The sequence below is a fragment of the Scomber scombrus genome, chromosome 13, assembly GCF_963691925.1.
Source record: "Scomber scombrus chromosome 13, fScoSco1.1, whole genome shotgun sequence".
Lineage (NCBI taxonomy): Eukaryota > Metazoa > Chordata > Actinopteri > Scombriformes > Scombridae > Scomber > Scomber scombrus.
The window spans coordinates 18470048-18758405 of record NC_084982.1 but is presented as its reverse complement, the minus strand read 5'-3'; the positions used below and the strand labels follow the sequence as shown (position 1 = coordinate 18758405).

At 39.3% G+C, this 288358-nt stretch overlaps 7 protein-coding genes across 8 annotated transcripts; 5 read left to right on the top strand and 2 right to left on the bottom strand.

Moving 5' to 3' along the window:
* Positions 1–20010: 20010 nt before the first annotated feature.
* Positions 20011–34769, top strand: LOC133993293 (coiled-coil domain-containing protein 138-like). The gene is made up of 15 exons (XM_062432206.1): positions 20011–20088; positions 20723–20762; positions 21490–21604; positions 21698–21810; positions 22154–22311; positions 22439–22576; positions 23074–23193; positions 23614–23691; positions 24163–24273; positions 25362–25511; positions 25616–25732; positions 27896–28109; positions 29899–30072; positions 33998–34136; positions 34643–34769. Exons 1-15 carry the CDS (start codon positions 20011–20013, stop codon positions 34767–34769), a joined length of 1872 nt encoding a protein of 623 aa, XP_062288190.1.
* A 13121-nt stretch (positions 34770–47890) lies between these two features.
* Positions 47891–72947, bottom strand: edar (ectodysplasin A receptor). Its single transcript, XM_062432014.1, has 11 exons — positions 72897–72947; positions 68716–68835; positions 64268–64449; positions 61301–61386; positions 56597–56674; positions 56315–56440; positions 56139–56213; positions 52843–52915; positions 49031–49346; positions 48851–48914; positions 47891–48273 (listed from the first exon to the last, which is right to left on the bottom strand). The coding sequence occupies exons 1-11, from the start codon at positions 72945–72947 to the stop codon at positions 47891–47893; spliced, it is 1554 nt and encodes a 517-aa protein (XP_062287998.1).
* A 20300-nt stretch (positions 72948–93247) lies between these two features.
* Positions 93248–196978, top strand: LOC133992868 (E3 ubiquitin-protein ligase SH3RF3-like). Its single transcript, XM_062431646.1, has 10 exons — positions 93248–93700; positions 163839–164114; positions 168233–168328; positions 174611–174919; positions 176293–176408; positions 180372–180542; positions 184512–184801; positions 189474–189799; positions 196081–196454; positions 196709–196978. Exons 1-10 carry the CDS (start codon positions 93296–93298, stop codon positions 196875–196877), a joined length of 2532 nt encoding a protein of 843 aa, XP_062287630.1. The 5' UTR covers positions 93248–93295; the 3' UTR covers positions 196878–196978.
* A 5694-nt stretch (positions 196979–202672) lies between these two features.
* septin10 (septin 10) lies at positions 202673–214799 on the bottom strand. Its single transcript, XM_062431648.1, has 10 exons — positions 214674–214799; positions 213197–213311; positions 211513–211708; positions 211218–211404; positions 208171–208332; positions 207627–207723; positions 206293–206461; positions 206054–206186; positions 205133–205311; positions 202673–204585 (listed from the first exon to the last, which is right to left on the bottom strand). Exons 1-10 carry the CDS (start codon positions 214701–214703, stop codon positions 204570–204572), a joined length of 1284 nt encoding a protein of 427 aa, XP_062287632.1. The 5' UTR covers positions 214704–214799; the 3' UTR covers positions 202673–204569.
* Positions 214800–216996: 2197 nt separating this feature from the next.
* Positions 216997–220880, top strand: sowahca (sosondowah ankyrin repeat domain family Ca). The gene is made up of 4 exons (XM_062432288.1): positions 216997–217339; positions 218520–218911; positions 219068–219457; positions 220416–220880. Exons 1-4 carry the CDS (start codon positions 216997–216999, stop codon positions 220878–220880), a joined length of 1590 nt encoding a protein of 529 aa, XP_062288272.1.
* Positions 220881–225294: 4414 nt separating this feature from the next.
* Positions 225295–236047, top strand: akap17a (A kinase (PRKA) anchor protein 17A). Of its 2 annotated transcripts, none has more exons than XM_062432159.1 (7): positions 225295–225407; positions 226901–227247; positions 227687–227905; positions 228393–228605; positions 231119–231267; positions 232571–232811; positions 233813–236047. In XM_062432159.1, the coding sequence occupies exons 1-7, from the start codon at positions 225401–225403 to the stop codon at positions 234704–234706; spliced, it is 2070 nt and encodes a 689-aa protein (XP_062288143.1). In that variant the 5' UTR covers positions 225295–225400; the 3' UTR covers positions 234707–236047. The 2 variants fall into 2 exon arrangements, with proteins under 2 accessions (XP_062288143.1, XP_062288144.1); XM_062432160.1 differs by having other exon boundaries at positions 225310–225407; positions 226904–227247.
* A 1774-nt stretch (positions 236048–237821) lies between these two features.
* On the top strand, positions 237822–258307 carry asmt (acetylserotonin O-methyltransferase). The gene is made up of 8 exons (XM_062432157.1): positions 237822–237881; positions 238770–238944; positions 239296–239425; positions 240593–240661; positions 247014–247132; positions 253678–253818; positions 256191–256313; positions 258090–258307. Exons 1-8 carry the CDS (start codon positions 237858–237860, stop codon positions 258305–258307), a joined length of 999 nt encoding a protein of 332 aa, XP_062288141.1. The 5' UTR covers positions 237822–237857.
* Positions 258308–288358: the final 30051 nt, after the last annotated feature.

The following is a 288358-nucleotide window of genomic DNA, read 5'->3' as shown; positions in this document are numbered from 1 at the left end:
AGAGTTAATTTGCCCTCCTCGTGTGAGTATTAAGGGTATTAGGGGTATTAGTGAAGGGCTCAGCTTTCACCACCCTGTTTGTGTCAACAGGGCAGCCTAATGAAGCATGCTGGGAGTGTCACAGAACACTTGCTGATTACACTTAATTCACCAAGTCCTCTTTGTTTTAAATTATACCTGACTCCTTGTTAATGAGCAATGAGGAACACCCAAGAGTGAGAAGCAAGTGAAACACTGGATTCACCTGACGTCAGCTTCTGAAGACAAGTATTATTATTAGCTGTATTACATACATAGTTCTGGATAAATTGGATTAATAGCAGTCTTGCATCAACATTTTTGCTTCCTATTCTAACTACCAATTATGTTAAACCAAATGCTGCAGCTCCAATGAACAAATCACGTAATGGGGGTTCAGAATGGGACTGACATTAAATCTCTATAAACTTTCTAATCAAGTTTAAATTAGATCATTATTGTTTCATCTAATTTAATCTGTAGTTGATGAAGCTGTAATGATACCACAAAGAATTTAAAGGGTCACAGCACCAGAGAGCAAACAATTAAAAAAAAGGCAGAAGGAGAGAAAACAAGAAATAATAATAAATAATGTTAACTGCTTTGTGCAAATGTGCAACATTTGCTATTCATGAGATCAGAAATCATAGATGGAGCTAAATGTTAACATGTGCAAATGCATTGCAAGATTTTTACATTATTACTTTTATTGGAGCTCTACATCAACGCTCAAGGAGCACAGGCTACTAAATTGGTTGCATCTTTTAAATTGCTTGTTAAACATGCAAGAGATGTTTTTGCCCACTTGAGGGTAGTAAGCCATACAACAAGCTGCAAATGTATTATCATATAAAGTAGAAATGTATTAAAACTGGAACTTATGGATTCTGTTCCAGAGGAAAGAAAACCTGTCTTAAAATCTCAATTACGTTTATAGCAATTTATGCAACTAAAAATCCAGCCTTGCAACTGAGCCTTTGTGAACAGTATGTCATGTTGTTCACCTCATATGTTTAAATAAGGACGATAAAAAAAAAGACTTCTTGTATCACTGTTTATTCAGCATTTCTCTTTACTCACAGCCTTTGGCGATCAGCATTTCCCACAAGCCGAGTTTTTTGGTAATTTTTATGGAGATGGATGATGGATTAAGTACCTGCATCAGCAAATGGAAGTTTTCATAAATAGTAGTTTAATTGTTAAAATCATGAAGGTTGTATCTACTAAAAGCAATCACTGTAAGTTAATGATGATTTGTCTTAAAACATGAAAAGTAAACTACAGGAACATGCTTTATTTTTTCTTCATGACAGATGAAAGAAATGCTAAATGAAAAACAGTCCAGACAATATGTCATGACTTTAGCTGTCTTTGGCAAATGTATTCTCATTCATGGCTTACATATATCAAGCAGCTGTACAGTGCAACATTAGCATTCATTTGGAGGTGTGTATGTATCCACATGAAGAATGTATGTCTTATATTCACTTTCCTTTTAGCTCCATTTTTAGTCTACACCAACTCATGAAACAAACAATGTTTTCATTAGCTTCTAAATGTTGCATTACATACACCAGGTAGTTGCTAACTTGTCTAACTGGGCAGGTAACTATTGATTTAGAGGGGGTTTTGTTTGTTTTTCCCTGAAAACAGCTGTCTGCTGCTGCTGAAAATGACACCGTTGAGAATCAGAACAGTAAAGTTGCACTCAATAAAACCAAAACAATGAGACACTGAAACACTGATTGAGGGGAACTGCTTCATGAACTGGGTGATAATTGTCTGTGGGTTAGTGAAACCTTTCACATATACGTAGTCACTAACATGCTTCTTGACTTTATTTCTTAACTTTTCTTCATTGCATTTGCTTTGAATTGTTTTTCTTACCAGTTATGTCTGTAGTACTAAGAACAGTTTGATGAGATTATAGACAGTATTGGTTGGATCAGACAGCGAACCAAGATGGTTGACTACATCTGGAACTTCTGCACTGCTCACTGAGTGGCTTTCTCACAGAAAAAAAGAAATGCACTGAACAATTCCTTGAGTGTGCCTTCAGTTTTATCACTTCATGATGTTTAATTAGGACCCACATAGGCATTTGTAACCGTTTCAATACGGTTGGTGTTTATATGTGTACTGTAGTCCCATATGGCACGAGGGAGGGAGTGTTTGCACAGGTCCATGATCCTGAGTGGGGCATGCATGAGGTCTGCTGGAGCTCCAACAGCCAAAGGCAGGCTGTTAAATCAAAATTCAATACACAGTTACACCACAGGAAAAGATCAACATTTACGCCTGTTTACAATGTACACCAAGAACATCCACCCATAACACAGACCGGCCACATTCCTCTGCCTGCCCACACACAGAGCGTGAGGAAACATAATGATGTTTTGCCTCCAGATTTCCAAAGATTAATGTTTGAATTTTTACTTCATACATTTCTTCCGAAAGAAGAGGTGGAAAACAAATTCCACCGTAAAAAACATCCCCACTGTTAGCTGCTAAAAAAAAAGACCATGGGGCTCAGTTTGTTTGGCAAATAAAGATGAATACAGACATAATACAATAACGTCCTGCTTTTTCATTCTGTTATTGTCTGTTTCCATGTCCATTTACTAAACCAAAGTCCTGTCTCCATCAGAGGGTTAGGCCCTCCATTCATAAAGGCCCGAGTAGCTGCAGCAGCAGCAGCAGTAGGTTGTTTCTGTCAGCTCCACTCTGGGTAATATGCCAGTAACCACAGAGGCCAGTACATAGCTGTCATTCCTCTGCTCACTGAAAGCACATTTAGCAGCCAACACCTGTTTCCCCTGCTCAGTGCTCTACTACAGCTCCGTCTGCATCTAGAGGAGCAGAGATTCAACTCTTATGACGTTTTATGAGCCAATAGGCTACTGCTATTTCTGGAATGTAGCTAAAAGACTATTTTTAATGCTAACACTTACAGCAGTAAGGAGGACACTTATTAACAGTGGAGCTTAAATATTGATCACCTGGTTGAAGGGGATTTATTTTACCAGGAGCACTTCACTTACTCATCCTGTCTTATTTTCATTATCAATAAAACTAGTGTCACGTCACTGTCTCTCTCTCTTTCTGTTGTTTCTCCATTTGATTTCCCAAGCATTTGACAAAGACCTGTAGAATTCAATCCCCCTAAACCCATACACTTTCTCTCCAACACACACACAAACACACACACACACACACACACACACACACACACACACACACACACACACACACACACACACACACACATACACAGACACTTCCTCTCCCACCCAAGCTTTGTTATGTAATTAGGCTAAAGCAGTGCTGAAAGTTTATAGGAACAAAGATCTATCACTTTCATGTCCTGTCTTTTTTGCTAATTGGTACCAGCTTACAGTTAATAGGAACAATTGTTATCTGTTAATTAAACTGTCATGAGGTAATCATATTTCACAAATGCCATTTAAAGACCATTTTATCAAGAATGGAAGGCAATTAGAGTGATTGTGCTGTTTGTGGTGTGATTAGTGTGTTAAATGTTATCCCAAAACATTCAACAATCATAATACAATACATTTTGTAATTGAAATCTGCTAATTGTTCGTAATTCCCTGTAAAACACTATATTTTGATTTTTTTAAAGTGCCTGATTAGTTGAAAAGGCACTGAAAACACACACACAGCAGTGGGGAATCCCTTGCTCCACCACCTGCCCGTCAATCATCCCGGCCAGTGTTACATTACATGACCCTACTTACTGTTACTGTCCCATGCTGGCCATAATGACCATACCACACATACCAGAGCCACAGAGGGACATTCCTGGACAATTGACCCACATCCTTGTTTTGTTTTTTATCACTTTCAAGCAGTAACTGAAGCCAGGTTTCCATTGAGGATCACAACAACTAAAGAGATTTTGCATTACAAGCAGTGCATTACAAAATGCTGTTCAGACCATCCTGGCTGAGAGAGAATAAGGTGTTAGTGTGTAAACAAGGGCTGGAGTGACATGGTGATGGAAGTCTGTATTTTTGCCAGTAGTTAAATATTTCAGTGGATCATCATCATGTCAATGAAATGATACATGAATATATCTAAAAGGTTATCAGGATTTCCAGTTTAAGTAATCATTCACAACTACTGTCCCACTTTTTAACAAACTGTATGCATTGCTGTTAACATTCTTGGTCCTTCATTAGACCCTGTAGCTTAACTTAAACAGCATTTGTTTACAATGAAAAAGTATGGAAAACATGGGTAAAATTGAGGTATATGAAATTCTTCAGCTTTCAGTGAAAACATGTTTGCTATGCTCCTTTCCACTTGCCAAACATTACAAGCTGACTCTCATTGAATATGGTATGCAGGAAGCGTTTGTCTCCCACGATATGAGTTTGTGTGTAAATGATTTCTGACTTTTAAAGTTACGTAATCTCTGAACAGCTTTCACTGAGGTAAAACTCTTTGTCTAAACAGTGGTACTCAGCCCTTTAACCATTTTCAATGATAAAACAAGACCAGAATATTGGCCTAAGCTTAAAATATGATCTTTCCCTAACTTTAACCATACCATAGTTTATATTGTAGAAGTTCTTGTCATTACACATAATCCAGGGCAGAATCATCCAATATTGACATTCTTGCCTGGCAATAGGGTTGTATCATCTGTATAGCAACAGAGAAAATTACACCAACTCAACAAGAATCTTCATATTGTTATTTAACTTCAACTAAAGTAATTTAATCCAATAACAAAGCTACATTTTTGGTCAAAAACAGAAACAAGTTTAGATTAAATTGATTTTTTAAATAATAACGTAAATGAAATGCAACTTTAGCATTGTAATTTATGGGTGCACAATCTCAAACAAACCCCAACCTAGAAACCTGCCAGTTTGTTTGCACTGCATGTGTGTGTTGTGTGTGTGTGTGCATGAATGTGTCAGTAGAGAGTGTAATCTGAAGGATAACATGGTGCTTATCCAGCTGATCCCCCCACCTCCCCGGGTTCTGACAGGTTGACACCCATCATTCTGCACATTAACTTTGCCTAATTGGCAGGTAATTCCCTGCTCCCCTACCGACCCTCTACTGTCTCTCTATTGTCCTTGTACTCAGCTCCTACTGTCTGAGGCTTTATGCACCAAAATAACCAGGCACCCTGCAGCCACTGAACCCCCCCACCCAGCAGGACTTCTTGTCCAGGCCCAGAGGCCCAGTGGGTTCTGTCACTGTAACCTGGGGAAGTGAAGTTGGGAGCTTCCTCTGTGATGATGACCCCCATGCTGGGTGGTTCTCTACAAGGCTGACAGGAGAGCCGGCCCCAAATAGTCTTAACCTGTCAGCATCAGCTGCCCACCCATCCTTTTCTACACTCACATCTCCCAAACTATATGGGGATTTCATGATTATGTTCAGGTCAATTCAATGGACTCCTGAGATCTTTTAATTAGATATACTTGTTTTTTTGCCCTGGCGTAAGGAGCAATCTAAGGAGCCAAATAAAATAATGTCATAATGACTTTCAGACAGTTAGTGGGGTTTTTTTTGATGATGAAACTAGAAATAAAAGTTGATACAAACTTTGATAATATATGACAATGGCATAAATGCTCTTCTCTCTTTGATGTTAAAACACACATAGCCTTTTTTTTTTTACCTCACTACCATGTCACATGCTTACTCCAAATCTTCAGCATTGCTCGCATTCTTTTTTTCAATTTCTCTATTGAAAACATACAATCACACACATTCCAACTGTACTGTAGCTCTCGTCCTGCCCTGACAGTGATTGACAGGTGTTTGCAGAGCCACTCTGCAAAGTCAGACATGAGACATATGGGAGTCCCGCCCTCCTGTCATGTCCGCCTTCCCATGAGTCCTTTGTGGCTGAAGTGGAGGTGGCAGGACCAGTCAGGAGCTTGTCAGAGCAACAGGAAGAGGAGAACACACTCGCTCACAGATAGAGATTCCCTCTCTCTTAAACTCTCGCTGTCAACCCCCCTGTGAGTGTGTCTGCTGTCATTAGCTTCCCAGACATCCAGTGAGCAGGGGTGCTTCCCCTCACTCCCACCCCTTCACAGGTGACTCTCACTGGGGCTCCATGCTGGGAATGCCAGGCTCTCTGCTGGAAGTCTCCATCCTGTCATCATAGCCATCCAGAAGCCAGAGAAATAAAAGTGAAAGAATGGGTTTTTTGTATAAGTACTGTATGTTTATGAATGACTTTAACATTATTCTGTGTAAACACACATATGTGAACATACATATATGTGTTTGTATGCATGCCCATGATGTATTTGTGTCTGTTTTTCATGTTTGTGAGTGTTCACATTTCATTTTTATGCTTATGTGTGAATTCTTGTACAAGTTTTGTTAATATTGTGAGTTTTCAGTGTTTGTATCTCTATTCGTATGTGAGTTTGTATTATTAGGAGTTTTTATTTGCATGTGTGTGTGTGTGTGTCTGTGGATGTGCGTGCGTGCATGTGTGTGCGTGGTGCGGGCGGAACATTTGTGGAATGTGTGTGCGGTATAAAGGCTCTCTCCTCGCGCCACAATGGTGTCTTTGACAGGCGGGAGAAGGGAAAGCTTTGTTTGGTGACACCACACTGTGTTGTGAATGCCCGACATAGCTGTCATTCCTCCCTCTATGCCCTCCGCCAGGCTACCGGCTTATCAGGGATTCCTCTCCTTTCTATCTGCCCACGCACACCCCTCACTGTGTGTGTCTGTATGTGTAAGTGAGGGAAAGAGTTTGTGGAGCAGTGTTGCTAACACCAAGGAAAATGCAAATGAGCTTGCCAGGAGAATAGGCCCACTGTTAGGTTACATATTTCCACACAACTGGACCAATTTGACATCCACATTTTCAAATGATTTTAAGTGACTGGTTAGCCTGGATTTGATTGATTTCATTCTATTGTAACATAGAATACACAATCAAACAAACGTAATACTGTTAATGCAACCATAGTGATGCTGATGATAATGACAATATTGAATATAGCAATGATGATATGCTAACTTTTTTCCCTGTCAACCTTTTCAGAATTCTAGATTCCTACAATATCTTTGGAAACTATGATGTACTAAATGGAAATATTGTATTATTATGGCCATTAAATGGCTGCATTAATGTACTGCTTTTGTCCACAGCACTTTACAATCTGCCTTTCATTTATCAATTCACACACCAGTGCAAAGTACTGGCCTGACTATCAGAAGGTATTTTTTTGTTCAGTGTTTTGCCCGAAGACACTTTCACATGTGGACAGGATGGGCAGAGGATTGAATCGCCAGTCCTGTGATAAGTTGACATCTACTCTACTTCCTAAGCCACAGTTGCCCAATTAAAGGACATGCAATTTTCTGTATAATCCTTATTGTCAATAATGTTTGTGTGCAGCGCCAAACCAATAATGCATCCATCCTACTGTACTTACAAGTGTGTATGTATCCAAAGACTGATATAACTTATTTCTCCATACAGGTTTAGACCTGCTCTATGTAACTTCTGTTGTGATTTGGCGTTATCTAGATAAACTTGACTTTACTTGACATAACTACAAATGACACCTCTGACAATACACAGTCATTGAAACAATGTTATTATAAAAAATATTGATTATTGCTGCTTTACATTTGAGAATAATCTTTTCACTCAGAGAACCACGGTTACACAAGTACCCTTCTTTTTCAGGAACACAATGACCTCTTGGGCTGCTGATCAGCTGTGGCAGTTGATGTTTTTTTTTTTCAAAACCAATAACTGAGTAAAATACATGAAAGCAAGTCTATGAAACTTCATTTTGAGAAGTGATTGCCGAAACAGAGTGGATTGTGCTAGCCTAAACTCCTCATGCAGGTTTTTCTAGAGTTCATACTTTGTTCCCTTATTTTCCATCCTCTAATCCTCCTCTCTCATCATTTTGTTTATCTCTCTCTGCTCACAGTAATCATACAGGTCCCTCTAGGTCTCACGCTCTGAGCATTGTAGTTGCCAAGAGGTCTGATACCCAACTTAAAGTAAGTATGGTAAACACATGTGAGCAAATTAGGAATTGGACACATACATGCATACAAACACACACACACACATGCACAGCTGTTTTTCAATGCCATGGTGCTGTTATGTGTTTGATGTGTTTATACGAGCTTTGATGGGCTTTGCAGAGGCTTGGCAGCGACAACTCATTGTAACTTGTAAGCAGGACTAGGCTGAAACAACAGTTTGACTGATAATAACAGTATATTTAACCATATTAATTACAGAAACACACAGTTTATTATACAGAGAAACAGAAACACCTTAAAACCGTACAGTAAGTTATAGAAACTTAGCTTGAGTGATGGTCTCCCATTACCTTGCTGAGATTGGCAATAACTGGGATATGTGGAGGGTGAGAAATTAACTCATTGATCTTATTTCTGATATTATGGATTATTTCACTTTGTGTCTGCCGTAAACTGTCCATAAACACATCCTGTGCTACTTTTCTCTCATTAAACCAGGAGACCATTTTCTTATGGACCCACGAGTGAAGAGTGGGGGCTTGTATGTCGTCGTATCTCCATCTGGTGGTGAGGCACATCAGACTGAGGGGGAGGCTTCTTCACAGGCCTGGTACACCGAAACGTGTGTCGGGGGGTTGCTGGAAACAGCTGTGGGGGGCTGTGTTATGGTTTCAACTATTGCCTTTGAGCAACTTTTCTTTCATATGGACAGAACTTAAGGACATGAGTGTTGGCAAGGTGGAGGCTGGTGGAGCCTGTCAAGCTGTCAGAGGGTATATTGAACACAGTAAGGAAGGTAAAATCACATGCTTCATGCACAGGAAGCAAAGAGGAGGATGGATAATTCAAGGTAGCTGGTTTCCATCATCTTCACATTGAAAAGTGGCACCACTTTAAAATTGGCAAGGATCTGTGTTTGTGTTGCTACCAGTGAAAAGATGCAATGCGATATACAGGAAGTCCAGTTGGAGTAAGAGATACACAGGTTTGAAGGCTTGTCAGATGCCAGAAGACTGCAGTGGTATAAAACTATGAGACAGGGTTTAATGGTGAAGATCCAGTGGAAGCAAACAAATATGCAACGTCACCTCCACCACTTCTCTCTCAGGTTGTATATATGTGGAGTTTCTAAACAAAGACAATTATTTTCTCTTCCACAGACATCTTCCCATAGTTTCCTGGTCCACCATCAAACAACCTTTAATTTCACTGCATCATTTCCAGACAAATTGCATTTAGATAAAGCTGAAAATTTAACTAGCTTTAATAACATATATCTAATAACTTCTATCTAATAAATATATGCCAGGAATTTCTCCCACTTCCTACCTGACTCTGAAATCACCAGGAGCTGGCCAAAGTTATTGGTCATACAATGTTTACTTCAGATGTTGCAGTTCAAAAACTGTGATATTTAGGCTCATATTTTGGAGAAATGTCTCTTCCAAACATCCTCTACCTCAGGCCATTTTTCTGCATTCTTGTTGTTTTATTGAACATTTAAAAAAACCTAGTAATCTTCCATCTCGAGCCATTCTAAACGCTTGCCAACATTTCTGCTGTGATGCGGGAGGTTTGAGTTATTCTTGTCTTGTCTAACACTGTGGCTCCAGGGAACAATTAGGTTGCTTTTATGTTGTTGTAGCTTATTTCATCACATTCCACCTACAGTCTTCCTTCAGACTTAGAAATACACACCCTCGCATATGCACAGTTGATAATATGAACACACATGCTCCATTAACTCTACCAGTCTCCCAGGAGTCTTCTGCAGTTGAATCGCGGCCATTCCATCAGACTCATCAGCACTGCGATGGGAATAATATTAACAAAAAAGAATTTGCCTTTCAATTGGCCTCTCTCTCTTTCTGTCTTTGTACAGTATATGTTTTTTTTAGTGTTATTCAAAATGTTTCATCTTTATTTGTGTGTGTGAAAATAGGCTGCATGCACATGTAATAGAGTGTAAAACAAATCAGAGTGCAGCAAATATGGAGAGTTATTTTGTAAGATGTGTTTGGGAGCGTGCCCGTCCATGTTTGTGAGTGCATGTGTGGTGTGTATTCTCAGACTTACTGCTCCCACGTCCCTGAGAATGAGGCCAATCAGATCGGACTGACAGTTTATTTCCAAACACTAGCGTCTGGCCTGCTGCCTCACACACATTCCAATACTTCCAGACGGACTTTCAGAAGCGGGAATTAAAAGGCATTGGAGTTGTTAAAACATGACATTCCCAAAAAAGGGCTGCTGGGCCCGAGACTACGCAGAAACATCCCACATGACTCAACCATGCAGGAATTACAGTACCGCCAGGGTCGCTTATGAAGGTCCTCTCATAGATATAGTCTCTCTATTACCATCTTCCCCTCTCTCTCTTTCTGTTCTTCTGCCTCACTGTCATCATTCTCTCTCAAAAATGAGATAATCCTGAACTGACATGTCTGTCTATGTTATTGTTTTGTGCAGTTAGATTCAAGGGCCTCTGTCAAGGGAGGCTCAGTGGTGGTAATGAGGGGTAGACAAATGTTGCTTGTTTATTATTATTCTAGAAGTCCAAGAAGCAAATATGATGAACTATTTGTCACAATCTTTTCTAACCTTTAGGCTACTGTTGGCCCATGCAAGTAAACTGTACATTTGGCACTTACACAAAATGTTCACTGGCCATGTATGGGATGACCTTATTCTGAACTGACTGTTATGAGACATTCTTATCAGATTTTGCATAAATATGCACAAAACAATTTAGGTTCAAGTTGAAGTTCAAGTTTATTGTCTCTTACATTTCAAGTACTATTGTGCATTCAGATACAATGGAATGGATCTGCATTTAAAAATATAAGTAAGAAATAATTTTTTTTTAAATAAGAAAATAACAAATCCCACAAATAATAAATCATTATGAGTTGTGTAAATGTTTACTGTTCATTAATCTAAAAGCCTGGAGGTAAAAACTGTCTTTGAAGCAGCTGGTCTGAGCTCTGATGCTCAGTAAGGAAGGAATGAAAACATGTGCTTCGTGGCTGCTGTCCTCCATAATGGCCAATCTTCTGCAGTGGGAGGTGCAAACGTCCTGAATGTATGGCAATGATATTCCTGTAATTTTTGAAGCCATTTTTACTGTCCTCCTCAGTTGTTTGTGGTATTGTTCTGTCAGGCTGCCAAACCACAACAGTATGTCTCCAGTAAGGAAGCTCTCTGTGGAAGCCCGGTAGGAATTCACCAGGGTTTTTGTGGACATTTTATATTATTTAAGGCATGACAGAAAGTTCGGTCTCTGTTGTGCCTTCTTAACAACACAACTGGTGTTTAGAGACCAGGAGACAGAGTGTGAGACCTGAAGAAGAAAATGAAGTTAATCACAGTTCTAACAGGGATATGACTGATGTAACCTTATGGCTGAACAGTTTTGGACACTTTTCTCCTTTGATTTCTCAACATTTAAGAAGAGGTTGTTGTCTTGACGCCACATGAATAGGTCCATCACCTCCTTCCTTCCTCCTTCCTACGCATCCTCTTTGTTATTTATCAGTCCAATCACTGAGGTGTTATCTGTGAATCTCATAATGCTGTTATTATGATATCTGGCAACACAGTCAGTCTGAATAGACTGCAGAGTAAGGGACTTGGCAGCAACACTGTGGTGCTTCTGTGTTGAGAACTATGGTAGATTAGTAGCTGGGGTCTATTCTCACTGTCTCAGGTCTGCCTGTCAGACAGTCATACAACCACTTACAGATTAAATTACAAAGACCAAGGTAAACTTTAACACTAATTTAAATAGTATAATTCTATTAAATGCAGAGATATAGTCAAAAAACATTCTGACAGAGGCATTTAAGAACAGTAAGACAGTATGCAGATCATTGAACAGTCACAATCAAAGTATAACATGTTCTATGCAAGGTTCGAGGTCAAGTAGTTTATTGAAGAGTCTTATGAAGAACTAGATGTTACTTAAAATTCAGTGTATTAATGAACAAGCTTAGATCAATATTCTGAAATGAAAATGGCCTGTATTGGTCTTCAAATACCCCATTGCTCACACACACACACACACACACACACACACACACACACACACACACACACACACACACACACACACACACACACACACACACAGGAATGTTGTGTGTATTGTGAGTGGGAGTTGAGGTCAAAATTCACTATCAGGGACTGTGTTAATGTATTCAGCTCAGTGGCTGCCTCAAGCAGCTATCTGTTTAACAGTGGGTCAATTCATCCTGCTAGCAAAGAGGACTTCGACTCAATTGAAGGGACCATTTTAATGTTTTAAAAGGGTTGACCAACTCCAGTGATGTCCGGTGATTCAGTGAGGGATGCACATACATCACCTTGGGGTTTGGTTCAATAAAAGTACATTATGATATATCCCTGGTTTTTATTTTTTGAAAACCATAATGGAAGCAGATCCACAGGTGATAAATGTTCTTGGAACATCCAAACTGGAAAATGCACATCTGTTGACCATAAAATAGGCTTTGCGATTGGATAGTGCTTGACAACATAAAAGTACAGTACAGTAAGTAAAAGTACATGCACAACTGTTCCAAACCAGCAAGCGACCATTAGTCAGTTAGCGAGCTAAGCTACTAGCAAGAAAGCATTAAGAAAGCTATGGATAATCAAGATGAGACCAAGTGTCCTGCTTCTTTTTCACTTCAAAAAGCAAGCAGCACAATTTCATGAAAGGCTACCATCTTTTTTGTGTGCTTTTTTGGACATGTGGTTGTTGCAGTTGGACGAACTGATCAGATCGTATTCGATATCTCAACGTGGACACTGGAGATACATATTACTACAAGGTGTAATTGTAGTCAGGTTAAATTGTATCGAGATACAATCTGGATATGAGACACATTTTAATGCATGTTTTAAAATGGCAAAATGAGCCTCTACACACTCTTAAGTAAAAAACAGGTTTCCACAGAAAAAAACATCAAATGAAAAATGATGTTATCTCAAAAGAAGTTTTCACTATTTAGAGTGAGCATCAGTAAAGTATTAAACATGACTATGATGTATGAAGCTTATCCCAATATACAGAAATTGTACTGTGTTTCTTCAATGTCTGCCTTTTCTCAGAACTCATTTTGACATGTCACAGTAGGAAGAGCACAGATATAACATTAATGATGGCCACGCTGCAGTACTCATGCATGTTCAGTGTCACATGGCTCAGTGGGACACATGAATAGAACACAAGCTTTGTTAATGTTATCACTAACACTTGTTCTTTTCATACTACAAGTCAAACTGTGTGACATAGGACAGAAACCTGCTGCATCCCTCATGTGTGTTGACAGTTTCAAGCATGTTGAACTTTTGTCCGAGTCCTTATAAGTGATGTCACAGCAGGTGTCTCCCATCAGCTGTCACAGGCAAAACACCTGCTGTGATTTTACTGCTTGGAATGACTGGTAACTTGTCGGGAAATTTCAGCCTATAGAGAAAAGTGCTATAGCTTTTCTGCTCCCACTTTGGTTCAGTATTGATTTGCCAAGTGATTGTAGGTAAAAAAAAATAGAAATAAACTAATTATTTTGTAAACACCAAAATTAATATATAACAGTATGTTCATGTTCTTGATATTCAGTTGCCTGCTTTTACATTTAGAAGAGTGTAACCTACCTGCTCCCTTCTATCTACACCACACCTTCTTTATGAGTAATCTAGGTATAATGAGGGGAAATCTGGCCTGACCTCTTTGGCAGTAATAAAGAAAAACTGTGCCTAATATTTTGTAGATTTTTCATTATATTGATATTTATATTGTATTGTGAGTTCGGAATCAGTTATAACTGTTTTGTTTTTTGTTTCTCCTTTTGTAGGTGGCCCAGATACAGTAGTGCATTACAGTAGTCCAGCCTGTTCGATATAATAATGTGTAATAGTCTCTGTGTGTCACACAACATTCAGTTTTGACCACACCACAGTGTATTTCTTGTTGGCTAAGGGTAAATCAAAGGTAATTTAATTTTGTGACCAGATTATTTCTCTGAGCCTTAGAACCTGAGAATGACTACAATTTCGGTTTTATCCTGATTGACCTGTAAATCAGCAGGACCAACTGATAACATGTTGCGTCTCCTGATAACTGATCACTGATGGGTAGCATATATAGTTAAAAAGAAGTGGCCCTAAAATTGATCCTCAGGGAACGCCAACTATAACTTATTATGTTAGAATGTGAAACTCATATTTTGTATCAGGCAGAGGTGGACTCCCTGTGATATATTCCTACACTGTCTCCATATACCACAGTGTCATGAAACAGTCCACTGCTGGTGTTTTGGGAGGAGCACACATCATGCCTTGTAAATGATGTGATTTTTTTCCTTCAGCTAAATAGAAGTTAGGCTTCTGTTGTTAAAAAATGCTGCAGCCATCTCATCCTACCATGAAGATCTGTCTATGTGCACTCTATGGTTAAGTGCTTTTTAAAAGGAGTCAAAAGACCACAACCTGTGTGCTCCTTGGTGTATGTGTTAGTGCTTGTGGACTGTGGATTCCTCCAACACCAGATCAATGAATGACGCTACCTTCAGAGGGTGGGACTCATTCATCCTTCTGTATACAGCAGGGTGAAGGAGTCCCACCCTCTGTATGCAGTCCCCATGCATTTAAAAATCCTTCTCAGTGTAAGCATACTTATCACAATGTCATCCACTGTGCTCAATAACATTCTCCACACACCGTTTCCTCTTCAAATATGAGTTTCACGTTATAACGTGAAAAGTTTCACGTTATAACGTGATACTGAAACTTCACGTTATAACGTAAAACTCATTATGTTATAATGTGAAAGTTATTACGTTATAATGTGATAAGTTTCACGTTATGACGGGATACTGATATTTTTTTCTTTTTCTGGCGTAGCAGCAATATGTTTCCGTAGAAGACAAACAAGAGAGACAATGATAATAAAAATGTAAAGAAGGAGATACCCGAAAAAGAAAGTGATAGTCCAAGGCAATTAGATTGCAAGAGAGAGATAAAAATTACCTTTCTTTTTCTATTAAATTAAATACATGACTGATGCTTATCTATAGACCAGCATGTAACTTTTAGTACATCATCAGGAACATAATGCAAGGTAATAAAAAACAAAACACTTACTCACACATCTCACCTACTTTGCTATAATCAGTAAATGTAATTTATATTTCAGCACCAGAATAATTAGACTAATCTAAAATTCTAAAAATCTGATTAAACTATGAACTGATTGAATAATTAAAACCTTTTCATACATTTCTATTACAAAAAAGGGGATTTCGAAGGGCTCCCCATGAAGGGGATTTACTTTACTTCTCTTCCTCCCATGTTCCTGAGACCCCAAAGGCCTTGTACAGTATGTAAGGGGTAAACATTAAAATATTCATGTATCAATTAAATCTGCAGAAATTAATCTAATAAATATAACCTGACAAAGCTATTACAGGCTCTTAAAAACTAGAAGTTATTATGAGGATAAATTCTGCAGGGCTGACTGCATGACTTCTTCTGACTAATACAAATACATAGAGCTGGGAAACTAGCAATGATATCTCTTTCTATAAAGTGCTTACACACTTACTTACTTTACAGGTGTACAATGAAGTCTCTGTATCATGTTTTGATTACAACAATTATCTCACAATGCTCTTTTAATGCACCTACAATACCTGAGAACCAATGGAAAAGCCTCTTAAATTGTCTGTGATGCCATCGCAAAATTCAATCAAAAAATCATCTACACACTCATGGTGAACCCACACATTGATTTCAATTATTTTGTTGAATTAGACTTTTCAGGACATCCAGATGTATCTTGCTGACTGTCCTGTTGGTGCAGGACAAATTAAACCTCTGTCTTTCTTATTCATACATGGAATCTGGTGACTTATATACTTCTCAGCATTGCTCTGCCCATGTCAAACTGAGCAGTGCACTAATCAATAAATCTACTAAAAAATGTAGTTTCAATGAACAGTTGACAGTGAGGATTGAGGATTATCTTTCGTGACATTGCTTGTCAGTCCTCTGATTACCACAAAATAATTCACATTCACCTACGTTGTGTTAGATATGCAAGTTAGATATACACGAAAACCGAACTACCTGCATGGCTACCTACTACTTTTACTGATGTGGATGAAATTACCCTTTAATTGGTAGTGGCGCTACACTTTATAACATTTCTTTAACATTTCGTTCACAGGCTGTGAAAATATTTGTTACAAAGTGCCTCACAATAGGAAGACAAGAAAATGTATATGTCAGAATATCAGCTTAAATGATACATCAGTCTATCAGTCTTAGATAATATGACCAGGATTCATTTGCTAAAGTGCCTGTGTGTAAAACACTGCTGTCCTCCTTCCATCCTTCAAGTCTGATTCTCGTAAGTGTAAGTGATGCCTGACTTCTGTGAAAATATGAACATTGTGAGGATAACTGGAGCTGTAGTTTTAATTTATTCAATTTTACTTTATTGCCCCCCACACTGTCTTGGTGGTACTTACTGACCAAGGTACTGGGCTTCACATTTCCACATTCTAATCCCTATGATGTTTCAAAAAATATATCTTTAATATGGAAAAGCCTGTAAAAAGCACTTTGCATGCCCTGGGACGCTGCGTCTGCTCCAGGCTCTGAGGCAGGGTAATTGCTCCAGGCCACCCCCCGAACCCTAGATCTGTCTTTACAGCTTACATTAGCATACATAATACCGCTCTGTGGACTTAAAGAGTCATGCCAATTGAAAAGCAATCATTTTCACAGCAGAGCACTGCCATCACTACTTTAATTGAGTGTGCACGAGTGTTTGCATGTGTATGTGGATGTCTTTGTATCATGAGACAGGAGATAATTGCTTTTGCAATACAACATAGCAGTATGTTGTTAATTCAATGATGGGACATGATTGCTTTTGTCTTGTTGTATCCCATGGGCTGGTTTAGAAGGCTTGTATGTGTTTGTCGTGTTTGTCATAAAACAGACGGTGCAGACGATAAATGTTGGCCACATCCCTTTAGACTGTATCTGTATCAGTTTTTACACACATACAGTACACAGACAAACACACACACACACACACAAAACAAAAATAATTTGAACGGCATGCTTAAAACAGAGGCCTCAGGGATCTATAAACCCCACTACAATAAAGAGGAGAATTGCACTTCATATCCCCATGTTCATTGACAATCAAACACATTTATTTTATCATTGTCTGTGGATTGCTTTTGTCAAATTATAAAGAGGGGAAAAAAGAGGCATGGTTGAATTGTGGATTCAAGAATTTCATGGCCTCTCTTTATACCTCTGACGTCCTTCTCTGTTTCTGAATAATGCTTTAGTAACTGCATGTCATTAAAGAGGAATAGGATAGACATCACATACAGACCCACAGTGAACACACTACATGGCGTTTACCTTAATCTTGACTTAACCCTTACCATAACCTCTGACTGGATCATAATTCTTACCTTAAACCTACCAAAAACTATACACCTAACACTGTCTCCTTTTGGCACTAATGGACAGCGCAGCTCTGAATGAGGCGTTTATATGACTAATTAACATAAATAAATGGCCATTTCCATACAAAGTGGACAAAGCAAATAGCTCTCTAATGAAGATCAGTGTAAGTATGTTTCCCGGCTAATTTCTTCAGTGAAACCCTGCAGGGACAAAGTGATGGATTCATTCATGAGAATGTGTATTAATGGCTGTGGTGGCTAATTAGCCAAACAGAGAAAAAGGGCATTCATCTTTGGGTCTAGTTGTAGACCATTCAACATTTATATTTCATCCCTATAGCCCACCTTTTCTATGTTACTAAGTGATGAGTTTAAAGTTATTTTGTTAAATTTTCACAGTGTCATTACAGCAGCACAATTTTACTAGTAAGGAATTACCTCAAATAATGATTATTATAATATTCTTACAGATATAGTTTTTACTATTTACAAGGACCATGTTGTACTTTATAGTGTTCACAACATATAATGATTCACAATACAGTAATAATATGCCTATTTGATTATTTAAACTAGGACTACAATTAGAAAACAAAAACTTGTGGATCATTCTCGTATGTGTAAATGAGAAATTTAGTGAACTGACTACAGTAGTTGGTGATGTATAAACTGAACAGGACACTGGTGGTACAATCAGCTACAAGCCTGCAAGAAGACAAATTGATGAAGCCTGGTGCTGTTATCTCTGATGAGGCACTGACACCTACGGGCTTATTGGTGTAACTACACCTTGGCTGAATGGGAAAGGTACCCCATCCATCAGGACTGAGAAAAAGTACTTTGCCCCAGGACATAAAAAACTGAAATTAGCTGAAATGTGTCCATTTATAAAACTCAGCCCAAAGCAAGTTTTAGTCCAATTTAAAACCCTGATTGCCTCTACGTGTGATAAATGCAGGATTCAGTACTTTCTTGAGGTCAATCAGATCACTTTTTTGTTACGTAGAAATCATATTCATTTTCTAAATGTATAACCCACTCATTTTGTGGAGGACACAAATATCACAGCAGAACTAACATATTCTTGAGAGTAAAGGGGTTTTATAGCCAGAACATGATGGGAAATAAATTCAACTCTGTTAATTCATTGGAATGTTCATAATTTTGCTAAAGCACTGTATGATTATAACTCTTACAGGAGGAAAGGACAAAAAGTAGCCTAATGCATTCATGCATAATGTAATAATTTATAAGAGAATTAAAGAGAACGGATGAAAGTGAATTTAAAAGACTTGAAACTTAACTTCAACTTTTTTGTTTTATTAGACCTGCACATTTAATTACCATGGACAGTCAAAAATAATTAAGACAGGCACCGATTTTTTCATAATTTCCCAGCCGTGTGCTTCAGTTGTTCTTGAGGCTAAATAGTTTGCTGTCATATTTGCTTAGGCAATGTTTTGACCAGCAGTTAACAGTTAATAATGAAGAAAACACTTTAAATTTTAATTTTATTCTTTATCTTTGCACTAAATGTTACCTGATTTATATTGTTTGATGTACTGTTGTTCTGTTTTATGTTCCTTGTAAGGTGTCCTTGAGTGCTTTGAAAGGCACCTTTAAATAAAATGCATTATTATTATTATTATTATTATTATTAATAAATGATATGTTCACATTTTTTAAAAGTCCACCTGAAAACAACAGTCAGGTGTCCATATGAACAGTAAAATAAGTTTTCGTCAGCTAAAAAAATACTTATTACACTTGATGTCAGTTTTCATTGGAAACACTATTCCAAAGTGGCTGCAGTACCAGTATGAGCCCCCAGATAAACTAGATAATATGTTACAACAAATATTAAGGTTTAATAGTAATCTGTTGGACTTTGGCACAAAACAGACATTGAAACATTAGAAGATATCTACTCAATTTGACTAATTAGGATGGCTGAAATTTCAAATTGGCTTCGGATAAACTTTGAAATACTTTTTTTTTTTAACACAGAAAGAGGCTTGTGTCCCCAATCACTCACATTGTTAGTGCATTAAGAAGGGATATTTTAATAGTCAGTATGAACAGAAGGAATAATTACAGCAAGAAAAAAAAACCTGTGTAAACGTTCATTTGGGCACCTTTCAGACAGCCTTAAAAATAGTGAACCTGTTATATCATGTGATCAGTGATGTCATTTATGCGCCAAGTTTGGATTGTGTTTTGTTACCACGGCCGACAAACAGGCTAATTGGACGCTGCGTTAAGTTACCACAGATCGAGTAGAGAGATACCGGAAGTCTGACGATTAGAATTTCAAAATAATGCTACTCAGACAGCCAAAAAGCAACTCGTGTTTCTCATGACCGATTTTAATTTGGCAGTTTAAACCGGAACTGTGTTTTACTTTGCTTTAACTTGAAAACAAGCGTCGACTGAGCTAAAATAAACTTTAGCTTTGGCATTACAGTAACATTAAATAGCTATGAACAAACAGTTTAAGATGGACAGGGCTGATACAGTGGAGAAACTTATGCAGAAATACTTGGAGAGGAGAAAACAGGTTTGATTTTAACGCCAAGTTAAATTGTAACATATTTTAACTTGTTTAGTGATAACAGTGCTAGCATTAACCTGTTAAAACAATGCGTAACGCTATGTGTCCATTTCTCTGTCAGTGGTCCAATCGTTACTAATGTCATCTAGTAAAGTTAAACTGGATTATATGCGAAATCGAGCTATAGTTGTGTGGTTTGTTTAACTTAAGCTAATGCAGGGTAACTAAAAATTAAGTTAACGCTAACTGAAGAACTTCACGTCAGTATTCACTAAAATATAAACCTCTTTTGTCTGTATTTACGCAGTAGCTTAACCAAGGTGTCATTTTTTAGCTCTGTGTAGTAGCACTTCATGTCAAGTAAAGACACACCCCACCTCGCTAACGTCAAACTGTCATATTTGCAAATAGGTTGCTCTGCTGTTGCCATAGTTACTAACCTAATTGAATAATGAGCTATAAGCAATCAAGTTGAATTTTTATTCTACCAGATATACTTATTGGTCGGGCATAAACGCCATCATTAATTGAAAAATGATTGGACACATACAGTATGTGAAGTTTCTCGCCCATAAGAGGATGTATCACAGCAGATGCAACGTCAACACACTGCTAACTCTTCGTTGTCCTGTGTTTACAGTTGACCCTATCAGAGGAAGAGGCCTCACAACGCAGTAAAGGTAAGTGTACCTCAAGGGGGCCTCCACATGGTCCTCCAGAGGTACGTGATTGGGTACCAGTATGTCTCCAACGCCAAAACACAATCATTTAGTTAATATTGCATTTATGCCACTCACTGGAGACATAAAGACAGCATGTGAAGGGTTGACTTTATTGATTTGCCTTCAGATTGCATCACCGAATACACAGAATTATCAGGTTTACTAATCTCCACAAACTCATTTTATGTGATGTTTTAACCCTTCATATCCTGACTCATAATTAGTCTCTACTACACCAATTCACATTCATAAATTCCCCATCAGTCATTAATAAATGTTTGATTAATCCTTGTGGGGAAAAAAAGTCATTCACAATCACTATTTTATGGTCCAGCAGAACATTTGAACACGTCTGAATGCTGATTTTTGAAGTTTTTGTATCAAACACAGTTTAAAATTGTACATTTGCATATATACAAATGTTAATCAGCTGTATAAAAATAAAAAAAGATGCATTTTATTTCCAGTTTTGTCTAGTGTGGGTCACATTAGGAATAGTCTGATTAAAACATTGTGTATAGGGTGTTTTTACAGCTCTCAAATGTAAAAACACTGAACAGTATGTAAGGGTTAACTGAGTGTTAATCAATCCAAACTCATTGGTCTTAATCCATGTCTAACTAATGATCCTTGCCAAAAAATAAATGTCTAATATACTAACATTGCTTTATGTTTACTGTTTTAGAAGCAGTACAAAGGCTCATTCAGACCCACAGATCCAAACAGCCAAGTAAAGAGTTGAAATGCTACCACACAACTTTGCATGAGCTGTTTAAAGCCATTTCCAACTATCCTGACCAGTAAGTCACATGCAATGACTTTCAGATATAATCTAATACATGTTTATGATGAATATTGTGCAATGAGTGAAACGTGATGTTGTCTTGTTTCAGGTTTGGCAGTGATAGTAGTTTGCGTAGCAGTGATGAGGACCTGAGTGAGGACCTGAGTGGGGACTGCACAGCAACTACCCTTCAGGGCTCCCAGGTGCTGTGTACAGAAACAGGTGTGTGTGTCAGAGGATAACTACTCATCAGTGTTTGTGCTTAATAAGGCAATACTAACTTACAGCTGACCACCTCATAGGAAAGTAGCAGCTGCTTGAAATCATTTCAAGGTTTCTACATTCTGAGGAAAATCCCTTCAAGAATAGTCAAGATTGATATGATTGCAGATTGTGAAATGAATCCCACTGATGACTTGACAATATCATGAATGATAAATTAGGCTTTACTGATTAATCCCAGAGTCTCATAGACAAATTCTTGATTTCCTGTTATTGCTGAATTCTTGAGTTTTCTTACTGCTCTCTCTTATAAATAGATAATAACTTACGTCTATTTGTCCAGATGTGACTTTGCCTTCTTGTCTGGATGGTAGCCCTGGGTTCCAGCAAACTGAGCCCCAGTTACAGAGAGCTTGCCGATCATCCGACTCGTGCTTCTCCACTTCCTCATTATTAGCAAAGGTTTACCAGGAGATGATGACCATCTATGAACAACTAAAGGTGAAAGAGTGACAATTAATCAGTAAAACCAGATGGGAGGAAATATAGATCAACAGTTGCATTTGCATTATTGCTTCTTCCTCTCATGTTTTTGTATACATGTGTTTTTGGGTTTGTGTGTGCCCAGGCAGAGCGACAGAGCCAGCAGCAGTGGGAGAGGAAGCTACAGGAGCGAGAGAGGAGGCTGAAACAACAGGAGGAGTCCCTGGGCAGCCTGGCTGGGCTGGAGGAGTTGCTCCACACTCGGATAGTGGCTGTAAAGGAGGTCAGATATATAAACTTCATCCAGTTACAACACTAATGATGCATTCTGTGTGTTTGAGCTTCACCTTGTTTCCTCCCCTTCAGAACTACCACTTCCAGACAAAATTGTATCATGTCTTTACATTAAAAGTGAAGTGGCATCCCATTTTATTGTGTTATTGACAAGATTTTATTAGGCAAGTTTCCACCTCTAAACCTATGCTAAAACTGCACTTCATAAAAAGGATCACAGGTTTCAACTAATCTATGCGTATGGACATTTTAGGTGGCTTAAATGAACCATAACGTTTTCAGGAAATACACTTTCAATCAAATTTACCGACTAATTGCATTTCTGTCGTGATCAGTAATGACCTTCTGTCAAGGATGGCTTGGGGTGGATATAATACAATTACAATAGCAAACTCAGTTCAGTGTAATGTATCACTGAAGCATTCAAGCATTGTCGGTATGGTTGCATTGCTCATTATGTGTAAATGTGTATTTATGTCTAACCAGAAACACCAGCAAGAGCTGGGCCAGCTGCAGGATCTCCTTCGAGAGCGCAGCAAGGAGAACAGGAGGCTCAAGTCCAGCTTTGACACCATTAAGGAGCTGAATGATAACATGAAGAAACAGGTTAAAAGGCAGCTGTATTTTTTGTTTTCATGTTGTTGTGTGTTTAAAATCCTAAGTAAGAGGTCAAAAAGCTATGAAAGTAATCTTAAATGTGAGCCTCCTGTTATCTATCGACTGTCCACAGATCCAACCCATAATGCGCTCTTTTTTCATACAGAGCAGGTAAAACCTTGGACCACAGGAGGGCGCTCTGACATAGGCCTTTTGTATAACAGTCTTCACATGTTTTATCACTTTTTTAGTGCCCTAAGGGCAGTTTTAAGTGTTTTTCTAATCTTTCAAAAAAACAAAACCCCTGACTCTCACCACTTTTTTTGTTTTTGTAGGTTTGTATATATTACTGTAAAACAAATTAATGAGTGATTTTGCAGATATCAGTCTTGCATATGAAATTGATATCCACTGTTTTTACATCAACAGTTAAATGAGATCAGTGAACAGAATAAAAAGTTGGAAAGCCAATCCAAGAGGGTTCAGGCTCGACTTGAAAACCTACAGGTAACAAGCTATGAAACTCTTCTCAAATCATCATTGATTAGTGTTTTTCATCAAGAGTCAAGGACCGGCAATCAGTGCATTCTATGGTACTCTCACAAAATATTTGAAAAAGTTATATTTTGTTTCCTATTTTTGTGAGCAACATTTTGAAACTGCTGTGTGCACAATTATTTTGTCTCGGCCTTTAATGTAAAAAAACAATCATACATAACCAGTCAGTGATGTCTGTTTGTTTTATGATGGCTATGGCACACTTTGCTTAGTTCATTATTTGATCATTATTCAGTATTACCATGAATGTCTGAATGTTGTTTGAAGCCTTGCTGTTCTCCTTTTCTTGTTGCATTAAAATAGTTGATACTAAATATCTGCTGTTGAAAGCTTTCAGCCTGCACTTCTCTATTTGTTGGACATTCATTCTTTCAGTGACGTATTTATTGTTCTTTTTTTTCTTTTTTTTGTATCCCCCAGAGGAAATACGAGCACAGCGTGGCATCGAGAGGCTGCCTCAAAGTGAGCACAGAGTGTGTTAAAGCATCCAAAAAGGAGAAAGCTGCTGCTTCTGGAAAACCCAGCAACAAGGTACTTTAAAACCCTGTGTGTGTGTGTGTGTGTGTGTGTGTGTGTGTGTGTGTGTGTGTGTGTGTGTGTGTGTGTGTGTGTGTGTGTGTGTGTGTGTGTGTGTGTGTGTGTGTTTTACAGATGACTGTACTACCAACCATTGGGATTTGCTCTAATTACAAAAAAAAAAATTACAAAACTCATTCTCCACAAACCACACTCACCCTGCCAGCTGCCATGATAAATCATAGTTTGTGATACTATGTTATCATCACTGTTGTGTATAAAGATGAATATACTGTGCTCAGTGGAGTACAGTTTTACTCATCATGTCAACATTTATTTTTTTTTATTTTTTTTACTGCTTTCTTCAAAGATCACTGACAGAGCCAAAATACATCATTTAAACTTTTATTTGCTTAAATGTCCTTTTTCTTTGGACATATTATAGAAAACCGCTAAAATAACTGCAATAAAAGTATAATCAAAACAACAACATTAAAGCTGGGGTACATAGTGTTCTGTAAAAGGCAAAAAAGGCTGAGTTCATTTCCATTGAAAGTCTCTCATTCGGGTGTTGCCGATAGGGATTATGCTCTGTTCAGTTTCTCCCTCAGTACAGGAAATAGTCTGATGATCACAAGTTGCTTCTCATTATGCTTTTCATTGACATCATTATCACCATCTTCTCTCCTTCTCCTATCTGTTCATACAGTTCCTATCTGTCTGCTCTTCTGGCCTCCAGACTCAGTGTCATGTGCAATTAGTGCACATACATAGTGCGTGCAGATAAGTACGTGGATAGGTAAACCGGTAGACCGCCTGTCCAATAATTTCATAAGAACCGAATGAAACGACTGGATGGAGTTATGATAGGCCTGCGTCAGCCACAGATACTGGATTATTTTTCCTTTTATTGTCAGAGCATTTGATTTATTGATTGCTGTTGAGATGTAAAGAAAATTTCAACAAATAGCACCGAAAATGCTTTTAAAATAGATTAGCTACACTGGCCTTAACTAGAGTAACTATCTTGTGGCATTGTCAGTTGCAGATGATGTTTCTGTAATTGTATGTAACTTTTTATTATGTCACCTTCTTTCCCTCAGGTCAGCTCCAGTCACAGCCCACTGAAGCTCCTGGCCTTTCTATTGGACTGGGTACTTGATGGACAGATCTCATCAATAGCAGGAAATGAGGGGAAAGATGGAGGCCAGTTTCTGCCTCCAGAGGTCATATTCAATGAGAGATGCCTCAAGGTGCATTTCATTTCATTACACCTGTATTATAAGTGAAAAAGAACAATATTGGATTGGATTAGTTTTATTGAGATCAAAATCATGAGTTATCATTGGTTCCTTAGGTGCTGCCGGTATTAGCGGATCAGCTTTCTTACATTCAGTTGTTGGAACCCGGCCTCGTCCTCAGTATTCTTCGCCTTATCCACTGGGCTTTGAGACACATCGAAAACAGCACACAGGTAAAGATAAGATGAGATAGGATGATACAACATGAAGAACATGGAATTAACCTAATTGTTTTCAGTTGTTTTCAGTTTTTTACTGAAACATCTCGATTAAAGGATCCACGCTAATAGTTTAAATTCTCACAGTTTAAAAGAGCGATATTTTTGATAATAAATGTGTTTGTGTGCCAAAAAGTTGTTTCTGCGCTAGATGGTGTCACATGACCTGCAGCTGTGCCGGTGTACATAACATAAGAATCAACCATCACTGTTCCTGAGGATTTGACAGAAGCATGAAGCCATTTTATGAAATCTTTAAGCATGTAACCACTAGGAGGGAGCCACATCACTGTTGCTACAATACTAATGAGATATGTAATCAAGACAGTGATCCAAGGCTTGATAATCAGTCCTTTCATAACACAGAAACAGGAAGATTAACTATGTTATACTGTAGCCAGAGAATGCCAAAAAAGACAAAAGCCTGTTTACACACTCTTTAGGTGGCTGACTTTAAACATGTCATCTGCTTTTCTTGTCCAAAAATGTATGAGCTCCCACATGGCCACCAAAGGGAGTATAAATCAAAAAGAGACTGTTTATCCTTGAAAATGTTTTTCTTGGACATATTTGCTTTTCTGCAGCATCCACTCTCTTTTGATTGAATTTAATTGATTATCTGACCTGTAAAAGAAGTAACAACACAGAGGTGTGTGATTACATTATATTACACAGCGCTGTTGATTCTTTAGTTATTGGTATTCGGCCTTGCGAGAGATGATTGATATTTTCCAAGCGGAGAGCTGCTGGGACACTTTCACAACTTCATGCTGCAGAAAGCAAACACGACACCAAGTTTTCCCTCTACACACAGCTACACATCAGAGAAGTACACATCCACTTCAAGCTGGGGAATCCACTTTATCGCTCCATCTCTCCTCACAGCAAGACTGGCTTTAATGTGCGGAGGTCCTGTCAAGTCCCATCTTGTGCTCAGATGAAAAACGTGGTTAACTGAAGTCCCCTGCCTGTTTCTGTGTGTTGAACAGAATCTAGACATTAGAACAGACTGTTATGGCTATGACAAGGATGCATGTCCCCCTCCATAACTGAGCTACTAGTGTTATTTAAATGACTAAAATCTCTTAGAAACCATATATTACATACATAAGGCATCCCTCAACAGCTGTTCACTTGCATGTGAACTTGTCAATTTAGGAATCTTGAATCTGCCACTTTTGGCAGCTGCCAACTAAAGCCAGGTTTATCACATCACCCGCCTATGAAGCACGTTCAGGCGATAAGAAGTAGTTGAAGTGGTTTAAAGGATAATAAGTTACTGGAAAGCTTATCTCTAATGTCTCACTCTAGTTTGAGTGTTAACAGCTAGCTGATATTCTCATCATTTTGTGAAGGCCAAATACCAGCCTGAAATACTTACATCTTCAACCCAAAATGTGGAAATATGAACATGATAATATGCTTGAGCCTGCAGCATGCTCCTCTTGCCCCCCTAAACCCTAATTCTCTATCCACAGCCTACAACTTCCAATCTTAAGTCCTCCTCTCTAGTCTTGCTGCAGGGAGCTTGGCCCCTCCATGTTTGTTTGTCAGGTCATGTCATTTCTGCTCAGTGACATGCTTGATGTTCAACTGGAATCACATGCTCCCTTATTGCTGCAACATGTGCTCACTTTTAAGACTAAAACCAGCCAGTATCAGGCCAGAATTCATAAGTGGAGGAAGGGAGATGACTTCAAATCTGGGGTCCCCATGGAGCCAGCGGAGTCCTTGGGGAGAGGGAATAGAAACTGAGAGATTGATGTCGTGAGTTTGAAAACCACCAGCTCCTCATTGCTTTGGAAATACATAAATCTTGGATACTTGCTGTAGTTTATTGCACTGATTTATTGCTTTCATCAATTATTTGGAGAAGGAGCCTACTGACTCACTGTCAGGCTTAGCTTGTATTTTCTACAGTTGCACTTGATAAAGATTATTGTAGGCATATCATTCCTATTTTTGACAGTTATATAACAAAAGTAACTCACCGCAGACACAGTTATGAATTTTGTGTAATTGTGTGTGTGTGTGTGTGTGTGTGTGTGTGTGTGTGTGTGTGTGTGTGTGTGTGTGTGTGTGTGTGTGTGTGTGTGTGTGTGTGTGTATTTTGCACAGCATGTAGCTCCATTTGCCACTCTGCGGCGGATAGGAGAGACGCTATCAAAGCCCCCAGCCCAGCCAACAGTGCCCCAGTCTGAAGATCCAGACCTACCCAAGTCCTGCAGTGGGGTTGGTGGTGGACCTTCCAGGAATTGGCCCCTTTACCGAAGCCCCTGTCCTCACACACGCATCCTCTCCACCCTCATCATCCTCCGCACTGTCACACAAGGTACGTGGAAACTGCAAACGGATGGTAAATTAATAAATTGGTGTCAGTAATGAGTCAGCTACTTATAAGTCAGAAAGTAGTGAAAATGCCTATCTTTAAATTGCTTGTTTTCAGACCGATATTTAAAAATCCCCCTCCAACCCCCTCTCTCTACTCAGATGCACAGATGGAAGATATCCAATTTCAGGGCTGATTTAAGTTTAACTGGTAATCATCTATTTGTTGTGGTTAATACTGATATGATAAGTGATTATAATATCTTTCAATGGCTAAAATTTGAAGAGGACAATTCACACATTTTTAGATTGACAAGTGTATTTGTCTAACACAACACCAACGTTTAAAGAGCCCCCATCATATCTAGAATAAAAAATACTTTTATTTACTGTGAACAACACCGGATCATATCTCATTATTGACAATAAGAATCATTTCACACAATGTTGGGCTGATTAACGGTTACCTAAAAACCCTTAATGTCACTGTTCAGAAAGGGTGCAGGTCTTTCACTATAAATAGTCCTGTGGTATCATTCACTGTTAGTTACAAATTCTACAAGAGCTAAACTATTTTTAAGATACGTGGCTCAGTGTAACATACAATTGGTGTTTGTTGTTACTTTATTCATAACAATTATTTACAAGCATAAAGAGCTCCATATGGCTGTAAAACATGCCGACTCTGGATGAAGAGGCTACAGCTGCAGGCAGAGTGTTAAACATTTCTTAAGGTTACCATCAGTATCAGTCATTGTGATGGTAGCATGCCGATGTTAGCACATAGCTCGAAGCACTTCTGTGCTTAAGTACAGCCTCACAAAGCAGTTAGCATGGCAGTAGCATAGCAATATCTCATGAGATTATATAAAGACAATCATTGTTCCCAGACGATGTATTGTAATAATTTATGTGACCTACAGTGTTTTTCTCTTTCACCACCATGAGGTTGAAGTTTTTGTTTGAATGTAGTAAAAAGTGTTGAGAACGGTTGGAATCCAGTTATATGAAAAGAGTCAGGAGCTTTTAGATATATCCAAACTTTAGTCCCTGGCCTTTATCTTCTTGTTTTAGTGAACTAATTGGGTACAGCTTACATGTCCTAATATTTTTCTTCTTCTACTTTTCTGAAATGACCTTCTATCTAAACTTAAATCTCAAGGGCTTTTTCAGTATGTGTCTATATAGACTATTTTTCTGCGAATCTGCACACCAGGTTTGCTTTTTCTCTGCACTAGATTGACATGAAACCAGATTGAGCGTAATGGGTAAATGTTTTTTCCCCTTAATTTTTGCTGGGATTCTGCACATAATGGGTACCATTCTGAGATGGAGCTCATTTCAAAATCATAAAAGAAAGCTTTTATCCCCTGTCAAGTTGTATAAATCCAGTACTTTTGGACATATGAAGAGCATTTTTGTAGAACTTCAAAATTCTCACAGCTATTTAACGTGATCACAGATCATTTGGCAGAATGAGTTTTGTACTTAAAAAAAGTGAACTGCAAAAGAACGACTATTGCCAAAGTACATTAGTGGAGTGTGAGAAAGAAAGGATAGACAGCTTGGATAGTGAAAAACACTTCTCCATGATGGAAGACGAGACTTGAACCCTGGAAAGAAGATCAGATTTTTCTATAGATTGGTTTATAATGTAAAAATACCTAGTCTAGCTCAGTTTCTTTTCCTAGTGCTTCATGCTCTAACTAATGCATGCAACAGTTTTAGCTGAAAGACTAAAATCCAAATGTAACACTTGAACAACTTAAATAATTCTGCATGTGTGTGTGCAGCTGACGTGCTGGCCCAGGCTCTGGACAGCCTCCATACTGAGCTGATGAGTGAAGAGAGTCGAGGCCTGTTCATTCACTACGGAGGAGTGTGTGTGTTGCTGTCGACGCTGCGGGCCGGCCGCGGAGGGCTGCACCCACACATAGATATTCTGATGCAGCTCACAGGGCAGTCACGTAAGTAATTGTGTGGTTTTTTTTGGATACACACCTTCAGACAAACCGTAGTGTGGAACTCATCAAGCTCGTGTGATTATGAGACGTCACCGAGGCTGACAAACTGCAGGTTTTTTGACATAAAAGAAACTAATTTCACCAATTTAAAACTGAGATAATTATTCCTCACGAAAAGGATCCGTATAATGTACCTCAATTTGATATTCAACCTCAGTTTGAACAAAAATGAGTGTGACATTTCAATCCCATTTTTTTTTGTTTGCTTGGATTTTTCTCATCATTTGGCATTCTCTCATACAACATTAGACTTTAATGGTCAGAATTGGCAAATAAGCTATATACTGTTGACATTCAAAATGCTTATGCTGTAGTTTACTTTTTGCAATATTTGATAGACTGTTGTTGACTTGGGCATGCTGGTCCTTGCACATGTATCTGGTAAAAGACAACAGGCAACACCAAAGCACATTGATACATCACCACCACACTGTGTGCAGTTTTCACAGTCAATATAATATGTTTTGATAGTGTGAAGCTCTTATTTCAGTATATTCAGATAATATTGTTTATTGTGACCATTTTGGATAAGATAACCATACTAAGAAGTTTAAATGAAGTTTAAATAAAGTCAAACTGTGACAGATTTTAGAGGTAAAAAGTCACTGCACTGAGAGTCCAAACCATGTCACATCATGTATTTAAAAGTTGAAAACATGCAACATATTCTTTGGTTTAGGAACTCTACAGTACTATAGCAAGTTGTAAACATTTTTAAAATTCAAATTAGGAGATGAGACAACTAGTGCTGGTGCAAGCTGCCACAGCAGCTCTCCAGTGACCCCTAACAGAAGAGAAAAAAAAACCTTGAAAGCTGCTGCTGTGATCACTTTGAGCTGAGATTTATAGACTGTCTTTACTATCACTATTTACTTTGATTTATACCAGTTCCTCCAACAGTATCACTCATTTCATCCCAGTATAAAAAACACATGTGAGAAGTAATGGTTAGTCTGAGCTCACATCAGTCATAAACAGTGGTCAGGCGATGGATTTGGAAGTTGAGGTCGTAAAAGTCTTGGAACTCCACCACCTCTCTGCCTTTTTTTTTTTTTAAGAGGAAGACAAAAGACTTGATTGAGTCGGACGAGGAGGAGACAGCAGCTGCAGCACGTTTCCTTGGAAGTGTGAGTTCGGCAGGGTTATGAGCCGTATCATTTAAGACTGCTGTATGCTAATAGACAGCAGAGCCATATGCCAGAGGTGACTGGGGCCAGTTGTGTGTTTCAAGGGGACTGTAAGTCTAGTAAGACTTGCTAATTATGGTGTTTTACAAGCGGTAATGAGGGGAGACAGGAGAGGGGCGAGGAGGAGGGAGAGAGAGGCTTACACCTGAAGGTTGCCAGTAAAACAAAACAAAACAAAAAAGGTCTAATTGTACACAACACACACATACACACACACACACACACAGGGTCCTGGTCATACCACGACAGAAAGACTTTAATGTGTAAAGTACAGTCACATGCTGTACCTGTTACACAACACATCTTGTAAAAAGCACCTTCATAGTTCACACAAAAGCACTCACATATACACAAACACACTTACTAGAAATGTTTTACTGGCTTTGACTGATGTCTAGTAAATAGTGGGTAGTACATTAACCACCAAATTGCTTCATACAGTGTATCCAGCTTCCATGGTCACATATGGACCCACTTGCTGTGTGTGTGTGTGTGTGTTTGGTTTGCATTCTTTCCATGCTCACCACTGTGGAGAAGTGTGTGTCGTTATGTGTTTTGGTGGTGTTGCAGTAAAGAAAAGCTCTTGATGACCTGCTTGAATCACTTTAGACAGGGACTTTTTACCCCTGCTGCTCACTGTGTGATGTTTCCACTGCACCTACAGTACAGTATGTATTCAACCTTCAAACCCACAAAGAATGCGTCTGTATTTCTGTGTGTGGTGTGTGTGTGTGTCTGTTTCCATCTTTATCTCGAGGAGCCACATGTAAAACACATCAAATCAGTGGGCAGTGGTGCTGCACATGTTTGTTATGCTCCTGGTTTAATTTCGACCTGAAGACAGACACAGGCCAGTTGCAAACATCTTTGTGACAATTACATGATCGTTTCAATAAACTATGAACCCTGTACTCATCAGTCTTTCAATGATTCTCACTCTGGTCTGAAAATATTTGGGGTGTAAAATGAGGAAGTTTGTCTTAATAAATAAGTTTTAATAGCAGCATTTGTATCTTTAGTCTTTAGTGCTGAATTTGTTAGTCTTGATAGAAACAGTTTGAATGAGTTGAATTCACTCATTTAAAAAACAAATCTCTATTTTCTCAAATGTGAGGATTTGTTTCTTCTCTGTATGACTGAAAATTGAACATCTCCTGGTTTTACACTGTTTTAGTGGAATCACCTTCAATGTTACCTTGCGTTTACTATTTTCTGACATTTTGTCGACTTAAGTAGGACTTGCATATTATACATTTATCTACCAATAATCTTCTCAATTCATCGTTCTGTCCATAGAATTTCAGATAATAGTGAAAAAGGCATACACAAAAACACACTCTTGTCTTATGACACAATAATTCCTTCAGATATTCATATTCAGTATTATTCAGATATTCAGTGTACAATAATATAAAATGGAGAAAAGCAGCACATTTTTAAACCTGGAGATGCTGGAACCAGAAAATGTAAAAAAAAAAACTAAAAAAAAACAATTAACTATCAAAGTAGTTTTTGATGGTTTGAAAGTATTTTTTGTTGATCAGCTAATCAATTAACTAACAATTTTAGCTGTTGTCTTAACAGATGAATCCGTTAATAGAAAGATAATCAGATAGAATTATCGATAGTCAACATAATCCACACCTCACACATTTGTTGTACTGATGTTAAGCTTCAGATATGTGGCCTAGCTCACAGCCACGTTGTCTGTCATTAAGTAGTACAATAGTTTGGATGATAGTGGACTTTAAAATATACCAAATGTGCAAGAAAAAATATAAAATATTGAAGTTGTTCAAGGTCTTGACATAACATCACATTTTCAAGCTTTTTAACTTTGAGATGAGGTGCTGTTTTTGCTGGAACAGACTGACCAAACTATTTTATCCCTTTTTATCCTTCTCATATAATTGGATTCTACCCTTCCTTATCCTTTCTCATCTGAACCTGATCCCATTCCTCCCCGTCCAATCCTCTGCTGTGATTTGATGCCAGCAGGGCCGTTGTACCAGCCAAAAAAGTCCCTCTGTTGCTCAGATTGTATTCCCTCACCCTGGTGCGTGGTTTAAGACAGTGGGGAGTAAGTTTTTGAAGGAGCAGGAATGTAAGTTTAGCAGAAACAAATGTTTGTTTACCAGGAACCGACTAATTTTAGGACTTCATAAGGTCCACATTAGCTTTTATTAATGTTAAAAATGTGCAACTGACATCTGTGTGGATCAAGGCTGTAGTCCTTCCACTGTTTCATCTGTGTGTGTGTGTGTGTGTGTGTGTGTGTGTGTGTGTGTGTGTGTGTGTGTGTGTGTGTGTGTGTGTGTGTGTGTGTGTGTGTGTGTGTGTGTGTGTGTGTGTGTGTGTGTGTGTGTGTGTGTGTGTGTGTGTGTGTGTGGGATTATGGTTTAATGTAATGGAGGTCAGAGTTAACAAGGACAAATACAGTCATCACAGAGTCACTCTAACCTGCATCTGTGTCTCCTTCTCACTCAGTTTGATCATTAAAGTGTTTTCATGGTTTGTTTGTGGATTCATGTAGTTTTCATTCTTACGCAAATCCGGAAAGTATGGCAAGACTAAGTTGATCATTTCCACCTCTTCAGAAGTTTTAACGCTGAGCACAAATATGCGTGTTGTTTTGATATGAGCCGCTTTTCTTTGCTCTGCTTGTGTTTTTGTGTTTGTAGGCTACATAAATGCCTTCCTGCAGGCGTGTAGCTGTGAGGATTTTTTCCGAACAGCCTCCCAGCTTCTTAAAACCCCTCATCTGGAGATGCCGTCGCTGGAAAAGCTCTCCATCCTTCTACAGAAGCTCTCCGGCATCAGGTAATTACAGTGGTATCACATATTGAATTCTTATTTTTCTTGCTTATTAGTTGTTTATTCTTTCAGATGCTCGTCTAATCTTTGCTTTGTTGTTTTTTTTTGTGAATGACTAAATAATTTCACCTCCTCAGAGCTGTAAAAATATTAAAATTCAACAGTAATTAATACAATTCTGTGTGAATGTTTATTCTGCTGCTCTGTTAATCATCTCATGCATTTTTATCTTTTGTGTCAGATCAAGTCTTCACCATTGGGTTAGGGTTAGGGTTTTTCGTTTATCTCTTGGACACATAGTTTATTCTCTGGACTCAGAAACACACTTGTGGTTTTCAAATACATCAAACGATGGAATAAAATGGAAAATTTCAAGTCTAATGTTTAACTTTTAGACCTGTTCAGGCAGGTGGTTTGACTGGTGACTGGCTCTTTTACACGTTTCATTGATTGTCTTCATACTGACAGGTGCTTGTGTTATATTTCTTTGATCCTTACTTATTTTTGTCCAGGTCGAACCGACGTCTCTTTGAGCTGTCCTCCCTCCGCCTTCAGATACAAGAGCTTCATCACAAAACCAACCCCACACACACCTTCCTCTGCCTCAACCTCAGGTCCATACTCCAGAACCTCAAGTAACACAACATGTGTTGCTATGCCTCGTGCTGGATTCAAGGTCCGACTCCCCAGTTGGGGCAAAGATGACTTGCCTCCATGACTAGAGCACGTCCGCTTAGTCTTTCATGTGCACTCAAACTGTAATTACCATATTTCCAACTGCGCTTCATGACAGCAGCTCTGTCCTGCTGTACCTCAAATAACATATGCAGACGCACACTCGCGACTTATACAATGATATGTTTTTGAAGTTCTTTTGTTTGTCAGAAATTCTTTTTTTTTTAAAGTTGTGTGTGTTTGCACTTTGTGACCTGTTTTTGTGTTTCTCAATGCTAATCTGATGTCTTGTCTCTTTCTGCGATGAAAAATGCTTGGTCTTAATGGGTGTCTCATGTGCTCAGAGGAAGCCAGGCTGTGACTGTGAAGCTTTTTAATGGTAGTAAACAAAAAGAACCAAAGGACATTAAGATTGGACAGCATGTGTAATGTTGAAATCCATATGTTTTGAATAAACTTGTCTTATTTGTTTGTTACAGATCATGAGTGGGATTGATGGGAGTAATGTTCTCAGTATGGGACACGCTGGTGGTGTTAGTTGATGGAGGAGATTGGAGGGACTGGAACAATTACGGCTCATATTTAAAACTTACTTGTTCAGAGCCACCCGGAAGTGCTCAGCTGGTCTGGATTTGAAAGTTGTGCATCCGCTTTTTTAAGAGCATTACAGCATCTGAAAGTAACTATGCAGGAGTTTATTTTCAGTTCATGTTTCGTCGAAAGTTGGTTTGATGAAAAATGTGTTGGATGTACCCCACCTCTCGCCCCTATGTCAGCAGAGATTGCCTCCTGCTCCCCAGTGACCCTCCAGAGAATTCCAAACTGAGAAAGTGGTAAAGAAGATGGATGGGGAGGGAGCACCTTGGTAGTCAAGTGGTAACCACGCATGCCACGTAATGGCAGTGTCCCTGGTTCGATTCCAGCAAGGGGCCTTTGTTGAAGTCATTCCCCTCTCTCTCTCTCCCTGTTTCCTGTTCCTGTTCCTGCCTCTACGCCAAGTACTTTCAAATAAAGGCAAAAAATGCCCTAAAAGGAATCTTTAAAAAGAAAATGGATGGATAGATACATCTGATCAGTTAATCAGTTTTTCATTGTTATGTCTGGTCTGAGGCTGCGTATACAGTAATGATTATACTTAGGATCAGTTTAACTTTGTAATTAAACATCTAATTGACTGGATTTAATTTAATCAATGTTGAACAGGTACAATCAAGATCTTAACTTTCTATGTAAGAACAGAGGTGAAAACTCTTCACCTTTTGGCTAAATTCGCAGTTTTGAGGTCAAAACAGGTCACTTGTGAAGATTTGTGTTGATCCGAGGAGAATTGGTTTAATTTTAACTTAAGCGATACAAATCCTCGGTTTGGAGCACAGAATTCCAATTATGTGGTTTGGAGCCTTCAACTCATGTAAACCCCGAGAACCTCTGATGTGCGTCTTGAAGGGCGACCATGACAACAGCAAAACAACAAACAACATCTAAATGACAAATGGTTGGATATCTACGAGCGCTAAGTCAGTGGTTTTCATGGCTGCTTGTTTACGTGGCAACAACGGACGTCTTAGTTTATTTGATATGCGTTTTTAACGGTAATGCTCTGTTTCTTCTTTGGAAATAGCATTATTATTTTCATAGTTTTATTAAAGTAAAAAAAGATTCACATTTATGTAATTATGCATATAGACTAGATGTAAACTTTTTTATTAATTTTACTATTTACATACCTGATAGTGAAAGAAATTAAGTAGCTACTTTGAGCAGATTTCCAACATACTTTTTCATCTTGTCTTCTTGCTTTTGTCTTGTTTATGTATTCAGCTCCCACTTCTATTGATACATTTTGTGTTTTATGTAAGATTGTTTTACCCCATAATGCTTGTTATAATTTGTTTTCAGGAAGATTTAAATATACTTAAAAAAAACTAGAAATGAGAATGTATAGCAAATATGTTTTAACATTTTCCCCCGGATCCCATGAAGGGACAGGTTTTCTCTGTCTATGCAGTGTTCTCACCATTTTTACCTCTTACCTGTTTGCAGGTTAAAATTGAGAAGAAGAAAAAGAAGCTTGGTTTCACTCAAGGAAACAGTGTGTGACAGTTCATATTTAACAGAAACCACCCGCTGGAGAAAACATTCAAGAACAAAGATGTTTAAAAATGTTCTGCCAAACTAATTCAACGTATTTCAGACATTTAAATCAAAGTAAATTCTTTGAAGGATTGCAGACCCTTGGAAACTGTTTGCATCTGCACGAGGCATTACAGTTGCAGTATATTATTTCCACTGGTAGAAAGACACGTGGGGGTATTGTTAAATGTAAAAAAAAAAAAAAAAAAGTCAAATGACAAAGCAAATATGGAAATCAAGTTAATTCACAGCATTGAACCTGCCTAAGACAAACTGAACCACTGAGGTCGCTGCATTTACAATACTACTGGGCATTTAAAAAAATGTTCTCTACTGTTTTCCCCCCCTCTTTGATCTGTTTCAGATCTTCTGAATCATAGTTGTGATAAACACAAGGCTGTAGATGATAGTTTATCCCATTTAATGATTCGTTATCCTAAATTACTTTGGTTTTTTAACTGCTTAATTTATTACCTGGCTGGCACCAGAACACGTGCTACAACAACATTTCCCTTTTATATACAAAATGAATTTAAAACAATTTATTTTTAAAGCACTTTGAAAAATGATTGTGGTCGATGTAAGTGAGTGGCATAGCTAGAGACCAAAAGGGGAATTCCCCCAGCATCCTCCTGAGCAAATCACACTGATTAAGTCTTTATTTGCTTACTTTTTTCACTATTTTACTATCAGTAAAGAGACATAGATAGAAGAGATTATTTCAAAGATAAGAGAGGGGAGCAGATTTTTCTGACAGTATTACAGAGGAGGAGAATATATGGCATTCCCATGGGGTGGGATGTGAGATTTTTGTTGCATCTGGATGGTATCAAATGGAAAAGTCTAGCTTTATGATCAACAGTGGAACACACTGTGCACAGCAGCAGAGTAACCATTCAGTGCTATGTTGAGTGGTTTTCAACAAGCCACCCATGTGAGGCTACAAGTGTGCATTGAACCCTGACACGTTTTAACTTGAAAACTGGTCCTGAGCTTGGCCAAGTTGTGGTGTTAGAAAACACGCAAAAGTCATTAGAGTTATTAGGATTCATCCCCTGGGCACCAGAATGATCTCTGCCAAATTTCAAGGCAATCAGTCCAATATAATTCCTGTAAATGTTAAGCTCTCTGCTGGAGGAAAAGTTAGGAGACCATCACAGTCAGAGGGCTTCATCCTCTGGGAAACATTAACGCCTGCACAAAATTTCATGGCAATCCTTTCAATGGTTTTCAAGATATTTCAGTCGGGACCAAAGCGGTTGACCAACAGACCGGCATTTCCATCCATACACTTTGCTAACGTGGCTGAAAATCCTTTTCATATGTCTTTCATCATTTCAAGGCAGTTGTTGTGTGGTTAATAAAATCACTGTCAGGGTCATAGTTATCAACCATCATCAACTATGATTATCATCAACGCGGATTGTCTATCTCTTCTGCCTCTGAGCATATCAGCTCTCTGACTGAAATCTAGAGCTCAATTTGAAGCCACTTGTCACTTTCTGACTACATCAACTTATTTGCTTTGGCAATGAGAAGCGGGGACACACCGGTACAGTTGAAACAATCTCTGGTAAACGGACCACAGATCTGGAAACTGAGATCAATTATGGCCGTTATGAATCAAACTGTCCTGTGAACGGCTCCCAGCCCGGCCGTCGTCAATGTAGAAGGAGCTGTGCTCAGTTTGAAATTATTTCAGTAACAAATAAATAAGTGTCCAAAAGGGTCAAACCACCCCTGCACGATAATTTACTTGTGCTGTTGATAAGTATGTCCACAAAGTCACATTTTCACCCAGAATACAAGTAACACAAACTTGTCAATGTGATGCAGAAGATTTAGGCAAAAACATGACTGAAACATGCTGAGACATTGAGGGGACAGCGAAGATGAAGATTACAGTTTTTCTGAAGTTTTTAGAACTTTTTCGTGAGGAATCTATAATCCAAAAGGGGGGAAGCGTTTTTGACACTCAAACAGATTTTGGGTGGAGTATCACTTTAATAGACCCTGAGTGCCTGTGTGCCTACTCCTGAAACTATGTACTGCTGATTTATTTACTTTCATGAATTCACTTAAGTCTGGTCTGCACTGCAGTCGGCACACTGGTGTCTGCTCCATGTTCCCTAACACGTTTAACTCCGCCAGTCTACTCTGCACTGCATCATCCACACAAGTGTATACACTGGCTTTGATTTATGTTTGGGTCTTTTCAATGGACCAAATATTCTCAGAATTACCATAGAGTCCCCCAGCTCCAGTCTGGCTTGTAAACCTCATTAAACTGTTATTTGGTTGGTGGGGGGGGGCTGGCAGGGCGAAACATTAGCGGTTCCACTTCAGCAGAACCATAAAGCCAAGTCAATCAGCGATTTGACATGGCAGACCACCAAATGTATATTATTTCCACCAGCCGCAATATGCTGCTTGAGTAACACAATAAGCACTCGTATGTTCTGGTAAATATACCTGACTGTAAATGAGGTAGCTATTGTGTTAAGGAGCTGTGAGTGGAAGCAGCTGTCAGAAGTGATTCATGGTCGACGGGCCGGGATCACGCTGGTTTCCAACTTCCAGTTTGTTTTCACTTCTTTTATTCTGCTTTTCTGTCATTAAGGAGGTTTGCATTTAATGCTGGTTGTATAAAGCAGAAAAATATTATTTCAAAACTGTTAGCTGGTGATGTTTGTACATGATTATAAAATGTTTCCAACCACTTTTTTTATTTATGGAAATGAATTACTTAGGAAATAGTGTTAACTGATTTTATTACTCAACATAATACTATGTTTGGCAGTGAAAGGCTAAATTAGCACACCATCATTTCTTATGTTTATTGTACATTTAACAGTAGACTCAGATTTGTGACCCCTTGGCTCACCAGAAGTCCAAACAAGAAGTCCTACTTTTTTATGGTGAATTGCGGGTGCAGTATTTCTCAGCACAGGCCAGCTGTTTTCTCCTGCTTCCAATCCTTATACTAAACTAACTAACTAAACTGCTTTCTGTCTCTAGCTCTGACCGTAAAGAGGACATACTATACACTTTCCAGGTCGATACTTTTTAATCTGGGGCTCTACCAGAATATCTTTGCATGATGTGCAGTTAAAAAAACTCCTTATTTCACTCATACTGCCCCTTTATGCAGCCCCTCAGTTCAGCCTCTGTCTGCAACAGGCTTCAGTTCCAGTCTCTTTAGGCCCCCCTCCCAATGACCTTACCTTGTTCTGATTAGCCAGCTCTTGGTTTCCCCTCAGAAGATGTTCAGTGTTTCAAGAGGACACGTCAACAAGCTATGAAACAAACTGTAGTAGCAGGATTTCTCTGTCTTTACTTAAAATATCAACTTCTCAAATATATCTGTACATGTTATTGCCAAAATAAGTGTATCTCTCAAAATGGAAAGAGTCAAAAGTTTTCTGACTGTTTGTCTTTTACTGCTGGCAGTTACAAAAGAGTTTGCGACAGGTTTTCACAGCGATACAGAGCCACTAAATTCCCAAATCTCAGCTGAGCAAGTAATAATCTAGTGTGCACAAAATATTGATCTTGTACAAACAAGACACTTTAATATAAATACATATGTGTGAAACTTTTCACCTCATAATCATAAATTAAACTTATAATTATTCATAACTGTAGGCCTCAGTGACTGTGTATGTTAAGCAATTATTTACTATTTGCAACACCTAGCAATTTATCTTTAGAAGACAAAAAGGCAAAATAGCACTTTGAATGTTTCAGTAAAATAACATTAAACAAATGTAATAGTACCTGTCTAGTTTTACCACAACAGCAATTATACTGAGTCTTTTTTAAACAGGCTGCAAGCTGCTGAGACTACATTCACACTGGACAGGCTTTGTGTAAGTCCCCGAACGATCAGGATGTTTACAGCTGAGCTAGGCTGATCATTCCAAAGCATTAATGATATGAATTATTAACAAAGGTTTAAACGTTTCATGCTTTCAGTCATCAGATCTGCAGTTATAAATTGTTAGAAGTCAAAGGGTTAGTGTTTCACATGTTACAAGTCATCAGGTCTGCAGTTATATTTAATGAGTCACTAATGAAAATAATTAAAGTCTTCAGTTATACATGTCAATAAACTGTTAATAGATCGGTCTTTGTCTGGATGCCCTGCAGGCCTTTCTTTCTTTCTGTCTGTCTCTCTTTCTTTCTTCCTTTATGTGGAAGAGCAGCAAGAATTTCATTGTATCCAAGGTGAACATAAAACTTGATGAGATGAGCTCTCTCCATTATATGATGGCTCTTTGCATCAAATTGGCAGGCTCATGCATTGAATTTTTAGTAAATGATCTTGTGCACAAGATCCATCTCTTGTGCACCTAAAGTGATACCTTGTTCAAATAAGAATCAAAATATTTATAGAAACGTCTTAAACCACTCCTGCAGTATCATTTTATTTCTTTTCTGACAATCAGTATGTTCCAAACACTAAACACACAAAATGGGGCTTCAAAACACTGCTTCTGTGCCTCATGCATGATCTTTCACGCTCACAGCCGGGCCTGTGCAATGTTTTGCGCACACTACAATGTCTGCTTCTTGCTCTAATTTTCAGCAGGCCCACTTTACATATACAAAGGCATTCTCTTATTATGATTTCTGAAAGTCTGTCCAACACGGCAGCTTTAGAAAGTAGCTGTTGCTGATTGTTTTACAGGGCTGGCAATCTATTTTGACAGTTTTTGAAGAATACACCACAAGAATATTGCCTTAAAATCTTCCCCTAAAATTCATTTAGCTTTGTTTTTATGTTAATGTTTTGCATTTACAGTCCAAGGAGGGGCCCCTTTGAAAATGAGCAAATATGAACATATGTAAAGTCAAATCATGTAAATAAGTAAAGTGCATTGTGTGCAGATGTTTTTGCAAATGTGTTTCAGTGGAATTTTTCTTTAAAGGGCAGTTTCAACATTTTATTGGAGTTGATTAATTGCTGTTGAAAGCATTGTACTGATTGCAAACACTGTTTATCCTGTCCTGCACTCCAGAAAGACACCACATTATGATCCAAATGAATCAAATAAATTACACCTGACTGAGGGGACATTGAGGGGGCATTACTGGTGCTCCGGCTGTTTGATGTGTCTGCAGGTGACTGACAGGGATGAGTGTGTGCATGTAGTGGCTGTGTTAAAGGGGAAGAGGTTGCTGACTGGCAGACGTTTAATGATCCTTCTGGTTGGCACTCCTTCCCCTTGGAGACTTCTTGCTCTTCATTTAAAAGCAAGCCAAGCACTAAAGATGCAAAAAAAACCTGAAGACACACAGACTTATGCATACATGTGTGTGCCTACTGCATGTAGGTGCGTTAACAGATTTAAAGGCTCTCCAAGTGGAAATGATTATTTTGGCAATTTTGAGTGTTTGAAACCTGATGAGAGAGAAAGACCTCTGTCTTGCCCGATGCCCCAGAGCAGCATCAGCGTTTCCACTGCCAGACAGATCTTTTCTTAAACCATCTTAAGATCCCCAGCCAACACATGCACACCTAATCATTTAGCTAAGGCCATGGGAATCCTGCCACAAATACACACCCAGGCACAGTGAAATGATAATAGAGATGTGAGCTGAGGTGACAGCTGATTCTGTTGATGTCATGTTGGTAGAGAGAAGGTCTTTAAAAAGATACGTGTTTGCAGTAGGATTTACTCAAGTGTTGTCCATAATAACATTTCCTCCAGCTTGTGAGAATGGTTTGTTGAAAATGTGTCAGTTTGCATCGTTTACTAATCCACAGTGGTGGAAAGTAACTTAGTGCATTTACTTTGTGGCAGAAAGGGGATAAGGAAAAGAGCAGCATTGCCCTTTATCACTTAGAAGGAAAGGAAGGAGAGGAGATAAATGAGGCACACCTGTGAGTGGGGGAAGGGAGAAACTAACAAAAGCAACATGGAGGAGAACAGAGAGGAGTGAGAGTGACATAAAGAGGATAAACTAAACTAAAACATTTAATCCAGTTTGTGGGCAACCTACCTAACCTCTTCATAGAAAAGTATTGATTTACATAAAAGAAAAATAGTGGCAGCGGTGCAAAAGAACCAGCTGGATATTCCTTGATTACCTTCAACAGCCATGGACTGAGGAAGTGTGCTGATCCCTGGAGCTGGTTTGAGATGAAAGTTGGTCTGTCTTCCCTCTGATCTGCTCGGAAGCTGTTCCTTGCCTGGGTTGGTTCTCCAGAAAGTGAAGATAAGTGCTAAATCTCCCTGCCTGTAACTCTCAAAGCATCTCCTACTATCTCCTTTTCAAACCTCACCCCCCTTAAGCAAATTCAACATACTCCTCTGCCCCCTCCAAACCACACACACACACACAGAGTCATGTTTCTATCACGTCAGAGAACATTACATTGACTTATATTTATATCCTGGAGACTTATCCCAAACTTAACAAGAACCACTGCTTGCCAAACCTAACCTTTACCCTACCCATAATATATATAGACTTACCTTAACTTTAAACCAAGTCTTCACACTAAAATTAATTATTTGTGTTAAGGGCACTTGCTGTTTGTCTCTATAGGGGAGACAAGTCCCCACAACATGACAGATTTATGATCCCACAACATGAGGGATTACCTGGGCTGGTCCACACACACACACATAGATAGCAGAACATTGTAGTTTGTGGAAGTTTTCAGTAATTGTTAATCTCTTTGTGATGGCTAGTTTTGATTTTCAAGTTTAAAACTCAGTACTTTGAGCTTGAAGTGTTCCACAACTCACAACCGTGCATGTAACTATTATACATATTATACATCCATGCCCACACTGCCAAATGCTAACAATCAACATGGCTGAGGGGAAATGACTGTATATATTATATTATATATTATATGTATGATTCACCTCCATGTTCACTTCTCTGCTTTTCATTGACATCAGTGTGCATGAAATTGGCCTGGGTTTCCAAGTTGAAGCAATAGTGAGACACACAAAAATAACAATAACAAGATCTTATTTACAAAGTAACCTTCATACAAATAATGCTTTATCGTAAGGAGAAACAAGTGGTTCTGATTCCCAAGTCTCTCTTGCAGTAGCAAGCCAGTGAGAGACATGAAAAGTGCATTTACTTCAATGAAGCATTAGTCTTTTTCCAATGAAATTATCTCTAATTAGATGAACCATCTAGTTAATATGTCACATGTAATGACCCATAATTAAATGATGGAGGTTTGAATGAACTGGAAAATGTTGTGTTTAGCAATTTTCCATTCAGTGTCTTTAAGCCATTTACTTACCCCATCAGCATCTGCTGTAATGGCTGACAAATAACGGTCTGTGGCGCACCACTGCAGTATATGAGATCATGCGCCATTCTTTATCAGTTTTGCTCACCTTTGACGTGATGCACATCATGTAATCTGATTACATTTTTATTTATATGTAGCCTATTATACAGGTTGTGGTATGGGAGGAGCTTAAAGAGTGTTTTTTTATTTTTTAAAAGAAGCATTTTTAGTTTTAATCCTGTCTCCTTTGTTTATAGTTACATTATTTCACTCTCAAGTGAGATAAAAATAAATGTATGTCCAAAAGTTACTTTTTTCATATATTTATATCAAAATACCTCTGTATTATCCTCTTGTAAAACATTACAACATTTTAACTACTCATCCTGCACCCAGGAATGTATACATAGATTTGTCCAATCAAATATGAGTTTTGAATTTATTTAAATTCAAATGGTTTTATCCCTTTTTGGGGGTGTTTCATTTATTTGACACCTTTTGAATCAGTGTTGCATTTTATTTATTTGCATAACTGGAACTTTCTAGCCAGCAGCATTGCTCTCAGGATGATGTCAGTCTGTGTGTTGGTTAATCAGTCCACCAGACTGAAATATCTCTGTGATTGAAAGGCCGTAACAATTTCTTCTATTATTGATACATTTCTTGACTAATGATTTAATTGTCTGGTCTACAAAATGTCCAAAGATGGTGAAAAATGTCAATTTACCACAAATCCAAGGTAACGTCCTCAGATTTCTTTTATCCAGAGCAATAGTCCACAACTCAAAGATATTCAGTCAACAATCATAGACGGATAAAGAAACCAGAAAATCAACATATTAAAGAAGCTGGAACCACAGAACGTTCATATTATTTTCTTAAAAAATGATTAATCAATTATCAGAATAGTTCAATTCATTTTTGTGTTGATGGACAGTCTTGGTCTTCAGAGAATTCATTCTTCAGACTCTGACTTTTCCTTTAGTGCCACCATGAGGTTGACATTTATGACTTTCTGCCCTCTGTGTTTGCATTTTAAATGAAAGATCTTACATCACTACTTTTGCTATCCTTAGTCCCCTCGGGCAGTTTGTACCACATGCTACGGACTTCTGATGGGTCAATACAGACTTAATAGTATATTATAACTTCTCACTCTTCTCAAACATCAAGCCATGGTTTGCCATACATCTTTATTAAAGTATACATTATGTACAATAATAAGTTATATATACAGTTACACTTTGGTTTTGTGATGAGACTGTGTCTGTTTCTACATGTTCTACTATACTGTATGTGCTACTGAGGTAAGTAATTCATGTTTGGCTTCTGTATATCATCCTATCAGCACAGCATATGTCAGACAAGATTCTGCCTGTCTGAAAACAGGGCTGGGGTCCATTTCATTTCAATTCAATCCAACAATTAGATTATTTACAAAAGTCCAACAGCATTAAAAGATCATAAAATATAACTAGTTCAACCTGTTTTGAATTGAATTGGATTTGATGAAGACAACCCTGCTCTAAGAAGGCACAATATTTCAAATGTGAGCGTTTTATTTGCCTTGACACAAGATTTTAAGTAATACAAATATGAATACATGCCTGATAAACATGCACGTTTATTAATTTAAAGTACCAGAGTCCAGCCCCGGAGTTTGCAATGCAAGATGTGAATAAGAAAGCTTTAGAAAAGGGAATTTGGCAGCAGATGGTGTGTTTGATTCTCTGCAGAGTGGTCATGGGACATTATGCTGACAACATCAGGCATCAGATAAAGATCATTCCTATTCCCAAAAAACTTGATCAAAGCCGTTCTTGGCATTGCTTGATAAAGTTGAACTTTAGAGCTTACTGCTGAGTTTCGGGGTTAACTGCTTGAGAAACCAGGATCTTGACCTATAGCATTAATCTGTTAACCATGGTTATGGATTTAAAATTAGCATAATCTTGACACTCACAAAGTTGAACTTAATTCGGAGCTACTGTCTACCTCGGTACATACAACTGGCGTCTGCTGCTTTACGGAAGTGGACAACTGCGGCTACATATTGTTCTCATTTGCCATATTGGTCCCATAGGGGAGAGGGGAGCTCAAATCCTGTCTGAGCATGAGTGAGCCAACCACAAAACGTTGAGCAAGATCAGACATTATAGTATCACCGCAGCGCTGCTTCCACCGCAACCGACTGCATTCTTGCTCCGTTCACAGTGCAGCAACCCCGGGGGCAGTTAGTCATGCTCCTGCCGTGGCATCTCTCCTTTTAATTCAGGGTTTTACAGCTTTTCCACTGGGCTTTCAGTGGTTAAGTGGCCCTAAATGCTTAATTGGGTGCTGGAAATCACAGGCACTTTGCACCCGCTCTGTAAACCACAACACTTCAGCCTATTAGAGGCCCGGGGAGCCACACGCCAAATAATTAGGGCTGGCGGCAGCACTAGACCACAGCACTGGGGTAAAAGGGGAAGAAGAGGGGGAGAGGAAGAGTTGTGAGGGGGTCACAGACTGGGTCACTACTGTGGAAGTAGTTGCAGTAAGAGAGTGTGCTGGTCTGTGTGTGTGTGTGTATAAGCTATGGAAGTGGATTTACACGTGTGTTTAGGCATGCTGTGTTCACGTGTGTACGGTTGGTTGAACTTTTCTATAAACCTCATCTGTTTGTGATGAGTGTTTCCACACTTCACACACACACCTGTGTTAATCAAGAGACACGTCTGAGTTGGGGTCACACGATGTAAAAAAAAAAAAAAAAAAAAGATGTTGCAGACAATTTGGTCACAAAGGTGTTGATAAAAACGTGCACAATGTCTTAATTTAAAGAAATTATAATACTGTTCCCTGGTTGTGTGTTTGCTGGTAAACATCATAATTCAGCAAGAGACACTGAGGCGTCACTAAACACTCACAGTTAACAAGCAGTGTTTACCAGAGGTAAGCTTAGATGAATGATGTTTTAGCATTTCCAGCTGAGCATAATGACTGCATTTTTAGAAGGGAGCTCATGTCTGCTGTCTCTCCTGTATGATGACAACACAGCCAAAGGTGCAGTTATGAATGTTAACTGATGTTGTGGTCAAATCGGGTTCTTTTTCATTTCATAAACACAAACATCTGGCTTTGTTTGCTGATCAGAAGATTCAGCGAGAGTGATCTTCAGTTCAGCAAACTGTTGAAATGTCCTTATCTACTCACCACTTTAAAAAGAAAATTTAAGCAACGCATGAGGCATTTTGTATCAAGCCTCTTGAAAACAGACAGAAAAGCTGTTGCGTCCAGCGCACACTTCATCCACCTTTTTTTTTGTGTTAAAATTCTTAAACATTTGAGAAAGACAAAAGTCTAATAGAAAGAAATTCTGCTTATTATATTCCTGCGCAGGAAAAATGTAACTGAACAAGCCAACTACAGATGAAATGAATCTGAGGTATTGGATTTCTGTCTTTCTCAAACTCTAATTTGGTACTTTAGAGACAAAAATTTTAAATCAAACAAAATATTTTGGATTAGCTTCTTGACGGGGAAAACCCATGATAGAAAAACAAGTCTGTGTCCAGAGAGGTCCACTGACATTCTTCATGTGATGGTGGTGATGTGTATACTGTATTATGTGCTGTCCTCCTTGTCAGAGCAGTATCTGTCCCAACATACATGTATACTCAGAAGTCTCTGCTCCACCACATATTTAGACACTGGCACAGCGTTGGGAGGGGGACGGGAAAGGGGACGTGCAAACCAACTGGCTGTGAAAACTGCTGATCTGCCGTCCGCCTGCTGCCGCCATCTCATTGCTGCCCAGCACGTCTGAGCAGAGCGACTCGACAGCATCCAGCCTCTCGATCTGTACCAGGCGGGTCAGGAGGTCGGGGATGCTGTAGCCCGCTGTGCTCACCCTCTCAAAGAGCTGCAGGCCGTCGCTCATGCCACCGATCTCATCGCGTTTCAGGCCGAAGCTCTCGGCCAGGTGTCTCCACGTCTTCACCACGGCCGCCTCGCTGCTGTAGGAGGAGCTCAGCATGCGGCTGGCCTTCTCCAGGCAGTCGAAGGGAAGCTCTGTGGGGCTCAGGCCTGGAGAGGGACGAGAGGATCACACATTAACAGGATTTAAATCAAAGTTAATTTCTTGTCCTTTGGTCACCCTAATATGCATTACAATTCATACTGATTCACACTTTCATTTAAGGACTTTTGCTAAAACTGTCAGATTTATCATTTTATACCTATCTAGTTCCTGTATGCTTATTTATAATTTGTCTTTGTTCTATCTTAATCTGCTTTGCTGCTGCGATGACCCAGTTCTCTTTCAGTAATGTTTGGTTGTATCTTAAAAAAGAAAAAAAATGCATCTGTGGGTATTGGAAGTTATTTATCAAACAACACACATGCATGCACACACCTTCACTTCCTAAGTCACTTAGTCATGGATTAAGTCTGAATCTTGTTTACTTGAAAAACAAGACCGTGGAGTAAGGTAATGACTTCTTTTCAATGCTGTTTCATTTCCTCAAGCAATTCTATTCAACACAGTTCATAAAAAGGGAAAGAAGTGAAATGCGCCCACAGTACGGGCATAAATCAATTCTTTATTCTATATTTGTAAAGACCCTTGGTGTGTTGGATATTTTCTCCTGTTTGAGAGACTTACCCTCTGTCACATTGCACGCTCTGGCATACAGATCCAGGATCTTTTTCCTTCGACTCTGTAGCATCTGTGTGGAGAAAAAAAGTACAGTTCTATTTCCAGATGATACTGAACTGAAGATCTGTTCATAATCATATTTTTTTTTAACTGCAGTTAACATCTTTAAAGGTCCAATCTTCCTACCCCTGGGGTTTTATTGTTGTTGTTGATTGCGGTCACACTGCTGGCAATGTGGTTGACATTGCCAATGTGGTTGGGGCTCTGGACGTTATTGGTCGGGCTGGCAGTAATGTTGGGGGTCCCGTTGCAGGCACGTTCGCGGTCCAAGAGGCCCAGAGAGAGCAGGCAGAGGTCAGGCTTGTTGCCCAGATTGACGAGGCACAGGTTGGGGTTGGGGTTAGTGGTTTCGGCTGATCCTTGCTTCTCCAACGCTGCCTCCTCATCGCTGTCCATGCTACGGCTCAGCAGCTGCTCGTTCTCTGACGATGCGTCATTTTCACTGCACACACACATATTTTGATGATATTCACATGTGCACATATTCACTGGCGCCAAGAAGAGCTTATGCTGAACAGATAAAACGTTTGGTCGAGCTATCAGACAGACCTGAGCTCGATCCACCTGTGGGCTTACTGGTGGGTCATGGTTTTTTTTGCATACTGTTTTTCATTACAATGTTTGTTAGAACTCAACATTTCAGTGTCCAAGGGCTTCAAATACTGCACTCAATAATGTTAATGTTAAACATACACTGTATACTCAATATATTTTATTTAATTTGTTTTTTGTTAAAGGAATAGTTTAAAATTTTGGAAAATGTGCTTATTAGATTTCATGCCAAGCGTTAGATGAAAAGTTTGGTATGACTACAGCCACACCTAACACCCTTTTAGCCTACCAGCACCTCTAAAGCTAACTTATTAAGAGGGTATACTGCATACTTGTTTGGTTTAATCAACAAAAACAGAAGTGTTTGACACACGGTTATGTGCAGGACTCTTTCTTGGCTGGGTACAGTTCTGTGAGCTTTAGAGTTTCTGGTAGGCAGATTTTGCAAGGCTAGCTGTTTCTCCTTGTTTATATGTGAAGTAAAGCTGCTGGCTGTAGCCTTACATTGAATGGACAGATTTGAAAGTGGTACCTCAAACTCTCATCAGAAAAGTCAATGTGCACATATCCCAAAATGTTGAATGTTGTTAAACTCCTTTAAACAGAGAGAAACCTTTTATGCAGTCACAAGAATCGCTGTATGCTTAGAAGAATGTTACTGGCACTTGATTCGCACTTTCTTTTTTAAAGTGCAGTGTTTCAGTTTATTCTCAGTACAAAGATGACAATCTTTGAGGTGCAACATGTCCATAACTGCACAGATAAAGGCAAAGCAAAACAAAGCAACTACAACCTATGATGTAAATCTTATCTCTTACTGTTCTCAATTTACTCTGCTTTACACCCAGACACATACATGTTCATATGTTGATCAGAATCCCACCACAGTGTTTATTGTGCACTGCATGATGTTATACTACACAATTAAAGGCATTAATTACAGCTAATGCAAACATGTCTGTCCAAACTTAACAGGACATGTGACAAATGAAAACTGGAGAAGTATACTGTTGCTGCTGTTGTTGTTGTTGTTGCCACAGCTGCTGATGTTTCTAAGCAGTTCCTGTGATTGACTGAAATAGCCCCGCGTTTTACAACATGATACCATGTAATATCACATTATTACCCGTCCTCTCCCTCTCTGTGCCTGCACTGGATTTTCTCGCAAAAAGCACCTTGTTGACAGAGATGCTCACAGAATGCCATTGTTTCACAGTCCCATGCTCTTATCCTGAACACACACACAAATCGGCATTGTTTCCCAGACATCTAACACCCACTCTGGCAGCTTAAAGCAGTGAGTTAGCACATCTTTTGGCATGCTGCTATACCACACTATTTATTGCTATTGATGCTGAAGAGTGTGTGCGTGCATGTTTATCTAATCTATTCTTAAATTTACACCCCCTCCATATATTGGAACAGTGTATCAATCTAAACATGTGCGCTACAGCCACTGAAACATTTGCACACAATGGCTCTTGGTAGGTTTGCGCTGTATCCTTTCACTACACATTAGTGTCTATAAAGCAGCATTGTCTGTTCATAGAGGATGAGATGTATGCAGATAGATGAAGGTGAGCAAACTATCGTCCTTTTGTTGTCTGCCAGGATGTGCTTTCACCTGGTGGTGGTTTTAGGTGAAGCCTGGAATAAATACCCCTATCCACCCTGACAGCTACCCCCTCCCTCCCCCACATCCATCTCTGTGTTTGCTAGGCTTCAGGGCTCATCTGTGCTACCTCAGCCTCCATTCCCCCTCAAAAAAAAAAAAAAACCCTCACCCCTCTTTCTTTTCCAAAGCCACATAATGACTTTCTGCTTCATTAAACAGAAAAAAAACTCAAGCGAGCTCGGGTTTTTTTGTTTTGTTTCTTTTTTCATACCTCGCACACACACACACACACACACACACACACACACACACACACACACTCACACGCACACACACACACACACACACACACACATACACACAAACACACACACACACACACACACACACACACACACACACACACACACACACACACACACACACACACACAGGAACATCAAAAAAAGGCCAGCAGCATAGATACTACTACTGCAGTGACTTGTTCTGTGGTGGCTTAATTACATGCAGATGCTGAAAAAATTACAAAAGGCTCTTTTTGTTGTGTAGAGTCTCTGTGACGCCACATACAAATGCACACACACACACACACACACACACACACACACACACACACACACACTAAAAGATAAAGACGATAAATATTCTACTCATCACTATGAACAATAGTGTATGTGAAAAAAGTACGCTGTTCCTCGCTAGCAACAATAAGATAACTATATTCTATCATCACCAGCCCACCAGACCAGATCTCAGGACTGAAATATTGAATTTGGTAAGGCCGCCATCCTCCACTTTGCATCTTTATAAATGAATAAACTTTTAACCTCAAATGCATATGTATGTGTGTACTTTTGTTTATCTGACTGTTTGTTTTCTTTCCACCTGCTGGATTCAGGTCTGTCTTGCAAACAAAATGTTGATCTCAGTGAGATTACCTGATTAAATAAAGGTTATATAAAGATCAGGATACAGGAGGTTTGGATCCACCTTCCAATTCACTTGAATGAGAAAGTATGTCTTAACTTTTGACTGGCACTGTTAACAGTATAATTGTTACCCAAAGATTCATTACATGCAGTTAGTCACCATAACACACACATACACTGAAACATAAGAACAACATTTTGTGAGTGTATGCAATAATTTCAACACATAACCCAAGGTCATATAGTTCACAAAACACTGAATAATATCAATTTTAGGTGTTGAAATGCTCGTGGATGAAATTGATACTGTGGTAAAAATGTGGTGCAATCTGGAAAATTGTTAGGAAAACAAACTTAGAATACGCCTTTGTGCAGCAGCAGTGTTATGGAAAAGTTATTCTGCATTGATGGGAAAAAAGGGAAATTATAAAAAATCAAGTTAAACTGCTTTGTCAATGCACAAAAGTTTAAAAAGCCTTTACTACAGTGGCTACATGGTACAAACTAGACTATGTATTCTGAATTAACCTTTTTGTGATCTCTACAGTCTCAAGACCCTGACTCTTCAAACCTCACCCCTCACCTTTAACAACAAGCTTCTGTTGTAATCAATAAAGGTTTATAGCCTCTATGTCAATATCTTGTTTTGAGTGCCTCTGGTTTTGTATAGTCAATGAGGCATTAGTGCTTGATGTCACTTGTTTCCCAATGATGCATTGTATTTCTCTAAGCTATCTATATGTAACCATAAACCACTGAGAATCTGTCTGTCAGCTGTGATTTGCTCAGCTGAGGAGCAGTGGTGCGGTGCAGTTGATCAGTCAATCAGAAGTGTCTCTCACCTTTTCACCGTCTTCTGAGGAGGAGCTTTCAGTTTGTCAAACTCATCTTTCTCTGAGTAGATCACAACGTTGTCTGAGGGAGAAAAAGACAGGACCATATAACTTAGATCTTTTTTTTAATCACAAACACAGAATACAGCAAACAGAGAGAAAGGTCAATCATGATTTAAAGTGAGACTGTCACTTTTGGATAAACAGCACCCACTGTGGTTGCAAATTGCAATTACATGATCATAAGACAATGAATTCCCCCTTTTTCTCTTGACTCTTGTGTATGATTTCTTCTTTTTAAAAGTTGCATACTCTCATTTTAATTATCAGAAGATGTATACGTCCTGCAACACTCTTCTTCCAAAACACATTTTGTGCATCATGCAAAAAGCCACTATTCTAAATGTTATACATAGAAATGTGGACACTCATGGTGGGTTAAAGTACAGTGAGGCAAAATTAAAGACTTAAATTCAGAAAATATCTTAAAATCAATGTTGTAGGCTCTTGTGTGATCTTTTGTGATGAAGCAAGTCTGCATTAGGTCTATGTTATATAATTGAAGTTGGCATTAGAGTGAGTATGAGTATACAAAATGGAACCGATTCCTGAGGCTCAAAGGACCTGTAACGCAAATGGAGGGACGATGTATAAAATGATTACAGTGACTTATGTTGAATTACACTTACATCATGGACACCGATAGGGATAGACAGCGTAATGAGAGAATACCTAAGTGGAACAAATTCCGCTTGTGTGTGTGTGTGTTTTTGAATTTAAACGTCTGTATCTTTCATCTCGTAGTCTTATTAAGTCAGTGTCTACATGAGTGACAGCTAGCTCCGGTAGAGCTCCGAGCAATGTGCTGCTCTCCTACATAAACACACCATTCATCAAAAATACCTTCTTGCACACACACACACATACACATGTACACACACATTTACAGTGACCCGACATTAAGTAACAATGCAGAAATGTATTTTCTCATTATACTCTAAGTACTTAATTTTGTTTTTTTAGTTATTATATTATTAAGTTAGCAACCTTGTTGTGACACATAATGTGTCTGAAACCACAGATACTCTGTGTGTGTGTGTGTGTGTGTGTGTGTGTGTGTGTGTGTGTGTGTGTGTGTGTGTGTGTGTGTGTGTGTGTGTGTGTGTGTGTGTGTGTGTGTGTGTGTGTGTGTGTGTGTGTGTGTGTGTTCGTGTCCACACCACATGTAAGTTGTTAGTCAGTCAGTCTGGAAGTGAAATTGAACAGAGCATCATTGTCAGAAGAAATGGCGCCTAAAGCAACGTATGGCTTTAGCTTTGGAAGCTTCACATTCCACCATGATATACTCATCATACTGCAGGTCTGTCAGCTTACACACGAACACACACACACACACACAACTAAAGTGCACAAGCACACTCTTGCATTTGCACATATTATGCCACAAAGCATAAATATGCACATACATACTCGACTGAGCCAAAGCTGTATTAACATTAGACGCGGCCACACTTTATGATATGATACGATTTTATTTAATTACATATTCAATATAGACTTTTACCCTTTACTGCTTTGGTTGTCATGTTGCTGTCTTAACGTAACCAGAGTTCAAGTGTCATATAATTCATGTAAAGATGCTGTTCCTGGAAATCTTCTACCCTGATTCTCAAGGAAACTCTTTTTTGGGGGGGTACGAAATATCAGCACAAAATGTTCAGCAATTTGCCACTGTATCAAAAAATCATTATCAGCTGAGCCATGAGCTCTACAGGAAAGTGTTAGATAATGCTTTTGGAGATGTAGGCTTGTTCACAGATGGCCCACAAGTTTTGAGTTTAGAAAATAAACTAATCATGCAGTTACCGGAACAAAGATTACAAAAGATTTTGCTGCAGGATTGTGTTCCTCTTATAGCTGCTGGGTGGTATCTGTTCATTTTACTACTGGCTGTAGAGCGTTGACACTGTGTCGCAGTGATAATTCTGGAGTTGTTTTACAGCCGTTAAAGCTAAAGGTAGTATAACTAATTATAGTTTGAATTGTCACTATAATTATACAGCTTTGTTTGTGTGTATTTCTAAGTTTGATTTGACTTCAGCTACAGTTTAAACTGCATCTGTTGCATATTTTGGAGGCTATCCTTTAGAAACTGCAATGCGTGAGTGAAGTTTATGGAAACATGGTAATGATCAGTTAGCTGTTTATTTTTACAGATATGAAAACACTGAGGAGAAAAAGAAGAAAAAACAGATGGCCTACATAGAAACAAATAATAATGTCGCTAAATTATTGTTTGTTCATGCTTACTTTGTTTCTGCATATCACATTGTGTTCCGAGATAGAAGAAACTATTCAATTACAACTGTTTAATTACAAAATAATCTTGCAATATGATCTAAATAAAGTAACACAGTAATTACAGCTTTATTTACTCTCAAGTACTGTTGACTTCTATCGTCCAAGTTTGCTTCAGGGTGAAAATCCAACAATTTCATGTGTGGTCTTCTTGAAGATCAAAATCTTTAAAATGTTTTTTTTGCTTCCTTTAGTCTGGAGCTCAAAATATGACCTTTTGTAGTATCACATTCATGTGTTTTTTATTCAATATCATAACTAACCTTTCATAAACATCATATCATAACTAGCCTGTTTTTAAAAATCTGGATACAAGCACATACCCCAGTTTTGAGAAAGAATTAAAAATAGAGTAGAAACTGAAATTTTGGCATGTAAACACCTTCTCGCAGGTGTATCGTTGAATAGTCAGAAACAACTAAGGGAATTATAATAAATGATGTACACTCATGCCATTTAATGCAAAGGTCTGACAATGTTAAGAGAACAAATTAGATAAATTAATTTGCAACAATTGTCTTCCATTAATTAGAAAACCCAGAAACAATCAAAAAGCCAAATGTGCTCATCCTCAACTGCTGAGGTAAATAAGATGGATTAAGAGTGACGGAGAGGCAGGATGTGGAGGACTCTAACACATGTCTGCACACATGTGATGAGGATCATGGATGAAATTAGAATCATGTATGCAAAGATATGACTCACAAATAACTGTTTCATGTAAACAAATCACAATCAGAATATAATCAAAGCCAGAATACAAATCTGTGTGTAGACACATAGACACACTGTTTGCTGTTAAAGAATCCAAATTACGAAGCCAGATTTTAAAGCAGTTCAGTGAAACACACAACAGGAAGCCATTAACGGGCGTGAATGCTCTGTAGACTTATTAATTATTCGGTGTGTGTGTGTGTGTGTGTGTGTGTGTGTGTGTGCTGTCTCACCAGGGACATCTTTCTTGTCTTCCTGTTTGTTGGATTGAGCTTCAACTGCCTTCGCCACCTGTCCAGAGCAACATGCTGCAGACAGACACACACATAAAATGTCAACACAAATGAAAACACAAATGAAAATCTTTAAGATAAAATTGTGTGTGTATGTATGTGTCTGTGTCTCTCACCCTGGCCACTTGGTTTGGCCTTCAGGATATAAAACATAATGATGAGGACGATGGCGATGGCCATAATGAAGATGGTTGACATGGCGATAATGAGAGCTGTTGCTAGGTGACCCTGTCCTGTGGAATCTGGAACATGGAGGACTTTGGTGAAGTAAAGTAGTATTAATGATGTCTGTGTGTGTTTGTGTGAATGAACAAAAACAACAGATAGAAACTGATGGGAATTAGGACACAGATGAAGCTGGTTTGTATGTTTTTGCTTGTGTGTGTATGTGTGTGTACCTTTATGTGGATTAGGGAACACAGTTGTGCTGCCGGGATCAATCTGAGGTTTTTCTATTTGCCCGCTGGTTGGCATGCCTGTGAAACACACACATACATGCAGACATGAACTTTCAGTCCTAATTGTCTCAGCAAACCAACATCTACTGCATTAAAGGAAAAAGGAGTACTACTACTATTGCACATTAGTACCTAGTTTCCATTTCACTGCACCTGAATGTCTTTAGACTGAATTTATAGACTTTCACACATAATCTGTAAAATTGAAACAGCCAGCTGGGATTAAAGGGTAGGTTCACAATTTTGTGAAATGATCTTCAATTACAGCAGTGTTTCCTAAAATGTATCACCCTCAGCTGCCCTCTGCAATAAACAAATTGTTTTTTTGGGAAGCGTGGATACAGGGAAGCTGTCCCAATTTTTCTTTTTCTTTTTTTGTCAGCTCACTTTCCATCACTTCACATCACCCCACTCCTCCCTCCTCCCCTCCTCTGTGTCTCTATTCTGGATTATTCATTCAACTGTTTTTCCTCTTTCCTAATGGAGCTGTAAACTCCTGGCAGCTCATAAATCAGCCCTTTTAATCAGTCTTTTATTTCAACCAGTTGATATACTGTAAACTTATTTGGCATGTGCCTTGCCGCTGCTTCCCGTGGTCTCAGAGCTTCATGTCACCAGACACACACACACACACACACACACACACACACACACACACACACACACACACACACACACACACACACACACACACACACACACACACACACACACACACACACACACACACATATCTAAGTGCCCTGTGGCTGCAGACATTAACTCAGAGTATGTGTTTACACTCACTGGATAAGGATATAAGCCTGAACTGGAATTCTGTTTAACGTCTTGCGGTTTCATCTCTTAATAATGTCTCCCTGCCTCAACACAAACTGCAAAATGATAATTCTGCAGGGCATACTGGGTAATCAGGTCCAAACAAACTTAGAGGAGCAGAACTACAGAGCAGTGCTATTATAGAAGCATAACTTACTTACTATGTGAAATTGTGATATCATATGTGTCTGTTTTTATGGGTGTGAAAAGAAAAAAACAGGGTCTTACAGTCAGTATAGCAAGTCTATGTTGATGGTGACATGAAAAATGGCAGCAAAAGTTAAGAATAATCAAAAATGAGCGATGTCTACAGACTCATAGTGTCTGTCGACCAAAGAGTAGCACCAGCACAAGCACTAACACGCTAATCATCTTTCTTTCTCATACCCACTGAAGTTTTAATTATCACACACACAGAGCTAGGCAGGAGCCAGGGTAATTTACAGATTACATGGCGAGTGTCAGCCTGTCTTCACCCTGAGCACATAGAACTCCCAGCTTTCAGCTCCTTTTCCATTTTTTTGTTTTTTTGTTCTACTACTGTGGGTGCATTAAGTTCTCGTGTGGAGGGGGTTTAATTAAAATGTGGCCTACTTCACAGATATGAAGAAAAAGAGAATCATTGTTTAATCTGTTATCTTTTATCCAAACTTATTTCAGAATATGATACGGAGCTGGCAGCTTGTTTTGGCAAATTCTACAATACAAGTCATTGGCATTATCTGTTTTGTACCTCTGTTACTGATTAATACAATATGGCAGGGATTCAACTAAATTTCTATTGATTTAAGGAATAATTTGACATTTTGGTAAATAGAGCCAACACTTATTTGCTTGAAGACGAAGACTTGCCATCCACCGAGATTCCAGCTGGATTAAGCAAACCAGATACATGTGTGGGCTTTAGAGAGGATTTTAATGATTTTGTTACCTTCAGACAGAGCCAGGCTGGCTGGTTCCACCGTTTCCAGGCTTTATGATAAGCTAAGCTAACGGGCTACTGGCTGTAGCTTCATATTTAGCATGCATTAAGAGTGGCATCAATCTTCTCATCCTTAAATATTGTGCTATTCCTTTAAAACAAGAAACTCGATTGTCAAAATCTGTCAGCGCATAACAAATGCCAATTCCCATATGAGATTATTGGCCACACTTGCCATTTTTTGTGGCATTACATCATTAGTGGCATTACATCTGCTCCCCATCCGTCCTTCTCAGAAACAGCAGTGTAATATGCCGTTTTCATAAACCGTTACAAATCACTGTTTAAAAAATAATGATGTTTTATGGTGTGACAGCGCTGTGGTTAAGGTCTGGTTAGGTTTAGGCACAAAACACACTTTGTTAGGGTTAGTGAACGATCATGGTTTGGGTTAAAATGACCACTTGAAATGTGGTTTCTACTGCCTTAAAGTTACACAACTTTCGTCATCATTGCAACAGTAAACACCACGACAGTCGTCGTTATGGTTTCCTCGACTCACGGTTAGAAAATGACCCTCGTGGTTGGAAACGGGAAGCGATTAGCGGTCTCAGCAAAGGCCACTATTTGCCATCTAACTACGTGTTTTAACTATTATTTCTATATATATTTTACGATATAACTAACTTACTATCTAGCCATCCACCTAACCCGCCTCCTCCTAATAAGGAAGTCATCCCATATTGATCATCTGAACTGTCACTTCCCCAGGTCATAATTACTGCACCCGCTAGATGGTGTAAACGTAACTATAGGTCGTTTTTGCCGGCCTGAATTTTAGGCCAAAACTTTGTTTTTTCTTGAGAGAACAGGCTGTAAATCTCTTATTTGCACTTCTTCCCAGCACCATTCAATCACTCATTTCCATGCCTGGGAGAAACAATTAGGGCGCTGTTGAAAACCAAGTGTTTATTCATACACACACACATTGACTCGTGCTCCTACTTCACACCCTCTTCTCTGCAGGCCCAGGCTGCTTTGAGGGCTTTTCATCTTTCAAAACACGCTCATTAAATTTGACACAATAACAATACCATTCATTTCCGGGCTCTTCAATTACACTCAAAGGGGGTTTTGAGCAATTATGGGCCCATAAATATCATTCCCAGGGCGGTATGTATCAGTGTGGGTCAAAGACACTGTTCACATTCGGCTGACGTTCCCTCATTCTTGGATCAACGTGATCTATTTGTCACATCTGGCCAAACCCACAGAGGGCACAGCAGGACTGAGCAAATATCTGTTCCAGCTCTGCAATAAATATTCAACTGTATTCTTCTCATTTTTCCTTTCTCCTTTCAACATATAAAGGAGATGGGGAAACTGCACTCTCATTATTGCAATGCATTTATTTCAACAAATGAAGATTCATCAAAGCTTTCCTTTCAAGATATTGATTTATGATGATTGATGATGCTGGAAAATGTAAAATTGCGTTGGCTTTCTGTTTATCTCGTTACCACTGGCAGATGACTTTTGCATATGGAGAGGAAGGTCAGGTTTTGAGACTCATTTCCAAACTAAACTATTTGATTTAGGGCCATGATTAGTTGTCTATCTAATCCATCAATCAAATTCTAATTAACTGGACTCTAATGTTCCTCTCATTTTCATGGTGTGTTTAATTGACAGGAGGCTGACACAGATAAATGTAACTTATTATAGCTGTACATGGTGAACACATTGTGAAAGAGGTGGATCATTTTCATTTTAAAACTGATGAATGATGAAAACTGTGCTTTTGTTACACAGCAAAAAAAATGTTCAAGGACTATTTGTAATCAAGTTTACTCAAGTTAAACTAAGCCCTGGGGGATTGGAAATTAATTAAAATTACACATATTGTAACCCTCTTGCTATCAGCAGCTTTATGAGGCACAGCGTAACAGAACTTGCTTACATGTCATATGGTAGCAATATCCCTGTGTGTATTAATGCATGTATAAAACCTGCAAAATATGAGAAACTTATTTTTTGCTGTACTGGAGTTTTGAAAAGCACCTGCAAACCGAATAACAAATGCCTCAACTCAATGGGGACGTACGTGAGAAAAAGATACAGCAAAAGAACAACGGGAGCCGTCACCCGACAACAGTCACGTTCTTCATGTTGCGAGTGCACGTGGAGAAACGTTTATGTACTGCTGAGCCGATACTGAGTGGGAAACGGAAGAGTGGAGACACCCTCGGGTAAATATTATCGTCCAGAGATGTGGTCGCGGCAACAGTTGGCGCCATGCATGTAAGCGCACACACACACACACACACACACACACACACACACACACACACACACACACACACACACACACACACACACACACACACACACACACACACACACACACACACACACACACACACAGATGCATGTACACACAGTGTCAGGTATGCAGAGTAATCAGTAAGTCAGTGAGGTTATAGATGAGCTGCCAAACACCCCTCTGGAGCCAGTAAAGCAGAGAGGAGGGGGTGCATGACTCCTTCGATGAGGCCCGCTGACAGGGAGGACAGTGACTAGAGGGTCTGCGAGAACTCAGCACAACCTCTGACCTTTGATTGCTCCCTCAAACTAACTCCAGGTTTCAATATACAGTACATCTGCTTCTGCGCAGCCTGTCCCTTTTTATTTCCTTTCATTTTAGAGAGTTTTATCATCTTTGGTAGCTTTGAATCTAGCGGAAACCAGGTTTATGTTTGAACAGAGAAAGCTGTGAAGGTACATGTTGAAAAAGAAAAAAAGGGGATTTTAGAGTTGAAAAAAAAAAAAACGTAATAGGGGATGTTGGAGGAAGCAAGCAGCAAGAAAGGTAGGGAGAAAGTAAACCGTGAAGAAGTTGTTCTTACATTCTTTGGTGTTGGGTGGTGCATTTTGACAGGAGTGGCAAACCATCCCATAGAGGTTTCTGGGTCTGTTCTCCAGCATGTAGTACCTGGGGGGCATAAAACACACAATCAGTAACTTGTTAGGCTACATGATTACACTACTCTAAACAAGGTTATACTTCCTGGTAATTTAACAGATACACTGTAGATCATCCATTCCCCAAAAAAGCCTTCTCCTATAGCTTTGCTTTCACCATGTAAACCAGGGCCTCCATCAGGATCTTTCCCTGCACCAGCCAGAAACCCTCATGTACCCTATTCTGTTCCTTACACAGCCATAGGAAAGGTTAAAAAAAGGAGATAAATCAGCTTGAAGAGAGAGAGAAAATTTTCCAATAAATACAGTTTTTAATATTTGAAATGAAGCATGGCAGGTGTGTGAAGGTATTTGGCCTCACTACCTTCTAGACATGCTGCACCTACAGTACACGATGCATAAATACGGAGAGGCAGCTGAGGTGAAAAGTTTGACACAGTGAAGAAATGTACATAATTGACGCCCTGAAGGCGCCAAACATTGCTTGGTACAGACATTGCCCTGAGTCATAGAGCACCTATGGGAGGAAAAGGGAGAATGGGAAGCACTATGGAGCCAAGTTTCTCCGAGTAAGCAGAGTTTGTTTTAAATCGTTGAGGCTTGAGAGCGTGAGCAGAATTTATGAGTATGTACACAAAATGCAGCGTGCAGATAATTACCTGACGCTCTCATATATCTGGTTAAACACAGGGCGGCTGGTTCAATCATGCTCTCAGAGACTCTTCAGCATCACAAGACCACAAGAATTTATTCATGGATTTCTGAGGATTTTGGTGGACGGACATCTGATTTGACTTTTGCTGGTGATGAATTTTGAATTTCCACCATTAGACATTAGTCACTGCATTTTAACTACAAATAATGCAATAGTACAAATGTTTAACATATTTTAACAGTTCACATTAAAGAGCAGCACACAATATATGATTATTTCATGATGATTTTATTCAACACTTCCTTTAAATTATACTCCTTTACTTTAAATTACTAATCTTCATCCTAAACCAATTTTAGAGACTCTGTACTCTTTTTACTTTAGTATAACGTTGTATAAAACCCTAAAAATAGTTGAATATTTGAAAGATGTACAGACAAAATATACACTTTCTGCACCAGCTGCTGGCAGTACTGGATTTTTTTTTTTATAGCAAAATTGAATACAATTAAGTGTACATTCAGATAAAGAGCACACATTTATTTGTTAATAAATTATACAAATTACTTCATGAGTTATTCATGTTATATGCAAAATAATGTAATATTACATCATTAAATTAAATAATGTGTTAAAACCATTTTAGTTTTTAAATATTTGATCTATTCATAAAAATATTTCATTATCAACTATGCTTGTGTATGAGATAACTGATATCACAGATAATAATGTCTACATGAACTCACTGCCTACTGATGACTTAAACAATAAAGATTATAAAGTGCTACTGTTTAAAGTGCAGCAGAGTCATTCTCGTTTTCCTTCAGGTCTTTTCCTCTACTGAGACACAGACTTTAAATGAACTTCATAGCAACTGTTCAGGCCTGTTCTGTTCTGCGTCAAACGTGTGTGGACTCTGCTAACTGTAGCGTACGACACCCACACAAACATCACAGCCTATACAGTACAGATACGGAAACAAACATGACTGAACTCAGTATTCGCACGCTCATTCCTGTAGCAATCACCCTAATCAAAAGCAAAAACATCCTCTAAAAATGAGACTGAAAGCCAAGAAAACTACAAAGCAGTCCGACAGCATCCAGATTGATAGGAAGAGGCAAATATTTCAACATTTAACGATCTCTTTTTGAAGTGGAAGGATTATCCAACATCTAAATCATAAATCCCTCATATTTAAGACATTTCCTTTAAGAGATACTTAGAAATACAGTACTGTATATCGCTTACATATATTGTATGAAATCCATTTTCCTTTAGCAACAATGTCAAATAATCATCTCACAACAGGAGATCCTAAGCAGCAATTTAACATTCTGTGAGAAGGAAACAGTTTGGTGTTGACACAGTGAGTTAATTTCTACTTAGAGGCAAAGGGAGGAGGGGTTGATAGATGATGGGAGGTAGAGTGAAGATGGATAGCAAAAATGCTAAATTGCCACCACAAACTTATCACAGGAGAGAAGTGACTGTGACTGTAAAGTGAGCAGATCACACAATAATTGTTTAAATACAGAAATTGCACACATGAAAAGTCACTGACCTACTTGCGTATTGAAATTAAAAAGAGGGCCTAAGGGTGTTAAGAAATGTGCACCCTTGCTTACTGTCTCACCTGTGCACAGCTGGCCAATTACTCTGCAAAGTGGGTGTCAAGGTCTGACAGACAGTTTCATAAAGACACAGAAATTGTCGGATGCAGTCTCCTCAATACCCATGTCAGAAAGGTTAAAAAAAATTGCTTTCCGTTTAAAACTACTGTTGCTCGGCCACTTGAATTGAGTCAAAAACACAATTTTGACTAAAATTATTTGTCATTTACAAATGTGTTCTTCCACTTCTAACATTCATGTGAAGAAAGTTTCCAGATTCCGGATCAAGTTGAGTTATATATATACGTATATACAGTACAAGCTATATTTATTTCAGTATTTTCTCATACTGTACAATGTTGTTAGTGTTCATGTCAGAATATGTCAGATTACTTTCTATAAATTGTGGTCACCTCATGTGGTCATCACATGTAGTGCTCATATGGCTTTGTTTTATGTAACCACAGCTTCAGTGGCAGCTCTTGATGTGAACACTTCCTGAACTTAAAGTAATAATATTTAAGTGTACAGTACAGTATTGTATAGTAAGTGTATGCGCTCTTTTTGTTCTTTAGCTGTGCTGTAGACAATCATTTTGAGTCTTGTATTTGTGAGACATTTACCCTGGTAAACAGGGTCCACACTCTGCATCGCTGTCTGGAGTTCCCGCTACACGCACTGTGGCTTTGTAGAGGGCATCACAGTCTTTATGTCGTCTGCAGATCTCATATTTGCCTTTGGAGTACTTCCCCTGTGGGCACGGCACACAGGCAAAGTCCTCATCCTTCACACCGTAGCCACAGGTCTGCAAAACATACAAACACAAACGCACATAATGATGTATAGTTGTGTTAACATTTCTCCCCCTTGTCATTTCATGTCAATAGAGTATATTTTAATATAATGTTGTTTAAATGAACTCAGCGCTGCTCATGATTAATGACATGATTCAGAACTGTGGAGCCAACACACACGTTAAAAAAGACCACTTGCAAACACACATCTGTTTCTCTGCAGAATCCTTAGTAAATCTGGCATTAAATTTTTGAGAAGACAAAAGAGGAATCTGATTGGTCACAGAGGTCCCTGTTTGTTTTGTGTGTGTGTGTGTGTGTGTGTGTGTGTGTGTGTGTGTGTGTGTGTGTGTGTGTGTGTGTGTGTGTGTGTGTGTGTGTGTGTGTGTGTGTGTGTGTGGCGTCCCATGCCTGGTAGTGTTTAAGATGACCAACTCATCATTCTGTCATCTAGCAATGAACTAGATGACAGAATGATGAGTTGGTCCATCCTTAATCACTACCAGGCCATGGGACGCACACACACACACACACACACACACACACACACACACACACACACACACACACACACACACACACACACACACACACACACACTGTCTGTCTGTCTCTCTTGCTCCCTTTCATCTTTCATTTCCCCTCTTACTTTCATCTGTCTTTTAAAACAAGCCTATGTCTCTTCGCTTTGGGCTACAGTAGACCAACCTCTTTTGGAGACATCTAATACTGCTTCTCTTGTGTTTGACATTCTGAATTCACAGTGTGATTGTTTGATATAAAATTGCACCGGGCTATCAGCAGGGTGTTGTCACTTTGGGTTTAAGCTCACTTTGTAGACAGGATGTCTTTTGTAGACAGGATCATAGACCTGTGGCTTCTGTTCATTCAGTCAAAGCATTTCCAAAACAATTGAAACATGACAACAAACAGGGCAGATTATTTTTAGGGGCATTTTTGTGTTTTAGTTTGATGATTGACAGTGAAGAATGGAAAGAAACATGGAGAAGAGAAAGGGGAAGAGAAAAGGTCAGAATCAAAACAGGAAATTGCGGTTATACATCTTAAACCAACCAGGCCACAAGGTTGCCCCCAGGGAACATATTTTTTATTTTGGGCAATTTTGCCACATTATGCAAGCTGGCTTGAAACTTAAATACCCTTTTTTTGGCTTAACTGCAACAGTGGGGCCAGCCCTTAAACACTGACTGACTGATAGACTGACCCTCTAGTGTTTCATACACAGTCCAACCATATAAAAGGTTTCACTTCATCTTGTTTAATGTTTCCGTCACTTTCGTCAATCAATAAAACTTCAGAAACGATAAAAATATAAGTCTGACTTCGGTGTCCATGTTCATGTTCAACTAGCATGAAAATCTAATCCAGCTCTGTCAACCACAATCTGGATACAAGATGCACACGCAAGGGGGTCCTCGAACCTCTTCATCGTTCTGTGATGTGCCATGTAGCCGTGTCTCTATGTGTGTGGGGGGCACATACTTTCTGAAGTCTGTTGTGCGGAGGAACCATATGGTTATCCTATGATTAAAAGGGTGTTGCACACTTGCAGGGAAAGCTCAGGCGAATAGACTAACACATGAATTACAGGCTTTGGCACCCAGTGGATTACACAGACAGGAGAAAGTGCAAAGAAGCCTCTCATCTCACTGATCAAACTCCTCTCCCCTCTCATGTCTCTATCGCTCACAAATGGTTAAATTGCTCTTTATGACAGAGCTGTGTGCTTATCAGTCTGAGCTTCTTGTCGCTGTCTTTGTCAGAGAAAAAAGACACGTGGACCGCTTGGTTTTTGAGTTCAAACACATTGTGTTGCTGTGGTTGCTTAGCAAAAGCATATGGTACATTAGTGAACTCAAGGACGGAAGGAGAGAAGCTGGAAAGGAAGCAGAAAAAAACAAACAAACGGTGGCACCAATCATGGGATTTTTATGTATGCTGGTTTATTGAGCTAAAAGAGGAAGGAAGGAAGGAAGTTGTTATTATGATGAGATAAAAGGATAGTCCAGTTTATGTTTTTGTTTTATTGAGCTTTCATTCAATTATATTTAATGGGGATATGCACCAAAAAACCCAAAAAGAGACTAGGGGCTCAGGATGGCATAAAAATATACATAAAACATGTTGGTGTTATCTATATTCTGATGCCAAACAATGTTAGAAACTCACTCACAGTTGAGACATCCAAGTTATATCTTGATATAAAGATTTTATTTCTTACTTCAACTTCTGAATTTCATGATGATCTCAGCCTTGAAACCAAATAGGTCACTTCATAAACAAGCCTTGATAGTATTGGATAGGAAAGCACAACAGTATCATCAATATGATATATTTTACAATTAAGATGATCTTTGCTAATTGAATTGAGGTTTGTGTTTAACTTGCAATACTTCACTTCCACCACTGAAAAGCTTTGTTCAACTTTTCTCAGAGCTTAATGGATGCTTCAAGGTCAGCTTTTATGGGAAAAAGTGAAAAGTCCTTGAAAGAGACACTTCTCTGCCTTTTTCATTTAAGGCCATTAAGGAGTGGAATAAACTGCCTGACCCTTTGAAAACTTGTATTAGCGTCTATATCTGAGCTTGTATTTGGATTTTGAGAGATTAATTGTATTGTTAGAAGGTGTGTTTGTGTCTGCCTCACTGCAAATAGGAATTCCCCGATAGCTAAACCTCTCATAAAGCATATCTTCTCTTCATTTGAGATGGTTATTTTTGTACAGTGTCCCTTACAAAAAAGCATAACAAATTAAATAAAATAGGCACACTGGAATTTTTATTGTAATAATTTCTCTGTCAGTGCAGGTTGATGCAGCTGTAATTTACCTCAGCCAGTTTATGGTGCAATACATATAGAGAGTCAAAAAAAATGTGTTCCCTAATGTGAAAGTAGGAATAAAACTCCTGAAATCAAGAGAACTATTTAGGATATAAAAAGGATGCATGAACGGGCTTTCCAGTAGCCACTCCTGGTTTAAATTTGAACCAGGGACTTTTCTTGCACGTCAATGTCAAATAAACGGAAAACACCCAACAAAATCTTTAAAGAAAAGATGCACATACTGAATAAATTGAGAGTGACTATAATTCTGTTTGTTCACCGCTGGGTGCATTTGTCTCTCTTAGGAGGGCATGGCACCCTGAGGTGCCTGATGAAGCATTTACCTCCGTTGTGTTTGCTTTGGCTGTCTGCAGGCTGACTGACAGAGGCTAAATCACTACGTGACTACTGCAAGTCATTCACCATAATGCATGCCTTCACATCGACGTCAGTGAGAGCGATAAACCATAAAGAAATTGTGCATTTGAATTTAAGCACTCTTCACTGTGCAACAATGTGTGCACTTACGTGTGTGTGTATGTGTACTTATTGTGGGTGGTCTGAACAAAACAAGGTTAGGGTTTTCATGCTAATAATCAGTTTGACATGGTTACATATTGATGTTGAATTGGCAGCTATGTCCAAGCCCCCCCCCCAAACAATGTCAGTATAATACTAAATATCCTTAAAACCGGGATCAGACTATAGGACTTTTGGGGCAATGTATACCCAATTCACCCCTCCCGACAGTCAGAGGAGAAATCTGGTCTGGGACCTTTGTTGGTACCAATGTTTGGCCCTGATTATCTGGTAATGTGGACGTTTACAGATCCAAATTCCAACCTCCAAGACTGCGCGCTTGATTCATTGGGCCGGTCCAATCATTTCAAACATGTTTAGTATTTAGGGGTTCAAATCTGGATGATTGCATCACTACTTTTCGAGAGGGGCCCACAATAGCCAATAAGACAGAGCTGACCTTGATGCCAAGCAATAGTAAACACTGTAGCCCCTTGAGCCTAACGTTAACGTTAGCTAACATGCCACTGTTGACCGATATAAAAAACGTGTCTCCTTAGTCATTTTTTCATCCAGATTCCTTCAGTCTTCTGCTTTTATTTTTCTCACTGCAAAGCATGTTGTTTACACCTGCTTTCCCATGAAACCACGAGACCCCGGGAGATCATATGAGGTGGTGCACCATAATCTTAATAATATCTTGTAGTATTATTTTTCAAGTCTTGTACTGTGTGCATGTTTGAGATTAGAGAGAAGAACATCTGTGAAGTTTCTCCTAATGTGTGTGATGCAACACAATTTCATATTTAGTTAGGATTTTAAAACACGTGTAGTCTGATCCAGGCTTAAGTGAAAGTGCAACTTTGGACTGTACTCAAAAACCTTTATTACATGTGCATGCAAATGTGTCTCACCATGTGTGGCTCCTGCCCTGGTTGGCACTGAGGGCAGGCCTGGCAGCTGTTACTGGTCTGGTTTAAAAACTCGTACTCTCCACAGCTGGAATACTCCGCACTCGCAAACATACAACACACCTGGAAGAACAAAGACAGACAGAAATAAACAGAGAAAGTAAGAGCAACATATTGATAACGTGGTCAATGTGTGAAAACAAAAAAATGCAAATTCACACAGTGCAGTGTCTTTAATATTGAGGGTTAAAATCCTTTGCTCTTGGGCACATGATACATGATTAAAATAACACTAAATCAATTTCAGTAAGGCAAATGATTATTATGCAAGCACAGAATATGTGTAAAGTCTATTTGTTTGTATTAAGACACATTCACTGAGCTCGACACATTTTATTATTGTAGATATGTATTCATTCTTGCATGTGTAGAATTTTACATTTTGTATAATTCAGGATGACATTTATTAAGTGTTCTCTAGATTTCCGTATTCATTTATTTAATTATAATCACTTTAATTTATGTTTAGTTTTAGCAAATCTGGAGCTCTGATATGTTTTTTTTATAATATTTTCATACTGAGCTATTATTTCACATTCTTTGCTGTCAAGTTTAATATTGCAGACCTTGGAAAAAAAATGTCACCCTGTTTTATTTACAGAGGTTTACTAAGACTGCACTTATGATTATGTGTTTAGTCTTTAAAATGCCCAAGACAAGTTCTCAGCAGAATCTTAAATAATAAATAATTTTAACTTTCTCTTCAACTCAAATCTAGACACAAAGTTTTTATTACTGAATTTTGTGCACCAAGAACTGACATCAATAAATACCTCAATTATGCTTTTCTGCATATACAGTCAACTAGTCCCTCCACAGTTATATTAGTGTCTCTGGAGAAAACTCTGCAACATGATTTAAATACCAAGGAAACTGATGTTGATTTGCATTTGTGTAATGTTGGTGTTGCATCAAATGTCTCTTGATAAATAATTTATAGTCAATGTAATAATAATTTCAATAGTCAGTGTATGGCAATTCATTAAAATCAACATCTGCAACAACAGCAGAGAAAAATGACTGCACTGGATGCAAACAATAAAGAAAACAAACATCATATCCTGATACTCAGTTTATTGGAGGTCACTGTTTGCTGTGTGCGTGTGTGTGTGTGTGTGTGGTGGTGGTAGTGGTGGTGGTGGTGGGGGTTGTGTCATTGTGGCTAACTGTAATAAGTAGCAGCTGGTATTTATGGCTTGACTAGCACACTTTGTGCTTTTCAAAACAAACTAACTGACTTTAAAAAAAAATCATCTGCAGTCCAGAAAAAGGTGGAGGCAAAGTAAACAAGTGTATGACCAATGACTAACTCTCCCCATCTTTTCTTTATTGTCTTAATAACATCTCCATCCATCTCTGTTCCCCGTCATAACTGTCTTACGACAACAAGCACAACACTGTTTGAAATAAATATACAAATGTGCACTGAATGTGTGTATATGTATGTGTTTGGAAGGATATTTGTTTGTCATCTCAGGCCAAATAATCAGTTTGTAATTTAGACTGGATCTGCACCTGATGTAACCTGACACGCCAGATGGTTGGTTACACAGAACCATCTGAGAAGTCCACCATGGAAACTGTTTGGGTATGGCAGGCGCTTTCAGAAAAATACTTGGCATGTGATTGTTTCAACCATCTGTCCATCACTGTCTTAATTTGAACTTGTTTTCATTTAGTCATAAAGATGACTCAAAAACTGCCTAAAAGTCATTTAAAAGCTGCATAAAATGACGAAATGTTTAGAAAATCGCAACACGGTGCAGTCTCTGGTTGGTCAGAGTCTAAGAGATAAGAATGTTAAAAAAAAAAAAAAACACTAGATCATACAATTCCCTTGATACAATTTAACAGGGTCTTTCATGAGACCCCCTCTGCCTCTTAAATGTCCAATTCTTCCAAACCTCACCCCTGCAGCTAAGCAGAAAACTTTGAAAGCTCCCTTCACAGCCTAAGAGATTATTATACAACTGCTTTCACAGGCTGAGCTCATTACGAGTAAACACAACTTCATGTGTAAAACCTGCACCGCTTTAACACCTTCAACCACTTAGTTTGGGACTAATAAGACAAGCCTCCTATCTCTATAGATCTATTACATGCTGGACAAAATGACAACCCACTGGAAGCAATGAAAATGTTTTACAACACATCTCGGCATGAACAGGCTTTCTCTGAAAATGTTTTAAACTTTTCATATAGCAGCACAAATTTTTTTGTCATTCATGGATCCCTGACACTGCAACAATGATCTCCTCCTCCACATTTTTCCACAGCTGGAGAAAACAGCTGTTATACCAATGCACCGCCACTTCTTCACAGGCCCACACAGCTTTGCACATCAAAACCTGGCCTCGTGTCCCTATAATGTTTTTTCTATAACACATGGAGCATAATATCAGTGACTGTTCAACAAGGATGGACTGTCCATTGGGAGTACCAGGATTTTTCCAGGTTGCCTGGTGCACAAATTGGCTACAATGAAAGAAAAGAAAACCCCAGAGAGAGATGGATCGAGCTGTAGTGATGAGCCCAATTGAATGAGCTAACCAGCCTTCCTGTGGTTGCGGGCGGCTGTCATCACCCTTGCGTCTGACTCCCACCACACTAGCCAATCACGTTTGGTTACCTGGCCCCTTTTCTGTATCTTTGAACATCATATAAATTAACTCACAAAACTGTGGACTGCTGCTGACTCGCTTCACATGAATAACAAACCTAAAAACGCAAAAGCAATAGTGAAAAGATCAGAGAAAAGAAGTGGAAATCCCCCCAAATAAGCACAAAAAGCTGTTATTTCTAGCTAATCTGTGCTTTCTCAGCATAATGTCATTTATTAAAAAATGTTTTGCTCTGGTTTCAAAACAAGGGGTTTAAATAGGGAAGAAAAGCCTCTTAAATTAACTTGTTTGATGCTGTAATTGCTGCTGATCAGTTTGAATTCTAATCTTGCACTAATACTGCTAATTAGCAAAGAGTGGAATATGAAAAATATGAATGTCTGTACAATAATTATGATAAAGTAATGCAAAGAGAACTGCTATAAATACCAGATACCTTCCTTTTAATGTTAAGCTTTTGCTGATGCTACTTTAGCTGTTTGTATCATCCACCTCTCAACTTCGCAAACTACAAACCACCATGGAATTATTATAACATTACACAGGGATATATAACTATATCATTATCATTAAAAAACACCACACAAGGGTTTTTATTTCATGTACTGATCTAGTTTATTTAGGAAATAAAATCTCTGTTTATTACTCTTATTACTTAGCTTTTTTGGCTGGACTAGGTTCAAAGGTCATGGTCCAGTACAATGAAATGTTGTTTAGATGCCGATTTATGACAAAAAAAAAACAAAACACGTTGCAGTACGTTGCTTCCAGAAATGGCGTCTAGATATAAGTGGTTTTAGAATTTGTGGAAATTTATAATCCAACCACTTCAGGGTTTGGCGATTTGACACCGCTGACTTAATCCAAACATTTCTTCCTTTTTGGCTAAGCGCTCCAGTGTCGGCCCGCATGTACGCATCATGACTGACGAAAAGAAAACAGAAGAGGGAGGGAGTAAAAAGGTGGAGGAGTCTGTTTGGAACACTGCCAGTGGGTTTCAACATCAAAACATGCAGAGAATGTATAGTTTATGGTTGAGATTAAAAAAGATATCTGCTCTCTTAAAAAAAACTCTTTAGATTGACTAATTGGTGCAAGTGCTGCAGAGTTATGCAAGCTGTTGGCACCTAACGCCTCAAGTCTGGATGACACTGTGCCAAGTGTGGAGTCGATTGTGGCTGCGATCCATACTGCTGGAGCAATAGGGGTTTTGGAGGGCTGATACAAGAAACATGATGATGATTTTGGATTAAAGCTACTACTTTGTAATATTTCATAATACATAAGGAAGTGAAGCAGAAGAGAACAAGAAAAAACAAAGAGTGAAGTGACAATGGAAAGGGAGGACTAAGGACAGGAAAGAGGAGAATAGATTATAGATTAGGCTGGTATGAAAATGAAATGAAAAATGAAAAGCTTGTTAAGGGATGAAAAAGAGAATTTAAGATGGATGACAGAGGGAATTAATGAGGAACAGTGAAAACAGAAAGAGTAAAAACTTACCAATAACGAGGACAGAAAGATGGACTTCGTCTGACCTCTCCTCTCTGACATTTTTGCGTCTTCTTCCTGGGGGGGACACAGAAATGGAGATAAAAAACAGTCACTCATTCATTGTAAAATATATCAAGGTAAACATTTACTGCTTCCGTACCCAACTGTATTTACAAAACATCAAAGTCATGCATGTAAGCATTATCACTTACAATAGTGCTGTCAGTAGGCGCGTTGTGAATGAGTGTGTATGTGTGTGGCCCAGAGGAGTTCAGTGTCCCGTTACCATCACGTCATCGCCAATAAACATGTAATAATAGCAGCAGAACCGCCCATGGCATTCCTCTGGCTCATAACTGCAAGCACACATCACCTTGCTTGAAAAAAGGTTGGTGATACCACGTAATAACATTTAATTACCTGCTTCTTTCTTTCTTATATCTCTTTGGCAGTCAGGTGAAATTTTTGTCAAAACCCTGTAACTACTCGAAATGCCAGTGAAAACAGCTCTTGAGTTGAGTTTCACACCTGTGGGTGCTGGTAAACAAATACGTTGTTGTATTCATGTAAAAAAAATAAGGCAACTTCTACCAAAAAAAAAAGACATTCCTCATTCACTTAACAGCTGCACCAAAAAAAGGTTCAAGGGTACATTTATAGTCTTAAGCGGCTAGGATACCATTTCTCTGCTTTTTACCTTCTCTCTCTCTCTCTCTCTCTCTCTCTCTCTCTCTCTCTCTCTCTCTCTCTCTCTCTCTCTCTCTCTCTCTCTCTCTCTCTCTCACACACACACACACACACACAGACACATATACAGTGGCTGTGTTCCTCAGGTGGACTTGGGTTAGCAGTTATTAGAGGATGCTGTGTTTGTTTTAGCAACCACGATGAAATATTTTCTCTCCCATTGCTGAAAACTGTCTTAACGACTTTGGCAAGACAACTACGAGGTTGTAAAAGTATGAAAGCCTGGAAAATCAGACAGGAATGTGTCATAATGTAATTTTTCCTCACTCTTATACAATTGTGATATGATCACTCGTTTGGCTGTACTTGATAGCAACACTTCAGAAAGGTTCTCTCATTAAAGTGTAAATTCATGTATATTTGTGTGACTCCATATGTGGTAATGTGGAACTTTCTTATTTCTTCATATGTGTCCACAGGATCATGTTTATGATTGCATTCAATGTGTGTTTGTCCATTCTTGGTCCGCACAGAGCTTGCAGCGTGTGTCTCTCAGTGTAAGAGTGTGTAAATAATGTCGTCATTGTAATTGAAAGGAGATGCGCTGGCTGGGTTTACTCTGTAAAGAATCACCTTATAAGCTGAGTTTGTACCTCTAACTGTAGGAATCAGTATGTGTGTGTGTGTGTGGTGTGTGTGTGTGTGTGTGTGTGTGTGTGTGTGTGTGTGTGTGTGTGTGTGTGTGTGTGTGTAGCTGAGTAGGTGTGTGTGGTCCCTGACAGGGCAGCGGTATAAGATAAAAGAGAGTTGAATGAAAGCTGCTTCTGAAAAACGAAGACTTCAATAAATGCTGCGGAGCTTTTGGATGTTAAATTTCTCTTTGCAATTATTATTTGCCTTTAATCTACAAGTAATTACGAGGTCAATATTTTGTACCAACAAATGCCAGCAAGTCATTGTCAGAAAGGCCCGCAGGGAATCAAATACAGAATTAGATTAATTTTCTGGCCATTGAGATTAAATAAAAAATGTTAATACTTATGATGAATATGAATCATAACAATCTGAATAGGAGATTAACAGCCACACTGAAAACATATCCATATTTACTGCTTTTCCCCTCTTAGATTTTTAGTAGTATTTATGTACATTGCTTAAATAAATAAGTTGAAACCCAAAAACTATCAGTGGCAGACTTCAAGTAACAATCCCTAAAACACATATACTGTAGATATACACAAACACAGCTAATTACTGTTATTATGTGCATTTCTCATGGAGTCTCTTTGAGTGTTAATTGCTGGATATGAATGAAAGAAAAACAGAGACCCACAACAAAAGTCCCAGTGGTTAAAACAGACAACCTTTTACCATAAACGTGAGGTTTTTATCATTATTATATTTTTAGATTTTAGATATTTTTACATGATATTGAACAGCCAAAAACAATACAGTATGTATGCTGTACTTACACAACTGATATGTCAAACAAAGTGTATTTACAGGATTTATAGATTAAATATAGACATAGGTTTACACCTCGTCTACCTCTGCACCAGCCATTAGTTATTATTAGCCATGAAGGTGATCATTCCCTTTAAAAAGGTAGTTTTAGCTGCCCAAATCTAACCAGACCCTCAGCTGAGGGGCAGATCAGAAAACAAATGTCCTCACATTACAGTTTAGAATTTTGTTTTGATTGATGCACCTTGAGGTCATATTAGTTCGATTCAACACATTTACAGATGAACTTTGAATCCACCTGAACTTGTCGGGAGAATCAAAGTATGTTTGTGTGCGAGAGAGGAAAAAGGCGCCATTATCTGCTATCTGATGTCAAAATCTTCCTGTCTGGCTCCAAACCTCTGATTTCACTCTTCCATGTCACAGACATAAGTGAAAAACCTTCTGATCTTCAATAATGGCTAATTCCTCAACCCCCAGGGTTTGATCTAGCTTAATTACAACCTTCACACACACACACACAAACACACACACGCGTGCGCACATATATAGTCTATAAATACACAGAGAGCCGGCTTCTGAGAGCACAATAAGCTTAATTACGCAAGTCCTTGAGGTAAGACCACAACCGATGTGTGTATGCATGTACATGTGTGTGCATGCATGTGCATGTGTGTGTGTATGTGTGTTAGTGCTGAAAAGATAAAAAGCTAGATAGCAACTTTTTTTTTTTGACGAGGAAATGACGAACTGCCAAATGGCTCTGGACTGCCTCAAGGCGACTCATTATGGGGTTAAAGTCAGTTATGCTCTCAAATACTCTCTCTCTCTCTCTCTCACACACACTCACACACACACACCACACACATGCATATACTGCTGTGTTTGAAGACTCTCTGTGTCTTCTTACACTCTTTTCTGCCTCTTTCAACCCTCTCTCTGTCTCTCTATCCTGAGCTCCCTTTGTCAGGGCAGGTCTGAGATGAAAGTCAGCCCAAATCTTTTACCCCCCAAGGGTATTAATCTTCTAACAACCACATAATCTCAGATAAATAACCCTTCTGTCTTTAGCTGTATCATTACCCAGGTAGACAGGTACACAGCTTGCATAGAGCAGTGTGGCACAGCAGCCATACTGGGCAGTTCCCAGTATGAATGTGTCAATATAAAGCAGGGTGTTGCTGAGGGAAAGCATGACGTTCAGCTTCACTTTATAAAAGTTTTAAAGGCCTTATTATATTGCAATGTTTGCTAGACTGAACAACTTGTCAAAATGTTTGCAGCCTCTCTCCCTCCCTCCCTTCATTAGCTCCGTCTTCCTCTCTGTTTTTCATTTGGCTGCATTATTTTGATTGCTCTTTTCGTCAGCAAAGAAAACCAAATATGGAACTCCACGTGACTATGGGAGGACTATTTACTTTGCTTCATTAAAAAAATGCACAATAACAAACCCATTGACCTAAAAAATCCATACAATGCATATGAACAAGACCTTAATTGTGCAGTGTGTAGAATTTAGTCTCATCTAGAGCAACAGACTTGGCAGAAATGGAATATAATATTAAAAAGCGCATTTTAATTAGTGCATAATCCCATGAAACCATTTGAACCTTAGAATAAGCCCTTTATATCAACATTGGTCCCCTTATATGGGGGCCGCCCTGTTGGATCGACATGTTTCTAAAGTAGGGAGGGAGCAGGGTGGGTATTCGTTTGGTTGCAATCCTCAACCTCACTGCTAGATGGCACTAAATCTTACGCACTGGTCCTTTAAGAAAGACGTCAAAGTTTCCTGGCCTACAGGGACAAGTATAATACTTTAATGTCGCTATTAATCCAGCGCAGAACTTCAAAGCAGAATTAAATCTGTATTAATATGGACTGCAGCAAAAAATGACAGGCAAATCTGATAGACTGAGCTAAAAGTCATTATGGGGATGGTAAGACCCGGTAGGTATAAAGGAGGGGTTGCCATATGGAAATTCCCATAGATCAGCTCACACAAACACACATTAGGTAGACATTTTTTACTCAATTTTTTGGCAGTAACTGACATAACTGTCAGTCAATCTCGTTATTCATCCTCCTGCTGTCATTCTTTGCCCTTGTGTTTGTCTTCCTTGTGGTAACACTTTAGACATTACAACACTGTGCACTAATCAGTTGTGAGGGGTCTTGGTCGACTGATTTTAGTTGAATGCCAAATTTCCCCTGCAGCGTAGTCTTTGCCACTGCTAGCTCTACTGTTGGCCTTGCAAGGGCTTTGCAGACAGACATGTTCTGCCTCCTTAATAAACAAGATGTCACCAACCATTTGACCATCCAGCAATGATCTTCACTTGCCGTACTGCATGGAATATTCAGACAACAAAAAACACAATCATAAGATAAAGATGGGATGATTTCAATTTCTAAAACCTTTCATTGGATCTGTATGTCAGTGTGGCCACAATGTAAATAAACCTAATTTACTTTCTTAAACCTCACATCCTCTAAAAAACAAATTTAAGTCTAGTTCAGATATTCATATGTTCTACATCTGTTTGTTGAAAATAAGTCAGAAACAATATTGCAGGAAAATAAGGCAGATCAAATAATTTCTTCTCTAGAAATGTACACTAAACCTGTTTTAATGGTTTTCATATGTTTTGGTTTGCATGGATCATATAATGTTAACTTAAACACTGATGTCTTTCATGTCTGTCTTCCTGTTTCACTGATTTAATTAATTTCATTCATTTTATTGGCATTCTTCTATTTAAAAAAGATCCCCCTTTCTCGATTGTGTGGGAAATGGCTTTTCACCATCAGTGTTTAACCCCATAAAGGATTTTCATTACGGTGGTTGATAATGACATCCTGCCCGATTAAGTAATAGGCCAATCAGTGGCCAGGGAGCCCAGCCAAAAACCAAACCAATGAAGATGAAGGATGGGGTTAGAGGAGGGTTTGTGGGCTCCTCTTTTAATTTCTGATGACAATTAAACCAGCAATAAAAGGATCAAGGAGTTTCTGTTATCCTGGCTTTGGTAATCATACAAGGAAAATCTGTTATATATTTAAAACTTTCTCTTTCTTCTCTTATTTTTCCTTTTCTGTCATCCTGCTCTGCTACCCTTTGCCTAAACATCTAACTGCTTGTTATACAAGTACAATTGCACATTCAGTGCACTGTTCATGCTCATATTGTCTGATTGAAGCTACTGGTTGCTGGAGATTTTTACCAATATTAGATATTTTTGGTCTTTTTCATCCCACAAAACAGAAACTATGAAGATTACAAGGCTTAAGTGTACAGTTGTCTGCCAAAACCAGGCTAATAAATACCATGATTATAACAATCAACATATTCCAGCATGTAGTAATTTGAGTGGAAAATGATTGAAATGTTATCTACAGTTTAATAAATCTGGGTTAAGGTCTCACATAAATTTGCATCCATCATCTATTATATCCATCAAGCCTACAATCTGTCAATAATTTTGGCCCCAGACATCGGCCATAAGCCTAACCCTAAACCCCTAAACCATAAAAACTTTCACACATGTAATCCCTCTGATTCCAGGTCATAAACAGGTGCCAAACATAATCAATGCAGCACTCCTGAGCTCTAGCTCAATATGCCAAATCCAAGCAAGATCTCAAACACATGCTGCACACAAACCCTCCATGTTTGTGTTTGTGTCAAATCCTGCTCTTTCCACAAACAATAATTGTCATTTCATCATTTCTGACACACAGTGTAGATCATTTCCTGTGGCTTTTTTTTTTTTTGCAAACTAAAGCACAGTGTATACTTTTAACAACTTTCCTCTTTAATAGGCCTGCCTGCATGTCCATACAATGTATCTGACTTCACATTGACCAATCCAAACAACTTGTTTAATAGCTGCAAATATAAATTTAATGAGCGAACAACAATAGCAAAGAAGGGGGAAAACAGAAAATACCACAATGGAAAGAAAAGTCTTCCTCCGCTCAAAAATGTGTGTTTCTTCTTTGTCCAACTGTTAAATGTTTGAGCTTTACTGTGCAGCGGAATGAAGTATGTGCAGATTGACACATGAAGACTGTTGTGGGAAAACCATATTAAACAAAAATTATATTCAAAGTAGGGTTTTTTACTTACTTATTAACTTAAAACATATTAGGAGGGGATCTTTAAATAATATGCTTTAACATATTATGAAAGTCTTAGAAGTAATAAAACCTTAATCTTGTGGATTTGTAGATAAAACATTAAGACGCAAACTAAACATTATCTCACCTTTTCTCAAGTTTGTAGTCTTTCATTAAAACCTGCTTCAGTTCTGGTAAACAACACTCTAACAAAGAATCACTTTACATATATTTTTACTTTTAACACCTGATAATTATTCCTCTGCATTCAACTACTTTGTTATGTTTCTCACCGGGTTTTCCACCAGGTTTATGATGAAGGCCTCCAGCAGCCACTACATGAATAAAGTGAATTCTAAGCCTATAATTGTGAAGTATGAATTATGAGAATATCATAAGCACAGAAACCCTTATAACAATAATCTATAATCATTAAAGGGAAAAAAATCAATAGCATATCATTAACTGCAAAGCAGTTGTAATCATCTACCAGTGTGTTTAATATGTTTACTATCTGCTCGAAAAGCATTAAGACGCACCTCTATTTAAGTGCTCCCGCGCTCTGACTTTCAATAATAATTTTTGTGTGTGTTTAAGGAATCCACTGTCAATCCATGTTTAAGTGATCAAAAGTGCCCTGATTGTCTATTTTTCTGAAGTGTATTATTAAGGAGTAATGTGCTCCTGGAATTTTGTCTCCTTTCTATCATTTGGAGGCAGCTGGAGAGCAAATAGAGGAGTGGTGGCGGGGCTGTCAGTCAAATTAGACCAACTGCTTTCACCTTCAGTTGAATCAGAACTTCTTAGACTGCACTATATTTATGCAATGTACATTAATTATTTTAATTTGATTTCTGCAAATCAGACTGCACTTTTTTGCAATTGTTCATTCCCATTCTCCTTGCACTTTTCTAAGTTTATAAGTCCTCCTCGGTGCTAGAGGAAGTCAAAGTCAATGAACAGAGTAGCCATCAAGGCTCAGTTATCAGGAACTAAATGAGCCAGAAATAAATAAGTCTAATTTACAACATGATTACCGTCTAAGTTTGATGTGAAAATAAACCCATGATTAAAGCTCTGGAGACAGACTCAAACCTCAAACAACAGCTGGCCCTCGTCTCCTGACTAAATATCCATTTACTCCAATCCCATCCAACTGCAGCATCACGGTTTATCAGTGTGAACTGTATTTTCACGAGAATGTCAAAACATGCTGTGAAGCAGTGGAAAATGACTTGACTTGAATTTCAGCCGACAACTCAGGCTGACTGGGACACACAAAGAGTTCTTGGCTCTACTATCATCCACAGTAGGAAACTTGAAAAATTGTCCACTGACGTGTTTGAACTTCACTTCATTTCAAAACTATAGATTTTTAAGGAGTAGACGACAACTCAAATTATATTAATACTGCGTTACGCCAATGGCCAGAACACTAATGATGTGTGTTTGTGTATGTGCATGTCTGTCTGTGTGTGTGTGAGATGTTTCTTCCTTTCTCTTCATCTTTTGATTGCTTTAATTACAGACTTAGTGTCAGCTTCCCACTCAGTGCGCAGGAAAAACAAACTCTAAGGGCACATGAAAAGAAGCAGACACACACACACACACACACACTCTAGTAACACACACCTATCCCGGCTCTAGACAGTCAGTACGCTCTTTGATTCCCTGCCTGCCGGTGATCTGTCTTTCATCGTCTCGTCTCCCTGATACCTTGTTCTCCTCTTTGGCTCTGCTGGGGCAGAACATCTCTCTCGTCTCTGTGTCTCTGTTTATTTTGCAGCGGCTGTAGGTGGAAAGCCTAATCTGCAGCCTGGAATTCATCTGTATGGTTTCCCTTTAACACCCATAATGAAAGTTAAGAAGACGTATATACATATATATTAATATAAAAATGTTGTTTGGGATTCTGCAAGTTAGAAAAGGTTCTCTTGAGAAGCACACTTGCAGATATTTAGACAATACAGTGCAGCAAAAAAATTAAAGCATATACGAAATATGTCTTTTGGGAGCTACGAATGATATATTGTGAGTAGCACACAAGAGTACAGCATCACTTCTGATAAAAATGACCTTACTTAAAGAGAGTAACTCTTACAACACTGTTTTTGAGTGTTTATACTATAGGTGAGCATTTTCATCATCTGTGGAGAATTTCTTCAAATAAATCTCAGGGCTCTTGGGAGTGCTTGTGGGTGGATAAATCTAGTTGTCTCAGCAGTAGTTAGTTATGATGGATGTGTGGTTGGAGGGATCTTCAAAGCACAAATCCTAGTCGATCCATTAAAAAAGTAAAGAGTTAAGAATTCAAGCACTTCGAGGGTTTGCAAATGTTCTGCCTGTGTGGAGTGTGACTACATTTTAGGGAGTTCAAAACGGCTTACTTTCACCTGCCACCAAAAGCAACATGGAGACCAAACGAGTGCAACAATTACATTATTCCCCACTGACTTCCCACCCACATATCCTTCAACAGATCACCCACCTTAGCCGCAAACAATGCAGCATGCTAAACTGTTCCTCTAAGTGCCACCCAGCACCTGACAATCCAGTTTCTGTGTGTCTTATATAAACTATGGTTTGTTTTACTATTATAAGCTATGAACCACACTACTCAAGACACACTCGATAGTTTGTTTTTTACACAAAGTAACACGTGTAATGAGCACTCATACTAATAAATGTTTTCTTTTTGTCACATACATTAAGACATTTTCTTGGGCTTACTTTCTCTTAGGTACGAAAGAAATTCACAAGTGGTCCACACTGGACATATGAGTCATGTACGGATAATGTGCCTTTCTCCCGGAGTTTAAATATGTTACTTTCAACAATTATAATTTTTTTTTTTTAAATCACTAAAATTAACATTGATAGTCATAAAATCACTTTATTGAAATATTTTAGCAACTACTACAATGTCCTTATGCTGGTCTTTGTCCAGGGTAATCCTCTGTTGTTACACCTAACAGTGTCACATCACCTTCTGTTGATATTCCTTTACCTATCTCTGTCATGTCACATGCCCTCAACTGTCTCTTATTACGTCATGGGCCACTTTGCTTTAGCAAGACATTTTTAGTATCTACCTTCATAGTTTGGTTCCACTCAAATGACACATAGTTGGCAGCCGTAATAATCTTTTCCAAATGTTTTGGTCTTCTATTGCAACTACTGATCATGTTAAATTAGTTATGTATTGACCTGATGATTTCTGACAGCAGGATGTGAAGCTCTGCACTGTGAAATCCATCTTTTAACTCTTAGGTGACAGTGAATGAAACTTGCCATCAAAAGGAGTAGAACCGGAACTTATGTGTAGCATTTTGGGGGCTCATGACCAAATCTCATTAACACCCACCTAACCCATGGTCAGGTGGTATTCATCAGTTAAAGCAGGCCATTCAAGAAATATTTGGTAAATCTGACTTAAAATCCTCGTACAAACAATCGTCATTGGAAAAAGGGCAAGAGGTTTAGGAGAAGAATATGTTAACCTTCTTGCATGAGGCCCCTTAGGTGCCAGATCTCCGTCCACAGACTGAACAGAAGAAATTGATGATTAACTGAAGTAGGTTCACTATACAGAGAACTTTTAAGCAAACCCAAATTAGACCACAAACCCCAATTTGATTACACTTAGTCCCTGGGGCCGACATGGAGCGATTTCAACAGTTGATTTAGTATTGCTTTGTTGAACTGTCTGTGCATGGGGAAATAATAGTGGTAAGAGTGAAATCTATGATTAGATCCTTTTTATGTTGCTTTGGTGGGATTATTGCATGTAAATTAAAATATAATGAAATGCAGCTACTTCTCATTTTGCTAGGGACCTCCTGGAAGCCCCTTGGGAGGTTCTGCAGATCCACTGCCTTGTTCTCAGCTGGTACCTTGTCTGTCTCGGTGACTTTATGTTGTAAAACAGTGATTAGTGACGGAGCCGCAGAAGGAAACAACCACTTCTTTCTTAATTTCAGAACAATGTGCACTGTACACACGGTCAGTGTTGAGCATGTGTTATGCAGATGCTCAGCATAATGAGAATACAACTACAAAATATAGATTGCGACCCTCAATTTTAGCAGGTATTTCATCAGAGAACATCACTTTGTTCATTTCAGGGTAGTCAGGGTCAAATTATATCATACTGATACTTAGAGATACTTCAATAAATACATTAAAATTACAATTACAATAACATATATTTAAATATACAGTGCTTAAAGAGGACATAACATGAAAGCTCCTATCCCCCCTCCCAATGAGCCCACTCTGTACTGATTGGTTAACTCCCCGGAGATGCCCCTTTCTCCAGACTTCTGCCAGCTCCGGGGGCCACGTAAACAAACAGCAGTAGTCAGATTTGTTACTTCTCTCATTCTTCACTCGAAATATTAACTTCTCCAAAATATGTGAGTGGACAACATGACCAACGTGAACATGACCAACCAGCAAAGGCTACAGAAGAGACCGCCATTTGTGAGAATATGCCAACAATCTGATGTCATCACAAGCAATCAGTTGATCCTCTTTTGACTTGAGGGTGACATTTTTACATTATGTGCAACTTAAATGTATCATACATAATAATACACATTTTCTGAGCTGCTCCTGTTGTATAAGAAGTCGTTTGATACTTTTTCCAGATTTAGCAAAAAGCCCTAAAAATAAATATTCCTGTAGAGATAAACATGTTGGCACTTATATTCAATCCCTCCTATGTATCTAAAAGTCTGAGATTCAGGATTACTGCAGTACTTGCACATGGTTCTGGTGTTGGTAAAGCAAACGTGCCATAAATAAATGTAGTAACCTAATGAGCTGAAATAACTTCACTTCCATAAGTAAACACTGAATGACGTGTTTAGTAGAATTTCTCCTTAGATGTGTGAAGGATTATGAAACATTCAACTGTAACAGGCCTCCTGAGCTCTATAAATTTCTCTACGGGTGGAAATGGATATGCTCTGTGGATTGGAATCAGCTGTGACATCTAACATAAATCATAACTTTCACAAGAACACACAAGACTCCTTTTCCTTTCCGTCACTCCAAAATACATAAGGCTATTTTCTAGTACTGAGTAGAATAAAGCAGAACAGAGAGGTGAGTAAGTAAACAAATTATCTATTCAGTTCAGTATAGTATAGGGTGATCAAGACTACAGGCACTGGCTTTGTTTGGTTTTTTTCTTGCCTTCATCCCTTTAATCCTCAAAAACCATATTAACTTCTTTTGAAGATGAGTTACATCTCCCTCCACCCCTCCTTACTCCGTTTCTTCTCTGTGTCTCCTTAGCCTTTCTACCTGTGAACATGAAAGATTCAATGGCAATGGAGGCGGACTGTGCTTGGGGGCTGCGAGGGGAGAGACAGATAGAGACAGAAAGGGTGAGAGAGAGAGAGAGAGGAGGGGGGATAGAGACGGATTGATTTCCACCTCCAGCAGCTGCAGTTCAAAGCCAGCCAGCAGACTTCAGAGGCTCGGCAGGACCCGGCATGTCCCCAGCCGGGCCAAGCTGCCTGTCTGCGGGCAGGACTTCCCCCGGGGGCCCCGGGGCCCGGGACAGTCAGGCGGCACCAAGAAAACAATTATGCAGACAGAGGAGTAAGGTGTGCAAGGTCACAAACGCACATGCTCAAACATACGCCAAGAATAAACTTCCTCACACATGATAGGGATGGTATGAAAGATTTAGCAGCATTAAAATGATCAGCTAATGAATTGCCCAAACTTCCTGTTTATTAGAATGAAATTCACACTAACCAAAGTCATCACAAGAGAATGAAGCCAGTGCTTACATCTGCAGGGACTCAAAAATCAGCCTTGTCACAAAACATTTCATGCCAGACTCTTGGTTCAGTGATGTGAAAACAATCTAATTTTTGGGCTAAAACTTTGCAACAACCTGTCACACAGACTTCAGCATGGATTTAGGAATATGCTTGTTACACACAGCATATTCCTCAAACTCATTACTCAAAAATGCACATTGCATGTAGATGGCAATAATAAAACTGGAAACGTATTCTTCCAATCTTATGCACTTGATAACAAACTGCATCTGCCTCAGACATGATTTGACTTGTCAACATCAACTAGTCAAATATAAAAGAGTCATCTAAATGTAGAAAAGTTGAGTTTGATGTCGCTTTAGCTTATGTTAATTCAAAGCTGTCATCATAAACTACGGTAAATATGAAATATAAAACAAATATGTATCTCTTTTGAGATGCATTAACAATATTTCTCTCCAAAAACAACATTTCCCGATATTGATTGCGCTACTGATACCAAAAAGAACAACACTGCATGCTTGTGTATTTTAGATGAAATCACAGCTAAGTACATGTTTGTTTGGCATAATAAGTGTTGCTCAGGAATTTCCCTGAAGTCTTGCAGCAATCCGTCCTTGCATTCCTGAGAACGGAGCTGCTCAGTCGTCTTACCTGGAGCTCAGAGAGTGGGGCACGCTGGTCTGGATTCTCCGTGGACGCTGCACTGCGGGATCAACTGGCGATCAGTTCTGGTGATCTGTGATCAATCTCTAACGAGGGTGTCGGATAAGCATCGCCAAAGGGACTACCGAGTTTTCCACTCCTCACAGTCCAACTTGTGCCTCAGCCTCCACTTTTGGTTCATGTCGGTGTGTCTTCTGGCTCCTCCTTGATGAGAGAAAAAAGTGAGAAGTTTCTCCGCCCTGAATCAGATTGAAGTGTCCCAGGTAGACTTTCTGCGGGTACATTATCCAGCTGCAGGCTATAACTCAACTGCGCCACCTGGTGTCCACAGGCAGGTAGTTGCAAATATGAAAGGTGACTGAAGTTTGAGCATCAGGGAAGCGATCATCACTAGGGAAACGACCACCGAGATTAACAGAAATCAATACTATTTTGAATTTATTTCGTAGCTTATCACTAAGGTATGCAAAACTACTTTTTATTGACCATTTGGACAATAATCTAGATCATAAATAAATACGTTTTAAAGGTTTGTTCACAAAACAGGTGTAAACATGTCTAAGACATATTCTACAGATTTGATATAGATAGCTACTATGTGTTCATAGTTTAACATTGTATAATTTTATTTATTGTGTGTAATGTGCATTTATATAGGCTAGTACTGTGCAAACGTTGTGGGGACTTTAAATGTTCAGATTGTTATCCATCACAGAATACCATGGCAGAGGCGTCTGATGGGTCCCAAATTCATTCTGCAGCATGACAGCAACCTCAAACATACAGCCAGAACCAATACTAGTATATTTCCTTCTATTTCCACTACTACCTTATCTGCTATTGGTAATATCACTACCTTACTTCACTTTAGTGGCCGCACAACCAGAGTCGATGGTATTTATACAGCATGGTAGAAATGCTTAGTGTCATCAGCACAACATATAAGACTTACAGTATAATATACCATGCAGTAAATAATAATCACAATATTTTAGGTTGATAGGGAGAAGCTGCATGTCACTAGCACTAAATTATAGTATTACCATTTAAGTACATTAAAGTACAAACACACACACACACACACACCTTCGGATGATAAAATCTAAAGTCTTTTGAAACAGAGGCCATAAATTAGTTTGAGTATGTCTGTGTTTGTGTGTGATGTGGAAGACTGGTGCCTGTTGTCTGTGTTGGACTAAAGCTTGGACTTTAGTCTTCCTTTTCTCCTCCCCCTCCCCCTCCTCCTCTCCCTTTCCGCTGCTTCTTCTTTTCTCAGCCACAGGAAGGGTGAGATAAAAGAGGGTCTTTGAAAACTCTAGGAGTCCTGTAATTACATACACTCTATCTCTGTCTCTCTCTCTCTCTCTCTCTCTCTCTCCCCCCCCCCCCCCCCCCCCCCGTGTCCATATTATTCTTTTTCTCCTCTTTTTCTTACTCTTTCTTGGTCACACTCTCTTTTTTATTTCACTTTCTCGCTCTGTTTTTCAATGTGTATCTTTCCCTCTTTTTCCAACCTTGTCTCGCTTCTCTCTTCACTCACTGTCACTCTGTCGCTCTGTCTGTCTCCCTCCTTCTTTTGGAGGCTCATTGATGTCGATCCAGGGGCTTCCTGACTGAAAAAGAGGATGAGAGGAGAAGAGATTAGATGAGAAGAGAGGATAAAGAGGGGATGAGGAGAGGATAACCAGATGAGTGATGAGCTCTGCTGATAGAATGATGGCTGCTCTGTCACAGACCGGACAAAAACACATATTAAGCAAAACCTGTATTTACTATCATGGATGGTGTCACACAAAAACACAAACAACAGACTCTGCATGAGGTGAAATGGTTGTATAACGAGATAGGATATGTTCAGATAAAAGGACGTATTGATATATAGCACAATGCAAGGGAGACACATGAGGCATAATGCGATAAGATTAAACAAGATTAGATATGATGAGATCAGGGATTGTTTCATAAGGCAATATAACATAAGATGGTACCGGATTACTACTGCATGATCCCTGCGGGTAAATAAGGTTTTTGTAGAGTTAAATAGTAGAATACAAAAACAAAGAAACTAATAATTTAAATAACAAACTTAAAGAATGCAATGCATTTTGCGCAATGTGAAGAACAACATTTATGCACCAAACATAATTTTTGCAGATTATTTTTTATCATGAATCATCTGTTAAGGATTCTCTTGAGGCCTGCAGACTGTTTCGGCATATGTCAGCATGTAGCTACATTTGTTTAACTATTCTGTCAATACTGAAAAAAGCATGCCTTAAATTGACCATTACTTATATTTCCACCCTACCCATACAGTATATATATTACTACCATATTACTTGTCCTTACATGAACACCTTCCTGTTTTCTTTCTCTTTAATTTACTTTTTAAGTCTGCATTTAATTATTTGTTCGAAACAAATAAGGTTGGGTGTTTTTATCTTTTGGTTCACATCATTTCTGTCTTAAGGTCAACATCCATTAATGTTGGAGAACAAACTTTTAAAGATTTAGGACAGCACAGCAGCTGTCACAGATTGGCTATCCTGTTTAAATCCCCTCTCCACCACCACATCAAAGTACTGTAAGTTCAGAGAAGACAGCAGTCAGTAGAGGCCTAATTTGCTGCTTGGTGTAATATAGTTGGGGTAACTTCGTTTTGCAGCATGGTCATTAAAAACAAATTTCCTCAGGTTTTTTGCACCCAAAGGATGCTTGAACTCTGGAAAGAGAAAATATGGTTCAACATTTATTCACTTTTCAAAGATGAAACCAATGCAAATGGTCTGTTTTTCGCCCAAAAAACAAATGTAGTTAGCCAAATTATCTTCCATGGAAAAATGTGATAAAACGTTTATCATTTAAGCATCTATATATGTGTAAATAACTGTGCAACTTATTCAACATATTGTCATATTGAACCAATATAGTGTAACTGATGTACAAATCTTAAACTCTCTTAAAGTTGCTAATATTTTTTTACTTTAAAAAAAAAGAAACTTCACGTGTTCTTTCATGTCACACATGCTGTACAAGTGAACCTCATTATGACTTTGTTAGTAGCACTGTAAGTCTCCCCCATACACACAACTTTGCAACAAGAGCTGGTTGCCATGGTAACTGCCTTGTCAGCTAACCTACTTTTGCATGAAAGAAGGACATTGGTCGATGAGAGAAGTGTATGGTATAGGTATATAGAAAGAAACATGCACACACACACAAACGCACACACACTCTACATATTCATTATATTTGATTGACTATGGCAAACGAGATTGAATATTTCTCCACAGCAGCTCATGGGAGAACTATTGTGTTTGCTGAGAGATGATGGGATGAATGAGAATTATTATTGATACAGATTACAGTAATATAGGAGTGTATGAAACATAATTGATCCCTGTAGGTAAAGGCTGATAAAGAAGAAAACGCGATTATATAGAACAAAGGAAAAAAAGAGTGTGAATGCAAATCAAGCTAAAGTCAGGTCAAGTTTATTTTTATAGCTCATCACCACAAAGTCAAAATTAATTACAAAGTAATTCCACTGCAGTAGTAATAACAATTAAGTTTATTTATTGCAACAATATAACATAATGCAGCACAGTATGCAACACGGTGAATTACAATGGATGCAACACTAACAGCCCACTGGAAACACTTGAAAGGTCTGACTGACTTACCTCGCCAAGCCTTTAGCAGTTTTGGCAGGGGACTGCTCACCATGCAGTAATGTGCCAAAAATGAAGAAAAAAAAGATTGAGAAGTTAATGAGAATGAGAGTGAAGAACCCCCAAAACAAAAAAACAAAAAACAGGTTAGACCATGATATACAAAATGTGGCACGAAGACAGGACTTTAGCCAGCTAAGTCAACGCTGGCATCCGCAAAAGCTGCAACTTGCAAACCAAAACATAAATGACAATTCCAACCGTATATTTCATTATATAAGTATGAATTATGCTTTATATTAATGAAATGCAAAAATAAAATTAAAAAAGGAATTAATAAAATAACATTGTGCTAGTAATTAATTATGTATGTGTGTATCATTATTGGACTAATTAGTCTCAATGAGCTGTTTAACCCATGTATCTCCAAAATGCTAGCTACCATCCCCAACTTAGATGTCTGCTCTTGAACCAGCATCCACCTTCTGTCAGCAATGTGTCCCACAGGGAGTTATGACTATGCTGCTTCAATGCTTTGAGGGAATTTCGTCCAAAATCATTTTTTTGTCTGCTTCTCCCTATAGTTTCCCTCTAATTCTGAATCATTGGCTGTGGAGAATTGTATTAAGCAGATGAAACACACTGGGCATAAGACATGAGCGGGTATGATAAAGAGAGAGAGGGAGAGACACACTATGAGTTTGGGCTTGTTGCCAGCACTTGTGGGCCGCTGCGTGACTGAGGCATTCAAAATCAGGGCTTGACAACAACAACACACACATATTTTTGGTGGCTGAATGACTGTAGCATTGAAATGTTCTGCGGCTATGGGGCTACAAATAGACCTATCAGAAATGGCAGACCTCTGTAGATGAAATGTGAGGGGAGCTTCTCTTCACAACTGAGCTCAAAAATGGCAAAAAGTCTTGCAGTTACCACATTGTTGGTGCAATAAACTTGACCTTCACCTGATTTTAGATTTTTTTCCTGCAGTCATAAGCAGGAGCTCCTCATACATCTGATTTTCTATGCTATAGCATTTCTATAGCTAATATAAAACATTACCTACTAATATTTGCAAGTTTGATTTGTGTGGCTGTATATTACATATGAACACCAGCAAGAAGTAAATTAGTTAGCACTTAAATCTCATTTCAGTTTAATCACTAGGGCACATTTCATTTTTTAATGTGTATTTAAACTACCTGGTCTGAACATTTATTCAGTCTCTCTGTTGAAGTAGATGTGTGAGTTAATAGCATTGCCAAAACCTTTGCGATACTATGACTTTTAGGTCAATGTAATATGAGTCAGTGTCTAATCAATGTGAATGTTGTGATTGCACACACACACACACACTCACACACACACACACCCCGACAGTCTTTGTTATACTTTGTCTAAGCAGTCCACCCTCTGCTTTTCGTTGTGGGTGGTAAATAGTGGGCCCACCTCTCATCCAAGAAGGCGTCTCTTAAGTCGCTCACACACACACACACACACACACACACACACACACACACACACACACACACACACACACGCACACACGCACACACACACACACACACACACACACACACACACACACACACACAGGGACAAGCATATACACCGCCTATCCCTCTCGGGGCTGAGTGTGAGAGCAGAGCAGGTCTGAACAGGTGGACAGGCAAAGCAAATCTGCAGAAATAACACACACACACACACACACACACACACACACACACACACACACACACACACACACACACACACACACACACACAAACACACGCAAAATAGCGTGTCCTTTATCTCTGCTGTGTCCATCAAATTGCACATTATGGTGTTCATCCCCTAGGACCAGCTCAGTGGAAATGCTGCAAAAAAGTGCTGCATGCCATCTGTATGTACATAATCTATGGCTTGCACTATTGTATCTGTAAACATAATGTGTACCTGATGATACCTTATAATGGCATGTTGTGTTTTCTGTGGTTACACATTAATCCTATATTATCCCTTTAGGTACTACAATAATGATTGTTTTCAGCTTTTGTGATCAACAATATTTTTTCTCTTTCCTTCCTATCACCAAATCTGTTGATCTGGGTGGCGAGCAGCTGCACAATTGCCTTTATAGGGATAACACAGTTGAATAATGGTAAATGGTAAATGGACTGTACTTATATAGCGCCTTTCTAGTCTTTTCGACCACTCAAAGCGCTTTACACTACAACTCATTCACCGCATTCACACACACACATAATACATTTTATGTAAAAACCATCTCACATTGTTTATCATTTGCATCACTGATGTTTCTAGGATTGCCAATTGTGTGCCTTTCCTCTTTAAATGGGAAATTGTAGAGAGCGCTCAGTCAAAGCTGGAGAAACAAAAAAAGAGTCAACTTATGACCACCAGGTGTCGCCAGAAACCAACATTTCCTAAAGCATAGCCGCAGTTACTGAGGTGAAAAGGATGTCTGCCCCCGTCTATTGGTTATCACAAGGTGAGATTTTGTTGTTTTAACTATGATGCTGTGCTCTGTAGATGTACACAATAACTCAAAGAAAATCAAATAAAACCAGCTGAAATCTAGTTGGATTGAAATCTAGTATAACATATTGTAATCAGTCTTTAAAGACATTTGCATCTGCTTGTCTTGGTGAGCAAGGGTGATGGCAGGGATAAATCTCTCAACCTCTCAGGTTGTTTGAAAGGTGTGATACCAGCCCTCAGTTTATTTTCTTCATCCAGTCTGTATGAAGGTGTGAGAAGAGAGTAAAAAAACCTGGCTGGTAATAATTGAGTGACTGTCTGTCTGTAGTGGTTGATGAAGCCACAGCCTGTCTTCTTTTGGCTGCCTGGTTCTACTGCATCTGCCTGTCTCGTTTTCTTCAGCTGTCTTATCAGCCATAGTTGTGGGATAATTTGCATGACTTGGAGCTAGTACCTTTGGTTACCTAGAAGACCCCCCCCCCCCCAAAAAAAAAAAAAAAAAAAAAAAACTTTGATTAACATAATAATTTTACAGGATTATTGCTCGGCTATGATGACCTTTTGACAGAGTTGATGTTAAACTTCATGACAGCAAATGACTGTACGTTTAACTTTAAATGTGTTGTTCCAAATAGTCTGATGATAATTTCGACTGATTGGCAATAACATGTATGTTGTTAGCCGACGTCAACCCACCAGTAACCCCAGCACTGCCTAGATTAACAAAAAAATGACATGATGCTACAATGATTGATCCTCAAATTTCAAAGTTAACAATCATTATTTATGGTCTTGTTTTTCCTTGTTTTTGAGCTGCACTCCGAATTTGTTTAGGCTTTTCATTTTCTTTAAATCTTATCCTCTGCTGGTTAAATACACTCCTCTCTGTCATACCCATGAATACTCTTTCGTGTTCTGACTATGATGATCTTTTTGAGGGGATTGGGTTGATTTCTGTGGTATCAATTAGATGTCCCCCTCAGTGTTTGTAGCCTGTTTTCAGATGGTGTTGAATCACTGAGTCTCGGTACTTGTCTCTCTCTCTCTCTCTCTCTCTCTCTCTCTCTCTCTCTCTCTCTCTCTCTCTCTCTCTCTCTCTCTCTCTCTCTCTCTCTCTCTCTCTTCTCTCTCTCTCTCCTCTCTCTCTCCCTCAGTCTTTATCAATCTGTCTCTGGGGCGTGCGCGCGCGCCGCAATTCTGCTCTGCGCGCGGATGATGATGATGAGAGCGTGACCTCACCGCTTTCTGCACAGCTGCTGGAGAGAGAGGGGGAGACACACACACACACAAACACACACGCGCGCGCAGAGAAACGGAAACACGTTGAGGGAGACAGAAGTACAGAACAGCGGAGAATATTGAGGAGAGGTGACTGTTCGGTGCTCGGGGCTCCGTTGTGGGGCGTCCGCTTGGCTGCTTCCCGCCGGCTTGCCTCCCAGAATGATCTGTGCTCCCGGTTCATTTCTACGGTACAAGAACCAGTCGCCGCGGCGTCCCCACGGACACTGAAGCCCAGATGCTCACCCTCTCCGCCGACATGGACGAGTCTTCGTCGCTGCTGGATCTGCTGGAGTGCTCGGTGTGCCTGGAGCGCCTGGACACCACGGCCAAGGTACTGCCGTGCCAGCACACCTTCTGCCGCCGCTGCCTGGAGAACATCCTCAGCTCTCGGAACGAGCTCCGCTGTCCGGAGTGTCGCATCCTGGTGGACTGCGGGGTGGACGACCTCCCGGCTAACATCCTCCTGGTCCGCCTCCTGGACGGTATCAAGCAGCGGCCCCAGCGAGGGAACGGTGGAGGAGGAGGCAGGCAGTCCCTAGCCGGGGGCTCGCTGCAGGGGTACGCAGCCGGGATATCCGCTTCTCCCCCGGGCAGTGCAATCAGAGAGCTGCCTGTAGCCACCAGGAGCTCCCCTGTAAAGGTTGGTTACTTTTTTTTCCCTTTTTTTTTTTTTTTACCATCCACAAGTCTCTAAGCTCTGCAGAACACCAAACATCAACACAACTATGTGTAGATGTCCGCTCATTTTTTTAATTAACCCATGTTTATCCACAAAAACACACACTTATTACAAATGGGTTGGAGCCCCTTTTCTGTTCAACACACTGTTATTTCAGCATAATGGCAACTTTAAGATCGCTTCTCTGTACGATGCTGCCCAGTATAGCAGCAGTCTTTTGGTGGAAGAGGATTTTGGGGACAATTAAATTGTACAGCTGAATTCCCCACTCTTTATCTCTCTCTTTATGTTCAGCCGAACAGTGTGTTCAGCATGCCATCTGCACAGACACCCAACTGCTGTATGGTTATGGTTTCATAGATGAAAATTGATATGCTCTAAATGTTCACGCAGTGAGACTGATTGCAGCATAGATTGCTGGATAACTGAGATGAATAAAAAACTTGGTAACTGAGTCCGAGTTATGGAGCATGGAGACAGAGAAAGAGAGAATAAAAAAGCATTGCTTCACTGTAAGATTCAACTGAATGGAACAGCAGAATTGCATTGCGTTGGTTTTTATCATATTGTTGTTGCTGATGTTGTTGTCTATGGACTGTTCAATCGAATTATTACCAGTCTTGTGTACAATTCCCCACTGATTTGGCAGCATAATTAGGTTTTTTCCTGTGATGCCACATTAAACTCAAGCAAGTGAGTGAGAGGATGAGAGATACAGAGACAGACTGAGAGGGTCACCTGTCTGTGTTAATGTTGTGCCATTGTCCTGGTGAAGTCCAGTTGACCGCAGGCTGCAGCAGTGTGAGGTTTCATAAGCCAAATGGATAAGGAATCAAGAGCCTTGTTTACTTGCTATACAGTGCATCCAATGCATTGTCTTGAAGCTGTAATGTGGCAGTGAGACGGAGAATGTGAAAACAGTACTGTGCTGCAAAAAATACTGTTGATCCACTGTAAAATAAAATCTTGCGCAAAAAAACTTGTGGTGAAATATAAAACACCCAGTTTATTGCAGTTGATATCAGATGTTTCCAAGACGCTGCAGGAATTAAAAAAAAAGTCTGACCAGCATTAAGTTCTGTATGAGAAATGCAAGCAGCTCCCTCCATCAGGAAATACTGGATTCATTCTCATTTGCATGAGACACAATAGTTGTGATGACTTCACTCAGTTGACAGAGTTTTTTCTTACTTCTTTTGTTTAAAGAAAGCCAGGATTGCCAGAGTCAATACTACTCGGTGTAACTTGTTAAGGTGGATGTACTGTATTTGTCTAAGCTGATCTTGTCAGGCAAGCTAGCCATTGATTGAAGCAGTGGAGCGCTTTGGTGTGATGAAGTGCAGCAGCAGCGAGCAGTCACTCATTCATGGCGATGAACAGCAATTCAAACCCTCAGTGACATTTCCACTAACACTTAACACTCCATTTCAATTCACCCAATAAACATTACTTGTCCCTACAGAGCAGTTCTGAGGCCTGGTGCATAAAGAAAAATAGTGCACACACAAAAGAGATAAGCTGCAATACAGGGTTTTAAAATCAGAATCAGATTAATTGCCAAGTAGGTGATCAGATTACATACAAGGAGTTTGCGTGTTGTTGTGGTGTGTAGCAGTCAGAAATATACACAAAGTTAAGAAATCTGAATATATTAAAAAGCTGTACATGGAAGAAAAATATAAAATGTATTCTGGTGAGGGGAGCAACTACTGATTAGATTTTAAATATGAAATAGAAGAGAATAAGATGAATGTACAGGATACATTATTCATAATAATATTAAAGCATTTTACATTCATGTACAGTATATGATCAAAGATCACTGATGTTCAAATGGGAGGTTGTGGAGTGTTATGTTAATATAATGTGTGATGTTGGTGGGGGGCTGATGCAGAACTGTTTTTGTGGCGGGAGGTTTGGGTCTTGACAGAGCTCAGTTTCTTGCCGGAGGGGAGTGTTGCAAAAAGTTTATGTACGGGGTGGGAGGGGATGGTCATGATCTTTCCTGCTCGCCTCAGTGTCCTGGAGGCATGCAGGTCCTGGAGGGACAGCAGATTGCATCCGATCACCTTTTCAGCACAGATGATACGCTGCAGGACACTTTTGTCCTTGATAGTTGCAGCAGCATACCTGATAGTGATGGAGGATGTTAGGATGGACTCAATGATGGCTGTGTAGAAGTGCACCATCATTGGCTTTGGTAGGTTGAACTTTTTCAGCTGTTGCAGGAAGTACATCCTCTGCTGAGTGTGCTTGCTGCGGCTGCTGATGTTTAGTTCCCACTTGAGGTCCTGGCTGATGATGATGGTTCTCAGGAAGTGGTTGGACTCCTCAGTGTCGACTGGGGAGTCACACAGGATGATGGGGGCGAGTTAACATTAATGATGTTTAGATTGAAACTGCATTTATCATGCAACTATTTATGTTTTAAACAAATGTTTGTCAGAAGGTCCCAGATCCCAAAGTGATGTTAATTTACAATTTCACATTTCAAACATAAAATGAGTTTAGGACCATTCATAGGATGAAAGTTTTGAGAAATGTCAGAAGTATTAATATGTCTGAAGAAGCCTTAAGCCTTATAGAGGGAGAATGCAGGCATGAGTGCATTAGAGCTGCAACACTTAATCAATAAATTGATTGATTTATTTTCTGGTTCCAGCTTCTCATATGTGATGATTTGCAGTTTTTTCTTTATCATGTATGCAGTAAATTGAATATCTTAAAGATCTGAAATCTTAGTTAGACAAAACTGGCAAATTCAATCCGAGATCACAATGACAATAAAGAAACTGTGAATGCATTTTTTCACCGCTTTAAAAAAACATTTGGTTTTTAGTTGATTAATCTTGAAATTTCGGCAGATGAATCAATAATGAAAATGATTGTTAGTTGCAGCTGTAGATTGCATATAAACACATACACATTTACAGAGTGCAGACTTTAGTCGTGGTCAGTCTGTGTTTGTTTTAGGGCCCCATGGAGAGAGCACTTCACTGTGGGTGTCTTCTTTATTGCCACTAAACACGCACATACACACACCCATTACCCCCTGCAATCCCCTGCAGCCACTTTGCCCCAGTCTCCTCCGAGCTCCTTTGGGACCGAGGCTTGGTGATGAAAGTGTGAATTAATCTCCTCTAACAGTGGGATATGGTGTGTGAGTCTGTGTGTGTGTGTGTGTTCACGCGCATTACGACGTGCATCCCCCTTGCACACAAAGAAAGAGAGGGTCTTGCAGAGGGAGTTAAATCTGACACACTCATGCAGTACCGCCGCATACACACTTACTGAAGGAGTCAAATGGGTCAAACAGAACACCACGTCAGGTATTAAGGGTTGTAGATGAATGTGTTGCTATGGAAATAGAAGAAGAGGCAGACTTGCTGAGTCAGCAGCAAGGGCAGCTTTTCCCTTCACTGTTTGTGTTATTTGGGCTTCTGATCATTTTTGTAGCACTCTAAACTACGTGCCCAGAAAAAACATCTTAAATTATTAGCAGACATACCTCATAGGAATATTTCACATTACCTGATGTGCGCGTTTTCAGCCAGGCACTGAAGGGAAGTTTTCTGTGGGATTGTATTGTTTTTTTTTTGGGGTTGTTGTTGGGACTTTTTCTCTTTTCTTTAACAGGAAATGTAGCCTGTTAGCAGTTGATGACTTTGACAACCTGTTATAGTCCCTTGGTTGTCATGTCATACATTTAGCTGTTGCAGAGATGACTTGCCTCTTGTTCTCCTGTTCAAAGACAGCAGTGCGGAGACACATATGGTCCGCAAACAGAGGAGGTGTTCTAACAATGCAACAATGTTGTGTAAACAGAATATTGTGACTGGAATACATTTGTGTGAAAATTTGTGGGGGCTTTTCCGAGTAATACAAGATGTTCATTAGGAACCTCAGTCGGTCTGTCTTTCAATGGAGCTGTCTGTCCTCATATGATGCTTATGTGATGTTTCAGTCATGGTATAATAACATTTTATCCGTGTCTTTGCATTGGCGTCTAAAAATTTGCTTCGCCCCCTGTCTGAACACACTGTTACAGTTGGGAATGTTTAAAGCTATTTGATCTGATTTAGAGCTGCAACAATTAGCCAATGTATTTATTTGTCAATCAAAAGAAAATTAACTGCCAACTATGTTGATAATTAATTAATCCGATTTTTTAAGCAGAAATGCCAAACATTTGATGGTTTCAGCTTCTCAAATGTCAAGATTTTCTGGTCTTCTTTGTCATGTAAAACCGTAAATTGAATATTTTAAGGTTCTGGACTCTTAGACAAAAGAAGACATTGTAGACTTTGATAAATTGTGAATGCCATTTTAAAAATATTTTCCTCTTTTAAACATTCAATTGATTAATCAGAACAATCTGGTTTAGATTTCTATTCAGATCCTGCTGATCAATTCTGTTTTTTAAATACTATATATTTTGATTCTTGGTCTATTATTTAAGCCAGAAAATGAACCAAAACATATAATATTGAAAGCCACGTTTATTGTTGGCAGATTTAAGCTGCCATTTTGTCATAAATGACAACATATTGTATTTTGTGCTTCTTTTTTTGTTAAGAGATAAAACAGAGTAGAGTGGATCTGCTGTTTCCTGACATTAAACTGATATGATTACAATGATGTAATTACCTGCTGCATTATTCCAGGTCTTCAGTAACGTCACAATAGCTGATACTGTACACATACTGTAGTCTTCTTACTGTTGCTACGAAGATTGGCTGGATATCCTCAAAACGTTAAATGTGAGGCCATGATCCAAAGATAAAGTTATTAGTTGTTAAGTATTTCTTAACATTAAGAGACCATCAGGCTGTTGTAGACAGACTGTCGTAAGTTGTAAGACAGACTGTCTCACGATGCAATGATTCTCATACATCACTATCTGTATATTCTTCTGCAGATCGATCTACAGTTTTAATATTGTTATTTTTTATTACCATATTTAGAGGACTGTGTAGCATTGGTGGAATTGTTCACTCTCTAAGTACTTTCTAATTTTATGTATCTGTTTTCGCACTTTAAGTTCAACAGTTCAAAGTGAGCCCTCTTCCTGTTTTAGTTGCGGCTCTGTCTTTGTGCCATATGTCATTCCTGCACATTTCCTGCTAATCTTGGCCTAAGACAAGATGCATAGAACACATACAGAGCAATACATATGTAGAAACAATTAACACTGTGAGGGTCTCATTTCTGCACAATGCAGCTTGCTGTCAAAACCCATTTAAGAATGATGTATGAAGGCAAACGTCAGAGAAACACAAGTGCAGATTGGACTTCTTTAGATGAGCACAACAGGCAATCTGATACAAAGTTTTCAATTGTCAGAAAAGTTTTCAAACAGGCTTATATTCAAGACTTTAAAATATAATTAAATCAATACTTCACAATAAATGAGGCATATGACTTACTGATCCATGATTGTTTCCTGGCCTTGGCTGGCCGGCTTTGGCAGGTTCTGTATGTCCTCCTGCTATGTACTGTACTGTTGGTCTCATAGGTCATTACAATGACTAATAGAGGTATTCATCCATCAGCCATTGATTGGTTTTTAAAAGTGTCTGTGTGAAGATTCAATTGCTGCATGGTGCATATATCTTGATTTTTTTTCTCATCATTTTAATGATCAAACAAGAACAAGAATCCAATAAATTCTGCACATTAAGTTCTTGTCAGAGACGGACCACCATAAAAGGACTCTGTGGAGCTCTGCCAGTCAAAACATTGGTATGTCATCATCAAAAATCCATTTTAAAAGCCCCTGTTAGACACTAGGTCTATAATGATCAAATAAGTATTCAAGCAAACTGAAGCATCCATCATTTAATTGGGTAACTTGATATTATCAGCTCTCACACTCTGAACACACAGTTTTATCATCAGATCATCATCAGATACTGCTTATTATGCTTCCACATGTTACAGGATTACCTGATCAGTCGCGAGAAATCTATAGAATTTAGTTGTTTACTCTCAACCTTCCCATCAAAGCAGTGTGCTCTAATCACCTCAACCCTTCATCTCCTCCCCTACCTGTATTTAACCTGAGGTTGCTGCGGTGACGTCTGGGGTTACCATGGTAACAAACTGCAGCAATGATGCCACCTGCTTTTATCTCTGGAGTGAGACATCGCTTTGCCCTGTCATTCCCACGTGTCTGTGTGTGTGTGTGTGTGTGTGTGTGTGTGTGTGTGTGTGTGTGTGTGTGTGTGTGTGTGTGTGTGTGTGTGTGTGTGTGTGTGTGTGTGTGTGTGTGTGTGTGTGTAAGGATTAGGTTGGGAGTTCCAAAAAGGAAATGGCCCATTACCAATCCCTGTAATGAGACTTTGTGAGTCTTTTGTGTTACAGCGCCAGAGCACACAGAAGACCTAACTTTAACCTAACCTTAAAGAAAACATGTCATGCTTTTTGTCATTTTATTTTTTTTATACTGAACCAGCAGCCCTTTGAAGAAATAGGACTGACCAAAGTGTCATCATCTTCCAAAAAGCATTACTGTTAAGGTGTAAAACTCACATTGGTCCTGACTAATATAGTTAATACAAAACCACATGCACACATACTCACATGGTCACACTTCCTGCTCTACAGCTCCATTCACAGTTAATTTTCATATCTTTCACACCTTTAACACAGTGTTAGAAAGGCTCATTTTTCTTTGTTTCTTCCTTCTCTCTCTCTCTCTCTCTCTCTCTCTCTCTCTCTCTCTCTCTCTCTCTCTCTCTCTCTCTCTCTCTCTCTTTACACACATGCACACGAACACACAGACGCGCGTGCACATTCATTCACATTCATTAGTGTTATAAACTGCCCATCTCCAGCAGTAAACAACAAGCTCTCAGTCATTACCTCTAGATTACCCCCCAACACCACCACCACCACCACCACTTCATGAATACTGAACGAATGACTGACACATGCTGTACATGCACATGCACACAGACACACACACACACACACTCAGATACATATGAAGAATTCATCCTCTCAAGTCTGAGAATATCTCTCTGGACACATTTCTCCTTCTAAGCATGTATGTGTATATGAACCAAGATCTCTGTGCTAATGTACACACATTGCCGTTTTTTACTCATCCTTTCTCATCTTCCTCTTGCTTTTTCTCTGAGGTTCATGTGAAGGGAACTTAATTAATTTTAGTGATACCACATAATGAAGCCTCTCTCCACACACACACACACACACACACTCTCTCTCTCTCTCGCTCTCGCTCTCTCTCTCACACACACACACAGGCACACACACACACACACACACACACACACACACACACACACACACACACACACACACACAAATGTGTGTATTGCCACTGTAGGGGTAGTTAAAACTAGATGACTGCTCTGTGCCTCCTGGGATGTTTTGGCAATTATGCTTGTGTGTGTGTGTGTGTGTGTTTATGTGCACCCACAACTTTGCACAAGTGTGTGTGTATGCGAGCACATCGTATGCATTCATCTGTTTCCACGCCTGTTTGTTTGTTTACTGGTTATATTTTTCTCAACACCAGGCACAATTGGATTTTGAATGGTTTGCAATGAGGCAGCCCACAGCCCGTATTCAGTGTCTAGTAGTTTAAAGGGAACATATAATGCTTTTTGTGATTCTCTGTTATTTTTATACAGTTTTTTTCTGTTATTTTTGAACTTGAGGTAAATGGTAGGGGGTTGTTTCAGCCTTCATTTGCAATGTTACCTCTGCTTCCTCTTTGTGATAACAGTCTTTGTTAGACTGTTTATGCCTGCCCGCAAATGGCTGTCCATTACATAGCCTTTATTGTTAAAGTTGTTTCATGTGTTGTTTGTGTTGTTCACTCATATTTTGGATCGGATTTGGGTTCCATGTACGGATTGTTTACGTAGCTGTATGGGATGTTGCCAGATACGCCGTTTCTGAAAGCTAACCAATCAGAACAGAGTGGGCTCATCGGGAGGGGGGCCTTAAATAGACACGAGCTAAAACGGCCTGTTTAAGACAGGCTGAACTGAGGAGCTGCATAAAGGAGCAGTATAAAATAGACAGGGAGCTTCTTGAACTGTAAATCATGCAAAGATATTCTAGTATAGACCTGTAAATGTGCATAATACGTCTCCTTTAATCCATTTTCATGCCATAATATATAAAATGTTATTCTTGTCAGCATAGAAACAAATCTATTTTTACTGTCCTTTGAAATACAGGGTGGTACGAAAATACCTATGGCGAATGGCAACAGTGCATTATTATGCAGTAAACATCACGCCTATCATCTGAGAAAATGATGAAAGCAACTGGATAAAATATCATTTTTAGCAAGATTGGCATTATTTGTTTTGTTATACTGATATAAACACCTGATAATATGAGGAAAGTTGTGTTAAAACTGTAGTAGAACTTCCAGCTGTGTAGTGCTTGTGGTGGAATATTGGCGAGGATGTATCAACTTAATATAAATGAATGATGAATCAACTAATAATAATTTAAAATGACTTGCTTTCTAGCCATGTTTGTTTTGATTCAGAACCATAAGACGGCTTTGGCGATGATGTTGATGATATACTTCACAATGCTTAACGAGTGAGACTTCTCCTCAGTGTCCCCTGTATTTACTTTCTTTACATAACGAGTTGCCCTAATTCCTTGTGTACATGTTGCCCTGAATCTGGGTGATGTCATCTTATATAAGTCGCTATCCTTGGCCCTGCCATCATGCTGCCCATACAGATATGGAGGTGGGTCAGATGATGGATTGATGGATGGAGGCAGGGTGGTGGTGGTCAAGGGCAGCTTAAAGCTTGGGAGATGATGTAATTAGTTAGTGTGTGTATGTGTATGTGTGTGTGTGTTATTTAGTTTGGGGGGGTTGATGCATAATGGGTGTTAAAGCCTAAACAAGCTTTGGAGTTTGACTGCTATTCCCACGGGTGTATGCGTAGAATCCCATCAATCCCATCCCCCAGCCGCACAAATACACACATCAGGGTTAAGGGTTAACCCCCTCGCCACTGTTCCTATTGTTACTATGGAGATGAGGGTGAGAAGTCACTGGTCACTGGTTAGCGGTCAGGCCAGCACATTTTAAACAGTGGAACAGCGGCATATTTTAAGGTTGAAATTAAAACGTGGTGCCATGAAGATGCAATGAACAGACTAACATGTAAAATGTCCAACACGTCAAAGTCAAACAATTAAAATTCATTTTTGCTGAGAAATTATTATCTATATTATCAGTGTCCTGTGAGAGTACCACCTGGGGGTGTAAATTCCTTGTTCACACTGACAATGTTGCGTAGGCACAACATTGTCAGCTTTGGGCTGTCTGCTGCTGCTCCCTGTTGTGATCAAATCATGGGGTAACATACAGATTGTTGTATTAGAGGACTTCTCCCTGCTGTCATTTGACAATTGGGTCATTTGCCATCACCACAAGGAGACTCATGACAGAGAGACAGCTAGTTAGACACTCCTTTTTTATAATATGGCACGAGCGCAACACTCAGCTGACTAACTCTGAGTGGAATATAAACTTAACAGCATGACGTGTTGTTCCAAATATTAAACGTTGTAATGGGACAAATATTGAAAATTGTTAATAGTTAAAAATCAAGACTATGTGGGCTGATTGAAAAGGGGAAAAACATGTCTTGTATCGACATTTTATGAGTTTTACATAGTTTTATGCAGTTTTCACACATGTTGCATAGGTTTACGCTCCTTCATGTAAAGCAGAGCAGGTGGAGACCGACGGCAGGGCTGCAGGGAAAGGTTTTTATTCTTTGAACGTGTAACAAAAACCTAAAGAGCATAGCGCTGACCAGAACAGAACCAACAAAAAAACTGACAAAGACTGATGATAACTAGACAAACCGAGACAAAGGATCAGACAAAGACTGAAAAGAAAACTGAACTTAAATACACATGGACTAATTACAAATGGGACACAGGTGAGTGAAACGGGACACAGGTGAAACACAAGAAGAAAATATTTCAGAATAAAACAGGAAGTAAAACACAAACAGAAAGTCCAGGCAGGATGTGACATGCAGTAATAATACAGTTTGTATTTCATTCTACAAAAAGTGAGGAGGCTTAAAATAACATTAAGCTTTAAGTGAATGAATGCTGAAAGTAATAACAATTTTACCTCCTTGTTGAGTGGGACTGGAAGAAGCACAAAAGAATGACTTTATAGATCACCAGTTTTAATAGAAGTAAATAGACGACAGAAAGCGTTGATGCATGCCACGTGGTGTTGTGTAAAGCAAAAACTTCATAATTAGTTAACTATCTGGAATCCTGTCGGATGGGTGGGCATTCATGTGCTACTTCCTGGTGGGAAAGTCACAGCTTCTGGCATTGTGCTCCATGTTTTCTGGCCAATTAAACCGGCAACATTCAGACCAAACCAGAGTTCACTGCTGCTGCCATCTGGAACGCTCAACGTGCAAGCAGCTTATAACAGTTTTCTACTGTGTGGGAAAGGTGTGAGCAGTCATCGTTTGTGAGTCTAGGTAGTTTTCATTTTGTATGTAGATTCTGCTAACTCATCCATCAGCATGCAATGTAATGTGTGTGTCTGTTGTAAGAACGGATGAGGTTCCACTGGTGATGTGTTTGAAGATGTGTGAAACGGTTCTCTTGGGGGGGGGGATTTGTGGAAACACTGTGGTTTCTCCAGGTGTCAGACAGTGCAGGTGTGTATGTGTGTGTGTGTGTGTGTGTGTGTGTCAATGTCTTTCACTTCCTTCCTGTCTTATAGCAAATATGCCTCCTCCATCCTCCACCTCCACCTCCTCCTCATCTTTCTCTGTAATGGAGAGATGTTGAAATGCACCCACCGCCCACTTTAGACTTGGCAGGAAACAGATTCTTGGCTATGCTAGAGAAGAGAGATCGGTGTACACACTCACACACAGACACATGCGCGCAGTAACACACACACATCTGAAGAGAATTTGGAAACATGGCAGCGAACGCAGGTCTTCCTCTCCATCGACCTGCTGTTCATTCTCACAGCTCTCAACTTCAATTCATCACCAGCTGTGTTTATGGACCTTTTGTGAAATCATTCTTTTCTCCTCTTTTTTATTATGCCTGAAGGACTGATTGAACTTTCAGAGGTAGTTCAGTCCCTCCTAAAGGATTCTCTTTTTGTAAACGTCACAATAATTTGCGCTCTGAAATGTGTTGTTTGGACTTTTCGGCAGTTTGAAGTTAGAATATAGAAGAAGAAGAACTATGGAAGAAAAGCTCACTTTGGCAGAGCTTTTGTCCCTTCTGCCATAGCCGCACTGAACAAACTGCCTCGCTGGCACAGTGTACAGATGGAGAAATATCTGTGGGTGTGGGTGCGGATACATGTATATGTGTTTGCATACAGATGGAGGAATAAATGTTATGTATAAGTATATGGTGTACTTATCTGTATGTTTCTCTGTGAAATATGTAGAGGCTGTGAAAACAAATGTTCTGCGGGACAATAAGGACTATATCTATCCATTCTTCCACCCTTCCTTCCTTGTTTCATTCCTTCCTTCCATCCTTCCTTCCTTTCTATCCATCTAATGTATAGACACACAAAAAGTATTTTTTAGTAGTTTAAAGTCAAACATATGCTTAATATGGTATTAACACAACAATACCAAGCATATATAACATCTATAATAGAACCAGTAGAGTGATATCATGAGCTCAAAATACATTTGGGGTTAAATTGGTCCCTATAAATTCATCATTAAGTACAACTGATCCCTACACACACATTATAGGATTATTATCACAGTATGAGTGGATGTGTGAAAGGCGCCATATGGCCACCATAAACTTACTAATGAGTATTACACATAACTCATTTGTGAGTATATAAATATTGTTTTGATATTATAGTTACAACAGGTTTTTTTTCATTATGGATACGTGTGATATTCTTCTTAAATGTGTGCTGCGCATGGTGCATATTAATTTTTGGGGGTCAGATAAGAACATTTCAGGTTATTTCGGGACACACTCTGATCCACAGTGTTCATGGCTGCAGTACAACTGTGATCAGCTTTCCACTCTGACGTCCATGTCCAAACATCCATTCCTGGCTCTCTGTGTGTGTGTGGGTGTGTAAATACTATGTGTGCAAATTCAAATCGGTATCCATGTGTGTGTGGTGTTTGATGGTGGTTTGTGTGTGTATTTAGAAATAAATGCCCTGTGTGTGTATGTACAGTGTGCCTATAAATAATCATGTGCATGTGTGTGTGTGTGTGTGTGTGTGTGTGTGTGTGTGTGTGTGTGTGTGTGTGTGTGTGTGTGTGTTTTTTTGGCTACTTTATGTTAAGCTAAGGCTCTCAACCTGTTGGAGTGCTGTAGTGTTGCACTTGTTCAGGATGATGTGTTTCAAAGTTATTGTCATTCAGGACCAAACACAGGGGAACTGCACTGCATAACGATATGTGCAAAATAGTAACACACAGAAAAACATACATAAGATCATAGGCTATAAAACAGATGGTGATTATTGCACAAGTGTACAAGTAGCAGTGTGTGTGTGTGTGTGTGTGTGTGTGTGTGTGTGTGTGTGTGTGTGTGTGTGTGTGTGTGTGTGTGTGTGTGTGTGTGTGTGTGTGTGTGTGTGTGTGTGTGTGTGTGTGTGTGTGTTGTAGGGGTGTGTGCAACAGTTGTTCATGGTAGTATGTTAGAAAGGAAGGGAGTGTTCGGAGAAAAGTTGGAAGAAAAATGCAAACGCCTAGTGGTAGTTATGTAGTGAATTTTTCACTTTGGTTCTGGTGTGTGTGTGTGTGTCTGTGTGTGTGTGTCTGTGTCTGTGTCTGTGTCTCTGTAAGAGGGATCTGGCAGTTTTCATCCTCCAGGACAGGGATTATGTAAGCAGAGAGAAGCGAGGTCAAATACCATCCTCCCTACCGGCTGCATTCTGTTTAGACTGGGAACAATGGGAACACTGGTACAGTTCAACTCTTCTGCTCTTAGATGTAAAAACGCTCTGAACTGAAAGCTGTTTTTACAGGTGCTGGATATTGTGCAGCCACTGAAGCCCTGACTAATGTTTGCACTGTTTAATCTCACTATTAAGTGTCACTTTAAGAAACCTAGAGAGGAGATGGGACATATCAACAGAGACTGGTCGCCATGGCAACACACACAGCTCGAATTAACATCCCTGTTTTATAAATCCACTTTTTATCGTCCACTGTTGCACAATGTTTGGGTTGTGGCGAAGAGTTGTTCCAAACATCCTGTATTCTAAACCACAGGTCACAAGTTTTGAATAAAGTTATTCGAATTTCATGGAAAATGTACAAATGAGTTGAAAATTTGATTACATGTCTATGTTTCTGTCCACATACAGTAAACACATTTACACACAGACCTGCTGTGACAAGTGTCCAGCCTTCTGTGGATAAATTGCAGTAGCCTCTGTGAATTTTTACCTTTTTAAAGATGATTTCACACCAGTCAAACACATAATTTGTACTCTTTTTTTTTTACCTATAAAGTCCAGTGACATAATGATATAATCGTAATTCATGTTCAAAGGCAGCTTGACGTTCAAATTCTCTGGAAGGCTGAACGGCAAGTCCATAAATGTGGCAGTATGCATTTATGTGAGAGGTACACAGTAAAAACTCAAGCAGTCTGGCTGTGACTGTGAAGCGCTTATCACATCCACCTTCTAATAACAATTAACAACATATTGTGTACAAGTAGGTTAACAGAACAATTCAACCATCTAAACTCAGTGCTGCACTGCAAATATTGGCATCAGGAGTAAAGGGGAACATTTATAGTAACACAGCTGGCTGCTGGTGACTCTTCATCAACCCGAACCTCCACCTCTCGATTATTGGGTGTTTTAACAATCGATTGTTCCCAAGTAGATTGCAGATAAACATCAACAAAATGGTTATTAAATTATTTGTAATATACAAGTGAACGTCTGTTGTTGTAGATATTCATACTTTATTATAGTAACTACTACTCAATTAGATTTTTTTAAATGTAACCTAGCATTGATATTGTTAATCAGATAATAAACAGAACATCTGCAGGTATTTTGGACATTACAAGCATGCTAACACATGAGTAAAATGTGAGGATTTGAAGCTCTTATGTGTCATGCATGATAGTAAACTTTATATCTTTAGGTTTTGGACAGTTGATCAGACAAAACATGACATTTGAAGACATACTGTAACAGTGGGCTCTAAGACATTAGAAGGGGCATTTTAAATTATTTTCTGACATTTTATGGACAAACAGTGAATGATTAATCGAGGAAAGGTTAGCTGCAGCCCTAGACTGACAAAAACAGTGTGTTCCTTCAGGTTCTTTTGGTGACTTTCTGTGGGTGGAGAAATGTCTAATCCTGACCACAGTCTTTAAAAGGATAAACAGAGTGAATTTCAGTCAGGAGTGGGATGCTTTGCGGTCCAATTTAGTCATTTAACCCGAGTCAACACTGTTCTCATTGCATTACTCGTCAGTGAAGTAACTTAAAGTTAACAAAAAGGAAACGCACAAAGCTTTATAAACTTCTTCCAGAGCTTCAGTCTGACACTATTTGTTTCAAAGGGGCTTTTTTTGCATCAGACTAAATGTTGAGTCACATTCAGCTTTTAGCAGCCTCGACTGAAATGACCAAACAGAAAAATCACTGCTGTAGCTCTGCTGTGTGGGTTTATCTGTTTATGTGTCCGTGTGTGTAAGTGGCTCTATCTTTAATCCTGTGTGAGTCATACGTAGTGTGTGTGTGTGTGTGTGTGTGTGTGTGTGTGTGTGTGTGTGTGTGCGTGTGTGGCGTGTGTGTGATGAAACTTTAGGTCCATCATCTCCACTCCACACCTCATTTCCAGAGAGACAAATAGAGATGTCGCAGTTATTATTATGTTGTAAATCCCAGCAGGAATCAATCTCAAGCACTTTTTCCCCCTTTTGTTTCACAACCTGGCAACTAACTGATACACTACACAAAATGATGCCCTCATCAATATTATCAGTATACTTTGATATTATATATATAAAGAGGATGTCATATACAGCAAAGTATACAAGTCAAAAGTTTAAACACACCTACTCATTGACTTGAATGAGAAAGTGTGTCCAAACTCGACTGTATAAAGGATATTTTGCTCATGATAATGCCACCATAGATCATACTGGTAATATTGCAACATAATTGTCTATGATGCATCATGAGAGAGGAAAAACATGCAAAATCATATTCACAGCACTGTGAAATGTGTTATTATTTAAATGTCAGTTTATCCCAAACTAGCAAAAGGCCAAGCTGCCAGAAAGCAGAACTGTTGAACAAAGGAAGGAAGCAAAAAAATAACTCACACTTTCTACTTTTCTGAAATTACCAAAAAGAACCCCCAAAAAACAGAAAAAAACAACAACAACGCAAATTACATCGTTAAATAATCCTACACATCATTCAAAAACAGCCAAACATCTAACAAGAGAACATGTTGGAATATTGCTGCCAGTGTATCCATAATGTGTGATTTTATTTAACTGGCACAAACACTGACAATCTTAGAATTAGTATTCTCTCCGAATCCTAAACCCCTCAGCATGCCGCTGTGCCGCTGTGCATCACTGTCATCTCTTTCATGTTTCACTTTCTCCTTTCTCTACTCCCTCTCTTTCATTACTCTCATCTCTGTCTTTGAATGATGTTTGTCCACTCGCGGAGGGACTTCTAGCAAATGATTGCAGCCACTTCTCCACTCAGCTCTCCATTCATTCTCTTCATCCGCCCTCAGACAAGTTGGCTGAGGTCCCAACTCATCTCGGGCCTCGTTCACCGAGTCCTGCCAGCTCTATTAAAACTCCATAGGTCATCACGCTGTTCTCTGGCACAATCTGCATATCGCGGCCATCAGGAGATCTTATACTATGTCCACTGTTCAATATTAGTCTTTTAGAAACAAGGAAAAAAGGTTTTGATGTCTAACACAGAGAAGATGTAACCCTTAAATTAATCTTAAAAATATGAGCGACAGCTTTTGTGGTCTCGACCCTTTTATTGTAGGTTGCTGGTATGACCCTGAGGCTCTACACTCAACTATAATTGTTTTTTTGGTCGTCGTCATCCTCTTTGAATCTGAAACTGCCAGACAGTTCTTTCAGATGCCATTTCCTGATTTGATTTCCCCCTTGTCACCACCACCATGTATAACTCCTGACTCATTGTGTTCTCATTTTTGTAGTTCTCGTCCAGCTTTGTCTTTTCCCATCACCGCCTTCTCTTTCTCTCTTTCTTTCTTTCTCTCTCTCTTCTCACTTCTGTCTAGCACATGTAACATTTGTTTTTGTTTTCTCCCTCTGCCTGTGAACAATTTGTCATGCACTTTTCCCATTTCTTGGATATATCTTTGATAGGCCACTATTGGCTGATAATATTGGCTGACCGATATATCAGTTGGGGCTTTACTGGGAATTATAGACAAACCTACCCACTCCAGCCTCATACAGTAACACTGTTGGGAGGAATCCTTGGTTGTGCACTTTTCAAATAGGGTCAGATAGTGTATCATTTCTGTGGCATTTCTTAGTAATGTGCACATTTTACAGTTTAGAAAGACTACCCGAATCATCCAAAATCTTTATCAGTTTGTCAGACGAAGAGACTTGTACTGATTTTAATAAGAATTTTAGGGATTTAAAATAAAAGTCAAACAAGAAATTGCTGCTTGTGCCAAGTAATCTATAAGGATGTCATCAATTGTCTCCTTTCAAATGATTTTAATAATAATAATTTGATATAATAATGTGTTTTACAGATTGCAGTCCCTGAAACTGCCTTTTTCACAGCTTTCTTTCAGGGGTTTGAGACGAGCCAAACTTTTGTGTGTTGGGATAGATTGGTTCTTATTATGGTTGAATTGATCCTGCCAGTATGGGCTGCTAAAGATTTTTAACAGCCAAAGTGGCATCTAAATGCCTCACAGAGGGCTGCAACAGAGAAAATTGTCCCATCTGCATAAAGAAAACCTTTCAGATTTCGAATGAAAAACACCTTTGATACCATAAAACTGTAACTTTTAAAGATATTATTGAAATAAAAAGTAGTGACTTCAACTATCAGAAAGTCATTTTGTTGAAACTGCATCACCTGCTATGAATTTAATTTACTCCACACCATCCTGAGCTACTGTGGTGTGCAGTCATGGCCTAGTTCCACCATCATGCCATCACGTCCCAGAACTGTTTTTCTCAGGCTATCAAGACTAAAACTAGGCTAAAACTGAGTGCAGTGCTGAACAGAAATTTTATGTGGATCATCATAGTTTCTTTTTTTTTCTTCCAGTCTTCAAAGAAGCTGGCGATGGTTGCGATGGCAGCATTAATCAATGCTGGTGGAAATGTACTGGGGAGCCACAGGAGATACTGGCACAGTAGTAAAACTGGGACATTGTCAGGCCCTGCAGCCATGGCTTTCCCTTTTCCTCTCTGAAAACACATTCTTTCATACATTAACCCTATTTCTCTCTTCATCAACACTCTCCGCCTCCCTATCTCACCCTCCTTCCTCATTTTTTCTCTCTTTCGCCTCACTCAGTATCCCAGCTTTATGCAAATCCATTGTGCTTCTTGTGAGTGACTAGAAAGAAAACATTCTTGTTAAAGTGATTTAGAAATTACCGGTAATATTAACAGATACATATAAAAAGAATGTGAGTGCTGTAACCATACAATGGAAAACTGCTTTGAAACCAACCATGGTGAATTCCTAAAATCTACCAACCATGATTTTATCAGCATTTCGACTTGATGAAAAAAAATGCAATCTCCTATAAAAATATGCAATGTTTGTGAAAACCCACACAAACTGCATTTGCGAGCTGCATTTTTCTGGCTTTCCGAACATGTTCAAAGAATAAACTTTTGAGAGTGCATACTAGGATAAAAAAGAATATTTTGGATACTTTAACAATGGTACACTATCAATCTTAGATTTGTGCTACTTTCACTGTGTTTTTATCCCTGTAAAGCTGGCAAGTTTGAGTTTCTCACACTCAAAGGAAGCTGTCATTGTCAAGACTTTTATACTGTATATATTTTATATTTTAAGTACAGGATGTTTTCCTGTGGTGATCTAAATTTAAGTTTTGATGCACCTCCACAGCAGAGTTTAAAAAATGTACGGAACATATTCTTACTGCCCACAGTGGCCACAACAGGTTTGAGTGCCTCACTACCACTCCCTCAGAATTTGCCAGCAAGTAGCCAGTGACCCACCCTGACCAGAAACTCTTAATTGGCCCTCCTGTGAGTGTGGAGTGCATTTGTTCAGTGCACGTCAGGACAGGCTCCAGCCCTGCATCTCCCTCAGGCTGCGTGGAGCACTTGTGGCTGCATCCCAATCAGTGATGCTTCAACAGGTGTTTTGCCTTTGACAGCTGATCGACAAAAGCCTGCTGTGACCTCGCTGCTTGGGGTGCGGTCAGAAGTGCAACATGCTTGAAAATGTCACCCTGCAGAGAGGAGTCCAGCAGCCGTTTTCATTCCTTTTATAAGTCAATGCAATGATGCCTATGTTGAGGTGCTCGAAGAGGCATGACTGGCAGGAGAGGGCGAATTAGACTATATCTTGTAAGTTATATATGTTGCCTTCCTCTGACTAATGTCCACTCTGCAATTCTGCTATCGCCTCCTTTGTTTTACTTCCTCTTTGTTCTGTGCACTGTTTCTCTTTATTTTCTCTCCCTCTGGTTTTGAGTGACACTACAGTGCTCCTTTATATCTGCTGAATTCAGCTGCTGCAGCTTTTTACACACACACACACACATACACACATTCTCACACGCCTTTAAAGACATAAAACAATGTCAGCAGGAAGGCTTTTCCTAGCAGCCGTTTCTACTGTGTATTCTATGATCGCGGCTGTGTTAAAGGAAAACCTCTGCAGTCACACCTATTCAGTCACACTCTTGCTCTCTCCTCTATCGCCACCAGAAAATTGAATTTCTACCGCAGTTGTTCTCTGTGATGTCCCTGTCCCATATAAGTCACTCATGTCACTTGGTGCATGCATATAAACATACACACACACACACACATGCAAACACATAAACACGGTAGCACTCAGCTGACGAGGGCTTTTTGAGGCCAACGTTATTGTTTTGTTGACAATTGTTTATAGCTGATATTTGTGCCGATATTTAATGTTTTCCCAGTTTGACTGTTCTTGGGCCAAAAGCTGGAAGTATTAAGTGTTCTCCCCAGATTTGTGCTATTATCAGGGTTGAAAAGCATCTGAATTAGATTTAGGACACAGTGTGAGGCACTGAAACTGAAACCTACTACAACTTCTACAGCTACTAATACGTGTTTAATAGTTAATATCTAAGTATCTAAAAACATATATAGTCAGAGATTTTTGGAGAGATATGGGAAGTGAAAACCAAAGGTCCTCTGCTAGATTCAGACCAGGCCGATCACGCAGTCAGCAACATAAACTCATTGTTCAGTAGGAAACCCCGAATTAACACATACATTGAAACTAATTCAAGTTAAGGACTTCCTATAGACAGAGCTGGCCGCGTTCTCAATTGCCGCTGCAGTTACTGTGGTGGCAGATTGGATGTGTACACGTTTGCACTTTTAGTGAAAGCAGAGATGTTTGGGTTGATCACGGTCAGCAGTCGCCCCCCTCTAACGTAGGAAACATGAGGATTTAATGGTGATTTATGAAAGTAAAATTGATTTCATGGAGCAGAGGCTTGTGACTTTTGTTTTCTATTTTTCTTTTTTTCCCCAAAGTGTCATTTCCTTTGTACAGCAGTTGATTATAACAGTGCAGCTCAAAGAAAGACAACATGGGGAAGAAGTCTCTGAAAAAATTGGACTTAATTTCACTGAAAAGTAACCTTTAGTAGATTATAACCTGTATTTTGATGGAATTTGATATACATAAAAACTGATTATACTGGATCTCTTTAATTTTTTGGCAAATGCATCCAAAAAGTGGGATCTTTTATGCAGGTTTACAAATGAAGCGCCACTGCAGAAATGGCGACTTGGTTATTTCTGCCTGCAACCAAGTCATTTATCAAACAAAATGCCAACATTTGCTGGTTCCAGCTTTATAAAAGAAATTTTTTTCTGTTTTGAATCACTGTACATTGAATATTTTTGGGTTAAGGACAAACAACAAGATATGTGAAATAATCTCTTTGGAATTTTGATGAGCATTTTTCAGTATTTTATAGCACTAACTGAATGACTACTGAATCAATAATGATCATTAGTTGCAGTCTCAGTTCTATTGTGTGCAAATGAACAATCTGCGTCACATCCATCATATTGGAGCAGAACACCCTGCTTCAACCAGCTAAATTGTGAATGGTGTCTCAGCAAACTGTGGTATAGTGTGATGTTGTGCCTCCGGCTTTGAAGATTTACTGTACAGCACAAGTTATTATATAATTTTGACTCACAGACAATATGTCACTGGTAATTTCCTTCAGCAACAGAATACAGATAATAATGACCGTGTGTGGCAGTGTAACACCATGAGGATAGAGTGAGATTACTGAGATTTGCCGAGTTAGGCTTAAATTGCATATCAAAAGAATACTGAAGACACACATTTACTGTATATATGTATTGATTGGCTGTAGCTCCTTTTGTTGGGGATGGTAATGTATTGCTCCTGTAATATCTCCGAATGCAGGGATGAGGACACAAGATTCAATGAGGCAGAAGTAAAAGACAAAAGTTCTTTACTCAGTAAGCAGGCAAAGGTCAGCAACAGGCAATCAGTCAGCAAGGGCAAACAGAACAGGCAAGGCGGGGCAGGCAGACAGGAACAGAAACACGCAGGGGTCAGTAACACGCTGGCAGATAACAGGAGCGAATGCTGGAACGCTATGAGCAGGCAGTACATAAGAAAATCTGGTAAAGTGCTGAGGGAGAGGGCTGGTGTATATGCTGAAGCAGTAATGAGGGAATGGGAAGCAGGTGTGTAAGTACGAAGGGCCAACAGGTGATTGGACTGGTGGGAGAACAGGGGTCACCGCAGGACAGGAGGGAGTGGCAGGATCTGAAATGACATCAAAGTAATACCAGGTTCAGACTACACGACCTGACAGACGTAGGCCATCGGGACTGAAAATGAGCATCAATGGGCGACAACTGATTGTTTGATCATAGTAGACGACAAGCGATGCTGCATCTGGGACGCCTCATGACATTCCAACCAAAAGAGTTTTTTTGCTTCTCTAGCTGCGACAACTTCCACAAAAGGGATGGAAGTCACAGACAAACACACAATAAGATACTATCATGATATTCTTCCAACGATAATAATTTATCATAACAGAGGTGATTCTGCGATACATGATATATCACAAAGAAATGATCTGCGATATATTACGATGTCTGTAACAGAAGAAAAAATATTTCAGAGAGCAGGAAATAGTCAGATAACATACAGTGTTTACAAAAAGTACATCAGTTTCACAGTGAAGAAATGCCGCCAAGTATAAATATCACAATATTTATAACTGTAGCCTCAGTTTGTGCCTCTCACAGAGATGCTGGCAGCGTTAGGAAGCCTGATAATAGACAACGGAGATGCGACGTTGTGCTAATAACCTAAATATTTGTTCCTTTTCTGTGGCAGTAAACACAACACGCAACCCGCGGATAACTAACTGTTCTATATTCAGAGCTTTCAAGATATTCAGGGCTGACGATTGATGACAATAGGCCAAACATTAAAATGATAAACAGAAACGGCTGCCTACTGCCACACACACACACAGACACACACACACACTTGCTCTGTGTTTCCAGCGCAGACACGGAAAGTCTGACAGCAGCTGCTCTGCTGGTTATTAGGGCCCGAGCACTGACAAGTCAGTGAGGGACCTATTGCTTTTGCCAGGATTCTTATTAGGGCCCGAGCACTGACAAGTCAGTGAGGGACCTATTGTAATTGCTGGAATTATTATTATTATTATTATTATTATTATTATTATTCAAGTGCCGCGTAATGAATCGCATTTTTGGCGGCTTGAACATAAATGAAAACTCATGAAATTCTGCACACACGTCGCAGCTGGTGTAAATGTATTTAATTCAACGTGATTGGACGCAAGCTTGGTAAGGGGACTCGCTAGCGCCCCCTAACGTCTGGTCATGTGACCACAAATGTTCTCGGATCGGCATGAAATTTAATTATGTTACAGCTCTCATCGGATCATGCGGAAATTAATTTTGTGGAATTTTTTTACCAAACAGGAAGTTGTGCACGCGGCGTGGCGTGCACCGATTTTAATTTTTCGAACACCGCTTTGAGGACTTTATGATGTTCACAGAATCATGAAACCTGCCACGTAGGTTTCAAATCATGAGATCTTTCATCTGATACCACATTTGCCCAATATTTTGCCCCAACAGCTCAGTAGCGCCCCCTAATGCCTTTTCCCACTTAGCATGTACTGACAAGCTCTAAAACTCACCAAATTGGACACACTCATCAAGACTCACGATTATTATTTTTTGGTATGACCGCAACTTTTTAAGTGCCAAAATGACTCTACAGCGCCCCCTAGAACATTAAAAGTTGAAGCCCCGCCTTCTACATGCACGTACATGCACTAAATTTAGGATTCATATATATCATGACCAGACGCACAAAAAAGCCTCTTGGACCCATACCCTAAGTCCAACAGGAAGTCGGCCATCTTGGATCACAGGTGCATTTTTTCTGCCACAGGTGCATTTTTTCAGCCCTCGTACTTTAACGCACTCCTCCTGCAGTTTAGACTCCAGAGACTTCAGATTGGAACTGTATCATCCTCAGACCTTGATGATGTAAACTTGATGACAGATTTTACCTACGTTATACCAGGTGGGCGTGGCAGTCGTTTGTTTGTATAAACAAACAACTCCTTATAACTCCTCAATACTTTGTCGGATGTTTATACATGCAGCGCGTAAAATGTCACACCTGTTCAAGCCGTTTCAATTTCAACATCATTGGGGGTGGATGTGGTTAGGGGTCTCCATAGCGCCCCCTAACAGCAGGTCATGTGACCACAAACTTTGTCTGATCTTCATGAAATTTACAGGACTCATAGCACTCCTGGGTAAACCCCCAAATTATTTTTTTCAAAATTTTCGCTCTTACAGGAAGTGAGTTATTGTGCATTTCCTGCGTCAATTTTCCATTTTTCCCTCTGCCTTTAGAGGACTTTCCCGTCTTCACAGAATCACCAAATTGTACACAAACGTCAACAGTCACACATATTGCCTACTGACAAATTTTGGGATTTTTAAGTGAGAAAATGACTCCACAGCGCCCCCTGGAAGATTTCAAAGTTTAACCATTATATGAATACCTTATCCCCTTTCATTTGTGGTCTTAGACTGCCATCTAGTGGAGACATTAACCCCCCTTCACACAATGTTCCATTGAAGCAGCAGGAGCAAAGACCTTTACATGGCTGCTGTCAATGCCCTGCGACTGCGACAAGCACTGACGTTCCTGCGTAAGAAGACCTCTACCTGCGCGCCCTCCGACTGCGCCACAGTCCGACGTGCGTGGATATGCGAGGGCCCTTCGACACTGCTTGCAGTTTTAATTATTCCTATTTTTCACGTTCTTATGCCGTGTAATGAATCGCATTTTTGGTGGCCTGAACATGCATGAAAACTCATGAAATTCTGCACAAACGTCGCAGCTGGTGAAAATTTATTTAATTTAACGTGATTGGACGCAAGCGTGGTAAGGGGACTCGCTAGCGCCCCCACACGTCGGGTCATGTGACCACAAATCTTCTCGGATCTGCATGAAATTTACATATGTCATAGGTCTCATTGGATCATTGGAAAATTAATTTTGTGGAATTTTTTTACCTAACAGGAAGTCGCCCACGCGGCGTGGCGTTCACCGATTTTCATTTTTCGAACTGCGCTTTGAGGACTTTATGATGTTCACAGAATCATGAAACCTGCCACGTAGGTTTCAAATCATGAGCTCTTTCATCTGATACCACATTTGCCCAATATTTTGCCCCAACAGCTCAGTAGCGCCCCCTAATGCCTTTTCCCACTTAGCATGTACTGACAAGCTCTAAAACTCACCAAATTGGACACACTCATCAGGACTCACAAATATTATTTTTTGGTATAACCGCAGCCTTTTAAGTGGCAATATGACTCTACAGCGCCCCCTAGAGCATTAAAAGTTGAAGCCCCGCCTTCTACATGCACGTACATGAACGAAATTTAGGATTCATATATATCATGACCAGACGCACAAAAAAGCCTCTTGGACACATACCCTAAGTCCAACAGGAAGTCGGCCATCTTGGATCACAGGTGCATTTTTGCCGCCATTTTCCCCATTTCCAGCCCTCGTACTTTAACGCACTCCTCCTGCAGTTTTGACTCCACAGACTTCAGATTGGAACTGTATCATCCTCAGACCTTGATGATGTAAACTTGACGACAGATTTTTCCTACGTTATACCAGGTGGGCGTGGCAGTCGTTTGTTTGTATAAACAAACAACTCCTTATAACTCCTCCATACATTGTCGGATGTTTATACATGCACTGCGTAAAATGTCACACCTGGTGACGCCGTTTCAATTTCAACATCATTGGGGGTGGATGTGGCAAGGGGTCTCCATAGCGCCCCCTAACAGCAGGTCATGTGACCACAAACTTTGTCTGATCTTCATGAAATTTACAGGTCTCATAGCACTCATGGGTAAACCCTCAAATTATTTTTTTCAAATTTTTCGCTCTAACAGGAAGTGAGTTATTGTGCATTTCCTGCGTCAATTTTCCGTTTTTCCCTCTGCGTTTAGAGGACTTTCCCATCTTCACAGAATCACCAAATTGCCCACATAGGTTCACACTCAGGCGCACTTTAATTTGAGACCATAACTGCCTCTGGGCGTGGCACAACAGCTCAATAGCGCCCCCTAATGCCTTTATCCATTTTGTACATTTTTCCAAACTCCTACACTCACCAAATTGTACACATACGTCAACAGTCACACATATTGACTACTGACAAAGTTTGGGATTTTTAAGTGAGAAGATGACTCCACAGCGCCCCCTGGAAGATTTCAAAGTTTAAGCCCCGCCTTCCACATTGACATAGAAAAATGAAATCGACAAGGCCTATGTATTATGTCCAGACGCACAAAAAAGCCTCTTGGACCCATACCCTAAGTCCAACAGGAAGTCGGCCATCCAGGCTAAAATGTTCAATCTGGATCATTTTTATTATTATTATAGTTGTACGCCTTTTTGACAGCCTAAACATGCCCCAAAACTCACCAAAACTTGCAATCATGTCCGATCCGGAGAAAACTTTGATATTTTAAGGAGCGCGGAAATGGCCGACGCAAAAATTGATTAATAGCGCCCCCTAGAAAATTTAAAAATTCAAGCCCCTCCACTCAGATTGACGTAGACAAACCAAATTCGGGAAACACATGTATCGTGTTAAGACGCACAAAAAAGCCTCTTGGACCCATAGCCTAAGTCCAACAGGAAGTCGGCCATCCAGGCAAAATGCTCAATCTTGATGCTTTTTTGACCCTTCACCCACATTCCTTTGTGCTGAGAAGTCACCCAGACTCATTTGTGGTCTTAGTTTGCCATCTAGTGGAGACATTAACCCCATCACACAATGTTCACTTAAAGGCACAGGAGCAAAGACATCTACATGCCAGTTTTGACAGCCCTGCGACTGCCGCACGCACCGACGTGCATGTACGGCGTTACAGTTGGGGGGAAACCGGGGGGGTGCGAGGGCCCTTCGACACTGCTTGCAGTTTTAATTTCGCTTGCATTTCTTCTTCATTGTCACCCACAACTGGCGTCCATGTGACCATCACCGGTGTGTTCAGCATCTCCATTAGGACATGGAGGATAGTGGCGCACTGCTAGTGGTGAGCCTAAGTAGCTGAATCAATTCTGAGTGATCCTGTGTTTTCAACAAAAAAGAAAAGAAAAGCGTATCGATTCTTGGTACCGGTATATTGATCATTTATTGCAAATGCAAATATTGTGATATGTTGCGATATTGATTTTTTGTGTCTCTCCGTTGTTCCGTGACGTTGACAAATAGGTTCACATAGAGCTCTTCCACGTAGAACTGTAAACATAGCCAAGTGAAAGAGGAATGACGTTGTTGGTGTAGCTCATGCTCAACTATGAAACAGAGAAAAGGTTTGTGGCGCTATGGCAACCAGAAAGCTAGTATCATACACACTGCCTCGGACGCCATTGTTCGTTTTTGTCTGCTGGTAGTCGGTCACTGGTATCTCCTTCTGATGACATCATTCTGGTCATGAAAGAGGAAAGATTTCTCAGCCTGGATTTGAGACTCTCAACAGGGCTCGCCTCCCTAATGTGCAGTGGAAGTTTATACCACAGATGGGGAACTTGGTGGGCAAAGGTTGTACCACCAGTTAAGTGACCAGTATTAAAAGTTAACGTTAAGGATGACAGAGTAAACTCAGTAATAAGGCTGGCGAGACAATAACAGTCACTGTCATATTTTCATGCTTTTTTTCGTCATCTGGTGGAGACAGTAATCATTTTGATTGTGTAAGTATAGTTCTTTTTAAAGCTGACTGACATTCCTGTTCCTAACCACAAGCTGTACATATTCTCAGAAACCACTCTCACACACCTACACACATTCAGACAATGGTTTATGTCTAACTGGTATGATATGTGGCATTCAGACGCATTCAGCACACACCGGGCTGATTGAGCAGTCTGTAACAACAGATGGCTCTGAACCCTGCAGATGTTTGTGTGTGTTGCTGTTGTCAGTCGTGAATAAAGATCTCTTGTTTTTCATAATTGAATCTTATGACTGGCGTGTGGCTCATGAGGCAGAACGACACATACACACACACGCGCCCGATATAAAAATTAGCTTTTGTTTTGAGTGGTTGTCCTTGGTGTCTTCTTTTGCTTGGGCACGCAGTGACTGACACTGATTCATTAGCCGCTGGTGGTCCACAAATGGACAGGTGGGGCAGCCTGGTGTCCCACTGGTGGTCTACAGACATCTGTGTGTAAGTGTATGAGTGTGTGTCTGTGTGTGTGTGTGTGTAACATTTGGAACCAGTCTGGTCTGTGCTCGCGGGGCTGCGGCTTCTCTCTATGTGGTATCTGAGCTGCCTCTGTGAGTGTGTGTGTGTGTGTGTGTGTCCTCAGCTTTCTCTGTGAGCCAGTATTTGACCTGCCATCTGAATGAGGTATTTCACAGCGGAGTCCCAGAAAGAGCACAGTGAAATAATGAGCTGAACCAATTTAATGTCAAATAACGATAATAAGCTGCTCTGTCGTTCCCTGTGAGGACGTTTTTACTTTTTCGGAGGTCGGAGATTGAAAAGCACCCAGATTCAGAGTCCTGCGCGAGCACACAGGACAACAGCAGTCGGCATAATTGATTAATGAAATAGCTGGCAATTACTTTCTGGAAACTGGATTGATAAATTAATCGACTGAATTGGCTCAGCATTAGTCTGGACTAAACAAAACCCTGCACTGCATATGAGTTAATGACACTAACATTAAATTACTTCACTTTCTTCACTACAGTTGACCACTCTGAAGGCGCCTTTAGACTGTGTGGTAACAACGATTATCACGCTGTGCGAGACGGCTCAAACAAAATCTTGGTTGCAATCTGAGTCAGACTGTACAATATCAATTCGAGGCATGTCAGATTCTCAATGAATGTGTGGTGAATCGCAGTGCTACGATAGAAAAAAGCATATGACAGCAGAGGCGTGTCATCCATCTGTGCTGCTCATATGTTTTGAAAATGCAGCAATGCTTTTGGTTTGTGGAGGAGAACGAGTGTTTTTTTTTTTTATACCAAACTTTATTCAAAATTAGGAGGAAATCATGTGTCATTACATATCGTTTTCTGTTTGGTTGGTTTGTTTGTTGGGTCATAGCAGCAGCACATTGTGAGAGTTTGCTCCTAAATTTGTGGCACCATTGGAATTTCGCTGCCGGCTGTCTTTGTTCAGCCGTCCGTGGGATACAGGACCATCGTTCAGGATTTACGACCAATGATTTCACCATGTTTCTCTATGCCTCAAATGAACTAAAGTAATCCACTTCAACCTATTAGAATTTTATTACCATAATGCCAGTGAAATTCCGCCCTGTGCAATAAAATTTGGTTAAATTCAATGTAATCTGATTCAGTCTACTTTAATTCACTGCTTTCGTTTCCTTCTCACTCAATATAGTCCCGATTTGTCCAATATAACCCAGTAATTCAGTATAATCAGTTTAAAACCCACATGATCCAGTTAAATTCAATATAATCCCATTTCAGTCCAGAATAATCTGGTTCAGACCAGTTCAGTTCACATGGTGAGGATGTGAATGTGTTCTTGGTCCCAGTAGGAGACAAAATCTGTCTCTCTCGCTGTCTCTCTGTGTGAATGAGGTTACGATTGACCTGCTAAGGAGACAGATGGAGGAAGGTGTGTGTGTATCTGCATGTGTCCGTCTGCAGATAACAGCTTCCCCTTGGCTTTGTGGTTTTGGCCAGACTACTCGTGCGAGCACACACACACACACACACACACACACACACACACACACACACACACACACACACACACACACACACACACACACACACACACAGACAAGATTTCTTATTCTACCTCGGTTTCAACTGTGGCTGGCCACAATCTCTGGTAACATAAAGAAAATATAGTGTGTGTGTGTGTGTGTGTGTGTGTGTGTGTGTGTGTGTGTGTGTGTGTGTGTGTGTGTGTGTGTGTGTGTGTGTGTGTGTGTGTGAGTGTGAGAAGGAGAGAGAGAATGAGGGGAAATAAGCCGTAATCCATGTTGGTGGAGTTCACCTCAGACTGACTGAACCACAATTATGGCTACAATCGACTCCCCAAGCTGTATTTTTGGCAGCATGTATGTGAGGCCCCGAGGTTGAACTCCATAAAGTTTGTGTTTCAGTCAGTTTATTCCGGAGAAGTTTGCGGTTGTTGCAGAGACGCACAGGGGCAAAAAAAAGAAAGAAAAAAGGTGGAGAGAGTTACAGTCGAGGTTTGGTCCGATGACCTAAACTCCCCCCTCTTGCTCTCTCTCTCTCTCTCTCTCTCTCTCTCTTGGGCCTCGCAGCTGCTCTCAGCTGTCCTTTAGTAATGATGTCAACAAGCAGCTGCAGCCTAGTGATGACATCGACAACCCCCTGTACCCCACCCAACCAAAACTCACATGCACTGAGTTTTACTTTGAGTAAAATCGCCTAAAATGACACACCCTAATTAAAATGGCTGTACCTCTTAAACCCCATTGAATATACTGTATGCATACACAAGGTCCTGTCAGAAACATTTAAACAGAATACATTAAAAAAAAAAAAAGTATTTATAAAGATGAAGGCTTCCTGATTACAGCAATACAACACTTGTCCAGGTTTTACAAAAGGGGTGTGATGTAGTGAGGCAAGGAGAGGGAGAGTGGGCCAACTAGCTGACGCAGGCCTCCTAGTAGAATTAATGAGGTTAAATTTGTTTTTTTAAAAATTGTGACAAAGATATATTGTGACATTTTGCAGTAGAAACATGAACCTGCCAGTGTTCTCTGGTAATTTTGTAATGGCTATTTATTGGCAACACCACTTGAATATGTATTTTTTCCTGACCTTTAATGGCTAACAGCAGGTCTTATTTAATACTATATGACTGAAGCAACCAATTAAATACTTATGTCTGCCTGTAAGATTTCTTTTTAATAGCAACAGTCTAGACTAAGATGTGTAAGTTTTACCAAAACCTTACACATTGTTTCTGAAATGTAACTAATATTCCCTCACATAAAACCTTCCTTGTGCCCACTATTTTAAGTGTGATCTTATTTAGCAGCTTTTTATGCAAATCACATGAGCTGCAGCTTTACTCATTTACATATTTAGATTATAGATGCTAAACTGAAAAAAAATTGTGGTGTCTCTGGTGGTAATTGGCAACAAACTTAGTAAATACTCCCCCCTCAACCTGCTCCCCCTTCTGTGTCTTGAGGGCAAGTTAACTGAAGCTGAAAATGTTGTTTATGTTTTGACCTCCAGTGACTTAACTTCTCACCTCGCTGCAGTGATGTAGACGTGAACTCCAGTACACCCTGATGCATTACAGATGCACTTCTCACCACAACCAGTATCACTTATAAGTGCAGTGTATCAGACATAACGCATTCAACCAGAGAGGGCAGTGAAACGTTGCTCCTCATTAATATTAAACATGTTTATTTTTATTAGATCCTGAAAAGTTGGCTTTAAATCTTAGGGATTTATTAATCATATTAAATATTGATGACTAAATAGGGAAAAATCAAAGTTCAGATTAGTTGCAAAATATACAGTTTATGTCAATCAAACCAAAAAAAACACTCATAAGAAGCTGATTGAGAATAATTCTAATCAGTTAAATAGTTAAAGTCCTCCTCCACTCAAATCTGTATTTTTCCCATTTTCATATTTTGTTGAGCTTCATGAGCTTCACTGTGCAGAATGTTGCATGTGCAGAGTTTGACACTTAAAGGCTGTTTTCACGCTGAAGATCTGTCTGTGCTTACCTTAAATCTGATACCTACGAACAAGATTTGTGACATCAGAATTCGTTTTGGAGCCAATCCTGGTCTAGTATGCAACTTACACAAGTGTGATGTGGAAACTTGAGGCCTGAACTGCACATACAGTAACAACGGACTTTTCAGTGAAGTACAAGACAACCCGCGTCCAGCAGTTAAACTACTGACTACTACTACATTAGTATACACATGAAACAGCATTTCAAAAGTATCTAATTTCCATATTATTTCTGAGTGAAATAAGTGATTGACAAGAATTTTTAGAGGAATTTGCTTTGAATGTTGAGAAGTGGCTGCGTCGTAATGAATTTTAGCTGTGTGCTGCTAAAACTTGAAGATTGATTGATTGGGTGGATTGGTTGAAATGGTTGGTTTAAGCCTGCATAAACAAATGTCATGTTTTTACAGGGAGAAAACCTGATTGTATTTTCATATAAGAACACACAAAAAACTGACTTTTTAAATTCTTCTGGTATATATTGTTAAATAGGTGCACAAGAGGATGTGATCTAAAAGCATTGAAAAGGTATTTTTCATTTCATCTTGACTTTAAAAATAACGATAACATGTAAAAACAGAAAAATACTGACAAAATTCAGATTATATGAACAAAAGCAAAACATTCAAGCCTCAATCTAAATAACTATCAGTAATTCAACTCGTGCTTTTACCCGCTGTCCTAAAATAAATGAGTAGAAAGGAAGCCCTTTGTACTCAGGAGTTATAAGTGGGAATTAAAGAGATGGTGTTTGGTGAGAGGGGGGTTTGTACTGTAACCTTTACACTGGCCTGAAGCTAGTGAGTGTTTTGATAGTAAGGATTTCTTTGGATTTAGCGTTTAGGGACCCTGTCACCAGGCTGATTGGAAACGCATCCTCCAACCATCTGCCTGCTCCATCTGACAGCACAGCCTGCTTCTTCCCTTCACTTTCTTTTCCTTTTTATACACTTTACTCCTCACATGTATGTTCCCATCACCACCCCCCACCCCCACTCTCTCACCATGAAATGTTCCTCCTATGTGTTCTCTATATGATGTCTGCACTCTGCACATTATCCCACGCCTGAAATACAGTATATTACGGTGTAATTTACATTCCACTCGAAATGAACCGATGCTTGGCTTCCCACAGAACATTTTCTCATTAGCACATTTTTGACCATTACTGGGGCAATGAGGAATGAACGAGGTCCTAAACCTCAGTGTACTTTCCCTCATGTGAAATGGTTCAATAGATGAATTCCATCTACACTAACCTCTGTTGCAGTTGCTGTTAAATGCAGCCTTTTTATCGGGTAATACTGCAAGTTTTTCAGTCAATTAGGACTTTTTCTCTGACGTATGCAGCATCTGAATGACCTTCCAAGTAGATTTTATCGCTGTTCAATGTCAGCTTTGCAATGTTTGCAATGTTCGCAAAACATAGATTAGTTTTTCTTTTTTTTCTTTTTTTACATTAAAGCTTTTTACAATGTTGCATTGTAGTCTGTCTTTAATGAAAAGAGAGGAAACAATTATCTCCACATAGACTTTGTTGATTTGGCCTTAATTTAACCCTCCTCCAGTGTTCGGGTCAAATCGGATCAATAAAAATATAGTTTTTCATCTGATTGCCTCAAGGTCTTATGATATCTTCCACACGAGCGTTTGAACATATTAAAATTGTTGATCACCACGTTGAGTGAATTTTGAGTGGTTTAGTGAACATTGTTACACCTTTGGTGTTTCAGGTCAAAAATGGCCGCCATTGGAAATGAATGGGTAAGACTGTAAAATGGTCATCCATCAGATGGAAAACTTCCCCATACACCCACTCACCCAAACATCCATCCCTCCATATGATCTACACCTTCCAGACTAAACAGTGTATCATATCTTCTCACAGACCCCATATATGAAGCTTTATTGGTGCCTTGCTCTCATTTCACTCTATGAACACAATGAGTAGGCGATTTTCTGTCCAAGAGGCTCTGGACAATTTTTTGTGATAACTTAGTGAATGATAGTTACTTATGTTAACCACTACTCTGAGACATTATTTCCAACCTAAAAAAAGTGGTAAATGACAATTGGTGATGACTTATGGTTTTCTGTGTTAACATAAGAGCAGTTAAAACAGACCGGTCAAATTTGACCGCAAACACTTAAAAAGGGTGGATCAACGAACACTGGAGGAGGGTTAAATGACTTTATTGGTGTTAATGGTAAATGAGAAGAATTTCCAACTTTAACAGTGGAAAAACAGCAATTCAAAGAAGCATTTTCTTAATTTTCCACAAGATACATGCATACATATTTGCAGATAAAGTAATCAGTGTTAAATTAACAGATGTTTTAGCCAGTTATGATGTTCACTCACATAAAACAGATGCCTTGTTTCCAAGTAAGTGTGGCAATATTCCAGTATCACCACTTAATCCTTCTTCTCCTCTATCATTCATTAATGCCCCTTATCTCTTTCATTTTAAATTGTGACGCCTATCAAATTCATTTTTTCTGCTTTATTACTTATCAAGTTCCTTTATTGCAAACTCTTATCAAGTTCATGCATTAGTCGTGACTCGTGACTCTTATCAAGTTCCCTGTCTAGTGAAACGCTTCCAAGAAAATTGAAAGACACAGTGAATCACAGATCTGCAGCCCCAGCCCTCAAGGCTAGAGCCCTGTTAATGATAATAATAATAATGTTCTTACATGTGCGCATGAGTCAGTCTATGTGCCTGGCCTGTATAAAGCTGCACTCATCCAGGAATTATCCACCGGATCCGGCAGTCACTCTCACCACCGAGGGAGGCACCTCCAGGGCTACACAAAGCCTCTTTACTAGAAAACAGAGTGAGACTACACTGAATTAGAAAATCTTGAAGTGCTCCACTGGTTGATTTAAGTTCATGTCTTAATCGTCACATGTTCATTGTGTTTCTTTAATCTTGTGAAGGGCTTCTTGCATGTGTAAAATATGGTCTCAATCAACAAAATAAGGTGCAGATATCCCTCAAAATGTTTTCATTGTATATTACAGACAATGCAGTTTAGTCTTATGTAATAATAACAACAATGCATTAGTGACATACTGACAATTGTTTTTCCCTCTTAGTCATTCTTGCCAATGAATTATTACTACCATGTCCAGAATTAGATAAAAACCAGGATACTTGTGTGCATGTAAACACACTGACAAAAAAAGCCCAGTTTTTTGTTATAATAAGAAACATTTCTCATTATAACAAGATAATATCATGTTATAATGACGTACTTCTCTCTTTGTTACTATAAACTAAATGATTCAGTTTTAATGTAAACACTGGTGACATAAACCAGTAATGTTCACATTTTCTACACTACAATAGGGACCGACTGGATCTTTTTCTTGCTTTAACGATATATGGAAGTGTCTTGTTATGAAAACGTACCAACTTATGTTATAATGAGAAAAGTTTGTTTTTGCGACTTTATACATAAAAACATTTCCCGTTAAAAGTGAATAGTCTAGTATCTAATAATATGATATAAAAATATAATATAATCAATGTTATTAGTTATCTTAATAATAAGTTATAACATGAAACCACCTCATTATTACAACTTGAAAAATGTCTCGTTATATGGTTAAATGATATTTTGTTAAAGCCCAAATTACGAACATATATCCAAATTAAGCACAATAATGGCCCTGAACCTTATGTTAAAGCAAACCTAACAAGAAATCAAAGGATAATCAAAAGAAATGTTACAGTATGTGAATTATGTGAACTCAATGAAGAAAATAAATTACATTTTCTTTACTGTCCCTTGTATGATGAACTGAGAACTCCAATATTTACTGAAATGTCTGTTAAAAACCCAGAAATGTTCTGGTGCTCTGATGATGATAGAATGGACTGGTTGTTTAACTTTAATGTCTTTAAGTTTGCTAAATATGTATCTGAAGCCTGGAAAAAGCATCAGAATGGTTTATATGTTTAACTGCTCTAATGTCTGTTATCTGGTTTTCATTTGTTATTATTTGTTCCTTCTTTTTTTTGGTGTCTTGTAAGCCCACTTGGGCTGGGCACTTCTGGTGCATGACACGTTAATAAAAAAAAATCTAATCAAAATCAAATGTAGCAAGAAACTGAGGAAACATTTTGAGTATTACACACCATAGTGTGCAGTATTTTGTGGCTAGTTTGTAATTAAGGAGTTGTGTTTTTCGGACTTGCCACAGACAGACAGGGAGAGCCACTGACAGCTGCATGCATGACTGAAAGACTCTGTGGCTCCATGACAGAGAGAGCCAGACACATACAGTGGGATAGAGAGAGAGAGAGAGGAGGAAAGAAAGAGCAAAGGGTCAAATTTCTCTCTCCCTGTCTCCATCAATGAGGCGTTATCTGACCCGCTGTGGCCTTATACATCTGTCCTACTCGCCTCCCTATCAGTTTATCCATGTTCAATGTCTCTCTCTCTCTCTCTCTCTTTCATTATCACTCCCCTCTCCCCAGTAGGAGGCTTCCTACCATCCCTCTCATCTGGCCCACTTCCCAGTCACACTACAACGCATGAGTGTGTTGATGTCTGTGTGTGTGTGTGTGTGTGTGTGTGTGTGTGTGTGTGTGTGTGTGTGTGTGTGTGTGTGTGTGTGTGTGTGTGTGTGTGAGTGTGCGTGTAAGAAGGATAATTTCTGACTAAGATGTTTGCCAAAATAAAGGTTTAATCTCCTTTAAAAAGAATTATAACCTATACATACACACACACACACACACACACACACACACACACACACACACACACACACACACACACACACACACACACGTTTTTCTTCATATCCTTGTGAGGACTGTCATTGAAATTGCATTCCCTAGCCCCTTACCCTAAACTGAACCATCACAACTAAATGCCTCATCCCCACCCTTACCCTAAACTGAATCTAAACCCAATTCTAGCTTTAACCTTAAAACCATGTCTTAAATCTCAAATAGCCTTTTGAAGTTGTGAAGACCGGCTAAAATGTCCTCACCACGCTGGTTTTCAACTGAGCTCTCTCAAAGATAGAAAGACATGCACACTTAGGTCACTTTTGGAGACACTGCATTGACTTACATTTATTTCCTTACCCTAACCATAACCACGGCTTACCTAAACTTAATGCTTATCCTAACCTCTACCACTGACCCAAAAATCTGCATTTTCTTAATTGGGGACACAGCTTTTGTCCCCAAACAGAAAAGCTGTCCCCAATTAAGTGGCCTTCTGTCTGAAATATGTCCCAGAAAGTAGAATAAGTCAGAACACACACGCACACACACACACACACACACACACACACACACACACACACACACACACACACACACACACACACACACACACACACACACACACACACACACACACACACACACAGTTAATCTGCTTCTTAGCATCACCAAATCCAACTATTTTGAGAGAAACAAATCCACTATTCATTGGAGCAATTTCAACACAGGTGGACAAAACACACCTTATGTTACAGTATATTTTAATTTTGCACAAAGGTAGTGTTTATTTTAACACTGCCTTATATTATAATGTGTTCCCATTACTTCGCCCACCTGTGTTTCTTGTCTGGAAATCAAACAAATCAGTTTGTCTGGCGTGACGGGGGCTTGGATGACAACAGCTTACAACGGTTTTACCCTATTCTGTAGCTCCTTCATCCTCTTTTTGCTGTATTTTAATATGTCATCACTTTGCTCTGCAGTTTAAAGCTTTGAACATGATAAAAGTATACATCACATAAAAGCAGACTTAGATCTGTGACATTTAATTTCTATGTCAACTGATACTAATCTTTGTGTTTCTGTAGTAAAAAAACAAAACAAAAGTAGGCAAATGTACACAAAGTGAAGAGATTTATCAGTGTTATTGTTAAAAATCTTAAAATCGGACAAGATGGATGTTGTAACTAGCATTTCTGTGTTTCTATATGCATATCTTTCTTGTACATAAAAAATGCATGAGGAATGTAAAACAACATGCAAGAAAGTAATTTAAAAAGAACATCAAACTTCATCTTTTCTTTTCATCATCTTGTACTTTATCTCTGTGAAACTGAAATCTCATATAACTTGCCCCCTTTCCCCTCCTCTGTCACACTGAGCCGATGTGGAAAAAGACTACATCCCCAACCCCCGCCCCCCTTCTTGAAAAACGCAAATACTTTAAATATTTGATGATCAACATATATAATTCAAATCCCTATGTGATGAATTATGCACTGTCTGGTGGGATTTGATGAATATTTGTCTTTGTTAGTGATAGCTCTCTCTCCCATCTCAGGCCACTGAGCGACTCTGTGTGTATGTGTGTGTGAGTGTGTGTGTGTGTGTGTGTGTGTGTGCACGTGTGCGCGCACGCACGCGTGTGTGTGTGTGTGTGTGTGTGTGTGTGTGTGTGTGTGAAGGGAAATGATAAGATAACCAGACAGAATAGTGTGAATTTAAATACTTTCAAAAGTAACAGAATTATGGATGACTCCCTGGAGCAGTAATTTGTACACTTCTTATTAATTATGAATAACAAGTAGTGTATTTACACACTTCTTAATATAAAATGAAGTTGTCAGTTTCTCTTTTTAATGGTCAGGAACCAAAATAAACTGAACTTTTCCACCATTTGGCCTAAAAGAATAACAGCTTCAACTTCAGGTGATTACCTACCATTAATGAGTAATAGGTAAAGTAATGGCCTTCAACATGTTTTGTGCTTTTTTGGTCAAAAAAAGATGGATTAAATAGATTTTTTAATTATTCAATTCATTTAATTAACACACTGAAATAAAATGCAAAGGTAACTTGTGGCAAAATATCCTGTGAAAATACTGTTGAGAAGTCAGTTCAGTCCAGCAGCTGAACTCTTGGGATGGTTGACTGATCTGAACAGCTGAAGATACGTGTGTTTGTGTGTGTGTGTGTGTGTGTGTTTGTGTGTGTGTGTGCGCTCCCGCAGACGTACAGCACGCTAACTGTCTGGGGTTATTATCAGGTCAGGATGAGTCAGGAGAAGGTCAGGGAGGAAGACACATTTTTGTTATGCAACTAACAAACAAGATTAACTGAACAGACTGCGCTTGAATGAATTGTGTGTGTGTCTTCCTGCCTCAAACATTTGACGTTTGAGGCAACTGTGTGAATACTGCTTGTGTGTGCGTGTGTGTCTGTGTGTGTGTGTGTGTGTGTGTGTGTGTGTGTGTGTCTGTGGGTCTGTGGGTCTGTGTGTGTGTGTCAGTGTGTGCGCTTACAGCAGAGTAGTGGCCCACCCACCTAATGTGCCACCTGATCCAGCCCACCCCTCAGCCCCTAAAGTCATTACATGCTGCTACCCAATCCCTCTCTGTCTCCCAGTCAGCTCTCTGGGGTCTCAGACACATGTGGCACCTCTCTTTCTCTCTCTCTCTCTCTCTCTGTCTCTCTCTCTCTCTCTCTCTCTCTCTCTCTCTCTCTCTCTCTCTCTCTCTCTCTCACAAACACACACACACACACACAAACACACACACTCCCGCAGACAGCTTTAATTATTTTAAGAACAATTATAATATTACAATATTAACAACCATGATAATTAATAGCGATATTATCAGTGTCTTGGTAGCTATAAAAATAGATGGCTAGAGGAGCAACAGGGGTATTATTGATAATATTGTCAAATTATATTCAAATAGTATTATGTCTTCCTGTGAATATTTGTGGTTGATTCGATTTTAAATCAAAATATGTTTTAATGCAGATTTCATAGGCCTTATTCATAAAACTGTACATTAATAACATACATAATTATGTGCACACCAACATAGAAATTGGGTAAAGTGAGATTATACATTAAGATGTTTGAACTTATTTCATAACCCAGTTCATCATGTTCACCTCACTCTTACAAAGTTCACACCCTCAACTGTCAACTTTCTCCACACTATTTACAGTTCTTGTTGCTTTTTGCTCTTTTTGGACCAAGTTTTCCTTTCCTATGAAAATTACAGCACATATATAGTATTACCATGACCAACTGTTTCTGAAGGATGTCTGTGTAGATACAGGAAATGGTGAGAGTTTGGGTCGTTACTGGACTTTGGGTGTTGCTTAGTAACTCTAATCATTGTCTACTTGTGGTCTGATGTATTGTCATCAGTCATTCAACATGCATTTCTCTATACTGTAGCTGTCAAGACCAAAACAATCTGCATATGTTGGTGGAAATAATCATTTTGTGTAAGGCGTGTCATCTTTGTCAGTTTTTATGATGTGAACTTCACACACAGAGAAGAGAAGACCATGTTGAAAGAACAACACACCTCATTAGCTGCTTGTCATTTCATATTTAGTTTCTTAAACAGATGCAAACACTGGTTTGGCTTTGTGGTTTGTTCTGACAGGGTTTATAATTATTAGAGTCATTTGATATGGAGTTGGAGTGAACTGAGTCAGCAGGCGTTTTAAGACATTTAGTTTTATTTTACTACTTCACTGTTGGTGTGACCAAGCACTACTGCACACATTTTCCTTTCAAGTTTGTTTAAATCCCAGCTTCTGCAGAGGAAGTAGTGTATACTTCATTTAAATCCCCTTTTTGTGCTTATGCAGTGTTTATAAATTAGCTACCAGATGCATAATGTGGCATTTCTCATTGTTTTGTGTCCACATTTAGGCTCATTACATAAGTGCCTTTTCACCGCTTTTTCAGGAGATAACTTGGCAATCAAATTTCATTTTGGCATTCGTAGTGTTTTCTTCCCCCAAGGAAACACATTCTGTAGATGAACTACCATGTTTTCTCAACTGCTACATCTATCCCCCCCCCCCCCCCCCAAACCACCCTGTTTTACTATTCACTGTCATCTCCTGTAGCGCTCTCCCTTCATCCGGCTGCCAAGAGAGATCCCTAAGACACACATACACCCACACACAGCCCTGAATAGACGTGAAACCAAAAGTGTTAAATGTTGATATTGAGAAATAATCCTTTAAACACAGAGGAGAGAACAAAAGCCACTGTGAGAGAAAAGACCTGTTGAAATGAACAAGAGATAAATATTAAACAAATAAATATGAAACTACCTGAAGCTGCATCCTACTCAGTTTGATCTATATTTGTACAGTTTACCTAAAGAAAGAGCTAAATGTAGTAATAATGACTTGTCACCATTAGAGCTGTCGCAATAACCTCAGTATTGTAATACTGTGCTATAGACAAGCCAACCACAGTGGATGTCAAGCAACGGTCAACATACTATGTTCATGTTTTTTTCTTTTTTTAATTAGGCTAAGCTCTTCTTGTTTTACACTTCAGTGTGTGTGTATTGAATATTCAACAGCTCTCTTAGGTCAGTCTGTCTCTGGTGGGCACACTGTGCTCTTGCTAGTGGGGCTCCACAGAGCCTCCCGCAGCTCGCATCCAGGCTAACAAGCTTACCTGACGCCCAGTCCTCATAACGGAGCCGGTCTTAGGGTGAGCTGACTGAGAGTGAGTGATGATGCTAGGTAGTTTGAAACATGAATGAATGTATGATTTTTTTTCCCTCGGTCACATGTTTAAACTCACTGAGCAGACTGCCATTTAACCTGCAGGGTAAAGTAGTTTTCCACAAATCATATAATCTAAAGCCAGACAGACTCCATTCATAAATCACAGGTTTAAGGTGACTCAGCTTTAGGCAAACGTTGTTTCCTGCCACTTTTTGTGTTCCTCAAGTATTACTGCTCCAATCGACACGTAATCAAGCTAAGATACCTTGATTTTTTTCACACAAACATTCAAAAAATTGCACTAATAAGGCACATGACTGCATACATCAATGCAGGGGAAATTCCTTCACTGTGATAGCCTCAATCACCACTTCTTGGCTCAGGAGGCAGAGCGCGTCATCCACTAATCAGAAGATCAGCGAGTCAATCCCCTTCTCCTCCAGTCTACATCTCAAAGTGTCTTTGGGCAAGATCATGAACCTCATATTGCTCCTGAAGGCTGTGCCATCGGTGTGTGAGTGTGTGTGAATGAGTATTAGCTAGATTAGATCTCCTGATGAGCAGGTTGGAACCTTGCATGGCAGTTTCTGCCATCAGTGTATGAATGTGTGTTTGAACTGGTAAATGTTGACATGTACTGTGAAGAGATTTGACTGATCAGAAGACTAGAGAGACGATATACGCAGTCCATTTACCTTCTGGGCTCTAAATACTGGCTCCCTGTCAGCACCCCACTGCTTTACAAAGGTCAGTCATTGCACCTTATTAACTGCGAATGCACCAATCAGGGCAGTTTATGCTGCATGATTAATGACCCCTACACAGGTCATGACCTTTTCCTAAGTAACTGCAGAAATAAAAGCTGTGTGTGGGTGTGAGGTGCGTAGGTGTAATAGGCTGGGAGGCGGCAGAGTCTATGGCTTGATATATGAAGAATAATGGCTAGTAGAGCGCTCACCTTCCTAGTACATCAAGATAGATATGGAGCAGTGCAAAGCTGTGTGTGTGTATGTGTGTGAGAGAGAAGGAGATAGATGGAGAAATTTGGGAGTCAGTGTACGTGAGTGTGTGTGTGTGTACACATGCGGGTATGTGACAAATGAGAGCAAATGGGAATAATGAGAGCTGAAGATGTCATTAAATCAACAGCAATGCTATACAATCTAGACCACACACATACACACACACACACACACACACACACACATACACACACACACAGTCATCGAGCCTGAACCACAGCCATCATTAGCATTTCAAAGTAACAAGGTGCAAAGAGGCACAAAATTATGTATTTTGTGCACTTTGTAGATTTGCATAAAGACTGGAAAATACTGTTTACTTTTCCACAAGACAGAAGGTTTGAAATGCCCCAATCATTCCCACTGTATCATCAATGCCGACTCAGTCACTGAGTCACTCGCTCACTGGCATATTTACGACAGTATTTCTTTTCTTTAGTTTTTTATAGTGTGTTCATAAGGGTTTGTTGCATATTTCCTCTGCCAACAAAGTTGTAAAGAGGTTGTTTACACCCATTTGTTTTCTTTGTTGACATCCATGTAAGAGCAACATCCTCAGTTTGAGTCTTGTCTGAGACTTTTATCATATAGTGTCTTCAAGAGTGTTGTTTCAGCAAATGCCCAAAAACATATGTTCAAACCAAAGCACTCTAGCAGCTATAGAAGTTATTACTTTAGTCGGGTGAAGTTATAGAGATACAAAGTCAGCAAAGGGAGGAGGTTGGGGTGGATGGATGAGTCACCAATCTAGACTATAGCACAGGAGGGCCCTGTCAGTGTTGATTTCTTTTTTAAGCATGAGCGCAATTGTTATTATTGTAACCATGGAGACAAAGATCATTTTAATCCAAACCATGATCTTATCCTACCTTTAAACCTTTTACCAGGCATCCACATTTTTGTGCATGAGACTCAAAATAATTTACCCAAAATGACAAAGGTTACTGCTCTTCAACCCTTTTGATTACAGTCATTAAAGTCTACTTTAAAAGGTAACCCTTGAATTTAATGAGTATAAGTGATGCTTAAAACAGTGCCATCTAGGCTAAAGTGTCCCATAGGTGAGACAGTGTTTAACAGGCTAACCGAGTAGTTTTCTTGCCTAAAGCTAAAGGTGGGGGCACATGGGCACGACTGTGGAGCCGATTATGAATATTATTTGGACGTAACCACTGATCAGGCTGAGTACTAGCGCGTCTTTTTCCGGTCTGGGTCAGTTTGTGGTGACAGTCGGCAGATCAGTAAATGTTTTTCTGTGAAACTTTGTGTAATTCTTGTGTAAATGGTGTTGTTGTGTCTATAGTGGCATCAGATGACAAAATATGTTTCAGAAGGCAAGCAACGTGTTTTGTTGTTTAGTTAGACCTTTATTGACAACTGACTACTAAGGTCAAAAGTTCCTGAGAAGGTAACAGACAGACTGGCTCAAATATGGGCACATATCCAGTTTTAGTTGTAACCAGGCAAGCCAGGACTTCCAGTCTGTTGCAGAATAGTGTCACATTCACATGCTATACTTTGCCAGAAATCAAGTCAGGGAAATGAACAGATAAATTATTACCAGAAGCTGTTGCTGTGTCATTTGGAGAATTGCTCAGTGTTGCCTTCTTACAGACAGCTCTCTACATTTTTTCAGTTGTTTTTAGATACTTTGTATGGCTTATATTTCGTTTTATTTAGATTCTGTAATGGCTTTCTTCAAACCATACTTTTTATAATCACTATGTCCTTGCAACACTGAAAACTTTGCATTCAACACTGAAACAACCTTTTAAAAAAGTGAGGACGGGCAATTCTCAAAATTGTTTAAAACATCTTCAGGTCTAAAGCTCAAGGAAGAAATGACTACAAGAACTCTCTCACACACACACCAGAACAGAGAAAAAGAAGAATTTTTATGTATTTATTTATCTTTTATTTTCTGGGTACCTTGAGGATATTCAAGAAAAAATCACAAAGTTTTAAACAAGGTTTAATCCTCTTTTATCATGAATTCAGTGTATTCAGTAAACTCTCTTTGCAATGATGATTACTGTTTTAATTGTGTTCCATGCAGTCTCATGCAGACGTTTTTCATTTTCTCCCTTGAGACTGAATGTTTTGATTTTCTTTTTTTTTTGGATCAGATCCTTTAGAACTCTTTTAAGCTGTTGAATGCTTTGTATTTTGTGGTAACATTAAAATGAAAAAAAAAACAACCCATAATCCAATTTGATGCAGCTCTGCCTCCATACAATAATGTGTTGTTATTCAGTTGCCATTTTGCCAATAGTAGTAAAAACAGCAGCTTTAGGGGGAATATCCATTTGTTGTGTAAGAGAAATGTGCTCAGTGCTGAACTTTTTTTTCTAAATCCCTTAAATACTTGTGAGAACCTCAGTGATCATTTTAAAATGTGGAATCTGTCACATGAAAAACAATATAAATACATTTAAAACTTCGTGGAATAGCCGACCAATTGGAAATCAAAGTTCAAGTATCATTTTCTGCAGATGTGATTGCAGATGGGATTATTTGATTCTTTGTGGCTCATACCTTTAGGCTCTTCACATGCTTGTAAATCAAGAGTGTTTTGCATTGGTTTATCAGTGGCATGTGCAGTGGTGCATGCTGTACTCTTGGTTACATTTACATAAATGAACTCTAACTGAGTAGATATGACTACATGTGGTGCCCCGTAACCACAGGGACACCAATTTAACTCACACAGTTAAACTCACCACAGAGTTAGCAAAGTCATTATTGGTGTAAGGTTTGAAGTGTTTTGGTGAAGAAAATATGAAGAAACAGAATAGTATCAATATCATATTGTAGTAGAAGAAGACTAATTGTGTGCAGTAATGATATCTAGGGGAAAAAATGAAACAACTACTCAGTGTCAAGAGTATTTTCAGGCCTTCTCTTTTTTCGCTCTTTCGGCTGTTTCCGGTGATGTAAGACTCCCAAGTCTACAGTTAACTCTCAGTAAATGTCTAACACTGTGCTGCTGTGGTGAATTTACTTTCCCCTGTGTGGTCTTTCACTCCACATAATACAATACAACTAATCAGGTCCGTTGGGGAGATTAGAAAGAGGAAAAAACAACAGTCTGAGTCTCATTACCGTTTGATTGATTAATTGATCATTTGTTTTGTTGGAAGTGTTTTGGTATCTAATCAGTTAATAAGAGGAAGTAGACAAATAAAAGAAAACTAGCCATACTGTCTTGTCTTGTTTGCAGCCTGGGAACTTTTCTATAGACAAATACAGCAGTAATGTTAAATGCATCATATCCATACAATTAACCCTAATCCTAACATGATAAGATCCATATTTTAAATGCAACCAATATATAATGAAGTGCAATATGGTTATTGTTTGATTATGTATTGTTAAACATGTCATACTTCCTAAAAGCAATATGTCTGATGGTATTTATTTTCTAATGAACAACCTTTGTATTTACTGTCACTAAAACGTCTTGAAAGTAAAATGGAAAATTTAAAAACAGGCAGAGACAAAGAAAATAGAAAAAAAAAACACACACCCCGCAGCAAGAGGATGAGACGGAGGTGGAAGGAAAAAAGATAAGCAGAAGGAGACAGAGAGAGAGACAGGAAGAGGTAGAGATGTGACATGTGATAGAGAGGGAAGCACGCCAGGTGGAGGATTTAAAGTAGGTGGAAGATATAACCAGAGACATGCAGGGAGAAGGTGTTGGCAAGAGGAAGGAAGATCGACGAGATAGACCCCACTGTCATCACATGTTAACTCTAAGCTGATTGGACATTGCCAAGAGCTCCCCTCCAATCATCTTTGTTGTCAATGCGAGTGTGTATGTATGTATATGTGTGTATGAGTGGGTGTACCACTGGCTGCACTGGCTGTGTGAAGGACTGACATCATGGTGGAGGAATCTACTTTTCAACAAATAGCCAGTGGAGAGGCGGCGGGGGGGGGGGGGGGGGGACCTCATTTTGTGCTCCCTTTGACTTCAGTTCTCATGCATGTGTGTACATGCTTTTGATTTGTGTATAAGAGGAGAAGAGAGAGGTGCATGATGTGCTGTGTTCTCTCCTTTCGTCAACATGCCTCACGACAAAATGTAAACGGTGCTGATTAGACTCATGTGGGTGAGCTCTTTACATTAAGATGTAGATCAGACCTATATAACTGTGAAAGTCTGCTCTGAGACTGTACTCTATTATGTCTCTGGTCTTGCTTAAATTGAGACATCACAGAGGAACCTTATATATATAGAACTGATTGTGGATTTTCACTTTAATGTGTCTTAATACCCCAATCTGTGAGCAGTTTCCAGTATCCAAAATCACATATCCGCATTTCAGTGTAGAGAATGTTGGTGAGTCTACACGATCTCCAATTGATAACCAAACAAATGTAATATTTTGGTAATTAAATAATGGTATAAGTCCCTTTTTTATATATTTCCAGGTTACAACTTTTCAAATATATGTGAAGCTTTCTGGTGTCATATATGATAGTAAACTAATCATCTTTGAACTGTTGATCAGACGTAACAAGGCATTTGAAGACATCAACACTTGTGATCTGAGAGATTATAATGGGTATTTGTGACTATTTTCTGATATTTTACAGACTAATTGATTAAGTGATCATGAAAATAGTCATTATTGGCTTCAACCTACATCAATACTAGCCAATAACAGTCCACATCATACACTGAATGCCTTTAGTTGCCAACAATAAGAGAGGTTGCAGAACTTGGTGGCCTGGACTTGCTTTTTTGTTTTTTTATTATATTTTTGGGGCCCCTTATAGTGGAAAAAATGACACACTCAGAATTAAGACACGCAAATAAAATAGTGGACAATAAATATTGTTCACTGTATAGTAAATAGGGAGTGACATAGCCCCTGTGTATGTTTACTGAAATAGTCACACTTCTGTACTTCCTTGGGGGAAGCTAGTCTTTACTTTTGGAAATCCAGTAAGTGTGTTTTTAGTTCACTACATAGCTGTGCACCTACATGCATAGTAAGAGCACTGCACATAAATAGCAGGGAGGAGGTTTGGGGGATGACTGGGTGTAGCATACTGTAGGATGTGGACAGCTGCAAGACTTACACCTGAACACCAGATGTGCACATGCTTACTACAACTGGGGGGTCTGCGTACACCGATTTGTACCTCTCAAGAATACTAGAAAATAAGATGGCGAGGTGACGACAGCAAGAAGAGCTCCTTTGTTTGTTGCATTTGACTGAAGAACAAGAAAGGGGTAAAAAAAAAGAAAAGAAAGCTTAATCAGAACGGGGCCAAGAATGGGGAACGTAGTACATAAACTACATGAAACACTTATTAATTATTTTCAGATATGGTCATTAAAAATGTTTCTATGTTGTGTTGGGAACATTGTCTTATGCACCTGAATTTTAATTAAAATAACTTCACCCAGTCTAATTATGTAGCCTGCGTACTATGTGCAGCAGTGATGAACCAGGTCACCATACTGAAGTACAACAGAGCAGCTGTGACACTGGGTATATATTTCAACCCATAGAAGCTGGTGCTGCTCTGCTGCTTTTTCCCACTTCCAAAATATGGTGTGAAGTTTCTCTTTGAATGAATTTAAATTTGGTTGCTGCTAAATGAGCTTTGGTCTGAAATCTTGTTACTCTCTAAATGTGCAGGTGACAGAATCTTTTAAAAGCACAAGTGGTTAATATGCCGTATATCACTTGTCATTAATCTTATGCATCATATGAAATCTTCCATACTTATACTGTACATACTGAAAACCTTCAGAATATATCATGCTTTTCAGTCCATATTCTCAATTTCATAGCTGTTTCTTTTGGCCTTTAGTATATCCTTTAAGCTCTTTATGCATGTTGCTGTGATTGACACATTTAGTACTCCTAACAACCGCCGACACGCCTCAGCAACCATCTGTCACTCAAGGCCCCCTGTCGCCACAGTAACAGGGGTCTAGAGAGGGGAGGGGACCAATAGAAAAGACACATCCATGACAACCTGTCACCCCTAGCAACCTCACCTGCCCCCTGCATATCCCTTTCCCTTCATAGCAAACCTTCCTCTATTACTTTTTTTTTTAAACTTTTGAGCATTAGAGGACATCTAAAAGAGATGTCCAGTCGCAGAATTTTTTTTGGTTTTCAGCTGATACCAAATTGCAAAATTCACAAATTCAAATCAGCAAAAGTGGGAAAAGAGAAAAAAAAGTCATGCAGTCCTTTAATCTACACATGTAATTTTGGTAATGTAAACAAACAAATACATTATTCAGACATGAACACCTAATGCTTTCTGAACAGATAGGAACAGAATCCATTTATTTTTGGCTTGTTTTGTCATGAATAACATTTCATTCGTTTTCACCGGATTAGTTGTACTATACAGGAAAGATTCTCGGCTACAGCGCAGGTAATGGTTATTTTAAGCTCATGATCTGATATTGAATCCTGGCACCTTGCTGGGTTTGACAGTAGTGAGAAAGCTAACAAGTCGAAGTTACAGGATCGTCTTATAAGTGCATACAAAATTGGAGACAGAGAAGTCTTCACATTTGTGTCAGTAGCTTTCTCTTTTTTCCCCATATAAGTACAGTTCATGCTTAAGTTAATATGGCCTTTTATTTTTAGTTAATATCCTTTTCCTTTTTTATCATAGACACTTAGGACCACCTTTATATTCATCAATATGGCCCAAAACAAGTGTGTCGAGTGTGCTTTAGACTATTCACTTTCTCACGTTTTTTTTTTTTTTTTTTCGTTTTTCAAGGGCAGCAGGCAGGCAAGTTTAATCATCGAGGAACATGGTTAAAATATTATGTTTTACTGTAAATGTAATTCAGTATATGTTGTGGACAGCTGAACTTATACATCCTGTATATCTATGAGGAAAACAACAGTACACAGAAAACAAAGCATGACAGACAGCATTACAGGCAAATATGTTAGCACAGCATATGGAAATGTAATCAAATAGTTCTTAAACTGTTTCACTCTCAACCAAAGTGGTACAGCAACAGTCTTTATAGACAACACAAATATTACACATTTTATTTCTATGGGAAGGAAAGGCTGCGTTGGAAATATGCATTCAAAATGTATTCATATAACATATATTTCCAGAATACTATAAGGCCATCTTAAGTTTATTTTGCATTTTTTTATTGATTCTGCAGTCAGGTAAAGATGGTACCATATGAGATGTGAGCCTGTTCTTGCACTTCTTTCTAACATCATCATTTTGTGTATGTTGTCATTATATCAGCCTCCAAAGTCATTTAGTGAATCGGTGTTTCAAAGAGATCCCCGAAGCAAAAACATTAATCAAAATGACAAATTCAGAATTTAAAAGGTGTATTTCATGTAAGGCACCTCAGCCATGAATGGAAGGAAGGAATTCATTTGTGGGAAACTCCTAATGTACCACACAGTATCAACTGTAACAACTTGCACATAAAAACATAATCAAAAATACATTTAATGTGTGATATAGATGATGCGATCCACATGATAACCATCAGGTGGAATGTCATGTTTCCTACTGCTTATTGCCATCTTTTTATCTGCTGCAGGATAATGATGTAATAGCTTCATCATAGCTTAATGCGATAAGATGTTCAAGGTTGTTAATTTACGGGGTAACTGTGTAATTGTCTGCCTGAGTTCTCCCAGTATGGAGCTTAGCAACTGATCAATATCACAAGTAAAGCTTTAATATTCACATTATCAGGCAGTTATCATATTCTGTGAGTTATGCAGTTGTCAGCTCCGTTGTTAAAGCTACTACATTATAAATTAAGCTGTTTAAACTTTGGAAAGCTTTATTTTGTCGGTACATCCAAATACTAATTCTTCTCCCTCCTCTGTTCTCTCCCTTTCTGCCTTTTTTCACATCTCCCGCTTCGACACTTTGGATCCTCAATCAGGTAAGACATCCATCCTTTTCACAACTCTGCCGTTGAACAGCTTGCATATTTAACAAGCTCTGCTGTATGTATGTGTTTATTTTTCACATAGCCACTGTTTCGCAGCTCAGATGGAAATGAGTCTTATGAATATGCATGTTATCCCCCAAGCTTTCTGTACTAAAGCTTGCTGTCGCTACTCCTTCTCGTCTCCTTCTGTCTTTCTCTCTCGCTGTCATTGCCTCTTTCTCAATCGTTCACTCAGTCAAACACCCTCGCTGCAGGAGCGTGACATGAAGTTGTGAAAGTACATTGTGGAATATAATCACAAAGAATATTCAATGTGAAGATGAAAGTTTATATGACATTGTGCAAAAGTCTAAAGGACAGATTAAAGATAACTGTGTGTGTTTGTGTATATGTGTGAACAGTGATAATTCACTTTGACAGGTCTCCGCTGTGTAACAGTTATTCTGTTACCTTGCAGTTCCTTGTAGGTTTACACACAAATTACCATTAGGACAAATGTTACACACATTCACACGTTTTTTTTTTTTTTTTAAGACTGACGACTGCAAATGAGGTTTTGTGAAGTGGGAAAAAAACAAAAACTAAGCTTGTCAGTGAAGATTTGTGCACAGCTAAATACACATTTACACATTTCCATGCACAAATCCACGATGTCGGCTCTCTCAAGTCCAAAACTTGATCTGAATTTGAATGTGTAAATAAGACCAAGAATCGGACTCACTTTCAGTACTCAACAGGCTTCAATTATATGAGCACAATTTGGTCTGTATTCAGGGGGTGTTGAGGGTTGATACGAACCTGTCTGTAAGTGAGGTATCACACAAGAACAATGCAAGGTTGTTTATTTTTAGTTTATGTTTAATACAGTATATGAAATACAGTTCAATAAGGAGAGATCGAATGAAAGTGTATAGCAACATTTATTGAGATTAACAGCATAAAAAGGACTTTGGTCATTGGATTCAATTGACATGATGCACTATCATTAAGGACGACACAACTTGCATATATGCATGTTTCCAGGTCTATATTATTACTGCTATTTACTCGAAATATAAACTTCTCAAATATATCCGCATAAGTTAGAGCCTGAATTTGATATGAAATATGTGGACAACGTGAACAACCTATGGAGCAACCTTAACAACAACCTTAACAACAAAGCAGCATTTTACATATGTTCGCCTCATGTTATGGAACTTTGAACATGTTTAACATAGACATCAAACATTATAGCAGCATATCATATAGCATATTATGTCCCTTTTTAACCATAAGCCCATGAAATTAAGAGTTAAGTGGAGTAAAGCAACACATGGAAGACAGAGCCTCTCAGTTAAATCTCCACAATCATCCTAATAGACAAGGTGGTGATGGGGAGCAATGACGTAAACACAGTGGTCCAAAGACTGGCTGACTCGAAGAACGCAGGCAGATATGGTGATGTCAGAGTTGTGAATTAAAGGGATTTTGACAGCGTGGGAAAGATCCTCTTTATTGAACTTCTGTCAAAGTGTGAAAGAACAAAATAACAAGCTGACCCTTGCTAAAACTTTCCAACTGGGAGTAAGTCAGAAAGACCAACGACGCACATGATTTACACTGATTACTGAGTTCAGTGTTCATGCTGCTTCAAGAAGTGACTAATGAAAGAAAAAGACCCAGGATATGTGTGTGTGTGTGTGTGTGTGTGTGTGTGAGACGATGTGTGAAGCAGTGGGTGATATTTTATAAATAGCAGTTATTAAGTTGTTATTGGCTCTTACTGTGATTCTGACGTAGGAAGTAATCCCTGCAGGTTGCAGCATGAGAAATTAACAAAAATATCAGTTACTAGGAGAGTATTTATGTATTTTTTCATTTTCCCTTACACGTCATTTCTATTTTAGGTGTTTGTCATTTGCTTTATCTTATTCTGTCTGTTCCATTTTGTCTGTTCGTGCACATTTCAGCATATTTTGGTTTATTTATTGGAGTCTCAGTAGGTTGTCTGTTAGTCATCCTGTGTTACAGTTTGCTCCTGAAAAAGAAATTCTGACATTTAATGATACTTTATTGAGCACATGTATGCTCCTTAGATGAACCTGTTTTTATCCTGGAGACACCATGATCCTTTCTATAAGGTGAGAAGAAAAAGTCAGGAAAAAGAGGGGGAGGAAGATGACTGATAGGTGAGGAGGGAAGGGTGGCACCTCAGCTGAATTGGAGTGATGTGCCGAGAAAGCGAAGGAGGAGAGACATGGAGGAGGAGGAGGAGGAACGAGGGAGGGATGGAGAGGTGAAGACAAGGTTCAGATGAATGAACTCCTGCGTTCCGCTGGCTAGACTTGTGTTAGTGTGTGTGTGTGTGTGTGTGTGTGTGTGTGTGTGTTTCAGTGTATCTAAGCTTATGCACAGTGAGTGGTGTTATGTTTCTTGTCTTCCTACTTCTCAGAAACTGCCAGTGTGTGTGTGTGTATCTTCACTCACTTAACCTGAGATGTGTGTTGTATCCTGAATTATAGATGGAAAGTGAATCAATAGTGTGCTGAATTACTGCCAGACAGTCTGCGTATGTGTTTGGTGTGTATGTGTGTGCCTGTGTGCATGAATGTAATTGTATTTGACATCATTTTTGTTTTACATTTTGTATTTTTAAATACATATTTACCATTTGCATTTTTGTTGGTTTGTTTGGGGATCTTATTTTCATGCATTCAAAAGTATTTTAACTCAAAGGGGACATGTTATGCACATTTCCTGGTCTATATTTTTAAGCTGGGCCTCTACTGGAATATTTTTGCATGATTAACAGTTCAAAAAACTTAGTTATTTCATACTGTCCCTTTCTGCAGCCCCTCAGTTCAGCTGTTGTCTGAAACAGGCCGTTTTTGCCTCCTGTCTCTTTAAGCACTCCCTCACCGATGAGCCCACTCTGTTCATTGGTTAATGTGGTGAAGGAGGGTTCCCACACTGGTAGGGATGGAGTGATTTTCGATCGGATCGTCTATCGGCGATCGAAGGGAGGATCGTGATTTTTTTTTTCAAATGGCGATCTTTTAATAATTTACTGCTATTCGATGTTAAAGAAATAATCTCTACAACCTGCGCCCTACTGTGTACTTGAAAATGTTTCTGGTGGAGCAACACGTCTGAATACAGAGCCCTTTGATCGGTGCAACTGAGGACTGAATATTAAACCCTTAATTACAACCCTGTTGCGTCTTTTTTTTCCTTCTCACTTTTTCCGGAGGTCCGCGCCACGGACGCCATCTCTCTTTTTCACGTCTCCTCTGTTCTTCATATTCTTGCTTGCTTACCAAACACTTTTCTCTGTGCGCCACAAGTGGTGTGCTATATTATCTTTCTTTTTAATCACAAAATATAATAATTCACGCGTACATTTGAACAACAAGTAACTTTTACTTTTACACGGCACATTTAAATCGAGAGATCAGCCTGCGTAAATGAAATGCTCCTCACACAAATAACCAAAACAAAATACAATTTTGAGTCACAGACACTTTTGTCTTACATAGACTTAATAAATAAGTAAATAAATAAGCGACTGCTAACAGCTGTCAACATAGTTCACTTCAAAAAAATAAAGAGCCTACAGCCTGGAAATTATTCACCAACAGGCTGTGGCGCGAAACCTACTTTTAGTCTATATTTCTAAATAAATAATAGGCTGTAATAAACGAAATAATGTGCAAACAAAAAAGCTCAGCACAAGGGTAGATTGTTTTACAAAAATATAAATGCTACCAACATTAAATCACTCCAAAATAATAGGCCTATTTAGGTTTGTCTATCATTAGACATTATTTCGAACAAACTTAAAGCTTAAAACAAAACATTAAGCAATAAAACACTGCAGCCTACTGTACGAAAACAAGTGAAAATAAAAAATATATTTTGCTTACTTTTGCTTACAAATTATTTGACAAGAAGACAAGCATGTTGACTTTGTCTGGCTTTAGCAGACTGCGGTACCGGGTTACAACATTCCCCGCTTTACTGAAAATGCGCTCCGAAGGCGTGCTAGTCGCGGGAATGCACAAATATTTCTGTGCCATTTTTGCCATGAAGGGAAAGCGGCTTTCGTTCCTCCTCCACCATTCAAGGGCATTGGTTTCTCCATCAGCTACCTCTTCTTGGAGGTAATTTGCCATTTCAGCGTGCGCTCGCTGCTCCGGCGTTGCAACGACAGCAGGCTTGACTGTGCCAAGAAGACTGCCCAGTGTTTTTTTCTTTTTGGTTGGCTGGGTGGTTCCTGCATCTTCCTCATCTGTGACTCTCACAGGTGGCCTGGGGGTGTCCCTCTTCCAGAACAGCACCATTTCATCCTCCAGCTGGCATCTGATATAGTCCAGGTCGGCAGCACTCATGTGACGGGCCTTGTACCGCGGGTCAAGGAGGCTAGCTGTGCGCATTAACTGGATGGTCTTGTCGTTGTCGTATCTGTTGTCGAGCTGTTCCAGGATTGTTCGTTTTATATCTGCCGTCAGTTTGACATCAGTGTCTTTCTCCTTGAGGGTATCTTTCATCAAGTGCAGCAGAGGCAGCAACGATGAAATGGTGACGTCACGCTCACTCGACATAATGTCTGTAAATTCAGATACAGACTTCAGTCCCTCTTTGACAGCCTCCAGCACGCTTACATCTTGCCAGCTTATGGTTGGTAGTGTGCGCCGGCTCCTGTCGTCGGCAAAAACCCTTCTGATGTAAGGCAGCAGGGCCAGGATCCTCTCTGTCATTGCATACTTGCTGCCCCAGCGCGTTGCGCAATCCTGTTTTACAAGGGAAAACATAATGGGGAAATATGGTAATTGGCTACGTAAGAGCAAATAGGCGTATTGATACTTTCTAAATGCCCTGTCCCCTGTGTAAAAGTTTTTTAGCTATTTGTTTTTGTATGTAGACGTAGACATAATGATCAAAATAGCCTATATGTTTTATCATTGGTTATTCATTTACATTAGCCTATTTTTATTTTTTGAATGACAATACTCCACGCTGGCGAGCAATGGTGTATAATTTTAAACAGAAAAACACCAGATGGAAACAGTTTGCTATCGCTTGGTTTAAAAAAACGGCTATGTTTGTAGCAGTGTAAAAGCCACAATTTGGCTACTTTTGTTTGTATTTGTATTTTTTAGGCTATGTTATACTTACAGTTATCAAAGAAAGCGGTTTCTTTATCCCCTGTTGCTCTTGTTCTTTCCTGAGTTGTTGCCGCCTTTGCCAGCTGTGCGAAAAGGCTCCGTTTATTTGGCGACACACGCCAAAAGCCCGCTCCGTTTTGGCTTTCTCTTTATTTAAGGCATTGTTGACGGCCAAGTTCAAATTATGCCCGAAACAGCTGATCCATGGCCACTTCAGATCACGAACAGCTGCAACGATGTTGGCTCCGTTGTCGCTTGTGATGCAGGCCACTTTCTCCTCTCCTACTCCCCATGCTTGCAACCCATCCTGGAGTGCTTCAGCGAGCACCGCTGCGGTATGACTCTCCGGTGCAAAAGCTGTCTCAAGACATTTGGATTTTAATGTCCAATCTTTGGAAACATAGTGAGCGGTTATGGACATATAGGGAGACATGTTTATGCTCGACCACATGTCGGTTGTCAGAGCAACGAAGTTGGCCTCTTTTAATTCGCTGGTAATTTCCCCTCTCAGCTGATTATATAGTTTCGGTATTGCGGTCTCCGAGAAATATTTCCTGCCAGGCGGCTCATATTGCGCATCCAGTGTAGCTAGCATATTCTTGAAACTTTCTCTCTCAACCGTCTGAAATGGGACGGACTCCTTCGCCAGATATCTTGCAACAGCCGTTGTACACTGGGCCCATCTTTCGCTGCTTTGATTGTATTTTATTGATTTTGCAAAAGCTGCCGATATTGAGGGCTGCCGAGACGCATTTGTGCTTAATCGGGTTGCAGCACTTGATGTAGCAGCGCTGGTTGGGGGCAGTTTTGCGGCCTCGGAGGGGGGATTAACTCGTACGTGCCCAAATAAAATTGTTGTCTGCTTATCCTTCACAGGCACACATTTTTTGCATATTGTGCAAATAGGTTGCGTTAGGTCTTTAGGCTCACCGTTGACATCCGGGTAAAACTTAAAATGTGCCCAAATAGCCTATTTCGCGTTCTTTTTTGGCACCAAATTGCTTTCGGCCATGTTAGCGCCAGGCGAGTTTCTTTTTTTTTTTTTCTTTTTTTTTTTAAGCTGACGTAACTGCGCCCGCCCCCTCAGCCGATCGGATCGCCTATCAGCGATCGCCAGTGACTACGATCGGATGATCTGAAAATAGGGACGATTTCCCATCCCTACACACTGGGCCTCCAACCCCAGACAACTGCACTAACCGCTCAGCCAAAGGGTGAACCCGCTAGCCATCATGTCTAGTCTTCAGTGGTTGTTACTCTATAGAGGGCACGGGGCTGCACCGTGACATTACCGCAAAGTCTACCAGCTCCCTCACACCTCTGCGCTTTAACCTTCCAGCTCTTTCATGCCACTGACACCAAATGTAGCAAAGTAGGGTTACCATACCACATCTAGTGAACCGTTGTCTCTAAATGGCACAAGCCAGTTAGATTCTGGAAACTGCATCTCAGCTGACATCTGGCGGCTCAGGAGGCTACGTCAACAATCTACGACACAAACTGTAGTATTTCGTTACTTGTTCTTGTTTTCCATGCAAAACATCAACTTCTCAAAAACATGTTTGAGCCCGAATCTTATCTGAAATATGAAAGTGGACTATGCAAACACCACATGGAAAAAAACTTAACAACAGCTCTTTGAAAAAAAAATGTCTACATACATTAATCGGAGGTTTTGGAAATTTGACCATGTTTAACATAGACGTCTGACATCATGCCAGTATATAAATCACAGAAAATCCTTAAAAGCATATCTGTTCTTTAAGTTCTTTTTTAAAAATCTGCAAATGTACGTCATCTTAACACACAGGTAATACTTTTGCGTCAGATTGAGCATAAATGTGTGTGTGTGTGTTTTGAGTGTCTGCTCCAATAAAACAGCACAGCATGATAAAATGCCACTCTTGCAGCAGAGTGGAAAAAGACCTCTGAAGAGTTACTGTGCTATTACCACACACACACACACACACACACACACACACACAAACACACTCACTTACACAAACACACGCACACTCTGAGGCAAAAAAGTTGTAATGGCCCAGTGCCCCTCCAAGGACAGATGAGCAAGAGAAGTAAGAGCAAAGTAATCACAGTTAAAGAGAGAGTGTCTGTAGAGAGGCGAATAGATGGACTACAGGGGACAGAGAATGGTTTGGTGCTAGAAAAATGGATGGGGATATGAGTGGAGTCGAACGTCCTGTCCCATCTACCATCCTTCACACACACACACACACACACACACACACACACACACACACACACACACACACACACACACACACACACTGGCTCGGCGTGGGAATGTTAGTGTTGCCGAGCAATAGGGTTGACAGATGAGTGAATCCAGCATACGGGATGTGTTCCAGTACTCCAAACAAGACCATTTAGTCCCTTTAATTCCTTATTTCCCTCAAAGCTCACTTAACCTGAAGCTCCTTGACATCCCCTACCCAGTATGCAAATGTTTCCTTTGAAGTGAGACATCAAAAATTGAGTCACAGCTTTCAACAGTCGGTACACACATTAATACCCATGCAGTGTATTGAATTTAAACGAAATATTTTCAGCTGTTTTTGTTATTCATTTAAATGTATTTCTATTAATTATTTTAAGGCTAAGAAATCATAAAACATTTTTGACAGTGACAAACAGCTTCCACTCTGCCTCACTGTGTGTTAATATGTTGTGGGTGTGTTGTTTGTTTGTTTCAGCTCAGCTTTTATTTCCATTTTTTGCACATAAGAAAAAAAGGTATCTACATCTGCATATTAATTAAATTGTGGCTTCATTTGTAAACACTGCGTAGGCACAAAAGGGAGCCTGAGAGATGTATATGCACCTCCTTTAACAGAAAACAAACTGGGCTCCATTTTTGTGCAGGTGCACAGCTCAAGAGTGCAACGTGAAGCGGGCGAGGCTCACTCAAGTTTTCTCTTCACCTGCACTTTGCTTCACATAGCCCTACAATGACTTTTAACCAGTAGATCTTTGGGATGCCAAATAAAATCATGCAGTGCTACTCTGATAAAGCACCATCAAAGTCACCAGGGAGCAAGAATTCATCTCAAAAGGTGACATCCAAGCTTGGCAGCATACTGGGAGACAATGTGTTCAAACTTGAAAGCCTGCACATGCACCAAACCAGAATATTCATCTTCTATAAAAAAAAAAAAAAAACCCTCCACTGGAATCCCGTGCTGCTTTTAAAGGAGATGAAAGGAGTTGATGTGATTGTCCATGGATCTCATTGCTGCCGACACATTTGTCTATGATAATGTATTCTTTTAAATCCCAGCCAGTATCCAAGTGTGCCACAGGTGCACCAGGCACCTCTTCTACAGCATGCCTGATGTCAGTAGAGAGCGGCACTTTGCTTTGACTTTGTGCCTCTGAACTCCTACATTGCATGAATGTCTACTTAACCAGAAACAGACCTTAAGCACAGTGGTACATTTATCCAGTGATTGATGTTGATTCTAGTGCCAATTATATCCCTAAGGTTGATCCAATCACCCGCAAAGTAATGTCCACTGGCTGCCTTTTTGAGATTGATATCCTGTCTACATCGGCAGAATAGTGAAAAGCAACAGAGCAGGTTGATTTATGGTTGATTAGAACCGGTTCTTAGGATGTGTTATCCAAACATGCCGAAAATCAAATGTGTTAATAGTTTTTCCAAATGGCTTTGCTCAGACGAAGAGAAAAGCTGACAGACACAGAGAGGAGAAGGATTTGGGGGGAGAAGCGATATCAGTTAAATACAGGGATATTTTCAAGCAGTCTCTCCTGGAAGACATTCATAGTGTTTCACTTGTTTGTTTATATGAAGTGGCAGAAATAATTGTGTTTAGACTGAAGTTAAAACCCTGACTCCTTTCTCACCGCCACACCTGGCCAATCTCTGTGGTGAAGTGATGTGGGTGTTAAAATTGGCTTGTCTGTTTTGGTAAGTTGCAGAAATGACAAGCATGTTTGAAGGGATCATCGAAAATGGAAGAGTTTAAGACTTAAATGATTCTTTGAGTACCACCTGTACTCAAAGACAGCTGTATTGATTAAAATAGAAGCATTTTTGATGGTAAAGTTAAATGTTAATATTGTTCGATATTAAATTGCAATGGATATCCTGGCAGAAACAATGTCTTTGAAGTGTGTGGTGGGGATTGTGCTTCACGCTCGAGGAACAGCCTGTTTATTTTCAGCAGCTTCATCAACTGTCAGACCTGAATCTCTTGCCCTCCGAGGAACAACACTAACGATGTGGCAGTTTTCAGTTATAAAAGTGAGACACTTGTTAAAGGCGGGGAGCGTCAGTGATTGTTGACCCCAACCAGACACCACTACAGCTCAGTCTGCCAATACACATGTAGCATCATCCTTCATGGTGTCAGTTTTGATATGCAACTGCTTCACTGCAGTTTCCAGAATAGTCTCTCTCTCTCTCTCTCTCTCTAACCTATTCTCTCGGGAAAGTAGCTGTACATTAAAACAGAGAACAGAGATAAACCAGTGGTCACACCAGAACTATGACCACCAAACAATAAAGCCTCAGGCTGAGCAACAGACACCTCTATTTCACACTCCATGAAGTTTTTCCTATTGATTCACAGTCTTTTCTATTCGTCCTTTTTATGAATGAATTTGACTTACACATATAAATAGATTTATAAGTGTATCAATTTGACCAATGGCCATTGTATTAGCACTTATTGTTGTAGTAGTTTAGTGTTCAGATATTTGTATGAATTGATTTTGCAGATTTCTTCAGTCTGTGGAATCTGTGCACACTTTAGTAAATGATACTGCTGGTAGAAACACTTGCTGTTGTGACCTTTTTGAAGCAGATAGAGGGACATTATTAAAGTGTTACGGGGAAAGGTTTTAGTGGAAGTGAAGTAAAAGGAGGCAGTCATTGTTATGTCTCTGCTGGTTGTACATGAGATGGACACGATCTCCTAAATCAGATACTGCTAAAAGACAAAATGCAGAACACAAGCTTGATCTGTCAAGAAAACCTGAACAGGTTTGCTGTGGTTGAGGTCACATACATGATGCTAAATGTTTCTCTCTGGCAAAGCTTATATATTATAAAACTGTAGTTAAAGATCACAAGGTGAGCTTCATTAACCATCTCATATCAGACAGTTATTATTTTCTACCGTAGGACTATTTCTCCCTCATGCCAGCTACAGTGTGTAGAGGAATAAACAATAATTATGGGGACATTTTAAACATTAATTTCAATATATAGTTTATTATTTATATATTTTGAGTCTGCAGTTTTCCATGTTTAAAAAAAAAAAAGTATTAGTAATGTTTTTTGTTAAATGTGAGCTTTTGCTGCTAGATAACAAAAAAGTCAGTGAAGGCACAAAAGCCTATTTTGTATTTGTAGTCTACATATAAAAATGAATGTATTTTATGAAGTATTGACTTTAATAAGATAAGTAAATTGACCAACACTAATACCATAATTTTCTTTTTCAGTCCACTACCTTTCTATTTAAAAGTGTTTGTAATATATTTAGTTCTTCCTTTGGGAAAGCTCTACGAACTGACTCCATGTAATATGAGGTAAATAAAATCCACACATCAAAGCTTTTGTCTTTATTATGCAGGCCACAAGGGATTGCAGTAGCTGCATACATATTTTGCAGCTTGCTTGGATGACATTATTAACTCATCCCAAAGCGCAGTGAAACACCAGTAATTGTCTCTTAAGAAGAGTGTTGTCAAGTTGAATTAAAGTCCTTATTAAACTTAATGCTATATTGTTAAAATAATGATCTGCTGGTTCGTATTCAGGTTATTTTATTTAAATTCAGACATAATACTTGCCCTGCACACTTATTGTTAATCCAAACAGGTGTTTTCACTTATTGGCTGATTAGACCTCCTCTGAGGACGGTGTGGGCGTGTACAGACTTTGTTTGATTGACAGCCTCCTCGCTCTCCTGTTAGCTTGTTGCACCTGTTGCACAGGACTAATGACCCTGTTAACATTCTTCTTAATACGTGGAGTCCAATGACCTTAAGGAGATGGAGGCCTGTCGCAAATGAATACCCTACTGACTTTTTTAAAATGTAGTTCTGTATTCACTATACTATAAATGTAAATGAGCCCAGCAGTATTTTGTTTGATTTGCATAAAGAGCTGATGCCAGACGGTTTTGTCTGAGAAACAACAGAGCTAAAAAAAAGTGTTTTTTTGCTGCTGATTTGAGAATAGTGGTTGAAGAAAAGACACACCTAGATCTGCAAGCATGTATTCATCCCACAATAGTCAATCAGTGATTGAATGAGAAAAATCAGAGGGAGACTTTGGTAAAACTTTAAAACTGATAGGATTGTTGTTTCAGTAGACCGATGTAACAGTCTTCTTATTAACAATAACTGGCTGCTCCAATCATATCAGAAAATAATAGGAGGAGGGAAACAGAAAGATAAAGTCGTGTGAAAAATAACAGATTGTTTCCTTCCTGCTCTTTTGTCCTGTGTGTGTGTGTGTGTGTGTGTGTGTGTGTGTGTGTGTGTGTGTGTGTGTGTGTGTGTGTGTGTGTGTGTGTGTGTGTGTGTGTGTGTGTGTGTGTGTGTGTGTGTGTGTGTGTGTGTGTGTGTCCGCTAAAACAGTGCCAAAGATTTTACACCTCCTTTTCCCAGACGTTAAATTTAAGACAGTTTCCTCTGCGGCAGTGGTCAGTGACTGGTGATAAACACCTTAAAATACACACTGCTTGAGCCCAAACACACAATTTTCAGCAACACTACTTTTCTTCCAATTTATCCAGAACAAAACCTCAGTGCAGTACTTTAGTAAATAAGGAGAAGCGCAACTCGAGTTTGGGGCTTTGCTCTGCTGACATGATATTTATTGATGTGACCTACCAGATAGCAACAGATATCTTCTGACAAATAATACGCATTACTAAGACAGGAGACGGTCAGTTGATGTACTTTGTAAAAGGATGTTTTAAAGGACATCACATCTGTAAATAGATAATTCAGATGAAATTAATCAAATGAACAGCTGATCCTATTAGGCACAAAGTATTATATTAAGTTCTTTAATAGTAGGTTAATGTTATTTTTTTCCGAACCAAAACAAACAGCTACTTCAGTTCACTTTGCTTCCTTTGTTGTACAGTATATTAGAATGTCTGATTTACTTCAATAATATCTTTAATAATGTCAAAGATTAAACTAGGGTGTTACAGTTGTAAATGGTCTCATTATTTCGAAAAGCAATGTTAACTTTTTGCATCACATTTAGTTCATGTTGTTTTACATTCACATGCCATGTTATCTACTATGGGCATATCCACATCTGAGAGGGAAAGGTCTCCAGTTATTAGGAAACATGTCTTCAGCCTCAGATTACCACAGCTGCTCCAAAGAGAAGAGCTTTCAATTTAAAATACTAATATTGGCATCCATTAACTCATAGAATCACATAATCACAACATTACTTTAAAAGTCAGGTCAAGACCATTAATGCTTGTGAAATCAGTACTTTTCACAGTCTGGTATGAAAGATGAAGACATGAACTAAATAAGTGAGATCACTGCAGATGAACAAGGATAAGCGCGGTAGATGTTGTAGTGTGTTGTTGCAGCAGATAAAACTGCTTCAAATTGACTCTCTCATACACAGAGCTGAGGGTGGCCATTAATTATTGATTTAATAAGCTCAGTATGAGCGACTGTGTGATATACAGAATTTAATCCTGTTATGAGGGTGTGAATGCATATATGCCTGTTAACTGTTTAATCGTGTTATGTGTCTAAAAAATGAGAAGGAAGCTCTTGTGTATATGCATTTTAGGGCAGGAACTAATTATTATTTTTATTGTCAATTATTCTACCAATTGCTTTGTCCCAAATGTCCCAAAGTACAAATTGACTCATTTAAATGTCAAGTTTTGTCAAAATAACCGTCCATAACTTAGAAGCTGAGAAAATATAAATTTGTGGCCTTTTTGCTTAAAAATACTTAAACGTAGTTGACGTATGTTTTGTGTGTTCTCTTTTCTCCTCTCAGTTCAAACAGGTAATTGTGTTTAACACTGATGCCAAGCATAAAAAACAACTGTACTGTACCCTTCAACGTTAAATGACAGACATAGTATTGTAGTGTGAAACCATTTTAAAGGTTTCAGTGTTTGATGTGTTCTGAAAGAACAATGTAATAATACAAGTGTTGCAGTATTAATTATAGCTGAAGATCTGATGAGAGGTGAGAACATATTCTGATCTATAGTCTGATGGTATAATAGTTTCCTGATTATTGATGGTTACATGGTGGTTATACAAGTTTGCTGTGAAATTAAAGTTAACAATAAATTAATCTAATTTCAGGGAGGTAGTGACAGACTCAAACATAACAAGAAGGAAACAAAAAACAGTCATCTCTCAACCAATAAACCCAGCTGTATATCAGTATCAAAATCTGTCAACTTCTGAAGGTTCAGGCTTAATGATAAGGCTGGCGATTTTCTATATTTTTCTTACTGTCAAAAAATCTACTGCCAAACCAACAATGAACTCATCCTACTGATATATCATATTCTTCTGTGCCGTAGACTTCCATTCTTGTACAAAAACTATTAAAAACACATCAATGAGCCACACCGCTGCATTAGGTGACACGCTGTTTTACCGTGAAGAGTTTGAGCATGTTAGCTTGTTTAGAAATGGTTCCAAAGACTAATAATAGTGATCACTACTCCAGAGAGTAGTTCTGTGTAAGGCAAACGCCACTGCGCATGTTTACAGAGCTTCGCTGGCTTGTTCTGCTATCACAATGTCTTGAGTTTGTAAGCTACCAAATTGAACAATGTAAATTTCTCAAAGAACTAGTGAAGCTCTGTAAATTGAGTTCCTGCACATGTTGCCTTTGCCTTATGTGGAATACACACACACAACACCTGTAAGTAGGATCAGTTCATTGTTGGTTTGGCTCTGCACTTGAGATTTGTTGACAATAAGAAAAATATACAAAATCGCCAGCCAAATCCTTGGCCCGTATGGCTTGTTTTGTTTGGGCAGTGGATACAAGGACATAAGGGCAGTGGACACACACACACACACACACACACACACACATGCAAACCCCTTCTGTCCATTTCCACAAGCACTAATTACTGCACCACAGGGGTTAGAGAGCATTCCCCCTGTGTGTGTGTGTGTGTGTGTGTGTGTGTGTGTGTGTGTGTGTGTGTGTGTGTGTGTGTGTGTGTGTGTGTGTGTGTGTGTGTGTGTGTGTGTGTGTGTGTGTGTGTGTGTGTGTGTGTGTGTGTTTTTACTAATGATAGTATTGTGCTGGTATCAGGTACAGCGCTTAAAATTCTTTTTCACACATGGAAGATGCCATGATGTCCCGGCTTTGGTTTTTGCCATTTACACAATCCCATTTCAACTCTTTTCACACATGAAATGGCTATTCTGAACTGATTGTTTTTGCAGTTAAGGAAAACACTTATATAATGACACCATCAACAAAGAAGACTGGTCTCAGTTATCTTGCAGGCTGCTTCACTGATTGATTTTGAAACATATTTTTGCAGGAAAATGGCTGATTATTGCTTCAGCGTCTCACCTAGATAACAAGTCTCTTTGTTCACACGATCCAACAACAAATGGTCTTAATTATGTTGCCTTTCTTACACAGTCTGAAAGGAAGTACACAAGCCACCACAATCAAAATGAACAAGATTTAGAAGATACATTTCAGCTCTTATTTAATCGCTAATAGACTCATTTGCTTTTGATTCTGTAAAGCTGATTCGCTCAATTTTCATGCTGCATGACTTTGGCTTAAGTTAAAGTCGGAAACTTTGATTGTCTTTTGTATGTGTGCATTGCATTTTTCTAAGGCGTATTTCTAAGATTTGTTTGGGGGGGGGTTTTTGTCCCTGCATTCCTGAGGAAAAATAAATATTCAAGGTTAAGACAGCTTTAAATAGGCAGCTTTAAATCTCTTCCACAAAAAATGCAGCTGGAATTGGTTTATTCACAGTATTTCATTTACAAAATTGGATTTTCCTGTGCATAGGAAATGATGATGGAATGTTACATTTACTACACTGTTATCTAAAACATGTGGCACAAGTTATTAGAACACTTATAAACTGTGATAAAGGGCCTTTACAGTGCTATAAAGACACAGAGCAAAGCTGCAATAGTTACACAAGTAGCACAGCAGGTAGAACGAAAGAGGGAGACGAGGAAATTATGGGTGACAGAGCTTATACAGCCAGAGTAAGAAGTGAAAAATTGTGAAATAGATTGTGAGAGATGTGTAGAAAGGAATAAAGGAAGCAGATTTTTATATTCATTGTTCCCACGGGTCTTACAAATGTCTTGCAAGCAACTGAACTTGCAGGCTACATTTACTGCCCTAGACTATGTAGTGATTCTTATGAGGTATGTGTTTGGTGTGGACTGATACCAATAGTGTTGCACAAGGGACATATCATGCTCTTCCTGTTATTTATATACTGTTATAATGTCAGATGTCTTTGTTAAACATGGTCAAAGATCCAAGACTTGAGGTAAATGCATGTAGAAATGGCTGCTCTGATCGCTTCATTTGCAATGTTACCTCAACTTACACCTTGTAATGACATCATATTTTTTGCTCATGCTCACAAATGGCCGTCCCTTCTGTAGCCTTTGTTATTCATTCATATTCCGTATCGAATTCACAAACATGTCCTGATGTGTTTGAAAAGTTTCCATTTCTAGTAAAGAACAAGAAAAATAAGTGAAATCCGGCTATTAGTCTTTGTTTATGTTGCCTCCTGAGATGCTGGAAGTCAGCCATGACAAACTCAGACGGGGGTCTTGAAGGGACAATAAAACAACCTGTTTCAGACAGAGGCTGAACTGAGGGGCTGCTGTTAATCATGCAGAAATATTTCAGTTGAGCCCCAGAGTAATAATATAGACCTGGAAATGTGCATGATTCAAGTTTTTACAACCTGAAAAAGAAATGAGAGTTGGGGCAGAACTTCCTTGCAATGATAAATCTCTCAGGTAGATTTTGCAACATCACATCTACATTACGTTTGATCGCAATAACTAGCGTAATACAACATGAAACATAACTGGCCTGTTGTTTAAATTCAGGTGTGATCTTTCTCTTTTAAAATATAGACCTCCTGCTTGCAGCTTGACCCTCCTGCCACATGCTCAGAACAGAGAAAGACAGCAGCGTGACCCATGTTTTAGTTGACGCCCTCAGCAGAGAAAACTCAGCGACCTCCTCGTGAGAATCGAGCGGCAAACCCAGCAGTTCCCTCATGACGCCCTTCAGGAGCCTCTAGGTGTTCACCCAAGTCTGTTGGCCCAGGAGAAAAAGAGACAAAGAAAGAATTAAAGGGAGAGGGGTGAGACTTGAATAGAGAGAGGAGAAAATAGCGCGAGGGTGAGAGCATATAGAGGCATAGAAATAGAGAAAGTTCAACATGGGTGAGTTTTTTCCTTCAAGTGACTCAGATCAGATTTTTTTTTCATGGAAATATGAACAGACCAAATCAGATGAATGCCCCTAAATCTGATTCAAATCCAATCTCTGGATATGCAAACACTGTCACAACAGTCAGATAAGAATTCATGTGTTTGTTTTTTTTTACTTCTCATTTTTCTGTGCATATTGCCCGTCGTCATCATTCAGTGTCGACACCTCACAGCCCGGTGAAAATAAACACCTAGGAGAGCAACATGATGAAGTTTCAGTTGTTGGAGATATATGGAGAAGCTTGTGTTCAAACAAAACCTGAAGAATTGTATGCTAGCACAGCCATGTCATTTATGTTTATGATTTGACCTTTCGCATAAATGATGTTGACCATGTGACTCACATTTCAAGTAAATCTGCACGTGTGTCATTTTAGGACCTCAGCAGTGCAACATGAATGTGACCCACCAACACAAAATGGTTGGATCTGACAAAAAAAATTGTAATTAAGCATTAATGATAATATGAATGTAGCCCTATAGTCTCTTTTCATCCTCTTCACTCTTTTTCTCCCTTTCCCATATTTGAGATTAAATGGTTGCACACTTTGATTCATGTTTAATAGGCACAAACACCACTCTGGGGAAACACACACACCACCACCACCACCACCACTCCCTCCCCAGCCCGTTACTGCCCATCTGGGGTTTACATATGCCTTCACAAATAGAGGCACACACTTTGGAAATGCTTGCTCGGCATCAACTAGTTGTGTGGAATATTTGATATTATTTAAATGTGTAATGATCGCTTTGTTTTTTACAATGTAAGGCCACAAGGGTTTATGTTTTTTCTGTGGCTGTTCTTTGTAGTTTGGGTTAGACCATTCAGTTCTGATGAAAGGAAATATTCAATGCTACAGCATATGATAGTTTATACACTAGTCAGCCTCCAACTTTGTAGCAACAGTGTGTTTAAGTTCCTTTCTTGTTTCCAAGTTTGTTTTATCCACAAATAAATGGTTTTCCTAATTTGCTATGGAAAAATTTGACTGGCCTACACAGAGCAGGCTTTGTCGCTCAACATTGCTCCTCGTCTGTCAAATGTCTGTAACCGCCAGACTCTGAAATCTTGTGAAACTGCCTCCCACAAGAGTGCAGGATGTTATGGCAACAGATTACAGTAATTTAGGATTTTGGAACAATATATTGAGCAGTAGATTTCTGGCGTCTTTAATCTTCTATGACAGTAAACTGACATGCTTTGCTTGATTTTTTTAAATCCAAACAACTAATTGATTCATTTATAAAATAATCAACAAAATAATTGATAATTAAAATAATAATTTCTTCAGTATTTAGTGTTCAGGTAGCCCAATGGCCTAAGGTCCCTGCTTCAATGGCCATCCAGGGACCTTTTTGTATGTCATACATAAAAATGTTAAGAGGCCTATTTAATAGTGTACATTTACTGTAGTAACTGTTGTAACATTAGTGGTAGTATTAGTAGTAACAGTGAGAGCAGCAGGAAAACTGGATTTTTTGTTGTTTGGGTTTGCATGTGTTTGTCTGTATGTTTCCTTATATTGCGTCACCACTGATCTCTGAACAGTCAGGCAGTGGACCCCTTAGGCTTTTCTCTTCAGTGTTGCGTCTGGGGAGAATCAGTCTGCATGAAAGTGTATATAAAAATTGTGTGTTTGTCTGAAAGTGTGTTTTTGTGTGTGTGTGTGTTAATGGTAAACACCTTCTTCGGGAAATAAAGCAGTTGTTTGTCTTTTATGCATCTTCTCTTTTGTTGGCTGACGTGCTGCTGTTTATTTACCTGGATCCTCTATAGAATAAACTCCCTTTCAAGAGCATGTTCAGTATATTGAGTGTGTGCTGAGCACTGCAGTGTTTGTTTTCATGTGTGTGTTGGTGAATGTGAATATAAGGTGTGCTGTGATGATGAATAGGCTATCTATGTGTCACTGGTATAGAAATGTAGCTTTTTTGTTGTGCAGGTTTAAAACTATATAAGATTGTCTATTTGGGCCTTTTATGTGAAAAAGGAATATTTTGTGAGCCTGTTTTGCATATACAATTATGAACTAGATCCAGTTTGTTTAATGACATCTTAGTTGACCTTTTACTAAGCCTTCGTCTCCTTAGTTACTATCGCTAGGCAGATTAACAATGGCAGATTACTGCTTGAAATGATTAGTAATTATTTAAACAAGGGCTTGATTTCAGAAAAGAGGTAGACAAAAAGCAGGCTTCTCAGTGAGCACTGACATTGTTCGTTAAAATGATAACTGTTGCTGGCAGATTTTAACAGCTGTTGCTAGCTAGCCAATTAAGCTAACAATAGCTCCGTTAGCTTAATTGGCCTTATCTGGCTGATTTTTTTATTGTGTTAAGTCTGTGTTCGATGGCTACATAGTATGAAATCATGCTAAAGGACTGAGGCTAAAGCTGTATTTCATATAAGAAAAAAGTCCTCACCAGGTAATGATCAAAGTGATATGCATGTGACGCTGAATAAAGAAACAGCATTGTCCTCAAATCGAAATGTAGAGCTTATGCCTGCTTATTTTACATACTTTACATACTTGTTTGTACTCTTGAATGAGGTCACTGGAGTATAAACTTATCCAAATTCACTAAAGAGCAAGATGGAGCTGCTAACAAAAGTTCAAAACTAGCAGACTGGCCTCATATTAAAACCAGACAAAAAAAGTGATAGATCAATATGCAGATGCAGCGATCAGCTTTGCTCATCTCTGAAATGCGACAATCTACTGCTAGCAACATTATCAGTGTAGCAAAGGCTCCACCGTCTAATGTGAAATGTTGTTCCCCTTTAGTCTTGGAAAAAAGCATTGGTCACTGCTTCAGGAACTAAGTTTAGTTAATTGCAGTTTACATAGCAGACATATACTGTTTAATGCATTCCTTACACTTACACTCTTGTGTTTGTGGTTTTGTGAAGGATAAAAAAGTAGACTTCCCTTCATACTTTGAGACAAGTACCAAAGCTTGACAGCCAAGTCACAGTTGCTAACCTATGATTGTAAATGGATTAATTGAGAATGTATCAATTAGGAGACCTTTCACTTGAATTTCAATCCAGCATTTTGCTCATATTCTACACAAGTCACACACAAAAATCAGTTGGTGTAGGATATAGGGGTCATGCAGGTGGTCATAAGTTAGACACTACAGACCAGATTTTGATGAAACTTTAGGGAGTCATGAATCTCTCCACTCTGGCGTTTTTAAAATTACTATGTTTGGCCCAAGGTGGGAGCAGCAATTACCTGGCAAACATTTTAATAACCAGTCATATCTCACAAACTGCTGGGGGGAATAAAATGAAACTTGGAGCACATATCCAACTATCCAAGCTCTCCAAATTTGTCTCCAGGGCCAACAGTTTGCAACATATTGAATTTCCCACTGTTTTGAGTTACTTCAAAACCAGTTTGCCCTCTAGGTTGTTTTTTAATATTAATTTACTGATGACTGCAGGAGTCAGTACTTCATTTACGCCTCTTCAATATAGGACAGCACAAATGTTAAAATGAAAAGAATAGAGAACAAACACATGCAATGTATTTTTTATTGTCAGATACCAGACTTGAAACTGACTTGTTCCACATATGCACAAAGGCGCCCTTTCCTTTCATAGGAAGAACATAATGAAACACCATTTCACAGGAAATCACACAATTGTCAACCCCAAGGTTTGTGAGGTGTAGTTATCTGCAATCATTTCCGCACAGTGACACTAATGCTAGACAGCAGTGCTTTAATCCTTTGTAGGGGTTTTTAAAATGCACGTAATGCTGCTCTATGTAATATTTTTATTTAATACAATACACCTGTCACTTGGGCCTTTTATGTTAATCGCCAGTGGGGCAGCTGTACTGAAGAGAGGCTTTGTCCTCAGTGGTTTCTGGTTTAGGGGGAGATAAGTGACAGGTAATAACATGTGCCCACTGAGACAATAAGCTGACATTTAACAGCAAAATACAGAAGTTTCTAACAGCAGCATGTGATTGGAAAAAACATATTAACTTACTTGATTTTAGATCGATGACCTGGAAATTCAGACTTCAACCTGACTGTTATTTCAGGCCGCCAGCCCACATAAAATGACCTTTCGCTAGGCCCCTCCCTCTTAGTTACTGTTGCTACCTCTGCTAAGCTTTCCAGTCTTGCCTCGTACATACAGTATGCAGTTTATGATCATGTCGGTGACAAATTAGGTGTATTTAGCCAGCTAATTAACTTTTTGACTTAAAATTTAATTGAAAGGCTCTTTTCAATGTTTCCATCTGACTTTCCATCTTCATCTCAGACTTGTGTGTAAATTGTGTTTTGTGTGTACAATAAATGTTTGTATGTGTGTATGTATTTGCAGAATATTCCAGCGCTGCCTTGCGGTAAAGCCCTCTACTCCTACGAGGGCAAGGAGCCAGGTGATCTCCAGTTCTCCAAGGGTGACATCATCATCCTGCGACGCAAGGTGGATGACAACTGGTACCATGGCGAGCTCAATGGTTGCCACGGTTTCTTGCCTGCTAGTTACATCCAGCTGCTGCGTCCCCTCAGCCAGACTCCCCCCCAGGGCAAAGCACTGTACGACTTCGAGGTCAAAAACAAAGACCAGGATAAAGACTGTCTGGCCTTCAGCAAGGTAGCACATACAAACACACACACACACGCACATACTGAACACACACTCATCTGAGGTCACTTTTTGTATCAAACACAGCGTAAACAAAGCAACATAAAATGGATGAAGGGATGGGTGAATTTACAACTGCATAAATACTGTAGTAGAAACAGACACCAACCTATTGTGTTAAACCAGGCTTTCGTTGTAGAACACTAATAATTTATCACTGCTGACTCTACTCACAGATTGGTTCTGATGTAAACCAGAGGAACTTCAAACGGAGTTAAAAGTACAAGCGCTGTGTGGTTCCTTCCCAAAGGACCTGCAGTTTTGACATTTTCCCACGTTCTTTAAATTCAAATTATTGGCTTTTACATTTGAAGAAACAAGAATCCACGACTAGAGCTATGAAGTCTGCGCTGCTGAAAAAAAGGGTCTCATTTTCAAAGGTGTAAGATGGTCAGTAAAGTAGGGAAGTAAGTAAAATGTATTTGTATACTGCTTTTACAGAGACACTAATCATAAAGGGCTCTATAAGGACTTCATAAGACAACATAGAAAAAGACTGAAATCATAGCAGATTAAGTGGCCACCCAAGTCACATGATTAAAAAAGTGCAAAACTAAAAAACACAATACATAATGAAAAGTTGGCAAAGTCAGACAGCAAATAACTTGGTTGTGAAGCTGCAGGATTAACTGCCAATCTCATCAAATATAGGGCAGCAGGAGCCCACTCCTGTATCTGCCCTTTACTCATTAGGGAGGTGGCCAGGCATTGGCACTGCCTACTTGCCTGAGCCTCTGCATCTGCCACCAGACCTTTGCAGCTAGCCCAGAATAAACTGCTGTCCGCCTAGTATTAAAAACCCTCACTACTCCACTTCTCTGTTCACTACACTGGATCACTGTTGCTGCTCTCATCCAATTGAAGACTCTGGCCTACGGGGCACTGAAAGGAACCGCTCCCTCCTACCTTCAAGCTGCTGTCAAATCCTGTACTCCAGCCTGACAAATGCACTCCTCTGCCTCTACAGGTTTAGCCGTCCCATCACTCCGAGGGCCTTATGACCACTTATCTCGGTTAAGGCTCTTCTTTCTTTCTGGCACCACAGAAATGCAATGAACTCCCCACTAAAGTCAGGAGGACAATAGAGTCACTACCTGTCTTTTGACACAGGATTAAGGCATGTCTACAGAGCCCCTGAATGAGTGAAGTGCTTTTGCATTACCTCACAATAACTTTGCATTGCCTCAATGTTGACTGTGTCCACAGTTGTAGCTGCCTGGTTGTGGGTTGAGCTCTGGTTGAAGCTGTGACTGTAGACATGGTTATTGCTCAGGCAACAGTGGGAGCTCTGATGCTATGGATATGGGACACAGCAGCTGAACTGTAGCTACTCTTGACTGCTCTGATTAACAGTCCAAGTCTCGAGATTTGAATATGATGATTCTATCATATATAACAGGTGTGTTATTATAGTATACCAATTCAGGAATAGCTGTAGCTCAGCTAGCACTGCTCTTTTACTTCATTGCACACGCTACACCAACTCTGCATGTAGATAGTTACACTCATTATTAATATGTCACAGCCATTAGTATAACAGTCAAAGCAGTACAAATGCAAATATAGTTATAATTACTGCAAGATCAGAGGCCAAAACTATAGCCATCCCATGGCTGTAGGCAAAATGACAATTACAGCCTTTGAGAATCACAGCAGCAGCAGATCATAATACATTTTAGAAAACTAGTTTAAGTAACTCTGCTTATTATCTTAATATTAGCTGCATTTATACAGACTTCTGGCTGTGCACTCATAGCTGAGGATACACCAACAACTATAGATATTGATACTGTTGCATTATTGTCCAGCTCAGTCTTTTATGGATTCAAAGATATGCAAAACATATTGTGGAGCAATGCAAAAGTATTGTGAGTGAGAGTAACATTTTAGAGTTCCAATTATTAGTCAACTATTAAAGTATTTGCCAACTATTTCAATAATCAATTCATTGTTGAGTCATATCAGTTAAAAAAAAAAAAAAGTCCAAATTCTTTGATTTCAGCTACCCGTCTATTGTATGATAGTAAACTGAATACATGTGGGTTGTGAACTGTTGGTCAAGACAAAAGAAGATATTTGAGGACATCATCTTGGGCACATCTCACCTCTTAAAAAATGAGTCTCAAAATCGCTCCATTTTTCAAAGTATCACTAAAATCATACTTTTGATGCTCCTTTGATGGAGATGGAGGGATAAAGACAAAATGGGAGAAGACACTCCCTCAGAAGTGTGTATCCAGGCTGGATTCACTGTAAACAGTCATTTATATTCTCTCCTCTGTTCTGTTCCTCTAAGCTTGTCATTTGGTTCCTGCTGTTACATAGACTCATTTGTGATAAGACTGAACTCAACATATCCACTTTGAATGTGTTTGTAGAGAGAGGAAGAGGGAGATTATTAAATTACAGTGTGCAGCACACTTGATTATAGGTGTTTTAAGACAGTGTATAAAGCAACAGATACCTCATCTCAAACACACTGCGTCCAACATCCATATAAACAGACTATAATAAGGCGGTAATATTTCACATTATTTTGTATTTTAGGGCGAAACTAATCAACAGGTTAATGATTTAGGATTGCACAGAGTCACACAGTCATGCAGAGACTCATGCCCCTGTGGCTTGGTCTATGCGTGTTGTCATGCAGAACCAGTGTGTGTGATATTGTTTTCTCAGTGTGAAAGGTAATTACTCAGTATGACTAATACACAGTCATTTACCAACATTATCACTGCTGTCCCTAATGGTCTAACCGAGATATTATATTCATGTGAGGAGAGGAACAAGAGGGGGGGAAATACTTTCATGATGAAGTCTGTGGGTGTGTGTGTGTGTGTGTGTGTGTGTGTGGTGAAGGGGCATTTTATCACTGTGTTTGTAGGAAATAATATTGCTGAGAATATCATATGTACAGTGTATACAGTACTGTGCAGCGCAGTTTTAGGCACTAAAAGTAACACGAGGAAGCCTTCAAAAGTAATACCATGAATATTTTTTTATTTAACTAACAATGCAATACGGTAGACAGAAAACACACACATCAGTTCTTCTCTGTACACCTGCTAACACCACAACATACCTTGCAGATTGGTTGCTCCATGCATCTTGGAGAACTTGCCCCAGTTCTTCTGTGGATTCAGGTGTCTCACCTGCTTCTGTCTCTTCATGTAATCCCAAACTGACTCCATGATGTTGAGATCAGTACTCTGTGGGTGGGGGAGGAGATGGGCCATATGCCGTTTGTTGCAGGACTCCTTGTTCTTCTTGTCACTGAAGATAGTTCTGTATGACTCTGGTTGTGTGTTTGGGGTTACTGTCATGCTACAGGATGAATTTGGGACTTTTGCACAGTACTATGTTTATAGGTATAGGTAAGCATATACTATATATAAAGGAATGCTTACCTTTGCCTACCTTGCGACGTTTTGTTATATGTTATTTAACCTTTATTTATACAGGATAGGTTGGCAATGCCTTGTTTACACTTAAATAAAAGCACAAGGAAACTAACCCTAACCCTAACCCATATTTTTAACCACATATAAGACAATATACATGTACATGTAGCCTCAGTTAAAACAGTCATAAGGAGACAGAGAACATTTACTGCATAGGTTCTTGAAGTTACAGAAAGGCTTAGAGTTAAACATTTTAGGTAACAGCTAGCTGTAGCTGATATCTCTCACATTATTGATATTGTATCCTGTACACATGATTGACATCTGGTGTAAAATAACTTGGTTGATAGATGTCTATACTTGTTGTGGTCGGATTTATGACTAGCCTGCTATAATAGAACACCCTGTCACAATACAGCAAAAACAGATGCACCGCCTTAAAATGCAAAATTGCTCTTGGGTCATTTTCATTTTTCCAATAGTCTCATATTCACCAAAACATGACTTGAATGCTCCAAAAGTACAAAACTGTAGAACACTAACTGGTCAAGCATAAAACAAACATTAATTCATTTGTTCACCAAGTATTTTCCTAAATCGATTCAAATCAACCAACAGTGTGTTTGTGTGTGTGTGTGTATTCTCACTCTCGGCTTCTCTCTCCAGGATGATGTACTGACAGTAATCAGGCGAGTGGATGAGAACTGGGCAGAAGGCATGCTGGGAGACAAGATTGGTATCTTTCCCATTCTCTATGTGGAGGTAAACCCACAGACACAATCATACACACACACACACACACACACACACACACACACACACACACACACACACACACACACACACACACACAGAAAATAACTATACAAGAAACAGCTATTTACAGCAGAGCGCTTGTATGAGAGTATGTTTTATTTTACTTATTATTTATTTATAAATGTGGGTGTTTCAGGAAGGACTTCCACTTCAGTATCCTGTCCACTTTGATGACATACAGTAATGTTCTGTTTTCATGGGTGAAAACATTCACACTACTTTAATAGTGTCCATTAAAAGGGTGGGGGGAAAAACCTGGGATATCACAGCTGTTTGGTTTATGTCATCTTTCACAGGAGAGACACTGACATATTCAGATTTTTGAAAAGAAGACAGGATGAGTCATTGTAATTGCCAATGGAAAAGAAATATACTAATAATAATCATATTTGTTACCTGGGTTTAAATATTAACATATTTATTGAAATACACTTGAAATAAATGGCAGTCCCATTAATAGAAGTAAGATGTATTGTCATTAACTGTGTGACAGTTTCACAGTGTTTATCAGCTCTTTGCACCATAATCCATTACAGGTTTTCTTTTGGGTACCTTGTGAAAACATAAATCTTGTCTAAAATAACTATTGGCGCTGCTCCTGTTGGCGACTTAGTCATCTGTGTGTTATTGTAGTTTCCGCTTCAGGGGATCGATAAAGTATATCTATCCATCTAAAAGCCACTGGCAGTGGAAATTAGTGATGCATTATTTACTTTTCAATGGTAATAGCATCACTTCCACATATTTTCGAATAGGACACAGTGAGTATCACTTTGAGGTTAGGGTTTAATAGTAATTGTATCGTTTTAAATAATTACAATTGTGAGCTACAGACCAGATAAGATAACTTTTATATTCAGTATATTAAATTATAGGAGCGCCATCAGTATCCCCTTTAACTCTCTAAAGCCTGCTGTAGTGAAACTCCCAGTTGTAACGCTGCATTAGATTAAAGTCATATTCAAGAAAAAAATAACTCTTGTCATTTATTTTCTTCTTTCGTACCCATTTCCAACCCTCCTCGTCTACCTCTACTGCACTTTAACTCCTGTCAGATGACACACTGACTTTTTTGCAGTCAGTGTAAATGGGTCATTCTGCTCTGTCCGACCTGCTTTTAAAACCCTCCTCCTGGGCTGAAAGGAGGTCTTGGACACTGTATGACTTTGGTATAAACATGCATTAGATAATGAGCCTCGCTTAAACTGCAGGTAAATTGTGTGTTCATTAGTCTGCATGAAACATGGGATTTGTGTTTCACACTACTGAACATTAAAATCTCCTCATGTTGTTCCCATATTGGGATGTGATATTAAGATGTCTATGTTTGACCGCATATTAAAACTAACTCATAGATTCAAGTTGCATTAGCGATGCTATTTGTACCTCCACTGAGGAGGAGTTTTCTTTAAGGAATTTCCTCTCAGCAAAAGGATGAAAACCCCCAAACGTTTTACCTTCTTTCATGGTGCTATGCCTGTCAAGAGTGGAATATAGTTTACTTTAATCCTTGTGCCACTGAATAAATACCGTTCACCATTTGCTCTGGGTAGCTTTTAAGGTTTTTAAGCTGTGGTTAAAAGAAAGCCAAAATTTGATTTCTTCTTCCTCGCTGTTGGTGACGATTCTCCTTTCTCCTCCATCACCACCACAAATTTGTGCACACGCCGATTCTCTCACGGCCCTGTCGGAAAACAAATGATGAAACTTGACAGGAGGTTCAATCAGGCTGGGAGGCACTGCTGTGTGTGTGTGTGTGTGTGTGTGTGTGTGTGTGTGTGTGTGTGTGTGTGTGTGTGTGTGTGTGTGTGTATGCGTGTGTTTGCATCAAGACAATAAGACTGTTGTAACACCAGGTACCAGGTGCATTGTGTAGCTTAGAGGAATTAATTAAGACTCAGGTTATGGACAGAGAATAATGGGATGACACATCTTCCGTGCTGCTTTTAAGCATTATATTGCTTTTTCTCTTTCATCTGCTATTCAGTCACAAACAATCACTCACACTTATATAAAATGCATGCGCTTATATCCACATCCACACAGATAAACAGGTTTAGGGGCCTACACGGGCACGGATTCTCTGCTTTCCAATCATGTCCCCGAGATTAGCTGGTTGACCAAACAAGTCCCGGAGGTGATTGTGATTAAGCCATGGGCTGAGCGCAGTCGGCGCACAAATACACACAGGCACTCCGGGGCTCCTATTAGATAGAGATGCATCAATAATTTAGACTTCTCCATCACTCTGACACAGCAGGGGTATAGGGGGGGATGTCAAGTGTGTGTGTGTGTGTGTGTGTGTGTGTGTGTGTGTGTGTGTGTGTGTGTGTGTGTGTGTGTGTGTGTGTGTGTGTGTGTGTGTGTGTGTGTGTGTGTGTGTGTGTGTGTGTGTCTGCGTGTCTGCAGTGAGAGTCTAATGAGGAGGGCCCAGCTGGACTTCTGCTTATCTGTGTGTGTGTGTGTGTGTGTGTGTGTGTGTGTGTGTGTGTGTGTGTGTGTGTGTGTGTGTCTGTGGTGATGAGGGGTTTGAAGATCATGATGATGGGATGCCACTGCAAAATGTCATTGTAAGTATGTGAACTGATAAGCGGTCACTAAATCTGAAGACATTGGTGCTGTTTGTATAGAAAAGCAACTGTAGAAACACTGTTACTGTAGGAGGTTTGGTGTGGATGTGAGTTTAAGTTGAGGGTGGGTGGGGCAAGTCTATCCCGGTAGATTGGAGATGAGTTTTGGACAGGCTCGTTAAGTTTGTCTTGTTCTTGACAAGTTTGGGCTGAGTTTGGGTCACACATTGTTAAAACACATGTAAAGCAAACTTCCTTCTTTCTCTTTCCTCTCTCTATCTCTGTGTGAACACTACTGTGTCTGCAGCAGGAAAGAGTAGACACACACCTGCCATTATCTGTGTGTGTGTGTGTGTGTGTGTGTGTGTGTGTGTGTGTGTGTGTGTGTGTGTGTGTGTGTGTGTGCATGTGTGTGTGCTTGCATGTGTGTGTGTGTATGCATTCATCTCGCCAGCTTTCTTTTCGCAGTGCAGATATCAGCTCATCAGCCAGAGTCTCAGTATTACCTAGAGAGAGCGCTCACTCTCCAAAAGACCCAGAGTACAGTTAGTTCAACACATAATAGATGACCTTGGAGATTTCATCCAGCCGAAAGCACCAAATGAAGAATTGTCTCTATCAGCAACGTCCCCCTCTCTCTTTCTCTCACACACATTTATACTCCCTTATCTCCTTTACTGCAGCATGACCGGGCACTATAGCAGCAGTAGTTAAAGAGAAACTGACACAGCAGGCATCTGTGTGTGTGTGTGTGTGTGTGTGTGTGTGTGTGTGTGTGTGTGTGTGTGTGTGTGTGTGTGTGTGTGTGTGTGTGTGTGTGTGTGTGTGTGTGTGTGTGTGTGTGTGTGTGTGTGTGTGTGTGTGTGTGTGTAGACAAATTTAAATAAATGAGTATAAGAGACTGAGTAAAAGTTTTTTGGTTGGCTGTAGTACACTTTGTTTTGAGTGCATGATGTGTGATGAGCGTTGCTTAGGTGACCTTTTGTGGGCGTGTGTGTGTGTGTCCTCTATTCCGCCGCATGAGAGCAAAGTGAGTATATCTGCAGCATCAATCCATCATGCTCATTAGCATATGATTTGGGTTCGATTAGCATATCTATTAATATGGAAATGCAACATCACCAACACTGAGCCCAGACGGGTCGGTCCTGTACACAGTCTCTCTCTCTCATACATACATACATACACACACACACACACACACACACACACACAAATAACTCAACGTTATCTCCAGGGATTGTTCTGGAGTTTGAGGTTACATTAAGCGTACATGATTGCGATGTAAATTTGTGTGTTAAGTAAACTAAGTCATGACCCATAATGTTTTTTAAAATAACGTTGTGCCATTTCTCACCAATTTCCACTCAGGAAGTTTGCATACTAATACAACAAAAGTGTTGTAGGTGTAAGATTTGCTTCACGTTTGCTTTTACACTGTAGACAAGTGTTGGAAATTGCCCAGAGATAATGTCAGTGAAGTATGTGTTGAACACATCATACTTGTAACAAAAGAGTTATATTTAAACAGGTTTTGTATCTATCTGTAATGCTCGCCTTAAAATTTGCCCTTAAAGGGATGTAAAAATGGACATTGCCTGGTCTATATTTGTATTCTGGGGCTCTACTGGAATATCTTTGCATTATTTGCGGTTCAAACTCCTTTTTTATTTTATTCTGACCCTTCACTCAACACCTAAGTTCAGCCTCTGTCTAAAACAGGCTGTCTCTCGATGAACCCCTCTGTTCTGATTGGCAGCTCCAGTGGCTATGTAAACACACAATAGTTGTACAATTTCATCTCTTCTCAAATACATCAGTACAAGTCAGAGTACAAATCCAATAAAAATATGTGAGTGGACAGTGCGAACAACCCATGGAACAACCTTAGCAACAAAGGCTTTTGAATGGACAGCTGCCACAAACTAAGCGTTCACCACAATTGTTTGGAACTTTAACTATATTTAACACAGACATCCACCATCATCACAGTATAAAAATAACAGAAAATCACAAAATCGTGCCCTGTCAAGATATTTCTGTCTTGTTTTTCAACATTTATTTGACATGGTGAACAGACACAGACTCTCAGTTCATCGTTGAGCATGAAATATACAACATCAATGAACATGGAAATGGAGTAGGAAGCTGGAGAGGTGAAGGAGTTAAATATGCAAGCAGCAGGTAGTTCAATAGCAATGAGAAGCAGCAGGAGATCTGGAATAAGCAGAATGAGTAAGCATCAGGCTGTTTGTAATGATGCCTCAATGAATGATTGAACAGTACGTGTAACATGTGACTATAAAACAGCTGAAGTTCCTCCATTAAATACCATGAAGCTCTGTAATTGTTGAACAGATACAGTAATTGTTCACTAAGCTTTTCCTAGACAAGTTTCCCATTTATAATCAAGATGTGCTCTCAGCCGCGGGGCAGAAAACATGTTGGCACAATGACATAATAGCTCATTGTTGGGCTTTTTCTACATTTAGGAGAAAATGCAATTTTCTGGAAAGCACTTTGTATGGAACACTGGTCTTCACATTTCCACAACTTTTTTCATGCCACATTGATAAACAACTGCCAGCTCAAGCCAGCATTGATGTAACTGACCTGGACGGATTTTTGGCGTACCGCAGCTCATATGAGCAGCACAGATCAACAACACAAAGTTTCCCTTGCTCTCTGGTATATTGGTAGATAATGTGAAATTCCTGCTGTTCTTGTTTTGCAGTCCAATATGCCAGACACTATACACTAGGATTAAATAAGAAAATGTTTCCTGCCACAGGGGAACATAAATAGAAATTCTGCACACCTGTGAACTGCTGTAATGGAAATGTTAAATGTATAAGATTTAAACCTACAGTGCAGACCTTTTGTCTCCCCCTTCTGGCAGTGAGAGACTGTTTATAACTACAGTCCTATGAGTACATACATGAGCCGGTCCCTGTCATTACTGTTGTGGCTATAAAACGGTGGATAAAAAGCGTCACAACTCCTGCAAAATGACTCGTTTCACTACCAGAATTGGATTAATTTGGTCCGATAACATTTGGAAAGTCTAGAAGAGCCACGCAATTAAATTATTTTATCCCTCAGGTTAGCGGGTAGCTAAACTGGAAGTTAGCCAGGTATCTCTGGTTTGCATGCTCTATGGGCACCCTCGCAAACCAATCATAGCTGGTTGACATTAAACACATCACTACCAGTTCACCAGTGCGGAAATGTCACCACAGACACCAAATTAAAGGCTCCAGTATATGTGAAACACAAAAGAGAAATTTAGCCGGCTTGCATGTCCCAGATGTTTATTTAAACAGTATGTAAAATTCCCAAACTCCAGCTTTAAAGTAATTGTTTTTACCCAAAGCTATACTAATGAGAAGTGAGGAAGTATGCTCACCTTTGGGTCGGTATGTGTGTTTTTGACAATAAAGAGAGACAGAGTGTGTTACTCAGAGGAAGTCTCACCAGACCAGCTGTTGTGAGGGATGATTGTTATGATGCTCGTTTGAAAAGCTGCCAACAAGAACAAGCGAGGAAAGGCTACACAGACACATTTCTTGTGTGTGTGTTGGAGACCTCGTTATAGATGTGAATCACTGAGGACTGAAATCTAACACCTGTCCTCTCCTCTCCTCTCCTTTCCCCTCAGTTAAACGAAACAGCAAAGCAGTTGATGGAAATCGACAAGCCCACAACAACTAACGTGCCAGGTCCGAGCTCTGAGCCAACTCCATTGGACCCGTGCTCTCCTGGTGCCTCCCCCAGTTCCTCCCCGTCCAATGGAAACGGCTCAGGCCATCGGAGAGGTGAAGGGAAGAAAAATGCCAAAAAGCGGCACTCGTTCACAGCACTGTCTGTCAGCCAGAGAGCAGCCCAACTTAACAACAGACACAGTATGGAGATCTCCCACCCGGTCCTCATCAGCTCCTCTGACCCCAGGGCTGCTGCACGCATCCAGGTGAACACACACACACACACACACACACACACACACACACACACACACACACACACACACACACACACACACACACACACACACACACACACACACTTTCATTAATATATGTAGTATAATAAATTCATATCCCTTTCTGAAGTAAAAATAGAAATACCCCACTGTGAAAGTACTTCCTTAGGTGAAAGTTCTGCATTCATATTTTCACTGAAGTACAGAAGTGTTATTATGCAGAATGGCTCCTTCCATAAAAATGTATCTGCAAGCCTCATTGTTGCACTGGGTGACATGTGTCTTCATTATGATGAAAATGTGTTTATTTAGAGTCCTGCCACTGAAAAAAAAAACTCAGTAGAGTCAAATGTGTATTAATCCACTGCTGAAAATAGTCTGTAAAAAATGCCACATTTACTCCTGTCTGAGTGACATTTGCTACAAACTACACTGCCAAGCAAAATACTAAAAAAATAAAATAAACTAAACTATATAGTTGTGATTCTAAAGATTTAGGTCTTCAGTTGGAATCAGAGCTGAAATATTCAGACAGAATAAGCCAGAAAGTATTTAGAAATGGATTTAAGGCATTGTTGGTTTTGGTCTTTTTGTGGGGTTTAAGAATAATATAGAATAACACCAAACTTATCTTTAAACAGTGAATCAAGTACCTCAAAAGTAAATGTAGTTAAGTAAATGTATGTAATTACTATCCACAAATTATATACATTTAGTGTTAGGATTAATTTGAATGACTGACTCCATAAATGATGCTAAAAAAATTAAAATGCTTGTCTGTTTTGCTGGAACTCAAATTAATAAAATTATATTACATTATTAATGGTTTCTTTTGCCACAAAATATTGCACCCAAGCAGCTTCAGTCCAAAGCTATTAATATACCAAAAATGTTTCACTGATTGCCTGACTGGCATTAATCAGTCAATCAGTCAGTATTTACATAAACACATAACTTTATTTTTTATTTTTTTTACTTATTGGCTGATGAACACAGCTACACCAATACCAGTGTATCTGAGATGAGCTAATATTGGGCAATAAATCACCCCAGAAATTCAGGGATAACCCTGTTTCACCAGATTGTATTAACTTTTCCCCAATCACCCACTCTGACAGTTCCATGAAAATAAAATGCTCTCTCTTTTTGATAGCTGTAGATTGGAAACACATTGCTTCTACATTTACTGCCTCCAGTTGCACTTACACCTGGGTTTAATGTGTTTTTGCTGTCTCTGAATAATACCCAGGATGCATACTGAAAAGCTGGAAGGCTACAGACATATATTGCAAGTAATGTTTTGTTTCAAATGGAAACCACTCAGTATATGTAAGTATTTATATTCTTCTGTGTGTCTTTAGGATGCATCTTCCCCGGGTCCCTCTCCCTCCTCGGCAGGGGTACTGGTGCCTCCAAAAGTGGCATCCATAACCTCTGAGCTGCTGGCCCATGCCAAGGTGCAGCTGCCACTCAACATGTAAGTACACCTGAGTCAGCTCACCCACCTGCGACCTGGGCTTTAAGTTACTCTCTTTTAAGTTTTTTAGCAGAAAATGTGCCTGAGATCCAAGCATGACTTCAGAATCCACCTCCTGGCAGCGATAAAAATATTTCCTCTCTTGTGCCCGGAGATATTGGCCATGTTCCACCACCTCTGCAACCGCATTTACTCCTCCACTGGTCAAGGATGAAATCCTACTCAAAAAGGAAAAATACAGTCACACACTCTTCCCTCAGTTGTGTGAAGTTTACATTAGTGTTTCATAACAAAGCTTCCAGCACTAGACCTGTGGCTTGTACTATGCAATTTATTTCACAGCATACTGAATATTCAGAGGAACACAGTTCATCGCATATTCGTAATAATATTTCCTTCAAAATTATCAAAACAGAAAAAGTCAGTCTTTTGTTAGGATCTGGTGCTGTAGTACAGTGGCTCACAGCCTTTTTTGCTTATGGCTCTGTTGAATGAAAGATGACTTATTTTGTTTTTATTTGAATAATGTTCAAAGCCTTAAGGAGATCAAATGCAGTAATTCCCAATAAAGAAAGCAAAAATTAGAGGAAACCTTAAAGTAAAAAAATGTGTGTGTCAGAAATGTGTGGGTTTTTTTTTTCTTTTCTGCTGTTCTATCTTCTCAAGTGCGGACAGGTGTTAGATGGGTTATACGGCTCAGTATGAATACACAGGACAAACAAAAGAGGGTTGCATAGTTTATCTTTAGAGGCTTTGCTATCAACATTGCCATCTTCACAGGCTGACAGTTTCTTAAGTGGATAAACCACCTGACACACACTCGCAAATACAATTAAATTCTTGCAGAAATGTAACCTCACAAGTCTCATCCAGATGGCTGGTGATGAACCAAAACTGAGCAAGAATGTTCTATTATTTACCTGATAATTAATCCACCAGGTAACTGCCAGAAAGATTTGGGTATCCTCAAGCTGAGTGTCTTTGTGCGGACCAGTTTGAGTGTTTAAACCTTGAGACTGAGGACAGCTTTTGATATTTTTGGAAAGTGAGAACATTTGGTCAGTCCGCTCGTCTTCAAAGGTTTGGATTTGTTTTACAGTGAACGAAGGTCCTCACAAGTACAGACATTGTATGTGCGCTGTTTGCTGTTAACTGGTGTCTTGCCTGCAGGATGTGAGTAAAATACAGAAACATTGTCAGCTTTAATAATATCACCTTGTTCCAAGTAGCGCAAGGAAGAGACACACACACAGACACACACTCACAAACACCCACATACACACACATTCACTTAACACACACACACACACGCAGACACGTCCGGAGTGGGTTTGTCTTACTGATGAGGTCGGACGTTTCCATCTTGACCTGGTAACTATTCCTGTTGCCATGGGAAGACAGGAGACGGTCCCCACATCTGTTACCATGGCAACGGGGGGAGGCAGCACATATAGGGCTTGTTTACTCTGTGATCTCATCGTCTGCCACTACATGCTACGAGTATCTCCCAACGACGGGACCAGAGAGTCATTTATATGTAGATAACACAAATGCAGTCCACAATACTCAATACATGAACATAGTTGAATACAAAGTAAGATGCTAAATACTTCATTTATTGGTGTACCTGTTCGTTGGCAGGCTGACAAGGACATCCTTTCACAGCATCTCACACTATTTTGAAAGAATTTAGTTCACATATATATTAAATCAGCGCTTTCCTCTGACTCTGATAATCAGTCCTTAACAATGATTTTTATAGAAGTTGTGTTATTTTTTATATTTCTTGTTATATAATATATATCCCAAAAGGCCATTAATTGTGGCTAACTTGCCAACATGGATTACTATTAATTCTGTGGAAATTGGTCTGTTGAGATATTGATTCACTGATAGGAAAATATTAAAGGAGATTTATACTTTCTATTCCCAAATGATATTATTGTATATACAATAAATATGAGGTTGTTATTGTGAAAGAAAATGTGTTCCCAGATAGCTTACTTGGTAAATAAAAGTTAAAAGGGATGTGTGTAGTTTGTTTGTCCCCTTCCAGAGACAAAGTTCACTATTTTCTAGAAATTGTTGCTGCTATCAGCAGCATTATAACTCACTGTGTATGTGCATTCACTTAGGTTAGACAAATAAATTGGGTGTCTTCCAAAATTAAACAAAGGAAATGTTGTGTCTTCGGAGAATAATGGGTGCCGACCCAAAAATCACAAAAATAGCAAATGAAGTCGTCAGCACTCGCAAACAAGTATGTACCACTTTTAATAATGCACAGAGCAGCAAAAGGAAATGGATGCATCTCTGCCCAAGGCTCTCCTCAGCGTTTCTGATACATTTGGGAGTGTGACCCTTATTAAACAACAGCCAAGGACCGTTGACTAACGAGCTGATACAGATCATCAAACCATCATCATCAAAAGCTAGTAAGAATAATCGTAGTAGAAAAAACTGAGTCATGAGAAGAAATATATCACATTCTATTATTGCAACAACCAAATAAGTGAGCAGTTGATTTTCATATTAACAATAAAAAATGCATGTGTGTAGTTATGTAAACTAATTATGTGCAGAACCTTTACAGAAAATACAAAAATATATAAATAATACCCATCTTTTTTCGCACAAAACAGGACAACAATTCATAATTTAAGCCCACAGGATACTCAGCCAGTAAGTAGTGTATCTAATAGGCCTCTCTTTGGAGAAGATTCCTCTCCCTATCTCCTCCTCCCATCAGTGGCCTAACAGCCTAACATCTTCCAAAGTCACACTGTTTTTAATATATAATTCATTCTTTGTGTTTCCTCTGACAGGGTTTCCTTGTTGAGCTGCAGCGGAGGAATAGTAACAAAGAGAGAATTTTGCACTAAAAAGACTGTAACTCTGGAAGACATCCACTTGATTTGTCTAACTCAAACTGCTGACGCCTTGTATTAACTTCAGATGAACTTTTGAAAGCATTTTTGTACAGAGCAGTGAGTGTGGAGGGGAAGCAAATTAGGAAAGGAGGAAGGGGTATTTTAATGGCCGGTATGAGCAGGAAAATTATCACAGTGAGCAAAAACTGCTTCAGTTTTCATAGGGGCACCCGATTGTTGTTTTAAGACACACTTGAAAAACAGTAAAGTTATATTTTATGGTTAAAAAAAAGATAGTATATAATCTGAATATATTTGTCTATTTTCTCCCCAAATAATCCCGATTTACTTAAATAAACCTCTCTTAAATAGTAGCATCACTCCATAAAATGCGCATTGTAAAGAGATTTTGTTGTTGTTGTGTATATTTAATCAAGTTGACCAGTTACTGATATCTGACATATGTATAGCACCTCCCTCCCTCCCCTTCCCTGTCCTCTTTTTCTAAGAGAAGCTCACATAAAAACTGGTGAACCCTCAGGGAAAATAGACGGTATATGATGGGAGGGCTGGCCTTCTCTGTTGTAGATCAAAATGTTGTTTGATGGTCTAATAAAGGAGTTGAAAGAGCAACAGCAGTATATGAACTCTTATTCTTTGATCCTCTGCACTGTAGATTTCATTTAAACAACTGAAAATAATACATGTACAAAATACCCTCATAACAGTCTTTCTTTTTTTTCTTAAACGTTATGAGAAACTCTGGAAATCTGAGAAGATAAATTAAGAATTCATTAATATTTGCCTTCTGAATCAATTGAGTCAAGTCTTACCCCCTTCCTTGCACTGACAGAAATGTCTGCTTGTTTTTCAAAGCATTGGTTTGTTAATATTTACTCATTTGTTCATTAATTTATTTGCATTTTGCATTGCGAGCTTTACTTTTACTTTGCATGAAACATATTAGAGATAATCCACATGTAATTGAAAAGGGGAGAAAATTCATCACTCGTGTTATATAATGCTTCTAACAAACTTTTAATGGTTTTATTATTTCACAGTCTACATTTTTCTGTTTCCTTTGTTCCCCCAGATACCTAGCTCTGTACGCCTACAAGCCCCAGAAGGCTGACGAGCTTGAACTTAGGAAAGGAGAGATGTATCGGGTGACAGAGAAGTGTCAAGATGGATGGTTCAAAGGCACATCATTGAGAACCGCAGCCTCTGGCGTCTTCCCTGGGAACTACGTCACCCCCGTGTCCAGGTCAGTGAGCTCAGGTGTGGGCATGCAGGGTGGAGCGAGAGTGAAGGGTGCAGCGGTGATACAGCTGCCCAAGGGACTTTGTCATCCGTACATCCAGATCAAAGGGGTGGTTGGATGTTAGCAGTGATATTAGTGGTGCGTAGCTGGTGATGAAGCTGGAACTACAGTCTCTCAGTTCACCCAAAGCTCCCAGAGGTGGAAAAGTGACTCAGCGCTAGATCATGTAAGCATATGCGCACGTTTATTTCCTAGAGCTATCACGTTTCCTGTCAAAGTGTTCTTCGACAAGGGGCCCTGGTTACCAAGAGGTTTGAGTCTGAACGGGGATATTTGTGTCCTGTCAAAGCCGATACTTCTCCCCTGCATTTCCTGTCATCTCTCTACTGTCAACTCTCCAACAGTCAAAAAATGCCTTAAACATACAAAAAATATGAAAATAGTAGCAAAAATTGTTCTTCTGCAACAAAACAGCTTACTCTCCCTACCTCACTGAAGTAAACGGGATTGATGCTTAGTGGTCAGGAAGCTCTTTGGCATCTCTACTGAAATTTTAAGCATTCAGAGTATTTTATAAGCTGTTTTAAATTACTGGAATTACAAATATTTGCTCTTTTCATATTCATATCACTCAGTTTATGTAGTCTTGACATGAAAAACCAGCAGTGCAGTATAATCAGTAATTTTGTCCTCACAAAAAAGGCAGTGGTAGCTCCAACCCAGTTGTTTCCATAGGACATTTTTATGGTAATCTCTCGGCTCCAACTGAACCCGAATACAGAGCTGTGTAATTTTGGTACTTGTTATGGCATGTAATTGCACTTGTTTCTTTTGTGCTCAGGCTGCCTCTTGTCACAATGGCAAGCCCAAGTAGCAGGTTTTTTTCTGCTGAACTACATGTATTGCTGATAATGTTCTCTTCCTGATTCAGCCTCTTCTCTACACTGTGTCCCCTCTGTATGGTTATTATTATGGTTTCACTTCTGGCCACAAAATTTCAAAAATGCAGGGGTCACATCTGTGAAGGAACTATAAACTGCTGTAAGCACTTTTAGTGTAGTTTGTTTTTTTAAATAGGAATATAAAAATGTGAAAAGAGGCTATAAATTTAGGTTTTAAGATACTTTGTAAAAATTGAGATATTTTAGATTTGATTGAATTACGGCTCTGCCTTTCTAGTGTTGTGCTGCTGCCACAAACTCAGTTGATCCTTATCATTAACATCCTTATCGTTATCATTATTATTGCCATCGTCGTTACGTTTAGCATACTAAACACTTTTACTCATAGATGTAAAACCACATAAAATAAAAAAATGAGGATGCTGAAATCATATTTGGCAATTTAATTACCCTCATTACTCCTGTATGCATGAAAACATTTGCAGTAGCTGTGCATCTCATCTGTATTCTGCTCCATGATGCAGTCAACGAAAAAGAGAGTGAGAGAAAGGAAGAAAATGAAAGCAAGGAAGACTGCAAAAGTGAGGGAGGGAAAGATAATGAGAAGATAAAGAGAAAGATATGGTACTGTAGGATAAACAGAGAAAGAAAATGAGGCTGGAAAGTAGGGAGAGAAATGGTAAAAAAGGAATATGTTGGAGAAAGAAAAAAGGCGAGAGAGGCAGAAAAGAATGGATGTAGTGTGCAAGAAAAGATAGTTGAAAGAATAAATGACATAGTGAGGAGGACAGAGAAGGAGAAAAAGAAAACAAAAGGAAGAGAAAATCGTACAAAGAGATGAAACGGCTGCAAAAACAGCAGGTGTCCCTCTCCAGTCGATATGAATGGCTGCTTCACATTCTGCAGTTATGCAATTTGAGAGAGAGAGACAGAGAGAGAAAGAAAGGCAGGATGGGAGAGTAATCAAATGAGTGACAATTTGTTATTTTTATGCAAGCATACTCGCTTTTTCTCCCGCTACCCCTCCCTCCCTCCCTACTTACCTCTCTCCCCCTCCTTTGTCTGCAGTGCAGCTCAGAAATTTCTCAATATGATAATGAGAGGCTGCCAAAGACACTCACACACACTCACAGGGTGGTGTTTCCATCACTTCTGAGGACACTACATTGGCTTACAATAACAGATAGGTTAAAAATTTTCCAAGTCTCCAAAGAAAATTCAGGAGCACTGAAACCAGTTTTGCTCGCTGTAATCATTCCTCCTGTTCAAACCGACCATTAGAAGATCCTCTCCAGACGTGCTTACAATGTAAGTGATGGGGGACCAAATCCACAGCCCTCATTTTGAGCAAAATTCAAAAGTATACCGAAGATAATATGAGGTTTCAGCCATCGGAGTTAATCAAATACGGTGGATATCTTCCACAGTTACAGTCTTTTTAATTAAAAAAAAATCCTGCTTTGTGTCTTGATGAGCTGCGGTGGAAGTAAAGTAACAAAAAGAGGGAATTTGGCACTAAAAAGACAGTAACTTTGAAAGATGTTGACAATTAAAAGAGATCTCATATTGTCCAGTATGAACAGGAGGAATGATTATAGCTAGAAAACAGTATGTCAGTGTTCATTTGGGCACATGGCCTGACCCATTAATTAACTATAACCTATTCCTAAAGTTACATTAACAAAGTACTTATTTTATCCCAAACCTTGATCTTATCCTAAACCTGTGTTTAAAGTGTTTTTTGTCCCTAAACGTAACCACATGGTGTTAACACATCATAAAATATCTTTATATGTGGTGGTGATTTGTAATGTTTTAGAAGGCACAGAGAAACGATTTCATCTTGCCGACAGGGGCGTCACATCAGAAAATGCTTGTACATGTTGTTCTGGAGTGCATGGACCAACAAAATAATTTGTTGTTCACTTGTTGAAACTGATTTATGTCTCCACAACATGAATAATACAAGTACACAAGCGCACCCATTCTAGAGAAATTGTCATTCTTTTTGAAATATGAGAAAACCTCTGCACACTGTTGCGCTTGCTGCTGGAATATTTTATAGTGTCTGTTTGATCAGGTATATATGTAGTGTATATATATTGTATATTACAGACAGAAAAGTCATAAACAAATATATATTCCAGCAGTAAAAGGGATAGTGTGGAGGAGTTTACTTATTTTTATTCAACGCGGGCTTTACTCCGATGCACCTGTCATGTATTCAGCTGTGCAGAGACTCTTTCAATTTTTTGAGCACACATCATTCTTATTAAAATGCAGTTTGAATGTTTACATATTTGAATTTATCCAACGTTAATATTAACACATGACACTGATCATTCTGATTATTTTACCCTCTGGCAAGAATACAGTTTTTTCAAAAAATGATTCTCTTTTGAAAGTGTGAGAAGACACCCAATAAATGCTGGCTAAAAAAAATCACTATTAGCAGCATGTTATGGTGTCTGTTTGGGCCTTTAGAAAACTAAGTTGAACCCAAAGACATAATGAACAATTTAAGATTAGAGTACATGGATGGTGTTTGTGTAGAATCTCTAATCAAAAGACTTTGATTTCAACCTGTTTTTTTATTGGCACACACACACACGTACATACACACACGCAAACTCACACACTAAAGCCATTACTCTGTATACGCGTGACAGGGAGTCGATGAGCAGCTATAAGAGTGTGAATACCATCGAGTCAATAATGCTCACCTCACTGTTCTGCCATTCAGCACTCTGCAGACAGAAACATGAGCAGCCTGCAGCTCCATATGTTACAGTCGGACACCATGGTCTGCTGGTCAGATAATAGCACTGAGATCATTCACTTTAACGGAGGATAATAGTGCAGCTCCTGTTCTGCTATCATTGACTAAATCCGTCTATTAAAATTTTGTGCTAGCACAAAATGCGGTTATTGGCTTTACAGGTAGAGGAACCAAAGTAATATACTATATGACAAGTGCTGATGAATGTAAAAATCAGTATATATATCATCTTCTTATCATTTGAAACATTGAATTTCAAGTCAAAATCCATCCTCCCTCTCTCCTTTAAAGGGCTCCTTTTGGAGTTGGTGCTTCCCGGGGCTCCTGCCTGTCCAGTCCAGTAAGTGGAGGAGGAGGAGGAAGTGGGTGTAGTCAGTTGGGGAGTAAAATATCTGACCCGTCGTCCCCAGGGTCCCCGGGGCCCTCTTCATCCCGTCCCTCCACCCCACTGGTAAACTCAGCCAACTCTGTTAACACCGTCAGTCCCGCCTCGTCGCCGCAAACTGCCGCCGCCCAGCTGAAGAACTGCCTGCGCTCCAGCCAGCACACAGTTAACCAAGCACGCACCTCAATGCAGCTGGGTAAGCAAAAACACACTCTCACACACACACATACGCACATGTACACACTTGAAATGCACAAAGAAGCTTTTTAATTTCTGTGTATTTAAACAGATTCATTAAACATTGAGAGTCATCCATTTTCTTTCTATTTGAGGAGTTGATTGATGAATCTCAATCACATGTGCACTCATTATCATGAATTAACATAACGAAACAGGCCCACCACACCACAGCACCTTACAGTACAGCCGGCCATCTTCTTGACCAAAGTAGTAATAGTGAGTACTAACTGGGTGGTGCAGGTGAGGTACAAATTAATAATTAACATTGTGCAAGTGAAGCAGTTGCATTAAAGCCTCCCGAAATGACATAAATGTGAAAGAAGAGGTGAGTATTGTTACAGCACTCCAGAGAAATGATAATCAAGTTAAAGGAAATACTTTCAACACTGGAGATGTATCTGTGTCTTTATTCCCTACAGCATCATGTCCACTGTTACAACAGCTCACCAGCCAACAGAGTCCAGATCATTTGGGACATTGCAGCATTTTATACCCTTAGTCTCTGATTACAGAATAATAGAATATTGATCAGCCATTAATTCAAGTAGCCCCTACGCCATGTAAAACATTTGCAGGCTTATGCTCACAGCAGCCTCTTTAACCTTCAGCTTCATCAGTGCCGTTAGTCATGTGTAGAAATGTCTGGAGAAAAAAAACAGAGCAATAAATCAGAGCTGCAAAAAGTTGGATGAATGCCCAAATGAATGAGAAGGTTGAAGTCCTGAAGCCCAGTTCACTATGTCCAAAAGTATGTGGACACCACATCGTTAAGCGTCTTATTCCAAAACCATCAACATTAATCTGCTCCACTCTTCTAGGAAGGCTTTCTGCCTGATTTTGGATGCAGAGATTTGCTCTCATTCATCCGCAAAAGCATCTGTGAGGTTGGGCACTGATGTTTGTTGTCGGATCTCTGTAATGAGAACGGATTCACAAAAAGCAACGTTGTCTTCAAGAGTTTATTCTGAAATCATACTTGTATGCATGCAGACTCAGTGTGTGTGTTAGATAAAGAGCCTCAAACACCAGTCAAACAGTCATATGTATACTAGCAGCAACGCCTGTCACCAAAAGCTACAGAGCACTCTGTCACCCTTAAGAGTATTCGACCTTGGCTATTAATTGGTACAACAGTTACCCCTTTTTTCATCACTTTCCATTTGCTGGGAACTCGGAGTTGAAAGTCGAATCACAGCTTTACTTCTGATACATTTCTAGGCTTTCTCAAAAAAGGGTTATTGTCAAAGCTGCTTCTTCTAGTAAAAATCCTTGTCTGGTTTTGTTCCCATTAAAAATACTGTGGCAATCTTGTTACCCTCTGATGCACAATTTTAGCCTTGGTCTTTCTAAACAGTTAAGTTAACAAGTTCTCTGCACACACTTCCAGAAACTAAGTTATCCTTGGTCACATAACCTCAACAAACCCTTCTGTTATTTTGATAGTTTCATGCTAAGATACAGAATGATTGAACATGGTGGAAATTAAACATGTGCAGTAACTGTATTCAAACATGTGCACGAAAGACATTTAAACATGATTATACGTGTAGCAAGTGTAACTTCCATCACATGTTTCAACCCTGTCTCCTAGAAATTACGTTTATAGACAACTAAATTGTTTTCCCGGTTATATTGTGCTCGCTGCCTGGATCATGTTCACAGATTTGTTTGAATGATTAAAGCGCTGCAGTTATATATCACGCTGATCTGACACGTCCTGAGTCCCACTTGTGGTTAGGTTTAGGCAATGAAAACACGTTCAGTAAGGTTAATGAAAGATTGTCCTTTATATATTAATAAACATCTTGTGCTTGAAGTTAGTGTTGACTTTTTTCTGTATTAGACCAAGACCACGATCTTTCCCTAACTTTACCCAAGTCCTACCAGTGCCTAAACATAATCGTAAAAAGATTAACATTGCTGTAATTTCTGCTAAGTTGTCTCTTCACTCATATGTTCAATAGCAATATATATGCAACTTGCCAAATACTTTAATTAACAACATTTCTAATTATCAGGGTTCTTCCACACACCAAACTGGGGGACCTATTTGTTTATGGACCTGGCTTTGTGGCATTAAGATTTTCTATATATGGAGCTAAGGGACCCAAATATTAAAAAACCTAAGACTAAAAGTATTTGGCGGCCATATAGTGTTTGTAGTGCTACACTTATACGGACTGAGTCATATGCACCATATCTCCTATCAATTACAATTCATATGAAACCATTTTTTCAGCTTTCTTGCTGTGAAGAGACAGTGGTAACCACTGAGCCTTCGACCTGCCCTGGAAACATAAAAATATGTTTCCAGGGTGCCATAGCAGCCTACTGGTAGAGCTGCGTGCCACATAACTGCACCATCCGCAGTACGATTCCAGCAGCGGACCTTTGTTGCATGTCATGCACCTCTCTGTAACCATGTTTCCTGTCTCTTTATAATGTTCATCCGTCAAATAAAGGTAAATATGCAAGGGTGGATATATTGCCTGTATCTGCAAAGTACAGGTACAGTTAAGGTTTACATTTTCAGTGTTTTTTTATTTGGAGAAAAGTGGTTTATGTTAAATAATCCTATTAAGGTTGAGTACAAGTATCAGACTGAATGCAAACCCCTTTTAATCGAATGTAAAGTACCAATCCACACTCCAGCTTTCCTCTGCACTATGTGATCCCCCTCAATCAACCCTAAATATGAGCCACAGCAGAATAGTTGTACTGGTACATACTGTGCTTGTACCAGAATAATTTGGCCCAATTGCAGTGTTACAACATACACACACACACACTCACACACTCTTCACATTTGCACATAACACAAAAAGACGTGCTTAGATCACATAGTAGTACTGTTTGCGCCTGTAGTGTGCACACTGACAGAAACCCCTGCAAACACACACACACACACACCTGTGTCCCTACAAGGTCTAGATTATATCAGTCTTGTTCTCCTTTCAGAGTCTATTCATCTCTCAAACACCCCTTTCTCTCTTTCTCTTTGTATTTTTTCCTTCTCCCTTTGAGAAAAAATAATAGCGAAGGTTTCTTTTTGGGAGGCTATAGAGTACACACTGTGAGAACACTTCCAAGAATTACACACACAGCGCAGCTACACACTCATTCTGGATGCACACTCCCACGTACACACACACACACACAAGTGAGACTCACAAACACACAGCCGAATGACATCAGTGCTTTTTGTTTTATGGAGGCGTAATGACAGAGCTTCATGCCTTTCTCCCTCCACCTCTTTAGCTTTTCTCTCTCTGTCCCCCCCCCCCTCTCTCTTTCTCTCTCTCTCTCTCTCTTGATCGCCTGCTCTCTTGCATACACACAAACACATGCACACATCTGGTCTCCATTACAAAATAAAGTATGTGCATAGTTCTGCCATTTGGTGGTTTTATCACATGACCAGCGTGCCTCTCTATGGATTTCTGCTTGAGTGCTGCAGTTTAGTGCAGCAGGTGGCTCAAAATCCTGTGTGTGTGTATGTGAATGTGTGCACACAGTGTGTATTTTTGTGTATTATCCTCATGAGCACCAAATTTCCTCTTACAGTTTGAAGGCTGAGAGAAGTGCTCCAAACTCAAGACAATTCAGACAGTTGTTTTTTACTTCAAGGGTTCAGTGCAAAGTTAGTGCTGCTTTTGTTGCTCGTATTCTTTCATTTGAAGGAGAAAATAAAGAAACATACTCGTGATTACTTTACACATTAGCATAAATGCTAGCCAGCCTTGAGTTCTCCATTTACCTTCAAAGTTGCTATTTTGACACATCTCTAACAAGTTTAATGGTTTCACTTTTGGTCCTCTCAGATTGGCCTGTTCCGTGTTGGCGGGTTCATCTCTACAGACCAAAGTTAGGTGAATAAAAAACTGTTCAATTCCCAAAAGTTGTAATTAAATGTGTCCCAGCACCCTGGCATTACTTATGGTAACACTTTAGTATCGAGAGAGACATCTGTTGAGTTCATTCATCGTTATTTCAATAACACTGTGCCTTCTGTCTTCAATTATTACATTTAGCACCATTCACTACTACGAAACAAGGAGCGGCCATAAACTTCAACCTGCATTTTCATGCCCAATTTAGGATTTAAAAGAGGGGTCATTTTATCTCACTCATTTATTAGCTTTTACTACCTTTCTATGTTGAACAATTTGTAGATTATGGTTTGCACAGGTGAGCACAGGAACATTGAATACAGATATTTTGCTCCTGAATTATGATGTTTTTGTGAAATTTGACTATTCGGGGCCACAAGATTTTCAGCCTTTTGGCAGCACATCTCATTTCACAAATATTTCCTTTTGCTTTAATCTGTTTCCTATTTCAATATTGTGCAAATAAACAAACATTTTAGTTATCTAAAGTTCTCAAAAAACTATCCAGGAATTAGGTCGTATCTTGCAGATCATCCGACTTTGAAAGTGTACTTCTATAATAATGTTAATACTAATTACTATTATTGAATATAAACCAGAGATACAGTCTGTTTTAAAAACCAACTGTCTCCTCAGATATTAAGTAAAGAGATAAACTCAGACAAAATGTTACCCTCTTAGTCACTGAAAGCTCCTCTCAGTTATACTAATATAAATGTGTGTCTGTGTCTGTTTTAGTCCACAGTCCCCCTGCTGGAAGTCCAGAGCGCCCCATGGTGGCCATATCTCCCCTGCGTCCTCAGATCTCCTCCCCCTCACGTTGCCCGGGCCAATCAGGACGCCCTCTCTCCATGGTCTCTCCGGGACCCAGCTTAGGGCCCTCACCCCTCTCGTCCCCAGCCTCACGGCCCCTCCCTCCCCTTTCGTCTCCTCTTTCCTGCCTCACACCTCCAAATGTGTCAGCGGCGCTCCTTAATGGGGAACAAGGAAGTCCACTGCACACGCCATCCCCAGGACCCTCCCACGCCACCACGCAGGGTGGCCTTGCCCCCAAAGCAGAGAAGGTAAGTCTGATCCCCTCTAATTGTAAGAAAGTCAAAGAGTCAGATATCATTAGCTTGTTTACATATAACTAACATGGAAAATAAGAGCAAGAATAAAAAGTATAAAATGTCACTTCTACTTAACTTTGATTTCAGTTGTTTTAGTCACCCTTTAAATAAAACAAATTCATTTTAACACACCTGAAAAGCTTAATGTTCTGTCATCCAGATTTCACAGTTTTTTGGATGTGAAGTCTATGGTGTGTGTAAGCATGCATGCGTGCGTGTGCTTAATGTGCCAGTAGTCTCATTCACCCCGGCAGCTGGCACAAATTTTGAACGCTATCCTATATGTTGGTAGATGTGCAGTGTTAAAGCTCTGGATGTTAAAGTGGGCTGCGCTGACAGTGAAGGATGGCACTGAAAGCTCGCATCTGTCTCAGCTCCATTTGTTTCACTGTTGGCTCCACTGTGTGGGACAGCTAATCTAACTACATGGCTAGCTGACAAACAGCTCATTGACTATGGAACAGCAGGCCGCAGCCTTGTTTACATCTTCCCATTCAAAGCTGGCTTGTACTTGTATTTTTTAAGAGGTCTGATATTAATGAATGCTCTCATCTTACCACAACTGTGAATATGTTGTTTTTATATGAAGTGTATGGCCCTAAGAAGCATTCTTTTATGTTTTGGGAGGATTTTTCTTTAGCTGTTTATAAGGTAATAAGTGATAATTGCTTAAATTAGCTGATACTCTCAAAAACAGCCTCTCAGTATGGATTTAGCTGCAGTTGTAGAATCCAATGATGCTGTTTCAAGATTAAAATTTAGAAGGAAAACCAAAGTGCTTATCAGATTTTGGGCAGGGTAGCTTAATAGATCGAATTTAAAGATAGTCGGTATTAGCACAAAAAATCAGCTATTGTCATCTCCTGTCCCAAAGTATCATATCTGCACATTATCCCTTTAAAAAAATGATCACTTTAAGGATTTTTTTCAGTAGTGATATTTGCTGCTTTGAGCAGGGCAGAGCAACAACATCAGGTTTAAAGTCAGGGTGGAGATGATGCTGCACAGTCAATCTGTGTAACAGAACATAGAGGAAGTGATGGAGCAGCTATGATAACTGTCTGGTAGACACATTTAGTTTAATCTCTGTTCGACATGCTGTCTTAAGTGCCGCCAGCGTTACAGACACATATCATGTCGGACATTAAGACTGTTTCCAAGAAGTCTGAAGTCACAGCCAACAGTGATGGCAGAGTTTCAGCAGGTCATAAAAAAAGTCTTAAAATGTCTTGAAACACTTTGTTTAGCTGCATTTAATATATTCAAGAGCTTGAATAGTATTACATTTTACTTTACTGTGTGCTACGGTGTTTACATGTTGCTATCCTTATGTATTTTTCAACTCCAACTAGAGACACTCCTTGCCTTCGATCAACAAACAGACAGCTGTGAGCAGCGAAGACAAGTACATCAATCAGAATGTGCGATTACCGCGATCCGTTTGATTATTGCATTTCAAACATGTTGTTTTTCCCTTTTTCAGTCTTTAGTTTTTCCTTGAAATCTCTTTTCATTTGTAGTTTTGTCTTTCAGATAATATACCTTAAAAGCATTCGAGTGTTGAGCGTGGGCGAGTAAATGGCAGAATGATTAGGTTGGTGGGTGGATGGAAGCTGGTGTCTTGAGCATCTTTCCTCTCAACCCTGAGCAACCCTGGGTCTCATTTCAAGCTTAAATCATCAATGAACTCAACATCAGCACTGAGCGCTAGAAGTGATTGTTTTAAAATACTATATTCAGTATGTGCCAGTGAATATTTTTACATTTGGAATGAAAGAAATGCCAGAAAGTCACAGATGATAACACAGATTTATTTACAAACCAGTATTTATAGATGTGGAGGGAACAGAGAAGAAAGAGAGAAAACAGCACAGGTTCAGTTCACTCTCACTGTCCTGCCAGTAAGCTGCAGAGCAAGGCAGTGTGAAATTAGATTTAACTTGAATGACAGACATCAGATGAATTTATGAGTGTATGCTGCCATCTGGTGGCTTATTTCAGAACAACGGCAGCAACAGTGTGTATAAGTAGACACACACGTGTAAACACACATACACACACACATAGACACAATCATAGGAGGCAGATTAAACCTTTAAGCCTACAGATGAAAGAAGAGAGCTAGTGATGATATGTCAATCTTATTTTCACAACTCGTTTCTGCTGCCCCCATGTGGCCATAAGATCAGTTAATGTAGGTTCAGACAGAGCATCCATATAGGTATCAGTTAATTTCCTGTCGATCAACTAATTGATTAATTGTTTCAGCTCTATTAGTGATGTATCGTCTGTTAAGAAGATCACTCTTTTGGTTGTAATATTTCTACCAAATTGTGTTTGGGGAAACTCTGTCAATGATAAAAGTTTATTGTGTTTGGCCAAATATTTTACATTTAGATAACAAACGGGGGTCATAAAATGATGAGGGGTTTAATATACAGAAAACAATAACTATAAGTCCCATGTACATTAACTATGAGTATCTATGACTTTGTTAAAGTGCCCAGATGAACGTATTAGCTAAATATGTAACTGGTGGTTTCATAACAAAATCTCTGCAGAGTTGTGTTGTCTGTTTTCCTGAGGTCTGGATTTTAGTCTGACAGATCATTACTTTGATCATTGTCCATGTTTACTGACAAATTCCAGTTTTTACAGCAGTCATGAAACACTTTCAAGCCTTGTTCAGTTGTTGACAGTATTACAGAGCAATCTGCAGAGGCTTGCAAATGTGCTGTGACAGCTGGGTGGACGTACCACAAGGGCTAGTCAGCAGTGGCAGCTGGCAGTGGAAAAATACAGTTATATCTCTCCTTTTTATATATATTTATATATTGAAAAAGTGTCCTTTATATCATCATTATGCCAAGATAAGCTTTCAGAGTTGGTTCAGTATTGGTAATTGGGTGTACAGTGTTTAAGACAAATGTATAGCATCTTGGCAATCATTCAAACTGAAACAAAGGAGGCGAAGAATGTTTGGCTCATATGAACAAAATAAAGAAATTGTTAACCATTACTGATGTATTCAGTTAAGACTGCAGAGATGTTTCTTTCAAGGTCACAGAGTTTTCATGTACAATGTGAGTGTCTGTGATTCCTACAAAGAAAACACAAAGTACTGACAATGTCACAGAAACAGATGACACACAAACAGCAGGAGCAGAGAAAAGAAGCCAAAATATCTGTGAAAATGAGCTTTAAAGGTTTTCTGATGTTTACGAATTAAAAAGCGGTAGATCTGCAACTAATGATCATTTTCATTATTTCTTGATTGGTTATTTGCTCTATAAAATGGCAAGAAATTGTTAAAAATGTTGATCAATGTTTTCCAAAGCCCAAGGTGAAAACTCCACAACTCAAAGAAATTCAGTTTAGTATCAAAGAAACCAGAACATTTTCACATTTGAGAAACTGGTACCAAAGAATTTGGATCTTTTTTCCAGCTCTAAAAAGGTGTTATGTGTCTTTTTTTCTCATATAATCAGATGAGCAACATATGACACTAGTGTGGTAAAGTGGCACCTAATGCACCTACTGCATGTGATTTGAAACAAGTAATTAGATTGTTTCGATCCCCGTGTGTAGAAGCTCGTGTTTATATTTAGACTCAAACTGGTGAAATCCAATTAGCATGAGACTTCACCCTTTTTGTAATTGAACATCAGTATTTTGTTTCAGTGTAGGGGCACAACAGATAGTCGTAGCTCCAGCGTGTCTGTTTCCGTCCCACTGATGCTCCATCATTGACTACACCAGACAGACGAGATACAAACACAGAAACACATTTTGAAAACATTGAAGCATTTTTGTACTCTACGCATCATTTAAGTTGAAATATAGGCAGCATATCATCTTCTTATCCATTTAATGTGTTTCCATACTGCTACTTAGACGTTTTGATCAGATTTGTCTCATTTGGACGGTGGCCCTGAGGTGCAAACAACAACAAAACTGAGAACACAACATTTCACAAAACAGAGAAAAGGTAGGGACAACAATTCTTGTTTGTGGTGTGTTGTGTGTTCAGAAATGTTCTTTTGTTTTGCACCTGAGGGCCACTGTATGTCTGCTTTTATATTGATATCCATTAAATTACAAATTTCAGCTTTATTACTTTTAATAAGCTCTTTCAACACTTCTGTTGAAAGAGAGATTTTAATTTGTTCAATCTGTTGTTCAATAATGCAATGTGGAAGATGACGATACTAATGTTTACTTCTCTTCTGTCACTGCCACTCTTTTTGTTTTTGTTTTTCACTCTGCTGTTTTCTATTTACTTACAATCCTTCTTCAACTAGAACCATCTTTTCTCTCTTATGCTGTCCCAACTGTTTTTTTTATCCTTATTTGAATATAAAATCCTTTCGTTCTTCAAATCAGGTTTTTTTTTTGTTGTTTTAGACAAATAATACTAGGAGTTGTCCATTTTGTCTTCTAGCTTTATCATATTTGCAACTCCAGCCCGTTGACATGACAACCATCCATCACAGCATTCCAAAGACAGTGTTGAATGAAAATGAAAACGGGTGTAAAGAAAGAAAAAAACATGATCCAGCAGCACATGTATGAAGTTAACAGATGGCTGAGACGGAGACAGAGCTGATATGGAGGCTTGGTGCATCGACACAAAATAACGCTGCGAGATGCTTATTATTGATTCCCGTTGTCATGATTGAGAGTGTGAAATCATGCCAAGCAGCATAGAAACAAAGCTGCATCACACAGTGTTCAACTGAATGGACAGTATTGTACAGCCCATCCATAAGCATAAAGGAGTCCTGAACAGACAAGTGTGAATCTGCCTCTACACACAGTTAACTGTTGAGATCAGCCCCGCAGCTGCACATATTCAGCTGGAATGCTTGGATCAGTATCTAACCATACAGTCTGTGGTCTGTTCAAAATTACTGAGCAGATATTCAGACTCTTATTGTCTTATTCGATATAATAACTGCTCACGTTATCATTGTTTACTCCTTTTTGTGCCCTGATAGGACAGAGTAGACAATAAATGTGCCTTTTTTTCATTATGATATTCTGCTCTGAAATCTTCTGCTGATAGAAAATGGTTCACAGGGACTATTAGGGTTTTCTCTATGGATGGAAATATTAGTATTGGTCAGTCCGTCCACTGGTCCGGACTAAAATATCAACTAATACACAGACAACTAACAAACATTTGTGTTTAGTGTTGAAAATAGTAAACGTTATACCTTCCATGAGCATTTAGCTCAAAGCACCGCTGTACCTGAGTTTAGTCTCATCCTAATGTTTTAAATCCAGTCGGCAGGAAACAACAAATATGTCAGTGTTAAGTAACCAATATTGTGATTTATGTTCCTCATGATTCGAAAACCCATAGGCAGTTATCTTAGTTTAGCATAAGAATGAAAGCAGAGAACCAATTTGCCTAGCAGCTAAAGGTCACTAATTATCACATTATCTAGTTTGTTTAATCTGAAAAACAAACAGAAGTGGAAAAATAGCAATTTGTGGTTTTATAGGGAAATGTGTACTGTAAATATTTCTTGGTGAGCAACAGCTTGTCTTGATGTCACCAGGAGGTTGCTAGGCAACCAGGAGAGATGATACACAGCAGTGGTGATTAGATGGATGAAGACTTAAAGCACTTAACACCTCCTTTCCTTTTTGCAAGGTTAATCTAATCACCTCCTGACTCCAGGTCCATCCTTCACACACAGACAGAGTAGTATAGATCTTCTTATGTAAGTCTTGGCAAGAAAGCTAAGACACTTACTTACTTACCAATATTGTTGAACTACTCCTTTAAGGGTGGGGGGGGGGGGGGCAATTTCAAAATGTGCAGGGGACATGTCCTCTGTGTCCTCCCAACATAAAAGAACACAGATAATGTCCTTGTCTTCATGCAGGCCCGGAGGTTTTACTGTCCTGCTTTAATGCCTCCATGCTGTCTTCTATCAGCTTTATTTCTTGTGTCGCCTGAAGTCAACAGGAAAATATTGTTCTATTTGTTTCATAAATGTGTTGCTGGCTAATATGTTGAGAACGTGTTTGTGTTCTGTAGTTTTCGATATAGAGAAAATGAAAAGAAAATATACAGTAAAGGTGTTTACATAGAAATCTCTTTCATTACCATCTTGTCACTTTTTGTCTAGACAGAGTAAATACTTAATCTATAAACCTGTGTAACACTTACAGCATCTCCTCTATACTTCTCTGTCCTCTCTCTTCCTTCTTCCCATCTTCAGAAGGAGAGGAAAGCAGGAGGTTTGTTAAAGCTGTTGTCTGGGGCGGCAGCAAAGAAGAAACCTCGCTCACCACCTTCGTCCCCGCCCACCCACGATCCCTCCTTGGCTGGCCAAGGCGCAGTGGCCACCGACCCCATCCACCATCCTCACCACCATCACCACCACGCCCGCTCAGGTTCCTGTCCGATGGCGTCGCAGGGGCGGGCGGGCTCGTGTCCAATTGAGAGTGACATGGCGGGCGCAATAGGGCTGGAGCCTCTGCACAGGAAGTCCGGCTCACTGGATACCAACTTCCCCTTGTCGCCCCCGGCAACACGCGCTGGCAATGCTTTGATGGTCCTCCGGCCTGAACCCAAACCACTGTCCAGAGAGAGGTGGGCACACACAAACACATATCCGTACAAAAAAATGTGTGTGGCACCAACACACACACGCATAAACACACACACAATAGTTACCATAAGTCTCTTTGAAGAGTGTTTCAGCCAAATACTCTGCATTAAAATTAGATTTGTTGATGTCCCCTAAAACAAATTGATATGATCCAACTGCTTAAATTGTTTCAGGTGGGCTGATTGTTCCAGCATGTGCGTTTCTGTGTTATAACGGCCTCCTCTGTGTGCGGCAGGTATCGTGTGGTGGTGCCCTACCCACCCCAGAGCGAGGCAGAGATCGAGCTGCGGGAAGGGGACGTGGTGTTCGTGCATAAGAAGAGAGAGGACGGCTGGTACAAAGGCACCCTGCAGAGGACGGGACAGACCGGCCTGTTTCCAGGCAGCTTCGTCGAGGGCTTCTGAACTGGAAAAAGCAAGAGCCCACACTGTTCCTGTTTCAGAGTCTCAAAAAAGGAAAAAAAAAAAAGAAAAGACACACACAAGCTAACACTTGAGCTTCTTACTTTCACACAGAAAACCGACACACATGAAGGCTGGGCCGATATTGGTTTTCCAACTTGCCTTAAGAAGCTGCTAACCCTAAAAAAATTTAATTTGTCTGGATTTCAGTGTCACATGGTGGTCTTTTTAAGAAGCTTTTCCCAGAATAATCTGCCCAGAAACACTGGACTTTTAGATATGAAAATAATCGAATTAAATGATTTTGAATACTGGCACAAAACAACATTAGTGGTAACAGTCTTCAGAAGCCCATATCGGTCCAACTAACTCACACACATTTAGCCCCGGCTCCGACCAGCCACTCAAGAAGCTGGGCAATGTTGGGGTTCATCAAAACTCATGTTGACTACTGAAGGCACACAGACTCAAAGAGCACAGCAACAAAACAAACCCCGCCTCTCACAGTTCTCCTCCTTGACATCATCCACCAGCAAATACTAGCACGAGACCTCAGAACTTGAATTCCTTGTGCTTTCCTAGTTTGAAAAGTAAAAAAAAAATTGAACACAGCGTTTGAGCCTACAATCGCACTCCAGGATCATTGTAAGCACAGCTCTGTGTCTAGTTTGTGACAACAAGCACATGTGTTTCTTTTCAACTCAATATATGTTAATAATAATACATGTAGCATTATTATGTTTTTTTTAATATGTTGAAATTGATATTTGTGTTGTCTCAAACTAGTCAAGCTGTGATCTGTCACTGGATACTTAATTTAAAAGAAAATGGTGCAAAAAGTAACAATTCAATTAAGTAATCTGTTTTTTCTATTAATATATCTTACATTTATACAACCATTTTTTTAATTTAAAAATTGCCCCATGTACAGTACAGCCCTGCAGCTGGGTTGAACTGAATAAACTGGCTTACTGAATGTAGAAAGAAATAGGAAGTTACGCCAAAACTCTTAAAAGGATTATAAAGTAGATTTTTGATCTTCTGTGTGGGAATATAAAGACAAAGAAATGCACTTGGTAATATTTGATACAACCTGCCAATATATCTGCATATACAGTATTTTACACATTTATTTATTTGACAGATGGGGTTCCCATTGCTATGTGTTGCATCTCTCTAAACATATTTTGCTTTAAACCAGCAAAAACCTCTTTTACTAGAACATTTTAATGCAGTCTTTTTTTTTTTTTGTTTGAAATGTGAAAATCTTAAAACAAACAAAATACAGACTTACTAATGCTGTCGGTCCCTTTTGGAAACACAGTACATTCTGTCACAAAGATTGCTAAAAGTTATCAACCTTTTCTTAAGATACTGCTCCGACTTTTCGTCCGACAGCAGCAATATTGTGATACCAAACGACACTCGTGGAGGAATGTACAGTCGAGGGTGGGGCGGGGGAGGGGGCATCTGGCGTCCCAAGGCGGGGACAGACGTTTTCCGTCATAAAACTGCCAACCTTTGACAACAACTTTTCCTCCAATCTTGTCGACCTTTAACAAGTATTTTTGTACTGCTTCAGCGAGTGTATCGTCCGCTTTATGAATTTCTACGTCCTCAGTGTGAATCCAGGCTTGTCTACAGTAGTTTACATCCAACCATCTACCTTTTTCCCCCCTGGTTTCTGGAGAGAGAAGCACAGCGAAAACTCAGAGCTTAACTCGCTCACTCTATGTGTGTGTGTGTGTGTGTGTGTGTGTGTGTGTGTGTGTGTGTGTGTGTGTGTGTGTGTGTGTGTGTGTGTTTGTATTAGTGTGTATGTGTCAGTATCAGTGAAAGCACGCAGTTGCAGGACACAACTGGCTTTTTCTCACCTGCTGTTTTTTTGCCTGCCACAGCAAGGTGAGAGTCTGTTATTGGCTAAGCACATTGGAGCCTCCTTGGTGAAACATGTGTCAAACTGCATTTATGTCATACGGGAAACACAAATAATACAAAATTCGGGACAGAAAATACTGCTCGGAAAAACAAAACTGCAGCATACAAACAGTTTGCAAACGTCTTTCCTTTCTTATTCCCATTTGACGCGGCTGCAGGATGAACACCCAGATGTGAGACTTTCCAACACACTCTCCACAGACAATAAATCTGACACAAAAATGCATTTCCCTGCCACAAGACTTCTCTTGCTCCCTTTTTGCCCCCAGATAAATGGTCTGATAAAAATGTCACAGACAGATCTTTTTCATCCATATGGGCGTTTTTTTTCCCAGCATAATACTAAGAAGTTAAAACGGGGGGAAATGAAACAGGCAAGCACATTTTAAGCCTTTTTATTTGTGATATTTTTATGTTCACCGTGGCCTCTTAAGCGGTGATGATGTGCCATGATTAATGCCACCGAGGAGACAAAAGCACAAGCTGTTTGTACTTGCGACATGTTTTTATTCCTACTGTTAGATTGTGAGGAGACGTTAAAAAATTTTTTTTTTTTTTAAATTGCAAAGGAAAGTGAATAAAAACCTAAAAGTCGAGGGAAAATTTGAAAGAGAAAGTGAAGTCATGCACTCAAACACGCGGTCGTTACAGAGAGCAACATGGTCTGCAATCATCCTCTGGCTGCTGGCAGTGCAGTATGGGTAATCCTGTGCATCTGGAGCAACAGATGAAACCAAAATCACTCTGCAATTTAGATTAAGATTTCTCTCTCTCTCTCTCCAGGAGGTCACAGCTCAACTGGAGACTAAATCAGCACACACACATTTATAGATTAAGCACACATAAAAGAAGTAGGACTAGACTGACATATAGCTGGTTTGATTGTTTACAATTTGTCTATTCATTTAATCCTGTTTTATACAAATGTACAAGACTGTGATATTTGTGTGGAGTGTTTCAGATCAAGCGAATTAAAAAGGGCCAATTTATTTTCCATGAAAAGGGTCGAAAGTAAATGTCAAATTTTGGCACAGGCTATTCGTTATTGGAAGCTTCAGCCCAAAAATATGTGTATTGGCATTCAAAACCTGTCAGTCAAACCCGAGTGCCTACAAATGCTAACACACACACACACACACACACACAACATCAGGCAGATAAATCTGTCTTTTGTCTCAACCTTCTTTTGTTCTTCCTTCACCTTCTTTATCGGTACAATGATCCTGTTGGTGGTTTTCCTATCAGCTCTGTCCTGTTTGACTTGATGACAAAAACCAGCAGACCCCAGAACAACCCTGCACAAAATTCCCCCCCCCCCCCCAGTGAGGTTTCCTCTCATCTGTTTGTACGCCCCGCTGAACTGAGGACTCTAATTTCTACTGAGTCAAAAATTCCTCATTTGTGTCAAAAATCAACAATCTCAGCAGTCTTTTGTTTGTTTTGGAGGAGAGTTTACAACCGTTCAAACATCAGGAATGAAACCATTGCACGGTGGCCACTTTACATAAGATAACTTGAACCACTGGTTTCGCAAATGTTTTCATGTGTTTTATTTACGTGGTGTAAGCTTGTCAGTGGCCTCGGCTTCCTGAGAGCTCGACGGTGATGGCTTGAAACATGCCAACACTTCCGAGCCTTTCGTCCGTCTGTGCCGTGGTGATTCCCAGTGGACTTGAACACAAAATAAGACACAATTGCACATTTGTGGGATGCCAAATTTTTCCATTGGACTTGACATCAAATTACTGTCCACTCTGTTTTGTCCTTCCAGGAAGCCTGAGCCTGAATCTTGGATTAGATGTCGGTCATATTTGTTTCTATGGATACTTGTGCGTTTGAGTGTATGCATGTGCGTGTGTATGTGCGTGCAAGGGTGGAGGCCTGTGTATGTAGCTCTTTCCATGAAAAAGGAACTTCATGAAAAAGTTTAGTGGACGCTCATGCCTCATCGGGACTGAGCCGGGTCTGTTGAGCACAGCAGTACAACGAGAGAGGAAAAAAAAGAAAGTATATATATAATTCTATATTGTGCAGAATATTTATAGGCCTTTTGTGCCGTTGAAGTCATGCTCTACCATGTGATCATTATACATCGTCCTGTACTGATGACCCGTGGTTGATTTGATTGTTTTTTTTCCATGTCAAGTGCATTTTTCGCAATAAATGCCTTTGTTTTAAAACAGATTTTCAGTGTCTTTTTGACTGCAGCTTCAGATCACAAAAAGAGAACGTTTTACAGAGCAATGCACACACTTGTGTACTCTGATCCGTAACAAACACATTACCTGTACATCCCATTAGGATTTTACAGTTGCTCATCGGAGGATTCATCCTCAGAATCATATTATATCCTGCTTTAATTATAATTAGCTGTGAGCTTAAGGGGCTCTTATAAGCAGCACTCCAGGTACAATTGAGAGTGTATTATTGTCTTTATCATTCACAAACATTCTTGTGAAAGGTGTTTCCCCCCCTCTTCTTTTTCCTATCCTTTTTTCTCTCCTCTCCTCTCCATCCATCCTCCTACCTTTCTTCTCTGTTCTTCTGTCTCTCATGTTCTCAAGCCAACATTGGCATGAACGAGGTGTGTAATTGGTAATTTCAGAGCGTCTCCAACACCCCCACTTAAATGACAACCTCATCCCTCCAGCAGCCAGGCCTGTCTCCAATGATCACCTCCATTTGCATTTAGAGTGACTAGCATAAGGTGACAAGGCTGTGTGTGCAGGTGCAGGGGTATGAGAGCCTTTTCTCTGAGTGTATAGGTGCAGTCAGAGAAAAAAAACTTCACACACAAACTGTTCGATTTAAGGCGAGCAGGAAGCCGGCTGCAAATTTAGATTCTTAAGATTTCTGCAGTGCAGAGATAGTGTTCACCTCTGGCAAGAAAACCTGGTGAAATCACTTCCCACCCAGAAGCTGCATCCCCCAGAGAGTAGCTAAAGGTTTCTGTATGTAGACACACACACATATACACACTCTCGCTCTCTTCCTCCACAGTTTGCCTTGGTGAAAACCGTTCTCCTCGGGGTGCCCTCCTCCCAGCATAACAGCGAGATGCTGCCGGCCCCTGCGGGGAATCGATCCGCCTTACGCTAGACCTGTCTATCTACCTGTCTGTGTGCCAGCTCTGTGTCAGATGAAGGGCAACAGAGCCAGAGGGTGAGACACTGCAGGGAACAAGACCTCTAACAGGATGTGCAGGGCGGTCCCTTTGTGTCTGTGATCAAATATAGCAAGTGAGCAGAGATGTTAAGCTACAGCACTAAATCTTCTTTTAAAGCAAAAAGGAGGCTTCTTTTTATCATGTACACAAACAGCCGCAGCTATCTTATCACATTCTCAGGTGATACATGCAATGCCGTTTCTCCTTCAGGGTCCAGATCTGTTCTTCCCACTTATGGGAGGTGACAGTTTTTTGGAGTTGAGCGCATTTTTAGACACAGAAAAGATAACATTGCAGGGGGCATCATTCATGTTGGCAGAGGGTAAACTGTCAGGTGTTATAAGTATTCAGTAAAGTGTTTAACAACCAGCTTAACTGGAAGGGTAATATATAAATGATTGTGTATGAGAGTGGACCTTTTAATGAGTCTCTTAACCTTTTATTTGCTGGTTTTACAGACACAGAAACAGTCTGAACAGCTGTAAAATTAAAATGCATGAACAGGAACCTGTGCTGCTGTGACTTACAGTTCAGTCATGTCTTTTTCACGTCCTCGACTCTTTGACAAAGGACCTTTTTTGATTTACTCCCACCTGTTCTCTGTTATTTGCATTAAAGGAAAAGTAGCAGGCGTTCACTGCTTTAAATCCATATTGTGAAATCAAAACAAAAACAGGCAAGCACCATGTATCATGACAAAAATACAAAGATTTATTTAGAAAGAAGGATAAAGGCTCCCAAGTAACACTGTTTATTCCATAAATATAAGTGTAGTACAAATGTGTCTTTGAAAAAAACTTCTTCACTCCATCAGGCATCGTTGTGTTTCCCTGGATGTACAAGTTAATAGTGGATAGTGTATTTCTACAGTAAGCACACATGTAAGGCACTAACACATCTTAAGCACTAGTGTAAATATAAATTGGCAGTGTTTGTGAGTAAATGTCGGTTTAATTATCACACTTTTACCAGAAACCAGCACCACAGTGTCCTGGTTTACTCTGTACTGTTAAATGGCATGAGGTGTGAATCCCTGTCTAATCATGACTCCAGAGAGAAGTGAAGTTTAAAAATAGTTAAATAAATGCATCTTCCCCTCTCCTCCGCCTCCTCCTCCACAAACACTGAATCCATAATGCATTATTTTTCCATGAGTCAGCTCTTTTCAAGGCATTGCAAACTTTAACAGTTTGTGTCAGTAGGAAAAAATAAGGGAGCAAGTAAAACACAATATATATATATACTGTAACATGTACCTAATCCAAAACAAAACATCAACCTCCAGGAAAAACCGTAAAACTGTCACAGGAGAGAAAAAGTTTGGAAATAACTTTCCCTTTGGAACAACTAGAGGAGGATCAGTGTGGCTCCTGCTGATTTTTCTAACACTGGTTTATAGCAGGTAAAAGAAACCAAACCAGATATGACAACACTGTCTGACCTTATAATGATAATACAGAAAAGGTTATGACAACTCTTGATGATAAATGCACTAGATTCAGAAATGATTACTTAACAGTTTTTAGACATGGTTCCTGTCATTATTTTAGTAAGTCATGGCTTTCTGGCATTCAAACATGTACATGGCAAGATGATTACACATACAGTGAGGATCACGGAGCTTCCTGTCATTCTCACCGCAGATGATGATTTTAGGCTATTTCTGCCATTAAATGATTGTTTCTCTCTGTGGTTTAATGAATGGCCAGCGTGAGGGACAACTCATCTAACCAACTCCTGTAGATAGTGTCAACATTTTTTAGAAACTAGCATAGTTAATAATAGCAGATGGGTTGTGATGTGCTGTATACAGTGTTTTGCTGGATATCCATACTCATTTGACTCATTTAGTAGTATTTCATGATTTAAACTAATTTTCTGTTCTTGGTAAATTAGGCATGATAAATACAGGAATAATGTATTACAGTGATCCCAGAAGGCCAATCATTTACTATCATTACTAACTTAATCTTATTGTGACATTATTGTTCAGGCATCAGACCAACATGTAAGATTGCTACCCAACTTAAAAACCTGGTTATGGTTTTATAATAAATTATCAGCATGTTATGGATGTCTAACTGTCTCATTATCAAAAACTTGAATGGTGCATTACAAAAGTGTGATCTTATTATTCACTAGAGACTAGAGTGTCTCTTACTTTCTGTATTGTTAATAGCTATCCAGGTGCTTTAATCTGTGTGCAGGATCTAGTGTGGAGGCTGTAGTTAAAATCAATTCAGTGAGGAGTCCCTCAGTCTGGGCAAATGTTACAAAAAAAAGGAGGTATATGGAAAATAAACACTTGATATAAAAATGAAAGGATAAATATAAAATATTACACAAAAGAGGTATAAAACCCACAAAGAAGATTAAAAATAACACAGAGGAAAGTGTGCGCAGGAGTTTTGGGAACAGTCGTCTTAACTTTGGCACAAAAACAAACTCGCACGCACTGCTGGTGTGTGTATGTGTGTATGTGTGGGGCTTTCCTGGTTAGTGTTTGAGACTGGCCACAAAGAGCTGGAAAGGATGTGACAGGTCTGAATGTCACAGGTCACACTGGAGTTTACTTCAGATCCAGAAGGTCTTCACATGAAGCCAGAACTGACAGAGGAAACAAGAAGAGAGAGATTTACATCAGCACACTGCATTAAACAACATATTCACACCTTGATACTGAATTTACTCTGTAAAACAGTTTGTCCACAAGTAACATAAACATCCCTTTAAACCCTTAACTTATGTGGGTTCTTTTATTTTATAACTTAAGTCTTTTCATTTGGTTTGTCTCTCATTGTTTGACAGACAAACATACTCAGGGTCACATTTAATATTTATTAAGTTTTAGAGGTTGCAAAATGCACAATAGACAAATATGAGTAGTTAACAGATGGGATTTAAATCATAGTCTACTGTCTAAGGTGTCAAAATCCTGCTCTCAACACCTGCTAACCCAAACCATGCAACACATCTCTGTAGTAATCAGATTTGTTAACCCACATTAATGTAACCAGCAGGTGGCAGAGTTTACTGTTTCAAATGAAGCTCATACTGAACACTCATTTCACCTTTTCTGCTGACAGATTTGTAAATTAAGGATCCTGAATATTGCAGTGAAATATCAGCGTTGGCTTTCAGAGAGCTCTCTTACTTCTTGCGGTCTTTGTCCTTCTTGCCGTTGGCGGTGAGGCTCTGAGCCTGCAGCAGCTGAGCAGCAGCACGTCTCTTGCTGAAGGAACTCTGGTCGTCATCCAGGAGTCTCTTCTTCTCCTCCAGAGCCGACTTCTCCTCCGCATGGAGGCGCTTGAGCTGCTCAAAACGGCTCTGCAGCTAAAACACAGAAACAAGAGCAGAAGTGAGTTATAGAAATCTACTGTCAAGTAGATCAATTAATAATTAGAGATCTTTCTAGCAAACTCAAATTATTACTAGGGCTGCGTCTAACAATTATGTTCACTATCAATTAATCTGATGATTAACGGTTCTGTCAGGAAAATGTCAGAAAATAGTAAAGAAAAATAGTCAAAGGTGACATCATCAAATGTCTTGTTTTGTCTAACCTGCTGTGCAAAAACTCAAAGTTATTCACTTTGTTATGATGAAAGCATCAAATATTAAGATTTGACAAATTTTGGGCATTTACGCTTAAAACAAATACTAATATTTGATTATCGAAATATAAAATATAAATCGATTAATGGTTGTAATAGTACAGTAATAGCTGCAGCTGTAATTATTACCTAATTACTACATGACAGATAGTAAAGTTTCTTGAATCTTGGAAAGGAAGAAAAGTTTGTTTCTCTGCGAGGAAATATTGCTTTTACTCTAACATCCAGAAAAAGGAAAAACATCATTAAGTATAATTGCTGCTTGGTTTCCTGATCATTCTGAAGAGAGAAAAACAACTTTAAAAAAAGGAAAAGAGGCTGTTGACATCATGCATGTCTGAAATAACATAAATATGTAATGGAGTAGACCACCAACTTGCTACTTCTAGGAGGAAAAAATAGAAGAGCTGAAGTCAGACCCATAAACCCAACGTACAGAGTGTCTGTGTTTGTCTACGTACCTCTCTCTCAGCCTCCTTCAGCTCAGACTCCTTCTCCTTCACCCTCTGCACAAACATCTGCCTCATCTCATCCTCTCTCTTCTGCAGCTCCACCAGGAACTCCTGACGCTTGGCTTCATAAGTCTGCTGCAAACTGCGCGCACACACACACACACACACACATATAAATAAAGAGGTTAGTGGTCTGCTGTTGTGTTCCTCTGTGTGCTTGCATGTGTGTTTGTAAGCTGGCAGCTCACCTGACAGGTTTGCACTCTGGGTCTGTGTCTTTGAATCCCATTTCCTCCAGTTTGCAGCGTCTGTACAGCTCATAGTGACGAGTGTGCGTCTGCTCTCTCAGGTCCTCCATGTTTACACAGATCAGCATCTCCCTCAGCTTCACAAAGTCACAGTGGTTCTCATTCTCCACTGAGTCACAGGAATTAATGTTTGTTAGGTTGTTTAGTGGCTTCTTTAGGTGGACCAGGGCTTGTTTCACTGCCGGCTTTAATCACACTAACCAAACTGAACAGGCGGGCGCTGATCTCAAAATATTACAGAACAATTACCTACAAGTATGTGATGTTATTGTCCAGTTCACCCACAAAATGACTTATCAGTTACCCTGGATTTCCACGGGTCCGTCAGTGGCACCTTACAGCTGCGCCACAGTTTAGCTCCGTCCTCTGCCCAGCGTCAACTCACACCGGGAGCGTTACAGAAGCGGAGCGTTGCCTTGCGAGCCAGCAGTATTCCCGCGAGATCACGCGATAATCGCGAGACCGCGAGATCCCGCGAACTGGGTGTATAAAGTCAACAACAAGAAACAACTGGTTTCTTTGCTTCTCGGACGTGAAACGAGACCCTTTGATCGATTGACTGCTGACCTGGGGCCACCGGTTATGACGTAATGTGGATGTGAGGTTGTTATCTGCGCATTGTGTTTTATTTTGAAAGGGGACGGAAGTTTTATTATGCCGATTCTGTGTCTGACTTCCTGTCTGGTGCAATCTGCTCTGTTGAGCTTGTCGCGAGTTAGAAACGTGTCCGTGAAAAATAGAAATGCTGCGGATTGATAGCGCTGCGGCGCGGAGAGCCGCTGCTGGGACGTTGCTGAGACGTTGCTGACACGCTCCCTGTGGAAATACTCTCATTGATTATAGTGGTACCTATCAGCTCCGGTGACCGCGGCGCAGCTGTAACGTGCCGCTGACGGACCCAGTGGAAATTGGGCTTTAGACTTAGTGCAATCTCCTAAAGAATTATTAAAGATAATTTGGGCAAGTGTATAAAACATATGAACTGCATTAAAAAAGAAATAAAAAAAGACAAAAATGCTGCAAATAAATAAAACAAAAGCAATGAAAACAGCAGCTTGGTCTTTACTAATCACAAGTGTGTTCAGGAGCTTTTAATGTGACCCAGAAAGTGTTACTCTCTACGTGGCAAGAGTGGATGCAAACAATTCTTGCAAGTGACCAAAACAAACTGGTCTGAAGAAACAGATAGATGTCCATTAATGCTAAATCAATATGGCGCTTTAATTAACAGCAAGATATTTAACAGCACAGTTAACAGTAATGACCCATCCTACCTTGTACTACACCCCAGGGATACTGGCGAGCCTTCACCATCTTATTTCCAACAGAGACTTCCTCTGTGCTGCCGACCACAGCGAATGGCAAATGACCCTACAAAAAAAAAGAAAAAAAGAAATGTTATAGTATGTATACATTTGATAATAAACTACAATACAAATGTACCAGCTGAATCCACTATTCTATGACTCAAACTTGTTTTAGGTATAACATGTACATTTATATACTTATTGTGTCAAAAACACAGTGGGCCGATTTCCCAGACAGGGATTAAGTCCAGTCCAAGACTAGACTTGTTTATCAGGACAAGTCTTAATCTCTGTCTGAGAAACTGGACCAGTGTGTCTGCTTGTTTAACTTCAAGATTTGTGAGAACTCCAGGACAAATGATATAATGTAAGAAAGACATGTAGTGTAAGAGAGAGAGAGAGGGAATGTGTGTGTGTGTGTGTGTGTGTGTGTGTGTGTGTGTGTGTGTGTGTGTGTGTGTGTGTGTGTGTGTGTGTGTGTGTGTGTGTGTGTGTGTGTGTGTGTGTTTACATTCATTGTAGTGTTGACTTTGGCTACTGTCTCATCATCCAGGGGGAACTGGTAGATCTGGACGCCGTTGCTGACCAGCTCGCTCATGATTTTGATTTTGAACTTGTGCAGCTCGCTCTTACTGATGGTGTCAGCTTTGGCGATCACTGGGATGATGTTCACCTGCAACGAGACAAGACGCACATTCACAATCAACCCATTTAGTACATAAATAGCTTCTGAAATATCAAGTGAGGATCCTGAGAAGAAAAAAAATGTAACAGACAAATCAACATCAGTCTCGTTGCTCTGTCTTCTTAAACAAACTTTCATCTCAGTTGACAGGTTATAAGTTGTGATTATAGAAAATGACAGCTGGCACTGAAACCTTCCACTACCCTGAGGCACAAGAATCAGCATATTTTATATATTATACACATTGTGGCTTTTAAGTAACTCACGCTGCTTGAAAATATTGCCTGATCAGCTTGTTATACATGACATCAAAATTCACAGTTTATATATATATATATATATTATTTGGGTTTTATCATAGTTTTGTATTTAGCTACCAAAATAGCCAGAACAGAGTAATGGAGCAGACAGAATCATTTTTATATAAAAATATATATAAAAAATGCGGCCTACATATATATATATCTTCAAAAAAATATATCTGCACATATCTGATGGAATAAACACCAATACCGATATATCTGTGACAGGCCAATATCGGTTGACCGATATATCGGTCGGGTTCTACATTAAACAGGCCTTTTTCATCGTTTTTTGACATTCTAAAGATGAAACAATGGGTGGATGAATCAAGATAATAATCATTAGTTGCAGCCTTTGTTAATTTGTATGAAACACTTATTTTAACCAGCTTCCCTCAAACTTTAAGCAGAGCAGCACCGGATAAAACAGCCATCTGCTGCATTGGTCCTGGATACTGAGCTAAAACGAGCTAATCTCACTGATCAACATTCCACAAATAGTCGCTCCATCAAAAAGTCGAACTCTGCCAAAGTAAAAATAACAAAAATGTAACTATTCCTGTAATATTTGTTTATTTTCCTTTTTGTTAAATACTTTTTTAATATTGTTTTAAGAGGAGTGTTATATAAACCAAGTTTACTGATGTTATTTCTGGCCCAGCAGCCCGCTCTGCTGTCCAAGTCATCCTGCATTCCTGTCCGTCTGTCAGTCATCTTGTCGTACCAAAAGAGGCTTGGAATGAGTTGTTGCCACTAGACGAGCTACTGAGTCAGACCACACACCCGTACACACACACATACACTGATCCCAGCAGAGAAAATGTGAGCAGATCTGTTCCAACAACCGTCTGGAGTGACTGACTGTCTCTGTGTCAGTGCTGCAGATTCAACAAATGGTTCTTTCTCTGCGTGTCTGTACAGTGACACAAAAGGACAACTCGAGTGTGTGCGTGCGTGAGGCGATTACAGCATTCCACAGCTTTTTCTGCTCTTTTCACACGCAAATCCTGGGTTACTGACACTCCACAGCAGTGAAATCACACACACACACACACATACACACTGACACAAAAAAAACAAAACAACACACACAAGTCACTACACACACGCAGAGAGCATGGGAACGTTTCTGACCACTTCAGGAGTGATGGGAGAGGTTCAGCTAGTTAGGATAGTGAACCTCTCCCAGCAGCCCCCCCCCCCCCACCTCCCCACACACACACACAAACAAAAACGCTCTATGAGCAACCACAGCATAGTTGTCACAGAACATCCAGCCGTCTCACATACTCATCACTTTGTAATCTGTTTTCATATTCACATCTGGTGTCCTACTGACAAAAAAATACTTTCCAGTCATTACTTTTAAATGAATAGTTTGACATTTCAGAAAATACATTTACTCACCGTCTGTTGGAGAATATCAACAGAAATATCTAATCTGTCTGTTAAATATGATGTTACAACCAGCAGACTTCTGGAGTAGCTTAGCATAAAGACTAGCCTGCCTGATAACAAAACGTACCTACATCTAAACCTCACAATGTAGCATATTATATTTCATTTGTTTAATCTGTACAAAAACTAAGTTCCCTGTTTTACATTCAGTGATGTGCGGGGCCGTTTCTTAGCCAGGCACACTAACTTCCTGAAGTATCCACTGGTTGCCCGGCAATGGCTCAGAGCCAAGAACCACCCTCCCCCACTGTGAAAAGGTGAATTATCAGTCCTAAACTTTAGTTTTTGTTCCACTACTAAAACTCAACTCTTAGCAACTTTTGGCAAGTTATTGTTTCCAAAATTGTGACGTATGACAGAAACTGCTTTATGTGAAAGACAGACTGACAGTTTGACTCTGGCTAGTGACCTTTATATGCCCTACCCTTCTGCTTTCCCCTTCACTCTTTACTGTCTACACTAGAGCAGCAACAATTAGTCGATTTATCAACAAAACAAAATTAATCAGAGGAAATGTTTAAATTTGCTTCCTGTATGATAAAACGATATGATCAAACTGAATAAATTTGGGTAGAGGAATGAGAGCAAGACATTTGAGGTTGCAGGAGGCTTAGGGAAATGGTGATCAACACTTTTCACGATTTTCCGACATTTAATAGACCAAACTAATCAAATAATTGGGAAAATAACCATTACTTGTAGCTATTTTAACTTATCTGATAAGGAAAATTGGCCAAAGCATAATCGCTTTTCTTTTTTTTAAAGAAACTGCTGTTAAGTGCATCTTTGCTTGATTACTCTGCTATTTTTAATGCAAAACATGTTTGACTGCAAGAATATAACAGGCTGCCTAATAATGTGTCGGCTGTTATCTCACTACGCAGCCATTTACAAACAGCTGTTTCAAAATCTTTCACTTATTAGTGCCATCCTGTTTTCACTGCAGGTGACTCCAGAATAATAAAAAGATAAAAGCTACCAGCTAATATAATTTAAGTGTGAAACATCTTGAACAAAACATTCTAAGGTACTCTACTCTAAAATAATATAATAAGACACGACATTTTATCAGTCTAATCCTTCCTTTCATCACACTCTTCCCTTTCCTCTTACCTTGCTGTCCAGTTTCTTCATGGTGACCAGGTCCAGGGATTTGAGTGAGTGACCGGAGGGGGAGATGAAGTACAGGCAGGCGTGGACTCGTGAGTCATGGTAGTTGTGAAGGGAGCGCTTGATTTTGAGCTCTTCCTGCAGATAACTCTCAAACTGTCTGTCGATGTAGTCCACCACCGGCTGATAGCTACAGGACAGACATACAGGGTTGATTAGAGATTCTGCTGTAAAAAAAAAAAAAACTGGTTGATGGTCACTATTTTTCATGATTAATAATACACCCGCTCACACTCACCTCTCCTGTTTGTTCATTTGGTCTCCAAAGCCCACCGTGTTCACCACGGTGAGGCGTAGTCTGACGTTACTTTCCTGCAGGTCATAGGTTTGAGCCCGCAGCTTCACCTGAGGCTCAAAGTGGGACGACTCAAAGTTCTCAAAGTTGGTATTGAACAGAGTGTCCATCAGGGTAGACTTGCCAATACCGGTCTCACCTGAAGCCAAGAAAAAGATGGGATGCAGTTTTTAGCTACTAAAACTACTAAGCCTACTAAAGCTACTAAACTTCAAAGCAGAGATCCAACATAGTGTGAACATCTGACACCAAAACAAACTGCTGTAACAAATCTATTATCCCTAAAACTTAATGTAAAAAAAGGGGAGACTGAAGACAGAGCTTCAAGTTCACACTGTTTATCGACTAGGGGTATCACAATCTCGATTGTAAGTCGGATATCGATCGAAATTACATCACGATCTCGACCTTTGAAATCAACGGAGGAATCAAGGATGTAGCCATGCTCCCAATGTCACGTCCAGCAGGCATGTCAAGAGGGAAAAAAACACAGACATGCTGAAATGCGGCAAGTCAACATTACCTCCTATAACTTGAACCTGCAGCCGATTAAAAGACACCATTGCAACCGCTGATATAGGAGACACATCAACCGAACTTGAACACACTCCTGCTTCACTGAAATCACTGGTGTGGAAATATTTTGTGTGTCCCCTGAGTCATGTCAACAATATTTGAATGTTGATAAGAAAACCACAGTTTGTAAGCTATGTTATGAGCGTGTACACAGGCAACATGACAAATATGGCAGGATATCTCCGCAGGCACCATAAAGATGGAGACTTAACCGTGAAAACAAAAGCATTAACACAGGCAACAGGCAATAGTTTCCAATCGACTGCTGAAACTAGTAATTGTTACATTAAATTGTTAATAAATTATTTAATTTTGACAGTAAGGCCTTAGTGTGGTACATTGCAAACAACTGACAGAGATTATATCACTCATGACTAGTCTAAAAATGGCATAGGCATCTGTGCTAAAAGGACCAAAAAAAGATTGAGAATCGAATCGAGTCTTGACCTTAAAATCGAAAATCAAATCGTATCAAGGATTTGGAGAATCGTGACCCCTATTATCGACACAGTGATGGCAGTTGCTGAAGAATTAGAAATATTTATTTACCCAACTACATTGTTCCCAGCTGGTCACAGGATTTGAATCAGCAGCCTTATTACTATCACAGTACAGCTTCCCTTTCTATCTTCTAGTGTACTACTGCCACAATTTCACATTATTATTAATGTTATATTATTATTAGAATAATATTGTTATTAGGAGTGTCAAGCACTACCATTGTGGTCAGAATGGATTCCAGCTAAGGAGCAAAGAGAAAAGTTCAACCACAGACCAATGCAATGACTCCTAATTAAGTTAACTGCACTTATTTTAAGTCACTTTGGAGAAAGAATCTGCTGAATTGTATCAAAAAAATGTATGTGTTTAAATGTAGTTCTGCATCAGTGCCAAATTTATTTAAGTAGTATAATAGCATGCTGTGTGACAATGTGTGTGTGCCCGTGTTTCAGTAAAGGTCTAGGTATATGTTTTATATATGTGTGTGTGTGTGTGTGTGTGTGTGTGTGTGTGTGTGTGTGTGTGTGTGTGTGTGTGTATGACATGTTACCGATGCAGAGGATATTGAAGCAGAAGCCCTGGCAGATGGATTTGTTGACGAGCTGATCTGGGAGACTATCAAAGCCCACATGGCCGGCCAGGGACAGGGGCCGAACTGCCTTATGCTGAGGAAGACATCGCACAGAAAGACAGATCAGTCTCAAGATGCTGCAGTCATTTACACATCAAATGGTAAAAACAACAACAACAACAAAAAAAACAACAGAGAATTTGGGTTATTTCAGCAAAAATAATAAAATGTACACTTCCACTGAGTATTATTATAGAGAATAATTGTTGGATTAACTGAAACAAACCAGCTGCATACTTCAAAATGCTTTGTTTATCTGCCTATTTTTCGGTTAACCAATCCTATTATATATTACAGATAATATATTAACTTAAAATAAAGTCACAAAATAATTATCACTTGTTAATAACAAACAGAATTAAACACATATTAATGGTCCAGCCACCTGTTATATTTAACACAATTACTGCTGGAGACATCCTTTTAAACTTGCAACCCTTAAATTACTGAAATCAAAAACATCTTTATTATTTTAAATCACATTTGAAGTGGCTCTTAAGGTCTAAATACATGTTCTACAATTTATGAGTCCATATCTCAATCAGTGAGACCGAAATTTGAGAATAATCATATCATACATTTGTAAAGTTCAACTGAAAGCTACTAAAAGGTCATCTCACTTTACATTGTTTAATGCTAATCCAGCTTCCTCAATCTGTCCTCCTTTGACCTGTCCCCATTTGAATTTGTATTGAGAAACAGGGAGCACCATCAGTGAGCTAAACTGAGGGCTAACAATGACGTAGAGCGTGGAACAAAATGCTGATGCTCATGAAATTATTCATAATAGACCTTCAACTTAATTGAAAATTGTACGTCAGCTTGTCTGTGTCGGAAAAAACAACAACAAAACATTCCCATTTAGATTCAACCGCTAGTGTATTCTGGTTGGTGTACGTGAACGCCACATTTCATTCAAAAAAAAAGTGACGTTAGCGACTCAGTGGCACTTATCGAGCTAAAAAGCTGGCGTCACCTCCATAAAGTACATACCCAACACTTTGGCATTTTCTGTACTGATGACTGTAGAGCAGAAGGTGTTTAACCGTGCAGCACACACCTATTATAATTACCCTTTGATTGTTGGGTGGTTTGATGGTATTTTAGCCAGCTAACGCCCCCCGCGGTATATTTTGATGAAATATGTAACACCGAATCAAGCTTTAAAAGTTGAAATGCTCCAGTTAAGTTTCTAGATATATGCTTAGGTGAAATACAGATGTTTTGTTGTGTCCTGTGATTTGTGTAAGTTATGTTTAGCAGGTTTTTTTCATAACTTTAAAAGACTGAAAGTAGTTAGTTGTCGGGCTAGCGGTGGCTAACATAATGATAGCCTCGGACACTCCCTGCTCAACTGTCATGAACATTATCAACCACAAAGGAGAAAAATACTAACCGGCTGCCGAGCGACATCGGAAGAAGCCATAGTTTTAAACAGAATTTAATGTCCCAAGTTGATTCAGGAATAACACCACGAAAACTGACAAAAACTTTTCTTATTTTAGACTCTTGATGAGGACCGCCTCACTGCCTCTACCGTCGACAACTGGACAGACTAGACCATTCACAAGAAGATAGGAATGAAGTGACATTTATAGTTTCTAAATGTGCTTCAAAACTATGATTCCGTGAAGTAGATTAAATATTCACTGATAATTAAATATTGAGGTGTGTGTAGGAAGAAATTGCACTATATTTTTAAGTACTTAAAGGCAAAGCACGTTTATTCACTGAATTAGTAAATACAATCCCCCCCCTTTTTGGTATAGTGGTACAGTGCATCCTCTTTCATAGTGTGTTGCAGTTGTGGACTGTGAGAAAATTTAACAATTCAGCTCCATACATCTGGTTTTTTGTAGATGCTTGACAATTACAACAGTCAGTTGTATTTATTGAATCCACGACAGATTACACGATTTTAACACTATTTTTATACTATAGTGGATGCTGCTTAGTTTGTTTTCTTTACGTTTAAAGACTATGTAGACACGGAATGAAGTTTTGAATTTACATCAGGACTGTTTTATTAGACTACAGTACTTTTAGCAAGGTGGACACTCATTTATGGCAGTTAGTGTTTGTTTTGTTTATTCAAGTAATTCAACTGTCGTTTACAAGAAGTTATCTGAGAGACACCACCACACACACACACACACACACACACACACACACACACACATAGCAGACAGAGGAGCTCTGTTGTCAGTACTGTTTTGGGCAAATAAGCCAACTCATTCAAGAGGCAACATGGTGACCCCAGTCTGTTGGGGTTTTTTTCACAATGCTGAAGGTGTTAAAAGTATGTGGCTACGATTATGATAAAAGGGTATAAAAACAGATGGTGGTTCAGGATAGGATTCATCAGGATTCAACCAAAACAATATATAAACTCAGCCAGGCCAGTCAAAATAACATCTTTATTAAGTGCAAATAATCCTTACTTACCACACTTCATTTCTTACATGCTTGTCTGTTATTACATTTTAGGTATACACCCTGAGAGGGGAACAAAGGCCAGCTAGGGGAAGCTGGTGTCCAAGAAGACAGTTCTGGCACTATTGCAATGCAGTGCGATACATCATTACAGCACTGAGATTATTGTGGTACCTGTGGTGTCAAAGACAACAACAACAACACCAACAACAACAGTTTAGGAATAAGTAGACTGATTGCACAAACATGCATGATGATGTATCTACTTGTATTTAATGGAATATTATTAAAAATAATTTGCAGCTGAGGCAAACAAGAAACAGAATCTTAATTTCATCACGTTTTCTGCATGAAGCAAATCTTTTATTCAGATCTATGTAGTAAACCTGAATCTGTTTATTACAATGCAGCTCCCAAAGTCTAAGGTGTGTGTACACAACCATATGATTGTGTACACACACCTTTTTTACTTTATAAGTATAAAGTACATAACTACTTTCCCCAAAGGCAAAAACAGTAATTTGACTGTCTAGTCAGAGTATGTTTTATCTGGACAGGTAAGATTAGTGCATCCAGGAAGGTTTTTGTTTATCTCAGCTGTTTTTTCAGCTGTAGCGAGTCAATGGGGATCTGTTGGGTTAGGAAGCGAGTTCTGTTCTGTGAGTAAATCGAAAAATAGTGGGGGTTTTTGTATCTTTATTGCGTCCTTGCCTTGATGACGATACCCAGTCTCAGAATAAGAGAAAACAGGTCATGTTTTGTTACTGTTCGCCAGTGATTTCATTTTTCATTATTCGAAATATGAAAAGAAAATCAAACAATTTCTTTTTTTCTCATCCATTTTTGACCACGAAAAAGAAAGGGGGGAAAATATGTTTTTTTATTTATTATTTCAGTTTAACTGTATTTCATAAGGAAAATAAAATCATTCGTTTTTTGTTTGGAGAGCACAAGAAAGAAAAAATCGAATGACCAAAAGATACATGGACCCCTGTGCATCAAAAGTAATAACATCTTATTTAGTTGTAAAAGCCGAGTTTACAAGGTGTACTCGAACGCAGCATGACGGTGAGCCGTTTTCTCGGTTGCTCCGGCGACCCCTATCTGCCAGACCTCGACACTGATCGACCCCATTGAGGAGAGGAGAGGAGGCCAAGAGGAGAGGATGCTGTCATCCGTTTATGCAGAGATCAGCGACTGACAGCAGCGTGAACATGAAGTCTCTACGAAACGCTCCGGTGTAAATAACCCATCTCTGCGCTCAGCTCGGACCGTCCAGGATGACGATGGCGTCCCGGTGCACACAGCGAGCCGTGCAGGAGTTCCTTCTGGAGAGAGGAGGGAGGGTCCGACAGATGGAGCTGATCGATCACTTCCTATCAATTTGGGAGGAAAATGACCCGTCGAAGGAAGAGGTGGAACGTGAGACGCTGAAAGGCATCGTGGACGCCGTGGGTTTCGTGAAGGTGGAGGACGGAGTGAAATTCGTGTGTTTAAGCGGTGAATTCACGGCGGAGTCTGTGATGCGGACGGACGCTGAGAGAAACGATCACGCCGAGAGCAACGGTAACGGTAATCTCCAGGACAACGACTGTGACAACGGCAACCCTGGCAACAGAGAGCAAACAGGTGCGGGATATAGGATACTCTGCTTATCTTTAGCCTCTTCTTTTGTCCATGAAGCGTTAATATACAGCCTATCGTTTGATAACTCTGTGAGATTTAGTTATATCTACCTATGCAGGGGCGATTGTAGGATCAGACCTTTAGAGGGACTCAAATCCTAATGAGAATGTTACATACAATGCCCTGCAAGTGTTCAACCCCCTGCTAAATGACTCATTTCACTGGATGAAATATTGATACATAGTAGTGTGATCTACTATAATGTATAATAATAATGGTTCAGAATAAACAATCACAGATTGTTGACAGGACCCGAAGCTAGTTAATCAACTCTGATGGAAAAACAATATTAATGACAGAACTATCCAAAGTACATTGAAGCTGTTAATAAAAACCATTTGAATTTATAGAAAAAAATACAATGATAATTTATTTTTAGGGGTGCTGAGATCAAATTAAGGGGTACTTGAGCTGAGCACCCCTAAAAAGGGTCTAAAATCGCCCTTGTACCTATGTATATTAATGTAATCATTGTGTCTGTTTATCTAGTTATTTGTTTAAATGCGCGTTTCTCACCTTGACCCACTGAATAATAAAAGGCCACCTCAATATCAGGTACCATGGTTTAGCCATTGTTTCTGAAGGCCACTTGCCAAAATCCCATTATCCACACCGTTTAATGTTAATATCTTATTGTCTTTATCCTCTCCTAGAGTTTAGGGAAACAAAGTGGACTAACAATATTATACTCATGCATACTTTTGTGGGACACAATTAATGTAATGCTTTTAAGGATCAGTTAAGGTGATTTCATGTTTAGGCCATTTGTTTACAACCCTTTTGGAAATTAACCAATGTCCACTTAGCAACCTCCTGTCACAGATAGCACCTATCAAAAGATTGTGATTAGTTTTTAACCAAAGGCGTTGATTGTTTTTATTTGACTATTTTGTAGGTCCTGGAAAAGCATGATTAGTAAACGACTCACAAGACAAGCAAAAAAATAACAGGGAAGCAAAACTTTGTGTAGCAGAAATGTTTTGTTTTCTGCTTTTCTCTGCTGCTATTGAGTTGGTAACAACCAGTGCATCCATTGTCAATGCTCCAGTCTGTACAAACTGTCATACAGTATCAGGGCTGGGTGGCAGTGAGGGGGATTTAATATGTTCAATGGTTTTTACAGAAGCGTCCAGCCCACTAACAGCCAGTCTGGACAATGACAAGCAGTCAAACGGCAATGAGCAACCTGAAGCCCCATCCCAGAATAATAAGACCACCACAATGACTCCTGCTTCTACCGGAGGAGGAGGAGAGGTGAAGCTGAGAGACAGAAGGAGGCGAGAGTCAGCCCCAGTTATCGGGATTCCAGATTTGGACCAGGGGCACCCTGGAGGGTCCCACAGCCAGCAACTGAGAGGAGTGCGTAGGATATCCAAAGGGTCACAGCGGGCCATGCTGACCAGCTGCCTATCTGAAGACAGTGCATTGGAGGGGCTAGACCCTGTTGGTGATATCAATACTCCTAAGGGAAGCCGCAGGAACTTCATAGAGCTGATGATGAGTAGTTCTCCTCAGGTAGGATACTCCGTTTGCTAGAGAGAAACCATGCTTATGATGTTTGTTGCAAATGCATGAGCAGTGGCGTGAGACTAAAAATATGATATTTGGTGTAAAAAAAAAAAACAATGTAAAGTTTTCACCTCTTTCATTCTCACGTTCTTCCCTCTGCAGGTTCGGAGGTCTCTGATCAACCGCGGTTCACGTCTCCGGGACTCTGTGAGAAGCGACGGCGACTCTGCCTCAATCCTCTCCTCAGCCACTGACGAGGACTGTGCCTCAGTGACCCTTGATCCACTGGAGCACGAGTGGATGCTGTGCGCCTCAGAAGGCTTGTGGGAAAGCCTGCAGCCCCTGCTAGCTGTTGAACCCAGTCTGGTGGCCAAAAGAGACTTTGTGACCGGCTTGACTTGCCTCCACTGGGCGGCTAAGCAAGGCAAAGCTGAGCTGCTCTCCCAGCTGCTTGTCTTCGCCAAGGAGAACGCTGTGCCTGTGAATGTGAACATCAGATCAAGTGCTGGATACACACCTCTACACCTGGCAGCCATGCACGGGCACACACAGGTAGGTTGCATAGAAGGTGGTGGTAGTTGTGTGTCATGTGTTACTCCTGCTCAGTGAAGTTGCAGGTAATTGTTCAAACAGAAACAGAAAGAAAATGTTGGGTTAATAAGGGTTAACACTTGCTATTAATTTTGTCCAAAATATCGAAAGGAAGTTTCTGATAACTTCTACCTGAATTTTAAACTTAAAAATGTAACTTAATGCCTCAATGGGATGTTTCACTGGATTTGAGAGTGCAGAGGGGTCTGTTCACCTTGTTCATCCAATCCCCGGCCTTGGTGGGACTTCAACAGGAAAACATGCTGGCTCTGCTCTGGTCATATCAAAGAAATAGATAGATACTTGTCCTCAGCATTACTCATAGGGTTGGCCAATATGTCAATATTGTATTGATATTGTAATATCGTGATATGGCATACGTGTTGTCTTTTCCTGTGTTAAAGTCTGCATTACAGGAAAATGATGACATTTTCTTAACTTGCTAGACTTTTCTAGTTATTCTATTATTTGCTTTTACCCACTTAGTAATTAAATCCACATTACTGATGAATATTTATGTGTAAATATTTTGTGGAAGCAACGATAGTCATCCTTCCAATATTGATGTAATATCGATATTGAGATATTTGGTCAAAAATATTGTGATATTTGATTTGGTCCACATCACCCTGGCCTAATTACACATGGTAGTTTTCCACAATCTATATTTAATAAGGGGGGAAAAACATGAAAGGACATGAATAACAGGACTGATCAAAACAGACGTGACAAGACAGTAACAGATGTTGAGGTTTTTAATTATTAATGAGCCACAGTTTCAGATACTTTTCAGCTGATAATCACACATGTACAGTATGACTGTCAGAGAAATTTTACACCTGTAAAGTTTGCATGACTGACAGTAAAAGAAGACATTGTGTCTGAAGTTTGTCTACACTTGATGTGCTCTGACTGACAGGTGGTCCGCGTGTTGCTGTCAGACTGGGAGGCCGATCCTGAGGCGAGAGACTACAGTGGGAGGCGAGCCATCCAGTACCTCCCCCCACCAGTGGCGGCAGACCTGCACGAGGAAGGCGTGGTCACCTCACCGGGAGCTGAGTCAGACAACGAAAACACAAACGGAATCAGCAGTGGAGGTCGCAGCTGGCGGTTTGTCAGAGTGCTCCAGGGCAATCTGAACCCGCTGCGTCTCCTGAACCCACCAGCTGAGGCAGCAGAGGAGGCGGTCGGGAACGGGAGGACTAAAGGGGGGATACAGAGGAAGTCGTCTCTGAGCAGGCTCAACGCACGGCTGCATCGGGGGCGCCACCGAGCCCAGATCATCCACAGCGCCTCCTTTAGGGACACAGGGGAGGTGGGAAGAGGCGAGGACCTACCCTGCAGCCCTCTACGAACAAGACCACTGTCCAACCTGTTTGGATGAAGTTGCACCACTCTGACCAGCGATATAGAGATGTAAACCAGTTTGACATGTTCTGACTCACAGGATACAGTTTACTCACCTTTATAAGCTGACAGGTCATGCATTTTTATGACCAGAGTTAATAGTATACATCCAAATACATAGTGTAACACTGATTTTAAAGTTTGTATTATAACAGGAGTTTAAATTAGTAAGAATATAATTTATTTTTGTTCCTATTGCAGTTTTTAGACTTATGTCGATCACTGAGAGGAGGGCACAGTTCACGTAGCATTTTTTTTTTATTTGTAGAACAATTAATTGAGTTCAAAATTGAGTTTTGAACATGATTCTTGGTGCTTGTCGGGTTTTCTACACATCTTCGAGGCTCTGTGTTAGAGCAGGTTGCAAACATTACACCAGGTGTCTTAGTTTAATACCTTACACTAGAACCATGTTCACACAAATGCAAAAGCAACAAGCAGGATTGTACTAGCTTTTTAATTTAGCTTTTGACTTATACTGGTGATAACAGTACTTAGGTTTCATCCCACAATTATCCAAAATCGTCTTTCTGTTTGGAAAATGAAGTAATATATTTATAGAACTAATTTTCTATATTTCAACCTCCTTCGATTGGATGGCGCTGAGGTTTTTTTTTAAACTAAATTTCAGTGATGTGAATGTTTTTAAGTAGCAGATTTTAATATTCTTTTTAAACTGTTGTTACCACAGTATTCTTGTATGTCCAAACCATAAATGTACAGTTGTCACATTTGCACTTTGACACTTTGAAGGTAGTTTGTGATCATGGGAGTAAATTGCTGAAACTAAAACCATGACAGCTGTTCTTGGTCCCATGTCATACTTACAGTATATGTAAATATCCTACACACATTATAATCTAACCCTTACACCCCTTAGATGTACATTTTATTGTATAAACAGTAAGTACACATAACACAATGTAATTTTCACCTAAAGGGACATAAAAGGGTGGTTTAGTGCCGGTTAGTTGCACTGATAGGGGAGATATTTCCACACTGCCATGGCTTTAGCCAGACCCAATTACCTATATAAAGACACTGATCAGTTACACTGTAGGACTGTTTCACATAGCGGAAGCACAGTGGTAGACAATATTGGTTATATAACTTTTTCTACTGCCAATAATGTACCTCAAATCTTCCAAATCTGATTCTCTCATTATAACATTTCTTTTCTGTGGTGAATCACTGATAGCAGATTGCAGCATCTTTGTGCTGATATGCAGCTCCAAAAGATAATTTTTTTAATGGTTACAGAATTCCAGTTTCCATTTCACTGTTTCATGAAGCATCTGTTTCAATGCCCAAGAAATCGGTGCATCAAGTAAATAAGTGAATGTGAGTCAGTTATTCTCAGATAAGTTCAGGTTAATCTTTTTAGTCTTTTCACAGACAACCAGCGTAGCACTGATCAGTTCTCCAGTAAATATGCAATCAAACAAACTGATTCAATAACCACCTTATCACATAGGATCAGATTTGAAATGTTTAAAAAGGCCTATATTGGCCTCTTGTATTGGTCTAACATTGCATGTACACAATCATTTACTCATGAATCATGTCTGTGTAATCTCTGAATAGTAAAGACTCAACACCACAATATACTGTTTGTTTAGCTGAGGTGCATACTGACTTTTTGACTGTTTTCCAAAGTATGTGAACCTTTCTTACAATTTCTGACTATTGCATCAGTAGCTCACTGATGCATCCTTGATTTCACGAATGTTCCCTTTGTATTTTGGGTTGTAGCCTTTGTACTCAGATCATAGGACTTTGTGTAATCATGCGGTTGACACCTTTGATGTAGAAATGTATTATACAGATGTTCTTTGATGTCACTTTTTTCAGATGCATGAATAGAGGAAATGTAAAAGCAGTGCACTGTCAATTTTTGTATGTCTGTAACTCACTGTGTCTGTCTTATTTGTTAAATACTGTGAAGTTATTATACTATATGGTGAGAAAATGCCATGCGTAGTTACTGAGCCACTGTCATCTTCCTCCTCATGTCTCATCCTTTATTATCAAATCAAATAAAAATGTGTTATCATAAAACTAAACTTTATGCTTTGTTGAGTTCTTACAACAGGAGCGCAATGTCAGTAGTTAGAGTTTGACACAAGATTTTGAGGAACGATACTCTTAAAAATGTCACAGTAACAAATCCAAAACATATGATAAGCCTTCTCTGGACACTGGCCTGGAGTTCAGAGTGAATGGACCAAAGCCCCCAAATGAAGCCGGCTATTTCATCTGTCATTCCTGCTGACACCAACTGATTGTCCTTGTCTGGTGGTGCTGAATAATTGATGATCTGATGACCCCCCTGTGCCAGCTTTGGTCCCGCATTTACAGAATAGCCACATCTTCCTGTCCACAGTCTGCCTGTGTAACACTGCACCCAATATACATTCAAAGCCAGTCCTCATTCTGCACCTGTTGTGTGCGTTCGTGCGAGTGTCCAAGTGTGTACCTCAGTTGTTGCACAAGCCAAATGTCCTCTGAGTGATCTCAAGTGTACTGTATGCTGACCTAGTTTAGGTCAAAATGTTGTTGGTGTTAGGATGAAAGACACAAAATGTAACTGTTTAAAAGGCAAGTTTCTCCAAGTTTTGTTAGTATATTAAAAACAAGATTTAAAGGAGGACAGCAGCTCTGATATTTCTCATTAGGCAGTTGAGCATATTATCCCCAGCATATCACTTGGGGAAAAATAGAGGAAGTTATGTGAGAGGGATGTGGTATATTTCCAGTGTACTCAGCACCTCGACTAGAGCACACAAACACAGCTTTGACTTTCCTCTTGTTGCAGGTTGATGTTCCTTTGGCTTGTTTGGTCACTCTGTTCTCCGCCTTATGTTTATCAGGACAAATCAACCATATACAGATGGGATGTTAGCAGCCATTACATATTACACACGTTGCTTTGGTAAATGTAAATGCTCTAAAGTCAGAGCTGGCTCTTAATGTTGTCTTATCTCTGTTATTTCCTTCATCCTGTCAAAAAAGATTTATACAGGTCACTAAAGGCCAGAGCTTTTTCCTGGGCCTGTGGTTTCTATAGTCTTGTTGCCTTAGGCAGCCTATCTGTTAGATGACTACTGATGGGGACCGAGCAGAGAGGCTGTGTGACTGCAGCTACTGACCTACATACACAGTGAAGAGAGTAATGCCTATTATGTAAATTCCTCTGCCATCTTTTCAGGGAAATGGTGCCAACTTTTTTGCCTGGGGCCTCTGCTGTTAGACTAATCCATGTCCAATCTATCCATGTCTCTCACTCTCTTTCTCTCTCACCATACAGTTATCACAGTGATGATGACAAACATTCATCCTCAGCCTACAGTAAGTTCTCACTAACAAGGCTAAATATGCATCAAACAAGTAAGAAATGTGCACTGTCAGCTGACTTCTCTTTTGTCTCATGAAACTTCTGCATCAATCCTGTGAAGAAATAGGGGATGTGGTTGTTCGGGTAATGCTCGAAATGACTAGTTGAATGATTGATTAGTTGCATTAAAGTCAGTTCAATTCAGAAAAAATTCAAGCACACACATCACAGAAAAAAGACAGGATGCAATAGTTAAAATACTAGAAAGGAAAAGTATACATTAACAGAGTTCAGACAATTTTAGGAACACTTTCCAATAAAGTTCACTCCACACTTTTTACAGAGTTTCCTCTCTGGTTGCATCAGGGCCTGAAATGGGAGCAGCTCCAAGCAGGAACACAAATCCTTGCAGAGAGTCACCAAAGCTGCTCAGTGCATCAGCAGGTCTGAACTGCCATGCAGGGCTTCTACTTCCAGAGGAACATGAGGAAAACCGGAAAGATCATCAAGGACCCCAGCCAAAACAGCAAGAGACTCTTTTCACTGCAACCATCAGGTAAGCAGTATAGCGGCATAAGAGCCAGATCAATCAGACTGCGAGACAGCTTCTATCCACAAACTATCAGGCTGCTGAACTCTCAAACTCTTGACTGCTGACATATATAACACACATAAACACACACAGAGAACACAGTATATCTTGCTTCCTCTCTCTGTCTCTTTTCCTCTCCTACACACGTACTCACCCTCCACCAAAGCCAAACACACAGTACACCAGCTACACCCACTATGACCTCAATAATAAACACTGAGGTGAATTATCAACTTTCTGATAATGTCAACAAAAACTGTATATGTTTAACATGTATAAGCTTTATAAAAGTGGAATTAATGGTTGTATTGGATTTAATGAAATTGCACAGGTGTTTCTAATAAAGTGGTCTGTGAGTTTTTAGATATATTTAAATGAATTTTCCCCACATGGTGTCGCTGTTTTTAAATGATGTCATTACTTTGTGCTACATGTTGTTTCCTTTAAGGTCAAAGTTGAAGATGTGCGGAAGTGGCATGTATTTTGATCATTTTTTCTGCAGTGTTAGTCTCTCCATAAGTGACTACAATACGATTGTTGATTTTTTTCATTTTCACCAGGAGGCTAACTGATGTTAGGTACGTGGCAGATAACTATGGTGATAGCTGACGTTAGAACAACTTTCTGTAATAGAGACGGAAGATGTCGAAATGCTAAAAGGATACAGTTGCAGATCACTTAAGGCTAACTAGCCTAACGTTAGCTAATGTTGCTATGAACCTGAATAGTTTTCACGTATACAAGGTTAATAGTCAAGCTAGAAACTATACTTTAGTGACGTTTAGTCGTCATGGTGTAACGTAAACTACGATGCTCCTTCAGCGTCGTTTGAAATGAGTCGGTTGCTAAGTGAGTCAACACGACCCGGTGTTTCGGTGTAATGAGTGACCGTGTTAATTAGTGTCTCTCAGCCGAATGTGTCGTGGTTTCTCCTTTTAACGGTGTAACAGAATTGTTCGACTCCCTCGCACTTGTGATTCTCTTTCTCTTGAACGCTCATTATAAGCTAGTAGCAGTCCGCTTCGGTTTAATTTTTTTTATTTTAGTGTAAACAGTCTTATTATCTTCGGTTTACTGCAGGATAACCCCAAATCCCCTCTTAGGCTATATTTAAAAAAAAAAAAAAAAAAAAAAAAAAAAAAAAAAAATCCAGGTTTCACACAAAGAAAAATGTCTTAGCTGACGTATCTGGACACATTTGCCTCATGGCCACAGGGGAGACACTGTGGAGGAGTCAGATTTTTTTGGGTTGGTCATCTACCAAAATATGACTCCCCCTCTTATATTAAAAATGCAATTTGTGACACACACACACAAACACACACACACACACACACACACACACACACACACAAACACCACACACAATCAGTCAATTGGCACATCTGCCTCTCTACTATTTATGTCTGAAGTCATTTGTAACTAGTGGCAACAAGGGTGACATGGAGGGACAGCAGGAGTAGGGGGGTTACATTTTGTCGGGTTGCTTTTTACATCTACCGAAATCAGACTCTTCTCTTATGTCAGAAATGCAAGATGTAAGACAGCCATTGTAAACATGAACATAACATGTTGGTGTCCTCCCAAAAGCCTGATCCTTCTTACTTTAATCAATATCTATAATATCTTAGTGCTAAATGAAGGTTTCTCTGCACTCCCTGAAAATCTCAGTTTAAGGCGTGTAGTTGTGAGCACTTTTGAGACATCACAAATACTTTGGAGCCAATTGTAATCCAGTATGGCATGTACACAAGTGTGATGTGGAAACTTGAAGCCACCAGTGCACATACACTGATAATGGCCTTTTCAGTAAAATAGGAGATATCATGTGTCCAGTAGTTAAACTTTTTGAATAAAAAAATATTTGTTTATTCATAGATTTGGTCATTTTTAATACGGGAAAAGGAGATGTGATTTTAAGAAGTTAATAAAAACTTTTTTTGTGAAAAAACTGCATTAGATGTAAATTGTTAGTCGAAGCAGATTATTTTATATAAATCTAACAAATTCATGTTTATTTCAAGATGATAGCTTAACATGTGTTAACAGTCTTGTCTGTTTAACCTTTCAGCAGCTAACCTGTCTGTAACAATGACCACCATTGTCCACGATACCACAGAGGGAGTGTGCCTCTCCGCTGAGTACAACCTGTACCTCAAGCCCATCGCCAAAATGACCGTCAGTGTGGCGCTGCCCCAGCTCAAGCTGCCAGGCAAGAGCATCTCCAACTGGGAGGTAATGGAGAGGGTGAAGGCCATGGTAGCTCCTGAGCAGTTTTCAGTCCTGCGGATCTCCAAGAGCACCATGGACTTCATCCGCTTTGAGGGCGAGGTGGAAAACAAAACAGTGGTCAAGAGCCTGCTGAGTCGACTGGATGGGAAGAGCATCAAACTAAGTGGATTTACTGATGTATTGAAGGTAAAGCTGTCTTTACAGCTGGGTATGTGCTGTTTTCAGTACCTACCATTTCTCTGTGGTCAATTTGCATTGAGTTATACAAATACGCTCATATTTTATTCACCCTTCTTATATCAAGGAGAGTAAATCTGCTGTCAAAAGTTCCTTTTGAAACTACAGTGAGCTTGTATTAGTATTAATGGAATTATTGTGGCAGAAAGTACAGTCTTGATTCAGACAGTTGTGTTTAAAATGTGTAGTGTGAGTTAACACAATGCACAAGACTTGCAGTGTCTAAAAATGCAGTGTCTGCGCTACTTCAAACTATTTCAGTAAAAACATTATAACGTTCAAGAATGAAGGATTTATTGCAGTTTATTCCTTTAGAGTGCATTAGTTTTAGTCAGTAATACCTAGCAACTTAGTGTATATCATTCCTTCTCTCTGTCTCTTTCCTCAGGTTCGTGCAGTAGAGAACAAAGTGGACTTCCCAACACGGCATGACTGGGACTCCTTCTTCCGAGATGCCAAGGACATGAATGAGACTGTGCCGGGAGAAAGACCTGACACTATTCACCTGGAAGGGCTCCCTTGCCGCTGGTTCAGCCAGAAAGACAGCCAGTTCCCAGATCGTCCCTCTGAGGAGGTTCTCATCTCTGTCTTCCAGATGTTTGGCAAGGTGCGACATCTGTTTGTTTCTAACTAACTTGAATACAGGTTTCAAATATGTAATTTGTTAGTCTCTTTATTTATCTGGCTTTCACCACAGTAACATAATGGCCTGATATGAAATTATATCTGTACGAATTTTCGAATGTTTTTCCAGCATCATTCCCTCCTGTAAGTAAAATAAAGATTAGGGTGAAAAGTCCCTCCTGTGTAGAGCTCTGACTACCCCTTTCAAACTGCTTGACTGACTGTTATAATAAGCAGAAGTTAATAAAGTTTTTTTACTCATATAATCAAGTTCTATAAGATATCTGTGATCGTATTTATTACAATTAAGTGATAGAATTCTCTGAACTTATGACTTATTACTATATTTGAATATTGCACACAATCATTAAAAGTCATATTCAGAATATTATCACATCATCAATATTAGAGAAATTAGACAAAACTAACTTTTTATTTAATTTAATGAATGCAAAATCTTTTGATTGTAGGTACGAAATGTTGACATCCCCATGCTGGACCCATACAGGGAAGAGATGCTGGACAAGAACTTCAATACATTTAGTTTCGGGGGTCATTTGAACTTTGAGGCGTATGTCCAGTATCAGGAGTATGGTGGCTTCACCAAGGCCATGGACACTATGCGCAGCATGAAGCTGATGATGAAAGGAGAAGATGGAAAGGCAGTCGCTTGCAACATTAAGGTACTGTGAAGCATCATCTACACACTAATGGTTTTGTCAGGAACACATTTAAGGGGTGATTTATTTTACCTCTGAAATATTTCTCTCCCAGTACATAGGTAGTTTATCTCATCACTAAGCTGTATAAAGTGATGGGGGGGGTTTTTCAATTATAATAATAATTGAAATGGCTTTATTCATCTCTCATAGTCTGGCATGTTTGGACAGTGAGGGTTTTTTGGGTCACATCAGTGATGTTCCTGAGATCATCGGGTGTTTCGGGTCTTGCAACATCAGACACCTTCACTCAGGCGACCCAGTCAGGGCTGATCAGACTCAGACTTGTGTCCCAGCAGCATCGGCCCACAGTTTGGACCTAATGATCCAAAGCCACCTAGAGGCCTTCTCCTCAGCCTCTATGGTGGACTTTATTGGCTCTCCTTTTGTCAGCTCCTGTGATGCCAAGAAGGATGTAGAGCTTACACACAATGAGCGACTGGCAAAGCCTCTTCACCCCACCTTGATGGGCTCACAGGGAGCTTTCCAGGTGTGACTCTGACACTGCTCCACCAGATCTTGATACTTGGATTCACTCTTGCCCCAAATGTAGAGATTTGCTGGGCTGGGTAGCGGGACCTCATACACAGCTTGGACCACGAACTTGATACGCTGTGGTTCTACCCGCCAGATGTCAGTCCAGGACACTTTCCTCTTCAGCGCTCCCTCCCACCTAGTCCATGCTCCTTGCTGTCACATGCCAACCATCCAGCTGGTTCGCTCCTCCTCAACACCTGCCCGTACCTAAAAATGAAATGTTAGCACTAAGTGAAAATACCTTACAGCTCAGACAGTGCCAAAAAAAAGAGCTGGAAAACTTAATTAAATATTGGCTTCACCCCTGTCAAACAATTTATCGCTGACACAATCTGCTGCTGGAAAAAAGGTACAAATGGTGTCTTTTCTTCCCCTAAGGTTTCTGTGTGAATGCTATATGATCAAATAACAGTATAACATACTGAGAACTGCAGTCTTAACTGGTGATAGGGTCATGTTCACACCAGCACTTCACGAAAAAAACAGAAACGCTTCATTAATTTCAATCAGGCCACGGTTAGGTGCTGGTAATGAGGGCAAGGTGGAAAAAGTCTCAGTCCCCAAACAAATACCAAATAATTTCAAACCCATCTTCCTGGGAGAGTCAAATGATTGTAGCAGACTCATTGCTTTACAAGTCCGGCTTGGGAAGTATTAAGATATTACAGTATACCAGGGTATGTAAAAATCCTGCAGGTATGATTTTCAATACCGTCAAAATTATATTTGCTCCTCTAAACAGTTACATATTCACAGCATCAGATATCATTTTGAATGGATAAATTACCAGTGTTTGAATATATAACTATACTATGATGTAAGTTGTATAACATCTGAGGTTTAAATTATTTTTTATGGTGACTTCCTAATGGTTTGAATGGCGTTGCCAATTTGTGCGATAAAGAAAAAATCAATACAGTGTCAGACAATTTCATACATCCTACAAGGGCTTTTTTTTTTTTTCATGTGTCCTGATGAAATGTCAGGAAGGTATGAAAAATTAGATACCACCCAAGTGCAGCATTTTGGCATCTGACAAGCCTTCAATCTCTTTGAGATTTTTGTGTTTGAGTATCAGACATGTTTTATGTGTGAGGCCACAAGTGAGCTGCAGCTACAATAGTGGAATTGTAGATGAGCAGGTTTCAGCAATGAGATTGTGTTATTCAGAGTCACGAAGCAGCTTTAAGACCTTTTAGTGGAATGAGAGTTAGAGCTGCATCATCATCATTTCAGATCGTGAGATGGGGTTAAGGGGGGACAGGGCAGGTCCCTTAATCCACAGAATTAAGCCTCACTGTGAAATCTAAAGGAGGATAAAAGAAGGTATATAGGGTCGGTATAAAAGAGATGAGGGAACAAAAGACAATATTGTAGGTTAGTTCTGTGGTTTAATTAGATGGTTCCAGAAAGATAAAGATTCTTATAATCTCTACCAACCTTTGGCTTAACAGAGTCCTGCCTGTCACACAAAGTATTTGGTAAATAATAGTCTTCATAACCCTGCCTGATCAGTATTGTGCTGTGTCTGTTTTAACCAAGACATTGTGTTATAATACATAGTATAATTACACTATCAAACTATAACACTCTATAGCTGTGGACTATAAAACATCAAGCTGTTGTGATTCACATTTAGTTTTTGAGAATAATCTTCCTATAAATCTGTTCAGTTTTATCTCAGTTTACTCACAGGGTAAGTTTGATATGCAGCTGGTAGAGTGAAGTAAGTCAGTCCCACATGATGATGATGATGATGATGATGATGATGATGATGATGATGATGATGATGATGATGATGTAGTAATGATTTTATCCTCCACTTAGACATGATTGTTCATCATAGTTGCTTAAACAAACGGGGGAGCTTTTGGAAGAAATTCATACATCTTTGTAAGCGCTGTATCTGAGCTTTTGTTTATGTTTTTTTTTTTCTCCAGGTGGCCTTTGACACCAGCAAGCACCTGAGTGAGACAGCTCTGAAGAGGAGGAGCCTGGACAGGCTGAAGTTGCAAGAGCTGGAGCGGCAGAGAGAGGAGCAGAAGCGACGGGAGAAGGAAGAGGAGGAGCGGCGGAAGGAGGAAGAGAGGTATGACAGAAGTGTTACTCGACAAGAAGATACTTGGTGACTACTTTATTAGTTACAGCCATCTCCACAACACACTTCAGAACAACAACACTTCCTGTGTCTTCACAATAAAAACTCTCACTACTTTCCAATGCATACATAGTTGCCTGAATATAATGCAAATAGTACGAAAGCATCATAAGCATACACATGTATGAATGCTATGTATTAATACATGGAACTTAACAAGAAGTCGACTTCATAACATTTATGCAACCCATTGTGTGATAGTATTGCAGTAATTTATTATGAAAGACAAGGTATAAACTTAGAATAAAGTACCGTTCACCTCAGCTAACAGTTGGCAAATATTAAAAAATATAGATTAAGTCAACAACGAGAAAATACTCGTTGCCAAATGAAGTAAACAATATATTCAAACATGAATCACATGCTAATGTGATTACAGCTGTCAGATAAAATTATCCAAAGTGATAATTTAGATAAAATGATTAATTCTAACCATAACATATTAGAATAAGGACACAACTGCATGCTGTATTTTTGGGTTCAGCACAGCATTATAATGATTTACTTCCCAGTTTGAACACAAGAAAATGTAAATTAGTTGCTGCTTTTACACTTAATGTCATTCGAATATAACATGAAGGCAAACCTTGTCTTTATGGATAAGCATGTTTTCATACTGATGTTATATGTAGTTCTGTCATTGGCACTGTCTCAGTAAATAGACAGTGCACAGTAGAACCACAATGCACTATATTCTTCAAATGAGGTTTTCCATACTGCGGATATTACCGTATGTTGTGTTGATTCAGTACAAGTGCTACACCTGCACATATAGTCTATCTGCCTTAGACTTACACCCATCCCCAACTCACCCTTTTTATTACAGGTATTAAAGGTTTAAACTGAGCAATATTTAATTATTGTGAAGACAGAAGTATTTTTTAAAATGTCAGAAAATCAATTTCAGTGCTTTTTTTTTTTAAACAGAAAGAATACTTCACCAAGAGAAAAATCACTTTTTCCTCATCTATTACTCCCTCTGATGTACCATTAACTAGGTTTCTGTGAGAGGAAAACAACTCAGTTTGAAGAATATTAATTCAGGGTCATCAGTATGATATGACATTTTTGTTATTTTTGTTTTGGTTGATAAATATATCCTTATTGCCAGGCTTGAACTATGAATTTTTCACTCTAGTTAGTACTGAGAAAAGCAATCATACATTGCTACCCAGCACTGTTTAAGCCAATATATCAACAGATTCTCACAGATGCCAAACTTGTCTTTTTTCAGGAAACAGAAGGAGCAGGAAGAGGAGGAGAAGGAGAGGAGGAAGGAGGAGAGGTTGCGGAAGCGAGAGCAGAAGCTGCGGGAGAGAGAGGAGAGGAGGAACCTGAAGAAAGTGAGGCGACAGCAGGAGGAAGAGCAGAAGAAGCTGCAGATGAAGATCGCCATGGAGGAGAGGCGACTGCTGCTCGCTCAGCGTAACCTGGAATCTATTCGGCTCATCGCTGAGCTGCTGGCCAAAGCCAAGGTACACATGTACACAAAGATACACAAAACGCCTCCAAATGAGTGTACATACATCCATCTGCTGCACAACAGTACACTTTTAATTTAGGACATTTGGACCTGCAAACATGCTCTGTTACTGAACTTCATCTGAGCATTGTTTTCACAAAATGTTCCACAGTTAGTAGTTTATATTTAGTATTGATATTAAAGAAAACGCATAACAAAATACAGCAAATATAAGATGATATAAACATGTACACAGTCTGAACTAGAAGAAGAACTAGAAGGTTTTTTTAAGGAATAGTTTGACACTTTGGAAATGTGCTTATGCGTTATCCTGCTCTCATAACTGAACATAAAATATGAAGACAAGACTCCAAGAAGTCACTGCAGTTGGCCAAAATAATAGTCCAGCACATATCCTCCAGTAAAACGAGAAAAAGTGCAGCTTTTGCACTTTTTTGTAAGAATTAAACACAATTAAAAATGCATGACATTAAGTTTTCTATACTTTGAATCTGTTTTTCCACTTCCCGGGCTTATGCCTTTAGTCGTTTTTTTAATGTGTTTCATAAAGGGTAGTCTTTGAACTTCTGTGTTTTGCAAATGTGTTAATTTTTTTTCTTCATGATGACAAAAAATATGAAAATAGATTTTTAAGTGTTAATTATGTTAATTGGAGAGTGTAGAAGGTGCTGGTTGGGGTGATTTTGTTACCTCTAGAGAAAAACTGGCTAATCATCTCTGTCTGGTTCACAATAGTAGAACTTTTTAATAATTTGCTGCTCAATAAGGAGCTTGTGTGATTTGTAATAATAATTTGACAACACTGTAATGTTGTTTCGTAGTGGATTTGAGTCAGCACAGCATCCCACCCCGACTAACTTGATTGTGGATTTGATGCTGGTGCAGAACTATTTAGAAGCTTTAATCTCCAGCTTGTACAACATGATCAACGACAGGATATTATTTTTCTTGTTTCTTTCATCTTTACGTACACTGTCTCCTCTTCCTCCACAGGCCGTGAAGCAGCAGCAGCAGGAGAAAGAGAGAGCCGAACACGAGGAACAGGAAAGGCAGGAGCAGGCGCGACAGAAGGAGGAGTTGGCCCGACTTCAGCAGCTAGAAGCCTGTCGACGCAAGCAGGAAGAGGAGCTCCAGAGGGTGGAGGTGGAGAAGGAAAGAGCAATGGAGCTCCAGCGGCGAGAAAAGGAGCTCAGGGAGAGACTGCTGTGCAACATGTTGAAGAAGACTAACGAGAAAACCACAAGACCTCCAGACACTGAGGACCAGGCTGGACCTGTGATGAGGGACGAGGCCTCAGATCCTGGCGACGATGATGTGATGCTGGGAGCTCTGGGCCACGTGAATGGAGTGAGAGCAGTTGAGGGTAAAGAGAAGCAGGCGTCCAAATCTGGTGTTCACTCCCAGGTTTCAGGGAAAAACAGAGGAACAGACAGAAAGAAAGACAGGGAGCGGAGGAAGGATGACGTGGTGAGGAGCAAACACAGCCTGGAGAGGGCGAGAGACCGGGACCGCTCCCACAGAGAGCGGAGCTCCCAGAGCCGGGGCAGGAAAAGGCGCTCCCATAGCTACAGCAGGAGGAAAAGGAGCTCCAGCCATCACAAGAGGAGCTCCAGCCGTCACAGGAGGAGCTCCAGTCACCACGGCAGCAGGAGGCGCAGCCACAGCCACTACAGCAGGAGCACGAGCTCCAGCCGGGACAGGAGCAGGAGCAGCAGCGGGAGGAGTTACAGCAGGGGAAGGAGCCACAGGGATAGCCACCGAAGATACAGCAGAGGCAGCTCCAAGAGCAGCAATAAAAGTAGAGACAGGAGGAGTCACAGTCGGTACAGTCGAAAATACAAGAGACACAGCACAAGTAGAGACAGGAGTCACTCCAGACGACGTTAAACTTATCAGTATTAACGGAGATATTCCCCATTTATGGCCTTGCAATAAAAGTGCAACAGATTCATGAGTTTCCCAGAATCGGCTTTAGGGACTTGTTTTTCCCTTTTTTTAAATTTCATATTGTTGGATTGAAGCAACTGACAATTTTATTTGTGTAAATATTGAATATTTTTACCTTAAACATTTACTAAACATTTGGAGTGCGATACCCTAAAACCCTTCACACAAGTTAAGAACACTGACCAAGTTTTAATTTCAGGCTAATATCAGCTCACAGTCTGTAGACGGTCTTGTCATCTGCATTTCTTTATCAAACACCTGTTAATGAACTTTTATTTCCTCCTGTTTTGTCATCATGCATTTATAACTGTGAGCTCTAAAAAATAATAGGTACAGAGAACACATTGAGTTGGTTATATTTGATAAAGCAGGAGTTTGTTCAGCACACTTGTAGCCTGGCTTTAGAAGAAGTAAAGCACATCATCTTCTGCAGACAACAACATGAAGTTTAAGCCATTTTTTTTTTTAGAACAAGTGTCCTACAAGCTCCTGAACTACTTCTCATGGCTGCTATAAGTGTGAAAACCTTTTAGTGGACTACTGAACTAAAACTAATGGCTGCTGTTTCATTGTAAATGTGAAGTTTTAGACTTTAAGACTTTACCTCTATGTTTAGGCTGACAAGCAGACTAGCCGGCTTCATAATCCTGCGTTAGCTGCCTAAAGTATTTATTAGAATACTGCTTCAGTATTGGCTGCGTTGCTGTTCAGCAGCACAGAAAAACACATTCTGGATTCTACAGCGACAGACTTTGCAGGTCTAACTAAGCAGCAGCATTATTTGATGATCAAATAGTTTCAAATAACAGTTTTCTTTTAGTTTAGTTTGGATTTTTGAATGTTTTAAAGATTATTTTATTTTTAAGATTTTTTTCTGAAAAGAAAATGAGATTTTGAGTGCGTTTGAACTGTAAATACTTGATGTTGAAAGTCAGAATAAACCTCAGATGATGGCGTTATTACATATTGGACCCGATTTAAGAAAACAGTGTATCGTCTCTGGCTTGGTTCATACGTTGTTCTGCACCAGCGAAGGATTTGGGGATCTGATCACAAGGTTTAATCATCGTTTAGGAAACAAGCTTTTGGAATTCAAGTCAAACCAGCACAATACTAAAAACTGGATGTTAGGATGCAACTACTGCTTTCATGCTCACATTATAGTGCAGGACACATTTTTTTTAGCCTTAATGTAACTATACAGACTGGATTTGACCTGCAGGAAAGTCAGTCTTGGTGTCATAGACAGTTGAAATCGTCACGTGTTTGTCAGAGCAAAGCACGTTTGTTCTGTGTACTGTATGTTCATGGTCTGTTGGAGCATGTCTCGCACCAAAAGCTGATAACAATAAAAATCTGAGCTCGACCATGTTTTTGAAAGCCTTGTTTTCTTTTATTGAAGCTGTGAGTTTGTCACCATGTTGGGAAGCTTTGACCCAAAGTCTGTATTTGTGTGATATTTAATTATAGATTAATATGCTGATCCATTTCTATGTTTCTATAGAACATCTGAAAACTGAAAAATTTTGGCCCATTTTTTTCACCCAACTGTCCAAAACCGTAAGATATTTAATTTACTATCACATAAAAACTAAGAAAAACAGCAAATAATCAGGAACTGGGGAATATTTGACAATGTTTGCTTTAAAATAACAGAAACTACAAATTGATTTTTAAATGGTTACCTTTTTTTTTTCTTCAATCAATTAATTGATTAATCAACTAATCTTTGCAGCTCTAGTGATATTTTTTAAGGTATATGCTTTAGCTTACTCAGTTTTTGAATTTCTTTACTTGAGCAAAAATCCTCCTCCACTCAAATCTGTTTTTCATGTTTGTATTAATATGCAGTTTGACGCTAGAAGCCTGTTTTCACATTCATCTGCTGAACGTGTAGAGTTTGTCTGTGCTCACCTTCAATCTGAGTTTGTGATTTGTGACATCACAACTAGTTTATAGCCAATGGTGCTCTGGTATTTACACTTTACACACATATGACGTGGAAATCTGAAGCCTCCAGTTCACAAACACTGAGGAAAACTTTTCATTTGCATATTCATAGATTCCAGCATTTTTAATGGGGGAGAAAGCAGATGCCATTTGAAGGATTTTAACAAGGTGCCTGTTTTTTGTGGAAAAATCATGTTAGACATAATTATTCAAAGTAGAGTATTTTATGTGCATGTCTGGAGGGCATCATTAAATATCAGGTTCTGTAATGTTGGCTCATACATGTTTGACTTTTCATGTCAAACATGCTTCGTCTCAGTCAGATAGTGTTTAAAATTGTACATGCTGTATTGAGCTGAGGAACTGAAAAATGTTTCTCGTGTATCTAAAAGTGATTTCCCTAAAAACCTTGTGTGAGGTCAAGGTCACACCTTACCCAAGCGCAGCTGTCACGTCTGTATCCTGTCTGTGCACCACTGGGCTCATGAACTGCGCAGATGAATAATTAATAGTCAAACTGATTAGTGGCTATGTAATCTCATCAAGACATGTGATGTGACAGTCTGTGTCATTAGGTTTGAAACTACTATTAGTCTCCCAGCGCAAGTGCAATCAGGCCATATGGAGAAGAGAAGGGGAGCACATCTTTCATGAGACTTTCCCCTGAGAGGTTTGGCACTCCAACAGTGCCAATCATTTTCGGGGTCATCGAAACTTTGTGGAAAACATGTCTGGTATGAGTGAAAGTCTCCATCTGAGTGATAATGAACAAGGCAACAGTGTATGGCAACAGAGTTGTTTCTTTGTCCAGTGCAGACTGAGCCCCTGCTCTAATCTGGGTTATCTGGCTGTAATCAGCTTAGCCCACTGCTACTTTTACTGCTGCTGCTGCTGCTGGGTGGGCACTTTCTGTAGCTTTTAGTCTGCTTCTGTCTTGACTCACATTCACAAATACACCTGTTGTGTATCTGGAGCTGAGCAGACTGACAGTGAAGTTCAGTTCACAATACACAACAATTAGGTTTTTTTTCCTTATCAGGGGATTCCTCTCCAAACTGTGTCCATGGCTGGTCGTCTAGAGATGGGTTCAACTGAGGGGACACCTGCTGCTGATACGTACCCCAGAAAAATACTGGAGTATATGGAGGGTTTCCTCATTTCAAAGGTAACACACATGTAGTGCATATACACACACTCACACCTGACGTAGTTTGCCTGTTCTCAGTTAAAAGTTATTGACTCAATTAGACTTTTTCATCTTAGACTTCTTTTTTTCATTTTACTTTGTCATCCATTATTCATTTTATTATTTAGACCCATACTTTCAGTGTGACATGAGAATATGTCTTCTTAGAAAAAGGCCAACAGTGTTTACCCTTCTCATAGAATATTTTTCTATTGTGGGTTTTTTTGATATACATTTATTCTTTTATCTACATTGTTTCTTTTATGTTTAAGTTGTATGTATCTGGCTGTTGTGCTGCAACCAAATTGCCCAATATGGGATCTTGATAGACTGAACTGAACTGAACTGATCTTCAGGGGTTAACTGAATCAATAACATAATGGATAGTTGATCCTGCAGTCGTACCAAAGAGACTAAAGCCATGAGAATGAACTTAAGAGAAAAATGTACAAAACATCATTATGTTTGGTGATTTGTGGCCTTGTCACTTATCAGTCTTGATTTACTGGTACATCTCAGGGTACATATCTAGTATATGATCATGTACACTGTAAAATATGCCTCATAATGATCCTGTAATGATCCAAACAGACAAGATTTTGGTTGTTAAAGCAGCAGAAGGTTCAGAAGGACACAAAAGAGAAAATAAAAGTATCCTCTTCTACACATAAGTAATACAGCAGGAAGTATAAAATAATAATTTAGGGAGTTATGCAGGGTGTGCAATAAAGGCTAATGCATATATATCTACAGTGTTTCGTGTGACAATTGTATTTCTTATATTTATTGATCTGATATTCAGGTTGGGGGTCCTACAGATACCCATCTCCTTTATATTCTACTCTATGCCTCCTCTCTCTGATCCAGACAGTGTTCACGTCCTGTGAGCTCGGTGTGTTCGATGTATTGCTGAGTGCAGGGCGCCCCCTATCCGCAGAGGAGATCTGTCAGGCGATCGGAGCCAGCCTGGATGGCACAGAGAGGCTGCTGGCTGCCTGCACCGGCCTGCAGCTGCTCAACACGCACCAGGACAATGGAATATGTTAGTATATACACACAAATAGAAGAAGCATGAATGTAAAAACAACATAATCTAAAAGAGTTGAAGCACTAATACCAATAAAGACATTCCTCACTTATTATAATTGATCGACTAATTGTGACAGTGCTAAATATCAGTTTTTATGATGTTTTTATGGGCAGATTTGAATTCAGTTTGTCCAGTTTTCACCTCCACACCTCCCTTTGTCTCAATCTTGTCTGTTTTCCACTTTCAACATCTCCCACGTAGCAACAAAAAGGTCAAACTCTGTCTTAACACCTGCAGAATCTCATTCACACTCATCCGCCTTCTGTGTCTCCCCTCCTCCACCTCTCATGCTCTACATTTCAGCGTTTTACAGTAACACAGAGCAGGCCAGTGTCTACCTGACCCGCTCCAGTCCTGTATCCCTCTACCACTCCATCCAGTACAGCTCCAGAACCATCTACCTCTGCTGGCATCACCTGACCGACGCTGTCAGGTCAGTACACATCCCTGCTCACAATCTGACTCAATTTCACACTAGAGAGAGTTTCTGCCACATTCATGTCAAGAGTCGCCATCCTGGGACTTGAAAATATCAAACCAGTTAGATTCGATTATGATTTCTTGACATTTTCTGAACACTGAACACCTAAAACATGTGTGTTTGCAGTTTCATTTTTCTGAATTAGTATTTAATTTATTTTCAGTCAGTGACCTCAGACTTCAAGGAGTCTGAGAAACTGTTCTCATGGGGTATGTTGCCAGTAATAGCTGCAGTATTTTCAAATAGGAAGGTGTCTTTCCTACATTGACAGCATCTTTTATAAACTTTTACAGGTTACGCTGATGTAATTTTATAGATTTTTCTCTTTCCTCCTGTGGTAATCTCTCCTTGCTTGCTGTTGTAAAATTTAAGCATGTTTTGTACAAGAACATTTCTTGTTTTGGGTACTCAAAAAAGTGCATGGGGAGGCAAACCAGAACAGTAAGTAAAAATAAATAATCAAATAAATGGTTGCCTTAACTGCTTGGAAAATCAATCAAGGTTAAGTACCGGTACATACTAAATAATTAACATGTATTATATTATTCAGTTAAGCGGACAAGCTCAGAGTGAAATCATATACAGGTGAGCAGTGATTGACTGTTAGATTGCAGTTTCTGTAGCCTATGAATCTGGATTTCTGTCCTCCTTTTTTTTTTTTTTTTTACCGCACCTCAAGATGGATTCTAGTCTCATTGTTATGTCTGAGGGACGACAGCCAGCAGCTCTCAGACGGCGTGACTGGATTCACTGTTGAGTGAAGTCCGTCTGTTAAAAGCTCTGAAAAAAAATGACACATCAGTAAAGATGATATCTGAACGACAGAAGCATTTCATTATTTTCTAATCCTTTCTTGCAGGATTGTGAAATAGGAGCATTTGGTGTTAAACGGACAGGACATGATTGTGAATTGACACATCTCTGTATCTGACCTTACTGATTTTATCTACTTAATTGTATTTTGTGAGGTTAAGCTGAAGCAGATTTTTGAAGTAGTGAGACAATCAATAAATGGATCCCACATTTCACACAGCAAATGTGACAAGAGAAATATCATATATAGCAATACGTATAATGCTATCAGTTAATATCAATATTTCTGTCTTTTACATGTCTTAGAGAGGGAAGAAACCAGTATGAAAAGGCTTTTGGAGTCAGCTCTAAAGACCTGTTTCAGGCTCTCTACAGGTAAGAATCTGTCTTTGATGTACACACACACACACACACACACGCACGCACACACACACACACACACACACACACACACACACACACACACACACACACACACACACACACAGACACATGAAACACACATTTTTGGTAATTTATAGTCTATCCCTGTCTCTCCATCTTAAGTCTGTCTGCCGTTCTCCGTTCTCTTCCCAAAAAACTGACTCGTGGGATTCATTATGAGGCAAGGGATGTGTGAGGGAGGGAGGGAGAGAGAGAGAGAATACGTCTCTGAGCCATTGTCCTTGAGGTCTAGTGTGTTTATAGTATCCAATGCCCACAGTTTTAACGCTTCACTGATCTGCTGGTCAGCGGTTTTCAGCAGTCACACGCTCAAAGTTTCACACTTTGTCCACTAATAGATTTTGATAGGCCTGCCTGGGACTCTGAACTGCAGAACACTACCAGTCCCGAAGGAACAGAAACCGCCAAAACTGAGAAATGTCTGGCTAAAACATCCCCTCTTCTTGTCCTCATCATGGCACAATTTGCAAACCATTATACTTTGAGGAAAGGGGATCTCATTTGCACCAAATGGAAGAAAAAGCAGATGTTAAAATGCACATTTCCATTATTATTTTAAATTAGCCCAACCCGATCACACATATATCAGTAAAAGTAGAAAGTTGTAAATGTGGAATCTGACATATTACCATATGAACTAATGTACATGTAATTTGATATCTTTGGATTTTGTTGTTGTATATTGCCAGTCATTGAGGCAGGCTCATTAATTGCATTATTTCTGTAGTTGCTGTTTTTTATTCATTTTTGTTCTCACATCCTTTCGCAAAGCTGATCTCAGAGAAAGTGAGTCATCGGAAAAAGATGCGTGCAAAATGAGAATATTCAAAATATGATCCATGCACTCATAATGTAATACACCCTTGTATGGATGAATTTGCAATTCAGCTTTAATTGATTGAAAATGCATGAAAAAATGTCAACACCTGTTCAAAATTGATATAATGTGGAGTAGCAGTTGTTTGTCCCTGCTGATTTCCCCTGTGAATGCTGCGGGTAAATTAGCAGGGAAAACAACCACTGAAGTCATTCGGTGCCTTCTTGGAGCTCTGTAGCAGGATGATTTGAAGCCGACTGGATGACTCAGACTCCTGTTTACTCATCGCCATTTAACCAGCCATGTACTGCACCTGAATAATTTAAAGCCAAGTCCCGTCTACAGCTTGAATTCTTTTACACTCGGAGAAGCAGGAAAGATTTGAAGTAACAAAACTGGCAAGACAGTCTGGATTTAGAGATGTTTGAGATTCTGAGCACATACAAGATGTTGCATAGTTTTAAATTCTAAAGACGAGTGCTTGCCTTATATTTCTATTTTTAAACTATTTTGCCCAAGTTGGGTAAACGTGTCATCTAAATATATGTCAGATGGTTTCAACCTTCACAGCTGAATTCATTTCATTTTGAAGGCATGTTTCTGTTTTTCAAGCATCGAGAAGTGACGGCACAGTCAGGTGTTTGAACTGATTGCTTCAATTAGGAGGTCATCCTATGATATCATATCATCAAGCAGCATAAAATTAATTGAAAGTGCATTTAATTAAAACCAGAGCATGAAATACAGAACTGTAGGTTATTAACTGTTGAACAACATTTTAATGTAACGCTCTTATCTGAGGTTTGATGACTTTACCTTATAGGAGAAGGAGTACATTTGAATGGTTACTTACCTATCAGCTGTGACTGGGCTCTTTAGGTTTAATGCATGTTTGAATAAGAGAAAACACAGAAACCTTGATCAGCTTTTATTCTGGTTATAGAACTTGTATGATTCTAATGCAAGACGTTGCTGAAGATGTCTCATCGCTAGTACTCATAATCTGAATTTCACATTTAGTATGACTACTGATGACTTTGTGTTTAGTTAGTTTTGTCAGTTTTTCCAGTGTGACTGCACAACATATGTGTTAGAATTAGTGTTAATTGTCTCAGTAAACCGCTGCTGTCAGTGCTTAAGTGTTTTTAGACTATTGGTACAACAGAAAGCATCACATTGGTCAAAATGGGTCGCTCTTTTCTACCATTACTGCTGATAAGATGGAAAAACCAAGGCACATGCAAGTGTTCAGGCAGCCGTGTGTATAGATATGACAGAGACCTGCAGGGATGTTGAGGAGTATTAGAGCAGACTGATCATAGGCCATGATGATAGACATGTATAAGGACAAGGGTAATCAGGTTAAGCATCTTACATTCAGTATGACTGTATGTGCGTGTAAATCTACTCAATCATACAGTAGACGAAAAGGGCTGCACATGTTGTCATTGGGGAGGGCATTAGATATCCTATGTCTAAAATGATCTCAAATTAAAGCTGACAGTCTGCTGTTTGGCCTCACAGTCATTTCATCTTTTCACATCCGACGTAATCAGAGCCAGAAGCCGCAAAACACCAAACAATGAGTCACTTTCAGAGTTCTTCTGGAGGTCGCTGTGTCATCTGAAGTTTGGTCACGTATCAGATGGCTGATAACTTTGCCACAGTGAAGTTTGGATACATTATACTCTAATGTTACAGAGTGAAGGATGCTCAGAGTCGGTGTGGCAGGGCCGAGTGCTGCGTGATGAGGTGGAGATTCCTCAGAGCAGCAATAGTCACCACAGGCTCTTCTCTTCTGCTGCACCCTGATTCTCACACGCGCACACTCACTCACACACAAATACACACACACACACACACACACACACACACACACACACACAAACACACACACACACACACACACATTACGTCGCCATGGGGAGAAACTTTGTAAAAGAGGAGAGACACTGTGTTTGTGTGTGTGTGTGTGTGTGTGTGTGTGTGTGTGTGTGTGTGTGTGTGTGTGTGTGTGTGTGTGTGTGTGTGTGTGCGTGCGTGCGTGCGTGCGTGCGTGCGTGCGTGCGTGCGTGCGTGCGTGCGTGCGTGCGTGCGTGTGTGTGTGTGTGTTTGCTTGTTTGTTTTTTAGGGGGTTGGGATAACAATCCCTCTGCAGGCCAGTTACAGGGCATTTTCCTCTGTCTCGTAGTCCAGTGCAGTGTCTCTCCACCGCACCAAATTGTCTGTTCATTGAAAACTTTGAGCAAGTTGACCCTTTAACCAAGTAACTTTTGCCTTAATAGAACGAGACATAAATGAAACAAAGTCAATATAAGGAATAGAGAAAGAAGTCATTACCAGGGACAAAAACAGGAATGGCATAATTAAACAGTGGAGCTTAAGGCTTTATGCAATACTAACACTAATATAACTGACATATTGTGGACTGTGCGGTGTTATTCAGGATGTGTGCATTTGTTTAGATATATAGAGATGTGTTTGTGTAAATGAAGTGTAAATGTCAATTTTTTACCAGTAATTATCTGCTTTGGCATCTATGTTTATGATCAAATCTCCCCCACATCACTTACTATCTACAACTATCATTGAATTACACTTATTAACACTATGTTGCACTGAAAGGACCAATGTGTAAGATTAAGGGGAATCTACTGTTAGAAATGGAATATAATATGCACAAGTATGTTTTAATTAAAGGAAAATTCCAGTTAATTTGAACCTGACGTATTTACCCTAAATATGGCAGTTGAGACTCTCATAGACATATGTAGATGCCGCTTTGGCCGCTGGATCATAGGTGAATGTCGCCACCATATTGGACCAGGTAACCTGCCATATTTGTCCTGTTAACTTTGTTCTCTGCAGCTCTGTTAGTGAGATTCTGGAGATTCAGACTGAGATTCGGTTAAACGCGGCCTCACATATAAAGAATGTTATCAAGGCAACCCCTTGATGCTTTAGTAATAAACCTGATTTTTACATAAATTACTTCAAGCATTTGTTTGTGAGTCTAATGAAAGTAAACACAAACTAGCCACCTCTAGCAGCCTTATGGCTAACTGTATAGGGAACCACATTGGGATAGATTGCATATTAGTATGTTTACATCTGAGGCTGTGGGATAACTCAACATCTGTTCATGCTACAGAAGTAGTCATTTAGTAGATGAAATTAAGTGGTTGGTGTCTACAAGTTTCTACAAGGATAAGATTACAAGATCCACACTGTGCAGTTATCATGGAGAGGCTCAAGGGTGACAGACTCGGATGTTGACCAACAGATGGCTCCAGGAACAGAACTTTTGCTCTATTGACTTGCAGTGCAGTTTAGTCAGAGGGACTGAGGGCAAAGTTGTAGTTATTTTTAAACCCAAAAATGTTTGGGGATTTCGGGAAAACATTCAGGGCTGGAACCCAAGAAGCCAGCACCTTGCAAAATCCAAGTTTGGTAAAGACATTTTTGCCTAGCGCATCTAAAATAGTTTATATTACAAAATTACTGTTTGCTCCTTAGGGAGAATAAATCAATGTCAGGGTTAGAGTCCTTGAAATAAATGATTTACCTCTAGGACATTACAGCAACTAGGAATAACATCAAAACAGAACTGGGAAAGCTCGAACATATGAACACAGTGCCATACATCCCATTTTGACCCTGTATGAACTGAAAAACACTGAACGTAACAGAAATTTAACAGAAACAAAACTGTCGACAGCAAAACGATTGGAACAAGAGGACAGAGCATCATGTAAACTTACAATGCCACAAACTTATGAACTCATCATACGAACAGAGGCGTCACAATTTTAAAAGACCTCTTTGATCGGTGAAAGGGTGTGCCATCTTTGATCACCAAACTGACTTAGTCTTCCCTGCCTCTGAACAAGAATTCTACTCTCTCAGTCCAATTCACAGAACCCAGGGGAGCGCTGAACCCTTTGGCACAGGGATTGTGGCTGTTCATTATATCAAAGAGGCTGTCAGTCATCGAAAAGCAAATGTTTGCATTTACTGAAAGCATTTGAATCATCCATGAATCATCAGCCTAATTTCTTAAATATAAAGGATTCAATATTTGCAGCATGGCTGGTAAACTCTGATAAGAAACAATGTTTTCATGGAGTATTACTGCAATGAATTCAGCCATTTTCTGGCAGGGTTTAAATGGTGAATATCTGATCATCAATGTACGCAAAGCTGCTGTCACAGAGCGACTTAGTGTCCACACAGCCAGGGACACCTTCATCTTTTGGGGATCAAAATACACACGCTCGTCTGTTACCTTTATTGGCAGCATGAAGTCCATCTTTTGCTTGGACTTCATTCAGATGAAAGCTGTGCTGTATCTGTATGTCCAGGTAATCTGGCCTCTGGTGCCGGTTATTGGACTGTAAGCCTGCAACACATTCTGTGCCAGCTTCAACATGTGGCAAGCGTCCATCATCACAAACACCCTTTCACAAAGCACTGGATGTGCAAAAAAGGTTTTTAAGAGCTCAAGAGGGTTTGTCTGTAGCCGGCACCTGAGTTGGTTGCACATACTAACATTGGATCAATGCAAATCCATTGTAACACACCCCAGGCTCATGCAGTTCCTCAAACACATGCACAATTAGGACCTTCTGTGTATCTGGTGAGAGAGACCTGGTCAGATAGCAGGCAGCTGGAGCCTTCCAATGTCCTTGTAGGCCAACCGCCATAAAAACAAGAGCAAAAGTGGCAACATCTGTGTCATTCATTCCATCCATTATATCCACAAATCCAGACATTTTCTGGGTATGAGGATTGTACTGGGCATTTCTTTTGATAGCAATGGCATCCAACGTAAGAGTCACACATCCATATTTAGCCGGTTCAACTAGTTAGCACTCAACATAATATTACAAGGGCCAAACACAACCAAAAACAACTGTTCAGTCTTATCTGTGAAAGGTAATTCCCCGATAACGTTAAAGCCCCAGGCTGCACATAAGTCAGGCATCTTTTTTCTAGTCTAGTCTTCTGTCTGTCACAAACTTTCACATATATGGGAAATGCATCAGGTTCAAATAAACCGTATGTTCCTTTAAAACTTAAAGTGCTATATTATTAAGGCTCATTAAGAAAATGAGAATTTAACAATTTTTAAATGCATCCAATCTCAAAAATCCTCCCTAAAATTGAATAGTCAAAATGGCTCTTGAAGTGTACATACTGTGTGTTTTACAGCGTATGATTAAGTCTAATTGAATGTGTGTGCATGTGTGTATGTGTGTGTGTGTAAGTATTATAATCATGTGTACATATGGTGTGTATGTAGGTCTGTAGTATTTCTAAAAATGTTGTTATTGTGATTTCATGATGGACTTGGGAGATTAGCCTTGAGCTAAAATAGATTCAAGTAAACAAATAAAGAAACGAAACAAGAATGACTCACTGTGTATTTGTGTGTGTGTGTGTGTGTGTATGTGTGTGTGTATGCAGGTCTGATGAGGAGATGGTGAAGTTTATGCAGTTAATGAACTCCATTTGGAACATCTGTGGTAGAGACGTGGTCACGGCCTTTGACCTTTCGCCTTTCAAACTCATCTGTGACCTCGGAGGTAAGTTTGTGTGGGTGTGTGTGTGTGTGTTTATCGAGTCACCATATCTCATTTTCATAAGGTTGTGAGTTCACAGTCATTAACATTTAAATGGTTGGTGTCGTGTGTTAACTGAGCGACAGCTGGCTGAGTCGCACACACATACGGATACAGTACAATGCGTTTGCGCAAGAATTCACAACAGTCAGCGGTGACCTTTATTAGCCCCCCCACCCCTTTCCAAGACTCTCTGAGTTAATGGCTCTTAATAAATTAGTCAACCTTCAAACACACAGGACTCAAAGTCACCTCCATCTGGAGTTTCCCTCGTTATCCTGTCACAGATCTGAAAGACTCAAAGCTTTATTTCACTTTTACCAACATTATCTTATCCTGTATCCTATTGTGTCTGTGAGAAAAAAATAATGAAACACTTTTTACAGGAGTGTCAATGATGCTATAGTGAAGAAATACAGCAGTTTACAGACACATGGCGTCAGTAGTCTTAATAAATATTAAATATCAGCAAATCAGTGTTATTGACAGCTGATATCATTAATTAATCATTCAGAAAATATATATTGTTAAGTAAATTATGAATCCAGCAGTTACCCTGCCGCTGAGTGAGTGTGGTGTCCCGTGATGGTCTTTATGCAAATTCACACTCATCCAGCCTTAAAAAGAAAATAATTAGAAGGAAAAACACTCGAGAGCTGAGTGTCCGTCTACACTGAAAACACAAAATATGTACACAGTAAGTCAGAAGTGGCACAGTAGAATTTGAATTCCGACTCAAAGTATTCAGCCATGTCTGTCAATATAGTACTTTTGAAAAACTGAATTTAGCCATTTTAGCATTTAAGCAATTTTGTGGAAGTAGATGAAGAATTGTATCTGCTTTTCTTTTGTTCTGGCAAAGCAAAGGCATTTCTGAGTACAGTATAGCAGCATTTACATGGCAAGCAGGAATAAAATGAATCCTGCTTGGTTTGCTGTGATTTTTGCATAGCCTGACTCCGTGTTACCACCCTGTCGAATCAACACTAGAGGACTGGATGAACATCTTCTGTCATCTCTTTTGCATACATGAAAGTAAAAAGTAAGCTTCCTTATCCATCTAATCTGTCTTGTCGGGTCAGATGTATAAAGATGACTTGACAAAATGATTTATAAAGTGCCTTTTGAAGAGCATATCCCTTGCACAATGCTTCACAGACAGCAAAGGTCCCAACGATAAAAATGTAAGGAGAAAGAGAGAAAAAACAGAATCAACAAACACAACATGAACTCCACAGTGTGAGGCCGGAGCTTCCAAATAAAAGCAGAACAGCAAGGCAAGATCAGATCAGAGAGAAAAAAAAGAAAATGAAAAATGTATCTTTTGATGTCACAAGGTGTTTTCATTTCCTGCTGAAAACTTCATGGTATGAATGATATAGTCAGAAAGCTTTTGTCGAAGAGATTATGCCAGTTTTTTATTTTTTTATTTTTTGTTGATCGCTGTTAAGAATAACAGAGCAACTTCCCAGAAATCAGAAGTGTACACAATGTATCTCCACTTACATACTCCTCAGTTAGTCAGAAATAGCAGATGGTAGAAATTGCAGGAATGAAAAAAAGAGAGAATAATGTTGTCTCTAAAGAATAAATGTTAAGTATGTGGCTCTGTCCACACACCTGACTGTGCTCAGTGTAAAATAAGCCAACACACTGTCGATTGAAATCCAGCATTATTGTGTTAAATCAAGTTGGAAGTTGAGATCAGACACTCCTAGACTGACTGTCATTTATTTTAACACTGATATGGATAAAAGCTCAATCATTCAGAGTATTGTGACAGTAAGAAGTGCCTCAACATTTATCAAGAAAAAGAAAGAAACTAAAAGAAACATTTAGTGAGTCTCGATAATCATTTTTAAGCTTCAACATCTAGTTTGTGCTCAGTGAAGCAAAGAAAACAGCCGACTCCAGCTGTGACACCTCAGCTGACCACAGAGGGGAGCTGTGAAGCCACTAAAGGAACATTATACACGCGCGGACACATACACACATCCAGGACAGCCATCCTCTCCTCTGTCAGTTTCGCAGCATGGGTTCTGTGTTCATGTTTATTTATGAAGGTACATCTCCAAAACGTGTCTCTCACACAGCATCTGTTGTGTCTGTGCAACCGCTGCTCAGGTCCTCCTCTGTCTGTCTAACTTTCTGCCAACTAGCTGACTTTAGGCCAAATCAGGTATCAGTCAGTCCGTGTCCACATTTAGAGTCTATATAATTTATAGGTTAGAGGGGGTTTGTTCTTTACTGGCAGTCTGAGGGCAGCCTTTCAGTTAGATTTATTTTAATGTGACATTTATCACGCATTTCAATGTTAAGTTTAAAAATACATAATCATCTTAACTTACTTCAACTCCATAAAAATTAATGGTTTTGAGGCATGATATTGTTTTTTTTCCCCTTCCTTTTTTATGTTAACAGCCATCTGGTTCATGATGCAATGTTTAACAAATGCAGTTACAGTTACAAAGTACAATTTTCCCCTCTGAAATGTAAAATAAAAGCATGGATGGATTGTTGAGTACTGGGCACAGACTCAGGGGCTCAATGTGTCAGAGGTCCTCTGGGTCCCCGGGCCTGTGTCTCTGTTTAAAGTGACTGATGAGATTCAACTTTTCTTGTTGGAAAGTCACTGAGCTCAGTTAAAAATAGGGACATCCCGATCTCATTTTTGGTCCTGATCCTGATCCGTCTTTTACTCTTGAGTGTTTGCCATCTGAATCCCATTCAACAACATTTGTTTTTCTTTATTTTGTCTTTCATATTATTGCCACACAGCAAACTGAGAGAACAGGAACATTTCAATACAGCAACAATGGTAAAGTTATTTAAATCAGGAGAATAGTTTTGCTGCAAGAAAACTGAACCTGCATCTCAGGCTTTCTTTGATGTTTTTAAAAAAAATAATATTGTGCACAGTTTGCTGTGGTATTAATCATAAAAAATGTGTAGAGGTGAGTCATTGTGGGTCGGCTGTGGCAGGAGGCTTTGCACAGGTCAGACTGTCTTTAAATATTGAAGTTCAGATGCAATTACTGAACCAACAGCAGCACCTCAGAACCCTGCTTCACCTGCAAAATGTAGCTGAAAGAGACAAAAAATGACTACAAACAGCATCATGGCTATAGTTGTTCTGTGTTTCTTTCCGTCTGGGGATCTTGCTCCTGCAGTATGTGCAGAGAGCATTCTACATGTCTGTGCTCATGGGCCCATTATCACATAATCTATCCATAAGTAAAGGTGTTATGTCTCCCAGAAGAAAATCAATTTACATTCAAGCTAAAGGTAGATGAGAAGCCCTTGAAAATAAATACCTCGACAGTCAGTTACACCTGAAACAAGTGCCACAAGGCTTGCATTTGCATGAAGTAAAATATAAGTGACAAGCAGATTGCTTTTTTTCCTCGAGCAGATGCAGTAACTACTTGAATAAATGTAATTAATTATCCTGCAGTACTAATCAATCATCAAAAAACATGACTCTTCTTGCCAACAAGTGGTTTGTTGTCATTTTTGCGTTGCTCCTGATGTGAAGCGTGATGTCAACCACCGATCATAACTGATAATATTCAGTTTTACTCCTTTCTTGAGCATTACTGATTCAAAGCACAGCAACACCAAATCTAACATGGCTGGATTTTATTTACTAAAGCTGGGGTACCTGAAAGAGATGGATTAAAAAAAGAGGTCCAAAACCAATCAGTAGAGGCCAATATCCTGACTTTTGTTCCTGACTTCAAACTCTACACTTCTAATAATGCAGCCTGACAGAGTGTTTTCATTAGATCTTCCTAAGTCTGGAACTGCCAAGTCTTTCTCCCAGTTTGTACCACAGGGCTCCTATTTAAAGGGGACATTTTATCTGGTTTTCTGTTATATACTGTTATAATTAATATATTGTACAACCTATGTTAAACATGGAACATCGAAGGTCCAAAACTTGAGGTGAACGTATGTAGAAATGCTCCCAGCAAGTCAAAAGTTTAAGCTTCAACCTGCTTTGAACGCTTTGTTTGTGACATTTTTTTCTACCTTGCCGACGAGCTGACGTCAGCTCATTGCACATACCCATAAACGGTCATGTTTTCCATGCTGTTGTCTGCGTTGCCCACTATCATATTTCAGATCGAATTTCAGCTCAAACATGAACAGATGTATTTCAAAAGCTAACAAATTTGAGTAGAAAGGTGGAAGTGAATTCAGTGGAAGTGGGGGTGCAGAGGTTTCATTGCCAGTTCCACCATAAGGCTCCTGAGGGATGTAGGAGTCAGAGGGCAAGCACAGAGGAAAGCAATAAAAGCCCTGGCCAATACAGCGGAAGGAGCAGTCATTGGCTGTGGCTGAAGAGAAAAGATCCTGTCTGGGCTCCCAAGTGACCACAGAGAAGTCAACCATGAGACACACACCCAGGACTGATCATCCTGCTGTGGGACTTCCATGACAGACGGTGTCTTGTGATGACAGGCCAACACACCCAATTACATCAAGATAAACAACTGATGATGTGTCGCAATGGTGGCTCCATCTGGTGGTCATATCCAAGAACGACTCCACGCTGGCAAGTAAAGTGCTGAATTTTCAGGGATTGTAACACCAAGTCCTATTTAATGAATCAGTAATGAACAAGACAAGCTTTGAGAAGCTAACCAATCAGAACAGGGTAGGTTCATCAGGTGGGGGGCTGTAAAGGGACAGGAGCTAAAACTGAATGGTCAGTACTGGATAAATACAATTTTTGAACTGCAAATCATGCAAAGATATTCCAGTGTAAAAATGTAGACCTGTAAGTTTGAATAATATATCAACCTTAAAAAAAAAAGTAGTCTCAACCAACCCCACTGACATCATTAGTGGTTATTTCCTCAGATTTTAAAAATCTCTCTCAGAGCCAAAAGACGTCATACAACTCCTTTCCCAGACTGAATAGTACTCTCCTTTGTGAGTAAACTGATCTTGATGTGTAAAATCCCACATAAATTCCCCTCCAGTGATTCCTTCACACAGTTGAGTAGGTTGGATGCAGATAGTCAAAAGAATCCATTTGCTGACTCAATAGATTTACTGTCTAGTGAGATCCAGCCAAAAGATACGTAAGTTAAATTGCTGCCTTTTATAAAACATTCAAAAATACTTGCATTTTGTAGCAGTGATGGCACATTTGGGTTGAAATTATCTTACATACATGTACAAAAACAACAAACTCATATCAGAGAAACATACAATGCAAATAGACACAAAAAGAGAAAGAAAAACATAACAATGGTGCAAGAAAAATATCATACTGCAACAATCACAAACTTCCTCCTCTCAAAGGATTTCATTAACAAACTGAGGCAGCCAGGCTTGCTGGGGGTCTTGTATACAGTGTTGTGTTTGGTTTTTGCCTCTCCTTGCTGCTCTTTGATTTTCATCCTCTGCTGACCCCAGTTTGATGTGGGAGCCAAAGGGTATCTATCTCTCTCTCTCTCACTCTCTCTGTCTGTGTGTGAAGAATAAAGACTGATACAGTAGCATCAGTTCATGTTAGGAGGAAGGGACTAAAGGGCTTGACAATTTGCCCCACAACAGCCCACGTCTGGCTGGTGTTGCAGGTTTATCAAAGTGAGATCCTTTTATCCTGTATTCCACCTCACTGCCTTTCTATCATTTTATCCCATTCATGCATTCCTCATCCATCTCTCTCTTGCTCCGAGTCTATCTCTTTTTCTGTCTCAATCTCTCTGTTTTAAATTCAGTTTGCTTCATGAAGAATGGGCACTGATAATAGTGCTGCCAAAGCATCAAGTTGAAATATTCATATTTTCACATTAAATCCCTGTTGCATCCTCATATGTATGTGTCAGTGTGTGCGTGTGTGTGCCCGCGTGTGTGCGAGTTTGCACGCTCATTTCGTTGCCTGGTTTTCAAATCATCAGGTATGATCTCTGCCCTACAACAAGCTGCTAGCAGTTCTTTTTATGAGGGCAATACATGTTAACTAAGAAGCACAATCATTTTCAAAATTCATTAAAGCGTATATCTTAATATACAAATGCACGTTAAATCAGTTATATTCAGATAATAATCAAATCAAACTGTGTGTGTGTGTGTGTGTTTGATTTTCCTAAGATTACATTCCCTTGGAAGATTCCTAGACAGCAGGCTCTTCTCTCTGTTTCTGTATGAAGTATCTGTGTCTCTGTCACTCTAAATTCAGTCCAATTCAGTCTGCTTTATTGGTATGAATGTCAGATGAGCCACATCCCCAAAGCTGCTTTATGCAACTGAATAGAAATCATGCAGATAAATAATGAGTACATACTTGAAATCATCTGTGTGTGTGTAGTGTGTATGTGAGTGATGCACCTTTTTAATGAAGGTTGTGCGTATCCATTGTGCCGTAACTAAACGTAATTGTGTGTGTGTGTGTGTGTGTGTGTGTGTGTGTGTGTGTGTGTGTGTGTGTGTGTGTGTGTGTGTGTGTGTGTGTGTGTGTGTGTGTGTGTGTGTGTAACTATCTGTCTCTCCAGGCTGCAGTGGAGCATTAGCCAAGCAGTGCACGTCAGCCTACCCAGAATGCACTGTGATGATCTTTGACCTCCCCAAGGTGGTGCGTACATCGAGGGAACACTTTGTCACTGAGGCCGACCAGAGGATAAGCTTCAATGAAGGTAACGTCATTACCGTTGTGCGAAATCACTTGACATTTCTAATCATACAAAGCCAGTTCAACACACACACACACACACACACACACACACACACACACACACACACACACACACACACACACACACACACACACACCACACAGAGACACTCACAATGAGCTGAGTAGAGTATTGTAGTTTTGTCAAAAACATACACAGAAAAACTGAAGTGATTCATGTCCAACATGTTGCAGAGTTTCTTTTTTTAGATAGTATTATTCATGACTGCATTTACATTCATTGTAAACATGCACATGCACATCTGAGCCTTCACATTTACACCTGGTATTAATGAGCTCTCTCGTTATCTCAATTCTGCACACATTGTGATCGGATCTTTTTTTTGCATTGTTGAGGAAGGTGTTGCCCCTTCCTCCCCATTCTGTGCCCAGTTTCTTTGTCCACCTTACAAACTCACATGACTCTTGGAGAGCTTCTTTTTACAAGAGCAGAAACACCTGTTTTACTTGGAATTATAATGTCTTGAAGCTGATCGGTGTGAAATTCTTGTTTTTACAGTTTGGTAACTTTTTGTCTTATACAGGGGACGTTGATTACGCTAATGAATGTGTAGCTATTCATGAACAGGTGGCATTCATCAGGCTGAAATGAACAATTTATGACAAGCCTGTGCAGTAAAGAAAGTTTGTTGAATCCAACTTGTAACAACCATACAAACAAACCTCATAGAAAAAGCAAGTTAGGGTTAGGATAATAATACAAAGATCTCCTTACATGAGGCCCAGTGTGAGCCAGACTGTGGCTGATGTTGTTTTTTGCATTAACATGTATCGGTTTTTACAAAAGGATAAACATGTAAGCAGCACAACCAGATTGGTCTTGTTTCAACCGCCACAAGTATGTTACGCAATTATTGGTTAAAGTAGCCTTGAGCGTTAGCCTCAAGCAGCCTCTTGAGTCATAAAACAGGCTTTATACAATTTTTTTCACACATGCAGTAACAGTTTTACAGGTCCCCAAGACCTGTAAAATAAGTAGAGTCCCCCTTGAATACCACGTGTAAATGGGGTCCATATGTCTTACCGTTCACAATATTCTATCACAGTTTCAAATGTTAATAGAGCATCAAGAAAGGAACCTACTCTATAAAAGTGATCTTAAAAGTTATGTCTCTATAAAAGTTATGTCTTAATATCTTTCCTAATATATTAATTTGTTTGCATTCATGACAATGACTTCAAAGAAAATACATTTGTTTCAGAGAGCATTGAAGTGTAGATGTTAGGTCCGGTGACATTTGAATTTCAACGTTTTGACATGATTACAGTCTGTCCTCCATTACGAATCTACACATAGATCTAACAAAACATTTTCCATGGAACGTAAAGTAAAAAACACTATTTCTCTTTCCTTCTAAAAGCATAAAGAAATTGAAGAAAACACCATTTGAAGATATTTTCTCCCATTTATAATAAAAAAGCAAAAATGGTTCAGTTGCAGTTTTTGAAGTCACATTTTGCACCTTATCCATACATTGTTATATAAACTGACTCACACCGTGGCAGTGGTTGTCCAACTGAGTGCACTATACGTTTAACTGCCATTCATGTCCATGTCCACTACTCATGTACTGAATGGAGAGTGTTTCCAGTGAATATATCATCAAAAGCAGAGTAAAACACTGCTGATGTTGACACCCATGTGCATGTTGGACTGATAATATTGTGTACAAAACTGTCAATTTTCAGTTCCAGCTTCCTTTGTTGCGTCAGCTCACCAACACAACAGCTAATGTGGAGAAAAAACGTTCAGAGCGGACTGCAATCTTGATACCCAGCAGTAAAATCAATTCCTGCCTTTACTGTTGTTCCCATTGCCATGATGGTGTTGAAAACAGTGTGAGATGAAACAGATAAAACACAAAAACTGAAATGTACACATTTTGCCTCCTTCTTTTTTAGGAGTGAATACCTCTGTGTACTTTATATCTAATTTGATCTTTTTCTGTTTACACTTATAATGAACAGGATTAGTGCCAGACAAGTCTTGGCTGAGACCAAATAAAACATGAAAAACCTTCAAAATGAAGATCCTCAAAACATTTCAGTCCTTGTCAATACTAGATCACAACTGAAGAAAGCAGATGCAAATATACTATCAGCTGTTAGGTCAAATGTATTTGACATAATTTGATTACAAAAGACATCACTCGTGTGTAGTAATTATGTTGGAGTATGTAAAGCACTAATAGAATCACTGTCATATTACTGGAGGTCTTGTTCGTGGAGTTATAATTACATGAAGTAATTAAATATAGCAGTGTCTCAGGAGTACAATGCATTTGAACTATGAATGTGTGTGTGTGTGTTTAGGGGACTTTTTCAAAGATCCCCTGCCAGAGGCTGACCTCTATATCCTCGCCAGAATCCTCCACGACTGGACAGACGATCGCTGTGTAGAGCTACTCAGCAGAGCCTACAAAGCTTGCAAACCAGGTCTGTGTGTGTGTGTTAGTGGGGGGGGGGGGGGGGGGGGGGGGGGGGGGGGGGTGATGGGTAAAAAGGATGAATTTTTTTTTATGCCTTGAAATGAGACGGCAGATTGTATCCCACAATGCAGCTGATCCCAGAAAAATCTGTCCTTCTGACTTTGATCACTGCCAGACACACGCACGCACGCACGCATGCACACACACACACACACACACACACACACACACACACACACACACACACACACACACACACACACACACACACACACACACACACAAAAGCAGCAGACACTCTCAGGAGACAGAAAACCCTCTCGTGTTTTTGTAGGAAGGAAGAAAAAACCCCCAAAGTAGCCTAGTTTTGCTAGACAGTGAATACAAACTGTTGTAGTATCTCATTTTTCAGCAAAGTCACAGAATAGACCTTGTTAAAGGTTGTAACAGGAGCAGCACAGATGGACCTAATAATATTGATGCTTGCTCCATTCCAGCAGTTATTGCAATCAACAATATTAGTTACACCTGTGCTTGATAATTAAAGATGTCTGCAGTGAGAGCTATAAGAAGCTTGAGCAGTTCTGCCGAACATTAAAGGGGATGTATCATGCATTTTGTGATTTTGTTACTGTTATGATCCATGATTAATGTCTGCATTAAACACGGTCAAAGGTCCAAAACCTGAGGTGAACACATGTAAAAATGCTCCCTGAAATTGAAAAGAACAATAGTTTTCAATGTTACCTCAATTTCGAACTAGAGATGACATCAGATTGTTTGTGCATGCCCACAAATGGTCATCTGATCCATAGCCTTTTTTGCTAACCTTGTTCCATGAGTTGTTTGCAATATCCACTCACATATTTCAAACTTTATTCGTACTTCATATTGTACAGATGCATTTTTATTTAAAGTAAAGAACAAAAAAAAGAAGTGAAATCCTACTGCTACTGTTTGTGTACATAGCCTCTGGCGAAGCTTTCTGAAGCTGGCCAATCAGGACAGGATGGTCTCATCGGGAGGCGGGCCTTAAAGAGACAGTAGCAAAATGGCCTGTTTTAGACAGAGGCTGAAAAGAGGGGCTGCATAAAGGGACAAAGTATTTGATCAAACAGGAGCTTTTTGAAACTCACTCAAAGATATTCCAATTTAATGTTATGAATGCAGACAGGAATGCTACTATAAGGGCATTACTTATTTAAAGTAACTACATGAAATGGTAAAATATGGTTCTTTGTTCTGTTAATAACCCTGCATTGTACACGGAATACATCATACTCTGTAATCATCAGAGCTCAAGCAGAAATCCATCTATCTGTGGGACAAACATGATCCAACTTTACACAAAACAGATTAAACAAATTGTCTTGTTAAGTTGATTGTCATTTTATTTTATTTTTGGGCTTTTTTTATGCCTTTCTTCAAACATTCTGGCAGAAATGCAGACAAGAAACAGGGAGAGAGAGAGGGGAATGACCTGCAGCATAGGTCCCTGGCCGGATTCAAACCAGGGACGCTGCGATTATATGGCGTGATCTCTAACCATTGACTACCAGGGTGCTCCAATTGATTGTCATTTTAAACTAATTGTTTTGATATACAGTATTGCAGCTATTCAGCATTTAATTAATTAATTGACTATGGCACAGTAAATGCAATTGAAGCTATCACTAGCAAGGATGTCCCATCACACTCATCCAATCAATCAGAGAAGGATAGAAAGAAACAAACACTGTCAGAGAAAGAGAAAGCAAACATAACTGACTTCTTGGTCCTGCAGGAGGCGCTGTGTTGCTGGTGGAGGCGTTGCTCCATGAAGACGGCTCTGGCCCACTAACGGTGCAGCTATACTCCCTGAACATGCTGGTGCAGACGGAGGGCCGGGAGAGAACCGCAGCCCAGTATTCTGCTCTGCTGGCTGCTGCTGGCTTCACTGACATCCAGCACCGCCACACAGGCAAGATTTATGACGCAGTCCTGGGACGCAAAGAGACATAAGACTGAAAAATTAAGATACTCGTGTACCAGGACTGAAAGCTCCCGTCACCCTCGCTGTACTACTATTGTTTGATTTTGATTTTTTTTTAATTTCACCTGTCCTTTCTTCAAATTGAGAAAAATATTGCATTCAAACCCAACGCTCATTATAATGACCACTAAATTCTGGTTACTCAGTATTGAAAATTTGATCCACGTTTAAACACATTCCTGTAAATCTAGCATGTTTGATTTCTTTTAAGATTTCATATAAAGTAAAAGTAATGTGGGTTTTAACAATGAGATCAGTTTGTAATGGATGCCTGTGGTCAGCAGAACTGGAGCTGCTTGTTGCGTCAGCTCACCAACACAACATGTTAGCATGACTGACATTAGTGACGGCATCAACAATAAAAAAAAGTTTTTTTAAAAAGTGGAAAGCAAAAAAACAACAACTCCTGCCTTTTCTTGTGAAACCAGACTTGTATTCTGGTCATTAAGTGTCAGAATCAAGGGACGGCTAGATGAAACTGTAGTTGTACACAGCAGTGTAATCCGCCAGTGACAAAGCTACACAGGCTACTGCTCTGAACTGTCGCCCCTCCACCATAATAAACACTGGATTGATATAGAAATGCTATTTTTTTGTGTGTGCTTCCTTTGGTTATTCAGACTGCACAAACTGAAACCAAGATGTCAAAATTGTGGTAGTATTTAATAAACAGAGTTTGCAAATTGAGTACATCCTTTGGTGTTGCAATACAAACCAGTGTTAGACCTTTGTGTTTCATATAATTGCTTCTAAAAGAAGACTGAAGAAGATGCCAGTTTGCCAAATGTTACCTTTACATCTCATTTTTGGTATAATACTCTTACTTGTTGGAGAGGGAGGTGTGAGTAAATGTCTGCTGAGGTCAGTCACCAACATTATACCTGCACAGACTAATCTGTGACACTTTTTTTTTTTTAACTCACTGCTTGTCACTGTTTGCCTAATTTAACTTCATATGTGATGTATCTGTCATTTTTTAAGAGGATATTCTCAGAAAATGTCTTAAATCTGGGAATTTCTAGAAAATTTCACCTTTTGGTTCACCTTGCAAGTGCTTAAAAACCGCTTAACTAATTGGCATCTGGTGAGAATTAGCCTTAGATTTTACATTATGGCAAAGATGGCCAATTTAGTGTGTGTGGGAGCCTGATCTCCTGCACTCACATTTATTTAATATCATTATTCTGGGAGAAAAAGTTCATTATTTGCTAGTGTTTTACTCCTGGAATTTTCATCAGTCATTCATTTACTTTGGCGTCTATTTTGTGCTTGAAAGCTGCTTAGTGCTGCAGTGCGGTGTTGGTTCTCAGTGGGATGATTCACAAAACCAGAATTGCTTTCATTTAATTTTAATCTTTAGAAAAAATTGCTTAATGCTTCTTCAGTATCTGAAAATTATTTTGGATGCACATGCTGCTCTATCTGAGTCAGGACTTGCACATATGCAATTGTACATTTACGATGCATATTTTGATAAAAATGTAACAATTCTTACATCAAATTAAGGAGCAAAGTGAAAATACAGTAACCAGTTTCTGCTAGCAGCACCGAATACTTGTTTAAACAAAGTACTTAAAGACAAATAGTGTTCAAGGGAACAATGCGATAAGACAAATACAGCAGGTGAGGCAGTTACGCTGACCAGACACAAAATTTGGATAATTATAACTAAAAACCATAATCCTAAATTTAAAGGTGCAGTGTGTCAATTTTAGTGGCATCACTTGGCAGAAATGGAATATAATATTTTTAAGTTTGTTAATTAGTGTATAATCACCTGAAAATAAAAAATGGTTGTGTTTTATTACTTTATATCTACATAGAGAGCAGGTCTTCCTTTACGGAGGCCGCCATGTTTCACAGCCATGTTTCTACAGTAGCCCTAGCTTATCCTAAACACTTTCAAAGAGAGGAGTATTCATTCTGCTGCAATCTGCAACTAAACCCTACACACCGCACCTTTAATAGAAAATACTACATGTTGCTAACAGTAAAATACATGACATTTTGGCAGTCTTTTTTAAGCCTGCCTAAATCTACACAATCAAATAAAAGACCGAACCCAGTCCAACCTGACTCTGCTTTACATGATTATCCATATATTTTGAAGGTCAAACTCTTTTAGGTGCTACGCAGTGTGATCTTCCACTGTCATTGGTAAGAAGATGAACTTCCTTGCATATCTTTTTTCATCACTCAATCCTAAGCCCTGTGTCTGATCCTCTTGCCTCATACTGCTCTTAACAGCCTAGTAAAACTGACTTTGTGTCGTGTTCTCTATAATGATGGACATGATTCAATAAATCTTTTTCACACTGACTTGGCCTCACTTTTTTTTTTTTTATCCCCATTCTCTCCTTGAGCACAGAGTAACTTCAGGAGTCAGATATCAGCCTTTTATTGAGATGATATGATACAGTTTGTTTGAAAACATTATCAAACTGATCAACAGATGTTCTACTGTGATTGTTTGGTTAGATTTCACACAGGTAAATATAGTGAATATAGTTTAGCATTTATAGTTGTTGTAGTAACAGACCCCAGGTGTGAAGCCTGCAGCCAGATTACATTTGTCTTGTAAAGAGCAGGGAAGTAATGGTGTGGGCAACAGATAGTGTTTCGTTCTCCTGCTTCTGCCAGTATTTATTTACTCTGATGCATTCATTTTAACCGAAACTTTATCTGTTCTCTTTACTTCACATTTCTCTTCTTAAAGCCATTACAAGATCACATAATCTTAAAATAATGCAACAAAAATCTGTTTCCCACATAGATATGTAAATATAAACAGTTTCTGTTTGTTCTGTAATTCTCCATATATGATATGATATGATGATATATAAATACTCCACAATTTCTCAAAAAATATCACCTCTTATAAGCTACCAGGTAGACTAGCTGACTGACAACTGTGCTTAGAATAACACTAACGACATATCAGAAATAATGGGAAACCCAAAGTGGAAAAAACAGCACAGCGGCAAAGTGTAAAACATTCAAAACAAACAACCTCTTGCGAAAAAAGGCATTTCAATGGAGGGAAAATAACACAAGTATTTCCGTCTCTCATTTCTGCCACTGAGGATGAGGAGAAGAGCTTGCTGTAGGCCACAACGAGCCGTCTCATGCAAAAAATAAACATGAAAACTTTGTATCATCTACATAATAAATATCACATGGCAGTAATTGCCATGTATTTAGGCATGGAGATAAATATCAGTTGTCAGCATCTTTAGCTGAAAAAAAGATTGTAATCAGCCTTCATAAACCAATATTGGCTGAACTCTGCTCTGAATTCAGATACTCTAACATCACCATTCACTTCTCTCTTTCCACCACTCGTTCTCACTGCCCTCTCATATCCCCTCTCTCTCTTGTGAATTAATCAGACTTCAAAGAGCAACAAATTAGAAACCCTTGTGGACAGTTTCACAAAGAGGCAGCCTAATAAGGGGAAATGGAGTGCTGAGGCTGAAGACAACTTGACCTGTGCGGAGACAGAGATAGTACTGAGTGACATGGTACAGTGTTACCAATATCACGGTAGTTAACTGGTGTTATGAACCACTTGAGCACCTTTGAGAAATATATATTTTCCTGTGGATAAAACACTATTCCAGTTGAAGCAAGAAACGTGCAGGAAAAATAAGCCGTCACAACCCTTAGCGCTCCTTTTAAATATGAGGTTGAGTCTGAATTAATCCAAATCTGCAATCATCCCTATAACCTGATTTAACTTTCCCATAATTACAAATCCTCCCCTCACTCTAAAACCAGATTAGATAAGAATAAGCTTTTTAAGTTTTTCTGTGGCTTTGAAAAAAAGGGACAAAAGTTAACTTTCTCTAGATGAAAGCACCCCACTGCTTTATATTTTATAGGAAAAAGAACCACATATACACTGCTTAATTTTTGGATTATTCATAACGATAAAGAATTGTTCTGCTGATTTATAAAATGAAGTCAGGACATTGTATAAATATAGCAGGTACAGTAGTAACATTTAAAGCTATACAGTGGTACTGCTTTTCAGTCAGTATGAGAAACAACTAATTGGTAGAAGTCTACATTTTTACAAACTTCTCTGTTTTTTCCCCTGCTGTACAAAAATCTGTAATTTTGTAAGGGGTATCTTTTCAAGTACTTCCCCTTGCTTTTAGTCAGTGATTTAAACTCAATGTCAATGTTTTCCACTTCAGCAGAGAACGGTGCATACATACTTTTTACTTCCATTTACTGCTCCATCTCGTGAAACTATTATTGTGCCGACCTCGGGTTCAACCGGAGTGGGTTTCAGGGAGGGTTCTACAAAGTTAGAGCGATAAAAATAGGGAACTGTGATGGAGAAAAGGATGGATCAGACGACTATGACCAGAAACAACACACAATCCCAAAATAAGACAGAGGGTGTCCCTGCTGCCTAGTGTTTTATGATGTACATCATGCAACCTCTGTTGCATTTAATCCCTCATGATTCCTGTTTGTCTATTGAACTCAAACAGATTCATAAGAGACAAATGAATTATTATAATGATACAAGAATGGTGTTTGTGATTTGATTCCTTGATATTTATGTATTCATTTTAAAGCACATTCCCTTCCAGGAAATAGATGAAAAGTTACAGTATTTCTAAATTATAACACATTAAGTATAATTTACGACTTACGACCTTGTGTTTATATCAGTTTGTGTTTTGTGCTGTGTGAGTGCAATATAGGATATCACATCTGTTCACATTTGTGTTTTATATTCATTGTGTGTGTGCTTGTGTGTTTGTGTGTGTGTGTGTGTGTGTGTGTGTGTGTGTGTGTGTGTGTGTGTGTGTGTGTGTGTGTTTGTGTGTGTGTGTGTTGTGGGGATACTCTAAATCTGCTCCACAAGTCACACAGCCTTGCACCCTCAAGCTCCAGGATGCCACTTTAAGATAACAACTTCAGGGCATTTCAGTGATCACGCTCAGTTTAAGCCCAGAGACTGTGTGTTTTTGTGTGTGTGTGAGTGGTTGTGTGCATGTGTGTGTGTGTGCATGTGTGTGCGTGAGTGTGTGTGTGCGCGTGCGTGTGTGTGTGTGTGTTTGTGGTGCTTATCAAACCTCCTGGCTCTTTTAGAAATGCAGTTGTTTTCATTCCAAAGGTTTGACACGAAACTGAATTTTAAGATCTGCTCTCCTTTTTGGAGTTCCTTTTCTCAGCGTTTTCAAACAGGAATCTCTTGGAAATTTTCATTGTGATCAGAGAAGTAAAGCTCAACTTCCACATAATTTTTTATTATTATGTTTTGCTTAATTGAATAAAAAAAATGTCTTCAACACTTAGTATAAACTATATGTAGTTTTTCTTTTATAGTTTGTTATAACACAGTGATGGACAAAATGTAATTTTTACATCACATAAATGTTTCAGGATTACTTCTCAAAATTTCATCCACCTGTGTTGCTATAGTAACCTGATGTGGCACAGTTTTTTAGTTAAAAAAAGAAGCAAACTTCTTCTAAAAATGACACCCACAGTTTACCTTATGTGACACAATCTGTTTAGTTTTTATTTCATTCAAAATTTGTTAGACACAGATATTTTTTTTAACTCCTCATTAGAATAGGAGATGAATTATTAAAAAAACAGCAAATGTTACACAGCATGTCACTAGGAAAACTGATGTTTGTGTAGTTGTGGTACAGCATCTGTATGCTTTTGAAAGGCTTGAGACAAAAGAGGTCGTAATGGAAGCGTTTCCTCAACAGAGAGATGTGGAGGAAAGATGGGGATGAGCAGCAAGGGAGAGATCTGTGTCTTTTCATCAGACCCAGGGTGAGGGGAACAAAACACACACACACACAAACACGCATATGCATACACACATACACACACACCCATCACATCTCACAACTCAATAAAAGTGTCTCTTGGCTGTAAGTCGTGCTTTGTCACTTCCAAACACTTCCATAATTCATGGGCCGGTGACAGCAGTATTGAACTGAGGACAAAGATGTCTACCCTGTAGGCTCTACACACACACACGCACGCACGCACGCACGCACGCACACACACACACACACACACACACACACACACACACACACACACACACACACACACATACAAAAGGCGGTTGTATATTTTCATGAGCTACAAATACAGAGAAACAGATTATGTATGTTAGTGGAGAACTTTGGAGAAGTGATAAAGCTCCGCTAGGTGGTTTGTGAGTCTGAGTGTGTGTGCGTGCAAATGTGTGTGTGCATGTTACACTTTTCCACTTGATAATGACTTTTTGCCCTTCCTCCTATCTGTCACTTACTATTGACTCTGTTTTTTGTATCTTTGCCCTGCCCCTTAGCATGACTAAATACAGACTGTCTAACACACACACACACACACACACACACACACACACACACACACACACACACACACACTCACACACACACACACACACACACACACATGCAGATTTACGTCCCCACAACGTAAGGAATACCTGGACACACACACACACACACACACAACAGGAGGCTGTCTAGCAGACATATTTTAGCCACAAGGTTGTCACTTCTGCTCCTGGCAACATGTTACCACCCACATGCCCCCTCCCCAAAAAAGAAGGGACCAGGGACAGAAATACATCTACATCCTGCTTTTGACGTCATTTGGTCCTTCTAGCCAAGCCGTGAAACACGCACCCAGCCAACAGTGTCTGTTTATTAAAGTGATTTTTCACAACATTGATGCCTATATTGAGTTGAGAGTAAGAGTGGAAGACGTGACGCGTGTCATTGCTGCATTTGTACAAGTGACACTGAAGAGCCCTGAAATGATTTCTAAACCAGCAGCAGGAACATTGTACTTGTGTCACATCAAATTATAGGAAGTTCACAATCTGTTGTTTTAACCTAAAGACCTCCACGTCCAAGTTAATACTTGAAATGTCATTTGTCAGTATTACTGTAAAAATGTTTATTGTAAGCTAAATGATAAATGAACTGTAATGGGTTCAAGTATACATATATCATGTGGTAAATGATTTCAGCAAAGACAATAAAGCAAAATAATGAATCATAGATTTTTTTAATGCCACTATTATGTTATTATACGCAGTGCAGTAAATTAAATACCATACAGTATATATAAAATATATGTTCTATTGTGCTTTTCAGATGTGCATTTTTGTAAAGCAACCTAGGGTTTAAGATACTGGCCATAGACCTTACTGTTGCTGTTTGAGTCCATTATTATTATAATTTTACATTGTCTGTAATGATAAAGGCTGAAATTGTACAAGAAATACTTACATAATTAGGTAATTGTATGCAGATGGCTCAAACCTATAGATTGTGTGCTCTGGTCAGGATCAGTGGGTGATTTTCTCTTCTCTCTAGAAAAAGCCAAGTGATTATTAATACAAGCCACTCTACTCATTGGTTAACTGGAGTAGGAGAAAGAAACAAAGGAAGAAGGCCCTGAAGAGGGTCCAACCAATTAGCACTAGTCCAGGACTGATTCATTCTCTGGATAGTTGCTTGTAACTGTTGATTTCACTCATCAGCATCCTGGTATGCAAAGCACACCTGGCTATGGGAGGAATTTATTGTATTTAGATCAAACAGAGATAGTACAGTATGCCTTGTAGTTGGGTGTGATCGAGGACGGATCATTTTCCCTCCACAAAGGAACCGCTCCAGATTTTGTTTGGGACCGAACCGGGACCACCTCCTCAAAGGGTCTCAGTACAGTTGTTTTGGTCTGCACCTGAGTGTGATTAGTGTGTTCAGACATAGCCAAATGAAACACACCAATGGGGAAAACAAACCAGTTTGATTCAACCAGACTAAACAGTGTAGCTTTGCAAATGCCCTAGTTGCAATTACATGTCTTTCTATGTGTCACTTGCTCAAAATGTGCTTTTCCATGACAGGTCCCCGTATATTCACTCCAAACCTTTCTAATTTTGACTAGCCTCAGCCTGCGAGAGAAGCAGGTTGCTCTTCAACCTCACTTTTGAATGTTCCTATGTCTCTTTTGAAAAACATTTTAGGTTTAATCTCCACAGTAGGGTCCTGATTCATTTTGTTGTAATCTGCAGAGTCCTGCTGCTACAGTAGCAGAGTTTTCTGAACTGCTGTTTCTTATCACCCTCTCACTGCTACAACCCCATCCAGACTATTGGTGACATCCGTGTTTGCTGTAGATCCAGTTCACTTGCTACTACTGCTTTGAATTTTAGTGAGTCATTTGAGTTTGAGGTCATAATCAAACAAATGACCTACAAATAACATTAAAATCATTTCTAAATATGCTCTGTAGGACTTTAAGGAAGATGTGAGATTATAACATTTTTAAGGCCATCTTTTGATCTCAGAAAACCCAGTCCTGAGGTCTATTAAGATCCTGTACTTGTTGTTGACCCTGAGTCATTTCAATACAGTCTTCTAAGACACATTTTAACCTCGTCTCTTTCAGCAGTCATGTAATTCTACTGATGATATGTTTACATCTTTAACAAAAACCTGACTACAACTGAAGGACAATTTACATAAACCTAATGTTCTTCCATGGTTACATGAGCACACATGCCTGAAGACGTTCTGATCTAGGGTGAAAAAAAGAAAAAACAACCTTCAAAACATTAACATTGTATTCATGTTTATTCTGTTTTGTTATCTTTCCAGGCAACACAACACCACTGAAATCTTATTATTTGGACTCAGTTGCAGCAACTTTACTTTTGTCTTTAAAATTATCTCTCACAGATTTGGACTAAGCCATATAGTGTCTTGGATGGAGCTAACACGGACCAAGATTTTATACATGTAGACCTACAGCACAAGTAAAGAATCTTGTGGCCACATACAAAGAAAATGAGGTATAAGCAGATAACAACACACACAGACAGACACACGCACGTTCTGTCATGTTGTTGTGCTCAAGTATAACAGTTCAGAATGCACACTTTGTAGTGAAAGCAGATTTGATTCAACGGGTCTAAATAGACACAAAGAGGATTCCCATGAAACCTGCTCATTCCTCGCAATGTAGAACTAACATGGATGTTTTTATTAATTTGTTTTCATACTTTTCTTAGTATATTTAAATTATGTATTTAGATTATCATTTTAACATTTTAACTTGTTAAGTTTACTTGAAAAAAATGTTTCAATACTTAAACATGCATTAATTGTTGTTGTGTTTTTGGCCAATTAGTGGCAGCAACAACAAGTTATATATCATCACCTTTTAAGTTGATATGTTCTTGTTAATAAACAGCTGCTTATGTTCATGGAGCATTAGCATTAATTTTTAGTCGTGTTTCCGCCCACCTGATGGATTGTCCAATATTCCCTTTTTTTATGGTAAGTAGGTGTCTCTTTAGCTGCTAGATGCTCGTTAACTGTGTCTGTCAGCTGTATGGTGCTAAGCAGGTGGCATATATTGGGTTTTTAGAGCCTTTTTCTCTAAAAAAAACAGCTGCCTGCGCCAGCCAGAAACCACACCACTTGCTATAAGTCTCAGTAAAGCTGCAGGAAGCTGCACAGTTGGGTGATAATCACTGTGTGTTCATCATTGTGAGCAGCAGCTCTCACATTACACATTGTGATTTAATAGATTGTTATCATAAAGAAATACTGATTATAGATCCTTTAAGAATTGTGCCTATTAACACGTAACAGTAACAGTAACAGTGAAAAGAACTGTGTTTTTCTGTATTATAGCATAGAAACTAGTCCTAATGAATTGCCCTGTACTCATCAAGACTTTCAGTGCACTATTATTCTTATTTAAATAATCGTGACATTAAAGTTGCATGGATTCTTGCCATATAGTGCATGTAACTTGCTTTGTGTTCCTCCTTGATGAGTCATATTAGGTCTGTGTAATAGACAGTACAAGCCTGAATACTTTCTTCCCTCAAAGCCATTATCAGCCCAGTTCCAGCAGCCGTTCTGGGTACACCACTCTGTAGAACAGTTCAGCTCATTTCATCATTTGTTCAGGTTTACAGCATTAGTCCACCGTGTATGACTAATAATTTCAGCATTTTGTGCTGTTGAACAGAATAATTCCCACATGGTAATGATGTGCTCACAAGCTTTGTGACCATTGACTAATTTTCCCCTTTTTGGTTGTTACCTGTAAATGCTACCCAGGTAATTAAAAATGCAGTTTAGGGGACACTAATGGATAATCTTAAAGCACTGACAAAAGAGAGTTATCAATCTCTTTACTGCAGCAGTGTATGGGTTAAGTGCATCATGTAAATGGGTCAAATAAAGCCTTAATGGTTATGGTTAAATGGATTCAGTTGCCATAGGTGATTACTCACAGGAGCATCTGGCCTTTTTGAAAGAGCACAGTTTGTTTGCAGCACACAAGAGCTGGGCAGATTAACATATTTCCATGATTGTTTTCATTAGTGTGTAAATGCCAGGGTCGCCCCGGTCCCTGTCCCTGAGGGAATCAGAACAGGCGAAGCACACTGCCTGTTTTACAGTCAGGGGGGTGGGGAGGGTAATTAATATTCATAAAACACACCGTAGGTATATCTGTAAGCCTAACCCCACATGCAAAAAACATGCACCTTCTCTTCTACATGTTATCACAGAGTGCCACTAATCTGTTTTACACTGTCAAGTCAGAACATCCACAAGGGGAAATGGCTCCCATTCATTTAATTCCACGGATTATTAGCCGCCTCCACTCATGTTGATTCAGTGCATCAGTTAGAGCGGCGGGGATATAGGCTTGGCTCGGCTCTGTTGTAGCACTCTATCCCTTTTTATTCATTTTCCACAGAGGCAAGGAATGGTTCAGGTTTTGCAAAATACTGGACTAGATTAAACTGAGCTTTTACTGTCTTTAGACTGAAAGAGAGGTAGCAGCGACTCTGACAATGACACAGCAGGGGAACTGACAGTTTTGGCAAGATTCAAACAACATTGTGGGTGCTTTTCAACGGTTCATCTGAGAGGAAAAAAAAACCTCTCTTGCATGCAATTCAACAAGCGCCTGTCAACATGCTAGGATGATAAAAATGTATTCATAGAGCTGATGCAAGCTAAATGAAACTCTGAATGCTACAGCCTACAGCAGCCTGTTGGTCTTCCTTGACATGATAGATACATGTTACATTACATTTGGATGTGAAAGCTCTTCCACATTTCAAAACTAACATCATATTTTACCCATAACACCTGTCAGAATAAAATAAATCCAGAATGAATGCTATTTTTAGTATGCCGAAGCTTAATATAAAGAGTGACAAAAAAGACATAACTACAGTGTAAGTGCAGTATAATGACACTCACCTGTTATTGAGGCTAAGGTAAATGGAAAGGGTGATCATAACAAAATGTCCCTTTGCTAAAAACCCGTAGTTACTGTTGCTATGCCTACTTTCCAAACTCATATTGCACACATGTAGTTCACAATGACAACAGAGACGGATTCACTTGTTGAAATTTAAAGTAATTTTTGATACATTTGGGTCTGGGATTTTATACAAGGGGATACAAAAGCAGGCTGCTCATTTCAGAGACCATTGATTGAACAGACTTTAATGACACCTAGCTAGCTAGTTAGCCTTAATGTCACAAAATTCCTTGACAAAGCTATGTCCCGCAGGCAGAAGGCACTGTCAAAGGGTCTTAAATATACGCAATAATATAAGTTTTATATGGAGCCCGTAAAGGATCATGGTAAAAAAAATAATAATAATTGTGGCCACAATATAGCTATAACATGCGCACAAAATACTAATTCGTGGCCACGAGATACTAATTCTTGGCCATGAAATAAGTAGGCCATAACGTGCACACGAAATACGAATTTGTGGCCACGAAATAGGTTTAACGTGTGCACGAAATACTAATTAATAATATTAATATTAATATCATACCTGGGTGCTCGGTGCACTCTCAATGCCTCCCGTATTTCTGGTGACAGCTGCACATTGTAGAGCTCTGAAACTTGATGCAGCTGATTTAAACATTATGCTCGAGCTCTCACACTGTCCTATGAAATCACTTTAGTCTTTGGCAAATCAAAGTGGAATGATTTTCATTGATCAGATATTATCTGTGGTAATAAAGGATTGCGCAATTTTCTAATCAGGGTTCTATTAGCTGTAATATAGCAGTGTAAAACTGACTTCAGCAAATCAGGACCAAGCATAAAACATCATCAAAGTGTTAACATAATGGTTTAAAGGAATTATAGCACATTTCGTCAGACTGATCAATAATATAGTGAACTTTTAATCTTCTGTGATTTTATTGAAGGACAAATGTCCAGAGAACACTACAGACACATTCAGTAGTTCAGTCAGAGCAACAACAACCTGCAAATCAATACAAACTAGATTCTGATCACTGATAGGCTATAGGTTCTCTTGGCAACGTGATACATACAGTGAGCGCTACTGTAACTGCACGGCTTCGTCTGGTGGCATCATTAAACGCTGCGGTTCATATAACCTATGTATTCCCTCAGCTGAGAGTCTGACACACATGATGCTACTTTCAAAGGAGATGATCAGGGAAAAGACACGTTTTAAGATCATTTCAAGCTGAAACTGTGATCAGAATTTGGTCCGGATGTAGGCTATTGCAGGTTCTAGAGAAAGTGCGCTCGATTTGCTTACCCAGCTCTCCAGGAATGATAGTGATATTATTAATTAGTATTTTGTGCGCACGTTATACCTATTTCATGGCCACGAATTAGTATTTTGTGCGCACGTTATAGCCTACTTATTTCGTGGCCACGAATTAGTATCTTGTGGCCACGAATTAGTATTTCATGTGCACGTTATAGCTATATTGTGGCAACAATTTAATTAAACGTGCACACAAGTTAATAAAACGTGCACACGAGTTAATAATGTGCACACAAATTAATAAAACGTGCACACGAGTTAATAAAATGTTAGCACAAGTTAATTAAATGTGCTCACGTTATATTAAATCGTGCGAATGAGTTAATAAAACGTGCGCTCGATTCCGTCAACATTAAAAAGATATTGCATGATCCTTTACGGGCTCCGTAGTTTTATACACCTTTGCAAGAGAAAAGAATTTGAGGATTAAGAACGTGAGGTCAATTTTAGTGATTGCATATAAAGTTGTTGTAAAGACAAGTATGTGTCAAAAAGATCTTGGGGGGAACACACAATTAGCATTACTGTAGTTATAAGCTAGTTGACCAGAAATGGTAATGTTTTCAGTTAAGATTAATGTCATTGCCTTTTTTAGATTTTGGAGAGGCTAAAAGAAAATACCTCTCCTGTGTATGGAGTGTCATTCTTAATAGAGCCCTGTGCTCACTGCTTTAGCATGTGGAGAACATTATTGGAGAAGGTGGTTAGCAAACTGTCAATTTAGAGGCATAAAAACACCTTCTTCCCCATGATGACTGCAAAATGCAAATATTGTTTCCGCCATTGACACTAAGGTAAAAGGAAGGGGTGACCGTCATGATTGACCACTAATGAAAAACAAATGGAAGCAGCATGCATTGGAGCACGCATAAAAGCGGGCAGCAGGCACACAAGAACAGTGAGTCCTCATCAGGATGCAGACAAAAGGTTGCAGGGAATTCTGTCACCCTCCGTGTTTTCAGTTTCTCCGCTTTCACATTCCTGCTCTTATCATCCATTCATCCGTCTTTTCTGCAGTTACCAACAGCCGCAGTTACATATAGCTGCATCATCCCCTCCCCCCGCCTCTAACACTACAATGACCTTCACTAGCTCAACATGCCAGAAGATGGGAACGACAAAAGCAGAGCAGTATGGGGAAGAAAAAGGAGATGTGGAAAATGAAAAAGTACAGGAAGACAAGACAAGGTGGAGGTGTATTGAGAAGGAGGGAGGGAGGATATGGAAGGAGGATGATGGGAGAGAAGAGGGAGAAAAATTACATGGGAGCGTGAGTGAAAGCATGAAACAAAAAGAAAACAGGAGGTGTAAGATGGGGATGAGGTGAAGGCTGAGTGGTATGAAGAATGGGAAAAAAGATGTGTGTAATACTCTGAAGAATGATAGCATGTCTACTAAAATAAATACTCATTCTGCACATGTCCTGAGGGGCTTGACAACCCTGTTGATCTGCCTTCAATCAGATAGCATCACCCCTATTTTACCCCTATAAGGCATTTTTATCCACATACCAGTGGATCTCTTCTAGATATGCAGAAGATACAGTATGTTCTACTTTAGAAGATAATTGAGTTGCTCCTGCAGGAGCACTGCCTTGTGTGGCTGAAATAACAGGAGAAAGATTAAGTTCGTCCATGTGTGTTTGACCTTCTCTTTAACCTTGTTTAGCCCTATTTCACTGCATGGGAGTTCAACACACACACGATGAGGAGAGCAAGAGAGATGAAGAAAAGAGAGAGAAGAGGGTTCTCACAGCGCTGCAGGCTTTACCGCCTAGACTCTGACTCTCTCTTTCCCTCTCTGACTCATCGCAAAGTCATAAATACTAAAGCGGGTAAAGAGAGATTATTTAAAAACTATCTTATACATTCAGACAGAAAGCGTGACTGTCAGCTCCTGCAAAAGACCAGGCTAGATACGAATGATCTCTCTCTCTGTCTTACGGTCTCTATCTCACTCTTTTACGCTCTATCTTGTCTTCCACTCTGTATAATCTTCACCTCATTAGCATTTCAAAAATCGTATCCTTATGAGTCATGCATCGCAGGCGCTCTGGTGAGTTTGTCATTACTTGGTTATGAAACCGGGGCAAGTCATTCTCCCCTTTGCAAGACCCAGTTCAGGGTTGTCGAAAGACATTTCGTATTGCCACAAATTCACAAAACACACTGTCACAGTCATGAAAAGGAATGAATATATTAGGATGTATGTATGCAAAGACACACAAGATTAAATGAAATTTGATTGATTTCTGTGGAGAAATTGGGTCATTGCAGCAAAAGACGTTAACAAGACAGCACAAAATAAAGAGATTAAGAGAAGAGCTGATGAGGCTATTCAAGTGCCATGTGACAATATGTCGACAACATTTTACACCAACAGGTAGGAATGAAGATTTACCTGAAGTTGAAACAGTAGTCCAGGTCAAAAGAAGTAAATGCAAAGCATATTCAGTAGGAAAAATATACCAAAAACAAGAATTAAGTGTATTTACTAACAAAATACTTCTCTCATAAATTGCCAAAGAAAATCTTACTAAACCAAACCTTAATGCCAGATATTATCTACAATAATAAACTGTGAGTTTGTGGTAAAATAAAAATTACCAATATGATCCTCATTTAAGTTTAACTTTCTGTTTTCTGTATTGAAATACAAATAAACATTTTTTTCCAGTCCAATTGTTGTAGTTTAATGTTCAAGTCTAGGTTTCTTTAAAAAAAAGAAGGGAAAAAAAGAATATACAGCATATTAGTATAGTAACTATTAAGTTTCAGCAACGGGTGTCTGAAAATCTCTTTTTCATACCAAACCACCTCTTCAGACTTGTATGACAATGAGAAAAGGCAACTAAAGCTGCTGATTTTCAATCGAGTAAGGTGTCTTTAAACACTATGCCATCTCAGAGGAAAGCATTTGAATAAATGTGAACATTTCCAAAGTAAAATAACAGTTAGAAGTTAAATTAAAAGAAACTGTTAAACTGTAACATTCCCTTTACCTTGAATTAGGGTTTGTCCTTCCTTGCAAGAGTTTATTCTACTCTATTCTGGGATTCTTCTCATTCAAAGCTGTACCCTGCTGTCTAAAATGAGACAGTGTGGTGGTTAAATGAAATCCTAATTCCATTTCATGTAACTATCAAAACACCTACAAATATGAAAAATTAAATAAGAAGTCATTAGAGCCTATGATTTAAGTAACATATAAGCCAACTGAATGGCACCCTTCATGCATTAAAAACCAATGATAATAAGTTAATAAGTAAATAGCAGCATTAGCCTCTAGACCCGATACATTGATGAATAAAAGGATCTCCTGGCTCTGATGTTATCACCTGTGACAGGATGCTACATTAGCCAAGACCACACAGCTGTGCATCTTAGAAAAACATACATTTTGCTCACTGGAGATAATGAAATAAAGATTTCAAGGTAATGGGGTTACAGTATATTAGGCTTCCATATGATAAAGGTACTTTGTACAGTATATATGAGGCACAGGGGAAGAGGGTGGGGTCACTCAAAATTCCTGGAAGGATATGGATAGCACCCAAGTATGCCTTCAGCTTGGTGAAAATAAAATTGGGACTGAAAGTGAGAATAATTGGAAAAAATCCAGGAAAAATTGCAGGAGGTCCGAGACCTGGTAACAAAAGATGACCATATGAAATGTTTCCAGGAAAAGGACAAATGTGTTGCATTGCAAGGAGAGTACTTTGAAGGGGATTTGAAAGATTTATAATGAAAATGTTTTTAATAATTCCAGGAATTTTTGGGTCCCCCTTCACTCAAGGTTATTACAGTAAATGTTTTTTGGCTCCTTTAGCTATTACATCTATACTATTTTTGTATGTTGTATAATGTCAGTGTGTGTCTTTATTTCCCCCTATTCTAGTACTTATATATTTGGATAATATTTTACTTTTAAGTCTCAGACAATTAATTAAACTTATAGATTTAAAATCAAAAGAAAAACTCCCAGCTTTACCAAGTACATTTGATGTCACATACCCACACACACACAGTCTGCAACAAGGTGTCATTACAAGTGGAAACTCTGGAAATTTAAAAAAAGCTGAAATATTGTCCAAAAAAAGTCTGTGTTTGAGTTTGAGTTTGTCTGAGGTGAAAAGGTTAATTTACAGACAAAAGCTAAATGCGACAAAGTGCAATGGAGAGAAGTGATGACATACAGGAAACGTGACTTAAATGTACCATAGGGCAGCATTCAGTATGTGTATGTCTGGATGCTGTCCAGACATACTTCCAAAAGCATGAAGCTGTGATGTTAGGTATTCAGAATTCTCCATTTCCACTGTCCATTATGCTTTTCATCACCAGTATTTGTATCAAGTTATTATTGCTTTGACTGACGCTCTATTAGTTTCATCATCGCGTTGTGCCATTTTCTTCATTTTGCGTTTCACCGCACTCCATAGGAGAATCAGTTCTCTTTACTTCAATGTGCTCCATCCAGTAGAGTACCACAGTAGTAGTCATGGTACATTTGGATGGAAACCTGACTGTTTAGAGTTCAAATGTTCTTCGACTGCCTGTACTAATGATCAGATAAACTACTAACATACAGGAGATTCAATTGCCTGTGGCGTATGTATTTAACATTTAGTTTCAATCATTGCAAAACCAACACTGTAGACAACATGTTGTACACACACTTCACAGTGACAGAGTGCAGTATGTGCTGTGTATACTGCAGATGCATGAAAGAAGGAGAAAAAAAGGTTTTATTTTTATGAAATAACTGAATTTTCTTCTTTCTCCTACATGCATTGTGAAAATATCCTCATCCCTGACACAAAAAAAATGGATGGGAGTCAGTGCGGCTCATCACTGCAGCAGCTTCAAGAAAACACAGAGACGGGATCTGTCATTGTTGCTAACCATGAGAGGGGAGAGACAAGAATGAGACAGATAACAGACTGCATCAGCACAGTGGAAGGGAACTACTTTTTTTTCTTTCCATATTGCAGTGACAAGTGTCCTTTTTTAAAAGGACATGAACTTGTTGAGCACAATTTTGTTTTTTCAATTAGGTCAGAGTGATGTGAGGCATATGCTGAAATACAATAACAGGAAAAAAACACTGTATTTAGCATGCTGGTTCTAGACATTTCTGGGTCTTTTTTCCCCAATTCTTTTTATTTGAATTTTCCAGCGTGTCTTGAGATATAGAAGTAACAGATAGTGACATTCTTGGTCTTTTTTCAGTTTGCTGGTGTGTTCCTCCTAACTGATGAAAATGAGGGAGTTTTATTACAGAAAAATCTTTCTGTTGACTCCAAAATGTTAATTCTCAACAGCTGTGGTTTCTCTAAATGTTACAGTGATTACTTCAATGAGGCCATATATTATTGGAACTATTCTGAGCACGAATGAAAATCATTAAGTCAATTAAGTGTCTGATAATTGCCACCAGCAATGTTTGTGGCAAGATGAGGGGACAGAAATGTCAGAGTAGCACCAAGAAAGCTAAGTAGACGTCTGTAATTTAATTTCTTTAATACTCAAGATGGCCGAAGGGTCAAATAGTGCAGCAATCAAACATAAAATGTATAGTTTAGTGCAGTATGTAGGCCTGATGGTTAACTTCAAACCAACAGCACAACCTTTTCCCTCATGTACACAAGATATCCCAGGATATCAGTGCTCTTTAAGTCCAATTCTTTGTTCCTGTTCCCCATCAGCTGATTCAGTTCATCAACAGTGAAGCTAAATCAACCATGACAAATGTGATAAAGTTTGATTACTGAGTGTAAACCGGAACAGAACATTTCAAAAGGTGTTACTAAGTACACGGCACAATTGCAAATGAAATATAGACTCTGTAATCTTCCATCTGTGCCTGACAGCATAGTCCATAAACACGGTTCAGACATTATGAGATCGTTGTCTACTTAGTAGAAAGCGTGACGAGGAAGGTGATCATGGTATGAGAGTACAAGCAGAAGTGGAGCTTGTACTGAGTTCTTTTCAAACATTTTCATTCCACTAATTCTGTGTTTCATTTGGCAGTTCAAACCAAACCTGAGTAAGAATCAAGCTCCTACATGTTTTTCCTAAAGAGCTGGATTAGGGAGGGCTCACCAGACAATTATTAACTGATATCAAGTGTGGACAACTGTGATAGTGATGATGAAAAAAAACATAAATGTATCTAAATGGACATGTTGCATTTATACCACGAAAATACAAAAGTGACAATTTACATGGATAAACTATCCCTTTACGAATGACATATGTGCCCAAACTTTGCTTTGACGACAACGCTCTGCGAAATCACTAGACCCGGCTGTTGTTTGCAAAGACAAACTGAATTGATTATTGAACTGATTTATTTTTTGAAGAACTGAATTGACAACTGACCTGATTTATTTTGAAGAAGAATTGATTTATTTCTGAGAACTGGACTGAACTGCCTTATATTTTATTTGATTATATTTTAAAGAAAATTTGATTATATTTTAAAGAAAAAAATTAAGAAGAAAGCAAATTTGTTGTGGGCCATTATCAACTTTACTTTTGGACTCTATGTGCATGTTTACAAGCGTAATTACAGTATTGTACTTCCTACGAGGACTCTTTAATGGTGATACTTTATTTCTTATATGATCAATGTAACTAGTTTGATAGTTAAGTTAACTAGACGTTTCTACTTTTGTGAATCCAGTTGTGATTTTTACTATACTAATTTATTTTTTACAATAACTTTAATCCAAATGTTGTTTATTAAATCTTTTTCTGCTTTGTAATCACCATCATTGAATAGGTTGTCCAATAATGATTTCACAGTTTCTCAAGCACTTCCAGTAAAAATCTCAAAGGCTGTGTTCGACATGTATAGCTGTATAGTGAGGGCAAAAGACTAATAAAGTGACTGTATACCAAGCAGCAGCCAGACGGCTGATGAACATAATTATAATTAAGTATTTAGCAGCTAAAGAGATTTTTCCCTCAGGAGTCAATAGAGACCAAAAACAGGGCGAAGAACAGTGAATATTGGAACATTAGTCAGGGTGCCAGAAACACAACTAACACATTATTTCTAATGTTGCTCTGTGTGCATTTCATTTGTAAACAAGCAACTGTTTTCTTCATATACAGAGGCAACATACAAAAACTGTTCTCAACCAAATCAAATCAAAGATCATTATTATCAATGAGATCATCTAGCAAGCACCCATTGGTAATTCAGTGGATCAAAGACCCGATAAAGAACAATTCTACAGAAAGGAGCCATTAGAAGTAGAGTTATCACTGCACCTTACTGAAATGTTTATGAAATGGAAGAATTTTCAGTCTCTGAATGACGTGCCAAGTGTCCTTCGAATAATGATCAGAATGTGAGAAAAGTACAAATATGCTTTAATATGCATGTTATGCTGGGTTGCATGAAGATGTAATGTGCTTGTCATTTATGTCACTACACAAGTGGTGTGGGTTGATATTGTTACAGCTCATCATTTAGTTCTTGGCTCTATTCAATATATATTGTCTGGTAATGTCCTCCTCCACAGCACCTCAGTGATGTTTTCTTGGTGCAAAGTTACTAAGTAATCTAATGGAGAAGCAGATCAGCCTCCTCCTCATGTACACTTACAGCTGCAATCGTAACGTTTGCCTCCAGGCTTCATCACAGAATGATAAAAGGGAGAAATCGCCTTTGAACTCGCAATTTCAAACCTACGGAAGCTTATACTGTGAGTGCAAATTGCACAAATGCCAAATTGACTTTCAAATGTTTCCAGAGATAATTTCTTTTATACAAATCTCCCTGTAATTTACAGTGACATGTTTTTTGATGTTTGGGAGCTATGTACAGAGCCTCTCCACAGGACTTCAGAGTGACAGGACTTTCCTTTTATAAACCTCTTGCATAATATGTTAATGATCAAGTGAATGGATAATGTAAAACAAAAATAAAAAAAAACATTGCCTGAGTTGGCAGTTCATATTTATGAGCAGGAAAACACTTGAAATGTTGACATTTCTGCATGACTGCAGGAACCCTGCTGGTAAGTTTTTTAGCTCTGTTCAGTTTTAAGTAAAGACTCAAACTGTCACTTTTTCTTACTCTGCTTTTTACTGTTGCTTTCATCATATTTCTCTGCGTCTGTATGTTAATTTCAAAAGCTAAATCTGACATGTTCAAGTTCTTTCTGGGAAATGTGGGTGTATTGCATAGAAATCTCTCCTTCCTTCTGGTTAATATTGGTTTTCTTTTATCAAATATGTGTGTGGTTTAAAACAACTAATTAATGTTGTCTGTGTGGCTGGTTTGATCTGATGATGATCATAGTGTTTTTCAGTCTATATACTTCCTGTCTTCCATGATGTGTTGTTACTATAAATGCTGAAAATAAACCCAGTTTTCTGTTTTCATATAGCATTTTAATCTTTTTATCTCCATAATGTGCATGCTATGGAGAATTAAGACCCTGGGGGATGTTTATCGTTCATGTTCTCTTATCTTACTATAATGCAATCTTATTTATATGTGTAAATAAAACAAATAAGCCAGTAGAAAAAAAGATAAAACATGTAGAGGAAATAGGAAAAGAAGAAAATCAGAAAATAAATGATGGAACACTCTGAACATGGCAGCTGAGCTTTTTTTTTTTTTTAAATTTTAATGAACTCATAATGAAAATACTGCATCATTTTTGCTTTATGGGTGCAACAATTGCTGTTGACATCGACTCTCATCACATTGTTATTAGATTATTGAATTTACTCAGTGGAATATTATTGAATAGGATTATTCAGTCATCTTCTCTTTACTAAAAATGAATAACAACTGCTGCCCACGCAGTACTGTCTCTGCAGGGTGTCCATGGTTCTTGAAGAGCAGAAAAAAGTTTGTTGAAAAATGTCTTAAAATGAACAAGGGGCCTTGAAACTGTTATACTTTAATGAGATTTCATCAATAAACTTAAGCTCTCCTTTTGTCTTAACATCAACACATCTTGAGGGTAAAACCTGAGATGAAGGTTTTGATTCACCAGTGGATTTTAAAGGGAACATATTATTTTTACAGGTCTATATGTTTTATCTGGGGCTCTACTGAAATATCTTTGCATGATTTATTGCTTGTTTAACTCATAATGACCCCTTATGCAGCCCCTCAGTTCAGCCTCTGTCTGAAACAGGCTGTTTTACCTTCTGTCTCTCTAAAGCCCCCCTCCTTATGAGCCCACTCTGTTCTCAGCAGACTTCCACTGGCTCCAGAAGCTATGCCAACAAACCAAAAAAAAATTATAGTAGTAGGTATCACAACCTTTTCTCATATAATGTGTTAATTAGTGAGCTTTAAAGGTGCTGGTAGGCCAATTTTGATACCTTTGGACAGTGCCAGGGTAGCTGTTTCCCCATTTCCAGTCAAGCTTACCGTCTCAAGGCTGTAGCCTCATATTTATTGTAGAAACATGAAAGTGGTGCCGATATTTCATCAACACCAAAATTTATCCCACAAATGTTCTATTTCTTTACTTCTTTTAAATCCATGGTTTCCTTCTTGAGTCTATTTTCCTGGACAGGAAGTGCTCACCACTGCCTTCCTGCAACTAGGTCAACAATACCAGTTCCAAAAATGGACTTGAACTTCATCGAGCATTTTAAACACATTTGATGAAACACATTATAAGACACCGCAAGGATCAAAGCCAGCGACTCATGAACCCCTCCGGCGGAAAAGCAGTGGAGATGAAACCGGAGGGAGATGCAATGACCTTGGAAACGCATCACATCTCTCTCTTGTCAAATTTCTGTCACTGGCACTGACACCAGTTCCTTTTATAATCCTGAATTTATGTCAAAAGTGTTCAAAGGAATGTGTTCTTGATGAGCAGACCAAAGTAGTTTGCTACAAATTCTCCCTATAAAGGTTTAATTCAGTCAGGGAAGGTGCGAAAACTCAATTCTGCTCAAGGAGAAACTCTCCCTGTTGCTTTCCTTCTGCTGTCTCTCGCTTTTTCATAAATAAAAACATGCGGGCATCAAAACACACACAGAGTGATGTGTGTGAAATATGAAAAAGCTTATTCCAGGGAAACCCATCTGATATCTGTTTCAGTCATTACCATAATAATTGGCACTCCACTGCACTGAGTAAGAGCCTTGCGGACTAGGACAGAATAACAACTAGAGAAAAGGAAGGAGGGGGGCACACTGCAAAAAATATCAATCAAAACAAGTGTCATATGCAGTCTAACAGTACTTTTAAAATTGTAGAAAATGTGGATTGCAATAATTTGTCTCAAGATTTGTCAAAACATAAGAGTTACTGTATTAAAATGTGGAATAATAAAAGCAAAACAGGTAAGACAAAATACATATTTTAAACAAACAAATAAGTGTACATCATGTCACTACTATCTGTTACTTATTTAGACAAAATTAGGGTTTCACACCTAATGGCGACTTGTTGAAATGTACATTTTTGCAGCGTGAAAGGAGTGAGCGAGATGAGGATGTAATTCCACTGAGCATATGTTGAGCACAGCCCATGATGCTTAGTTTCATGCTGCATGTGCTGTCACTTCCCCGAATCTCAGCTCCTCTGAGATTTTTCAGCTGCCATGTCTCATACAAAAATTATTCTTGTGTAAGGCTTTTTTAACTTGTCTTTTCAACACTTAAAACAAAAGTAAAACAATCTTCATTCTTTTCGACCATTTTTCTGTTTCACAATTGATTTTGCACCAAGCACACAGCTCCCACTATTGATTAATGGCTCCATATTCAAGGTATCAAGGTTAAACTGCCCTAAAAACAACACAGATTCATTTTCTCTGTGAAATTTCTACTGTTGTAGAAATCAAACAACTACTGAAGTCTGATAATGGTGTTTCCAACTAATCCCTCAAACTAAAAACTAACTAAAATACATATGAATGCCTTCCAAAATGAGTTAATAAAAAAAGTGTTAGAAAAATATGTAGAAATGAAGTGTTAGAAGAATATGAATAGAATATGGTTGATGAAAACCAAAAAACATATTGGGAGAAAATGAGAAAAATATGTTTTATCACAAGCTAATGTGCCTTTAATGATAGAGCGCCAGTTGAAAAGCAATAGCTCACAGTTTTCTTGTGGTTTATGTGTTTCCCTTTAAAGCAGCAGTAATTGACATTTTTAGAATAACAATGCAACAAATGACAGTGTGTAATGTCAGAGCCATCACTTATAGTGATGAATCTACGGAGAATTATCACCAAACTCTGCAGCTCCAATCAGCTTTGCAGTGTTTTGTAGCAAGATTCAGCTCATTGTTTAGCTATAAAGGAGAGTAAATATTAGACTTACATTCACCAGGTGAACAGATACAAGACGCACTGTAACTGTTAGACCGTTTCTGCTGTCCCCACAAGTGAGTACAAGTGTACTGATGTATTGTAGTGTCAGCATGCTGCAATGTCAGCATACAGATGACACATTTATAAAGCATCAGCTGAATAGTTAATGCAGTCATAATGTCATGTGTCTTTAATACAAGCAGAGCAACACAGTTAACACAGTCATCACTTCATAAGGTGTTAATATGTCCCATGTGGTGTTTACAGCTTGTTGCACTGCCCCCAAGTGGCCAAAAAATCTGTTAAAGCAAATTTAAGATTGGTGAATGATCATAGTCATAATTAAAATAAAGCAATATTATTTTTTTGGGATAAAAAGGGAAATTAACAGCATTGATAACATCACCGTACTTTCTCTTTTGTTCCTGACAGGTGGCGGTCACACTGACGGTGATAATTCACACTGTAACTCAATGTAAATTAAAGTAAATGTAGGTCATTTTGGGCATTTGAATCTCTCTGTAGCTCTAAATTGACAGTTTTTATTTCAAAAAGCACTTGTTTCTAGTTTCTCCTCGAGTGGAAAAGCCTCTAGAAAAAACTTGAAGAACAATTTTTATAATGATTTATTTTATGTGTGTGTCCTTTTGCCATTATTTCTTATACAAGGATTACCTTTTGTACAGTCAGACACTGCTTCTGGCTTAAGCTGGATGATTGTTTTACCTGCCCTCACAGAGTCAGTTTCTGACCTCTTTGTTAAAGGAACAAAAGTGAACACTCGGCAGGTCCAGAGGGAGTTTGGCTTGCATTAATCACACTGACGGCAGCAAGCACATTGTGCCATTACATTCAGTTGTTACAAACGCCCCAGCAGAGATTGAACCATGTGGATTTATCAGCAAGACACCAGCAGCTGAAAGACAGCCATGGTATCTGACATTGATTTAGCAGCTGTAAGGAGACTGCTAATGTCGTGTGGGAGGAGTTGCTAACAATTTCATCATGCCGGAAGAAATCGCAGAGATTGAGTTTCAGTTGTACAGTATTACGAGCCAAACCCTTTAAGAAGCCAGCTTTATGGGTCACACATCTGTAAATCAGCTGATACATTTTTTTTGAATATAACAACCCCCCACGAAATGACTAATTTCACTATCAAAATCCATCAATATTGATTTGGTCTTATCACATTTTGAATTGCTTTGTTACCATTCAAGTTAGCCAGAGGGCTAAACCAGCAGTTAGTGGTCCTAGTGAGCATGCTCCATGGAATGCATTGAGCCCATAGAGAGTGCACAGTACGTTTTAAGGAAGTGACTTTTTTGGCTTTAAGTGCCACTGAGGAACTTTCATGGGAGTGAACAGGACCCTGCCTCAGAAGCTGTACCCAGTTCTCTTTATACATCCATGACGTAAATGTATGCAGCTATGAGTGTGTTATATTAGCTGTAGCCATAGTGAATCACGGGGTACCATATTCAGCAAGAAAACAGTTTAGAGCATCACAGAGAGGCTGTGTATTATGTTCGCTGTTGTACTGAAATAAAGTGCCAGTTGTCCACTGCAGAGTTTGTTTGAACTCTTTGTATAAAGCTTCTTACCAGCTATGAGCCAGGCTAAGCCAAGTAGGCTACCACAATACCAGAGGCCTCCGAAATACGTTCCAAGGCTGGAAACACTGGAAAGGTCACAACAGCGAGAAAGGTGAAGAGTGCTACACAGAGACAGTGACAGCAGTTTTTCAAGTACGTCCTCATGTAAGAAGTTCAAGCAATGATAATTTAACCACATGTAAGGTCAACTGTTTTACGTGGTGTTTTACTTGTGGTCACTTAGCAGCTACAGTGGAGCGGCTGAGGGTGCAATAGTACAGTGATTTAAGGCTGAGAAATTTAAGAGATTTCAGAGAACTGTAAATCTAAGAGGGGACAAACAAAAAGACTGGCTGTCGGCTGGCTTGGCTCCTACTGGACAGTGTCCTCCAAGGTCAGTGTATGAGTCATATGATGTGTTCATAAATCATTAAATGTGCAATGAGATAAAAAGCCAATACTTCGAAGTACTACTTTATGACCAGTGTCCAAATGCTGCAAAGCAAATCTTCTACAAATATATTTTGAATTCGCTTTGCCAAATACGCTTTTGAGGGAGTGTACTTGCTGTCAGGAATGCATTTACTTTTTAAAATGGGAAAATGTGCACAGAAGACGTGGGAAGGAGGAGGGGTGAATAGATGGAGATTGGTTGTTGGATGTAGGCTACTAAAAACTTTATTATTTGATCACTGTGTTATAGAAGATGTGTATGTGTGTGTGTGTGCACGCTTTACTGCATATACTTTTTATTTACCCTGTTGGAGCTAAATGAATAAAGTTCTTTGAAATCAGTGAGAAGAAACCAGTTGAAAAAAAAACTTAAGCAAGTTATTACAAAATACATTTATTTGATAGATTGTGCACAATAAGACAAGTTGAGGAGGTACATGAGGAGTCTTTCACTATTAGATCACACTGTGTTGTTCTCATTTTATCTGGGTAGTCAAACCACAGCTCTGTCTTCAAAAAATATGTTTAAATGTACAAAGTGCAGGAGTCCCACATGTTTGGGCAACTAAAGCACTTTGGTCTGATTTAATCTCTAAGAGAGTTAAGTTTTCATGCCATGAGCCGTACAGGAATATCCCCTGGATGGAGTCTATTCACTGGTGAAGATTAAGGAGTGAAGAGGAGTAGCTGAATATCTGGATGGACATGAGCACACTGGACAGACCCGGTGGACAGCTGGTCCTGATTAAAAAGGTAGGTGAATGGTGTGGAGGTGGGTTGCATCGATCTGACACTGAAATAACTGACAGAAGGGAACATATTTTAAAATTTGACGACTAACATTAGCCGTGTTTATTTTTGTGTATGAATTCATAATTTCAGTCTGGTGCTTTAGTTTTTTAAGCCCTGCTGTGAGAGCGTGTTTTTTAAAAATTTCTTTTGTTTTGTTTTTGATTTTTTTTTGTGTGTTTGTGATGTTAAGGCAGATCATCTGCTTAATCAGTGATGGTGAAAACAGACGTGACTGTACACCGTCAAGCTGAGGGAGGAATGGTAAAACTGTTCTAAAGATATTCTATTGAACATTATCAATGTTTGTTTGTTATTCAGTATTCCTTGAAAGCTTTGTATCAGTCTAGCTCACCCAGTGCTAACCTGATGGTAGGTTTCAGTTAACTGAAGCTGCAGTCAGACCAAAATCTGCCTGGTGAAATTTTCTCCAGCTGTTTGGCCAAAAACAGAAGTGGAAGAAATTAGTGATGCAGAGATTATATAAATTTGTCTAGCTTGCTGACAACCACATCCCACATGGTTGTAAATTATACAGCTTCTTAATAAACATTTTACTGTGATTAATCTCTGTCACTGTGCTTGCACTCACTGCTGTCAAACACCAACATTTCTTCTCTGCTGCATGTATCATTTGCTGTGTATCTATAAAACAAGATTATAAACAAACAAGATTTCCTCAGTGAAAGGTTAATCCGACACCCTCTCTCAAACAGGTAGGACACTGGAGATCCTCACGATTTCATGTGTCAAAGGTCAATCAGATTGAACGAAGTGAAAGAGCAGGGTCAAGAAGTTGTGGGCAGTCTCGCCCTGTTCAACATAGAAAAGAATGAAAAGCTTAAATTGCATTCACAGTTTACAGTTTGTAGTAATATGAGAGTGGGTGGCAGCTTGTCCTGGAGATGCAGTTTTTCTTTTTTTCTTAAATCTCTCTTCTTTTTTTTGTTTTTCAAGAGCGATTCAATTTTTTTCCACTATTTCATACATATTTTGTTTATAAATGCCACCTTCAAGCACAGCCCCTTTCCTACTGATCTGCTTCTTAACATCCCCTTCAAAGCTCACTGTTTGTGGAAAAATCTGATGAAAGACCCTGCACAGCCACAGCTACAGAGGAGATTTTAATCATTTTGACTGATGTTGCGTGTGTACGTGTGCAGAATGTGCTTGACTGACATCGCCATGACTCTCGGCTTTGTTTCACCTATAAGGTGGAGCATATTACACATTTATCATACGTTCAAACCTGAGCAGAGGTCTAATTCGCTAGAATCTCTGAATGTTTGTAAATTATTTCAATTTTGGTTCAATACTGAAAACGTCAATATATCCCATCTTACATGCTTTTAATTCTCCTTAATCTAGAAAGTGCTGCAAGTAAAACAATAGTCATTTGCCTGGAGCAGATTGTGGGGGAAAAAAATGAAAAACTCATTACAGTGAATAATTTGCAGATACATTCAGTATACCATATGTAATATATAATAATGCAAAAGTAATATGTAAATGTTTCTTAGTCACAATAAAACATAATCCAGGCAGAATCACATTTGTATATGATCATAATTCTTCAGAGACATTGTTGGCAGGAGAAGAAATGTGATCATCTGAAGGCTGTAGATCCAGCCAGTGAAGTATGTGGGCCAGAAGGGTTGCTCCCCAGGGGCTGGAGAAAAGCCAGTATACCTTTTTGATTTACTCTTTTGCATCCATCTGCAGCTGCATCATGCATTGCGTCAGCAGGTTCATGTAACCCGGTAATAACTTACCAATATTGCTGGTCTGTTTCACTACCCAACCTTCCAGTCTGGAGAAACTGATCTCTGAGGTGTTGATGACTGCTAGATGACAGATTGAATTGTTTTGTCTTTTGCCCTGTCTTCTAATGTTGTTTCTTCTCCCATTCTTTCTCCATCTCAGTATCTTTTTTTCCTCTTCAGGTTATTATAAGATGATATTTGCCCGCTAATTTAGCACAAGTATATTCTGATTCATCGTTAGGAGCTCAGAGTCTCACAACTCACACCCTCCTTTCTTCCTCAATGCCTCAATTTAGCATGACCTTCCCAAAGCTCTGTCTAGCCAATATGTCTCATTACTGCACCATGGGGGAGCTGAGACACACACACACACACACACACACACACACACACACACACACACACACACACACACACACACACACAGAGAGAGAGAGAAACTTACACACACAGATCACAGATATAGCTGATAATTAAAGAAGGCACAAGAATACTGACAGGCACACACAAGTAAATCAAATGCGTGAAATAAATAATACACATAGCTCTACTGCTTCATTGTTCAAGACACACACACACACACACACACACACACACACAAACGAGCATCAGTGACTGACAAAAACTCTGGAGAAAAAGAAATGGTCTAAGGAGTGATGCAGCATAAAAGCTTGGGAGATCTGCGCACAAACACAAACACACACACACACACACACACACACACACACACACACACACACACACAAACAAACACAAACACACACAAATGAAAGGGGAAACTTGCAGCAAAAATAAGTTAAATAAACAGAAGATATTAGAGTGTTATTTCAGATCAGTTTTATTATTTGAGGTGAGACAGCTGTTTCTGTTTGGCCATAAACCTTTATTATGACTTTTTCTGCTCAGGTTCACAAATACTGACTTTCTGTGTTTCTGGTCTCAAAATTACTTTATTTGTTTGAGGCAGCAAAATAATTTTTCTTCGATAAATGACATTAAGCCTCACTGGATGTCAGCCAACAACTATTTGTTATGTAAAGATTTAGCAATGTAATGGTGACCGCAACAGTGAATTAAGCCACACTACCACTGGCCACACACTCATTTACAATCAATAAGAATAATATAAAATATGGCAGCCTAATCATGTATCCATTTCAAGTGCCATGTAGAAATATTGGAGTAATATTTGTGCCATCATCCATTATAGTTTTGGGGATTTTTACATGGATTCCTCACTACATGGCATAATGAATGCCATTACTACATTGTTTTGTTTAAATATCAATAAAAAGTTATCCACAGCAGGTCAGAAAATCTTCAGGCAGCAGGCTCCTACCGCGGTATTGTGTCAACTAGCAGACCTCCACGTGGTCACAATAAAACTGTGTAGACAAGTATTTGTACCGTGTGTGCATCCTGAGATGTATTCATCTTGATGTGAAAGTCCGAGACCTATA

Coding starts and splice junctions, on each gene's coding strand:
- LOC133993293 (XM_062432206.1), top strand. CDS start 20,011: ATGAACAAACAGTTTAAGATGGACAGGGCTGATACAGTGGAGAAACTT. Junction 23,692..24,162: donor CTCGACTTGAAAACCTACAG/GTAACAAGCTAT, acceptor TGTATCCCCCAG/AGGAAATACGAGCACAGCGT. Junction 28,110..29,898: donor CCTCCGCACTGTCACACAAG/GTACGTGGAAAC, acceptor GTGTGTGTGCAG/CTGACGTGCTGGCCCAGGCT.
- akap17a (XM_062432159.1), top strand. Junction 228,606..231,118: donor CAGTCGCTTGCAACATTAAG/GTACTGTGAAGC, acceptor TTTTTTCTCCAG/GTGGCCTTTGACACCAGCAA. Junction 231,268..232,570: donor CGGCGGAAGGAGGAAGAGAG/GTATGACAGAAG, acceptor GTCTTTTTTCAG/GAAACAGAAGGAGCAGGAAG.
- asmt (XM_062432157.1), top strand. CDS start 237,858: ATGGAGGGTTTCCTCATTTCAAAG. Junction 238,945..239,295: donor GCACCAGGACAATGGAATAT/GTTAGTATATAC, acceptor TCTACATTTCAG/CGTTTTACAGTAACACAGAG. Junction 239,426..240,592: donor CACCTGACCGACGCTGTCAG/GTCAGTACACAT, acceptor TACATGTCTTAG/AGAGGGAAGAAACCAGTATG.
- edar (XM_062432014.1), bottom strand. CDS start 72,947: ATGTCAGAGAGGAGAGGTCAGACGAAGTCCATCTTTCTGTCCTCGTTA. Junction 56,441..56,596: donor GTTCCCTAATCCACATAAAG/GTACACACACAT, acceptor TCCATGTTCCAG/ATTCCACAGGACAGGGTCAC. Junction 48,274..48,850: donor AGCGTGCAATGTGACAGAGG/GTAAGTCTCTCA, acceptor GTCCCTCTCCAG/GCCTGAGCCCCACAGAGCTT.
- sowahca (XM_062432288.1), top strand. CDS start 216,997: ATGGCGTCCCGGTGCACACAGCGAGCCGTGCAGGAGTTCCTTCTGGAG. Junction 217,340..218,519: donor TGGCAACAGAGAGCAAACAG/GTGCGGGATATA, acceptor TGGTTTTTACAG/AAGCGTCCAGCCCACTAACA. Junction 218,912..219,067: donor TGATGAGTAGTTCTCCTCAG/GTAGGATACTCC, acceptor TTCCCTCTGCAG/GTTCGGAGGTCTCTGATCAA.
- septin10 (XM_062431648.1), bottom strand. CDS start 214,703: ATGGCTTCTTCCGATGTCGCTCGGCAGCCG. Junction 208,333..211,217: donor TGAAGAAACTGGACAGCAAG/GTAAGAGGAAAG, acceptor GTCTCGTTGCAG/GTGAACATCATCCCAGTGAT. Junction 205,312..206,053: donor TGAAGGAGGCTGAGAGAGAG/GTACGTAGACAA, acceptor TCTGTGTTTTAG/CTGCAGAGCCGTTTTGAGCA.
- LOC133992868 (XM_062431646.1), top strand. CDS start 93,296: ATGCTCACCCTCTCCGCCGACATGGACGAGTCTTCGTCGCTGCTGGAT. Junction 174,920..176,292: donor GGGCTGCTGCACGCATCCAG/GTGAACACACAC, acceptor GTGTGTCTTTAG/GATGCATCTTCCCCGGGTCC. Junction 196,455..196,708: donor AAACCACTGTCCAGAGAGAG/GTGGGCACACAC, acceptor TGTGTGCGGCAG/GTATCGTGTGGTGGTGCCCT.